Source organism: Chlorocebus sabaeus, chromosome 21 (assembly GCF_047675955.1).
Source record: "Chlorocebus sabaeus isolate Y175 chromosome 21, mChlSab1.0.hap1, whole genome shotgun sequence".
NCBI classification, from domain to species: Eukaryota; Metazoa; Chordata; class Mammalia; order Primates; family Cercopithecidae; genus Chlorocebus; species Chlorocebus sabaeus.
This window is the reverse complement of record NC_132924.1, coordinates 97,864,949-98,153,306: the sequence shown is the minus strand read 5'-3', so window position 1 is coordinate 98,153,306 and position 288,358 is coordinate 97,864,949. Positions and strand designations below refer to the sequence as shown.

Genomic DNA, 288,358 nt, shown 5'->3' with positions numbered 1-288,358 from the left:
TGTGTGTGTCTGTGTGTGTGTGTGTGTTCAGGCACATGAACAACATTAGCAACTTGGAAGAATTGAAAAAAATCAACCAGCATTTCAGAATTGTTCTCAACCACTTACCAGGAGATCAAAGTAGAACCTTCTAAAGAAGTGGATTGTTCTTTTTTCTCTTGTGTTGGACATATAGGTAAACCTTAAACTCATATTTTCTGGGCTTGGTTTCTAGTAAAAATAAATTAATAAATAAATACATACATAAATAATTTGTTGTTTTCTGAAACTTTGGCTTGCATGACCCATCCATTCTTTCCCTGTTCAGAAGTCACTTTTATACTATCTAAAATAATGATAACCATTCTGCCAACAGTAATCATGAAAATATAAACTTAATGTGGATAAAATTGTGCTTTTTAAAAATATAGTATCTGACTTATCACTTTTTAAAATTTACTGTTCATTTAGGAATTTAGACTATTGGTGCTGGAAAAAAAATCACGACTGGTCTGAATATATTATAAATTTACTTACAGTATACTACAAAGATACTTTAAAAAATGATGTGCCCAACAGCAGTAACTAAAAGGTTAGTTGAATTTCCTGGAGTAGAAGGGAATTCTGAACAAATCTTACTACTCTAAAAAGATTGAAAATTGTGGTCTTGGTGAATGCTTTAAAGAAAATAAAATTTACCTTCATTAAATTTACCTAAGCATTATCCAAGAAATCACTGTTCTAAGAGGGGCAATTTGAAATTTCCTCATTGACATTTAAACAATGCCTTTCTACATAACTACAGTTGAGAAAATAATAGATTACACCATATGTTCTTATCTGGTTCATGCCCCCGAAGGCCTAGAGAATGGGCATGGTTTTTATAAATCTAAACAAATTAAATAAATGTTTGCACTTGTAACTCTGTTACCTTTTAGCAAAAAAATAAATTGGTGCCAGGGGAGCCACAAAGTTAAGAGACTCTGTAAACAAAAGAACAGAAGGCTGTCTACGTCTTCACACCAAATTAACAGAACACAAGACATGTTACCACAGATTATTCACAGGTTAGAAAAATAGACAGTTAGATTACTGCAGTTTATCTAGATAGACTGCATATAAAAACATTTCTAAATTTCATTTCTTATTTTAATCATTAATGGGAAAATGTGACAAAAACTTCAAGTTTCTCAAAAAAATTTACTATATTTTGAACAGCAAGGTTAAAGAATCTTGAATATTCTTCTCTAAACGTATTTCAGCTTCTGCTTGTGATAAAGATCCAAATACACATGTTTCTTCTTCCTGTATCATCTCACTACACACCAGCATGTATGTCTGAACCTCAGTCTTGTGTCCCACACTCTTGGAAATCACAATTACATTCCTCCCAAGGTCCATCACTTTTAAAAATTTTGCTGCAATTAAAATTAGTCAAGTTTCTAATTCACATACTATAAGAAATCAATACAAATTAATAGGCAAATAAATTTTTCTTCCTATTTGTTGAGTTTGTTGTCTTTTATCTACAATCAAGATTTTCTCTGATGAATCTATGTACTAAGTAGATTTCATTCTTAGGACAGTTATCATCTCCAAATTGGGATCAATACTGTAATGACTCAATTATGTTTCTTTCTTACTTGACTCTCACACAGTCACGTGATGTGATTTATTTTGGGCCACTCAGTTGGCAAGTTATTTAGGGAAGTCTCACTCCCCCAAAACCCCCTTCTCTCTTTTACTGATCATGGCCCTTGAAGGATGTTTATTGCCAGCACTAGCGGCAGCGTGTGCATTTATCTCTCTTAATACTCACAATTTTTACCTGAATTACTTCATAGCCCAGAGAAAACATCTCAGGAAAGAAACTAAAATTTCCATTGTAAAGATAATTAATAAATTGTCTGGGGAGGTTTCAAATGCTGTATGAATTCATTTAAATCACCTCAAAATAAAAAGTCATACTCAACAAGAAGAGGCTCAAATCCATGTCAACAGAAGCAAATCAAAGATACACGACATTCCCAATCAGGACATTTTAAGCTACACTAGTCATTAAAGTTTCAGTCATTCAACTTATTCAGTAAATTTCTAAAGCTGATATTACGCCACACCTGAGGGCTAGTTGATTTCACACATTATCTATAGCTCTCATTTCTCTCCTTTCACTGACAAAGTATAGTACATATCAACATGCTTTCTGAAAGGAAGGAAAGCCTCTTTTGTCTAATCCTGAAATAGAGGCAGCTGGAGAGGAGGGAGTAAGAACAAGAAGCCATACTCTCTTATCTCTTCGTAAGTTCATAAAATGATTTTTCTTTCTCTCTCTTTTTCTCTCTTTCCCCCTTCCTGACCTACCTCTCCTTTTTGTTTTTAAAGAATCACAATTTTCAGGCCAGAAGTGTATGTGTAAGAATTACAACTCAGTCTTTTCAGATCTCCCCAATGGACAGGTACCAGTGTCTGTGCCCTCCCCCTTCTTCTATCAGAACTTCCCGACAGTTGTACCACAGTGCACCTGTGCTGGAAATGGCTTACAGGTGTAATAAAATTTTTAAATTTTTAAAATTTTAAATTATTATAGATACATAATAGTTGTGTGTATTTATGGGGTAAACGTAATATCTTAATAAAAGCACACAAAGTGCAAGTGTAATAAGGTTTTGATCTCTCATTCTTTGGAGTGGCTGGCTATGGCCTGTTGTAGAATGCCCTTAGCTGGTTGCCTTTGCAAATATTTTAAATTTTTAGGAATGCCATGGTTTGTAAAAAGTTTGGAAGTATGCATACTCAATTGTCTCCATCTTCCTGGGCCAGTAGAATCTTTGTCTAGTATAGAGAGGAAAGGGGATTAGGAAACAAATTGACACTGACTGATCTCATGTTCTTCAAGATCACCTTTTAATGATGTAAACTTCAGTCTGTGTCCTCCAGGACATAATTCTAAGGATGAAAATTAGCTTTTTTTCCTGCCTTTATGAGGTGACGATTTTCACTGACTAAGTGGGAAAGGCTTTAAAGACTTCAAAGGAATTGCCAGGAACCAAATACAGTTTGATTAGTACATGACAATAATATCTTCTATCTTTAAGCAGTATCTTCATCAAGAATCAATAATAATTGCAAGCTATTTTCAAATAGCTTCAGAAAAAAAAACGCGGGGAGGGGAAATGGATTTATGCAACAGAGACATTGCCAATGGCAAATGGTATAATGAGCCTTTTGTGGGGCTAGAACCAAGGTTACTCTCTCTGTCTCTTTTGTAACACTTGATCTTCTTTCTAGATTTTAGGTTTATTCTTCCTTCAGTCTTCTCTTGTGTGCAAGATATTTTCCTAGTTAATTTGCTCTTACATACTTGGAGAAGACAATGTTATACCTCATCTCTCTAGAAACCTCCAACACCTTCTCATATCTTACTTACTCTCAACTGATAAACTTACCTCATCTTACACTAAAAAATAAAAGCAATCAGAAAAGCGTATGTTCCTCTACCATCATACTGACCAACTGTCCTCCAACTGTCCTGTGTCTGTCCCCGTATATACTGACTCCATTCTGGTTAGTGTGGATGAATTGTTCCCTGTCTATAGCCAACCCCTTCATCTCAAGGATATCCTCTCAAGAATATCAGTCTAACAATTATTCCCTCTCTATGTCATCATTATCCTATACTCTTCAAAATTATTCCCATAGTTGTACATATATTCAAGTTAAAATGTTTTAAAATATTCCATCTTAAAAATTATTTAGACCAACAATCCCCTTATGGCTTATAACCTCTCTCCATCTCCTTTCAAAAAAACTCTTTGTACCAATTGTCTATACCCACTGTCTTTACTTCCTTTCTTCTTATTCTCTCTTGAACTCACCTCAAACATCCTTTTGTCTCCACTAATCCAGTAAAACTGCCTTGATAAATCACTCTGCTGAACTCTAGACACATATCCTGGTTTCTACTTAATATATTCGTTTCCATGTCTAATAGGAATCCTAAATTTAGCATGCCCAAAACCAAACTCTTGATTCTGTTGCCCACTTCAACCTCCTGCTAACTTGTTTTTCCCCAAGTGTTCTCATTACCATAAATGACATCATATTCACTTAGCAGATTTACCCAGTAAATCTATTTAGCTAACAACTCACATCTAAACCATCAGTAAATCCTCTCAGCTCTCCTTTCACAATATATCTTGAATCTAGGCATTAGCACATCCACCACTGTATTATTCCATACTCATACTGCTATAGACATACCTGGAACTGGGTAATTTATGGAGTAAAGAGGTTTAATTGTCTCACAGTTCTGTAGGCTATACAGACTTCTGCATCTAGGCAGCCTCAGGAAACTTACAATCATGGCAGAAGGCAAAAGAAAAGCAGGCACCATCTTCACATGTCAGAAAAGGAGAGAGAGCGTGAGAATAAAGAGGGAGGTGCTACACAGTTTTAAACAACCAGATCTCATCATAATTCACTCAATATAACAATGAAAGCAAAAGGGAAGTCCACCCCATGGTCTAATCTCCTATCATGAGGTCCCCCTTCAACAATGAGAATTACAATTTGACATGAGATTTGTGTGGGGACACAGAGCCAAACCATATTAATCTGGGCCTGGTCCTTCTCAGATCTCATATCCTTTTCACACTTCAAAACACAATCATGGCTTCCCAACAAGCCCCCAAAGTCTTTACTTATTCCAGCATTAACTCAACAGTCCAAGTCCAAAGTCTTATCTAAGACAAGGCAAGTCCCTTCTGCCTATGAATCTGTAAAATAGTTTTTAAAAGTTAATTAATTCTAATATACAATGGGGGTACAGTCATCGAATAAATGCTCCCATTTCAAAAAAGAAAAATTTGACAAAACCAAGGGACCACAGATTCCATGCAAGACTGAAACCCAGCAGGGCAGTCTTTAAGTCTTAAGCCTCTGAAATAATCTCCTTTGACTCTATGCCTCACATTCAGGCCCCACTGATGCAAAAGGTGGCCTCCAAAAGACTTGGGCAGCTCCACTCCTGTGGCTTATGAATGGAAACAGAAACAAAATAAGGTGCTAACGCTGGTGAAGAATAAGATAATGGCTTAGATTTATGTGATAGTGGTTGATATGGTTTGGCTCTGTGTCCCCAGAGATTTCCCCCAGGGTTCTACAAGCTGTACAGGCTTCTGCTTCTGGGAAGGCCTCAGGAAACTTACACTCTTGACAGAAGGAGAAGCCGAAGCAGGCACCATCTTCATGTGGTAGAACATGAGAGAGAGAGTGAGAGAGCAAAGGGGGAGGTACCACACACTTTTAAACAAACTGATCTCACGAGAACTCACTCACTATCATGAAACAGCAAGGGGGAAGTCTGCCCCATGATCCAATTTCCTCCCTTCAGGCCCCTTTTCAACAATGGATATTAAAATTTGACATGAGATTTGGGTGGGGATACAGAGCCAAACCGTATCAACCACTGCCATCTAAATCTAAGCGATTATCTTGTTCTCCACCAGCATTAGCACCTCAATTTGTTTCTGTTTCCATTTATTTAGCAACCAGAACCACCTTTTCACAACATAAGTCACACCTCTTTTTAAAACTTTCAAATGTTTAATAGTGCTCTTAGAATAATTTCTGAAGTCCTTACTTTGGCACTCCAATCCCGCTCCTGAATATGTCTCTAGTCTCATCTCCTATCATAATCTATCTCACTCACTTCGCTCCACCAAGTCTTTGTTCTTTCAAGTGTTTGTGCTTGATGTTTTTCTGCCTACATCATTATCCTTCCAAATCTCCATATGATTTGCTCCTCACTTCATTCAAGTCTCTGATCAAATGTTACTAGCTCAGAGTCGGTCCCCAACTGCCCTACTGAAAAATCTATCATCTTACCCTGCTTTATTTTTCTTCATAACACTAGTTTCTTCTTAACATGATTTATTGAATTATTTCTTATAATCTATACATTCTTATAGATACAAGCATAAAGGCACATTTTATTGACTGCAGTATTCTTAGCACCTGAGAGATTATAAGTGATTAATCATCACTTGACCATAACAAATTCACAGAAAATAGTCAATCTAATAGTCACCCAGTTCAAGTGCTGAACACAGCCTCATGAAGCCTCTGTGTCCCAATTACATATTTTCCAGACAGGGAAGTAATTGGCCATATTTATCCCAGGCTCTCTCAGGCATGCATTCCATCAGTCATCGTGGAAAGGGTTGAAATACAGGTTCTGCTGTGTACTCAGCTAAGGCTAAAAGAGCATAATTTCAGAAAAAGGGATGTGAGTAGGCAAGAAAAATAAATAGCTTGTCTTCGCTTCCATTTGTTCAACAACTATTTATTGAAAAGTGACACTGTGCCAAGAACTCTGGAAAGTGGGATACTACAGGAACCTGGCAAACAAGAACCCTTCTCTTATAAATCTGTCATTTAGTGAAAGGAGCTTCAAGTATATATGGCACTCTAACGTATGATCCATGGATAAAAGAATCAAGACAGAGAAAATAAAATTGAGTTATTTTGTCATGCTGCACGCTGCACATATTCAAAAGTATTAATTATAATAGGAATACTTAAAGAATTCCTCATACATACCACTTTTTCATAAAGATTGAATAATTTTCACCCTGGCCTTGATTATAATTTTACATATGCATTTATATTGAGAATTTTTGTTTCATATATGTTGTATACTCATAATTTATAAATTTGAATATTAATTTCAAAGAGAATATAGCTCTTCCAGTGTGTAGTATATATATGCATTTGATTTCTTCTGATAACCACAACATAAACTCTTTTACATCAACTCACTATTTGATCTTCAGCATGTTGCTCAGCCTCTCCCAATCTCATTTTCTTTGTCTATAAAGCAAACATGTTGGACTACATGTTCAGCAAGACTTTTTATGAGCTTTATAGATTTTCAATTCAATAAGAAAATTGATTGAGACAGGTCATTCTATTCCACAGAATGTGCAAATGTGGTCTACTATTCTTATTTTATGAGAATGTCCCATTGACTCCAAAGGATCTGAATGGTTAAGACTATGCTATTTAGAGAGCAAATAATTGGACACAGCAAGATGGATAACCACAGGGAAGGTGTTTTCTAGACAGTTCAAACTTAACCAACTAATAAAATCTGAGGCATTCTAGAAATTAAAGGTGTCAAATCCTTTTAATCTGCATGCATAAACTCATGTTCCATAGGATATATTGTCCTCTCAGATGTGGTGTTTTTATTTTGTTTGGGGCAACACAGTTTGTTGACCTTAGATTCAACATAGAAATGCATTAGCACTTTCTAGCTTACTGTCACCCAGTACTCCCCATTATTTGATACCAGTGGTTCTCAAACTTAAGCATGAGTCAGAATCACCAGTGGGGATTGTTAAAACATATTACTGGGCCCCTCCCCAAGTGTTTGACCTGCTTGGTGTTCAGTGGGGCCTGAAAATGTGCATTTTTATAAGTTCCCTGGTGATTGATGTTGACGCTGCTGGTCCCAGGACTACATTTTGAGAACCACTGTCCTACACAACTTCTGCATTTACATTATTTGTCAAAACCCTAGACATATCTAAATTTATGATCCATTGTGGGGTGTATGCCAGAATAATTTACTATAATCCTAAAACATGGTTAACCTGTAATGAGAAGACAATGAAAATGAACTGAACTGAGCCTGGCCATCCACACCTGGCCTGGCTATGATTAACACACATGGTGTTTTTAAGATTGGCTGAACAGATTTTATGTGACTGTCATGTTAGAACCACATGACCAGACCATACACCCAGAGTCCAGTATGAGGTTTCCCCTGAAGGGAACAGATGTTCCCAGAGTCAAACACCTTGGAAAAAGTCAGATTGATGTATTCAAGGAGCAAGCTTTAGGCAGGACTAAGTAGAAAGTCTTTTTCTATTCAAAAGTAAGAGTTTGATTTGGCCAGGATTCTCGGGCAAGGAGGTAACCAACATTTTGAATGTAATAAAGAGAAAACTTCCTAACCCTAGCCACAAGGAGGGAGCAGAACTTACAAGGGAACCTGAGAAAAACATTCTATATATTGTTCTTCCTTTCCATTATATCCCAACCTTTATCACTGATTCCTTAGGAATGACAGCCTCGTTTCAGTTAGAATCCAGGGAAAAATGGTAGAGTTTGGATCCAATATTGGGATAAAAGCCAGTGGGAGTCCCTATGAAAGACTGCTGGGTTCAGGGAGACAGCTGTCTAATAGGAAATAAACAGCAGGGCCAAGAAAGCATGAATACATGAGCAACCCAGAAAGGAAGGCTATGAGGGACCTGTTTCCAAGCCAAAAGCAGTAACGGTACAAGAAACAGCGGGGAATATTTTTGGTGTAGTAGATGATAATTTGTGTCACCATGTTTTAGGTTACATAAGGCTTATGATGGGAAATCAAAAATATTCTTATTAATCTGATTATGATGTCAGATTTTGTCTTTTTTCTAAACATCATTATATTGCCCTTGATAAGTACAGAAACATAAATTTGTGTATATGTACCTGTATATATTTTATAAAGTATTTAATATTATACATGATCATATAATAATTTGTAGATGTAAAAATATATTTATGTATATGTATGTATATGTAGCCTATATCATTTTATTCTCTCAACTCCCCTATAAGGCAATACCTCCATATTACAGATAAAGATTTAAAATATTTAAAAGAATTATATAATTTTACCAGTGTCCTACGATTAGAACTGAGGCAGCCATGAACTTCATGCTATTATCTGTAAAGTGATTTTACTTCTTGGTAAGACATAAAACATTGATTAGGGTAAAAATAATTATGTTTATCACTTTTATCCTCAGACCCAGAAGATAAAAGTTATATTGTATGTAGTATAAATATAGTATCTGGTAGTGATATTTATGTAGTATCAATAATCTGCCATGTTATTTCCTAGGGAGAAGGAATATATGTAATAATAGTGAGAAATAACATGGCAGGTTATTGATACTCCAAAGAATATCACTACCAGAAAATGTAGTGATATGCAGATAGATACACACACACACACATCCCAGATGGAAACATCTGCCTGTCCACTAGAGTATTTCCAGAGTGGAAGCATTTGTGGTTTTTTTCTTTCTTTCTTTTCCTTATCTTTCTTATCTTGCATAAAGAATCACTACTGATTATCTTTTCCCAGAAACTACCTGCTTTTCAAGATTAAAATGCCTTGGTTTCTGACTTGGACCCTGTGGACACTTGGACTGTGATAGAGAGCATTCCAGGTCTGACATGAGGGAATAATCACTATTAAGTTCTACTATTTGTTTGGAGCATAATGCTCCAAAAGAGAAAAAAAGCATTTAACAGATAAAGAAAACTAATTTGTCAGAAAATCAACGACTGTGGCCATAAGACTTTTCTAACCTTTTTTCTTTATTCTTTATGCTCTCTATATAAAAACTTGTTTATGCAAAGAAATTGATGTGTGAAAATGTCAAAGCAATATTAAGTATCCAAAAAGATGTATGCTAATCATCATATTATCAATCATATCTAAATTCCATATAGGTTAAATAGGTCTTTGCTTCAGAAATTTAAAAATCTTTTAGAGAACACCATCTAATTGATTTGTTGCCAAATCATTAGAAATAATCAGTATCACATTATAAGTGCTTAAATTGATAAAGATATTTAACTAAAGAAACTAGGAAATTGCATATTTTATTTATCATAGTTACTTCACAAATAACTTGGCTTATTCTGTTTGTTGTTTGTTTTGTTTTGCTTTGCTTTTTTCATCTTACCCCTCAGTCTTATGGCACAGATTGATTGACCAAGCTGGTGAGTTGGTGCCATGTATGGGAAAACAGTGGGATGTAAACGGAAAGAATGCCACCATGACCTCTGGCTCCAACTCAGAGAGTTTGAAGCAGTGGTGATTCATACACATGCACTCTTCAAAGGGATTTTGCCCTTTCTGGTGCCTCCGCCTAGAGCATTTTCATTTCCCCATCCCCCTCCCTTGCCTAGTGAACATCTACATATTCTTCTCTCAGTTCAGCCATCATGCCCCTAATGAGGTCAAATATCCAATTATATCCTGTCATAGCACAACTAAGTTCTTTGTTATTGCACTTAACCCAGTTATAAATTACATGTTTATTCTTATATTATTTGATTAATGCCTTTATCACTCCAGAAAGTGAGCTACCGAAGGGCAGGAATAGTATGGCTTTTCTCCTCAATGTATTCTCAATAGTAGCATTAGGCTCGATATACACTAGGTACTTAATTCCTGTGTGTGCGTGTGTGTGTGTGTGTGTGGTGTGTGTGTGTCTATTAAATGAATGAATATATGAAAACATCTTTCCTCTTGGTCTGACACTATTTGGACTTTTTAAAAAAAGAATCATTAATGATTATATAAATGGTATAATCATTGTCCATTTATTCCCTGTAAAAATGTGAAATATAATCTACAAGCTTTTCCTTTTTATATAGGCAACTAAGTCTTATAGATAAAGGTAGCTCATTAGATTAAATTTTAATTGAATGATGGGTAATAGAATGTGTCAGTGCCCATGGGAGGATATTAAAAAAGTGGCATGAGCTAGCTGGAGGGCAGCAGGGACCATGGAGGGCAAAGCTGCCCATCTGGTTGTGGTAGAGAAAATGCTGAAATAACAGAGAGAGTTGCTTGCCATAGAATCTTGTTTAAGCCCAAGTATACTAGATGCATACTAGCCTCATGAATTTTTTCTTCTTGTTAGCAGGATATTGAATGTTAAAGATTAATATTATAGCTTTAAAAGGAAAATGAATGTAATGGGACTTCTGACCTTCATTATGTCATTTTAAGCAATTTATATCATTTGATTACAATTTGATGAAAGTTTTAATTCCATTTAATAGCCTCTACTCACCCATATGGAGTCCAAACTGGAAGTTCACAATTTTCCTCTTCAATGAATAGTGGAATAGCTTGGTCTTAAGAAGCTTTGGAAGGGTTTCTGGATCTTACCTTGAGTCTGCGTAAGAATGAACATTGTATTATTTTGATTAGTTTTCTAACACTGTACATATAAACACTTACTTGAATACTTGAATATCATGGTATGATACCATTAATGGGTCATATATCTAGAGAACTATGGTCATTTATAGTACAATATAAAGACGTTTGCATTTTAAACTTTGTACTATGAAAATTTGTTTAGATGCCAATGGTTATTTCCCTATTTAATATGAGTTTCAATTATGAGTGTTCAAAAATGCTACAAAAACATTAGACTATATGCTTTGATATAATAAAATTTAAAATATTTTATTTTCTTTTGCGTTTTGATATCTGAGAATAATAAAAATAAGAAAACTTACCCAGCATTTTATGTGTTTAGCATAATTGTATGTCTGATCACTTTCATATGGTAAGTTAATCATGGATGATGAGATGTCATCAGAATTAATAAAGCTTCCTTATGTAACAAATTAAGATTTTGACTTAAGTGGTGATAGTAATGTACAATTACACCTTGGTTTAACCTAGTTAAGAATTCAGTTATGTTAATTTGATTCTTCTATTTCTAAGAAATATTGTTTGAATGAGTAATTTAAGCCAAATTTATAAAGAAATATAGACTTACCTCTCAAATCTATTTAAAAATACTTTAATATCAAGGATTTATCAGAAGCTGTGACTTCAGTGACTTTGCATATCTAATAGTTATCTTGCTATTTTCTTAACTGTCTCCTGAAAAGTTAGTAAAGTTGAACAGCATCCTTTGCAACCATGCTTTTTCTTGCTGCCTGCAATTCTCACAATCTTAGTTCCAGATTCCTCTTATAAGCCACTAACCTTGTTTCAAAGCTTAATACATCTTTAGATGTAACTACAATTGATACAGAAAGGAGACAGGGAAATACTAGGCAGCAAAGTGTGGGGTCCCTGGCGAGGGCTCTGCTGTCAAGCCTGGACCTGTGGCCATAAATGAGAACATGCACTCCTGTTTTCCTGCCTGAATGTTGCCTTTTCCAAAACCATTCTGGTTCACAATGCCCCCCAATGTGTACCCATTAAAAACCCGAAACTCTACTGGCAGAGGAACAGAGTGGTGCAGCAGAGAAGAAAAGAGAAGTGTCTGAATGTCAAGAGGAGAAGAGGCAGCTGGACATTGGAGACTAGGGATGGCCAAACTCCAGGGGAGGATTATCTTCCCACTCCATCCCCTTTCCAGCTCCCCACCCCACTAAGAACCACTTCCATCACTCCATAGAGTCCTACATATATGGCACCCTTCAATCCATTCATGTGACCTGATTGTGCCTAGATGCTGGACAAGAATTCGGGATGCACTGGGTGCAAGAACTCAAAAAGGCTATCACACTGACTGGTCATTGAGCAGTTTAAAACTTAAGCAATCAGCAGACAGCAAAGCTAAAACAGCATTGTTTGTAACACATGCCCTCTGGGACTCCAGAGGTCGTGGGCTACCCCAAGACACCGTGCCATGGTTTGGTACGGAGTTTTTCCTGCCAGCACCCAAAGGCACTTGTCCCAGCTCCTGCACCCGCTCATCTGTGTGCTCCTCCTCCTGGAAGGGGTTTGAGTGAGGCTGCCAAGTAAACAAGCCACCCCAGTCACAAGTCCAATGAGGGAGTCAAGGGAATTTTCCCGTCTCACAATCATAACCTGATAAAATTACCTTGCTGTTGTTCCTTTGTTTGTACAGCTTTTCTGGAAGTATGGAAGACACCGCTGAATGGAGTGGCACTGAGAACGACTAGAATTATCCTGTAAAGTTTCCCCATGTGAATATTCTAACTGAATAAATAGAGTTAATTAATAACTTGTCTATAAATTCATAAATATCAAACTTTTCTGTTCAGTTTTATGATTTTAAGTTTATAAATACACTTTGGTAAACATTCACATATTACCAACTGGATAAACTTACTCTGATAAGGTAATCCTCCAAAATCTCTGAACTCATCCAGTTTCAAACCAGTCTTACTGTTAAGACTTAGAAGAAATCTGAGAGTAAGAAAATTGATTTTTCAGATATTGATGGGAGACTTGGGAGGCTAGCTAAGAAGCCCTCTGCAGCATTATTATGACTTCTTCTGTGGCTATTCTTTACTCTTGACATCTTTGTGTTTTCTGGGAATAATTTCCATCTTAATGGTATTACTTAAATGCCATATGTTAATATTACCACTTAAATGTATTGTGTTAATAATTAAAAGGTGGTACTGTCATTCAAATAATTAGTAGTAACACACAGCTATATTTTAAAAGAAAACAATTCTTCATCAAAATCAATAAATAAGCCCAAGCAAAGAAAAAAAATATTCATTATGAAGACAACATAAAACGTTAATCAATAATTTAAAACATAAAACATATAGGTTTTCTTTTGGTTGCAAATGTAAACCTTGAGGAATATTTTCAAATATAGAAAAACATCAAGAAGAAAATTAATATTTTGTATAATCTCACCCACAATGATAATCACTAAGAACATTTTTGTATATAGACTTTCAGGATTCTTCATGTATATACATATATATTTAAATTCTCACAAAAATACAGTTGTTTAATCTGCTCTTTTATGTTCATAATAAAGCTTTATGATTATTTCCCCCTCTAAAGTTAAATATCCTATAATATAAATTTTAATGGTTGTCCAGTGCTAGGCGAACCATTCATTTAACCAATTCCATACTGTTGTATATTCAAGCTATTTCCCAAAATCTTAATTAAATTAAATTTCCCCAAAATTTATTTAGTTCATAATGCTGTGATAAATGTCTTATTTGTACATATTTGTAAACATCTTAAATTACTTTCATAGGATAAATTATTAGAAGTAGAGTTTGGGGTCAAAGTACATGGATGTTTTTAAGCTTTAAATATATATCACCTTGCCAGGCACAGTGACTCACTCCTGTAATCCCAGGCCTTTAGGAGGCCAAGGCAGGCGGATCATGAGGTCAGGAGTTCAAGACCAGTCTGGCCAGCATGGGGAAACCCCGTCTCCACTAAAAATACAAAAATTAGCCGGGCATTGTGGTGGGCGCTTGTAGTCCCAGCAACTCGGGATGCTGAGGCAGGAGAATTGCTTGAACCTAGGAGGCAGAGGTTGCCATGAGCCAAGATCATGCCACTGCACTCCAGACTGGGTGACAGAGCAAGACTCTGCCTCAAAAATAAATAAATAAAAAATAAATATCGCCAAACCACATTTTGATGTTTTGTACTAAAATCACCAACAGTATAAAAGATAGTGCTAAATAAAGTTGAGCTCCACAGAACCTCAATGAACAATTAGGAATTCTCTTTGAAAATTACAGATGATGCACACATCCATCTGTTCTTAACATTGACTATTTATATTTGTCAATTTTATCAATAAAAAATTTCTCATTTCTAATTATAATGTTTTATTTATTACTGAGCTTGGACATTTTTCACTGAACATTTGAATAGCTTCCTTGCTGTTATGCCTTTTCCCTTTGCTGTTTATCATCTTCTATGACGTGAAACGCACTGGTGCCATGTCCAATAAGAATGGGAAAGAAATTCCACATACACGGCTCCCCTAGTGAAATCAGATGAACAGAATTGATGAGTGAACCACTCTAAGAAGCCAGTAGTGAGTGGAGACCTGATCACATAAACATAGCACAGAACCATCCAGTATGATGTACCAGCCTTCGTGTGTGTGTGTGTCTGTGTTTGTGTGTGTGTGTGTGTGTGTGATCTGCAAAGAAAGTTCATAACTTTTCATTAAGGTTTTGGGGAAAGCAGCTTTGATACCATTTGCCTGTTGCCTCTCCTGCTGAGTCCTCCTAGACCACTGCATAATTCCTATGCAGAAGTACTACATTTTCCCTGATTTAGTCTCTAGCTCACCTGACCTACAGCATGCATCTGTTCCCTCCATCATGGTATGGCAAGTGACAGTCAATACCTTGTATACCTAATTAGAATTATATGTCAGGTCATTGTTTCCTTTCCTAGTTCTACTTCCCTGGCCCTGTCCTATTGTTGCCAAAAGTTGATTGTGCTGGAAAAGGGATTTTTCCATCAGACGTACCTCTGCAGGATACCTAATATCTGAGGGACAATTTTAGAAAAATGAGTCTAATCAGTAATAAGAGTACTTAAAGCCATGTTAAAATAGAAAAATTGGGGATATTTTTCTTGACATTTTAATTAGAGTCACCATTGGTGAGGCACTAAAGACAAGAAGAGACAAGAGGCACTAAAGACAAGAAAATCTTATAGAACACTATTGCATCATCCTAAAGGAAAGATCATGAAAATCAAAACCAAGACAGGGGCAGGGGCAATGGAAAAAAATGAGGAAAAATTAAAGAGAGTGTATATATAGATTTACAAACAAATACTAAGAAAATGGCACCAGAAGGAGGGGGAGAGGCAATGGAAATCAGAGAGAAACCAAGGATGATTTGAAGGGTATTTAGATTAACAATTATCCTGTCCATTTACATATTGTGCCTATGCATCCAAGCCGATTATTTTTATTCTGTGTGAAGGTGATTTCATGTGCTCAGAAACTCTCCAAAAATGCCTCCATGACTCAGGTGATTTTACACATCACAACACTTAATAAAATGAGGAAAATACTGAGAACCTGTTAAAATTTCAAGGATAACAGTCATTTATGTGATCTAAATAAAAATATATGCTATGGTACCTTATTTTAAATAGACTACATTTACTATTGTGTGCCTTTAAATGAATCCTGTTTTAGTTCTGACATTTTAGCAAGAAGCTGGATGGAAACTTAGCTAATTGGTTCATTCTGCCATGGGAGCAGGGCTACCAATTAGAATACAGGCTCTGAAGGCGGAAGCTAGGAAAGAGCCCTCCAAGGTATCTTCCAGCTTACCTTGTGTGGTAATTAGACATAAAATAATTATGTCTCAAAATTATTGCTTCTGACATGAACTAATTTATTTGTATTTAATACAAAGTAAAAATTACCTAACTAGTCAGTGTTTGCTTCTTTCTTTCTTTTAGCCACACATGCAAGAGCCAATAAATAAAATTAATAAAGAGGGGTATTTGAGAGCAATTTCTTTATTTTTTTTACCTTTTTTCTCTTTCTTTTTTTGAGACGGAGTCTCACTCTGTTGCCCAGGCTGGAGTGCAGTGGGGCAATCTCAGCTCACTGCAAGCTCCTTTGCAGAGCAATTTCTATAGTCTAACCAACCTGGCTTCAAATCTTGATTCTGTTACTTACTAGCCATCTGACCATGCATACACAATTTATGTCTCTAAGACTCACTATCCTCTAAAATAGAGATGACAACAATAACTACTTTGAAGAGCCACTGTGAAATTTAAATAAAAAAAAGCATGTGAAACACCAGTATATCTAACACATAGTATATAGTCAATAATGATTAGCTATTATTATTATTATTTATATAAAATAGTAATTCCCTCTAATAATTCTGGAGCTAAAAGTCATGAGAACTCCAAAGTAATAGATGTTTAAAAATGTCAAAAAACTGATTAGCATCTATAATGGTTAATTTCAAGTGTCAGCGTGACTAGACAAAGGCATACTCAGATAGCTGTAAAATCATTATTTCTGGAAATGTCTGTCAAGATGTTTCCAGAAAAGATTCGTTTTTCAATCAGTGGACTGAGTAAGGAAGATCCATCCTCACCCAATGTGAGCAAGTACCATCCATTCTACTTGGCTGAGGGCTGGAATAGAACGAAAAGGGTGGAGAAAAGGCAAATTTTTTTTTCCTCTCTCTCTCTCTCTCCCTCTCTCTCTCTGTCTCTCTCTCTCTCTCTCTCTCCCCCTCCCTCTCTTGTTCTCTCTCCTGGAGCCAGGATACCCTTTTTTCCTGCCTTTGAACATCAGAACTCCAGGTCCTCCATCCGTTGAACTCTGGAACTGGCACCAATGGCCTCCCAGGTTCTCAGGCCTTCAGCTTCAGCCTGAGAGCTACACCATTGGCTTTCCTGGTTCTGAGGCTTCTGAACTTGGACTTGCCCAAGCCACCATCTTCCCTGGATCTCCAGGTTGCAGACAGCCTATTATGGTACTTCTCAGCCTCCATCATCACCTAAGCAAATTCCCCTAATAAATCCCCTCTCCTATATCTCTATCTCTATCTGTCTATCTGTAAAATGAGGTGGCTAAGAAAAAGGGACATCTTCAAAGAAATATTTTATTAAACAGGGTTCTCCAGAGAGACAGAACCAATAATATATAAAATATAAACAATATATATGGTCACAATATATATTATTAGTTCTGTCTCTCTGAAGAACCCTACTAAAACATCTTCTTGAAGAAGTCCCACCTCATCTCCTTACCTTTATGGAAGATTAATTGTAAAAATAGCCCAAATTCTCTACCATTTTCTCTGTCCACATCTCTCGTCCTGTGACTTTTCAGCTTCTTCCTTCATGAGGTAGAGAATTTGGCCATCCAAACCTCAGTCTCAACAACCTTGCACACTTCCTCATACTCTTTCTTGAAAAAGAACCAGCCCAAGATGGATTAGCTGAAGGTTGAGAGAACACGTGAATCAGAGACAAGATGACCCAAACGAAATAATCTTAAACAATCCTGTTCCCAGCACTAGAAATGCATTCTGCCCAGACTAGGTCACCAAATCAAGGCCTTGTAAGCAAAAACATCTATTGCTGTATGTCACTGAATGTTTTAGTTGTTTGTTACACAGCATTATCGTGACAATAGATAATTGGCCATACTCTATGTAATGTAAGAAACTGAGCATATCTTTAATGAAAGGACTTGGGATGAAGACTTGAAAAACATCAAAAGAAGAAAAAGTAAAATGACAAGTTACCATTTGAGCACTTACTAAGTTCCAGATAGTAAGCTAAATAATGTAGATACAATCCCCCACACACATATGAATCCCATTTAATTTTTATGAAAAGTCTTTAGAGAAACTGATCAGAAGAAAACAAAGCTGAGGGAATTTAAGTAACATCTAACTTATCACTGTGACTTATGCTCAGTTTTATCTGACTCCAAAGTTTTGTTTCAACTCCTCAGAGTTACTGTCTTCGATACAGATTTATTCATAACTTGAAAAGCCTCTGCATTTCTTAACTATAACTTGATTAATAGATAGTTTGGTCAATGACTTAGATATGGTTTCTAGAGTAATCATGAAGTATTACCCCAACCTGGTTTTGGCTTCATCGATTAGAAACTAGGAATCAAAACTAGCAATCTAGATAAAAAAGACACTTTCTAATAATAATATATCCATTTATAAATAATCAACAAGCTAGTAAATTCTAAAGAAACTTCAAATCACATATACAATCTGAGGACAACTGAGAACTAACTTGTTTAATCAGTAATACTAGAAGGAGTGGGTCGAATCAAGAGAAGGGATACTTCATTGTTCTGTTTTCAGAGTCTTCAGAGAGCAAATTCTCTTTTCTAAAAGCCTAGTGTAATATAATTTTGTAGACATTATTAGATGAGATTTAAAAAATGTAAACAGTTGCAAAAAAAAAAAAAAAGCACTTTTTTTCCGAAAAGATTATCTTGAAATTTTGTGGGCATAGGAATATTACTATTCAGTGTTCCTGGGAGAATTAGTGTCCAATTGGAAGGAAAATTGTCATCAGCTTTGCTGAATAAAATTTCCTTGTGCTGCTTACTCCCCAAAGAAAAGGAGAAGTCTGTTTTTCTGTTCTAGAAGCTGCCAGTCATGCTGCAGTGAACATGAGCCATCATATGAGTCACTTTTCTTTCAGCCCTAATCTCTTTTCACAGTGACAAATGAATCACAGAAATCAATCTCAACTCTGACTCTGAAAAATTTTCTGAGGGATTTTTATCTGAAGAGAGTCAAGACAGGCAACCTACAATTTCACTTTAGGAGACAGACAAAATGAGTGTGAGCTCAGCTTGGAGCCAGGTGTGTCTTGAAAGGGTTTTGGAGTTCTGTTTAGCATAGTGGAGAGTGCTCAGGCTCTGGAGACAGAATGGATCTGAATCCAATTCCTGCCCCATGGCCTATTAGCTGTGTGAGTGGGTAGCTTTGTCAACCTCTATAGGATTTAGTTTCTTCATTTATCAAAAAGTAAAGATAATAGTATCTACATAGTAAGATTTTTATCAGTCTTAAACAGCATATTTAGGCTTTTCTTTTAAAAAGTTCTAACAAAAGCATTGGTCAGAAATCAATCCCACAGTTATTTTACATTATATTACTTAGTCCTATAAAATGTAGGGGTTTTTTTTTGTTACTGCTTGCCTGAATATATTTATTCAGTCTCGCTAATTAAATGGCTATTTCTCAAAAGCATTGCTTTCTATTTACTTTAAATGTCTCCTTTAGTTCTGAATACCTTAAAGATATTCTGTCCATAGAAGGAACTCAATAAACATAATGAATAACTATCCAGCTATGTACTATAAAGAGAGTGCAGCCTAAAAAAGAACGAGTTCATATCCTTTGCAGGGACATGGATGAAGCTGGAAACCATCATTCTCAGCAAACTAACACAGGAACAGAAAACCAAACACCGCATGTTCTCACTCCTAAGTGGGAGTTCAACAATGAGAACATATGGACAAAGGGAGGCGAACATCACACACCAGGGCCTGCTGGGGAGGTGGAGGGCACAGGGAGGGAGAGCATTAGGACAAATACCTAATGCATGCTGGGCTTAAAACCTAGATGACGGGTTAATGGGTGCAGCAAACCACTGTGGCACATGTATCCCTATGTAACAAACCTGCACATCTGCACATGTATCTCAGAACTTAAAGTAAAAGAAAAAAAAAGGTGAGCTGTTGCTCAACTATGTATCTGTATAGACTTGGAAGGCACTGAAAGGATCACATCAAAAATAAAACAAAGTAACCTATGTACCAATGCTATTTCTGTTCATTAGTAAAGTTTTATATTATGCCCATGGTTCTTTCTTCCCCACACAACCTAAACCATTGCCTCATGGACAAGTTGAAAACACACAATTTGTTTCCCAGTCTAGTAAGAATTGGTAAGGTAATGTTGAATACCTCAATTGAACTTTTGATGAATGTTCTGGTCTGTCTACTTATTAGACACAATTACAGTCAGGTTAAGAGGCCTTCCTGGTTGCTGAGCTCCTGTTGCTACTCATTAAAAAATTCTGGAGCCAGGACAATAGAGAAGGAAAGGGGTTTATTAAGGTTCATTTTTTATGCTGAACAAAGTCCCATTATTAGCACGCATTAAGGCATTTCCCTTTATACTAAATTTACTGCCTTTTAAAAGACATCTATATTTAATGACCTTAAATCAGTGGTTGAAGAAATGCTTGCAGGACTTCTGATGAATGACTACATCCTGCTGTAAATAAAATGCAATGTAAACATGCCTCTGGGATGAAGGTTAATTGACTATTTTTAAATATAAGAAATTATAAATATACAAGCTACTTTTGTGGTTAGTTACATAGAATCACCACAATTTTAAGTTTTGTTTTATTTTGTTTCATTTTTTTCAGACCCAGCACAGAAGTTATTGTGTGTGTATGTGTATGTATTGTATGAGCATATGACTTCAGAATTATTTCAAATTTGTTACATGGCTCTAGTTTTATAAACCACTAATGAGCAGCTTTTCCTATACCCAAATTGTCTTATGACTTGAAAAGAAAAGCATAATAAAAATATGAGCGAAAAATGATACTTCTTATTCCTTTCACCTTCAAATGCATAACCAACTTTTCTTTTTAAGATACAGGCATATAAAATGAGCATATCATTAGAGAGTTATTTATCAAGCCTTAGGAGCTGCTTTTATTTTAATACTTTGACAATATTTATCTGTATTTCCTAGAACACTGAAAAGATTATACTTTATTAATATAGCACCATCTTCTGGCAAATATTAAGAAAAGCAGTTGGTTTTGTACCAAAAACGTACTGAAATCACTTAAAGAGTGTAATGAAAAATTGAACGTTCACAACAAATGTCTAGAATGACTTTCTACAGGGCTTTCCTAACATTTTAATATTACATTAATTTGCTATTCGTTAACCTTGACTTGTAACCTTTTCCGGGAAGTTTAAACTTACTGTCAAATTGCTACGACATGGCATATACTCAATTAAACTGAATTGTAAGACAAAGGTTTGTATATGTCTTTATAGATAATCTAGAACTTTAAATATAAATATATGTAATACATGCACGTATAAAAACAAAATATATTTGGTTAATCATTTTAGAAAGTAGAACTATTTCTTCCACTGTATTTCAAGTAGAAATTCTATGAATAAGACCCAAAATATAGGAACTGGCCAACATTAACAGTAATAGAAAAATGATGATCAAAGTGGATGAATTTTCTAAATACATCTCATTAAAAGTTAAATGCAAACAAAATTTAACCAAAGTTTTCAGTATATGGGAAAGAAAAAGTAAAAAGGCTAATAACTCCAAAATATCATCATTATAATCATCAATGACAAATGCTAACCTCCTTAATGTCAGTAGTTCTAATAATCAATTAGAAAAAGATAGCATTGGGCGCAATGACTCACGCCTGTAATCCTAGCACCTTGGGAGGCCAAGGTGGGCAGATCACGAGGTCAGGAGTTTGAGACCAGCCCCGTCTCTACTAAATAATAAAAAAATTAGCCAGGCATGGTGGCGGGCGCCTGTAGTCCCAGCTACTCGGGAGGCTGAGGCAGGAAAATGGCATGAACCTGGGATTTGCAGTGAGCCAAGATCACACCACTGAACTCCAGCCTGAGCGACAGAGTGAGACCTCGTCTCAAAAATAAATAAATAAATAAATAAATAAATAAATAAATAAATAAACAAAATGAAAAGGATAGCTACAATAGAATGACACACGAATGAGATAAACACAATTTTATACGTGAAGGAACAAAAATTAAACAAAGAACAAGTTTCATTCAAAAATCCAAAAATCACTTATGCAATTAACTATAAACTAAAAACAACAGTTTCATTTTTGAGAAAAAAAATAAAGATTGGTTAATTGATCCTTTTAGAAGCATAAATTTGAACAATATTTCTGAAGAGTTATTTAGCAAAATGTCCCCTCAGAAAAATACTTTTTTAAAAATGTATACATCCAAAATGTATATATCCTCAGAAAATAAACAAGTATATAAGAAATGTGCTAATAAGAAAACCTAAAAATTTGAGTTTGTTTTAGTTGGTTGTGTTTTGCATAGGGAATCTTTGGAAACAGTCTAGATAATTTAAAATAGAGGATTATATAAAGTTGCAGTATTTTATGTGATAAAATGTTGCTATTAGTTAATACAATGATGCTCACAAGATATTGTTCAGCAAAATAAAGGATTAAAGAAAATGAACAGAGTAATACATACATTATGATCTCATGGAAAATGAATGGATGGATGGATTAGAACATTAAAGTTCCAAAAATTACAAATTGTGTAATTTCTTAATTTCAAAGCAGATAGAAAAATTAGAGAAATTAGTAAATGTTTATTAAGAGCCTAAGTTCTGTGGGTTTACACAAGGCGTAACTATACATAATGTAATCAAGGAATTAAGATTATAGATAAATAATAAAGCAGGGTAGATGAAAAGTATCGCTTGAGTGAATATGTGTGTCAAAACATTTTGGCTTTACGGAACTGAAACCTTGTTGGGTGTACTTAAGAAAAATAAAGGGCAAATTATTGGCTTACACAACCGGGTAGGGCAGCAGTAGAGCTGACCTTAAGGAGAACCGTAAACAAGGACTTGAGAGCAGCTGGTCTTCGACCCTGTTTCTGTCCACGTGACATCTTCATTATCTGATATCACCTTCTCTATATTGTGGTAGCAGGACATGGTACTGAGTGGCTTAGGGCTCACACCCATATTACTTCACTAAGAGAACTGCAGTTGAGAAAAACATTGTGACTGGTCAAACCTGTGTTATATTCGACTGCTCTCTCCCAGAGTGTGGGTTAACATGATTGGCACTCCCTGCTGTTAAAGAAAAATTATTCTGACGCTTACTCAAGTGGTAAGGGAGATTTTATGCAATATGACCGATAGGCGTCATGACTATCACAATAAGGGAGAGCTGGGGCTCAATTGTAAATATAGCAAAGACAGCTGAGGACTTACAACCAACAAGATGAGTGAGGTCGTCAGTGGGTGCAAAATTACTAAAAGGAGACATGAAAAGGATTCCTGCCAAAATTGGGCTAAGCAAGCCAAAGACAGTACCCAGTTGAAAAGCAGGCTCAGAAAAGCCAGAATAAACTGTTCTAAGATAGAGTCTTTGTCACACTAAAATCAAATTTTTGGAAAAAAGGGAAGGGTATAAAAAATTAATTTGAATTTTAAAGATACAGGAGGGGGTTTGAGGAGAGTTGTTTAACTGTTTGCTCTCAGGATCTTCCAATTCCTTCCCATCTGCCACTTGAGTAAAAATTCTTGAGAACTGTGCTAAAATCCGTAGGAAACTGACAAGGATGTATGAGCATGAAAGTGGCATAAGGGAAAAATTGTATTTTATGAAAATTACTACAGTGATATATGTACAATTAGTAAAAGGGAGGAGGACTAGAGAAATGAAAGCTAGTTAGAAAACGAATTTTGTAATTCATGCATCAGATAAAAAAAATATATACCCAAGACTGTTGTCACTAAGGATGGAAAGCAAAAGGAAGGATTTAAGATACATTATAAAGGAATAAATAGATGCACCACATATTTGAACAGACTTTCTTATTAGTGGAAGTAATTTTAATATGTTGTTCAATCAAACTTACACTAATGTCATGCCTTCATGAACAATGACTGCCTAAGACCACTGGGACATTTGGCCCAATGCATCTTTGTGTCACCCCTTTGTACGTATCTGCCACGGTACAGGACAGAATCATACTGATGATTAAGAAGATATAGCCATGAACATCACAGATACTGTTCCCATTAAACCTCAATTCTTGCATGGTAAGAGAAGCAGTAATAGTGAGCAAGTCATTATTTGCTCCAGTTTTAATACAATTTTGCTTTCCCTTTGAGATATAAAACATTAGAGGAGTTGATTAAAAGCCGGACTTGAGTGCAATTCTGATGGCATGCCTTAAGAAAGACAACATAAAGTTTGTAGAAAGGACAAGAAGTAGCTAAAATCAAGAAGTTGCAGAAATTTTCATATGAGGACATGAGCTTTGTTAATATCTAAAAAGTAAGTTTGAAGGGGAATAGAATTAAATTGTACAAAAGAGTGAAAGTGACACAGAGGGAATAGATGCTGGAAGAGAATAGCACCTCTTCTGTGCTAGAAAATTGTATATGCTGTAATCTATTCTGTTTTGAAAATATAGCTAGTTATTATTATGGCATTTCAAATGAAGAAACTCAGGCTCAAAGAATTTCAGGACTATTTAATAACGATTAAATGAAGTAATGTCCCATAATATAAAAAATAGTAGCACTTTGCACTTCAGTGGATGGAGACTAGAGGTATTGGAGGCCAAACTAAAATTAAAATGTAAGTTAATAAAAACACAAGGAGAGCTCAGATTTATGAATGATACCTTCATAATGAAAGTAAGTGAATATTTGTAGAGGAGAAGGCTAATCTTTTGAGATTGCAGCAAGGAAAATAATTGAGAAATCTTGTAACACTACCTTCTTGCCTCTCTCAGAAGCAGAATTCTAAATACGCTACAGCCTGATACACCTCAAAGTTGTTAATGTGGAACAATTATTTATCAAATACCTGTAATATACTCAAGATAGCAGAGCTCAATTGACTTTTCTAACAAGAAATTACTGTGCGTAACCAAACACCATGTTAAAAGTGACTCTTTCTTCTATATCTAATTGCTCTGCTCTTTCCCAGGAACCTGAAACTACACTGTAACGCTATCCACAGGACCTATGCCGTGGGAATTTATTATAAATGAAGCCTTGGTACAATGAGATCCTCCTAGTATGGCCAGTAATAAATCCCCTTGGATAGGGTTAAAAACACATCCACTCTATCCTGAATTCTGCATTCTCCACAGTAGCGTTGGAAGGCTCCAGCTTTATATCATAAATGTGAAGTAAACCCTCAAAAATGTTTGATTTAAGAAGAAAACCTGAGAATTATTTTTAATATCACTGCCACGTAATGTCATGCAGAGTTCCTGGTAGCTATTGTATAACTACACACTGCTGTCTCATGAGATCTATGTACCAAATAATAGCTGCCAATCAAGTTGAATTCAAAGCCAATTTCTAATTCATTACTTCACAGGGAGCTTTGAAATATGCTCGTTTAAAAATCTGCTACATAACAGCAAGTTCTGTACCACTCTTCTGTATTGTCAGTGTAATGTTGCCAAGCATGAGAGTGAAGTATGAATGTTGACACTTAATTATGGATATTAAATTCAGTCTCCCATTTCAGATATATGTCAGATGTCACCACCTTCAAGAATTCATAAATGAGCAGTTATCTTCCTCTAGTCAATGTAATGTGAATTAGAAGATGAGAAATACTACGTTAAACCACTCTTCTTTGGTTACACACTTGTAAAATATTCTTTTGCTTCCCGGTAGCTCTGGATCACAGAAATTTCCCAAATACTTCATCCATCACTATAATGTGGTTACCTCTAGGGGGTGATTTCAAAGGTGAAATGGAGCATAACGGATCATCGCTTCTTAGTAATTAATGATTTCAATAGATATGGCTGGTAAGCTTGAGTGTTTTTCAAAATGAGAATTGCAGTGTCCTATTTTTAGGAGCAGCACAATCTAAATTACAGCTATACAGCTGTGTACGTGTGACTTGACAAAACAGAAAAATATAAAAAGGTGTGCTGATAATAATAGAGATGTTTGGAGTCACTTTATGGTTGTCACTCATATATTTATTTGCAGGAACTAACAATTTTAACTAAAATTATTTTTAACATTGTTTAACCACTTAAGTTGTGTGCTAAGGTCTAAATGTTCTGTGAAAAGCTGACGTTTTGCAACCAATTGTGTCAAACTTAGAGCTAGCTCTCTAACCTTAGAACTCGGCTGCCACAAACATTTTACAGCATCTCTGGAGACTTACTGTTCATGGCATTCATGCTGTGAAATCATACTGTAGCTGAGGCATTTGTACCACTTTCTGTAATAAATGCCTTCAGACAATGGCCCCAGATCTAGAGATTTTCATACAGAGGATTCTGTTCTGTAGTGATTTATTGTGTAGCGAGGACCAAGATAATCAAACGAATGTGAGTTCACTTTCAAGTGAGAATTAAACATTTTCGAGTCCGTAAATCAAGTTCATCTGCTTTTACTGGTCATGATTACGTTTAATAACCAGTAGACGATGAACATTTTAAAAATACATGTATCACACATTGATGACTTATATCACCAATTCATTATTCCTAACACTTTTGTTGCCATTTTATCATTCCTGACTAATGGCATGTTCTGACAGTTTCTATGAAATGTGTGATACCAAATAATAATTATTGACTATTCATCCAGCAGTGGTAGCAAACATAGCCAGGGGAAAATATGTCCCAGATAATGAATCAGCAAGTGCTATTTAGACTTCTATAATTTCATGTTAATTAGGGTTTCCGTAGTAGTTAGAGAACTTGTGTCTTATAATTTTTCACTTTCATTGACATTTTTAAATGCTTTTAGTGGTTCATTTATTTCAGAAAAAGTTTCTTATTGATTAATAGGGTTAGCTTATCAATATAATATATTTAAAAGCTTCGGCTTTTTTAAGGAAAATTTTCTACCAGTAAAGAGTGGCTTGGGATTGGTTTAATCATAGGTAGAAGTTTTGTTTTATTAGCAGTTAGTTTCCTTCCTCAAAATAATTCAATCTTACATTCTAGTTTAACTGTACACTTGGGTGTGATACGTATAAAGGGGGAGACTTCATGTGGACAAACATCATAGCCAAGCTTTAACCCATAGATGCCATACCAACCACATGTCCATCTTTACTTATGTAGTTCAGCAGAATTGTGATTTAATCATAAGACATCACTACAGTGGCTGCACTTGAAACCCAACAAAGTGAGGTATTACTTACGGCTGTTCAGTGAAATTGCAAACACAGTTCACTAAGCTTTTATATACGTTCTAGCTCTTTAACTCAACCATGCAAAGAACCCGAAGGCATCTGATCTGCTAAGTTGCCTGAAAACACGGAACTGTCTTTCTAAATAGTATTTCTCTGAAATAAGTCAAGTATGGCTTTGGTTTTATTTCAGATTCCACTTGGAGGCAGTGAAGAAAAATAACATGCTTCACTTGCTGTCCTTACTAATACACCAACACCTAGTTTGGGGCTAAGAATATACTGGACACATAGTAAATACTTATTAAATGAAACCTTTTTTTTGCATAGTAAAATAATTTCAATGGTAGAGAAGTATCCCTATGCCTACACAATTCCATATTCATATTGAATATATATTTATTATTTCCTTACATGGTCACAAAATTTAACAGGATGGAAAAAATCAGTTTGCATATAATCAGCTAATTTATTGGGTAAATTGAATGAGAATTTGTGATGTTAGGTATTAAAGATAAAAAAATAAAAGTAGCCCCTAATATCAATAGTTGTCCGGGTTTGCAAGATAAATAATATAATAATATTTAAATATTTCATGGGGGCCCCTGTGGCTCAGGACTGTTGTCCTGGTGCATAAGAAGGCGAGGCTAGGCGTTCAAGGCCAGCGTGGGCAACATAGAAACCTCTAATCGATGTAACAAACAAGCAAACAAAAATTTTTGCTGGGCGTGGTGGCTCACGCCTGCAATCCCGGCACTTTGGGAGGCTGAGGCTGGTGAATCACAAGGTCAGAAATTCGAGACCAGCCTGGCCAATATGGTGAAACCCCATCTCTACTAAAAATATGAAGATTAGCTGGGCGTGATGGTGTGCACCTGTAGTCCCAGCTGCTGGGAGGCAGAGGCAGGAGAATCTCTTGAACCCGGGAGACAGAAGTTGCAGTGAGCCAAGATTGTATCACTGCGTTCCAGCCTGGGCAACAGAGTGAGACTCCATCTCTCTCTCTCTCTCTCTCTATACACACACACACACACACACACATATATATGTATATATATATGTATACATATATGTACATATATATATAGAGAGAGAGAATATGAATCTAGAGAATTGACTGTACAACTCTTAGTGCACCAGGAAGACATAATTACAAACAATAAAATTTAAATCAGGTAAGAAGAGATAAAGATAATTAAAATACTCTCTATTTTCTCACAGATACAGCTATTCATGCCCAGGTACAGTCATGAGTCACATAATCCTGTTTTGGTCAATGATGGACTGCATATAAGGCAGTGGTCCCATAAGATTTTAATGGCGCTCAAAAATTCCTATTGTGTAGTGACATCATAGCCATCATAAGGTCATAGCACAATGCATGACTCACAGGTTTATGGTGATGCTGGTGTGAATAAACCCACTGCACTGCCAGTCATATAAAAGTCTAGCACATATAATTATATACAACACATATTTTATGATAATAATAAACCACTCTGTTATTGATTTTCTATTTACTATACTCCTCCTATTTATTAAAAAATGTTAATTATGAAACAACTTCAGGTAGGTCTTTCAAAAGGCATGCCAGAAGAAGCTATTGTTATCATAAAAGATTACAGTTCTATATGTTTTATTGACCCTGAAGGCCTTCTAGTGGGATAAGAGGTTGAAGTGTGTGATACTGATAATCCTGACCCATGGGTAGACCTACGCTAATGTGTGTGTGTGTGTGTGTGAGATGCACACACAGGCGAGTGGGTGTGCACCCGCACCTTAGTTTTTAACGAAAACTTTAAAAAGTTTTTGAAAAAGTTAAATAGTAAAAAGATTATAGAATACAGATATAAAGAAAGGAAATATTTGTGTATATCTACACAATGGCTTGTGTTTTAAGCTAAGTGTTATTACAAAAGAGTCACAAAGTTTTGAAAACTTCAAAAATGTTATAAAGTAAAAACGTTACAGTAAGCTAAAGTTAATTTGTTATTGAAGGAAAAAAAATTAAATAAATTTAGTGTGTTGATAAAGTCTACAGTCCTGCAAAACAATGTCTTAGGCTTTACATTCACTCACTACTCATTCACAACTCACCCAGAGCAAATTCCAGGCCTTCAAGCTCTATTCATGGTAAGTGCCCTATATAAGGGTAACATTTCTTATCTTTTATACTATATTTTACTATAATTTTTCTATATTTAGATATTTTTAGATAAATACTGTGTTACAATTGCCTACAGTATTCAGTACACTAACATATTGGGCAGCTGTGTAGCCTAGGAGAAATAGGCTATACCTTATAGTCTAAGTGTGTAGTAGGCTATATGATCTGGGTTTGTGTAAGTACATGCTATGATGTTTGCAAAGTGGCAAAATTGCCTAACAATGCATTTCCCAGAATGTCTCCTCATCATTAAGCTAAGTGTGTACATTTGTACAGGATGTCAAATAAAAATGATATACAGTGTCATACTTTAGCATAAATAACAATGAAATAGGAATTAGGGCATGAAAGATCCCTGAGCATCAGCTTCCTCATTACAAAGTAAAGGTGACATTTCCATATGATTTCTCTGATGTGTGTGTATTGAAAACTGTTAAGAACAGGGTAAATTGTCCTTAAAGCTTTTCACATCCCTAAATATCCAGAGCTATAGAGACACAATCATAAGAGAAAAAAATCTCTAAAAACCAGACAATAAAATTTGTTTTATTGATTTATTGTCATATCCCATCATAGGTAAGACAACATTATTTCTGCAAGCCATATGAAATACTTTTAGATTTTTTAAGATGAAATGATGTCACATATGCCTTCCAAGAATATTTTTCTGCTTATCTGAATATGAGATAGAAAATTATTACACTAATCATGAGCCATAAGTCTTTCTTAACATTTAGATAATGGAAAACTATACCTGCCTTAGCACATACTGTCCACAGAACCAGCTATGAAGAACGTTTCTGAAGTCTTGTCAATGTGGAAGAATCATTTAGAGTAGTAGTTCCCAACTGGAGGCAGAAATAGGCAGTGTTATTTCTGAACCAATTGTATTTTGTAAAGCATCTTCTCACTTCAGACTGTTGTCTTTATAATTAGAATAGTGCTGTGGGTAAGGGAGTTGTAATTTGAAAATCATCATTTCCGAATCCTTCCTCTTCTGCTCACCAAAGGAAGAATTAATCAGAACCACTAAGGAATTTTGCAGAATCTCTCAAATTGCATAATAATTCTGATGCATACTCAAGCCACACCCTACCTCCTACTTACTCTGTATTAATTGATAAATTATTCATTTAAAGGCTTCCAAATAAAATCAATAACAAAATCACTTATAAATCATTAATGACCTCAGTTTTCACAAACACCTTCAATTTCAGAGAACTCATTGGACAAATATGTCTACATATATGGCTTGTATGTTTGTAGACTTTGGAAATAATATACTTGAAATAATGAGGTAAAACTCTGCTAGCAATTTAGAACCTACAAAGCAATCTTGCTAATCACTGGCTTGGTAAATGCATGCTCTCAATTACCTTGACATCCTCTCTCTTTCTCTCTCTCTCTATCTCTCTCTCTCTCTCTCTCTCTCTGTATGTGTGTGTGTGTGTCTGTGTGTGTGTGTGTGTGTGTGTATGTGTGTGTCTTTTATTTTTTACTTAAAAAATTTTTTATTATAGTTTAAGTTCTGGAATACATGTGCAGGATGTGCAGGTTTGTTACATAGGTATACACTTGCAATGGTTGTTTGCTGCACCCAACACCCCATCACCTACATTAAGTATTTCTCCTAATGGTATCTGTCCCTAACACCCCCACCCCCTGACAGGCCCCAGTGTGTGATGTTCTCCTCTCTGTGTCCATGTGTTTTCATTGTTCAACTCCCACTTATGAGTGGAAACATGTGGTGTGTGATTTTCTGTTCCTGTGTTAATTTGCTGGGAATGATGGTTTCCAGCTTCATCCATGTCCCTGCGAAGGACATGAACTCATTCTTTTTTATGGCTTCACAATATTCCATGGTGTAAATATGCTACATTTTCTTAATCCAGTCTATCATTGATGGACATCTGGGTTGGTTACAAGTCTTGGCTATTGTGAACAGTGCTGCAATAAACATACATGTGCATGTGTCTTTATAGTAGAATGATTTACAATACTTTGGTATGTACCCAGTAATGGGATTGCTGGGTCAAATGGTATTTCTGGTTCTAGAGTCTTGAGGAATCACTACACTGTCTTCCACAATGATTGAACTTTTTTCACTCCCACCAACAGTGTAAAAGCGTTCCTATTTCTCCACATCCTCTCCAGCATCTGTTGTTTCTTGACTTCTTACTGATCACCATTCTAACTGGCATAAGATGGTATTTCATTGTGGTTTTGATTTGCATTTATCTAATGACCAGTGATGATGAGATTTTTTTCATATGTTTGTTGGCTGTATGAATGTCTTCTTTTGAAAAGTGTCTGTTCATATCCTTTGCCCACTTTTTGACGGGGTTGTTTGTTTTTTTCTTGTAAATTTGTTTATGTTCCTTGTAGATTCTGGATATCAGCCTTTTGTCAGATGGATAGATTGCAAAAATTTTCTCCTATTTTGTAGGTTGCCTGTTCACTCTGATGATAGTCTCTTTTGCTTTGCGGAAGCTCTTTTGTTTAATTAGGTCCCATTTGTCAATTTTAGCTTTTGTCGCCATTGCCTTGACTTGATCACAGTAGATAAGCTTTTTGATGTGCTGCTGGATTCGGTTTGCCAGTATTTTACTGAGGATTTCCATATCAATGTTCATCAGGGATATTGGCCTGAAATTTTCTTTTTGGTTATGTCTCTGCCAGGTTTTGGTATCAGGATGATGCTGGCCTCATAAATTGATTTAGGGAGAAGTCCCTCTCTTTCTACTATTTGGAATATTTTCAAAAGGAATGGTACCAGCTCCTCTTTGTACTTCTGGTAGAATTTGACTGTGAATCCATCTGGTCCTTGACTTTTTTGGGTTGGTAGGCTATTAATTACTGCCTCAATTTCAGAGCTTATTATTGGTCTATTCAGGAATTTGACTACTTCCTAGTTTAGTCTTGGGTGGATGAATGTGTCTAGGAATTTATCCATTTCTTCTAGATTTTCTAGTTTATTTGCATAGAGGTGTTTACAGTATTCTCTGATAGTGGTTTGTATTTCCGTGGGATCAGTGGTGATATTCCCTCTATCAATTTTATTGTGTCTATTTGACTCTTCTCTCTTTTCTTCTTTATTAGTGTGGCTAGCGGTCTATCTGTTAATCTTTTCAAAACATCAGGTCCTGGATTCATTGATTTTTTGAAGGGTTTTCTGTGTCTCTATCTCCTTCAGTTCTGCTCTGATCTTAGTTATTTCTTGTCTTCTGCTAGCTTTTGAATTTGTTTGCTCTTGCTTCTCTAGTTCTTTTAATTGTGATGTTAGGGTGTCGATTTTAGATCTTTCCTACTTTCTCCTGTGGGCATTTTGGTGCCATAAATTTCCCTCTAAACGCTGCTGTAGCTGTGACCGAAAGATTTTGGTATGTTGTGTCTTTGCTGTCGTTGGTTTCAAATAACTTATTTATTTCTGCCTTAATTTCATTATTTACTCAGTAATCATACAGGAGCAGGTTGTTCAGTTTTTGTGTAATTGTGTGGTTTTGAGTGAGTTTCTTAATCCTGAGTTCTAATTTGATCGTACTGTGGCCTGAGAGACTGTTTGCTATGATTTCCATCCTTTTGCATTTGCTGAGGAGTGTTTTACTTCTGATTATGTAGTCATTTTTAGAATAAGTGCAGTGTGGTGCTGAGGATGTATATTCTGTTGACTTGAAGTAGAAAGTTCTGTAGATGTCTATTAGATCCAATTGGTCCGGAGCTAAGTTCAAGTTCCAAATATCCGTATTAATTTTCTGTTGCATTGATCTAATATTGACAGTGGGGTGTTAAAATCTCCCATTATTATTGTTTGGGAGTCCAATTCTCTTTGTAGGTCACTAAGAACTTGCTTAATGAATCTGAGTGCTCCTGTATTGGGTGTGCATATATTTAGGATAGTTAGCTCTTCTTGTTACATTGATCCCTTTACCATTATGCAATGTCTTTCTTTGTCTTTTTATTTTTTTTAATCTTTGTTGGTTTAAATTCTGTTTTATCAGAGATTAGTATTGCAACCCCTGATTTTTTTTTTTTTTTTTTTGGCTTTCCATTTGTTTTGTAAATCTTCCTTCTTTTTTTTTTTTCCCCCAAATTTTGAGCCCATGAGCGTCTTTGCACATGAGATGGGTCTCCTGAATAAAGTACACCAATGGGTCTTGTCTCTCTATTCAGTTTGCCAGTCTGTGTCTTTTAATTGGGGCATTTAATCCATTTACAATTAAGGTTAATATTGTTATGTGTGAATCTGACCCTGTCATGAGGATGCTAGCTGGTTATTTTGCCTGTTAGTTGATGCAGTTTCTTCACAGCGTCAATGGTCTTTACAATTTGGTATGTTTTTGCAGGGGCTGGTATCAGTTTTTCCTTTCCATATTTAGTGCTTCTTTCATGAACTCTGATAAGGCAGGCCTGGTGGTGAAAAAATCTCTCAGCATTTGCTTGTCCACAGAGGATTTTATTTCTCCTTAGCTTATGAAGCTTAGTTTCACTCGATATCAAATTCTGGGTTGAAAATTCTTTCCTTTAAGAATGTTGAATATTGGCTCCACTCTCTTCTGGCTTGTATGGTTTCTGCAGAGAGATCAACTGTTAGTCTGATGGATTTCCCTTTGTGGGTAACCCAACCTTTCTCTCTGGCTGCCCTTAACATTTTTTCCTTCATTTCAAGCTTAGTGAATCTGATGATTATGTGTCTTGGGGTTGCTGTTGTTGAGAAGTGTCTTTGTGGTGTTCTCTGTATTTCCTGAATTAGAATGTTGGCCTATCTCACTAGGTTGGGGAATTACTCCTGGATAATATCCTGAAGAGTGTTTTCCAACTTGGTTCCATTCTCCCTGTCACTTTCAGGTACACCAATCAAACTTAGATTTGGTCTTTTCACATAGTTGCATGTTTCTTGGAGGCTTTGTTCCTTTCTTTTAGTTCTTTTTTCTCCAATCTTGTTTTCATGCTTTATTTCATTAAGCTTATATTCAATCTCTGATATCCTTTGTTCCACTTAATTGATTCGGCTATTGATACTTGTGTATGCTTCATGAAGTTCTCCTGTTGTGTTTTTCAGCTCCATCAGGTCATTTATGTTCTTCTCTAAACTGGTTATTTTAGTTAGCAGTTCCTCTAACCTTTTATCAAGGTTATTAGCTTCCTTGCATTGGGTTAGAACATGCTCCTTTAGCTCGGAGGAGTTTATTACCCACCTTCTGAAGCCTACTTCTGTCAATTCGTCAAACTCATTCTCTGTCCAGTTTTGCTCCCTTGACAGCAAGGAGTTGTGATCCTTTGGAGGAGAACAGGCTTTCTGGTTTTTGGAATTTTCAGCCTTTTTGTGCTGGTTTTTCCTCATCTTCATGGATTTATCTACCTTTGGTCTTTGATGTTGGTGATCTTTGATGGGGTTTCTATGTGAACATCCTTTTTGATGATGTTGATGCTATTTCTTTCTGTTTGTTAGTTTTCCTTCTAACAGGTCCCTCTTCTGTAGATCTGCTGGAGTTTGCTGGAAGTCCACTCCTGTTTGTCTGGGTATCATCAGTGGAGGCTTCAGAACAGCAAAAATTGCTGCTGTTCCTTCCTCTGGAAGCTTCGTCCCAGAGGGACACCCACAAGATGTCAGCTGGAGCTCTCCTGTATGGAGTGTCTGTCAACCCCTGCCGGGAGGTATCTCCCAGTTAGGAGGCGTGGGGGTCAGGGACCCACTTGAGGAGGCAGTCTGTCCTTTTACAGAGCTGGAGCACTGTGCTGGGAGATCCGCTCACTCTTCAGAGCCAGCAGGTAGGAATGTTTAAGTCTGCTGAAGCTGCACCCACAGCTGACTCTTCCCCCCAGGTGCTCTGTCCCAGGGAGCTGGGAGTTTATCTATAAGCCCCTGACTGGGGCTGCTGCCTTCCTTTCAGAGATGTCCTGCCCAGAGAGAAGGAATCTAGAGAGGCAATGTTGCTACAGCAGCTTTGCTGGTCTGGGATGGACTCTGCCGAGTCCCAAATTCCTGGCAGCTTTGTTTACGCTGTGAGGGGAAAACGGCCTACTCAAGCCTCAGTAATGGTGGATGCCCCTCCCCACACCAAGCTTGAGCATCCCAGGTTGACTTCAGACTGCTGTGCTGGTCGCGAGAATGTCAAGCCAGTGGATCTTAGCTTGCTGGGCTCTGTGGATGTGGGATCCACTGAGCTAGACCACTTGGCTCCCTGGCTTTGGCCCCCCCTTTCCAGGGGAGCAAACCATTCTGACTCACTGGCACTGCAGGCACCACTGGGGTATGAAAAAAAAAACTACAGCTAGTTCAGTGTCTGCCCAAATGGTTTCCCAGTTTTGTGCTTGAAACCCAGGGCCCTGGTGGCATAGGCACCCGAGGGAGTCTCCTGGTCTGCGGGTTGTGAAGAATGTGGGAAAAGCGTAGTATCTGTGCTGGAGTGCACCATTCCTCAAGGCACAGTCCCTCACAACCTCCTTTGGCTAGGGGAGGGAGTTCCCTGACCCCTTGCACGTCCTGGATGAGGCAACGCCCCATCCTGCTTCGGTTCGCCCTCTGTGGGCTGCACCCACTGTCTAACCAGTTCCAGTAAGATGGGCCAGGTACCTCCATTGGAAATGCAGAAATCACCAGCCTTCTGTGCTGATCTCGCTGGGAGCTACAGACCGGAGCTGTTTCTATTCGGTCATCTTGCCAGCCACATCTGGGTGTCTTTTATATTGAAGACACTGTCTCAACATTGAAGAAAACTTTTAAACTAATCGCCATTAGGAATAATACAACTTCTCTCTAAGGATTAGAATATTGGCCCCCAAGTTGGCCAATATCAAAATATTAGCATTAAATCACTGTGAAAATATCAAACTTCCAATGTCTCTGCTTCATTTCTAATTAATGAGTAAAGAGTAAAGAATTAAAGACTGGTGCAGATGACAATAAATGGGAAATAAAGATGTGGGAGTTTTAATATCTATATCTGTCTATAACTTTTATAACCTGCCAAAAATATTCCATTGCAAATTTATTCAATAAATATACATCGTTCACTAACTTTGTATTTGGTACCACGCTAGGCACTGGAGTTATTCCTTCCATGTATTCCTATCTCTAATCAATCAAAAGTCATTAAAATCCAGAACTGTAGATAATTCTATGTTCTCAGTAAGTGTAATAACACCACATTTTTCCACAAAATATTTTGCAATGCCGTATTCCAAATAGTCTATAATGTTAATATCTAATCCTCTTGTTCTCTAAATTTGTTTCTGCAAAGATCAGGGATTATCTGTTACAATGCTGTTAACATCTTTGTTACAATGATCATCTTAGTTCCTTGAAGCAATTAATAATTGAGTCATTTTCTGCTTTAAAAATAAACTTATATTACCTACAATTTATAGGTAACAATTTTCCTCTTGCCACTTAATTTATCCTGGTTTTTATAGAATAAAAAGTAAAAGAGGGGAGGTATGGGTTATAGCCAGTATTGTAAAGGAATAAATTTTATCTAGTTTACCGAAAGGATCTTTGTTCTCTTATAATTTGAAAAGCACTATCTCTCAGCCACACAATAAAGTACTTTTTTCTTTTGTAGAAAAAAAAAAATGAACTAAAACTTCTGTGAGATTTTTCAACCTGAAAGGCATAATTAGATTAAAAGGAAGTCTGTTAACAAAAATGTATAAGTTAGATCTTCACCAGTTTACATTGGCTTCCATATTTTGATGCAATTCTCACTATTTCTTCCTTTAAATTCATTGTATTTTCAAATGAACTTGAAAACAAGATAATGAGAGTAGAAGTAATCTCCTTGAGAAGATTCAATAACAATTACTGTGGGGTTAGTTACCATTTTTTAAGATTTTTAAATCACAAATAAATATTTGTAATTATTAATAGATTGTGAATTCACTGATAGTTTGAGAATGGAAGCACATGGATTAAATCAAACTGTAGTGGCGGAAAGGTTTTTGAAGCATGGGCACCTTTTCCAGATTGCAGTTAGTCCCACCCTGATAAGATTCATAGTGTCAAAATTGAGGTGATTATAATGTATGTTTGTGTATATTCAGACTGAAACACAGTACATTCAAATTTCTCCAACCCTCACTACCCTGCAAAACTAAATCAGAGTCTCCAGGAAGAGACAAAAATACATATTTTGAGAAAACTCCACAGACTCTCTTTTATTTCACCCGTGTTTTAATCTCATTTTCTCATTTTCATTTACACGAAACCTTGGCATCTCTGAGACAGAATGATATCTTAAAATACACAGATGCTGCAAATAAAACATCTCCTGGCTGTTCAACAGAAACATAAGGCCACGGAAATACATTAATTTGTCAGTATACATGTAAATATGGATGAGAAAAAAATGGCAAAAGAGCAAACATATTCTCATTCAGAAAATACAACACAGTAAAACATAAGCACAATTAAATGAACCAAATTACAACACATCAGTAGATGAAAGGCATGCCATTGACTACGTCTGCACAGTAACTCTACTGTCAGTTTTTTGGATTATTAGACAAAATATGCACAAAGCTCCTGGATGATTAACTGTGTATATTAAAATCCCATTGATTTAACCAACATTTATTGAATACCTATCATATGTCATGCACTGTGATGAACACTGGGTTTACAAAGATTAAAAACAGCATGGTCCATGCATTCAAGAACCTGCCATCTAAACCTCAGCATCATGCAATATACCCATGTAACAAACCAGCACATGGACCCTGTATCTAAAATAAAAATTGCAATTATTAAGAAAAAATAGGAGGCTGTATCTTGTTTTTGCTCTGCACCCATCCCCAATATCAATTCACACAAATGCATTTCAAAACCAAATAAATGCTCTTTCTGTATCAGTAAAAAAATAAAAAATGAAAAAAGAACCTGACATCTTAAGTAATTTGTTTACAACATAGGTTTAAATGTCTTACAGGTCACCTTATGGTTTGAAAATCAGCATATGCCTGATACAACATGATTCACCTATGTTTTGTGATGCTCTTGTTTTACATAAGTATGCAAAAGTGAAACTTACTTTACACAGTTTGAAATTTTAGCAATTATAGAGACAGTTAAAATATATTTTTTAAATGTCTCATACATCCATTTTTTTATTTAACAAATATTTATTGAAAGCCTATTTTATGCCATGTTCCCTGCCAGGAACTGGAGACAGAACAATGAAATACCGGTCTAGTTCTTGTTTTATAGAACGTCGATTTTATATTTATTCTTTTCCCAAAAACAAAGCAGTTAGATGCTTCCATCTGTCCAGATCATTCACTTTGTTTTCCTGCTGCTAGAGTTTTTGCCCTCCTTGTCCTAAGACTCTAAATTTTTCTCATCTCCGTCAACCTTATTTGATGTGGTTTCTGTTTCCTTCCTTATATAATCTGACATGTTAATTTATGCTAAACTGTCAAGAAAATATCTCTTCCGTGTGATCATTTTATATTTGTGCAATGACCTTTTAGAAATCATGTATTTAAACCAAAGTGAGTCTAGTGCTAAAGATTTCAAAGTCTAAGAAAGTCTTAGGAAATGTTTGAGGTAGTTGTCTACATACCTACCTACCTATGCAGGATTATGCCTATAGCCACCTGGCGTTAAATGCTGTGAAAAGTATTTTGGTATTTAACTGCATTGCCCATCTCACAGTGTGGTGCCCCCAACATGATGCTCCCCCCTTCTGTTTGAGAGACGCTGGCTTAGATCTTTGATTGATGAATGCAGTCACTTCATAACAGGAGTTTTGTTTTTCATCCTTCATCCTATTGCGTCCTGCTAATCATGTACTAAAATGAGCAGAGGACATTCATCCTTGAGACTACTTTAACAGTGTTTAGTTCAAACATACTTTATCACTCTGATCTGCCGTCAAGCTAAGCCAGTCATCAGGAATACTTCCTACTACCTCTGACAAATTTCAGTTTTCAGAATCATTTATTTCAGGGCTACATTTTAAGAAAAGCTTGTAACATTTGTGTGATAGGAACTGTGCTGTTTCTTTTTAAAAAAATATTTTACTTTAAGTTCTGGGATACATGAGCTGAATGTTCAGGTTTGTTACATGTGTAGACACGTACCACGGTGGTTTGCTGCACCTATCAACCTGTCATCTAGGTTTTAAGCCCTGCATGCATTAGGTATTTGTCATAATACTCTCCCCCCGTTTTCTCCCCACCCCGCAACAGTCCCCAATGTGTGATGTTCCCCTCCCTGTGTCCATGTGTTCTCATTGTTCAACTCGCATTTATGAGTGAGAACATGTAGTGTTTGGTTTTCTGTTCCTGTGTTAGTTTTCTGAGGATGATGGTTTCCAGCTTCATCCATGTACCTGCAAAGGACATGAACTCATTCTTTTTTATGGCTGCATAGTATTCCATGGTGTATATTTGCTACTTCTTTACATCTGCCATCTCATGTAGTTCTCTTCATGGTTGTATGAGTTAGATTCAATATCTCAATTTTTTAGATGAAGAAACTGTGATTAAAAGAGGCTAAATCTTTGGCCACAGTCACGTAGCCAATGAGTCTAAAAGTTAAGATTGGAGCAAATGGAACAGATTTCAATGGTGCCAGAAATAAGTCATGACAAAAAATATATTTTACACCACTTATCACAGTGACTGAAAGTCTACCTTTAGTAAATAATTCTTTGTGATTCTAACATTTTTATTTGACATTTTAAATTTTGAAACTTTATATATGTACATCCCGAAGAGGAGTGATGTCTGCAGTTTTCAATCTAAATATTATTGGATAGTCAGACATATCTCCAGGGAGACATTTTTTGGTGAATTCTATGCCTTACATCTAATTTACCTAATTTCACTAAATCTAGGATACCATTTATTATAAAACATACCAGTCTTTTGCATACCACCAAGAAAAAAATGCCAGTTATCCATGACAATGATAATTTTTTATCATATTGACTTAAAGTGGCATCTCAATTTCAGAGATGTTAAAATGTGAAAAACGTGCTTCTTACTGACAAAAAGCATACTATTTCTTTGAACCGGAATAAAGTAAATAAGATGGAATTTAGTGTATCATTAAAGACTAATTTTACCTACTTTGCCATTTAAATGAAGATTACTGAAATTGCTAGATACTTTTATTTACACTGGTTTGGGAGACTATAAATTAAATAGCTTTGTTATTGCAGATTTTGGCTATGCGCCATCATTATATTCAGAGGACTGTAGTTGCTATAGTTATGAGCATAATTAAGAAAATGCTAATGTATCATATATATTATTTAATATCACTTTGTTCTCCACAATGTAAAGGCAAAGTTGAGAAACGATATTCTGTTTCTCAAAATTTTAGCTCTGAAGTCAAGATGGCAAATCGTGTTTGAGTTTAAGTAAATAGATAAACCTATCTGTATTCTAATCTCACTTATAAAATGCTTCTGAGAATATTTTGTATTCAGTTCAGACACAACCATCATTACCAGTGTTGTTCCGAGCATACCATATACGCATCACTACTTGTGTAACTTGCAATGCTCTCTGTGTGCCCTCTCTTATCGTTGTAGCCTCATTTTATTAACTATCTGAGTAAGATTTCAACAGTACTTGCTTAGTGGAAAAATGCATTTTCTGTCTTTAAGTGATTTCCATTATTTTTAACAACTAAGAAAACATCTGAGCAGATAGTTTTCAAAATAGCTTAAGCCTTGCAGTCGTTGTTGAATTTTAAGCACCTCTAAGACTTAGATGTAAAATATAAGAATTAAATGAGGTAATATAAACGTTAGTATTTCATGGTGTGAAAACCACTTGTTAATGTACACAAAGTACTTCAAAGAGTTCCTTTTTAATGCTCATTTTTTTTTATTATACTTTAAATTCTGGGATACATGTGCAGAATGTGCAGGTTTGTTATGTACAATGGTGGCTTGCTGCACCCATCAGCCTGTCATCTACATTAAGTATTTCTTCTAATGCTGTCTCTCCCCTACCCCCCAACCCCCAACAGGCCCTGGTGTGTGATATTCCCATCCTTGTTCAACTCATGGTTCAACTCCCACTTGTGAGTGAGAACATGCGGTGTTCGGTTTTCTGTTCCTGTGTTACTTTTGTGAGAATGATGGGTTCCAGCTTCATCCACGTCCCTGCAAAGGACGTGAACTCATCCTTTTTTATGACTACATAGTATTCCATGGTGTTTATGTGCTGCTTACCTTTTAAAATCTGTTCATCTTTCCTTTGTATTTTTCTTCCTCTGCCACTTCTCTTAACTTTACGTTTTCTGTCTATACTCTGCTGCAAAGTCCATACTACGGAACATCTGGGACTTGGTTGGTTAGTGCCTAGGAGTTTTACATGAACATCAAATATACAGAAAATAAATCCCAAGGACTTTTTAGTTCGTCTTCCCATATTAGGAAAAACTAGAATATGTTTCTCTTAAATCGTCAATGACATGTTTTTCTCTTCCTACTCAACCCTTTGATTCAATGATTTGTAAAACTCTAGACAAGTTTTATCAACTGTTAAAAGCTAGTTTTGGTAAGCAATAATTCTTACTTGTTATTTCCTGGTTCCTGAATTAACATTTTTGAAAAGCTACCACTTCAAGTCTTTACAGTAATCTGGATCTTTGGTAGGAGTTTATCACTGTCAGGTGACAGTCTTCAAGTAGTTAATTAAGAATCCTTTCCCCCCACCTATGACATGTTGGAAATGTACCTATAAATATTTCATCTTAAAATTAAAATTTCAATATTTCTTATGGCTTCTTATTTTCATTTTAGATGGCTTCTTGTACACTGGTAAGTACTATTCTCATTTTCTTTTACCATTCCTTAACTGCTGTTTTATGTACCTTACAACTTCATATTAAGAATGTAGAAGACATTAGTCTTAATTCGTGAAAATTTATAGTTATGGAAAAGTTTTTAAAAGCAACACCTGGCTGGGCATGGTGGTGTGCAACTGTAATCCCAGCAACTCTGGAGGGTGAGGCAGGAGGATCACTTGAGCACAGGAGTTCAAGGCCAGCCTGGACAACACCGTGAGACCCTGTCTCTAAAAAAAAAAAAAAATTAAGAAATAAAGTCCCAACACCTGAATTCTTTGTTTTATTTTTGGTATCTCAAAACAAGCAAGTTTTTGATTAATAATGTGTCTTAGAAAACAAGTTTTAATAAGCAGACAAATAAATCAAAACATCTGAAATTCATTTTTCTGGTGTGTGATAATTACTAGAGCTTCTATAATTTTTTTGAGTGAGTAATTTTCCCAGCATACAACATCTACTTTTAGACATAATAGTGAATGTATTCTTTACAGTACTTCTTTTTAGGATTCTCAAAAATTCTCTCATAATAAATTCCGATTGCAGATATATTTAGCCCCAAGATTTCTGCCCTATTTTTCTCCATGTTTATACTCTTAGCAGGGAGCTGCTAATGTTCCTCCAAGTATGTAATAAACCATTGTCAGCTGGCAAAGTAGTTATATACCTGAAGTTATTATATTTGAGGTAACTTTGCATTAATACTAACACACACTGACAGATTTTATGAAATATTTATTCAACATAAATCCTTTGAACCAATTAATTGTTTTACTATGGAATTTTTATTTTAAAGATAGGTGCATACTGAAAAGTCAACAACAATTTGTTTCAAATGCATTTTTTTTATTTTAAACAAGTAATAGAATATTTCAGGTGGTCAGATTTACAACTGCACAACTTACAGGTGAGCTCTTATCTAACCTAAGTTCTTGCCTTAGTAGATCCCCTGCGCTTACTGGCAGAGTAGGCCTTTGGGGAGAACTCCACCTCTATACCCTTGTTGCTTAACACTGTACCCAAGATATCACAATGAAGAAAGATAATCTCATAGAATTATTTTCAAAATAAAACAAAAACTTCAGAAATATTGACTATAGTTCAATCATCTGTTTTACAAACGAAGTAATGGCAGGCCTCTTCCTCTTACCCATAATGACATCTATATGGTTAGCTCCTCCTCATCTAAGAAAAAAAAAATCAACCGAAACCAAATCTCCATATACAATATTCTTTTTCTCAGAGGCATTTATTAAGCATTGAGAATCCAGAGATGAATAAGTCCGGTTCTCTGATTTGAAAGATCTGTAGTCTAGTCGAGGAGGAGAATAACAAATAACAATCCTACACCATACTGATGTTATAATAAACGTTTATGTAAAGTGCCAGAAAGCACAGAAGGTAGAAAGACTATTTACCAACCAAACTTAGAGTAACTTTTATATCTGATCTCTTTTTCCTCTGACCTTTTTTGCCTTTTAAATAAATACCATCCAAATAGCGATATTTAGAAATTGATTTTTCTGTGCTGTGCTATATGGCATTTCATCAAACAATTTACTGAATTTATAATAGAAGGCACATTGATTCTAGTATTCCCTTATCTAATAAAGCCATCATTACATTAAAGATAAGAGTAGTTATACTTTTTTAAAATATATCTTTGGTATTGACCATTTTTTAGACATTTTATTCCCAACTGTTCACATTTCACTAGTATTTCTTGGGTCACAAATTTAAGTCGGTCTGTAAATATTATGGCTCAAACTTATGAAAACTTTCTATATTTTTTAACTATATCCATCCCAGAGTGAAAAACTTTCAGTCTAAACTTTTCAGCACACCAAACCTAAAGTGGAAGCTGAACAGGCTTTTATAATGGTGTTCTATTAAAAACGACGAATGTGTGATAGAGTAACTCTTAGTTAAGCTTTTGTTTTACCTAAACTCTTACCTTAGTAGACACGCCCTTTTTAAATGTACAATAATAAAAATAATTCTGATAAAAATAAAAGCTACTGAGAAACCACTAAATACATTGTTTTCCATAAAATTTTTATGCATGTGAATCATTTAGTCCTCAGAAAAATTCTGTGAAGCACTAATTATTATCCCAATATTAAATATATATGTAGAAAGGCGTTCTGAAAATTTAAGAGATTTGCATAAGAACATACAATATGCCAACAGCCTACGCAGAACTTCAAGTTTTCGATTTTGAAATTTCATAGCAGTATATTTTATCATCTAAAACATAACATTTCCACTTCTAAACATTTCCATTTATACTTAAATATAACAGACAATTATGATTCTAAGTTTCACTCTACTGTAATATATAAAATCAATTTAAAATGGCAAGATTTTTATACTTAATCACAAACATACTAAGCATTCATACAACTTACCTAAAATCTTTACAACAAAGACATGGACTGAGTATTATTAGTGGCTGTGAGTTTACTACTAATGATTTGACATACCTATAGATAAGTGGTAAACTGGCTTGGGATTAGGACCAAAACTAAGTTCTGTCACTTACTGTGTGACCTTGGACAAATGCCTTAAGTTCTCTGCACTTCTGTTCCTTCTCTGTAAAATAATAATACATCGCACATAGTACATTGGTGGAAGATGAATTCTAGGGCAAATATATAGGATGATAGCTGGCATATAGCAGGCATCTAATAATTATTAGCTAATATTAAATTTGTTCTAAGAAAAAGTATGTTAGAACTTAATATTATTTTTAAAGTTGTTAACACTGTTTATGATAAGGCAATCCCAAAGTTCAGTTTTAAGACATTATGCCTTTGTTCTGCCCGTAAATGTAAAATAGCTAATTAATTTAACAAAGTATTTTCCCTTTGAATAATAAATGTTTAAATAGAACTTAGCTGGAGACTAGTCAGTCATGTATTCTGTGAGGTTACAGAAATTAAAATTTTACATTAATATTCTCAACTTTACAGCCAATTGAAAAGCTATTTGTCAATAAGGCTACCAAGGCAGTCATTATTTGAGAGACCAAGATCTGAAGTAATGGGAACCACAAAGAAGTGAGTGTAACATACTAACACAGTTTCTTCTGGAGATGTTTTCTGATAACTAATCTGAACAGGCATAAGAGGGAAAGTCAAGAAAATAAGAAAAAACAATGGCTTTTTAAAAACAAACTCGAAAATTATATAGAGATTTTGACATTCTTTTAATTCTGGGGTTATAAAAATTGGAATTTGGGGTTCTTTAAGTAGGAAGAGGTCTGTGGGAAACACTTTATGCTTTTAGTTACGATCTCGAGAGGGCCATTCTCTAGTGTAGGGATAAACTGGAATTAAAATAGCTCTTAAAAATTCCGAAATAATTTCAATTCATATATGGATAAAGGTGATCTTCCCTACTAGAAAATTAGATCCTCTAATCTAATTTTGGAGGAAGAAAACATCATCTCTAGCCTCTATAACTTTTCACCAGGTAGGAGCTTTAAAATAACTGATTGTCTTAAAGAAATAGATAAGAAAATGGAAAATTTTACTCAGAAACAAACTAATTAAAAGTAACCCATTGGAAATTTTAGAAAATAAAAAATGCAATAAATTAAATTATAAATGTAATAGCTGTGTTTCATTAATGATCAGACACTACAAAAAGATTATTAACTAGGAAACAGATAAGTAGAAAAATAAACAGAGTGAAATGCAAAGTTAGAAAAATAATTTTAGAATATGTAAAGAAAATGAGCTTCATAATTAAAAATATCTAATGCATATAACTGGAGTTCAGAAAGGAATAGAAAGAAACAATATTTGAAAATATATCATGCATAGAATTCTCCAAGACAGATAAAACCAGTCAACAACATCAAACCTGTAAAAGATATCAAAAAGCTTTAAGATCAAAGAGAATAAAGAAAAAACACACACAGACACATTGGCTGTACACTTGCTGAAAAAGAAAGAAAAACTTAAGGTAGAGGGGCAAAAAGGACGTTACTTTAACAGGAATGACAGACAATAAGACTGAGAACTCACTTGAGCTGACATAATGTAAGCTGGAAGATGATAAAATGACAGCTTTAAAGTACTGGGGGAAGAAAAGCCAACCTTAACTCCTACAGCCAGTAAAAAAATACCCTTAAAATTGCGGTCAGATGAGGAAATTTTCAGAGAAATGCCTGAGAAAAATCATTTCAAGGAACACTGTAATAAAAGATATAATAAGGTAGTTCAGGAAGTAGAAGTAGAGTCATGTAAAAGGATGAATACGCTTGGAAAGTTTGGAATAGAAATGAGGATAAATCTAAATGAATATTCACTGTTCTGAATAACATCTTGTGGAGTTTGAAGTATGTTTGTGTGTATAAATAAATAAATATATAAATATATAATAATAAAAATAATACACTATAATTAATACATATAAACATATGTGTATGTGTGTGTAGATTTGCATATAGGTATATGTTTATATTTGTATGTGTATATGTGTATAATTAAAACATATAAAAACAATAAAAACAGTAGCACGAAGTTCAGGACTTAGACAAATAGAATTAAAATATAAGGTTATTATATTGTCCAGAAAGTGGTAAAAATACAAATAAAAAGCGAATTGTGGGCCAGGCTCAGTGGTTAATGCCTGCAATCCCAGCACTGGGAGGCTGAGGTGAGCAGGTCACCTGAGGTCAGGAGTTTGAGAACAGCCTGGCCAACATGGTAAAACCCGGTCTCTACTAACAATACAAAAATTAGCCAGGCATGGTGGTGGGTGCTTGTAGTCCCAGCTACTCGGGAGGCTGAGGCAGGAGAAGCTCTTGAACCCAGGGGACAGAGGTTGCAGTGAGCCAAGATCACACCACTGTACCCCAATCTGGGTGACAGAGTGAGACTCGGTCTCAAAAAAAAAAAAGGAAAAGAAAAAGAAAAAGAAAAAAAAAGTAAACTGTGGAAACTTCTAAGAATATCACTTAAAGAATAATAAATATATGTGTTTAAAGCTAATAGAAGAATAAAGAACCTTAGAAATTATGTGGTTATTCTAAAATAAAAGAAGAAGAAAATAAATGAACAAAACCAAATAGAAAAATAGGGAGTGCTCACTTTGGCAGCACATATACTAAAAGAAAAACTGGAATGAAAACTAGGGGGGAAACTATAATAGTCGATTTAAATCCCCCATATAGCAATACTTATATTGATCATATGAAGATTAAATTGACTCTATACTTCAAATGTTTTTAAAAGATTGTCAGGCTGGATCGGAAAACAAAACCAAACTACACTGTTTACAAGGGATACATAACAAGTATGGAAAGATAAAGGACAGTTAAAAGAAAAAGGATTTTAGAAAATACACCATGTAAAGGTTACCAAAAATAAAAAGCTGACACTAATACAAGACAAACTATATTTCAAGAAAAGGTGAAAAACTAGACAAACGTATGGAAGTAGAGAGTGGAATGGTGATTACCAGGGGCTGCTGAGGTTGAGATAGATGGAGGTGGGGAGAGATGCTGATCAAAGAGTACAAATTTCCAATTAGGAAAAACAAATTCTGATGATTTATTGTATAGCATGGTGACCATAGTTAATAATATATGTATTGTATATTTCAAAATTGCTAAATTTAGGGAATTTTAAATATTTCTCACCACAAAGAAATGGTGCATGAGGTGATTTATTTGTTAATTAGCCTTAGGTGATCATTCCACAATGTATGCATATATTAAAACATCACACTGTACTCCATAAATATATACTACTGTTATTTGTCTATTAAAATAAAATAATTTTTAACTCAGGGAAAGAACAACATATTAAAACTCATACAACAGAAAAAAGAAAGTAATAAAACTAAAACCAAAAATCAATGAAATGGAAAACAAACACACAATAAACAAAATCAAGAACATTACAATCATGTTCCATAAAAAGACTAATAAAATGATGAACCTCTGGTAAGACTACTCAAAAAAAAAAAAAAAGTCAAAAAGGGGAAAAACTAGACAAATTACATATCCCACAAACACATAAACATTAAAGATAATATCAACTTTATGTCGGTAAGCTTTAAAATTTAAAGAAATTGGAAAAATTCTTTAAAAAACTCAATATCCAAAATCTCAGTGGGCCTTTATCTGATAAAGTAAACAAATTCATAATTTAAAACTTAAGAAACAACCAATAGGCCTTTGGCTCACGCCTGTAATCCCAGCACTCTGGGAGGCCGAGATGGGTGGAAGTCAAGAGTTTGAGACCAGCCTGGCCAACATGATGAAACCCCTTCTCCACTAAAAATACAAAATTTAGCCGGGTGTGGCGGTACATGCCTGTAGTCCCAGCTTCTTGGGAGACTGAGGCAGGAAAATCACTTGAAGCTGGGAGGCAGAGGTTGCAGTGAGCCAAGATTGCATCACTGCACTCCAGCCTGGGTAAAAGAGTAAGACTCCGTCTCAAAAAAAAAAAAAAAAAAATACATCTACTTGAAACATAAAATATGGATTTCCACAATCACCATATCAATTAAATATCATAATGGATACTCTTTCCAGTGAAATAAAGCAACAAAAATTTTAATATATTTCTCAATTCTAATGTCTTATTGTGTTGGATTTTTATGTATGCAATTATGTCATCTGGAAATAATGACAGATTTTTTTTCTCCGTTTCTAATACGTGTAATTTTTGGCACTTTCCACTGGCTCCTGGTATCATGTGGGGCTTGTTTCTAAAATTAATCCTTTTATCAGACTTTTTAAAAGTTTTTAAAATTTTCGACTTTTATCTTAGATTCAGGGGGTGCATGCATAGGTTTTTTGGAAAGTTATATTGCATGATGCTGAGGTTTGGGGAATGACTGAACCTGTCACCCAGGTAATGAGCATTGTACCCAATAGGTAGCTTCTCAGCCCTTTCACTTCTATCTCTATTTCCCCTCTAGTAGTCCCCAGTGTCTATTATTCCCATATTTATTTCCATTTGTGCCATTGTTTAGCTCCCCCTTTTTTTTTTTTTTTTTTTTGAGATGGAGTTTCGCTCTGTCGCCCAGGCTGGAGAGCAGTGGCACTATCTCCGCTCACTGCAAGCTCCGTCTCCCGAGTTCACGCCATTCGCCTGCCTCAGCCTCCCGAGTAGCATGGACTACAGGTGCCCATCACCACGCTGGCTAATTTTTTGTATTTTTAGTAGAGACGGGGTTTCACCATGTTAGCCAGAATGGTCTCTATCTCCCGACCTCGTGATCCCCTCGCCTTGATGTTCCAAAGTGCTGGGATTACAGGCGTGAGCCACCGCATCCAGTCTAGCTCCACTTATTAGTGAGAACATGCTACATTTGGTTTTATGTGTCTGCATTAGTTCATTTAGGATAAGGGCCTCTATCTGCATCCACATTCCTACAAAGGACATGATTTTGTCATATGCCTGCCCAGTATTCTGTGGTGTATATGAACCACATTTTCTTTATTCAATGCACCATCAATGGGTACCTGGGTTGATTCCATATTTTTGCTATTGTGACTTGTGATGAACATATGGATGCATGTGTCCTTTTGGCAGGGCGATTTATTTTCTTTTGAGGATTTACGCAGTAATAGAATTATTGGGGTGAATGGTAGTTCAACCTTTAGTTCTTTGCGAAATCTTCAAAAACAGTGGCTGAACTAACTTAACTTACATTCCCACCAACAGTGTCCTCTTTCCTCCACAGTCTCACCAGCATGTGCTACTTTTTGCCTTTTAAGCAAATCCATTCTGACTGGTATGAAGTGGTACCTCATTGTGATTTTGATTTTTATGTCTCTGATGGTTAATGATGATGAGCATTTTTTCATGTTTGTTAGCACTTGTATGTCTCCTTATGAGAAGTGTCTGTTCATGTCCTTTGCCCACTTTTTAATGGGGTTACTTGTTTATTGTTCGTTGATTTGCTGAAGTTCCTTATAGATTCTAGATATTAAACCTTTGCTGGATGCATAGTTTGAGAATACATCTGTTAACTTCCTTGATAGTTTCTCCTGCTATGCAGAATCTCTTTAGTTTAATTGGATCTCACTTGTCAATTTTTCTTTTTATTGTAATTGCTTTTGAAGACTTAGCCATAAATTATTTTTTTAACTTTTATTTTAAGTTCAGGGATAGATGTGCAGGTTTATTACACAGGCAAACTTGTGTCATGGAGGTTTGTTGCACAGATTATTTCATTACCCAGGTATTAAGCCTAGTACACATTAGTTATTTTTACTGATCCTCTCCCTCCTCCCAACCTCCACCCTCCAAAAGGCCCCAGTATGTGTTGTTCCCCTCTATGTGTTCATATGTTATCATCATTCACTTGCCACTTATAAGTGAGAACATGTGGTATTTGGTTTTCCATTTCCTGTGTTAGTTTTCTAAAGATAATGGCCTCCAGCTCCATCCATGCCCCTGCAAAGGACATGATCTTGTTCTTTATCTGACTTAGTCATAAATTCTTTGCCAAGGCCAGTATTGAGAAGGGTATTTTCTAGGTTTTCTTCTAGGATTTGTATAGTTTGACATCTGACATTTAAGTCTCTAATCCACCTCTAGGTAATTTTTCTATGTAGTAATCAGTAGGCATCCAGTTTCATTCTTTTAATATTAATCATAGTTAGAGAGTCTTCAGTAAGGCTGCTCAGAAAACATGTGTCTCCTGAAGTTAGGTGGGGCATGATTGACCGGAAAATCTAATGGGCAGAGACGCTGTACCAGTGGTGCAAAATGAGCAAAAGAGAGGTTACTGCCATGCTAGGCATTACTTACATCTGGTGCTTGCTTGTGGTAAAAAAGGCATGAGTGTTTCCAATGGACCTGTAGTGGAACATGTGAAAGAAACCTCAACTGAAGCCATTGTAGATGCTCTATAGGGAAAATAATGATAATGATAATGAATACTTACACCATGGTTCTACGGGATGGATAGATGGGTAGATGAGATGGTCTGATAGGCATATTGATAGAAAGTTTCCTCTCAGCATATCCATGAAATCAGTTCTACTTATTATCATCCCCATTTTCAGATAAAGAAAATAAAGCAAGAGATATTAAATAACTTGTACAAGTTCACATAACTAGTAAGCGGTAGAATGAGGATTTGAACTCCAGCACCCCAGTTCAGTTATCTTAAGCACTACACAATGCTGGACACACAGAGAAAGTTTAAGTAAAGCAGACCACCAGAAAACCAGGAAGTGGGTAGTAGAAAGGTAGAAGGCCAGGCGGAGAAAATTGCATTACCTGCATCATGAGAATCTGTGAAAGTGCACCTGAGAGAAAGACCTTTAAACATCTACCAGGCTCTGAAACAGAAAGCTAAGGCAGCCAAAGAAGTCAGGTTTTTTTGGTCCCCATTTTTCTCCCTTCTCCCATTTCCGGTTTGACCCTAGAAGATCTTGGAATAAAATATCAGCCTCTTTAGCTTTTCTTTATTCACACACATGCTTTGGGAAAAAAAAAAAAAAAACAAGATTAGTTTTTAAAACAGCTTAACTCATATTTGTCAGATTAAGCTCTTATTCTAAGAAGGATTCACATTACTACTTGCAGTTTATCATAATTTGCAAATTTCTACACTCTGTGGATGTGTGTCTTCGTTACAAAAATGATTATAGTTGGAAATTCAGGATGAATGAGAAAGAGGCCATGAATTTGTGGTTCTGTTTTCCTCCTCACAGTTTTTTCTTTGCCAGACCAATTAAATAAACAATCTGAGTTTCAATTCTAAAAATAAAACATGCATTTACAGTTGCCCAAATATGTTTTCATTTTCACACGTAAAAAGAAATACTACAAGGATTTAATTATAACAAGACTTTGACTTTTGTGGCAATATGATAGGTTAATGTTTGTGTACCTTCTCTAAAGAAAGAAATAAACTAGGACCCAGCAGGGCAGCCTGAATGCTGTCTAGCAGCTGTCACGCTGGAAATTTGTCGTATGGATTTCATAATAATAGAAATTAGCTGGCAACTCTTCAACACATCAGGCAAAAACGCTGCCATTCCTTTTAGAATTTTGTAGTACAGAAGAGAAATGCTGGGGAAATTAATGCAGTCTTATGGAGGTGATAATTGTTAAAGAAAATAAAAGGATTAATAGCAGCCTGTAGTGTGAAATGTGCAATTTACTGCAAGAATCCATGAATGAGGGTCTAAAACACTACTTTCAAAGGAATAATACTGAAGGTACTCAACAGCTGCCTTTACTTCATTCTACAGATATTTCAAACTTCAAAGTTTGGCTACTACAAGTGTTAGGCAGACAAAGACTGGCAGGATCCTGTTGGGAAATGATGCACAATGAGGTAGTTACTAAAATTAAGAGCAATGACATTAACCAACAAGGGTTTTTCCAAAGGAAGGTTATTCCAAATTCTTCTTGGAATGTCAGCCAAAATATCATATGTCACCTGAAATCTTCTAACTCTGAATATTAATTATTTAATCTAAAATTTCTCACAGAAAGAATATTTTAAAAAGATGCATTTTCATCTTTTTCCTGCCTCTGAGAATAGCTCTAAAAGGAGATCATAAATCCTACTTCAAATACAATTTGTTCCTCTAACATTTGGGGTTTAACCAATGAATTCTATTTATGGATTGATAAAATGGAAACAAAAAAATGGAACTCATCTGTCAATACCTCGTTCCCGTGTTCTCTCTTGTTTTGATACATCATAATGAAGAGTGACTTCAGCCTGGAACACTCTTTGATTTGAATCTCAGTTTAGACATTCCTTCCTTTACAAATAGTTTCTCGATTCTTCCAAACATTAGAAATTTATGAGATAATTTTTGGCTGTTATTTTGTTTTTATTTGTCCATAAAATAAATTGGGGCTAATGTTGCCCCAATTTTTTTTTTAACTTTTAAGTTCCAGAGAACATGTGTAGGTCTGTTACACAGGTAAACATGTGTCACGGGGGTTGTTCTACAGATTATTTCATCACTGAGGTATTAAGTCTAGTACCCACCAGTTATTTTTCCTTATCCTCCCCTCCTCCCGCCCTCCACCCTCCAATAGGCACCCATGTGTCCAGGAGTTCTTATCATTTAGCTCCCACTTAAAAGTAAAAATATGAAGTATTTGGTTTTCTGTTCCTGCATTAGTTTGCTAAGGATAGAATTTTTATGCTTTCAAAAATGTAGGATTTGTATAATAATATATTAGAAAAACATAAATGTTTAGTGTTCTTAATGTGCTTTGATAATATCATATATTTCTCCTCTCATAGTACTTAGCACACACTATTGGATGAATTTATTTAATTTTTCCCTTTTCTAATCTTATAAATGCTGAGAAAGCAAAGAACACTGATATACAGTAAGCTCTGCATAAATACATGGAATGAAATGATAGATAAATTCAAATAGAGTATTTATAAAAATTCACATAGTAAAGTTCTGACTCAGAATACAATTAAGATTTTGGACAGCATTATAAAAATAAAAGCCAACCAAAGCACCAAAAATCAGAGAAAGATGGCTTACATAAACAAAGCATTTAGAAAATACTTTTAAAATGTGGAAAATAGCAATGAATGTTAACAGTAGATGAAGAAAATTCAGAAAGTAAATTCATAAGCAGTATGAAAATTGTGCTAGTTATTTTGTCATGATTTTTTTAAAAAATATTAAATGAAGCCATCCATTTTGTAAAGGAAGTCAAAAACAGAAATACAGGAATCCAGAACAAAGATAGTGAGTGAGGCAACAGAAGAAATAAAATGTGATCTGTTAGAACTTGGGAAAGAATTAGAAAGAAAGAAAAATAAATGCAAAAAGGAAGACAAAATTTGAAGGAATGCAAAGGAGAGAAGAAACATATAAAAATATATTATAGGGGGCACAGATTATAAAAGTTGAAGTGTCAAGCACGAAGAATGGAGATAAAGACACAAATAGGAAAAATTAGAGAGACTGTAATAAATATAGAAGACAGGCAAAATAATAATGGGAGTCTTGAAAAAATGAATAAATATTTATACAATTCTAGAAAAATGTTATTAAATACACATACTAGAAGAACACACAGTCAGCTAGAGAAGTGATCCAGAATGATTAATACTGAGTATAGTCATTAGACTTTAACAATACAGCAACAAATAGGAGGAAAAAAATATGGTAGGATTCAAATTTCTCTGCAGCTATAGAAAATATCAGAATAGTATTGAGCAATATCTAAAGACAATTAAAAGAGAAAGTATAAGCTCAGGCTTTATTAAAGCCAGGATATAAAGTATGAAGCCGCATTTTGCAGGACCAGCTTCCCTGCAAATGTCATGTACAATAATTCTAGAAATATTGTCTCTATGAACTTTCTTAAGGCTCTATTTAGGGAATTGCCAAAGAAATCATGAAACTAAAAGTCAGTGAGACAGAAATAACCTAATTACAGAACTTTGACTAAAATAAAAATGGAAATTAAAGTGGGTCGAACCACACAATTTCAATTTCCATTGTTTCTTCTTTCCTCCTGCATCTTTGCATTTTCATCTGGAGTTTTGTTTTTTTTTTTTCCTGCTTGAAGACCCTTTAGTGTTTTCTTTAGTGCTGTGTTACTGATTACAAATGTTCACGGTTATTGCTCATCCCAAAGTTTATATATTTCATTTTCATTCTCAATGAAATTTTTCACTCAATAAAGGATTTTGATTGGCATTTTTTTCCTGGCAAAAAGTTACTTGTCAGTGATCATTGCTGCTTTTAAGTTCATCTGTCTTCTTTAAATTTAGCTACTTTTAACATTTGCTTGTATTTCTCCTAAATTCGCATTATCTCTGTTCTGTCTCAAAATAATTCCACTTACATATCTTAGACTCTTATTTTCTGTTTTGAGGTGTCCATGCTCATTCTGGGTATCTTCTTCTGACCAGTATATTATTAATAGTTCATAGATGCTACTCTCAACAGCATCTAATGGGCTGCTAAACCTTTATCACTTATTTCTAAATTTGACTATGATACTTTAGTCCTAAAATTTCAACATTTTATAGTTTTCAGTTTTCTGCCAGATTTTCTAGTTTACATTATGTGTCCTTTAACAGAGTAAAATTGTTATTTCAGGGGTTTTGATAGATCAGTACCTAGAGCCCTGTGAATCTTTTCTGATGCTTGTTTCTGCTGGGTTTTGTTCAGTTGGTCTTTCCCCTTTATATACCTGGATATCTTGGATACTTTTATGTTCCAGACCTTGTTTTTGCAAAACTGGCTGCATAAATAATTTTTCTTAACCTAAGATAGTGTTACTTTCCTCTAGATATGATTTATCTTTTGTTTCTGCCAGAGCAATATAAACATGGGATTGATTACCTTTATCTGCTTTTAGAAACTGAAATATCCCAAAGCTGACTTGAGAGTTTGCAAGGGTGTTTATCTGTCCAGTTGACCTTTACTTTTGGGTTGCAGCTTCTTGGAAGCCCTCCTCAAAGCTACAGGTATCCATCAGAGCCAAACTCCCCTTGCACACAGATTTCCGCTCTGGTGATCTGTAATAGAATTAGAGTTGGATTCTTTTCTGATGCACTTCACAACTAATAACTACCAGCAGAGATTCAATTATAAAAATAAAGAAGCTATTGAAGTACTGAAGAAAACTACGGAGAACTTTTATATAAACTTAGAGTGGAAAAAGATGATCTAACCATGACTTGCGATTCAGAACTCTCACAGAAAAGACTGATAATTTTTGCCATATAAAAAACTTTAAGCAAAACCTCTTTGCACATCAAGAAATACCATAAATTCAAAGAGCAACCCAGAAAAAATATTTATAATTCTGTCACAGACAAACATGGACTCTTGCTAGAATATATAAATATCTAAAAATGAGAAAAAATGAAAAATGGGTAAGGGTTATGAAATTACAAAAAAATGTAAGCAGTCTTTAAACACAAACAGATGCTCAAACTAACTAATAATGATTTAAAAAACAGGAGTTAAGCCTACTCTGAGGTGCCATTTTATTTTAACACATTGGCAAAAACTGAAAAGTTCAAGAAAACACTCCATCAGTGAGGCTATGGGAAAACAGGTATCCTCATATGTTGCTGATTGGAGTAGATACTGGTGCAATTCTAACCAACAAAACTTTGTCAATAACTATCAAAATTGCAGCAATATTTTACACAACAACCAAACACATGACATATTTCTCACATATACTTGCATAGGTGAAAAATGATATACAGGTTGAGTATCTTGAATAAAAAAAATCTGAAATGGTTAAAATCCTAAATTTTTTGAATGCCTATGTGGAGACTGAAAGTTTGCTGTTGTCTGTTGTTGCTGTTATTCAAAAGCAAGTATTCTGATGATGCTACTGTGCTGCTTTGTTACCCTGAACACATCATTTTTTCACTATATGAAGAGTATGTCATACATTTCACTGTTAAGTGCTTATGTGGGAATAAGAGTAAGACAATGATTACTTTATTGGTAGCATGTAAATTCAGAGTCAGGAATGGTGGCAACCACAGATTGTTCACAAACATCAAATGTGGCTGAGACAGTGACATCTTTGCTTTCTGATGGTTCAGGATACACAAACTTTGTTTCAGGCACAAAATTATTTAAAATGTTGTATAAGATCACCTTCAGGCTATGCATAGGTGTGTATTAAACATAAATGAATGCATGTAAAGACTTGGGTTTCCCAAGATATTTCATTAGGCATATGAAAATTTCCAAAATCCAAAATACGAAACACTTCTGGTCCCAAGCATTTCAGATAAGGTATACTCAACCTGTGTATGCACAAGCTTATTCATTGCAGCATATTGTCTAATAGCAAAAATTTACATTTGTAATATTGAAATGTGCACCTGTATGAGACAGATCAAGTAAATTATGGTTACTTTATGTGAACTCAGATCATTGTTTTTACTTTCATAGATATACCACAGGCCTAACATTTTTATTTTTATATATATAATTATTGTATATAAAATTAAATGCTTATTAACAATATACACTAAAATTAAAACAGTAACATAAATTAACACACACCCTATAAGTAAGAAAACAAAAACTTTTGGAAGCATTCCACGCTGACTTTGTGTATTTCTGTACAAACAGGAAGAAAAAGGGCTTTGTCAAGAAAAGGAGAGAATGAGAAAGAGGTTCTATTGGAATATATCATCCAATAATCTGTTTTAGGAGAGCATATGAGTGATGTGGTATATTTTATAAGCCTTTCAATAATAGAACATAATTGAATTATCTTCAGAATCAAGTGACAAATTTGGTGGAAATAAAATTCTTACATCAAAATATTTTTCCTTCAAACTTCCAAAGAAAAGACCCCTGCCACACCCAAGACTAGACCAGGTTACATACATATACTTACACACATACATGCACACATACACACACACACTCACAAACACACCCCTTGCATATCACCTTTCGTTGCAATATCATATATATAATTATTTCACTATGGAGTGGCTTCTCCACCATCCTGCAAATTCCATAATAATAAAGAATGTGCCTATTTTATTTGCATCTTTTTTCATATAGGTTTGTGTCAGATACAGATTGTGTACAATAAATGAATAAATGAGCAAATGAACAAATTCAAATAAATCCATAAAATGCCTATGTGTTTTTCTTTATTTTCTTCTGCTATTTATAATTAAAGCAAAAGTATCTAAGGAAAGGTACATTTTGCTCTGTAGTGAATACGCTGTATAGTCTAAGCATATGCTTAAAGGGTTTTTAAATTCTATTTTGAATTTAGTACAAATCTGTTCATGAAGCGTTTTACGGTCTGTTTTTTGTTTGTTTGGTTTTTTTTGTTTGTTTGTTTGTTTCTTGAGGCAAGGTCTTGCCATGTCACCTTGGAGTGACATGGAGTGCAGTGACACAATCACGGCTCACTGCAGCCTCGACCTCCTGGGCTCAAGGGATCCTCCTCCCTTAGCCTCCCAAGTAGCTGGGACCACAGGTGCACATCACCATGCCCAGCTAATTACCCTGTCTCTACAGTCTGTATTATAGAACTTTTTTAAAAATTTGGAATAATTTGGATTCCAAAGTTAATTATGTCCATTATTAATGCAAGAGTTTGGGCAAAAGTGTAAAAAACAATAATAGCTAACACATAGTGCTCCCTTATGTGTCAGATACCTTTCCAGGAGCTTTATTAAACATACAAGTTAATTCCAAATTAATTCTGTGATGTTATGTTAATTTTATATCGATGAGTCATCTGAAACAAGCAGAGGTTAAGAAAGTTGTCCAAAGTAAGGAAGCCATGTGGGAGAGAAGAGATTCTTTTTTTTTTCAATGTTCAGTTTCCTTTAATGACCCCCATCTCCCTGAAGGGGCAGATGCAGGCAGCTAGGCATTGGCAAGAGATGTTCACTTGAAGATCGTGCCCTGATTGAAGTCTTGGCCAACTTGCTGGAAGGCCCCCTCCCAGGAAAAGTACTCTCGAACTTTCGCTATGGATATATTTGGATTCCAAGTGTCTCCTCACTGCCAGGATCCAGTTTCCTCCGTGTGTATGATTCATAGTCCACCTGCCAATTTGCACTCAGAGGAAAGGCAAGCTCCTGGCCTCGGAAGACCCAGACTCTAGAAATGGAGCTGCTATTGTTGGTTCCAAAGGGGATGAAACTGGTGAAGGCATTCTTCCTCAGCTTGTCCAGTCGCTGGAACATTCCAGTGATGAGATTGCAGCTCATGAAGATCTGACTGAGTGAGTTCATCCGGCCAGCGATACTCTTGAGTATCACAGGGACTAGCCATCCTCATCAAAGTGCTCCCAAAAATATGGCAGTGCCACAGGGAGTGTGTCCTTGTTGGAGTCCTTGCTGCTTAAATTCATCCAACGCGGCCAGGTGCGGCAGCTCACGCCTGTAATCCCAACACTTCGGGAGGCTGAGGCTGGAGAATCACGAGGTCAGGAGTTTGAGACCAGCCTGACCAACATGGTGAAACCCCATCTCTACTAAAAATACAAAAAATTAGTTGGGCGTAGCAGTGGGCGCCTGTAATCCCAGCTGCTCAGGAGGCTGAGGCAGGAGAATCACTTGAACCGGGGAGGTGGAAGTTGCCATGAGCCGAGATCGCGCCACTCACTGTACTCCAGCCCGGGCGACAGAGTGAGACTCTCCTCAAAAAATAAATAAATAAATAAATAAATAAATAAATATTCATCCAACACAAAGGTACTCTTGGACAGGTAAGCGGAGGGGTCCTTGGCCTTAGGCTCAGTGGCCAGCACCTGCTTACATTCATCCATCACCTCCTCAGGAGCAGTGGCAGCCGCCATTTTCTTCTCCTTCCACTCAGCCTGGGGCTCTGCTTCTCTTCTGTGAATCCTGCTCTTTCCATGGGGTGTCCTTTTTAGGTTGCCTCTCGGCAAACTTTTTAGCATCAAACTGGGCCATCTTCTCACGCAGGTTCACGTCCCCAAAGACAGCCGGGAACTTAGACTGGTTAATGCAGGTGAGGGACCAGCGGTTATAACATGTAATATATACAAATAAATACATATAATATATTATATTATTTTAATATTTTAAAATATATTACAAAATATTTTATATCTTGTATATAATATATAAATTATATATAGATAAAATAACATACATTTTATATATAATTATATATTATAATAATGATATATATTATAAATATAATAAAATATATTACAAAATTGGGAAAGGCTTGGTGGAAAGAAGGTTCTATGACCTGCTTATACTGCCGCAACAGGGTGCAGACGACTGTGATGCCAGCCAGTCACTCATTCAACCAGCAGAAAAGTCCTCATCTTCAAGTGAGCGTCCAGCAGCCCCAGAATTCGCCTCACTTCCTCCTTTGCATTCTGAGTGGCCTGCTTGTTGTGGTGCCTGATGCCCATGCTGGGGAACACCCAGGTCCTGGCTGGGGGCGCTCTACCGCTATCAGCAAAGCTCACCCACTGCGCCACCTACTGCTTCGGGTGTACTTCCCTGCAGCAACTCATTGCTCCATAGTAGGTAATGGCATTGCGCTCAAACACACAGAACCCGCAATCACCCACAAATGCTGGATACTTGTCAGCAGGAAATTTGCAGAGAAATTCAGGGGTGCGATTGGTTTGGCCAAAGTGGAAGTGGAGTGGTGCGGACAGCGCATGGACCTGAGCCCCGCTGTATTGAGCAGCAATGAGGGCCCTGAAGGCCCTCCAGTTTTCAGGATATGTGTACAGGGTCCCAGCTGCCATGGTGATTCCGCAGAGAAGGAGCAAGAAGAGATTCTTTCTGAGGTTTAAGATACATACCATCTATATGTGCTTAAAATATACATTCATATGCATAGAAAAGATACGTGAAAGAAGCTCAGCAGAGGCTACTTCCCAAGAGGACTGCAGGACTTAGGATCTACAGTGAGAGGAGGATGAATAGTTTACTCTAAATGTTTATCTTTGTACTGTTTGAAACGTTTACTATGTGCATATGTCATATTGCCAGTTAAAAGAAGAGACAGAGCAAATCCTACCTACCCTGAAATGTGTGTTTTGTTCCACTTGGCACGAAATGCCAAATAAAGGGAGGAAAGCCGAGGCCCGAATTGTCAATATCGTAGTCTTGCGCATGGCCAGTCCTGTGTAGCAAAGAAAGTATTTCGGATAATTTATAAATATCGAAGTATGTATTTTATACATTCTATATCTATGCCTTTGGAGAAAAATATATTACAAAAACAAAGTGTAACTTGTATCACTTTATTTGAATTATTTTACATGTTGATTTACTTTAGAAAGCCATTGTGAAATGTGCTTCTACTGTAATATACGACTGTGTGTTGGTCACTTTATTAATAGAATAATTGCATTGTGCTTTTCTTCACATGTACTGCTACTCAAAAGTATTTCTTTGAAAACGGCACTGACTTTTTGATTCCCACAATTCAAGTCTTGTAATCATTCAACATCAAATAGGGAGCAAAACTCATCATTTTCAAAGCTACGCTGAGGTGGCATTATGACATATCATTCTAAGATATTGTTTCACTTGTCAGAAAAACACCTGTAGAAAGAATTAGTCTATTTGTCTATTTCAAAGGGACTTTTTTTAAAACGCTGAAATCTGAAAAACAAAACAAACAAAAAAAAATGATAAAGGACAAGACTTGTAGTAGGATGAGCCACTGTTATTTTGCCTTCTCCTCAATCCAACGCACAAAAGAAGTACTTGTTTGGCAAATTAGTAAATGGTGGTATTATTTACTGAAGTTGACTATACAACATACTCAAACAAGGATAGTTTGAGAATAAAAGGATGTATTATCCACTATCCTCAACAATCTAACGCAGAAGCAGAAAACCAAACACCGCTTCTCCCTTGTAAGTGGGAGCTGAACAATGAGAACACATGGACACAGGGAGGGGAACATCACACACTGAGGCCTGTGGGAGGTGGGCAGGGGGAAAGAGAGCATTAGAAAAAGTAGCTAAAGCATGCTGGGCTTAATACCTAAGTGATGGGTTGATACGTGCAGCAAACCACCACGGCACACATTTACCTATGTAACAAACCTGCACGTCCTGCACATGTACCCCAGAACTTAAAAAAAAATTAAGAATTGTTAAAAAGATGCAATACCAATAATTACTCTATGACAACAGGTGTAAGCTAAGACTGTCCCAGGCATATCAGATAGCTTTTGCTACATAGCATACTAGCCATTGGATTTAAACAATATATTTTTTTAATTTCATGATTCTATGGGTCGCTTAGGAGGATTTTGTGGCTTGGGCCTGCTTGGCTGATTTTCTCTGGACTCATAGATAGAATGCAGGCCAGTTGGTGGCTGAATGTTCTAAGATAGCTTCTGAATCATTCTAGGCTCACAGCTCTGGCAGTTGTCAGCAAATGTGCAGCTTGTCTTATTATCCACAGGGTTGGCTCTTCCACATGATAACTATGGCATTCTACAGGCAACAAAAGTTGAATCTAAGACCTCTTGAAGCCTGGGTTCATAACTCGTACATCTTGTACCTCATCATTTTTACTATATTTGATATATTAAGGAAAGTTACAAGGTCAGTCCCAGATTTAAAGAGTGGAGAACTAGACTCCACCATTTGATGAGAGTTACTGACAAGTATTGTGACTATTTGTGCAATCCAAAACTCTAGGCACACTAGAATATATGATCAGCCTGCATTTTCTGAAATGAGGAAAGCTAAAAGAAGTACAGCTTCTTTCCAAATACCACAAAACAAAGGCTATGCTCCTGCCCTGTGACTTCAAAGACAGGTCTTAGAATTATGAAAATATCTCTGAAAGCCAGAAAAGGACCTCAAAATGCTAAAAAGGTTATATAAAATGAACCTTCTGTGTTGTTAATAAAATAATCCTGTAAACCCTCCCTAAGTCATCCACATTCTCAAAATGCAGTAGGCACCTTTAAAGCAGATATTTAAATCAGGCCTATTCACTCACAATACTGGTAAAACAGAAGGTATTTGCCTGTTTTTGATCTTTTGTTCCTGGTCTCTTACACTGCCTCTGGGAGCAAATACTCTTACAGCTCATGGATTCTTATCTTTGGAAGGGATATTTTGATCATAGTTGCAAAATTTTTTATCACAAATGGACCATTAATTAGTTCTCTGGAGCTTTGTCCATTTTTTCCTAAGGAAATTAAAAGGAGTTCAGATGGAACTCGGAGCATCACTTAAACGGAAAGGATGTGCCAAACCCAGGGATCTTATGACTTCACAAGTTCTTAGCTTCAGTGCTCTTCTAGTATTTTCACCTGCTTCCTTCAGCTCAAAATATAAGCTGTCCACTAGTCCACAGGGTAATCAGGTCTTCACCTCCTCCTGCACCCAGTCAACTCTCAATGGACCAAGTTTTAAGGGGAATCTTTATTTTTTATTTTATTTATTTATTATTATTCATTTTGTTTGTTTGTTTGTTTTGAGATGGAGTTTCACTCTTGTCTCCCAGACTGGAGTGCAATGGTGCATTCTCACTCTCACTGCAACCTCTGCCTCCCAGGTTCAAGCGATTCTCCTGCCTCAGCCTCCTGAGTAGATGGGATTACAGGTGGCAGCAACCATGCCCAGCTAATTTTTGTATTTTTAGTAGAGATGAGGTTTCACCAAGTTGGCCAGGATGATTTCAAACTCCTAACCTCAGGTGATCCCTCTGTCTTAGCCTCCCCAAGTGCGGGGATTACTGGTGTGAGCCACTGCGCCTGGCCAGAATCTTTATTTTTAAAAGCTCTCGGGTATCTTGCTGAGTTATCAAGTTGGGGACACATAGATATCATCAACAAGTTTATAACTGAACCTAAATCCTTTATTTAATCTTTCTCCAAATACAAATCAAAACCACTATGAGATACTATCTCACATGGCGATCATTAAAAAAACAGGAAACAACAAGTGCTGGAGAGGATGTGGAGAAATAGGAATACTTTTACACTGTTGCTGGGACTGTAAACTAGTTCAACCATTGTGGAAGACAGTGTGGTGATTCCTCAAGGATCTAGAACTAGAAATATCATTCAAACCAGCCATCCCATTACTGAGTATATACCCAAAGGATTATAAATCATGCTGCTATAGAGACACATGCATACGTATGTTTATTGTGGCACTATTCACAATAGCAAAGACTTGGAACCAACCCAAATGTCCCTCAATGACAGACTGGATTAAGAAAATGTGGCATATATACACCATGGAATACTATGCAGCCATAAAAAAGGATGAATTCATGTCCTTTGTAGGGACATGGATGCAGCTGGAAACCATCATTCTCAGCAAACTATAGCAAGAACAGAAAACCAAACACAACATGTTCTCACTCATAGGTGGGAATTGAACAATGAGAACACTTGGACACAGGAAGGGGAACATCACACACCAGGGCCTATCGTGGGGTGGGGGGAGTGGGGAGGGATAGCATTGGGAGATATACCTAGTGTAAATGAAGAGTTAATGGGTGCAACACACCAACATAGCACATGTATGCATATGTAACAAACCTGCACATTGTGCACATGTACCCTAGGACTTAAAGTATAATAAAAAATAAAAAAGTAAAAAATCTTTCTCCAAAGGACATTAAGGAATCTAAACAAATAAGCAAGAAAAATCCAAATAACCCCATGAAAAAGTGGGCAAAGGACATGAATAGCCAATTCTCAAGCAAAGATATACAAACAGTCAACAAACATATGAAAAACTGCTCAGTATCACTAATTATCAAGAAAATACAAATTAAAACCAAAATGAGATACTACCTTACTTTTGCAAGAATGGCCATAATTAAAAAATCAAAAGATAATAGATGTTGGCACAGATGTGCTGAAAAAGGAACACATTTACACTGCTGGTGGGAATGTAAATCAGTACAATCATGATGGAAAACAGTATGGAAATTCCTTAGAGAACTAAATGTAGAAATACCATTCAATCCAGCAGTACCATAACTGGGTATCTACCCAAAGAAAAAGAAGCCATTATATGAAAAAGCCACATGAACCAGCATGTTTATAGTAGCAAAATTTGCAATTCCATACATATGAAACCAACCTAAATGCTCATCAACCAACAAGTGGATAAAGAAAATGTGGTATGTATACATCATGGAATGCTACAGAGCCATAAAACAGAATGTAATAATGGCCTTTGCAGCAACTTGGATGGAGCTGGAGGACATTATTCTAAGTGAAGTAACTCAGGAATGGAAAACCAAACCGCGTGTTCTCATTTATAAGTGGGAGCTAGGCCATGAGGATGCAAAGGCTTTGGAGACTAGTGGGGAAGAGTGGGAAGGGGGTCAGGGATAAGACTATGTATTGGGTACAGTGTACACTGCTTGGGTGACTGGTGCACCAGAATCTCAGAAATCACTACTATAGAACTTATCCATGTAACCAAAAACCACTTGTACCACAAAAACTATTGAAATAAAATAAAGACAAAAAAAATAAAAAGAAATAAAATACAATGTATGGATTATTTTCTAAGAAGAAAGAAATTATTATTTTGGTTTCTCTGAAACACTTTTACTAGAAAAAAAATTGCACATCACTGACTAAAGAAAATCTTGTAGTAAAACACCTGCTTCCTGTAAATTAGAACAGTTTCTTAGGGATATAGCTGACAGATGCCACTTTTATGTAGTGAATCTTCAAAACTGGTACATTATTCTCTTGAAAAGAAGCCTGAAATGTATAAAAATGAACAATAGCAACTACAGAATACATGGAAAAGAAAATTCCTGCTCAATCACACATAGACTAATGGAGAGCAAAATCTGCACAAAGAGCAAGATTTGCTCTTGCTTTTTCTTTTCTTTGTGTACACCAAACACTATTAAAGTAATAATGGCAACAATAACTATGATTATCAAATCCTCCACTAGGTGCCAGGCCTTTCACTAAGCACTTTACTTGCATTCATCTATTAAATCCTCAAAAAACTATGAGGTAGCAGTGTTAGAATCCGGAATGTAAAAGTGCTAAGTAACTTGTCCAAAGTCACACAGCAGATAAGTGACAGAACTGAGATTGGAACCAGGTTGTCATCCTCCAAAGCCCATAAAGTTCAACCATTGCTACAACCTGCCATAGAATATGATGACTAGGGGTAGAGCAAAGGTGGAAAGGTGACAGGATCTGAAGACATGTTCATGGTTTCTCAACCTATTATGTAATATGTAATAACTACATATTTGTAATAACTACATATTTGACCTCTAACGTTGGATTCTCCCAAAACTAATCATCAATCCATAATGCAGGTGAGTATATAATATTCAAATATCTATGTGTTTAAATAGACGCTCCCACTTGAAAGTGGAAAGTGAAAGGAACATCATGTTCCAAAAGTGCATTCATTTTCTAATCCTTTATACTGGACATTATTAAGCTGAAGTGTGAATTTTGATTGTATTTTTAGGGAGATTTTAGTTGCTCATTTTTGTTTCCATATCTTATTCAGGTCTGTCAATAAGATGAACATTTATTTGCTGCTAAATCAATAAAAAGTAATAGCACTCAGGGGTTGCCAACTATGTGAACAAAAGTCTGTAGCAGGGATTAACTGATGAATTCAATTGACTGGATCTCATTCAAGGGGGCAAAGAGGAAACAATGCAAGTCTTCCTCTCCCACATAACATTATATGTATCTTCCTGCAAGAAAAGAAACATTTCACCAATTTGCCAAGTATTTGAGTTTTTTCCACAACTAGTGTAGCAACAGTTAGCTGTATGCATTATCCTTAATTTAAAATAATTTTATGTAAATGTGATTTATGCTTCAATTGGCAGTAAATGGCAGATACAGTATATATATATATTATAATATATCTCTTATTTTTCTTTGCTTCAAATCTTATATATTTTAAATGGGAATTTGTTGTTTTAAATTTCAACAGCAAATGCTTTAAGTTGTTTTGTTAGATATACATTGTTTCCAAGAAATAAAACATTTAAATATCTATTATCTTTATTTTCTCCTGAGTATTAGACACAATTTCTCTCCCATTATTTTATAAGATTTAGATTCAATTATAGTGTTAAGAATTATCTAAGTTTATTTTAGGTGCAATTTAAAAATAAAATTTAATCATTTTCTAGATACCATAAGATTGTCTTCTGGTCCAGATATTTGAAGATATATAAAAGTCAAAGTAACAGGACTATATATTTTATGGGAGTGTGCTGTTCACCTCTAGAGTCATTCTATTTGCTTATAAGAGCAAAAGGAAGTGGAAAGAGAGGAGCAGGACCAATGGGCTCAGCTCTCATTGGTTTACAGATCTGTGCCCACGTCTTAGTAAAGTGGGAAGTTTCCTAGTGAATGTGAACCCTACCTGAAATCCATCCATGCTAGATACATCTGAAGAGAGGGCATAACCAGAGGTGAGCATTTGCATGATAGGAAGATTACATGGGTCCCAACAAAACTCATAGAGGATGTCATTTTTCATCCAAATGCTGTGTTTAAATCAGTTCATAATAACTGTTAGTAGAAAAAGATAAAAGTATATCTTTTTCCTTCAAACAACTTGATAAAATCCCACATGAACATCCAAATAGAGTCTCAGGTATGTCAGGAAGCCCACTTTAAAGAAATACATAAGAAGCAGATCTTCATTCAGTCCATTTGGACCACAAAGTCTAAAAATTCACTTCGTGGGCTGAAATAACTAAGACGAACTGTCTACATTAATCAAACTACATAAGCAACGGGCAAGAGTCTACTGGGTGCTGTGTAAAGACAGACACTGACAATCGAAGCTAGGGAGTTTTAATGAGGAGACTTAATTAAGATACACATCATCTTCAGAAATGTGAGCCTTTAATTTTCAGAAAACCACTGCCAACCTTAGCTCATCTGTGCTAATTAGCAAAGACTGGGAATTCTGAAAATCAGGCTCTTAGGGAAAGGTATGCTACAGAGAGACTTTACAGAGCACTACCCGGAGAGTACACTGTTGTGACTCTGATCCTATCGTAGAGACTTTTGTAGATTTTGGCAGGAACACGATTTTAAATATACCTGGCTAAATCGCCCATGAAGTGCATTGTTCTCTAAACATCCAGACACTTGGGAACCTCAAGAACACCAGAGACAAGGACTCATTATGCCCTGTGGCTGTTCTACCAATTGTTGAATAGCTCAATTTAATTGAAAGTATTGTCTTAGGCTAAGCCAAATCTGTCTCTTTGAGGTTTTCATTTACCATTTAACTCTTACTCTCTGAAATTATGCAGATGAAGACTAACCCACATTTCCATGTCTCTCTCTCTCTCTGTTAGATTTTCTCCTTTCCAACAGAATTCTCTGCTGTCTCTGTTGTTTTTTGATAACTCCATTACAGACCTTACCACCATCCTGGGCAGCCTCCTGGAAGAAACTCAGTTGCTGTCCTTGAAAGTTGGTGCCTCAGAGTGTGATCTATTCCATGTATCATATAGTAGAAATCTGCCTCTGGTCCTCTGGACAATTAAATTCTTTAATTGCTACCTAAGTTTGTATTAACATTTTGGCAGTTACAGTATGCTGTTGGCTGGTTTCGAACTTGCAATCAACTAAAACATCTGTCTTTTTCATGAACAGCTATTGAGCTAGGTTCCTCTATATTTTGTGCTTCATCAGTTGATTTTTAAGTCCAAATTGATTTAGTCTGTAGTATAAACAAATGATCAATGCCCACTTGCAGAAAAATTAGAAAATATGGCAAGATAAGCAAGATGAGCAAGCATAAAAATTAAGTATAAATCATCTCTATATTCCAAACATATGAAGATAACCACTCTTGACATTTTGATATATACTTATCAATATGTTTTTCTGTGATACACACAATGGCTGCTGGGTATTTACGGTTATTTTTGTGTGCGCATACATGGAATGTAATTATTTATACTCTTATGTACTTGTCATTTTCTGTAAATGCTATAAAATATTATTATATATTTTCATTTAAAATTGCCTCAAGAATTTCATTTTTACATGTGCTGTTATTTCATTTACTATGGCTGTGTAATAAACCGCTTCAAAATATAGTGACTTAACAACATTTATTTCGCTCATAATTCTGCAGTTTTGCAGACTCAGCAACTTGTCTCTGTTCTTTTAAACCAGCTGTAGTGGCTTCAAGAGTGGAGGCTAGAATCAGTTGTGAAATCTACAGTGGCAACATACTCCCCACCTTCCCTTTTCTCTAGTGGAACCCTAGTGTTTGTCTTGTAGCCTTAAAAAATTAAAAAAATGGAGGCTTAAATCATCTGGAATTTCTCATATTACCAGCAGATGCTAGCTGTTGACAGGAACCTAAGCTAGGGATGTCTGTTACAACACTTACTTGTGACCTTGCCTCATCCCTGGGCCTTCGTACAACATGGTAGCTGGGTTTCAAAGGAGAAATATCCCAAAAAAGAGACAGCCAAGTGGAAGTCATGTTGCCTTTTTTGACCTAGCTTTAAAATCACCCAACGTCACTTTCATTATAGTCTATTCATTGAGGGGAGTCACAAAGTGACTTTTTATTTACTTTTTAATTTCTTTTAGTATAGTATATTTGAATATTTATATATGCCTACTAGTAACTTCAGAAGTTTTCATTCAGTTTCCTACAATTATGTACTCTCTGAGACTTTGAGCTTTATCTTTGAATGTATCTCATGGATATAACTCCTAAGTATTTTATAATTTAGATTATTATTGCCAACAAGCTATATTTTTCATAGTAGGTTATATTCGTTTCTTGATAATACATAGGAAAACCATTATTTTTAACAATTCTTTCTTATCCAGCCCCTCACTGAATTATTTCAAATCTAGTTGTTTTCATTTTGAATCCTCTGTGTCCTATATAGGCAATCAAAATGATCAACACCACATATATTAATAACATTGTCTTCACTTTCCCAGTATTTGGATACTTTATACATTATGTTAGAATGTTTATAATACATATTTTCATCTGAATATCTAAAGCAATGCTAAATAACAATGAAGATAATATGCCTACTTTTATTTTCTAATGAATGAGTTAATGAGAATGCAAATAGAATTTCACCTGTGCAAAATAAAAATTCTTACTGTGCTCATTTCCTTCTGTTCTTCATAAGTTTTTCTTCTATTCCCAGATTATTAACCATAAATGCCATTTTAATTTTTTTGACATATGATTCACAAACCATATCATTGTCTTTTGAAGTATACAATAAATAGTTTTAGTATAGTTTGGTGCAAAAGTAATTACAGTTTTTGCCATTTAGAGTGATACTGTGAAACTGGTTCCATTAAGACTCTTTTTCTTTGTAAATTATCCAGTCTTGGGTATATCTTAATCAGCAGTGTGAAACCAGACTAATACAATCTCTAAAGTTGGAAATACTGGACTGAATTAAATGATAACATATTTATCTGAAATGTCCAGAATAGACAAATTACTTTTAATGGCAAAAACCGAAATTACTCTTGCACCAACCTAATATAGTGACAAAGCTGTGCAACCATCACTATTATCTACTTCCAAGACATTTTTGTCACTACAAAAATAAACCATTAATTGGTAGTCAGTTCCCATTCCCCACATCCCTCACCCCTTGCGAATCTGTAATCTACTTTCTATCTGTATGGATTTGTCTATTCTGGAAGTTTCATATAAAGACTTTCTCATTTAATTCAGTACAGTATTTCCCACTTTATAGGCTGCATTAGTACGTTTTCACACCGCTGGTTAAGATATACCTGAGACTGGGTAATTTATAAAGAAAAAGAATCTTATTTGACTCACAGTTTCATGTGGCTGGAGAGGCCTCACAATCATGGCTGAAGGTGAAAGGCATGTCTTGCGTGGTAGCTTGCAAGAGAGAATGACAGCCAAGCAAAAGGAGAAACCCCTTAAAAAAACATCAGATCTCATGAGACTTATTAACTACCATGAGAACAGTATGGAGAAAACTGCCCCCATGATTAAATTATCTCACACTGGGTCCCTCCCACAACATATGGAGATTATGCGAGCTAAAATTCAAGATGAGATTTGAGTAGAGACACAACCAAACCATATCATTCCACCCTGGTTCCTACCAAAATTCATGTCCTCACATTTCAAAACAAATCATGCCTTGCCTACAATCCCCCAAAGTCTTAACTCATTTCAGCATTGACTCAAAAGTCCACAGTCTAAAGTCTAATCTGAGACAAGGCAAATCCCTTCTGCCTATAAGCATGTAAAATCAAAAGCATGTTAGTTACTTCCTAGATACAATGAGGGTACACACATTGGATAAATATAGCCATTCCAAATGGGAGAAACTGGGCAAAATAAAGGGGCTAAAATCTGCAAGTCTGAAATCTAGTGGGGCAGTCAAATCTTAAAGCTTCAAAATGATCTCCTTTGATTCATGTTTCACATCCAGGTCATGCTGATATATGAGGTAGGTTCCCATGGTCCTGGGCAACTCTGCCCCTGGGGCTTTACAACCTCCTTTCCAGCTGCTTTGAGTGTCTGCAGCTTTTCCAGGTGCACAGTGCAAGCTGTCAGTGGATCTACCGTTCTGGGGTCTGGAGGACCATGGCTCTCTTCTCACAACTCCACTAGGCAGTGCCCCAGTGGGGACTCTGTGGGGGTGTCAACCCCACATTTCCCTTCCGCATTGCTCTAAGAAGATGTTTTCCATGAGGGCCCTGCCCCTGCAGCAAACTTGTTCCTAGACATCTAGGTGTTTCCACACAGCCTCTGAAATCCAGGCGAAATCTAGCCACAGTCTGAGCTGTGCCTTTACTCCTTTTAGCCATGGCTAGAACGGCTGGGACACAGGGCGCCAAGTCCCTAGGCTGCACATAGCAGGGGGGCCCTGGGGTCACCCCACAAAACCATTTTTCCCTCCTAGGCCTCTGAGCTTAGGAGACGAGGGGCTGCTGCAAAGGTCTCTGACATGCCCTTTGAGGAGACACTTTCCCCATTGTCTTAACGATTAACATGCGACTTCTCATTACTTATGTAAATTTCTGCAGTGGGCTTGAATTTCTCCTCAGAAAATGGGTTTTTATCTTCTATCATATCATGAGGCTGCAAATTTCCCAAACTTTTATGCTCTATTTCCTTTTTAAAATTGAATGCTTTTGACAGCACCAAAGTTACCTTTTGAATGCTTTGCTGCTTAGAAATTTCTTCCGCCAGATACCCTAAATCATCTCTCTCAAGTTCAAAGTTCTACAGATCTCTAGGGCAGCGGCAAAATACCACCAATCTCTTTGCTAAAGCATAGCAAGAGTCACCTTTACTCCAGTTCCCAACAAGTTCCTCATTTCCATCTGAAACCACCTCAGCCTGCATTTCATTGTCTATATTATTATCAACATTTTGTTCAATCCATTCAACAAGTCTCTAGGAATTTCCAAAGTTTCCTACATGTTCCCGTTTTCTTATGAGGCCTCCAAACTCTTTCAACCTCTGCTGTTACCCAGTTACAAAGTCACTTCCATGTTTTTGGATATGTTTACAGCAGTGCCCACTACCTGGTGCCACTTTACTGTATTAGTCCATGTTCACACTGCTGATTAAGACATACCCAAGACTGGGTAATTTATAAAGAAAAAAGGGTTTAAGGACTCACAGTTCCACGTGGCTGGGGAGGCCTCACAATCATGGCAGAAGGTGAAAGGCACGTCTTACATGGCGGCAGGCAAGAGACAATGAGAGCCAAGCAAAAGGGGAAATCCCTTATAAAACATTTCGTGAGACTTATTCACTACCATGGAAACAGTATGGAAGAAACTGTCCCAACGATTCAATTATCTCCCACTGGGTCCCTCCCACAACACGTGGGAATTATGGGAGCTACGATTCAAGATGAGATTTGGGCAGAGACATAATCAAACCATATCAGAGACTTTTCTGAATTCTAATTCATTCAGATTATGTGACTAGATGAATGTTGATTAGTTTTATAAGTATGCCTCTATGTCTTAAATTACTAATATATTTTAAACACAAAGTGCCAATTATTTGCTCAACTTCTATGTAGGAACCATTTGTTACATTTGCATAACAAGCTCACAATTTACTCATTTCTAGAGCCATGTTGCCTGCATATCTCTATTTTGCCTTTAAGTAGGTACTAAAAGACTAAATGATTAGCTAAACACATGATACACTGTCTGTGCTATGCCAACCAAAACCTTGTAAATGACAAAGCTAGGGGGTTTTGGCAAAGTTTATTCTGAGTAATTACATACAAACTTATATTAATCAGTGTACCCTTCTCTGTGTGGCAATAAATCACCCCTTTCATAACGCCGATTCAGACTCTTTCATTAGTATTAACCACAAGCCTACTGACTCACAGTTTTCAGAACAAAGCGTTTTTAAAACTTAAATCATTCAAGTTTTTCCCTTCCTCTAAACTCTGTAATCTTTCCTTTTTTCATAGTATCTAAAAAAGTCACAGATAATGTGGCAATTGCTAAATTTCAACTTCAGTGTCTGCTTTGTAAACACTGCAGCCTGGCTGAAGAAGCAATGAAAGGGAGAACAGTATAATTCACATTCATCTATCAAGTTGCTGGTGGTTCTCAAGACATAGTTTACGGAAACTTTCATATTGAATTTTATTATAATTAATAATTCAATTTAGCTTTCTTCTCCCAATTTGGTTACTATAAATTATCATGAAAAAGAGTCATGGACTAATAACACGTTAGGTAAAAATTTCATTAGTATCTACATGGAGATTTATAATTAATACGGTCATAGGATCATAAACATTTGTGAAATCTTGTTGAGGGCATGCATATGCAAATCTGCGAATATGTAAACAAGGACACCTTTACTCAATGTGAAGTTCATGAATGTTTCATGGATTCTTGAGTGACAGAAGCTTTCAGGAACAGTTTTTCTCTGATTTCCATTGCCTGCAAACAGCACACACTGGTAACAATTTACTGCAAGCTTTGTCTCTCACCATCTAATTAATGGGAAATGAATATAAACCTGAGTATATTCAACCACTGAAGAAAATTAAAAAGATACTAACTACTAAAGAGAAAAAAAATTGTCATAGCTTATATAAGACTAACTTTGTTGTTTATTAAATTACCTGTATTTAAAGAAATCTGTTAAGATAAATATAAGCTTGATGGTGAACTAAATGTTTTATTTTCTATTTATGAATATGATGGACAGGAACTGCTACAAAACAGAAGAAAGATAAATTCTTAAAATATTCAATTCTAGAATGTGTCCATGACCTTTGGTGCCTTATGCCACACAATGAATTATTCATAGAACATTGATAACTACGTGACATACAGACTATACACAGTGGATCAAAGCATTGAGCTGGAAGATGGAAGATTTTAATTCTCATTTTGGCTCTCCAACTAACCATGTGTCCCTGGACAATACATTCATTCATTCATCCACTCAATAAAATTTCTGAAACTTCTGCCATGTGCTATGTACTCTACCAGGCAACAGAATATAGTAATTAACAAGACAGAAAAATGTCCCTGATTTCAAAAAGCTTAAGTTCAATCATTTATCCTTTATTCAAGACTTTTACTTTCTAGTCAAGACACACAATTCCTTTGTCTCAAGTGTTCTCATTTATAAAATGAAAAAATTGGATTGCAGTATTTATAATATCCCATCAAAGACTCTTGAGTCTTCATTAATAAAACATGTGCTTTCGCTCACGTTCTCAATAATGACTGTAGGTTGTCCTGGGTTGTCTATACACCAGGTTTCAAGACCTCCACATGATCGCTAGCAACTATTTCTTGAGCAAATTGACATTTTTGTTATGTGGTCTATCAAAACACCATCACAATTCATGTTGAACAACACAGGTGTCCATTCCATAAGCACAACCTCTTGAAGTTCCTTTTCAAACTTCAGAGCATTCCAACCAATGTGGATGAGTTACATCTGTGCGTGTGAGGAGACAGCGATTTCCTCCAGCTTCAGGGTGTTCTGATAAAAGTATGGGAAGCTGGAGCATGTGGCTTGTGCTCTCCAAAAGTAAGCATCTTTATCTACTGTTCTTCACGTACTGCATGCATATATCATTTTCTAGGTGTACAATGATGTAAAAGAAATTGGGAACTATTGATCTAACCAACTAAGTTATAAAATTAAAAATGCTAATATTACAATTTAGGTAAAGAACTAATTAAATTAAAGAACCAAAGAAAAAACAGGAAAAAGGGTATGGTCAAGTTCTAAAAAGTCTTTTGTATCACCAAAACAAATTTATTGTTATGTGAATAAAATTGAAACCAATAGATCTTAGACTTCAGGGAGTACAAAATTATACATAAATATCACATTCAATTTAAAGTGAAGTAAGTGGGCACCTTTTGAAAAGTCTAATGGAAAGCCATAAATTCATCATTTCACTTTATAAGGCAGTATCCCCTTCCCCTTTATTTAATATGTTTATAAATATAATGATCTAAAGCACCTATAGATTCTATATTTGTAAATTCAATTAATATATATTACCAAAACTAAATTCCACTGATTGCATACGGAGCCCTAAGGGAACAATATTTTAAAGCTTTCTTCTTCTCACTTAAATATAAATAAATAAGTTAGATCAAGCCCTGATTTATACAAGTCCTGTTGATGCTACAACCCCTCCAGTTGCTCAAATCTGTTGACCTCCCCATATGCAGCCATTGCCGTAAGTCAAGCTTTCACATCTGTCATCTAATCTACCTCCTCATTGTTTCAAAAATGCATCTCTATCCTCTGCAAGACATTTTAAAGGAACCTCTTTGCCTACATAATGATTTGCACTGAAGGAATGTAAAAACTACCATAATCTCAAATTGCTTTAGAAGAGATTTGTTACATATCTCAAACAGATTTTCTTTAAAAGTATGTAACACTGGTCAGCCAAATAAAGTCTAAATTTCTTGGTATGGCGTGTAAGATACATCTTGATCTGGACTCAGCAAATCTCTTTAGTCTCATCTTCTCCTATCCCTATTTAAAATAATTCAAATAGTTCTTCCAAGCGTTGGTGCATCAAATACTGGGTGCATTTGAACGTGACTTTCTTTTGCCTATAACCACCCTTCTCTATTTGTGATATTCTTCAGTTGTATTTCTCAAATAATCACAGATAAAGTTAATCATTTCTCCCATGCTTTATATCTGCTGCTCTTACAACAGAGTTAAAAGTATGTGTATGTCCATCTTATCTACCAAACTAAGCTCTCTTTGAATATATAGATTGCGTATTGCATCTTACTCACCAGTATACATTAGCTAGACAATAAATATTTGTTAAATTAAAGAAAACTCTTTCTTATAAAGGTATTCATAATATTCTTTGCAACCTTGGAAATCAAATTATAGTTGAGGATTCTTATAAAATTATATGTCAACTTGAAAAAATATTACAAGATTAATAACATATTAGCTCAATGTAATAAAGGAAGAACTTGCAGTTACAATGCCTATATTCAAAATTACCTTATCATTTTCAGCAATGATGGTGAAACACTCAGTGTGCTAAGTAGTGATAATTGAAAAATAAATAACAAACGATCACTAGAACCTTCAGTTCAAAACTGTATGTGGTCATCTATAGTTATGATGTCTAGTCAAACTTTACCCAAATACTTATGAAAATTTTTAAAAAATGACAGTTTCATGATTACCAATTATTACGACTAATGAAAATCAATATCAGTATCTAGAATGAAATGAATATGAACTGTTAAACTTTTCCTGTGTCAGTTAATGTCATACCTTGTCGTTGTTTCACAAAATAAATTCAGTCTGCAATAGCACAGCATATGCTTTAAGTTTCTGAGAAAAATTATTTTAAATTTAAATTCTATACCTACGAGTAACAGGAAAGCCATCTCCAAAGGAAGCTCCTGGCAAACTAGCTAAAATCATCTTTATTAAAAGTAAACTTTGTGTAAAGAGAGCTTTTACTTCCCAATACTTCCAGGAAAAACAAGCATCAGTATCTCTTCTGAGCACCAACATGATTCATATTTCTGAATCAATCACTGTAGCCAAGAAAATTAAATGAGTTAATTAGTCAGACAGGTTACATCTCCATCCATGAAGACAGAGCAGTAAGTTCAAGAGGTCATGCATACCTAAATCCCATGGACTAAGGGTGGACCCTTCCAAGTATCCTCAGGTCACTGGTATTCGAAGAAAATAAAAGAGATGCTGAAAACAAATTAAAATGCAAGTTCACTATAGAATAAGGACAGAGAAAACCTCAAAATCAGTATTAGTCTATGCTCTCCCTTCAGCATTATTCTTTACTAAGAATATGTTGATTATTGTGCTATCAGATGTTCTAGATATGGCAAATAATATCTTATTATAATTATGAAAACAGGTTTGACCTCATAGACTCCATGGAATTACCTTAAAAAGCTCCAGGGATACACGAACTATTTTTTGAGAGTCACTGTTTTAGATAATGCTTCTCAAATTTTAATGTCTATATAAATCACCTTGGGATTCTGATAAAACGTAGACTATGATTTAGTTGGTGAGAGATGGGACCTAAGACTCTTCATTTCTAGGAAGTTCCTGGGCAATATCAATGCTGCTGGTTCATGGACCACTCTCTGAGTGGCAAAACTTAAACAATGAGGACACAATCGACTCACATAAATGAAACTCCAGAGGCAGAGAATAATTCTCTTTCTTCTCACTGCCATTCAGCGTCACTTTTGTTCTAAGGTTGATATCATCTTTGATCATAAGATATCTGCAAGAAATATTCATGTCCAGTGAGAAAGAACACTTCTCACCCTCAGTGAACCAGAGGCTTGAGCTTATATTCCCTGAACCTCTCTTGACACAGTTCCTGCAAACAGAAAAATGCCACGTGCTGATTGATTGACTCAGATGGCTGGGGTACCTGAGCCATTCATTATGGCAGAAGCAACTGATTTACTAATTAGCTGAAAAGTGAAATGGTGAGATACAACATTTAGCCAACAAATTATACTTCAGTTTAGCATAAAAGATACAGGAGATAACATTTATGAAATAAATATTGAGAAACAAGAAAAACAGATATGGAAATTACAAACAACACAAAAAAGAAAGGAATAGAATGAATAAAGAGATGGCATATTAAAGAATTAGATGAAAAAGTATTCTTACAAGAAATTTAAGACTCTAGAAAATGGAGGGCTAATTGTAAAATTGTGTAAAGTTAAACACTTTTTTAATGTTTAAGAGAAATGAAGTAAATAAAATGCAGCAAACAATAAAGGAGGAGAAAATATGACAAATAGAAAATACAAAATAAGACAAAGGATATGGGATAGATTTAATATTTTACATGACAGGAATCTTGAAAATAAAGCAACAGAAAAGGAAATCCTCATGTTATTTTCAATACAGTTTTGTGCTTTGATTTTTAAACAAAGTACATTTTAAAATAACAGTTTCTTAAAATACCAATAAGATGGAGAAAATATAAAATATTTTATGCTTTTTAGCAGAAATGTAGTTTCTAAGAGTAAGTGAAAAACCTACAGAATAAACATCACAAAATTATACTGAATGTCTAAAACAGAACTTAAACAAACAAAAAGCATTTCATGTTCCGAGCTGCAAAAAAAGGACACTAGAAAGTTCTTTTCACAATGATGCCATTTTTATAAATAACCCTCAGGACTGTCAAACTTGACAGGACTGTCAAACTTGATAAAATGGTAGCAATTTTTGAAAGAATAGTATAATAGAACTATATAATAACAATATAAATGGAAGAAAAGAATAGACAATTTTGAAAACTACATCAAATGATTACAATCTTAAGTTGCCAGGTATTATAAGATCTTAATAAACTGTGTAGAACACACATATAGGGAAATATAAATGAAATAAATGAAATGCCCAGAAGCAGATTTATTTAGTGTTTGCTAAAAGAGGCATTTCTAAATCTCAGTATAAGATTGGATGATTAAACAACTCTTTTTGTAACAGCTGGTCGAATCATTAGAAAAATGTTTAACTTTCTTATACTATTTAGAGAAACAAATTCCAGAGATTTTCCAATGAACTAAAAGTACCAAAAAAAAGTCTAGACATTTCAAGCAGGGGGAATTTAATATAGGGAATTGTTTTTTCCAATCATGAAATAGCTAAAAGCCAAAAGTGTGATACAAAATGTAGCAACAAAATAAAGCTGTTATTACTCACTTGTGATTAATGGATAAAGAGTGGTGGCAATCTTACCAAGGCCTAAGGTCCAAGATAAAAGAAAGATTGCCAAGAAAAGATTGCTGTGTTAACTTTAAAAAATTAATTTTTTATATGCAAAAAATATCAACAATCACAATGAGGCTAATAAAATGGAGAAAAATATTTGTAATATATGTAATATCTTTAATATGTTAAGAATTATAAAGAAAATTTGCAAAAGAAGAAATGTAAAAAATTACTTTTCCATGTTCAATCTTATGCACTAGAAATAAAACAATGCAAATTAAATCAGAGAAGCTTGTATTAACTGAATAAATATTATGCTGATTTAAAATCAATAACCACAATAAAATGTAGACCATGAGTTTTTTTAATAGTAGATGTAATTTTATTTTGTAGGGTATAAAGATATTTAATCCTAACAGGATATTGAAAGGGAAAAACTCCAAGCCCACTTTGTAAATAATAATCTTAAGCCTGGAGACTTAAGCTGGAGACATTCTCTCAAAAAAAAAAAAAAAAATTAAATTTAAATTTAGAAATAAAGTTCACACCTTTGGCTTCCCAATATATACAGTATATAGAGATGATCTTCTAGCCAGGGTCTCTGCAGTTCCTACATCTAGTTGTGAATTCAGTTTTTCTGATTGACACTTATACCTTCTTTAGTATTTTCAGTATGATGATCAGGGTGATTGCAAGATGGTGATCATAACTTCATTCTCAAGATCTGAGGGTTGCAGTAGTCTTTCCTTAATCCCTAGCACTGGTTGTTGCAAGTATCATGAGGGTTTCCAAAGAATCAGTTGAATTTCATCCATACATCTTCCTGCCCCTATTGTGTATCAATATCCTACTTTTAATTAATACTCTAGGATAACACACCAGCACTCATGGTAACACTATCCTTTTGCTGATATGTACTACAGTAATTCTATGTAAACCTGTTTAATGCAAAATATATATCTTTTTTCATTTTTAGGGTTTTTTATTGTTGCTGTTTTGTTTTGTCCTGTTTTTGAGATAGTTCCGCTCTTGTTGCCCAGGCTGTAGTGCAATGACGTGCGACCTCGGCTCACTGCAATCTTCGCCTCCCAGATTCACACCATTCTCCTGCCTCAGCCTCCCAAGTAGCTGGGATTACAGGTGCTTGCCACCATGCCCGGCTAAATTTTTGTATTTTTGTTAGAGATGGGTTTCACCATGTTCGCCAGGCTGGTATCGAACTCCGGACCTCAGGTGATCTACCCATCTCAGCCTCCCAAAGTGCTGGGATTACAGGTGTAAGCCACCACACCCAACCTAGTTTTTAGTTTTATGAGTACATACCAGGTATATATATATTTATGGAGTACATGAGATATATTTAGTTGCAGGCATGCAATGCATAATAACATCAGGGTAAATGGGGTGTTCATTACCTCAAGCGTTTATCATTTCTTTGTGTTACAAGCATCCTAATTATACTCTTTTAGTTATTTTTAAATGTATTTTTGTTGACTGTAATCACTCTGTTGTGCTATCAAATACCAGATCTTATTCATTCTAACTATATTTTTGGACCCAGTAACCATCCTCACTTGCCCCCACACTCACTACCCTTCCCAGCCTGTGGTAACCGACATTCTATCCTCTATCTCCAATTCAACATAAACGTCTTTTGAAGAATGATAGAATCTGTCCAACTAATTAACCTGCTAGTAGGTAGCTTATTGGACCACTAAAATGTAGGGCTTGTTAAGTAAGAGCCCATTGGTATCCTGATCTTTCATAAACAACCTGATCACCGTTGGATCTACTGAGTCATAAGGGCTAAGAAGCACAGTGCTTGTACAGCACCCTTTTATTGGTCTTGGTGCCTCTAAAGGTGAGTGGTCCTTCAAATCATCAGTCAGATAGGTTTGATAAGTATATACATAAATATGATAAACTAGTAACCCTCTTCACATAACTTTCACCTACTTGCAGAATTAACAAATGCTGTCTTACACCCATACACTTTTGCTCCCACGGAATTATTATATGCTTCCCAAAGTTCTATTATATTTATTCTGAAACCTGCTTGTGCTTTCATCTATAATTACATAAGTTAGTTAACTATCATGTAAGCTAGTGAAATATGTATACAAAAAAGGAATTTGATTCTATAAAAACTAAGTTGAATATATGGAAATGTCCAAGTAACTTAAATTACTTTAAAAAATTATAATACATATAATACATATAATTACATATAAGACAATAATAAAAGTGGAGAAAATCCGGATTTCTGTAAAGACCTCCACACTTAAATTTCTTTGAAAGTACTTCTAAGTACTCACCCAGTTTATAAAAGCTGGATGTGGTTATGAAAAAATACAATAATAGTCTAACCAAATAGTAATCTAAGCAAATCAAAGGCACTAAGAAAGTCTTTACTCTATACCAAAATTTGATGAATAAATGTACATTTTTACTTTAACTTACTGAATTTTTGCCTCACTGAATTATACAAGTCTATATGTTGTCATCAAAATAAGAAGTGGTCCTACAATCATTGTACTTCTTTCTTAAAGCAGGTGATACAAGGTAAAACCACTTGCACTTGGGAAAATGTATCCCAATGTATACTCTTACTCAGTGGTCTTCCAGAAGCTCCACTGAAGCTGCAGGAACTTAATTTTCATGGTTATTATTCCCTATCCTTTGATACATACTTGTCCTACCTAGGCATCTAGGGCATAAGCAACTTCTTATTCTCCAGGTATTGTCAGCCTAATGTCATCAGTGGAACAAAGTGACAACCTATAGGACAATGAGATAATTAGTTCCCACAGACTACACCTTTCATGAATCCTTGAGACAAGACTGAATTTGTATTACTCTGCTTGCTCAATGTAATAAAACTCATTGTTGAGGGTTTTTTTTTTTTTTTTTGCCATTGGGCAAGATTAAACATTATTTCCAAGGTTAAAAATGTGTTTACCCACTATTTACCACAGTTGGTAAAAATTTCCTCAGCAAGGAAATCCACTAGCTTGACAACATTTATGATAATCCACTAACATTATCCAAAATGCATTCATCTTCAGCACCTGCTGAATCAGGTGGTTAAACAGGGACGTAGTAAGAATCACCAAAACTGTAACTTTTAAGTATTGCTATTACTTTTGATATCGTATCACTTTTGCAAAGAAGAAAAGCTCTAGGATCTTCCCTTGCTCCACACTATCCCTTTCTCCTCAAGTCAGAGAACCAAGTGAGGAGTTTGTCATTTACTTAAACATTTTGTGGTTGATAATTTTACTTCTGTCCACAAGTAAGATTATGAGTAGCCTTGCCTTAGGGAAAACAGTCAATAAACGATTTTTTAAAGAAGTTGTCACTCATCATTTATTTCTCATGGCCTGCAGGAAGAGAGCGTGGTCTTGTTCTTCTTTGGAGATATACTTAGGGGATAATTCACACACAATCTGCTAAAAAATTTAGATTAGTTTTGCTAGCAAGGTTAACAAGTTTTACTGGTGGACTTTCATATGGGATTTAAGGGACATACCTACCTAGTAGATAAATATTGTGTCTGTGGCTTGAGAAAGTTTGCAGTTCAGGAGAGAGGGTAGTGGAAACCAGTTCCTTTGTTTTGTACATGTAAAATTTTCGATGCCTGTTAGATGTTTAAATTTCTAGATGCAAGTGGCACATCATATAATCTGGAGTTCTGGGATGTTTGGAACTAAAGATACAAATTTGACAGTCAATCTAAAGTAGATGGTATTCAGAGCCATAGCATTGAAAAAAAAATTATCTGTGGAGAAAGAAAAAGGAGCCAAAATTCAATCACTGGGACATCTCATTGTTCAGAAATCAGTCACAAAAGAAACCAGCAACGTTGGATGAGAAGTAGAAGCCACTGAGGTGTAGTAGCAGAGAAGTTAAGAAAATAAGGTGATCCAAGAAGTCAATAATGGTTAACCGTCTATTGCTACTGAAAGATGTAGTAAGATGAAGACAAAGGAGTTATCAAGAGATTGGCAACATGCAAGAGCTCTTTCACTGCAAAGTTGAAAACAAACAAACAAACAAACAGTTCATTTGCAGTTTTTTCAAGTAAAAATGAAAAGTGAGAATGTGGAGACAGTAAAAATAGCTTTTAAAATAAGATGCTGTGAAAAGTTGCAAAAAATTATGGTGGAAATTGAGTAGTGTGTAAAGTCAAAAAAAAACGATAGCTTTATTTTCTTAAGTTTGCAATGATAAAGATGTATTTATGCTGACCTAAGCTGAAATGTTAAGTTATTAAGGCTGAGCAGATGTTAGCTAGATAAGGAATGAAGAGAATCTCTTCTGAGAGAGCAATGTGTACGAAAGTGAAGAGAAGCTTAATACAGTCAGTCCTCCAAATCCAAAAGTATTCATGAATTTGGATTGATTGAACACATTGAGAAAAAAAATAAATAGTTGCATCTGTACTGAATATGTACAGACTTTTTTCTTATTCCCTAAATAATACAGTACAACAGTGTTTACATACAGTTTACATTGTATTAGGTATTACAGATAATATAGAAATGATTTAAATTATATGAGACAATGTGTGTAGGTTATATGCAAATACCTACCATTTTATATAAGGGACTTGCGCGTCCATGAATTTTGGTATCGCTGAGGATCCTGGAACCAACCCACTACTGGTTATTTACCCAAAGAAAGGAAAATCAGAATATAAAAAATAAAAAATACCTTCACCCCCTGTTTATTGCAATACTGTTCACAATAGCAAAGACAGAATCACCCTAAGTGTCCATCAACACAAATAGACAAAGAAAACACGGCCGGGCGCAATGGCTCGTGCCTGTAATCCCAGCACTTCGGGAGGCCAAGGCGGGCAGATCCCAAGATCAGGAGATTGAGACCATCCTGGCTAACACGGTGAAATCCCGTCTCTACTAAAAGATACGAAAAATCAACCGAGCGTGGTGGTGGGCGCCTGTAGTCTCCAGCCACTCGGAAGGCTGAGGCAGGAGAATGGCGTGAACCCAGGAGGCCGAGCTTGCAGTGAGCCGAGACTGTGCCACTGCACTCGAACCTGGGCAACAGAGCGAGACTCCATCTCAAAAAACAAAAAGAAAAGAAAATATGATATATATACATAATGGAATACTATTTGGCCCTGAAAAATGAATGAAATCATGTCATTTGCAGCAACACGGTTGGACCTGGAGGTCATTATGTTAAGTGAAATAAGCCAGGCACAGAAAGACAAACATTGCATGTTCTCACTCATATGCAGGAGTTAAAAAACTGAGTCTCATGGACTTAAAGAATAGAATAATAGTTCACAAAGGCTTGAAAGAGTGTGTGGATGGGGGAATGAAGAGTGGTTGGTTAATGGGTACAAACATACAGAAAGTTAGAAGGAATAAGTTCCAACGTTTGATAGAAGAGTAGAGTGTATATAGTAACCAACTATAGTTAACAACAAGGTATTACATATTTCAAAATAGTTAGAAGACTTGAAATGCTCCCAACACATAGAAATGATTAATACTCAAAGCGATGAATATCCTAAATACCCTGACTTGATCATTACATATTCTATGCAAGTACCAAAATATCACATGTACCCATGAATATGTACAAATATTACATGCCAATCAAATAATTTTTAAAATAAAGAAGTAAAAACTGGCCAAATTGCCTAGAGCTTAGAGAGAAGTGTGAGACAGGAATTAGATGTAGGGAGGGATAGTGGGGTGCTCTTATGCCCAGTTTCTTATGCCTGATTTCTGAACTGGCTCTGAGGAAGAAAAGCACAAATTTGCAAACAATTTGCAAAGAATAATGAAATATATAATACTCTGCTATAAATTCCATACAGCAAATTAGTTCTCACAGAGTGATTTTATTGATTTTTGCTGAACTCTTATGTTCTACGACTGCAATTATCAAGTGTAGCTTCAACATTAATGTTGGTTATTTTCATTTCCATTAACTAGTAAGCCAAAAGGGAAATGAAGATACACATCTGAACCTTATTTGTTGGTCAATGACATAAAGGCCTTCCTTTTTGAATTATAGCATAGTTTTCCCAAACTGGAGACATTTTTTTTTATTTTTTGTGATATTCACAATGTAACAAGAACAGACATGACACTTTTAAAAGTTTCATCTGTATTATTAAGAAGGCCTCTCTTTCATACTATTGTGTAGGGGCCATATGGTATACTTTCTTTTATCACTTTCTTATGTCTATACAGTCAACAAAATAGTAAATCAAGTTCTGATTTTTAGTATTTGCCAACTCCTGTGGAGTAAATATTCCCACCATGGTCAATTTTAAGAGATCAACATATCATCACAAAATGGTGAGTTGGAAAGAGCTGCCAGTAACACTCCATTAGATGATATTTCCATGACATGGACACAATGGGTGTAAGTAACCTCAAGATAATAATAAAGTATAGCCAAATAATTATGAAGTGATGAGTTCTGAGTATTTATTACTTTTGTTTGTTATAGAATCTACTTGATGTTAAGTTTATATAATTATCTTAAAATAATATCTGGGTTTAACAACCGGCTCACAAAATTTCTCAAAGTTTAGCTCTTGCAAGTTGATACAAGTCAGCTCCTTCATACTGTCATGTAGGGGCCATAAGACACAATGCCTCACAGGCCATATTAGAAATGTTGGGCATCAAACTATGTACAAATGTTGTGTTTTAAACATTTAAAAGTAGAGTAATAAGAAAAATGAAGACCACAAAAATATATTAATATTGGTCTCTTAATAGTTCGACAAAACAGGAGGGTATAGGAATATGATTTGAGAACAGTTGGGAAAACTTACTTTGGAACAGGCCTCAAATTGCTGGAATCAAATTATTTCCTAAAATCCATTCCACTTTGAATTTTCTGCAGTTCTCCAATGATTATACCAACTACTGAAAATATGCAAATATAGGTCCCACGCAGCTGATGATCCACTGTAGAAATTATTAGGTTAGCTGATGATTCAAGCCCAGGAGGTTTCAGCAGAAAGCATGTTAAACTGAACTCTGGTAAGTATTTCATAAGGTCTAAAATCTTCTGATAAATAATATGATGTAACATATTGGTTGATTTTTTGGATATTAACCCATCATAGCATTTGTGAAAAAATATACTTGGTCATGAGGTATAATTATTTGTATATGTTGCTACATTCAGTCTGCTAGTATTTCTGAAAATTTATATGCCTATATTCATATGGAATATTGGTCCACGGTCATCTTTACTTGTAACTGTTGTATCTGGTTTCGGTATCACAATGAACCTGAATAATTAATAAAATAGGAAATGTGACCTTTAAAAAACTAGGTACAATTAGACAATCAGTAATGCAGGAAAATAAGATGATATCCTTGGGTTCCCAGTACTAAATCGAAAATATGTGAATGGTGTGATTAAAAAGTGGTGAAAATAAATTTTACTTTATTGCTATAAAGCTAATGAAAACCTCGTTTCAGAAAAGAAATGAGACCATCATAATATTTACTGGTGCATCCAATTCCTAGAAGGAAAACTTTAAAAAGAGAGGGAGAAATGAAATCACTCCCCAATGAGAAGGCAGCCTGATCAAACCTAAAATGTTGAAAAAAAGTTAAAGTGCAGAATTAAAAGACGTAATTTCTACACCTGTGATACTATCAAATTGGTTGTTTTCAATGTGGCTCTTGAAAATGGTTTGATGGGAGCCAAAGTGTCTTTTGGCTTGTGAGGCTAAGTGATAAATTGCTCGTCCAGCACATTCTCCCTCTCCAAACCCATAGAAGCCTTCATTACACTCACAGTGACAGTTGGTTAACAGGTCTGGATAGTCTGGATAAAAACTACTCGTATTAAAAGTTTAGAGCTCTATTGAAAGTGTTGAAAATAACTTGAAAAGTGTTCTTTGTAGTGAAATAATATTGTAAATGGTTAGTCACAAAATATAATTGTGGATTTAACAGCTATGGGTATTTTTTCTTTTTAACTAGGGAAGCCTGCTGATCAAAGGGGAAGTCTTAAGAGAATTAATTAAAAATTAACTAAAAATGTATTTAGTTCTCTTTTAAACTGTGTTTAAAATGTGATATTTATTGCAGTTGTGAGTAATATTGAGAGAATACAGAGTTAAATTAACCTACATATTTTTATAACTTATCCACGTATTTAAAAATCTTATTACACCCATTTTCTCATTATTCAGCTACATCAAGAAAGGCGGCATAATTAAGTTATTATTAAAACATTATTATTACTAAAGAAGTCACTGATAAAAATTCATTTTTGTCCATTGACAAGTATAGATACCTAACATTAACACAGAGGAAAAGAAGACCTAATGAGAAGCATAACAACTAAAAAGAGAATGAATTAATTTGATTACATGATTTGATACTGAAATACCATATTCCAGAACTCATTTTTTGACCATTTTTTTACCATTCGTTAAGAAAGAATTAGCGGCTAATATGATGTAATTTGTTACAAAAAGTGCTGTTGCATAGTCTTTAATATGTGCTACGTCAAATTAGGTCCCCACATGTAATGTGCACATGTAATATGTATAGGTAGTATGACAAATTGTCATACATACTATAGGCAGCTCTTAACTATCACCCAAATTCTACTCTATAATACTTTATCTGGTAGTATAATTAATTCCATCCACTTACTCTAGAATCCAGTCCTGTTTTTCAGAGTCAGATTCAAAGAGAGAATGATGGCAAGTACAGGTTTGTAATGTGTGCAGCTATAAATTATCCACCCATCTTTGAGATAATAGCCAGAATAAAAGTGTAATTATGGAAAGAATAGTAGCAAGTAGTATTCACAGTTTTATATGGGGGGGAAAAAAAGGTCCTTGTTATAAGTAAGTGAGTGAATTGGCAGAGTAGTTTTTAGTTCATGCCCTTCCATGTTAGAACATAAAAATCTATCGGGGTAGCTAGGCGCTGGGGCTCAAGCCTGTAATTCCAGCACTTTGGGAGGCTTAGGCAGGTGGACCACCTGAGGTCAGGAGTTTGAGACCAGCCTGGCCAACATGGTAAAACTCTGTCTCTACTACTACTACTACTACTACTACTACTACTACTAATAATAATAATAATAATAATAATGATAATACAAAAATTAGCCGGGCATGGTGGTACATGCCTGTACTCGGGAGGCTGAGGCACAAGAATCACTTGAACCCGGGAGGCAGAGTTTGCAGTGAGCCGAGATCATGCTACTGCACTCCAGCCTGGGTGACAGAGAGAGACTCTGTCTCAAAAAACAAAATTTATGGAGGTACAGGGGACTATTAACAGTAATAAGTTTAGGCTTACAAAACCAGCTTGCATAAAAGATAAGGATATAGAGCGCTGACAAGGTCAAATACATTTTAAAAATATACAAAATTATTAAAATTTATCTTCCACCAAATCACAGTATTGAGCATAATAACAGTAAACACAAAGGATTTTGTTGTGCCAAATAAATAAGAAAACACACGTAATGTGAGCTGCATTCAGCAGATAATAAATATCCAAGAATGGTGACTATGATGATAAGAATAATTAGGCTAAAACATCTTACCATAATACATAATTCTTCAAAAGTATCTTTTAGGAATAAGGTTTATACTCTTTGACACAGCAGTTCCCACTTTGAGAATATTTTTCTAAGGAAATAATTAGATACGTGTGCCAAGATATATGTGTAATGATTTTTATAAAAGTTAATTAGAACAAAGATATTGCTAGCAACCTAGGTTTTAAACAAAAGGGACTAATGAAATCAACCAGAATTCATCAACAGCATGCAAAAATGATAAATGATGTTATAACGTATTATATGACACAGTACATTTTCACAATACATTGATAAATGTAAAATTTTGTATGTCTAGAATGTTGTGTTTTGAATATATGTAAATAATCCATACCGGTTATTTGTATTTTTCATTTATAGACAAATTTTACATATACATTCATATATAGTGAAAAAACATATACCTGAAATGAGCAACTCTATCTAGGTCGTGATTACTTGTGTCTTTTATTCTTTCATTTCCATTTTCTTCTTTTCTGCATATTCAAATTGTCTATGTCATGTTGCATAATTTTTATAATGTCAATATCAGTCACTAGTCTACTAAGGGACTTTTTAATAGACACTAATAGAAGTAGGAAAGGTGTTTAGTGGAGTACATTGATGGGATTTGGTTGAGGTTCTAAAGGATGCTAGAATCATAAATCAGAGACATAGCCAATGCTAGAATGAATACCTCATTCTGATTCTGGTCATCTATAGAGTCAACTTTAAGTATTTTTTTAGGCCACAATTTCTTTAAGATTCGTACATAGGTCTTCAAGCAGTTTAAGACACTAGTCCACTAAATCAAGCAGGTACTTCTGTGACAAGTTCATTTTATGAGATAATCTCAATTAATGCTAATGCTTTAAAATGAATAATTAGAGAATGTGGCCCTCCCTCCATGTCCTGAACAACTGAGGGGAAAAGCTAACAAAAAGAGGTTCGTAAAAGGATATGTGATTCCAAGGAGCAGATGGCTCTGGTGGTCTTCAGCAGGTGCTCATTTACATATTTTTGCCATAACCACCCTCTTCCTTCCCCCAGCATGGCAATATGCTCTGGCTTGAATGCACATTTATACCAGAAGCTTTTGGATTTGGTGAAAAATATACCGACTATAGGGTCTTAGATTTTGTTTATTGTCCTGTCCCTTAGGCTAAGTACATGTAATCTTAAACACATCCCTTAAACTTCGTGAATGTCCCTTATCCTCAACCATATTTCCCTGTCATACATTCATACAGAGATGAAAGGAAACTAAATGGAAAATGGTGTTAGGGAGGGCTTGGATTTCAACCTGAGACACTGATAATTTAAGAGCCCAAGTTTTGGAAAGAAGCAGAAATGCTGCTGTGGGTAAAGCCACAAAAATTGGAGGTCAAAAGACTCTGGTCCTCTCCTGGTCACTAGTTATACGTAGTAGGACCTTCAAAACATGTAATTTCATTCATTCTCAATTTACGTACGTGCAAAATGTGGGTAGAAGAAAAGGAGAAGAGAAGGTAGAAGTTAAACTATATTATTTTTAAGGCCTTATTTAAAATGCTTTAATTTTGTTCTATGATGTGAGTAATCTGGTGAAAGTGTTTTTGAGAAAAGTAAATTTATTCCAAAATTTTAACTGATTTCATGTGCTAAAGAGAATATATAATAGACCCTCACAGAAACAAAATAATATGTAATGGTACATATTATTGAACAAACACTTTACCATTATACTTCATCTATGATTAGAAAATAATTGATACATCCCTTTCCATACTAGTTAAATATAAGGGTTCCTTCTTACAAATAATATTTTCCCATATTACTAGTAGCATAATTTTTTGTCATTATCCTTTCGGACAGTAGAAATACTGTCTAATTTAGCCTTTAGAATACTAATGGAACTTTTGAAATAGTAAATGAATTTAACATTTCAAAGAAACTCTTCAGACTAGTTTAAATCATGTTTTGTGGAACATAACTAGTTTTTTAAGTATTTGTGATTTATTTTATACCTTCCAGGTATGATCATTTTGCAGTGTGTGTCATAAAATGAAATTAAATACAGAAAAAAATCTTGTATACAAACTAATAGAATCATCTGGATTTTTGATGATGTAGTAAAACATTTAATATTTTAATATATTTTAAATATTTTAATATATAAAATATTAAATATTTTAATATACTACATAAGTAAAACTTTAAAAAATTAAGAACAAGATTTTATTCAAAGTTAATTCATTTCTTGAACAAGATTTAATTGAGTGTCTGATGTGTTACAGCATTGCAGTAAGCATCAAAGTCTTTAAATAACATGAGGTGAGTATTTGAGATGCAAATCACTGTAATATCAGTTTCATCATACTGTTTTTTAATCCATATGATATGCTAATCTTTCAACTTGTAATAGCGTCCTCTTATCCCTGATAATTTTCAGTTATTTCGAACTTTTGAAAAATATAAATGTATAGACATTTTATATCCAAGAGCTTGCTTAAACAAATATTATTAGAGATCACAGAGTATCCCACCAGTCTAATTGTTTTTATTCTAGAAGGCAGAAAAATCGGCAGATTCAAATATAATACAGGTGAATCATTAGAGAGTGAATTACATCATCTCCTAAAATGATGATATCTTTTGTGTTGAAATTTCATAGATTTTCAAGAGAAGATGACAATGAATCATACTCAAAGGTGACAAACCCATAGACTTTTTTATGTTCTGATAGAAATGCATTTCCACCCCTGAAAGAAAACAGTGATGAGATTCTGAAATCTGAACAAGGTATCAAGTTTTCAAGCAAGTATAATCAAACACAATAAAAATACTTACAGGAAAAAAAATGTTCAAAATCTTGTGAACCATCTATTTTTCTTGCAATAGTTGCTTCAAACCCAAAGAAAATTGAGTGCTTCTCTATTACTGAGACTTAAATATGTTTTGAATAACTGAGTGTCTAAACTTTTCAAAAATCCACTCTCCAATCAGCAATTTAATTGGATTTTAAGTTTCTAAAATTGACACTGAGGACAAATGTCAAAGAGAGGAGAAGGAGAGGACAAATCTGTCATAAGTCATAGCATTTTCAATGATGATAAAAAAAGTCAATCTAACTGCTTCAGTAAATGATTTAATTGGCTTATGCGTAAATGCAAGGAAAGATAAATAATGTAATTATTACATGAATGTAAAATGCTTGTAATTAGCTCTTTTAAAAGTCTAGGGCAACATTAATGCATAGATAATTATATCAAAGGTTGCAAATTAGTTTCTAGTGGTCACCCACAATTCAGTTAAGAGGACCAAATGGTCACATTTGACTACCTCTTACTCTTGTTGACATTTCATATTTTCTTATGTATTTCCTATGCAGTTTAACAATTAATTCTTATAGGTAGCCAACTTTTAAAACGTTATTCCTTCTGAGGCATAAGAAATCAAGCATGAAGAGCACACCGTTGCCCCTACCCACATCAAGCTTCTGTCTCTTCTCACTTCCCTCACTAAGTTCTAGGCAAAGTGTCCAGCTTTCACCTCTTTAAAAGTAAAGTCGTCCCTCCATATCCACAGAAAATTGGTTCCAGCACTCCCCCTCAAATACCAAAATCTGCCATTGCTGAACTCCCTTATATAAAATGGTGTAGTATTTGCATATAATCTATATAATCCTCCCATATGCTTTAAATAATCTTTAGATTACTTATAATATCTAATACAATGTAAACGCTATGTAAACATTTCTATACTGCATTCTTTTAAATTTGTATTATTTTTATTGCTGTATTTTTAATATATTTTTAGATATTTTTAATCCTCGGTTGAATTCATAAGTGCAGAACCAACAGATATAGAGAGTTGACTGTAATAGTTAATAAAAATCATGCAATTGAAAAACAAATTCACATTGAACATTTTATATTCATACATAATTTTAAAGTCCTCATTGATGTATCTTAAATTATTTTGTTTCTAAAATATAGAGATGTATGTTGAAATTAAGTGAAATTATCCTATGATAATAAGGATTGAGTAGTGTTCAATCGTGTTGGTGAATCTGCCACTTTTTAGGCATATTCAAAAAGTGGAATTGAACTGCTAAATAAGTTTACCAATAAAAAATTAAGATTAAATCAATAAATACATATATAAGCCTCAAAATTGGGTAAGGGTATTTTATGAAATCAAACATTTGTGTAATCATTCTCAGGAATAAAAGAGACAGAGAAAGAGTGCAGTGGAGCAATTCTCTTCCTTTAGAAATAGTTTGGATTTCATTTTTGTCCTAAAGATACAGAAGTGTAATATGGAACATTTCACATTGACAGATCTATTACCTTAAAAACAAAGACAAAGTGTAACAAGCAGTTTAACAAAAGTGAAGAGGAATTCTGTTTAATTTGGAGCTGTAATAGGAATCATAATGCAAGAACTTAAAACTGCAGGAGACAACAAATAAGGTCTTTGTGCAATAAATATCTTACCAAGAGCATCAGCATCCTCTTTTTTTTTTTTTTTTTTCCTTTTTTGAGACAGTCTCACTCTGTTGCCCAGGCTGGAGTGCAGTGCAGTGGCACAATCTCAGCTCACTGCAACCTCTGCCTCCCGGGTTCAAGCAATTCTTGTGCCTCAACCTCCCAAGTAGCTGGTAAGCACCGCCATGACTGGCTAAGTTTTGTGTCTTTAGTAGAGATGGGGTTTCGCCATGTTGGCCAGGTTTAAGCCCTCGAGTCATCTGCCCGGCTGGGCCTCCCAAAGTGCTGGGATTACAGGCATGAGCCAATGCGACCGGCCATCATCCTTTTCTTAAAATGCCATCAGGGAAGTTTAGGATGTAGACAGGAGAATATATTATAGAAAGAAGTGAAGTCAAATCTTCTAAGCTTATCTGAAAATTCTGTGATGAAAACTAGATGTCTACATTCAAAACTTTCTCTTTGTTCTTCAATCCACTGCACCATGTTACCTCTCAGGATTATCTTGAGGTGAACGATTCTTACCCAAACACTAGAAACAATTGGGAAAACACTAATTCTATTTTAAGCCTGATTGGATGTGCACTCATAGGGAGTTTGGTGAAGGTAGTCACATAATGACTCTTCACAAGAAAATGTCTGACAAGCTGTCAAAACTCTTTTGGAGAAAGAAATGGTGGATAGAGTTGCTCTAAGGAATACATGTCAATTCAGTTATCTTATTCCTATATCACATTTTGATGGCAGCTGAGTGATCTCTGTGGATCTCATACTAGAAATTAGGTTAAAGTAAAAAAAAGAGTCAGATTGATTTTGAAGAATTTAGTTAATGTTATAAGAACAGTGGTGACACTGGTGCAAAAATTTTAACATATGGTAAGCTTTTAAAAACTAAGATTTAAAACAAATTCTTGACATATACAAATTCAAGTTTATGACTTGACCAAATAATAAGTTTATGACTTGACCAAATAATTCAATACAGACACTGTAGTTCAGAGGTTCATATTTCAAATGTCAAAAGCTAGAATCTGAAAAGAAAAGCTGTCAAGAAATAGGGAAAGAAGGATAACTCTCTGAAAGCAGACCAAAACTCGTAATCTGTCATCTGGGTAATAAGGCTAAGAAACAACTGTATTGTAGACATATGGAGGAGAACATGATTTAAAAAAAAAAAAAAAAAAAAAAAACTCTACCTCCCATGAACATTTTTTATTGACTTGATGTTTCCTAAGGAATGTCATCCAGCTACTTTAGCTTTGAGCCAGGTGGGGTGGTTCATGCGTGTAATCCCAACACTTTGGAAGAATCACTTTAAGCCAGTAATTCGAGACCAGTCTGGGCAACATAGTGAGACCTCATCTTTACAGAATATTTAAAAATTAGCTACACATATTGATGCATGCCTACAATCCCAGCTTCCAGGTCCGACCTGCAGACCCTGACCCAGAGATAGATGAAAGACTTACACTGACACAGATATTTTGCCTGTCAGCACAGTTAAAGGGCCTTGCTGCCTGAGTCTGCAGTGTCACCCCAATAAACTGGTGAAGTTTGCATTTATTTAGTACAGATTAAATGACGAAGGCTTTGGGTCAACACAGCTGTGGGTAATTAATTTGGTCTCCCTCCCCTGGAGAGAGCAGTCTTGTCCTCCAATGATCAAAGGTCAGTCTTAGGACCACATGAGTAAACAAGCTATTTAGATATACTCCCCTACATTCTTTAGATCTATGCCCTAAGCTTTTAAGTGAATTCAGCTGCCTTCAGCCAACTCTTTTACTGAAACTTTTATAAAACCTTCCAGACTTCCAAGAAGGTTTGCATCTTTACAATTTTTCCCACAACCCTGACTGAACTCCCATACCCAACTACTCAGGAGGCTTGGGTGGGAGGATCTTCTGAACCCAGGAGGTTGAGGCTGCAGTGTGCCACGATTGTCCTACTGCACTCCAGCCTGGGCAACAGAGCAAGACCATGTCTCAAAAAAAAAAAAAAAAAAAATCTAAACTTTACCTTTGGCATTCCAGGGTCTTTTATGACCTTGATCGTGACCTCATGTGCCTCTCCTCTCTAATCTCTCTGTTCCCTACACTCTATCCACACTAGACTGACTACTCACCTGATCAACAGATTTATTGACTAGGAAGCATTGATGAAACTCTCTTTGTCTGAGTTCCTCTCTCTGTAGCTTTGAGGATCAAAACCTTACATAAATTGTAAGGCTCAGTTCAATTACTCAAATCCCCTCTCTTCCAAGAAAATTCCTCTGATTACTTACTGAGAATTATGCTTTTATCTGTACATACATATCTTGCTTTGAATCTGTAATTGACTCATCACATTCTGCCATAAATTACAGTTGATTGTATGTATCTGTCTTTTCCCTATATATAGCCCTAGAATACAGACAAGATATTAGTCTCTTTGTACCACATTTATATCTGAAAGATTTGTAGAATATAACTAAATGAATTAATAAACAGATTAGGAAATCTTAGATAATGCTATATTTAAATATCTTTCATCCCGTTTTATATAAACAGAAAAAATGTTCTCTGGAATCTTCTGCCATATGTCTTTTTGACACTGGAAAAGGAGCACCTAAGCATTATTCTAGGACAGTAATATATCTCTTAAAAATTATTCTTAAACTCACCCTTCTGATGCTCAACTATAGCAATCTGTATTCATCCACAATAGCACCACACATTTCCTTCTCATTTGGGATTATGACAATCCCTGGTAAAAACATCACACTGACTACTCTCAATGCTGAAAACTAAAGTTAGAGACATGAGAAATCGTTATATGTATGAGAGATATTTCTTTACTGTGCAATAACTGTAGGGTATTCTACAATGACATTCTGAATTTTCCTATGTAGTTAAAAGGAAAAGTATCTTTGTGTTTACTGATTTTTTAAAAAATGCATTATTTTGAAGTTATAGTCCAACATAAACTCAGGTCTCACCAGAGGCTCTTAGCAGTTAACATCTTCTAACTAAGGCTTGTAATGTTAATATTTTATGAAGAGACTGAGTTAAGTGATCAATATAAGAAATATCTCTGCCAGAAAATTGTGTGTGTATCCTATTCTGTTGATTCCACAGTAGTCAGCTATTTGTTTAGACTCTAGAACACATAGGCCTCTAGGCAAAAGTTATTCAGAACTGAAATATCTGTTTGAGACAGGAAAAAAGGAGGAAGGGAGTGTATAGGGGAGCAAACAGCATCAGCTTCAGGGTTATTCCTTTCCTTTCTTCATTACTCTGACTCTGAGTTTCTATTCTCATGTTACTTTGACTTGCTCCTTTAATGATGAAGAGCTCTGATTCACCCATGCTTTTAACTGACCCACATCTTACTGCTGCTTCAATTTTTTTAGTTCACCTGGTTGCTGATTATTTACATGAACCTTAGACTTCATGCCCCTGCTTTATCTCTCTTATTTTCCTATCTGGCATTGTATATACCTCTTGCCTGGACATATTACACTTGTCTGTGTTCTACTTTCCTCATGGCTCTTCAGGGAACTTCTCTCCTCACTGTTGGAAGAGGTAATCATAAATAATAATAGTTTCCCCTTCTCAACTTTTCTCAATACCAGTTGCAACCCAGCCTTTTTTTTTTTTTTGAGATGGAGTCTCGCTCTGTCGCCCAGGCTGGAGTGCAGTGGCCGGGTCTCAGCTCACTGCAAGCTCCGCCTCCCCGGTTTTACACCATTCTCCTGCCTCAGCCTCCCGAGTACCTGGGACTACAGATGCCCGCCACCTCGCCCAGCTAGTTTTTTGTATTTTTTAGTAGAGACGGGGTTTCACCGTGTTAGCCAGGATGGTCTCGATCTCCTGACCTCGTGATCCGCCCGTCTTGGCCTCCCAAAGTGCTGGGATTACAGGCTTGAGCCACCGCGCCCGGCCGCAACCCAGCTTTTTAAAGGCGTTGAATTTAAAACTTTTACTGTGATAAATGGATAATGGAGAAAAATGGCATATCAGAATTCCAGGCTGTGTAACAAATTACTAGAAACTGGAGGACCTCAAAAACCAAATTTAATCTCTCACAGTTCTGAATCTTGTAAGTCCAAAACTAAGGTATTGACAGGGTTGATTTCCCCTGCAGGGAGAGAACTGATTCCGTGCTTTTCTCCTAGCTTCTGGTGGTTGCTGGCTGCATTGGTTTGAATGTTTGTTCCCTCCAAAACTCATGGAAAAACTTAATTCCCAAGGTGGCAGTATAGAGAGGTGCAGCCTTAAGGAGGTAATTGGTCATAAGGGCTCTGTCCTCATGAATGAATTATTCTGTTCAAGGATTAATGTATTAATGGGTTAATGTATTAATGGGTTTTCAAGGGAGTGAAACCGGTGGCATTATAAAAAGAGGAATAGAGACCTAAGCAAGCACATTAGCATGTTCGGCCCCCTCACCGTATGATGTCCTGAGCTGTCTTAGGACTCTACAGAGAATCCCCACCAGCAAGAAGGCTCTCACAAGATGCAGTCCCACAACCTTCTATTTTTTTTTTTTTTTTTTTTTTGAGACAGAGTCCCCGTCCATCACCCAGGCTGGAGTGCAGTGACCTAATGTTGGCTCACTGCAACCTCTACCTCCTGGGTTCAAGCGATTCTCCTGCCTCAGCTTCTTGAGTATCTGGGATTATAGGCACATGCCATCATGCCTGGCTAATTTTTGTAGTTTTAGTAGAGACAGGGTTTCACCATGTTGGCCAGGCTGATCTCGAACTCCCAGCCTCAGGTGATCTGCCCACCTCAGTTTCTCAAAGTGCTGGGATAACAGGCATGAGCCACAGCACCCAGCCCGTACATTTTAGCCTCCATATATAATATTTTTCTTTCTTTTTTTTTTTTTACTTTAAGTTCTGGGGTACATGTGCAGAATGTACAGTTTTGTTGGATACGTATACATGCCATGATGGTTTGCTGCACCCATCAACCCATCACCTGCATTAGGTATTTCTACTAATGCTATCCCTCCCTAGCCCCTTTTTGCTGTGCAGAAGCTCTTTAGTTTAATTAGGTCCCATTTGTCAATTTTGGCTTCTGTTGCCATTGCTTTTGCTGTTTTAGACATGAAGTCTTTGCCGATGGCTATGTCCTAAGTGGTATTTACTAGGTTTTCTTCTAGGATTTTTATGGTTTTCGGTCTTACATTTAAGTCTTTAATCCATCTTGAGTTGATTTTTGTATAAGGTGTAAGGAAGGGGTCCAGTTTCAGTTTTCTGCTTATGGCTAGCCAGTTTTTCCAACACCACTTATCAAATAGGGAATCTTTTCCCCATTGCTTGTTTGTGTCAGTTTTGTCAAAGATCTGATGGTTGTAGATGTGTGGTGTTATTTCTGAGGCCTCTGTTCTGTTGCATTGGTCTATATATCTGTTTTGGTGCCAGAACCATGCTGTTTTGGTTACTGTAGTCTTGTAGTATAGTTTGAAGTCAAGTAGCATGATGCCTCCAGCTTTGTTCTTTTTGCTTAGGATTGTCTTGGTTATGCAGGCTCTTTTTTGGTTCCATATGAAGTTTAAAGTAGTTTTTTTCCAATTCTGTGAAGAAAGTCAGTGGTAGTTTGATGGAGATAGCATTGAATCTATAAATTACTTCGGGCAGTGTAAACGGTGTTCAAATAGGAAGAGAAGAAGTCAAATTGTCTGTTTGCAGATGACATGATTGTATATTTAGAAAACTCTATCATCTCAGCCCACAATCTCCTTAAACTGATAAGCAACTTCAGCAAAGTCTCAGGATACAAAATCAAAGTGCAAAAATAACAAGCATTCCTATACACCAATAGCAGACAAACAGAGAGCCAAATTATGAATGAACTCCGATTCACAATTCTACTAAGAGAATAAAATACTTAGGAATACAACTTACAGGGTGTTGGGAACTGACCCCCCAAAATCTGGCCATAAACTGGCCGCAAAACTGGCCATAAACAAAATCTCTGCAGCACTGTGACATGTTCCTGATGGCCATAACACCCACACTGGAAGGTTGCGGGTTTACTGGAATGAGGGCAAGGAACATCTGGCCCGCCCAGGGCAGGAAAACCACTTAAAGGCAGTCTTAAGCTAGCATGAGTGTTCTGTGCCTTAAGGACATGCTCCTACTGCAGTTAACTAGCCTAATCTATTCCTTTAATTCAGCCCATCCCTTTGTTTCCCATAAGGGATACTTTTAGTTAATTTAATATCTATAGAAACAATGCTAATGACTGACTTGCTGGTAATAAATACATGGTAAATCTCTGTTCGAGGCTCTCAGCTCTGAAGGTTGTGAGACCCCTGATTTTCCACTTCAAACCTATATTTCTGTGTGTGTGTCTTTAATTCCTCTAGTGCCTCTGGGTTAGGGTCTCCCCAACTGAACTGGTCTCAGCAAGTGGCGTCCATCATGGGGGCTTGAATCCAGGTCAAAGGGTCGCCAGATCGATGGTTGGAGAATGTGGAACTAAGCTGGAAGACACCCGAATACTCTAAAGCAATCCCTGTGGTGAGTAAGAAGGGGAGCTCGGAAGCATCAGGGTAACAATGCAACAAGTGTGGTTCATTCCACCTTGAAACTTTTTCACACTGATGATGAGGAGGAAGGAGAGTATAATGAAATAACAGAAGAGGTTACAGAGCAGGTTTATTTGCCAGCTAAAGCTAAAGCGGCAAAGGAGGGAGAGGGTCATCCCTACCCTTCTGCACCCCCTCATTATTGTTTTGAAGAAAATGACCCTCCAGATCTTTCTTTTGCAGAGGACAGTGTGCAAAAAGTAGTTGCCCCAGTGACTGTTTGAGCAGTGCCTCAAGCAACTGCTCTTAGTTCTATTCAGGCAGGAATTCAGCAAGCTAGACGAGAGGGTGATTTAGAGGCTTGGCAATTCCCTGTTAGAATACACCCTCCAGATCAATAGGGAAATATTATAGCTACATTTGAGCTTTTTCCTTTTAAATTACTGAAAGAATTTAAACAAGCTATTCATACTAAAAAATAATGTAGAAATAATCAGCAAGTCAGGCCGCCAGATAGGGGAAAAAAGAAAACTGCTGAGTCTGAAATATGTCCAAAATGTAAAAAAGGAAAACTTTGGGCGAATCGATGTCACTCTAAGTTGGATAAAGAAGGGAACCCAATTTCAGGAAACGCCATGAGGAGCCCATCCTGGGCCCTGTTCTAAACCGGGTCATTTCCAGCTCAGGCCATTCCCTCACCCCTGTACAACATCTGTCCCCCACCACAGCTGGCAGTGCCACAGTAGATTTATGCTGCACAAAAGCGGTGAGCCTTCTGCCTGGGGAACCCCCGCAAAAGGTCCCAACAGGATTCTGTGGACCCTTGCCAGTGGGGACAATAAGATGACTTTTAGGAAGGTCTAGTTTAAGTTTAAAAGGGGTACAAATACATACAGGAGTCATTGATTCAGATTACAATGGGGAAATTCAAATCGTTATATCTACTTCTGTTCCCTGGAAAGCAGAGCCAGGAGAGCGCACAGTACAGCTTCTGATTGTGCCGCATGTGGGAATGGGAAAAAATGAAATTAAATGAACAGGAGGATTTGGAAGCACAAATAAATAAGGCAAAGCAGCTTATTGGGTACATCAAATTACTGATAAACATCCTACCTGTGAAATAACTATTCAGGGAAAGAAATTTAAAGGCTTGGTAGATACAGGAATGGACGTTTCAATCATTTGTCTACAGCACTGACCATCCGCATGGCCAATTCAACCTGCTCAATTTAATATTGTTGAGTTGATAAAGCCCCTGAAGTATGTCAAAGTAGTTATATTTTGCATTTTGAAGGGCCATGGACAATCTGGGACTATTCAACCAATTATAACTCCTGTACCTATAAATTTATGGGAAAGAGATTTATTACAGCAATGGAGAGCACAAGTTCTAATTCCAGAGCAATTATATGGCCCTCAAAGTCTACATACAATGCACGAAACGGGGTATGTCCCTGGTATGGGACTAGAAAACAATTTGCAAGGTTTGAAAAAAATAGCTTCAAGTGCAAAGACAAAGTTCCCGCCAAAGATTAGGATGTCGTTTTTGATGGCGGCCACGATCAAGCCTCCAGAACCTATACCTTTAAAATGGTTAACAGATCAGCCAATTTGGATAGAACAATGACTGCTAAGTAAAGAGAAACTGGAGGCTTTAGAGAAATTAGTTACTGAACAATTAGAAAATGGGCACATAGCTCCAACATTTTCCCCTTAGAATTCTCCAGAGCCATCAATTCAGTTATACAACCTATGGGCGCATTACAGCCAGGATTGCCTTCTTCTGCTATAATTCCAGAAAATTGGCCTTTAATGGTCATAGATTTAAAAGACTGTTTCTTTACTATCCCCTTAGCTGAGCAAGACTATGAACGGTTTGCATTTACAATTCCTGCAGTAAACAACCTGCAGCCTGCTAAGTGTTTCATTGTTTTACAGATGGGTCTAGTAATGGTAAAGCTTCTTATTCTGGATAAAAAGGTAACGTTTTTCAGACGCCCTATACTTCAGCTCAAAAAGCAGAGCTTGTAGCTGTAATTGAGCTACTGACTGCTTTTGATATGCCTATTAATGTGATTTCTGATTCTTCATATGTGGTTCATTCAACACAGTTAATTAAAAATCCTCAGTTACAATTTCACACAGATGAACAACTGATAACAAAAACAAAAAAAGGAGAGAAATAGAGATTACGGAACAGCCCATACACAGTTGAATCTAGCATTAACTTTAAATTTTTTGAGCTTGCCCAAAGGCCAGATGTTAGCAGCAGCTGAACAGCATCTACAGAAACCAGCTGCAAAGACAGAAGCAGAACAATTGGTTTGGTGGAGAGATCCACTAACAAAAAGTTAGTAATAACTTTTTGAAATAAGTTTTACGTATTTTGAAATAAGTAAAGTAATAACTTGGGGTAGAAGTTATGCTTGTGTTTCTCCAGGCCAAAACCAACAGCCGATTTGGATACCATCAAGACACCTGAAACCTTATCATGAGCCAGATTCTGGGAGGATCCCAAGGACCCCTCAGTTGCAGACATGTTGAGACTGACACTGAGGAGGACACCAACCATCACAAGCCGCACCCATCAAACACAGCCACCCATCTGGGGACAGATCAAGAAGCTGTCACAGATAGCAGAAGAAAACCTGAGGAAAGCGGGACAGCCGGTCACCATGAGTAATTTAATGATAGCTATGATAGCAATGATCACCATTGCCGTGAGTATTCCTTCACCAACGGCTGACACAGAGAACAATTATACTTATTGGGCATGTTTATCAATCTTGGCTGGAAATAATGCCTAGATGTAATCACTCTATAACACTGTTACTTATGCTTTCTGATCTCAGTATTTACCATAATAAATCTGCTCCTATAATTGAGGCATACTGCCTTCAAAAAACTATTTGTAAACAAAATTGAACATGGCCAGAAAAAATGAATGCACTTGTTTAGGAAGATTGCATTGCAGAACAGGCAGAGGCGCTGCGCAGCGATTCCTATGGAATCATTATTGATTGGTCCCCTCAGGGGATGTTTAGCTTGAATTGAACCTCTGCGTCTATGTGCCACAGCCACACTATGTTCAGATGATCTGAAAAAAATGGTCAGATAGTAGAAATGATAAGAAGTATGGCAAAAAGTTCCTATTATCTGGAACTGTGGTGGTATAGTGGCACCTCACCCTCAAATGATATGGCTCGTCATAGGAGCTAAACATTGTGGCTTAATAAGATCAAAATTTGGGAAAGAATATAAAAGCATCTAGAAAGACACTCTACAAACTTGTCTTTGGATATAGCAAAATTAAAATAACAAATATTTAAAACATCCCAGGCACAACTGACCTTAATGTCAGGAACTGGAGTGCTTGAAGGAGCTGCAGACAGATTAGCAAATAGTAACCCATTAAAATGGATAAAAACACTTGGAAGCTCTGTAATTTCAATGATGATTGTGCTTTTAATCTGTGTTGTTTGTCTTTGTATAGTCTGCAGATGCAGATCCGGACTCCTGAGAGAAGTAGCTCACCGTGACAAAGCCGCCTTTGCTTTTATCGCTTTGCAAATCAAAGAAGGGGGACATTTTTGGAACAGGCCCCCCAAAATCTGGCCATAAACTGACCCCAAAACTAGCCATAAACAAACTCTCTGCAGCAGTGTGACATGTTTATGATGGCCATAATGCCCACACTGGAAGGTTGTGGGTTTACCGGAAGGAGAGCAAGAAACACCTGGCCTGCCCAGAGCAGAAAATCGCTTAAAGGCATTCTTAAGCCACAAACAATAGCATGAGTGATCTGTGCCTTAAGGACATGCTCCTGCTGCAGTTAACTAGCCCAACCTATTCTTTTAATTCGGCCCATCCCTTTGTTTCCCCTAAGGGATACTTTTAGTTAATTTAATATCTATAGAAACAATGCTAATGACTGGCTTGCTGTTAATAAATACATGGGTAAATCTCTGTTCCAGGCTCTCAGCTCTGAAGGCTGTGAGACCCCTGATTTCCCACTTCATACCTCTATATTTTTGTGTGTGTGTCTTTAGTTCCTCTAGTGCTGCTGGGTTAGGGTCTCCCCGACCGAGCTGGTCTCAGCACAAGGGATGTGAAGGACCTCTTCAAGGAGAACTACAAACCACTGCTCAAGGAAATAAGAGAGGACACAAACAAATGGAAAAACATTCCATGCTCATGGATAGGAAGAATCAATATTGTGAAAATAGCCTCCACATTTTAAGAAAATAATTTATTTTTTAAATAAATTATCTAGTTTCCAATATTTTTATAAGCAACAGAAAATGGACTAAGATATTGGCAGCCCTTGGTGTTCCTTGGCTTATAGATATATCACTCCAGTTTCTCCCTCTGTCATTACATGGTGTTATCCCTGTGCATCTCTGTCTCTATATCTATTCTCTTCTTATAAGAAGGCCATTTATATTACATTAAGAGCCTACCTTACTCTAATAGAACCTAATCTCAACTTAATTACATCTGCAATAACCCTATTTACAAAAATGAAACATTCTGGTACTGAGAAATAAGACTTTGACATATCTTTTTGGGGGACACAATTCAACCTGTAACAAATGGTTATAGCCTATGCTGGCAGATCTAATTTGCTAGCAAAAATTTACAACAACTAAAAATTATTGCAATTTCTGACCACATAAATGCACCCCTGCTTCTGCAGGATATAATTATGATGGCTTTCTCTGCCTTTGTTTTTCATCAAAGAAAACATCTCAAAGTCTGAATCTCATGCATACTAATGAGATTCAGTTGTTTTGTTTGTTTGCCATAACTGCAAATCGTTTCACATTTGTACCATTAGCAGATTTATATTTTATTTAATACATACTTATATTCCTATTTATTATAAGATACTGTTTTAGGAAAAGTAAAAAACTTACATAGTTTGGATATTTGTCCCCTCCAAATCTCACATCTAAATTGATCTCCAGTGTTGTAGGTGGGGCCTAGTGTAAGGTGTTTGGGTCACAGGGCAAATCCCTCATGAATGGTTTAGTCTCATCTCAGTGGTAATGAGTGAGTTCTCCTCAGTTCTAATAGTTCCCAGAGATCTAGTTAAAAGTCTGCCGCCTCCCTCCCTATTATTTTTCGTTCTCTCTTACTTTCCACCATGTGATCTCTACATGCCAGCTCCCCTTCAACTTCTGTCCTGAGTCGAAGCTTCCAGAAGCCCCCAGTAGAAGCAGATGCTGATGCCATCCTTCTTGTACAGCCTGCAGAACTGTGAACCAAATAAACCTTTTTTCTTCATAAGTTATTCAGCCTCAAGTATTCCTTTCTAGCTACACGAACAGGCTAGACCATTAAATTTCAAAGTACTTACTGTAATAAATTTCCAAAAAGACAAAAAGTATAAATGAAGCATCATAGATTTGAATAGAGGCAAGAATGACAGCAGCTGACAGAATGAGGAAAGGCTTCTGAGAAAATATGGTTTTAAGTTTAGATCATAAAGGATAAGAGCAGTAAATGCTTACCAGAAAACTGAATTTGGTGGAAGGTTGTATATCTTTGTCCCCAAAATTTTGAAATTCTGTGATTTAATTTTCTCACAAATATGGAAATAGCTTATAATGGACAACATTTCAAGCAGAAGAAAATTAAATTATAAATAATTAAAGGACAAGGAGAGTATGTCTCAATGTGGTTGGAGTATGACTAAGGAAACTAACTGGAGATAACACTGGAATGTTGGCCTGTGTATGACTCAGGCTAGTTCCCAGCAGTCACAGCCCAAACTCCTGATCTCAGGATCAACCTTGATCAGAAACAGAGAACATATAAACCTTCTTAGTCAACAATCTTGGGTTAAGTTTCAAGTCACCTTTGCAGCAAGTTTCTGGCTGGTCCCTAAACCCTAGTCATGTCATTTGTGTCAATCTATAACAATATAAAAGGGCACTGTGGGGACCGGGTATTTCTATGCATTACAGAGGAAATTTGAATAGTAGTGGCACCTTTGAAGAGCAATCTGATGCCACTTATTAGAAATTAAAATATATAAATTATTTAGGCAGAATTAATCTATTAAAAATCTATCCTAAAAGTGTTAAGGAGAGAGTAGATAAAGATCTCTCTCTTTATCTGCAGGGATCTGCTTCTGTTTTAGTGCAAGGATATTTATCGTAGCATTGTTAACAGTGAAAAAAGAAAAGAGAAAACAACAACAAAGTGAACACCACCACCAATAGAGGAACAATTGAATTAAACAACATTTATAAATAACAATTCAGCATGAGTGCCATGTTGCTGTTTCATCCATTTGAGCTAATCTGATCTCATGTTCTCTCTCTAAAGGATTATTCTATTATGATAATTAATAGTATTCTTTCAGTTTTCCTTTAGAAAAGATGTAGAGTACATATATTCTATCATTATTTTTGAGTATCTTGACTAAGCTTCATGGAAACCATTCACTTTCTTCTTTACAAATTTATTTTTTGGAGAAAAAATACATTTATTATAGGTAATCTAGAAAATGACATAAGCAAAATCTTACTCAGTAATTAATATTATATATCCTTCCATCTGTATTCTCACAGTATTTTTTCCCATGAAAAACATTTTTCATCAAAATGATATCAGATTGAACAAAATGTGCTGTTGGATGTTGAATTAGTTTCTTATTTTTTCTGTAACAAATCTATTTAGTGGTTTAAGACAAGACAAATTTATAAGTCTACAATTCTGGAAGTCAGAAGTCCCAAATGAGTTTCACTCGACTGAAATTAAGTTGTCAGCAGGGCCATGTTCCCTCTGGAAGCTCCAGGGATGACTCTGTTTGCTTGTCTTTTCTATCTTCTAGAGATGGCCTGGATTCCTTGGCTCCTGGCCTCTTCATCTGTCTGCAAAATGAGTAGATTTTAGCTTCTCTTGCCACAAAAAAATTAATTAATTGAAATATAATTAAGGGAGATTATGTATATGTTAATTTGCCTCACTATAGTAATAATTTTACTGTCTATTTATTTACTGTCTATCTATTACTATCTATCTAAAAATAAATTTACTATCTATCTATTACTATCTGTATCCCATAACATCATGTTGTATACATGTTGTTGTATTTGTTGTATAACAAATAAATACACATAATAAAATTTATTTTAAAAAACAAAACAAGAACCTGGTAGATTGACATCTTTAAATCTCTCTCTGACTCTGACCCCTTCTTCTTTCATTATATCTACTTTTCCGACTCTGAAACTTCTCTCTCCCTCTAAGAAAAACCCTTATAACTATATTGGGGTCACCAGATAATTCACAATAATATTCACATGTCAAGATTCTTAATTTAGTCACATCTGAAAAATCCTTTTTGCCATGTCAGGTAACATATTTACAGGTTTCTGAAGTTAAGATGTGGATATCCTTGAGGGGCCATTATTCTGTGGACCACCAATAGGTTCTCCAGAAGCCAATGCTCAGATGGAGTTTGGGATGCAAGGTGTTTTTCAGGGCTTAATCTATGGAAGGGAAAGAAAATACACGTTTGGGTAGAGAAAGAAGTCAAACTTTGTCAGGCCTAACAAAGTCTCAGCCATCCCAACAAGGAGCTCCACAGAAATTGCTACCCTTAGAGTATCCTAGGTCAGTCCCAAATAGCTAAGCATTTATACCCTGTATCAATCACTGAGTGATCCAGGGAGTAAAATCAGGCAAAGCAGCTCTCTGCAGCTGAGGCAGACCATGAAGAAAATGACAGCGGGAAGCTGTCTGCTCACCATACTTGCTATAGCTCGGCAGCAAGTCTCATCCTTGAAGAGAGAATGTGTGTGGCACATCCTCGGCTCACTTACATAATATATTTATAATGTATCTATAGATTACTCTTTTATAACTTGATTCCTTCATTAAATATACTTTAAACATTTTCTAAATAATTGCATATTTCTTAATGTCTAACTAATACCAAGGTACCCGTAACAGATACCTTGCGATTCAACATTTGGGGCATTGCCATTTTTTTACTCTTATAAACAATGTAGCCAGGAACTATAAATTATATCATAAAACTATATTCACCTAATGTTCATCTTAGATTTGCACTTTCTTGTCTATCCAGAGTGATAATCACCTTTTTTCCATTCCCCTGTAACAATCAGATCATATTGGAATAAGAAATGGTAAATCTTTTAAATCTAAACTTCTACAATTTATCTTCCAGAAGTTGTACTTTAGGACAGGATATTGTTTTTCTGGCATGAAGATCTAAAGTTTTCCTTATTAATATACTTTATCCTTTTTAATATCAATAGTAAGAAATCTTGTCAAAGTTTGTAAAAGCTACACATCAATTTTAAAAGTAAAAATCTAGAGTAAATATGAAGTTCTTCATTCATGAACCACCAGCCTCCTCATCTCAGGTACACTGGTCCTCTTCCCCTCAGCAGTCCCACTCTGTCTATCCCATTATCACATGCTTTCACTTTATTCTCATTGAGATACAAAGTTCCACTCTCCCACTTATAGAGCTTTAAGCCAAGACCAGAGATAATACCTTTAAACAATAACTACTAGTGAGACTTCTACATTCTCTTTACATGAAGCCAATCCTGAGTGCACATTTATGTAAATCAAGAAAAGTCATGAATTGTCCAAACACAGAGAAAGAACATTGGGAGATTAACAAACCCCATTCCTCTCTGGACCAAAATATTAGTCATTTTAGTAGTCATTCCTACTTATTTTACTGGCAAATGTCTTTATCCACATACACTAAGAGAACTGGGACATGTTTGGGAACAAATTCATACCAAATAGTGGAAAACTTTGATAGTATTTTAACATATGAATCTATTTTTCCATAGATACATTAACAATTTTCCAGAACATGGAAGTAAAATTGCATTGAGAATAATAACTTTATATATTCTTAAATACGTCCCACGCATAATTGCTTAGTACAGAATGTTTCTCTTATGCCTGTTCCTTCCACTGTTAAAAGAACACCAACTTTCAAAATTTAATTGGCTACTAAACTATCACATCACAGATTAGTCACATGTAAATTTAACATATCATATAAAGAAATATTCGGGGCAAATAGCTATAGTATTAAATGCCCAGTGAAAATGCATTAAAATAATTTTGAGTTTGATGGAAAAAAATCTTATATACCTAAAGTATCCTACTTCATTCAAAAAGTCAAAATGAAATATTCCTGTGGACATACAAAAGTTATAAGATAAAAATGATTTGTTATATAACTAGAAATAGTTTATTACTAATGTGAGTTCATTTTTGCCAGAATTTGTCAGCAAGTTGGTATTTGCATATCTGAGCATGTACTTTTTTTTTTCCTCTGCCAAGGTAAGGAGTGTTACACCTGAATATAGAGCAATCACTATGAAAAAATATTGATGAAAAAATGTCAATAAGCTAGTGTTCACTTTTATATAAGGGTGTTGGGTGGAGATTAAATAAATTGAATTAAGTCTGATCTGACAGTTGGATGATAGCACTGAGTTAATTAGTGTAGCACTAAATGAAAGGAAAAGATAATTGGGCACCAAACCAAGATATCCCATTTTAAACAGATTATATATCTGGTTTTTAAAGTATGTAAAGGAAATAACAAGCTCCATATGATTTCTCACCTATCCCATAAATTAAGACACTAGCAGTAAAGAGAGTTAAAAGAACCACAAACAGCAGCGAGACTGTGGATCACTTAGCACTACTATTCGGGTGTGCTGGTTAATACTGAGTGTTGACTTGATTGGATTGAAGGATGGAAAGTATTGTTCCTGGGTGTGTCCCCTCCCCTCCCCTCCCCTTTCCTTCCCTTTCCATCATGTCACGGTCCCTCCAAATAAATTTTTAATTTATTTTAGCTCTTCCTGTTCTACACATCTTACTTCTGAAGTTGTAGAAAACTTGGCCTTCTGTGATACTTATATCTTACCCTCTGACTCCCTTTACCTCTGGCCATAATAGGGAAAAAATAAGAATAGGAGTAAAAAAAAAAAAAAAAAAAAAAAAAAAAAAAAAAAAAAAAAAAAAAAAAAAAGCTGCAGGCAGAAAAATGCTTTTAAACAAATAAGCCTGGCAAGGAAATAAAGGATGTAAAGTCAAAAGGGTGAAAACGAAAGAGTGGGGACAAATTAGAATGTAGTAGATGTAATGGTCAATATTTGCTCTCAAAGAGTTCCCAAGAGCAGTACAACGATGTCCATGACCATTTATGTCAAGTGCCAACTGTGCTTTAGAAGGGAACCAGGTAGCTTAAAAGGATCCTTTCCCTTGGAATGTCCTTGACCAGTGTAACCCCATCTGCCTGAACAACTCCTATGCCGTCCTCAACTCCTTCCAGTTGCCTCTCTCATATCATCTACTTATTTCTTTGATAACAGTTGCCGCCATCTATAATTACTATATTTTATTTATTTGTGACATGTTTATTGTCTTTTTTTCTTATTAGAATGTATGCTACATGATGCTAGGAGCCTCTGTTTTTTACAACTTATGGCTAGTACTGAGCGTGGTACATGGCACAAAACTGAATGAATTCGAGATATAATTCAAGCACCATACCTTTTCTTGCGTGTTTGTTTTATATCTCAGCTTCTTTCTCATTATAATAATGGCACCTTCCATATACAATTGCATTTTATTCTACATTAATAAACTCATTTGTTTTCTTTTCACTTTTAATACAACATGAGCCCCCTGAAGGTTGAGTCATGTCTTATTCCTCTTTGGAAAGGCAGACCACTCAGTGTATAGTTCTGTGAATGGATGAACATTTTGAGAAAGCATAATTAGCCTCCCAAAACCATTTTGAGTAAATGAGAAAATTTATATTTCACAAGTTATTAAATATAAAAAATACACTTCTTTATAAATCAGAGAGCAGAAAGGTTATTATCTACTTATGGAAATAGATTATAATGTAAATATGCATTTTCTCTTCACCTGTACATTCCACAGTCTATTTTAACCACGTCATTCACTAAAAATTAGCTGTTAAATATAGGAAATGCAAAGCTATGATACCTTTCCGGAGTATCTCCTTAGGAATTGCTGATTGGCTTCACCAATCCTTCGTTTTCTTCAACTCATCTAATACTTCAGTACATATTAAGAATTGTGACTTTCTCTATGATACTTAAAATTTCAGAAAGATCAGAGACTTCTCAATGACAAATACGAATTTGAAGAAAAAAGTCACTTTCCACCTTTTGCAAATTTTTGACTTGATAAAATGTCCTATATTCAACTGAAGTTGAAAGAGATACTTAGGCTACAGCAAAGTAGACATTTTCTTTTCTAATAGAAATACAGGACTCTGATTAAGAAAAGCTCATATTTTTCTTCATTGGGCTACCTTTTGTCTTTTGGTTGAATACTTTCTTTGATGTAATTTGCTATAAAAGATATAAAATATATATGCTTTAGATGTCTTAAAAGAAGAGCGATATTATTGGGTAACCAACATCCCAGCTTGCCTGGGACTGAGGGTTTTCCTGGGATATAAGGCATTCACTGCTAAAACTAGGCAAATCAGGATGGTTGTTTACCCTAGGCCGATACAACATCATTTTTTTTTCTTTTTAAACGTAAACTGTATATGTGTTAGAAAGTTTCTAGGATTTTATAAGATGCATCTCTAAGGTAAAGTTAAAGAGAGGAAGGTAACTCACTTTAGTTTGAAAGGTTGACATTTTTATATTTTACTTTTATCCCAAGATGATGATTATTATTTATTTATAATAGTTGTAAGGGTATATGGCACTTACAAACACATAAAAGACAAAGCTCCTGTGGAGGTTCCCATCTAACCCAATATGCAATACAACACATAATAGCAAAACAGGAGGTTCCAAAAGGAGTGGAAAAAATCGATACTGGAAGGCTTAGTGAAAGAAATGTGTTCTAAATTTTCAAGGAGAGATGTCAAAGAATAAAAGGAAGTGTGTTCCAGTAAGACTAATTTGGTTTTAAACATTTTAAGAATTACACATGCATAAGTAATAGGAAAATGAATTTCTGTATCTGTTCTCTTGTTATACTGTATCTTCCTTGTGAGTTTTTTCTTATTTACCATTATGCAATGACCCTCTTTACCCTTAATACTGTAATGTTTTCTGCTTAAACAGTTCTCACTGAGAGTTATATACTTACTCCAGCTTCTTGTTGTTAATATTTGTCAGGTACATCATTTGTCTTCCTGTTAATTTTAAATTGAACATGTCACTATGTTTTAGATAGTGCCTTTTAGATAGTGCCTTTTAAAATAGCACATAGCTGAAAATTCATAATCAAATCATAGAATTTCCATGTTTTAATTGTTAGGTTGATTCTATTTTCTCTTACTGTGATCCTTAGTATTTTATTTCTGCCACCTTACTTTTAGGTTTTACGTTCTTTTGTTTTTGCTATTGTCTATTGAACTCAAATGTCTTTATTCTATTTTTTCCCTCTAAATTATTGGAAGTTTCACATTATGTTTCTAGCTTTTCTTAGTGGTTTCCTGAAATTTCTAATATGTATAATCAAATCTGACAATGTCTAATATTAATTTATATCTTTATACCCCTATGTCATAAAGGAAAAGTAACTTACAAACCTCTTCCATGTAATTCATTTCTAATACTTAAATTGTTTTATTTTCAAACCATACACGGTCATTATTTGTAATTTCACTTCATGTTTGCCACATATTTACCAGTACTCATTCTTACCATCCGTTTATGGATCCTGTTCCTACCTTCTGAGTACAGTTTTCTTCTTCCTACATTAAATCCTTCATTGTAATTTAAGTGACTTTTTAAAATCCAACAAACAAAAAGTTCTTTTTGAATATATCTTCTCATCCCCCTCACTCTTGAAGAATTTTTAACAGTGTTTAGAACTCTTGATCTCCTATTTGCTCTAAGCATTTTGAATGTATCATTTCTTCTTTATTTTCTGACTTTTCTAGTTGATTTTGACATATATGCTACAGTCCAAATATTATTTCTCTGTAGTTAATCTCTCTCTCCACTTCTCTTTCTCTCTCTGCCTCTTCCTCCTTCCCTCCTTTTCTCCGTTTCTCTCTCATTCTTTTCTCCTTTCTCCTGGCTATCTTATCCCTCTTATTTGTCTTTAAGATAAAACAAACAAAAAAGCCTGTCGTCACTTTTAATTAAATACAATTGGTATAAATTTATTTTTAATTATCCTGATTGGAAATTGTTTTGTTTATAGGTTATAAGAATTCTTATTTTGCATCAATCTGGAAAAACTTTCAATTATTATCATTTCAAATATTGTCCCTTTCCTATGCTACATTGATAACTTCTATGAATATGTATATTGGATTTTCTCTTCTATCTTCCATGTGACTTAGTCTCTCATTCATATCTTTAATCTTCATATCTCTCAGGACTACATGCTGGGAAATTTCACCAGCCAACCAATTCAGCATTCTCTCTTCAGCTTTATTTTTATCTTAAGAACCATAGAATAAGTGTGATGTGGTGCTGAGAAAAATGTACATTCTGTTGATTTGGGGGGGAGGGTTCTGCAGACGTCTATTAGGTACACTTGGTGCAGTGCTGAGTATAAGTCCTGGATATCATTGTTAACCTTCTGTCTCATTGATCTGTATAATATTGACAGAGGAGTGTTAAAGTCTCCCATTATTATTGCGTGGGAGTCTAAGTCTGTTTGTAGGTCTCTAAGGACTTGCTTTATGAATCTGGGTGCTTCTGTATTGGGTGCATATATATTTAGGATTGTTAGCTCTTCATGTTGAATTGATCCCTTTACCATTATGTAATGGCCTTCGTTGTCTCTGTTGTTATTTGTTGGCTTCAAGTCTGTTTTATCAGAGACTAGGATTGCAACCCCTGCTTTTCTTTGCTTTTTATTGCTTGGTAGATGTTCCTCCATCTCTTTATTTTGAGCCTATCTGTGTTTTTGCATGTGAGATGGGTCTCCTGAATACAGCACACTGATGGGTCTTGACAGTTTATCCAATTTGCCAGTCTGTGTCTTTTCATTGGAGCATTTATACCATTTACATTTGAGGTTAATATTGTTATGTGTGAATTTGATCCTGTCATTATGTTAGCTGGTTATTTTGCCCATTATTTGATGTAGTTTCTTCCTAGCATCAATGGTCTTTACAATTTGGCATATTTTTGCAGTGGTTGGTACCAGTTGTTCTTTCCCATGTTTAGTGTTTCCTTCAGGAACTCTTGTAAGGCAGGCCTGGTGGTGACAAAATCTCTCAGCATTTGCTTGTCTGTAAAGGAATTTATTTCTCCTTCACTTATGAAGATTAGCTTGGCTGGATATGAACCTCTGGGCTGAAATTTTTTTTCTTTAAGAATAATGAATATTGGCCCCTCTCTCTTCCGGATTGTAGAGTTTCTGCTGAGAGTTCTAAAATTGACCACATAATTGGAAGTAAAGCACTCCTCAGCAAATGTAAAAGAAGAGAAATCACAACAAACTGTCTCTCAGACCACAGTGCAAACAAATTAGAACTCAGGATTAAGAAACTCACTCAAAACCACACAATTACATGGAAACTGAACAACCTGCTCCTGAATGACTACTGGGTAAATAATGAAATGATGATGTTCTTTGAAACCAATAAGAACAAAAACACAATGTAGCAGAATCTCTGGGACACATTTAAAGCAGTGTGTAGAGGGAAATTTATAGCACTAACTGCCCACAAGAGAAAGCAGGAAAGATCTAAAATCAACACCATAACAAAACAATTAAAAGAACTGAAGAAGCAAGAGCAAACAAATTCAAAAGCTAGCAGAAGGTAAGAAATAAACAGGATCAGAGCAGAACTGAAGGAGATAGAGACACAAAAACCCTTCAAAAAATCAATGAATCCAGGAGCTGGTTTTTTGAGAAGATCAACAAAATAGATAGACTGCTAGCAAGATTAATAAAGAATAAAAGAGAGAAGAATCAAATAGATGCAATAAAAAATGACAAAGGGAATCTCACCACTGATCCCACAGAAACGCAAACTACCATCATAGAATACTATAAACACCTCTACACAAACAAACTAGAAAATCTAGAAGAAATGGATAAATTCCTGGACACATACACCCTCCCAAGACTAAACCAGGAAGAAGTTGAATCTCTGAATAGAACAATAACAGGCTCTGAAATTGAGGCAATAATTTGTAGCCTACCAACCAAAAAAAGTCCAGGACCAGATGGATTCACAGCTGAATTCTACCAGAGGTACAAAGAGGAGCTGGTACCATTCCTTCTGAAAATATTCCAATCAATAAAAAAGAGGGGATTCTCCCTAACTTATTTTATGAGGCCAGGATCAAAGACACAATGAAAACAGAGAATTTTAGACTAATATTGCTGATGAACATCAATCAGAAAATCCTCAATAAAATACTGGCAAACCGAATCCAGCAGCACATCAAAAAGCTTATCCACCATGATCAAGTTGGCTTCATCCCTGGGATGCAAGGCTGGTTCAACATACACAAATCAATAAATGTAACCCATCACATAAACAGAAACAATGACAAAAACCATATCATTTTCTCAATATATGCAGAAAAGGCCTTCAACAAAATTCCATAGCCCTTCATGCTAAAAACTCTCAATAAACTATTTATTGATGGAACGTATCTCGAAATAATAAGAGCTATTTATGACAAACCCACAGCCGATATCATATTGAATGGGCAAAAACTGGAAGCCTTTCCTTTGAAAACCGGCACAGGACAAGGATGACTTCTCTCACTACTCCTATTCAACATAATGTTGGAAGTTTTGACCAGGGTACTCAGGCAAAAGAAAGAAATAAAGGCTATTCAAGTAAGAAAAGAGGAAGTCAAATTGTCCCTGTTTGCAGATGACATGATTGTATATTTAGAAAACCCCATCATCTCAGCCCAAAATCTCCTTAAGCTGAAAAGCAACTTCAGCAAAGTCTCAGGATACAAAATCAATGTGCAAAAATCACAAGCATTCCTATACACCAATAAGAGACAAACAAAGAGCCAAATCATGAGTGAACTCCCATTCACAATTGCTACAAAGAGAATAAAATACTTAGGAATCCAACTTACAAGGGATGTGAAGAACCTCTTCAAGGAGAACTACAAATCACTGCTCAATGAAATAAAAGAGGACACAAACAAATGAAAGAACATTCCATGCTCATGGATAGGAAGAATCAATCTTAAGATAATGGCCATAATGCCCAAGGTAATTTATAGATTCAGTGCCATCCCCATCAAGCTACCAATGACTTTTTTCATAGAATTGGAAAAAACTACTTTAAACTTCATATGGAACCAAAAAAGATCTCGCATAGCCAAGACAATCCTAAGCAAAAAGAACAAAGCTGGAGGCATTACACTACCTGACTTCAAACTACCTGATCTTTGACAAACCTGACAAAAACAAGAAATGGGTAAAGGATTCCCTATTTAATAAATGGTGCTGGGAAAACTGGCTAGCTATATGTAGAAAGGTGAAACGATCCCTTCCTTACACCCTACACAAAAATTAATTCAAGATGAATTAAAGACTTAAATGTTAGACCAAAAACCATAAAAACCCTAGAAGAAAACCTAGGTGATACTATTAAGGACATAGACATGGGCAAATGCTTCATATCTAAAACACCAAAAGCAATGGCAACAAAAGTCAAAATAGATAAATGGTATCTAATTAAACTAAAAAGCTTCTGCACAGCAAAATAAATTACCATCAAAGTGAACAGGCAACCTACAGAATGGGAGAAATTTTTTGCATTCTATCCATCTGACAAAGGGCTAATACCCAGAATCTACAAAGAACTTAAACAAATTTACAAGAAAAAAAAACAAGCAACCCCATCAAAAAGTGAACAAAGGATAATGAACAGACACTTCTCAAACAAGACATTTATGCAGTCAACAGAAACATGAAAAAATGCTCATCATCATTGGTCATCAGAGAAATGCAAATCGAAACCAAAATGAGATACCACCTCCTGCCAGTTAGAATGGTGATCATTAAAAAGTCAGGATATAACAGATGCTGGAGAGGATGTGGAGAAATAAGAATGCTTTTACACTGTTGATGGGAATGTAAATTAGTTCAACCATTGTGGAAAATAGTGCGGCAATTCCTCAAGGATCTAGAACTAGAAATACCTTTTGACCCAGCGATCCCATTACTGGGTATATACCCAAAGGATTATAAATTATGCTACTATAAATTATGCTACTATAAAGACACATGCACATGTATGTATGTATGTTTATTGCTGCACTATTCACAATAGCAAAGACTTGGAACCAACTCAAATGTCCGTCAATGATAGAATGAATTAAGAAAATGTGGCACATATATACCATGGAATACTATGCAGTCATAAAAAAGAATGAGTTCATGTCCTTTTCAGGTACATGGATAAAGCTGGAAACCATCATTCTCAGTAAACTATCACAAGGACAGAAAACCAAACACTGCATGTTCTCACTCATAGGTGGGAATTGAACAATGAGAACACTTGGACACAGGGAGGGGAACATCACACACTGGGACCTGTCAGGGGGTGGGGGCCTGGGGGAGGGATAGCATTAGGAGAAATACCTAATATAAATGATGAGTTGATGGGTGCAGCAAACCAACATGGCACATGTATACCTATGTAACAAACCTGCATGTTGTGCACATGTACCCTAGAACTTAAAGTATAATAATAAAAAAAAAGAAAAAGGAAATAATAATAATAATAAAGAATCATAATTTACTGTCTGGAATTTATACAGGATGATTTTTCAAATCAACCTGCTTTCTTTTTATAGCGTCTAATTGTTTCCTTATGGATTCTGTTCATATGTGACTTTATATTAAATATACTTATTTTGTTTTCTGTTTCAGATTTTTCTATTATCTTTTTTATATTTGCTCATTGCACTTTCGTTAAATCATTTCCTTATGATTGTTTTTATATTTGATTATAATCTTACCTTCCAAAGAAGTTACTTACTCCATATGCATTTTGCGCAGAACAGATAACGGAAACATGTCTCCAGTAGTTTTACATTTATTTTTTCAAAGTGTCTCAGGAGTACCATTGTCCCAGGAACAATTTTTTTAACATCTTTATTGAGATTTAGATTAGGTACTGTACAATTTTCTGATTTAAATTGTGCAATTCTATGGCTTTAGTATATTCACAGAATTCTGCAACCATCACCACAATGTAAGTTTAGAACAGTTTATCACCCCAAAAAGGAAACCTGTGCCATGAAGTCACTCTTCACTCCACCCCTTCCTCCAAGCAACCAATAATCTACTTCCTGTCTCTGGATTTGCCAAATCTGGACATTTTATATAAACAACAGCATGAAATATGTGGTCTTTTGTGACCGACTTCTTTCACTCAGCATAATATTTTAAGGCTTATCTGTGTCGTAGCATGCATCATTACTTTATTTCCTTGTATTATCAAATAATATTTCACTGTCTAAATGTACCACATTTTGTTTTTCTTTCATCAGTTGATGAACATCTGGGTTTTTCTGATTTTTGACTGTTATGAGTAATGCTGATATGGACATTCATGTATAGGTTTTTATGTGGATGTACATTTTCATATATATGTTAGCATACACCCAGGAGTGGAACTACTGCATCATTTGGTAACTCTGGGCTTAGCGGCATAGCATTTTGAGGAACTGACTGTTTTTTTGTGGTTTGTAACATTTTACATTCTCACCAGCAGTGTATGAGAGTTCCAGTTTCTCCACCTCCTCATAAACACTTGTTATGGTCTATATTTTTTATTTTAGCAGTTCCAGTGTGTGTGAAGTGATATTTCATTATGATTTTGATTTGTATTTCCCTAAAGGATAATGATGTTGAACATTTTTTATGTGCTTATTGGTCTTCTTTATGTCTTTTCTGGAGATATGTCTATTCAGGTCTTTTACCCATTTTTAAAACACGTGATTTCTTTTTTAATTATTGGGGTGTAGGAATTTATATTCTGGCTACTAGTCCTTCATCAGATAAATGATTGATTTGCAAATATTTTCTCACAGCCAATGGGCTGCTTTTCACTGTCTTCATGGTATCATTTGTAGCAACTTTTAAAAAAATTTTGATGTCCAATTTTCCTATAAATTTATTTTGTCACTGTGCTTTTGGTATCAGATCTAATAAACCATTACCTAGACCAAGTTCATGAAGATTTACTCCTATTTTTTTCTAGGATTTTTACATTTTCAACTCTTAAATTAGGCTTAGGATCTACTTTGTGTTCACTTTTTGTGTGTGGTTTACGGAAGGAGTCCGACCTCATTTTTTTGCCTGTGGATATTCAGCTTTTACAGCAATATTTGGTGTAAAAACAACCTTTGCTTCTTGTCTTGACACCTGTGTTGGTTAATTTTTTCATGTCAACTTGGCTTGGCCACAGTGCCCAGATATTTGGTGAAATATTATTCTGGATGTGTTTTGTGAAGACTTTTTTTGTTTTTGGATGAGATTAACATTTAAATTGGCAGACTTTCAGTAAAGGAGATTACCCTCTATAATATGGATCAGTTCTGTAATGTGGGTGGGCCTCATGCAAGCAGTTGTAGGCCTTAGTAGAACAAAGACTGATCTCCTCTGAGCAAGAGGGAATCCTGGCAGCAGAGTGCCTTTGGCTTGAAATTTTACTCTTCCCTGGGTCAATAGCCTGCCAGCCTACTCTACATATTTTGGGCTTGCCAAGTGTCCACAATTACATGAGCCAATTCTTTAAAATAAATCTCTCCCTCTTTCTCTCTCAATGTGTGCGTGTGAGACAGAGACAGAATGGTATCTGTTATTCCACATATACACACACATACACACATCTTGTTTGGTCTGTTTCTCTGGTGGACCCTGACTAATACAGTACCATTGTCCAAAATAATTTGACTTGAATTATAAGGGTTTAATTCTGGACTTTCAATTCCATTCTACTTACCTATGTGTCCATCTTTATGACTCCAGTAGCAATTTTAATGCTTCTATTTCATGATTCACAAGATTTGTTTATATATGTGAATCATATATTATACAAGATTCACATATATAAACAAGATCAGACTTCAAACCTATGTATGGCACACTCTTCATTTTGAACTCTCATGAGATATTTCTATTTCTACCAAGAACTGAGCAGAGAGATGACAATTTGACTCATATTAGGTCATTGTAATCTTTTTTATCATCACCAAAGGTGGAAAGTCAGAAGATGCTAACTTTGTGTAGCTGCCTTAGTTCCAACTTTGTGTTTAATTTCTCCTGAAACCTCATCTTTTGTCTCTGCGTGGACATTATGGCTCAAATTCTTGGGCATTATAGTTTGTTTCTGAATTTGAAAATCACCTTCTAGATAAGCAATATCAACTGGTGCCCTTAATTGCACCTTCTTCATTTTTGACACTACACACACACACACACACACCCACCCCACTTTTAGTTACAATTTATGCATCATTTCTAAGTATGAGAGTAAAGAGTTTAGCCACTATCTTCATTAGAAATAGAATTTAAATACATTTGTTTGTTTTTGTTTGACAGTTTCAAAAGTCTGCATTAAAATACAAATACAATTTTAAAAGTTCAATATGAAATATAGTCTTAAGAAAACAGGATATGAGTACTCAAATTTTATTGATATGAATACTCTAAATTTATTATATATTGAATGAATAAGGCTATTCCACGATTAAATGACATAGTCCATTTTTTGGAGGTGGGGAAGAGGGTAAGGGTCTCGCTCTATTATCCAGGCTGGAGTGCAGTGGAGCAATCTCGACTCACTGCAACTTCTGCTTCCCCGGGCTCAAGCGATCCTCCAAGTAGCTGGAACTACAGGCGTGTGCCACCACTCCCGGCTAATTTTTGTATTTTTTGTAGAGATAGTGTTTTGCTATTTTACCCAGGCTGGTCTTGAACTACTGAGCTCAAGAGATCCACCCGCCTCTGCCTCCCAAAGTGCTGGGATTACAGGTATGAGCAACCATGTCAGGCCTAAATGACATAGTCTTAATACAGATTTTAGTGATTAAAATAGTCACTGACCACTTAATAAATTAAACTATTGTATTTAATGTTATTGTTCAGTTACACATTGGATTACATACGTGTATGGCTAACCTTAGGGGTTACTTAAGTCTTACTATTTCTTTTTCCACAAAAGAAAATATATTCTGAATTCTAAATAACTATTGCCAAATGTATTTTGAAATTTTTAAAAAGCTCATGTCTGTATTCTATATTATATTTAAGGCTCTACCTACTTGAAGACAAAGCCATTTAGACAAACATAAAGGCAGGTTATATTGCAGTAAGGGAAGCATGCAATTTCTAAATGATTTATCTTCCTCACTGCAATAAAAAATTCATAGACATTTTTTAAGTCTCAGAACAAAAATTCCAGAGAAAACATTAACAATTTTACTTCCAAAATAAGGAGCTATTATAAACTCCTCAACTTCAATTATTAATGCATAGAAATGACACAACAAACCACAGTAATCTTAAGAAACTTTAATTCTTGAGGTGGACCATCCACTTCCTATTTCCTAATGAAATGGCTGTAAAATAAACATTTATTTCCCATATTTCCACTTTAAAAGTAAATGGTTTTTTTGAAATATTGGTTTGAAAAGATTTGTTGTTAAAATACTAATTAAGAAAACTGAATTTAGTGTTCTTGTCAAAATGTCATTTTGTTTTTGGGAAGCTTTTCCTATGTCGTATGCTGTTAAATACGTTTCGAGAAGCAATAAATTAGTATTTTAACAACAAATCTTTTCAAAGAAATATTTCAACACAACATTTACTACAAATTGGAGGCTTTCTTACAATGTGTTAATGATTTCACATTGCCCAAAAATATCTTCCAGCCACACAGCTTTGATTACCTTCATTTTATCTGATTCTAGAGCTAGCAAGTTGAGTGTCCATAATGAATGTCTATGGTGTTTCTTCAGGGAAGAAGACAGGCAAAAATGAAGACAAATAATGTGCTTAGTATGTATGAATTTTGTAAATATGATTTGCTCTATCAATCAGAACAATTGGTAAGCCATACACCTCATAATTGTAGGTACCACGTTGTATATAACCCTATTTTTCTTAGTTTTGACAGGAAAGTTTCCCAAGAGTGGATGGCTATTGCTACAGGATTATAAAACTTTTTAGAAATGTTATGTAACATGTTGAAATTATTACATATATTTTTGAACTTGTCTATTGGATGAAAATTGATTTAAATTTTAAAATACTTCTAACTTACTAAAACATACATTTGGTTTTGCACAATTCAATAGGTTTGATGTTGTAGATTGAAGCTTTAAACAGTTGCCTTCTCAACAAGATTAACGGCTAATATGGCCTCCCTCAGATGTGTGAGTTTATTTCGTAAAGAATTATTTGTCCAGTTACATTTCCCAGTTGATATGAATCTCATTTCTCATAATTTAATATTTTAACATTTGTATATGTGATGTTAAAATTATTATGCTGATTAACTTTCAAAGAACTTTTTTCTGTAGAAATAATATATTCAATTTCATATTTAGGTGCAAGTATCAGATTTTTATTTTTAGCATATCTGTTTCAGTAGCCATTCAGTTTTGTATCATCCATTATTTAAGAATTTCCTTTCAATTTGTTGGTGTTAAGTAACAACAGTGCCAGAAAATAAATGTAAGGGCTTCTTACTAAAGATATATAAGATCCAATCATTTCTCAATTAGCCACTGATAAATAAAAAATGGCATTCTCCCCAAAATGACAGGTAAAACCCAAATCTCATGTATTTATTATCAGAAATTTTCTGTGAGTTTATAAAGGGGAAAGGTATGAATGTCTCAATTATTTTATATTTAAGAGATGAAAATTCACAGTGAAAAGTTAAATTTCTAGCCCAGTCCAATAGAGATTTTGAAAATGATGACTTAATTTCTGGGCATCAAGAATTAGAAATTAGCCCTAAAATAATACTTAAATATTTAAAAATAAATTATCAGGACTGCAAGAACAATGTCAAGTACAAGTACAACATATAAGTTTTGTCACTTATTATATTTAAATTTTCTTTTCTTATGAAGAATAAAACCATCTTTTTAAAATTATTTCAACTTTTCTTTTTCTCTTTCTTTTCTTTTTTTTTTTTTTTTTTTTTGAGACAAAATCTCGTTCTATCGCCCAGGCTGGAGTGCAGTGGCGCAATCTTGGCTCACTGCAAACTCCGCCTCCCGGGTTCACGCCATTCTCCTGCCTCAGCTTCCCGAGAAGCTGGGACTACAAGCACCCGCCACCACGCCCGGCTAATTTTTTGTTGTTGTTTTTTTTTGGTTTTTGTGTTTTTTTGGTAGAGAAGGGGTTTCACCGTGTTGGCCAGGATGGTCTTGATCTCCTGACCTCGTGATCTGCCCACGTCAGCCTCCCAAAGTCCTGGGATTACAGGTTCAACTTTTATTTTAGACTCATGGGTACATATGGATATGCTGTGTGATGTTGAGGTTTGGGGTAGAGATTCCATTGCCCAGATCACTGTCTCACTAAGTGCCCAATTCACTAAGCACAGTACCTAGTAGGTAGTTTTTTGACCCACACCAGCCTTTTTCCCCTACCTCCACAGTGTCCATTGTTCCATCTTCATGTCCGTTTCTACAGACATCCTCATTTGTGTTATAGTTTACCTAGCAGTTTTTCTAATATATGTGTGTTAACAAAAACATTTTGAAAAACAGTCTGAGATAATGACTGAACACAGAAAATGAGAGTAAATGTGATTCCATTTTCATCTTAAAATATCTTTATTTTTCAGATGATTTACTTTAAATTTTATATGAGCTCTGTATGTGAACAACAGATCGTGAGGGCATGTTCTTCTCACTAAAGATTTTACTGTGTTTCACAATCTAAGATTCCAGTTACCAAATAATAAAACAGCTACCTTCTGTGGTTGCAAAGATAGCCTTCACGCTGTAAATCAATTCACTAGCTTCTTGTAAACTGCTGTGAAACCAGACAGCCTGAACAATTTAATACCAAGAGAGGTGTGAATTCCCTCTATCTTAATATATGATTAAGCTCAAAATATTTAAGTGCTTACAGTTTGATTCCAAAGTAAAAAGGCTCAAATCCAGTTTTGAAAATTCAATCACTTTTCATTTCACAATGTCTTTCTTATGCTCTGCTATTTAACTACTACTATTTTAAAAATGGGTTTTCTAGGACTAATGACAATATTTGACAAACCAAATTTTTGAGCATAAACATAAAAAGCATTTAGTCATACTTCCAAAGGTGTTATCACTACTAACAATAACATTGACTTGTCTATCATTACTAACAGTAATACTGAATTTGTAATAAAAGTGTGATATTGCTGCAGAGTTATACATTGGCATGGAACGGAGATCAAGCTTGGTTATACAGCACTTGTCTGGAGTGAGAATTTATAGGTTCAGATTCTGGCTCTGCTATTTATTATCTAAGACTAATTTTGGACAAATTATGTAACACTTTCTACCTCAGTTTAGTAAGCTATAAATCGGAATAATAATGACAATATCTCATAGGGCTATGATAAAAGTTAACTGGGTTAGTATTTCTTTTCAGTGCCTGGCATATGTAAATAATATACATATGAGTTGAAAAAATATTTTAATATAAATAATATACATGTGAGCTAAAGAAACACTTTACATAATAATATACTATAATAATATCTGTATTGAATATCATTTTGAAATTTGTAATTCCTGCTTTCTTTTTGAATAGTGGATTTTTCTGGAGAATAGCGAATGAAAGTCAATGTCTCTTCCAGAGGAAAAATAAAAGACATACTTATTAAATTCATTAATAATACAGAATTGAGAGCACAGCTGATAGTTTCAATAACACATTGATTTTCAAAAAGTTCTACTAGAAGTAATTTATTCTAGCCAGATAAAAGTGAACATGAAAAAATAAAATTCTAATATTTAGATTTTTTAAATTGCCAAGTCTAGAATGGAGGAATTTAGTTTAACAAAGGTTCCATGTTCTATGACATGGCAAGTTCAAAATTAACCAGCCATGTCACAGCTGCCCCAAATAACTATAACTTTAGCCTGAATCAATAAATATGCAATGTCAGTTATTTTTTAAAAAGAGTTAGAATGTAATCTGGAAAGGTCTTAATATTAATAGAATATTAGAAAAGATTAGAGACTATTTTTAAGGTGAGTATTGACCAGCTGAAGTATGTGTGGAAGGTGTCAGTAAAACTGAATAATAGAAACCTCAGCAAAGACAGAACTGAAGTGAATTACATGGTTTAGTCTAAAGAAGAGAATACAAAGGTATAGGATAGTTGTCTTCAATAAACTCTATAAAATAATTCTTGAAAGGAATTCTGCCTCATTCCTGTTAAGCTTGAAAACAGAAGTAGTTTCAAAATGCTTAAATACCCACTACTTTAACAAATTTTTTGTCTATGAAAAACTTTCTACTTGACATACAAATGACAGATTTCTCTGTTCTCCTCATTCTCATCCTCTTTACAGAAGTAACTAAAACTAACAACTATTTGAAACTGTTGTGTCTTGAAGACCTTTCTCCACTAACCTGCACCTTTAAGGTTTTTTTCTTCATTTCCTCTTTGTGGAAATGAAGGCTCGCCTTCCTTCTTCTATTTCCTTAACTAGGAGTTCAGAAACGTTTTTGGTTCTCTCTATTACTCTCTCAATCATAACAATCTTCTCTATATAATACAACTGGAACTGCACGTAAGCTCCCTCAGGCACCACTATTGATTATTCCCAAAGGACTACCTTATTCATTTCCTCAGCTCTGTCTTGGCATATCCATCTACAGCCTGGTAACCCAGAGTCTCTGTTATCGTCCAAGCCATCTAGAAATACCACTTTCAGGGAAAGATAGTGTTGGGGAAGTATAATTAAAAACAAAATCCTCTCCCGACCCAGAAAAACACTCCACAAAGGTAGAGGAGAAAAAAAAAAAAAAAGTTTTATTTATTATTGAATAAGCATTAAACCAGAGTGTGGTGTGCATCCCAGGCAATATGCTAAGACATTGCAGACAGAAAGGAGTCTCACCAACATTTATAGAGCCACACAGTTTCAAGCCATTATATATGTGGTCCTGAGATAAACAATTAGTTCTCAGGTAAGAGAATTTGACAGCACCATTTGTTGCACGTAAGTTTTGTTAGAGGCATTTGAACCACAGCAACTCCATCCTGAATAGGGGCTAGGTAAAATAAGGCCTGTTGGACTGCATTCCCAGATAGTTAAGGCATTCTTAAGTCACAGATGAGATAGGAGGTCAGCACAAGCTACAGGTCATAAAGACCCTGCTGATAAAACAGTTGGCCGTAAAAAAGCTAAATAAGTCTCTTGCTACCTTTAGCCATGAAGAAGCTGACTAAAACTAACCAAAACCAAGATGCCAACAAGAGTGACCTCTTGTCCTCACTGCTACACTCCAGCAACATGACAGTTTACAAATGCCATGGTAACATCAAAAATTTACCCTACATGGTCTAAAAGGGAGGCATAAATAATCAATTCCTTGTTTAGCATATAATCAAGAAATAATCATAAAAATGGGCAACGAGTAGCCCTCGCAGTTGCTCTTTGGAGTAGCCATTCTTTTATTCCTTCACTTTCCTAATACACTTGCTTTTGCTTTACTCTACGGCCTCATCCTGAATTCTTTCTTGCACAAGATCCAACTCTCTGGATCCGGAGTCTGGATCCGGACCCCTTTCTGTAACAGTTTATTCTAAATTTAAGTGGGAATTGGGGTGACCATTTGTGTTAGTTAATTGGCTTTATCCAAAGGAATAATAAACTTCCCATACCATTATGACAGAAGATAGTCATAAGGTGCAAGCATCCATCCAAGTTAGGCTCTAGCTCTCCCACAGAAACTGGGACATAGGGATGCTATCTTCCTTGATGGTCACATTTCCAAGATAAGGCTCTCAAGTTTTTGAAAGAGATCTTCCTGGGTCATGAAGGTAGCAAGAGACTTATCTACCTTTTAGAAGTATTTTTGTACATTTCAAAGTCACAGAGAAAGAGTTTACAATTACATGTTTCTAAAGTGAATTTTCTTTTAAAAGAAAAAAAGGGGACAGAGGGAGTTTATTCTCTATTTTCAACATGGAGAATTAAGCCTCTTATTTATCTGGATTTCCCCTTCAGTAGAAGGGAGGAATTGAAAATGACAAGGGAAAAGGCAAACAATCTTTGCCATGCATCAGCATTCAAATGCAGAAAATACAAGCGGCTAAAGAAAGAAATCAAGGATATTTGTTTTATAACTGCTTATAAATGAGTGATGATGGCACAGCACTCATCCCTCCTTTTATTAAGAAATGCAGTATATGTCATAATTTAATTTAAAATTATAATATCACTTATATCTAATGTAAGTTCAGCCCAATACAATTAGACTTACAAATGAATGTGGGGGAAAAAACCACAAATTTCTTCATATTTGCCCAGGCTCCATTATTTATTGTTCCAGAAAGGTAATTAAGAAACTAAAAAGAATTGCACTGGGAACGATTTGCATGAACACATTTTCCGGAATGTGCTCAAAGAAAAAGAAGAATGCATGGTAGGATAAATATAAGAAAAATTACATTTGCCTCCCAGGACTAGAGGTGTATGGGACACATTCCCATGTCAAAGCCTCTGTGAAGTCCAGCATTTAAGAGACCCGTTTAACTGCTGTGAAAATAACAAAGACCATCTAAATGAGAAGAAACAGAGACTATTTATTAGGATCTCGGTATAGCAAGAGAGTCAGCCATCATCACTTGTATTTAGCAGAGATTTAAAGGCAGGCAGGGGAATTTGAAAGCTGAATCACAGTGAAAAAGAGGAAGGCTTTCAGGTATGCTCTGATTGGAAGATGTTGCCATGGAAAAGCTGAAGGTGTGACAACTAGAAGTGGAGAATCTCATGTGATTGGATCCCAGAATGTATTTGGCTTTTTTGGTGGGCCCTGAGTTGGTAGCAGTGAGAAGTGACAAAGTGCTAGCAGCCCTTGCTCGCTCTGGGCACTTCCTCGGCCTCCACATCCGCTCTGGCCATGCTGGAGGAGACCTTCAGCCCACCACTGCACTGTGGGAGCCCCTCTCTGGGCTGGCCCAGGCCAGAGCCTGCTCCCTGTGCTTGTGGGGAGGTGTGGAGGGAGAGTCTCGGGCGGGAACTGGGGTGCCTGCCGGCCAGTGCAAGTTCCGTGTGGGCGAGGGCTTGGCCTGCCCCAGCGGCAGGCTGTCGCCTTGGCCCCGGCAGTGAGGGGCTTAGCACCCAGGCAAGCAGCTGTAGAGGGTGCCCCAGGTCCCCCAGCACTGCCAGCCCGCCCACATGGCACTCAAATTCTCACCAGGACTCAGCCTGGCTCCCTGCCAAGCAGGGTTCAGGACCTGCAGCCAGGCAGCCCTGAGCCTCCCACTCCACCCCCACCCTCCACCCCATGCCCTCCACCCCCCACGCCCTCTACCCCCCACCCCCCCCACTGCCCACCACCTCCTCCAGCCTCCACCACCCCCTACCACTCCCCACCACCCCCTAACACCATAGGCTCAGGCACCGCAGGAGCCTCCCCCAGGGGAACTGCCCCCTGCTCCACAGCTCCCTGTACCATCAACTGCCCAAGGGCTGAGGAGTGCAGGTGCGTGTCCCAGGACTGGATGGCAGCTCTGCCCACAGCCCTGGTGTGGGATCCACTAGGGGAAGCCAACTGGGCTCCTGAGTTGGGTGGGAATTTGGAGAACTTTTATGTCTAGCTGGAGGATTGTAACTGCACCATTCAGTGCTCTGTATCTAGCTAATCTGTGGTGACTTGGAGAATGTTTGTGTCTAGCTAAAGGATTGTAAATGCACCAATCAGCACTGTGTCTAGCTCAAGGTTTGTAAACGTACCAATCAGCACCCTGTCAAAACGGACCAATCAGCTCTCAGTAAAATGGACCAATCAGCTCTCTGTGAAATGGACGAATCAGCAGGGTGTGGGTGGGGTCAGATAAGGGACTAAAAGCAGGCTGCATGAGCCCGTGGTGGCAACCCTCTCAGGTACCGTTGAAGATAGTGGAAGCTGGGTTCTGTCACTCTGGAATAAATCTTGCTGCTGCTGACTTTGGGTCAGCGCCGCCTGTAACATTCACGGCAAGGGTCTGCAGCTTCACTCCTGAAGCCAGCGAGACCTGGAACCCACTAGAAGGAAGAAACTCCAGACACGTCTGAACATCTGAAGAAACAAACTCTGGGCACACCATCTTTAAGAACTGTAACACTCGCCGGGAGGATCCACGGCTTCATTCTGGAAGTTAGCCAGACCAAGAACCCACCAATTTCGTACACAGCACAGTGAAAATGGAGAAGCTGGCAGTTATTGACTTGAGCTGAACAAGTCCTAACCATTCTGGACTAGTTGCTGCAGAGATTGTGGGTCAGTGGTCTGTAGTCATATATAGTCTAGCCATTGTCCATGTGTATGCTATACCATCTCACTTTTTTTAACCCAACATTCTCAAACTTTATTATGCTGGGCTTTTGTAATGAGATGAAAAACTTTCCAGGTTTCTGTGTACTCAGGAGCAATTTATAATATCAGCAATGGTACGTATTTTTTTAAAGTTTAAGAGAACTTCCCTATAAATCAGCTTTCATATTTTCTGAATTATCTTTAAAGATAACATGAGCAAGTTAACTTTAAAGAGCCCAAAGGATATATAGTGAAAACTAGTCCCCCATCTTGCCTCCCCAGAGGTAAACTCTCAAAACAGATTTGCATGTCGTTACATATACATACACATCGTATGCATATACACATACAATCCTTTCTTCCTTCTTAGAAAGAACAGCACTTTGCTCTTTTTAAACTTCATAACATCACTTAGCAGTTGTGCCATATTAACATCCGGAGATAGGTATTTAGGTTTTTCCCAGTCTTTTTACTAAAAAAGGCTTCTGTTAATAGTCTTGTATACATATTCTTGCACGTATGTGTGAGTCCATCAGGTGGTTAAACTCCTGGAAGTGAAATTTCTGGATAAGAGAATTTTAAACATTGAGAGATACAGTCAATTTGCCCTCCAGAGAGATTGTATTAATTTCCATTCCTACCAACAACTTTAAAGTGGGCGGGCTTCCCCATACCCTTGCCAACACAGTCTTCTACTCAATGTTAGACTAACAATAGGTTAAAAACAGTGTCTTCTAAATTATTTAATTTGTATTTTTCTTGGAAACATTAAGCATGTTTTTATGTTACAATACATCTTTACTTCCTGTAATTTAGTCATGATCTTTGTCCCATGTTTTCCTGGATTACTTGTTTTATAGATTTGCAAGGATTTGTTAAATACAGAATAAATTAGCCCTGTACATATTAAATGTGTGATAGAATTTCCCCCCAGTTTACTAGGTTTTTTGTTTGTGTTGTGATAGTGGTGATGGTTTCTGACACTTTTGTATGCAGTGACTTGAAATTGTTAAGGTGTCATTATTTATAACTCCTGGATTATGCCTAAGGAACTTCTTTCAAAGTTTATTTTCAGTCTTGAATTTAGTGTGAGTACTTCTGTGAATTCAAATTTTGCACTTATATCTGGTTTTACCTGAAATTTACTTTGGTGTATAGAGAGAGTTAAGAATCCAGCTTTACTGTTTTTCCAGGTAGCTAGGGTCAAAATAAAATCAGGTCAAAATTTTTAAAAATGTTTAAAGTTCGGACAGATTTGGTGACTCACGTCTGTAATCCCAGCACTTTGGGAGGCCAAAGCAGGTGGATCACAAGGTCAAGAGTTCGAGACCATCCTGGCTAACATGGTGAAACCCTGTCTCTACTAAAAATACAAAAAATTAGCCAGGCGTGGTGGCAGGCACCTGTAGTTCCAGCTACTGGGGAGACTGAGGAAGGAGAATGGCATGAACCTGGGAGGGAGGTGGAGCTTGCAGTGAGTTGAGTTCACACCACTGCACTCCAGCCTGGGCAACAGAGCGAGACTCTGTCTCAAAAAAAAAAAAAATTTTAAAGTTCATTGTTCATATAAAAGAACAGTTCAAGGATCAGGGAACTACAAATGGAAAGTGATGTGTCCCTGTTCACAACAGTTACAACACAGCTTATTAAGCTAAAAGGAGGAAGTATTTGACCTTTTATGTGATTGGCTGTTATGCGTAAACATCCTTTTTGAGATAAGTAGAGCTGTTTAAGCTGATTTGTCTGTAACTGATCGGTTTAATTTCACTGACTCACACTGACAAAGGTATAAAACTGACATTTTATGCTTTGTTTATAATTTATTTATAATTGCAGCTAACATTTCAAGAAAATCAGAATGATTTACATGTTGGCTACATGGGTGTGGGCAGTTGACCTTGAGGTATATCTAAAGTGTGGCCATGATTTTTATTCATTTTATTTAAACACTAGTCAATTTTTTTCTCCAAACAAATCTGCATTTATAATCCATAGGCTTGAAATATAGTGTTACATTAGATAATGGTTTATTTGCATTATTTCATGCTTTTACATACATTTAAGGCCATGATCTTTTTCTCTGAAAATATCTCTGTATATTTTTTAGGTCTGAAATATAATAATTATTTCTATATTTCTAGATATTCTGTAATATGTAATATCTGTATTTCTATACAATGCTTGCCTAAGGGATTTTTTTTGTTTTGTTTTGTTTTTGCTTTTGTTTCTAATTCTGCAATGAATTTCTGGTTTTATAGCATTGTGATGGAGACCTGCACTTTTTCTGCCTTTTGAAACATGTTTATGTTTTCTCTAGAAACTTTTATATTTGGATGATTTTTATTACTAGCCAATAGTAAAGGTATAGTCTTTGTTTTCAAAATACAGGGCACAGTACATCAGTTAAAGCTACCCTACTAATCATATAAGCATGTAATTTAGGTTTCCTATTATTACTTCTTTTCTACTTGATTGACCTTGGGTGAAAGAGATGAATTAATCCCACACAATACTTTTGTCTTTTCATTTATTTCTCCTTGTATTTCCGTAGCTTTTGCTTCATTAACTTTCTGGTGTCATAAATATTCCTGACTATGAAACTGTCTCTGCAAAAATTGGATCAGTGAGAAAATTCTAACAGCAAACTGAACTAACCCATTTGCCATTTTGCATTACTCTCTATTATTCCTGGGCTATTGGTCCAAGCTAACTTTAAAAGACATTTAGGCTGTAGTTTAAATGATAATAGGCCTTGCTGCAAAACCCAGAAGCTCATTTTGTGAAGCTAATGGGAGGCCAGCAGGCTAGGGTGAGGAGAAGAGCCTGAGACCTACTAAGACTCAGACATAAATTATTGTCAGCCATGAATCTGGAGGTTATAAAATATGCAACATCCCCAATTATTTCTTCATATAAAAACGTTGTTGTAGATTGGCCTTTTGAGATATCTGTTCAGGGTCTTTTTTTTTTTTTTTTTTTTTTGGCATGTCTGACACCCATTGCTTCACCTGGACTCAGCAACCTTGCTCCTGTGGCCCCACCTAGGAGGTGTTCGAGCCCTCAGGAAGACAGCTTTAAGCCCTTATGATTTTCTCTCTGTCCCAACCAATCAGCAGTGAGCCTAGCCACCTCTGCCCCTTCCCCAAACTGCATTTGAAAAATACCTAATATAGGAGCTTTGGAGGAGATAATTTGAGGACGAACTCCATCTCCCACGTGGCATGGCCACTCTCATATCTTAAACTCTTTCTCTACTACGATGCTGTGGTCTTTCATTTTCCAGCAGGCAGGAAGAACTCCTCAGGCAGTCACAGCCACTTCATTGTAGACTCCCTAATTTGCCTCTCTGTTTTCATGCTTGCCTCCCTGTGGTCTTTTCTGCACACAACATCACATGTGAAATTTTAATATATGTAGCAGATCATGTTATCCCCCTTGTCAAAAGTGTTCAATGAGTTTTACTATCAAGGAGTAATTTCTTCATGCATATGTCTTAGATTAGGTTTTCTAGAATCAAACCCAGTGATGAAGCTTTGTCTGCTAGTGGTTTATTGGAGAGTGCACTGGGGAAAACATCTATCAAGAAGTGTGGAAAGCAGATTAAGTACAGAAATTGTACTGTGACACAATTGAAAAGAAGGCCTGTATCCATTCCATGGGGAGCATTGAAGTTAGACTAGCCCTTCGAAGTCATCCCATGGTTTTTCAAGGGCCTTTGTACAACTACATCAACCATTAATTTGATGCTATGGCCTCAGAAATGGGTAGCACTTTGGGTTAGCCATACCCATTCTTCTAAGGGTCATTCATATGCCATCAGCAGCCAATACTCCTGGTATCTATAGTAATAAATGAATACTTTGGTCACAGCATTCTCTGGAGCAAATACCACATAAAAAGACTTACTATTGGCCCTTGTTTAGACTGGAGACTGCAATTTCCTTTCTGTTCCTATCTACCCTGATGCTCTTACCACACTCCAACTGCAGTAGCCTAGTAGTTTCCCCTCAATGCCTTGGCATTAGCTGTAACTTTCACCTGGAAATGTCTTCCAGGAGAGCTTTGGGTGCCTTGCTTTCTCATTTCATTCAGGTCTCTGCTGTGGTATCACTTTTGTGAAAAAATAAAATAAAATAAAATCTCAGGACCACACCTCACTATGCCAGTAGGAAAAAAAAATAAATAAATAAGCTAAAAGCTGAGACATGCAAGAAACTGCCTTTCCTTTTGTTCCTAAACAAATAGAATTTACCCAAATGTGGTCTGAAAGGGGGAGGAATGCCAAATATCTCCACAGGTAGCTATTTGGTGTTCACTTTACCTTATGTGAGGTGCTGATTTACTGAGTGGGAGAAAAATACATAATTGACTATTCCTCTACCTACTTCTTTTATCTTGCAACATGTGTTAGTCCATTTTCATACTGCTATGAAGAAATATCCAAGACAGGGTAATTTATGAAGAAAATGAGGTTTAATGGACTCACAGTTCCACATGGCTAGGGAGGCCTCACAATCATGGTGGAAGACAAAGGAGGAACAAAGGCACATATTGCATGGTGGGAGGCAAGAGAGTATGTGCTGGGGAACTGCCCTTTATCAAACCATAAGATCTTACTATCATGAGAACAATACAGGAAAACCTTTCCCCCATGATACAGTTACCTCTCACTAGGTTCCACCCATGGAACGTGGGGATTTTAGGAGCTGCAATTCAAAATGAGATTTGGGGAGAGACACAAACAAACAGTATCATTCTGGCCTGCCCCTTCCCAAATCTCGTGTCCTCACATTTAAAAACCAATTATGCCTTTCCAACAATCCACCTAAAGTCTCAACTCATTTCATCATTAACTCAAAAGTTCACAGCCCAAAGTCTCATCTGAGATAAGGCAAGTCCCTTCTGCCTATGAGCCTGTAAAATCAAAAGCAAGTTAGCTACTTCCTACAATGGGGATATAGGTATTCAGTGAATACACCCATTCCAAATGGGAGAAATTGGCCAAAACAAAGGGGCTACAGGCCTCATGAAATTCCAAAATCCAGCAGGAGAGTCAAATCTTAAAGCTCTGAAATGATCTCCTTTGACTCCATGTCTTGCATTCAGGTCACGCTGATGCAAGAAGAGGGTTCCCATGGTCTTGGGTAGCTCTGCCCCTGTGGTTTTTCAGGGTACAGCCACCCTCAAGGCTGCTTTGATGAGTTGGCATTGAGTTTCTCTGGCTTTTCCAGGTGCATGGTACAAGCTGTCAGTGGATCTACCATTCTGGGGTCTGGATGATGGTGGCCTCCTTCTCACACCTCCAATAGGCAGCAGTGCCCCAGTGGGGACTCTGTGTGGGGGCCTCTGACCCCACATTTCCCTTTCACACTGCCCTAGCAGAGGTTCTTCACGAGGGATCCACCCCTGAAGCACACCTCTGCCTGGACATCCAGGCTTTTCCATACATCCTTTGAAATCTAGACAGAGGTTACCAAACCTCAATTCTTCTGTCCACCTGCAGGCCCAACACCTCATGTAAGTCACCAAGGCTTGGGGCTTGCACCCTCTGAAGCAACAGCCTGAACTGTACATTGAGCCCTTTCAGCCATGGCTGAGATACATATCCCAAGACTGCATAAAGTAGCAAGGCTCTGGGCCCAGCCCACAGAACCATTTTTTCCTCCTAGGCCTCCAGGCTTGTGATGGGAGGGGCTGCCACAAAGACCTCTAACATGCCCTGGAGACATTTTCCCCATTGTCTTGGCAATTAACATTTGGTTCCCCATTACCTGTGCAGATTTCTCCAACAAGCTTGAATTTCTCCTCAGAAAATGGGTTTTTCTTTTCTATTACAGTGTCAGACTGCAAATTTTCCAAACTTTTATGCTCTGCTTCCCCTTTAAACATAAGTTCCAATTCCAAACCACGTCTTTGTGAATGAATAAAACTGAATGCATTTAAGAGCATCAGAGTCACATCATGAACACTTTGCTGCTTAGAAATTTCTTCTGCCAGATACCCTAAATCATCTCTCCCAAGTTCAAAGTTCCACAGATCTCTAAAGCAGGGCAAAATGCTACCACTCTCTTTGCTAAAGCACAGCAAGAATCACCTTTGCTCCAGTTCCCAGTAAGTTCCTCATCTTCATCTGAGACCACCTGGACTTCATGGTTCATATCACTATCAGAATTATGGTCAAAACCATTCAACAAGTCTCTAGGAGGCTTCAAACTTTCCCACATCTTCCTTCCTTGGAGGGTCTTCTTCTGAACCCTCCAAACTCTTCCAACCTCTGCCTGTTACCCAATCCCAAAGTTGCTTCCACATTTTCAGGTATCTTAATAGCAGTACCCTACTCTACTCGTACCAATTTACTGTATTAGTCCATTTTCATACTGCTATGAAGAAATACTTGAAACTGTTAATATATAAAGAAAAAGAGGTTTAATGGACTAACAGTTCCACATGGCTGGGGAGGCTTCACAATCATGGTGAAAGGTGAAGGTGGAGCAAGGCACATCTTACATAGTGGCAGGCAAGACAGTGTGTGCAGGGGAACTGCCCTTTATAAAACCATAAGATCTTGTGAGACTTATTCACTATCATGAGAACAGCATGGGAAAACCCACCCCCATGATTCAATTATCTCTCCCATTGGGTCCCGCCCATGACACCAAGGGATTATGGGATCTACAATTCAATATGATATCTGGGTGGGGAAACAGCCAAACTATATCACAACATGTGGACTCAGTAATGTGACCACACCTCCCTTCTTCCCCTCCAGCCAACTTTTGCCCTTTAAATATTGAAGCCCTCAAAATCCACTTTGGAAAAAGGCAGAGACCACAGTCTGTTTCAATGATTTTGTGTTCCTTTTCTCCAGGCATGTCTTTAACCTTAGCAAAATAAATCTCTAAATAGAATGAGATCAGTCTCAGATACTCTTTGGTTTACACTTTCTTATTTGAGTACTTTATCTAGAAATTCTCCCCCATCCTCTATCTCAATCACTTTCTTGTCTCTTATCTTTGTTTATTTTTCTTTATGTTATTTAACATGTGCACAAAATACATAATGTATTTGTTTGATTACTTATTATTTTTCTGTGGCTCACAAGATATGAGATCTATGAGATCAGAGATGGATCATATGTGTGGGTTTTTCACTACTTTACATTGTCCAGAGGAAATAAAAAATGAGCGAGTGAATTCTTAGTAGTACAATTTCTCATGGCAAAACATTCTGAGATAGAAGTTCTGCAGGACTGCTTTCACAAGACACAGGTAACAAAGACTCCACTGCTAAAGTACGACATGGTAAAGAAGCCTGCCAAAACCCATCAAAACCAAGATTGCAATAAAAACAACCTCTTGTGGTCCTCACTGCTCATTATACAGTAATTATAATGCATTAGCTTGTTAAAAGACACTCACTAGTGCCATGACAGTTTACAGATGCCATGGCAACATCTGGAAGCTACCTAATGTAGTCTGAAAGGGAGAGGAACCCTCAGTTCCAGGAATTCCCCACTCTTTTCTGTAAAACTTATGAATAATCTACCCCATATTTAGAGTAAGATCAAGAAATAACCATAAAAATAACCAATCAGCACCCCTCAGGGCCGTTCTGACTATGGAGTATCCACCTTTTTATTCCTTTACTTTCTTAATAAACTTGCTTTCACTTTATTCTGTCAGCTGGCTCTTGAATTCCTTTCTGCGAGAAATCAAGAAGCCACATGGCTTCCAAGGCTGAACCCTAGTTTTGGGATTTGCCCTGTGATAGTTCTTCCTGTGTCTTCTAATTTCTATTTTATGTTTGGTTTCTCATTTTAAAGTTTTTATGAGTTTTTTTCCCAGCTTTATTGATGTATAATCAATAAATAAAATGTATTTATTTAAGGTATACAGTGATTATTTGATATATGCATACATTGTGAAATTGTTACCATAATTAATTGACACACCTATAACCTAACCTCACATAGTAACCTTGTGTGTCGGGGGGAGGGTGAGAATATTTACAATCTACTCTCTAGCAAATTTAAGATATATAATATAGTATTATCAACTATAATCACCATCATTGTACATTAGACTCCCATAACTTATCCTGTGTAACTAAAACCTTTTTTTTTTTTTTTTTTTTTTTGAGACAGAGTCTCCCTCTGTCACCCAGGCTGGAGTGGAGTGGCACAATCTCAGCTCACTGCAACCTCCACCTCCTGGGTTCAAGCAATTTTCCTGCCTCAGCTTCCTGAGTAGCTGGGATTACAGGCAACTGCCACCACATTCGAGTAATTTTTGTATTTTTAGTAGAGACGGGGTTTTGCCATGTTGACGAGGCTGGTCTTGAACTCCTGATCTCAGATGATCTACCTGCATCGGCCTCCCAAAGTGCTGGGATTACAGGCATGAGCCACCGCGCCCAGTCTAAGTACAGCTTTTTACCCTGTAATCAACATCTCCCAATCCTGACTCCACGTGAACCCCGGCATTCTCTTTGATTCTGTAAGTTTGACTTTATATTCTACATATCAGTGAGATCATACAGTAATTGTCTGTGTTTGGCTTATTTCATTAAGCATAATGTACTCCAGATTTATCTATGATGTTGCAAATGACAGAATTTTCTTCTCTTTTAAGTCTAATATTTCTTTGTGTGTCTTTGTGCATATATCTCTTTGAAATACTGATTTCATTTCCTTTGGAGACATACACAGTAGTGAAATTTCTGGGTCATATGATACTTCTATTTTTAATTTTCTGAGGAACATCCATAATAGCTTTTCCACAATAACTCTGCCAATTTGCATTCCCACTAACAGTATGCAAGAATTCCTTTTCTCCCACACTTCCTATCCCTTGGTCATTTTGATAATAGCCATCCTAACAGGTGTGAGATGCTTCAAATGTTTTTATTCTTTAGTATGAAATATGTATTTTCTCATGCTCTATCTTTCTGTAAGTGCTTACGTGGTTTACTTCTCAGAAGATTGAATTTTTATAGTCTCAACTTTTTATAACAATGTTAATTTCCTTTTATTATACAATATTTATTGACTCACCACTACAAGCAATTAGAATATCAGCTTGCTTCACTCCCTCTGACTCCAGTTCCTTCCATTTACCACCTAATTTACATGAGTTATTTTATTATTTTTCTAGTAATTATTTTTACCTCATATATTCTTATGCCACTATTGCCTGGTTTAATCAGCATTTTGGTGTCTGCAAACTTTACCACATTTTAAAACTATGAAATCAGGATTTTTATAAACTTCCCTTTTTCTTTTTCCCTCTATCATCTAACATTTGATATTAATAGTGTTATTTCTGCCTTGTCACATAACTTGTTCTGTAACCACAGTTTTCCTAGATATGAAAGTCTTACTTCAACATTTAAATGACATTAGGCTTAACCACAGTCTTTGCATTTATTTCAAAGCTGGTTGAAATGCATCTTCCAGTAATTTCTTGAAGAAGAGTTTGTAGAAATTATCTTGCCTGAATTATTACCTAGCTGAAAATATCTGCTACCTTTAGAGATATTCAAAAATGTAGAATGGTCCAAAATTTTGAGTCACACTTTCTCTACTTGGTCTTCCTAGAATTGCTTTACTTCCTTATTACATTGAAAAATGCTGTAGAGAAGGTTAAAATCAACCTAACAAGAACCTCTTAAGGTGAGTTAATATTTTATTTTATATAGTTTTGGTAGTGTCTATGCCATAAAAATCTTGCTTTAGTTTTAATCGTAGGAAATTTCTGTGAAAAGGTCTTAGTATTAATAAATTGGAGGCAATTTTAAATGGAATACAATATCCATTGAATTGAACCAAGTATTTTTTATTTCAAGAATCTTTTTCATGGCTGTGTCTTTAAATATAGTTTCTGTTCTATTTGTTCTATTCTCCTCTACATGAACCCCAAGAAAGAATGTAGTGAATCCATTTTGGCAAACTTCCACGTATATCTCTTTCTCTGCAATTACTTAAATGCTTTTATTATTTTCTATTACATTTAATTCAACATTCTGAAAACTGTTCTGCATTTAAATAGGTTTTTTTCCAGTGGTATAAATGCTTCAATGGTTTGTTGGTTTTTGTTGTTGTTGTTGTTGTTTTAATTGCACCATGTTTTTTAACTTTGTTGCACACCCTTGAATGTGAGTAGTTCTTTCTGGCCCCAGTTATTTACAGAATTTAATGTGGAAAGAGACCAGGTGAATGCTTTAGGCTAACATAAAGAGGAGGGTGGTAAGCTGCCTTGTTACAAAAATTGAATATGTATAGTTTTATTTTCTTCAATCCCAACTCCCTTGCCACTACAAGAGGAAAAAGAAGGCTTCTTCAGTCATGCTACACACTAGACTTTGAATGTCTAACACAAGATTAGTTAAATTTCTACTGGATGGTACTAATCACTTTGGAAATCTACTACAATGACAGGTCCGCTCATTATCTGATCTCTTTCAGTCTTCTCTATCAAAATGGTCCAATATTTAATGGACTTGGCATCCTTTATAAAGTCTGAAATTATTGCTGCTAATATCATCTAAGATAAAATTACCATTTCTATTTCTCATTTTGTTAGGAGTAGGCAGATTTTGCTCTTTCTCCAGCTTAAAACTACATGTCTGCATGGTTCCATTTTTTTAAGAGTAGGTCTTTTCTGTCTTTTCCATTGTGTCTATAGTTATTCATTAATTCCTATTTTCTATTACTCTAGAGCCAATACAGGTAATTTATATTTTCCTAGAAAATTATCTATTTCATTTAGCCTTTAATTTTATTGACATAAATTTTTACACAGCATTAGTTTATACTTGTTTAATATTCTATATCTGTAATAAGTCCCTTTATTTCTAATATTTTTGTAATAATTTGGCTCACTCTGAAGATACTAATTACATTCATCTAAGAGTCTTCTGTTTACTTTCTAAAATATTGGGATTAGCTTCTTGTCAAATTGATAACTTATGTTAATAAACCATATTTTCTTACAATTTTGATGATTTTATTTTGCTACCTTCTCATATTTTTTATTATTTCTGCTTGCCTGGATGTGGATGTATGTTCTGACATCAGAGCTGTCCTCAGGAGACACTGGGAAAAAAAACTGCTGGTAGACTGTGCTAGAAATTTCTGATTATGTCTGGCTTCAGTGATCTAGGCACTCTCCCACGCAATGCTGTTCTGAGCGCAAATGAAGCTGATGCACAGGGAAGGAAAGAACTCTGTCCATCTATTCCACAGGCACTTACCCAAAAAAGTCCTTTCTCTAGGGGTCTCCCCAACTGTTTGTCGGTGTTGACTCTGGGCTCAAAGCATCCTTTGGTACCATTCAACATCTGTCACAGTGTCCTCTTCAGTATGTCTTTTGGGTCGTGGTTTAGATGAAACTTTTCTCTGTTTTCTGTATTTAGTGAATTTCTCAAACTACAAGGTTAATAGAAAAAATAGATATTCCAGGTTTTCAGTACCACTTGAGATTTATTATTTTGTAAAATATATATGGCCATTTCAAAGAGAATTTGCACTGGAGAGGATGACCATGTTTTCAGTCAGACTTTATCCAGTATCCACATTTGGTACTTTCTATGATATCTGATTTGAAGCCTGTTTTTTACTCTGACCTGTATTGTCTGAGTAGATTTCTCTTTTCTAGAAATGTCAGGGTTTATTTGTTTAAGAAGCATTTTTGCAAGGGAAACTTTCACTTGCAGAATGTTTTTTCCATATGTACTTAAGGCAGGAAACAGATTCTAAAGGTTGTAATAGTAGAAAAAAGTGGTTTAGTTATACCTGACACATTAAAATACAATAATCCGTGGTACGAAGATCAGAATAATATCAGTACATATTTTATTATCTAATGATACTAACTGAAATTAGTTTTAAAAAAACTTGTGGATTAGGTTATGTGGAGGTTAAATACTTATATTTTTAAAACCTATGGTTTTCATCTTTGTGGCAGTCATCACCATAAAATGGAAATAATGGGGTGCAGACAGAGCACAAATGAATCTATGCAAAAATGTAAGTATTTGCACTCAGTTAAACGACTCTAACATTCTGTGTTTTATGTCTGTTTTTCTTGAAATATCGGGGGGATCTGTTGACGATAACATGAAAACTCATATTAAAACTTGGAGCTATATGAATGTAATTAAACCTGCAATTATAATTAAAATATGCCAAAAACCATCATTTTACAAAAATGACTCTAGCTCGAGTATATATTTTGTTATTTGAGTCTGGAGAAAGCAAGATAATTGTAAATTTTATATAGGCATATAGAAATTGCCACATATAACATTTCTGGGAAGAGTCTTATGGTGTTAATATTTCATCTTCGTATTAATTTTTGATGACTTTTCTCAGGCTTTCTGGGATTTACAAAAGTGTTAAACTAGGGTAGTAGATAGCTGTATTTACCAAAGGGCCTCTGAGAAACAGGATTTAGATTAACAATTTATCATAGATTGTTTGTCCTGAAAAGGGTCTTTGTCACTGTTTTCTCCAGAATTTCTTTTTATCTTCAAAAATAAACATTTTGAAAGAGATTAGCATTGCCTTGAGGCACTCACTGTGTGTACTTTCCTTTTAATTCAGTAATTTCTAAGAGATAAGTGCTTTACCTCCTAATTCAGTGTCCTGAAAAATAGTTTATAAACTAGTCTTCAAAAAGTGAAATAAGGCCGAGCGCAGTGGCTCACGCCTGTAATCCCAGCACTTTGGGAGGCTGAGGCGGGCGGATCATGACGTCAAGAGATCAAGGCTCAGCCCGGCCAACGTGGTGAAACCCTGTCTCTACTGAAAATACAAAAAATTAGCTGGACGTGGTGGCACACGCCTGTAGTCCCAGCTACTCGGGAGGATGAGGCAGGAGAATCACTTGAACGCGGGAGGCAGAGGTTGCTGTGAGCCGAGATCATGCCACTGCACTCCAGCCTGGCGACAGAGAAAGACTCCATCTCAAAAAAAAAAAAAAAAAAAGAAAAGAAAGAAAATTCCTGTAAGGATATGCCATATATCCTTTCCTTGGCCCTCTATGCCTTCTCAACAGCCTCCTTTGACCTACTTTCTATCAGAAGAGGCTGATATGTATAGATCTCCTCACTGCTACCCCATACCCTCTGGCTTTTTTTTCTTTTAACTTTTATTTTAAGTTCAGGGGTACATGTGCAGATTTGTTATGTAGGTAAACTCATGTCACAGGGGTCTGTTATACAGATTACTTTGTTACACAGGTATTAAGCCTACAATCCATTAGTTGTTTTTTTCTGATTCTCTTTCTCCTTGCACCCTCCATCCACAGGTAGCCCTTGGTGTCTATTCCCTTCTATGTGTCCATGTATTCTGATCATTTAGCTTCCATTTATAAGTGGGAACATGCAGTATTTGATTTTCTGTTCCTGTGTTAATTTGCTAAGGATAATGGCCTCCAGCTCCATCCATATTGCTACAAAGGACACGATCACATTTTTTATGGCTGCATAGTATTCCACTGTGTATATGTATCATATTTTCATTATCCAGTCTACCACTGATGGGCATTTAGGCTGATTCCATTACTTTGCTATTGTGAATAATGCAGCAATGAACATAAACCTGCATGTGTCTTTATGATGGAATGATTTATATTCCTTCACTGGGTCAAATTGTAGTTCTGCTTTTAGGTCTTTGAGAAATCGCCACAGTGCTTTACACAATGATTGAACTACTTTACACTCCCACCAACAGTGTATGAGCATTCCTTTTTCTCCACAACTTAGCCAGCATCCATTATTTTTTTACTTTTCAATAATAACCATTCTGACTAGTGTGAGATGGTAACTCATTGTGGTTTTGATTTGCATTTCTCTAATGATCAGTGATATTGAGCTTTCTTTCATATGCTTATTGGCTGCATATATATCTTCTTTTGAAAAGTATCTGTTTATGTTCTTTGCCCACATTTTAATTGAGTTGTTTGTTTTATTCTCGTAAATCTGTTTAAGTTCCTTATAGATGCTGGATATTAGACCTTTGTCAGATGCACCGTTTGCAAAAATTTTCTCCCATTCTGTAGGTTGTCTGTTTACTCTGTTGATAGTTTATTTTGCTGTGCAGAAGCTCTTTAGTTTAGATTCCATTTGTCAATTTTTGCTTTTGTTGCAATTGCTTTTGGTGTCTTCATCATGAAATCTTTGCCTGCTCCTATGTCCAGAATGGTATTGCCTAAGTTGTCTCCCAGGATTTTTATAGTTTTAAGTTTTACATTTAAGTCTTTGATTCATCTTGAGTTGATTTTTGTATATGGGGTAAGCAAGGGGTCCGGTTCCAATCTTCTGCATATGGCCAGTCAGTTATCCCAGCACCATTTATTGGATAGAAGAGTCCTTTCTTCATTACTTATTTTTGTCAGCTTTGTCAAAGATCAGATAGTTTTAGGTGTGCAGTTTTATTTCCAGGCTTTCTATTCTGTTCCTTTGTTTTATGTGTCTGTTTTTGTACTGGTACTATGCTGATTTGGATATTGTAACCCCGTAGTATAATTTGAAGTCTGTCAGTTTGATGCCTCCAACTTTATTCTTTTTGCTTAGGATTGCCTTAGACATTCAGGTGTTTTTGGTTCCACTGGAATTTTAAAATAGCTTTTTCTAGTTCTGTAAAGAATGTCATTGGTAATTTGATGGGCATAGCATTGAATCTGTCAATTGTTTTGGGCAGTATGGCCATTTTAATGATATTGATTCTTCCTATGTATGAGCAAGGAATATTTTTCCATTAATGTGTGTCATCTCTGATTTCTTTGAACAGTGTTTTCTAGTTCTCATTGTAAAGATCTTTCACCTCCCTGGTTAGCTGTATTCCTAGGTATATTATTCTTTTTGTGGCAATTGTGAATGGGATTGAAATCCTGATTTGGCTCTCAGCTTGGCTGTTGTTGATGTATAGGAATTCTAGGGATTTTGTACATTGGTTTTGTATCCTGAGATGTTGCTGAAGTTGTTAATCAGTTTAAGGAGCTTTTGGGCCAAGACTCTTGGGTTTTCTATATATAGAATCATGTTGTCTGCAAACAAAGATAGTTTGATTTCCTCTATTTCTATTTCCATGTCCTTTATTTCTTTCTCTTGCCGGATTTCTCTGGCCAGGACTTCCATTACCATGGTGAACAGGAGTGGTGAGAGAGGGAATCCTTGTCTTGTGCTGGTTTTCAAGAGGAATGCTTCCGGCTTTTGCCATTCAGTATGATGTTATCTGTGAGTTTGTATAAAATAGATGATTCTTAATTACTTTGAAGTATGCTCCTTCAATATCTAGTTTATTGAGAGTTTTTAACATAAAGGGTGTTAAAATTTGTCAAAAGCAGTTTTTTTGCATCTCTTGAGATAATTATGTGATTTTTGTCTCTAGTTCTGTTTATGTGATGAATCACATTTATTGATATGCATATATCAAACCAACCTTATATCCCAGGGGTAAAGCTTACTTGACCATGGTGAATAAGCTTTTTGATGCACTGCTGGATACAGTTTGCCAGTATTTTTGTGAAGATTTTTGCATTGATATTCATCCAGGATATTGGCCTGAAGTTTTCTTGTTTTGTTGTTGTATCTCTGCCAGGTTTTGGTATCAGGATGATGCTGGCCTCTGATAACGAGTTAGGGAGGAGTTCGTCCTCCACAGTGTTTTGGAATAGTTTCTGTAGGAATGGTACCAGCTCTCCCTTGTATATCTGGTAGAATTCAGCTCTGAATCCTGGGCTTTTTTTGGTTTGTAGGCTATTTATCACTGATTCAATTTCAGAACTTGTTATTGGTCTGTACAAAGATTCAATTTCTTCCTTGTTCAGTCTTGGGACAGTGTGTGTCTCTAGGAATTTACTCCTTTCTTCTAGGTTTTCTAGTTTGTGTGCATAAAGCTATTCATAATATTTTCTGATAGGTATTTGTGTGGCATAGGTTGTAATATACCCTTTGTCATTTCTAATTGTGTTTATTTGGATCTTCTCTCTTTTTCTCTTTATTATTCTAGCTAGCAGTCTATCTATCTTATTAACTATTTCAAATACACAACTCCTGAATTCATTGATCTTTTGAATGGTTTTTCATGTTTCAGTCTCCTTCAGTTCAGCTCTGATTTTGGTTATTTGTTGTCTTCTGCTAGTTTTGTGGTTGGTTTGCACTTTGTTATCTAGTTTTCTTAGTAGTTCTGTTAGGTTGTTAAATTAAAATCTTTCTAACGTGTTGATGTGGGTGTTTAGTGCTATAAATTTTCCTCTTAACATTGCCTTAGCTGTGTCCCAGAGATTCTGGTATGTCGTATCCTTGTACTCATTAGTTTTAAATAACTTCTTGATTTCTGCCTTTATTTCATTATTTACACAAAAGTCATTCAGGAGCAGTTATTTAATTTCTATGTAATTGTTTGGTTTTGAGTGATTTTCTTGGTCTAGATTTCTAATTTTATTGTGCCATGTTCTGAGGGAGTGGTTGTCATGATTTCAATCCTTTTGCATTTGCTAAGCATTGTTTCATGTCTTAATTGTGGTTAGTGTTAGAGTATATGACATGTGGCAATGAGAAGAATGTATATCCTGTTGTGTTTGGATGAAGAGTTCTGTAGATGTCTATCAGATCCATTTGATCCAGTGTTGAGTTCATGTCTTGACTACCTCTGTTAATTTTCTGCCTCAATGATCTGTCTAATACTGTCAGTGGGGTGTTGAAGTCTCCCACTATTATTGTGTTGGAATCTAAGTCTCTTTGTAGGTCTCCAAGAACTTGCTCTATAAATCTAGCTGCTCCTGTGTTGGGTGCATATATATTAGAGATAATTTGGTCTTCTTGTTGAATTAAATGCTTTACCATTGTGTAATCTCCTTCTATGTCTCTTTGACGATTTAAGGTTTTTTTTGTTTTGTTTTGCTTTGTTTTTGAAATTACGATTGTAACTCCTGCTTTTTTCTGTTTTCCATTTGCTTGGTAGATTTTTCCACATTCCTTATGAGTCTCTGGGTTCCACTGCATGTGAAATGGGTCTCTTCAAAACAGAAAACCCCTGGGTCTTGGTTCTCTGTCCAGTTTGCTACTCTACATTTTAACTGGGAGCATTTAGACCATGTACATTCAAGGTTAGTATTGATATGTGTGAATTTGATCCTGTCATCATGGGTTAGCTTATTGTTGTGCAGACTTGTTTGTGTGGTTGCTTCATAGTGTCACTAGTCTGCATACTTAAGTGTATTTTTGTAGTGCATGGTAATGGTCTTTTCTTTCCATATTTAGTGGTTTCTTCAGGAACTCTTGTAAGGCCAGTCTAGTGGTAATAAATTCCCTCGGTATTTGCTTGCCTGAAAAATATCTTATTTCTCATTTGCCTAAGAAGCTTATTTTGGCTGGATATGAAATTCTTCATTGAAATTTCCTTTCCTTTAAGAATGTTGAATATTGGCCCTCAATCTCTTCTGGCTTGTAGGGTTTCTGCTGAGAAGTCTACTGCTAGTCTGATGGGCTTCACATTGTAGGTGGCTTGACCATTCTCTCTAGCTGCCTGTAACATTTTTTCTTTCATTTCAACCTTGGAGAATCTGATGACTATGTGACTGAGAGATGATTTTCTTGTGAAGTATTTCACTGATGATCTCTGTGTATCCTGAATTTGAATGTTAGCCTCTTTAGCTAGGTTGGGAAAGGTGTCATGGATAATTTCCTGAAATGTGTTTTCCACATTGCTTCTATTCTCCCCATCTCATTCCATCTCTTTCAAGGACACCAATGAGTCATAGATTTAGTCTGTTTGCATAATCCCATATTTTCCAGAGGTTTTATTCATTCCTTTTCATTTTGTTTGTCCATTCTTTTCTGATTGTCTTATTTTAGAAAGCCCAGTCCTAAAGCTCTGAGAGTCTTTCCTCCATTTGGTCTATTCTGCCATTATTACTGTGATTGCATTATGAAATTCTTGTAGTATGTTTTTCAGCTCTGATTGGTTAAGTTTTTTTTTTTTTGTTTTTTTTTTTTTGTTTTTTTTTTTGTTTTTTTTTTTAATACTGGCTATTTTGTTTGTCAGCTTCTGTATCATTTTATTATGATTCTTAGCTTCTTTGGATTGGGTTTCCATGTACTCCTGCATTTCCATGATCTGTGTTCCTATCCATTTTCTGAATTCTATTTCTGTCATTCTAGCCATTTCAGCCTTGCTACAGAGCTAGTGCCATTGTTTGAAGGAAAGAAGGCATTCTAGCTTTTTAAATTGTCAGAGTTTTTGCACTGGTTCATTCTCATCTGTGTGGGCTGATGTTCCTTCAGTCTTTAAAGTTGCTGTCCTTTGGATTTTTTTTTCTTTTGTCCTATTTGATGACCTTGAGGGTTTGATTGTGGTATAAAGTAGGTTCAGTCAACTGGCATTATTTCTGGAAGATTTTAGGGGGCCAATGCCCCACTCACAATTCCTGGATTGTGTGGTCTAACTCTGGGGGACTGGTATTGGGCCCTGACTTTGTTCTCTGGCTCCTTGAGGTTAGGAACCCACTGCACTATGGAGGCTGAGTTGCTCTCAAACCACTGTACATAGCACTTCAATAGGTAGTGCCAGCCAAAGTGTTTCGCAGGGTGATGGGAGTAGGATCCATCCTCATTTGCATGTGCCCACAGAAGCAACAGTGGCAGTGTGGCAGGATGCATGATCATCCACTGCAGTAGAGTGCCAGCAAGTGCCAGGGTGCCAGCCTTCCTGCAGGTGTTTGCAGCAGCAGCAGAGGCAGCACAGCTTGAAGAAGGTGGGTGCCCTGCTGGTGCCTGTGAGCAGTCGCACTGGTGATAGTTTTAGCCTGTGGGATGGGGTGTTGGTGGGCACAGGACTGTGTGTACCCTCTGCGCATTCACACAGGTGGAGGTGGCCACTGATGGTAGGGAGGGTTTGCTGTTTTCCATACGTAGTTTCACTGCAGTGGTAGTGTTGGCACAGTGGCAGGGCACTGGTGGCAGCAGAGCTGGTGGGCATAGGGCCCACCAAGGCTCCAACTACAATGACAGTAAGATGTTGGGGCTGGCAGAGTATGGTTTGCTGGCAGCAGTGGGAGGCCAGCTTTCAAGCAAACACATGCACTGGTGGGGCAGGGAAGAAAAGATGCCCTCTGGCTTTTGATTGGCTTTGGCCAGTGGGGAACCTTGACAGTGTTACTGAGGGAATACAGATGTGTAGGTTTTCCTGAGGCTGGCTATATCAGTATATTGAAGGCCACACACCTGCTCTCAAAGCTGTGCTCTCTATATGACTTTCTGCTAGCTCTCCTTGCTGTTGATATAAGTGGTCCTACAGCTTTACATGTTGACACAGATGACATCAAGTCTCAAAATGGAACGATTAATATCAGTAGTAAAGAAAAAGAGATGGCAATAGTTTCAATACATAATGTAGATAAGATCTATTTTTGGCTCATGGACAATAAGAACTTGCATTAATTATTTTAAGTGAAAGAAACTCATCAAATTTTCATAAGTAAAAATATATTAACTCTTATAACTGGAAAGTCTAAAAGTAGATAACCAGATTACAACAGATGCCGGGGTGGTTGTAACATTGCCTTTGGACACCTGCGCACATCCCTTCATTCTTATATTCCTCAGCCTGTTTTCTCCAACCTCTCCCTTTACTATTTCTTAGCTCTATTTTTGTTTTAAGGGATTTTATTCTCAGCAAGCTCTATGTTTATCAAAGTTGAACTTACTTACAATCTTACAATATCTTGGTGTCTGGAAAGCCCAATGTAAGGAGAGCTTCTGTTTTTCCAGTTATTACAGCAAAATTCCCTATAGTTACCAAAGCAATTGGCTGTGTGATTGTTTCTAAACATCAATTAGTGTGGCTGGGGTGATAGGATTTGTTAACCGACCAGGTTTGCAGCAAATGAGTGCCTAGGATTGTGAGGATGGGGAATGGGGTTACCCACCAAAATATTTATTCAATCAATCAATTAATATTACAGACTGTCTATATCCTGTGGCACTTTCCTAAGTGATAGGGATATAGTCTGTAATAAAATCTCTGTCATAATGAAACTTATCTTCTGGTCACAATTGTAAATGGTAAAAATAAATAAACTGGAAATATATAGTGTATTAGTCTGTTCTCATGATGCAATGAAGAAATACCTGAGACTGAGTAATTTATAAGGAAAAGAGGTTTAATTGACTCAGTTCTGCCTGGCTAGGGAGGCCTCAGGAAACTTACAATCATGGCGGAAGACACCTCTTCACGGGGCAGCAGGAGAGAGAATGAGTGCCAGTGGGGGAAATGTCAGATGCTTATAAAACCATCAGCTCTTGTGAGAAATTCCTCACTATCATGAGAACACCATGGGGGAACTGCACTCATGATTCAGTTACCTCCCACTGGGTTCCTCCCATGGCAGGTGGGAATTATAGGATTACAATTCCAGATGAGATTTGGGTGGGAACATAGCCAAACCATAACATTCCACCCCGGCCCCTCCCAAATCTCATGTCCTCACACTTCGAAACACAATCATGCCTTCCCAACACTCCCCCGAAGTCTTAACTCATTCCAGCATTAACCCAAAAGTCAACAGTCTAAAGTCTCATCTGAGGTAAGACAAGTTTTCAAAACCAATCATGCCTTCCCAACAGTCCCCTAAAATCTTAACTTATTCCAGCATTAACTCAAAAGCCCACATTCCAAAGTCTCATCTGAGACAAGACAAGTCCCTTCCACCTATAAGCCTGTAACATCAAAATCGAATTAGTTACTTCTTAAATATAATGGTGGTACAGGCATCAGGTAAATACACCCATTCCAAATGGGAAAAATTGGCCAAAGCAAAGGGTCTACAGGCACCATGCAAGTCCAAAATCCAGTGAGGCAGTCAAATCTTAAAGCTCTAAAATTAACTCCTTTGACTCCATGTCTCACATCCAGGTCACGCTGATGTAAGAGGTGGGCTCCCATGGCCTTGGGCAGCTCTGCCCCTGTGGCTTTGCGGAGTACAACCCCCCCTGCAGGCTGCTTTCACAGGTTGGCATTGAGTGCATATGGCTGTGCAAGTACCTATGGCATTGAGTGGCTATAGCACGGTGCAAGCTGTTGGTGAATCTGCCATTCTGGGGTCTGGAGGATGGTGGCCCTTTTCTCACACCTCTACTAGGCAGTACCCCAGTGGAGACTCTGCTCATTTCCCTTCCACACTGCCCTGGTGGAGGTTACCCATGAGGATTCTGCCTCTGTAGCAAATTTCTGCCTGGACCTCCAGTCGTTTCCATACATCCTCTGAAATCTAGGTGGAGGTTCCCAAACTTCAGTTCTTGACTTCTGTGAACCTGCAGGTCCAAAACCACATGGGAGCTGCCGAGGTTTGGGGCTTGCACCCTCTGAAGCAACAGCCTAAGCTGTACATTGGTTCCTTTTAGCCATGGCTGGAGTGGATGGGAAGCAGGATGCCAAGTCCCCAGGCTGCATACAGCAGGGGGGCCCTGGGCCAAGCCCAGGAAACTATTTTTCCCTTCTAGGCCTCTGGGTCTGTGATGGGAGGGTCTGCCAGGAAAGTCTCTGACATGGCCTGGAGACATTTTCCCTATTGTCTTGGTAATTAGCATTTGGCTGCTTATTACTTATGCAAATTTCTGCAGCCCACTTGAATTTATTCCCAGAAAATAGGATTTTCTTTTCTACTGCATAGTCAGGCTGCAAATTTTCCAAACGTTTATGCTCTGTCACCTCTTGAGTGTTTGATGCTTAGGAATTTTGAAACCACCTTTGTAAAACTACGACTGAAACAGTGAAAGAGATCTAACTTAACCGATTCCATCTTGTTCTAACCTCCAGGCTGTCTTTGTTCATTCCTGGGCATAGGCTGAACTAACTTTGGGAGAAACTTAGTTTGTAGTTTATAGTTTAAACAAAGATGGTAATAGCTCTTTCCCAAAGCAGACCTCCTTCTTGCCTGGGGACTAGACTAACATTAGCCACAGGATTAGAAATTATGGTTTAGTTGTTGAATGAGAGAAATGGCTCACACCTGTAATCTCAGCAGTTTGGGAGGCTGAGGTGGGTGGATCACGAGGTCAGGAGTTCGAGACTAGCCTGGTCAATATGGTGAAACCTGTCTCTACTAAAAATACCAAAATAGTATTAGCTGGGCGTGATGGTACACTCTTGTAATCCCAGCTGCACCAGAGGCTGAGGCAGGATAATCGCTTGAACCCGGAAGGTGGAGATTGCAGTGAGCTGAGATCACACCACTGCACTCCAGCCTGGGTGACAGAGCGAGACTCAATTTCAAAAAAGAAAAAAAAAAGGAGTCACGCAGCTGGAGTAGCCTCCATTCTGATCCTCCCTAAACTGCTCCTAAGATCAGTGCTTGAGATATTTTGCAGACCCTGCACTTGATGGATCTGCTGGCACCACCCAGATAGATAAACTGACTCCTTTGATCTTGTGGCCCCCACCCAGGAACTGACTCAGTGCAAGAAGACAACTTCTACTCCTATGATTTCATCTCTGACGAATGAACACTCCTGACTCATTGGCTTCCTCGCCACCCAACAAGTTTTCCTTAAAAACTGTGCTTTTCGAATGCTCAGAGGGACTGATCTGAGTAATAGTAAAACTCCGGTCTCACACACAGCCGGCTCTGCGTGAATTACTCTTTCTCTATTGCAGTTCTCCTGTCTTGATGAAGCGGCTCTGTCTAGGCAGTGGGCAATGAACCCCTTGAGCGATTACAATTTCTTTTGCCAGATACCCTAAATCATCTCTCAAGTTCAATGTTCCACAGATCTCTAGGGCAGGGACAAAATGCTACCAGTCTCTTTGCATAGCGAGTGACCTTTACTCCAGTTCCTCATCTCCATCTGTGACCATCTCAGCCTGGACTTTATTGTCCATATCACTATCAGCATTTTGGTCAAAGCCCTCAACAAGTCTGCAGGAAGTTTGAGAGGTGGAGATATCTTCTAGACAGCAAGTGGAAATAGTTAATACACAGTTGAAAATACAAGTCTGGAATTTATGAAAAATACAAATTTGGGATGTATACATCTAGAACTGAAGATATAAAATTGGGAAGTCATAAGCATATAAACTGCACTAAGAGTGGAAAGGGAGTGATTTATCAAAGGAATGTCAAGCTGTTGTTGGATAGTGGAAGGATGAGAAGTTAAGTACAGAACACTTAGGTGCTATACATTTATTTACTGTATTCTCCCATCTAGTACCAGTTTTTACTAAGTGCAAAGATTATTAGTGATTTTAGATGTCATGAGACTGTGAATTTCCTGATGTTTGACTGAAAGGAGATTGTTATTTTACTGCCAGTAACAGAAAACCAAAAACTCAAACTGACTTAAATAACAAGGAAATGTTCTAGTTCCTGTAAGCAGAAATTAAGAGACACATGAGATTTCAGGGTTAGTTCACGTAAGGGCTTAACACTACCATGAAAGTTGCAGATTTTATTTATTTATTTAATTTACGTGGCATTCTGTTCAGTCAACCACAGGATTGGCTTCATCTTCAGTTGGGCTCCCTTTTGGTCGTGGAATGGCTGCCAGGAATAATTGGATCACACATTTCCTCACACAGCATCAGGAAGAGGAGAGGTTGATTTCCCATGATATTTCCCCAGAGAGAAAGAAAAAAAAATGTTCTAGAAATTCCAGAAAGTATTTCCTTACATCTCTTTGGCCTGCATTTGGTTACATGCTCATTTCTGAAATCTGCAGCTGTAGCAATGAAGACAGGATTTTTCTGCTCCAGGATACATGGTTTGATATAAAGCGTATCTGGTCGAAACGGAAAGAAAAGAAGCATTTTTACTATGAGGAAAATTAAGGAGGAGATTGATCAAGATTAGTATCATTAGTATTTGGAGGTATAATATGGATAGAATTAACAGATTATCTAGAAGAGGTAGAAAATTATTGATGGTCAGATATAAACAACAAGACAAAAGGAATACATTTCTTTTTTAACATTTCCTTTCAGTGTAATAGACTTACAAGAGTTTATTAAACAAACATGCCTCTATACTTAGGACTGGTTTACACCATCCTCATGTGAAAATAAGTAAGAGTACAAAAGTATTTCTTTTTCTTCATCTCTTCTGTTCCTTTGGCTGTGCCAGACTCTGACGCAAGTTCTGGGTCGAATATATCCTAATTAAACCGAAGTTTTTCAAATGCGATTATATAGTAATCACTTCTATTCTGCTCTAATCATGAAAAGATATCTTGGAGTAATTTTTTACTATTGAGAATTAGGTAAAAGGGACAACACAAATGAGATTTTATTATCTAATTAATACAGTAGCTGTAAACTTATCCTTCTAACAATACATAGTCTTTGATGGGCAAATTGTGGGGAGGAAAGGTAAACTCATATTTAGCCATAGAAAGTCTCAATATTATTGCACACAAGTGAAAAATAAATAAGCTACCCACAGTTTTCATCAAGGAGACTATATATTGACTTTCCCATTTCCCATAGAGGTGTATGAATGTAATGAATAGAGGCAAATTTAATTTAAATTAATAAGAAGGTCCTGACAAAGTTACAAAATGTCTTTCTGTGTTAAAAGTGTGTTTTCAGCCTGAAACAAATGGTTCCTAATTACTCCAAATAAGCATAATGAACTTAAAAATCATGCAAACTCTTAATTATCTTTCCATTATTTAAAGCTATTCATTATAAACTTTCTAAAATTGTGCCAATTGTTGATCATTCAAAAAACAGGAGGAAGACAAAGAAAAATGTCAGGCTAACAAATTGTTGTCTGCTTCTGTGCTCTCCAGCTTAAAGCTGGTTCATTACTTTTCAAAACAAATTAACTATCAACTCTTTTTTAAACATCTAAGATTACATAGAAAAGAGGCTGTAGATGTGGGCATTATTACAGATTTTCCCAGGACATATCTTCATGATACAAAATGTAAGATATGTAGATGAAGGGGACATTGAACGCAAGACATAAACCCCTACCTCCACAGTGTAAAGGAGTTGAAAGATCCTCTTTGACTAGTCTACTTCTGTCTATTAATTTCTAGCAATTTTTTTTCTCTTTTTCTTCAGGTGCCTTTTGTGTGTGCTGCCTCAACTAGAAATGCAGTAATCTGACATAAATCAAGCTCCTCACTGGTTTTCTCAAAAATTTCACTCATTCTTAAGCATTCTGTGAGCTTGATAACTTTTCTAAAGATTTTTTTCTTTTTTTAAAAATTATACTTTATGTTCTAGGGTACATGTGCACAATGTGCAGGTTTGTTACACATGTATACATGTGCCATGTTGGTGTGCTTTGAGTGGGTTGAATGTGGGCATAGCACAGGCATCAAAGAGTGGCATCTCCTCTGGGAAACATGCATACTCTCTTGGTTTCTCTGGTTCAGTTTCTTTTCTTCTTCTCTTGCTTCCCCATCTTTACAGAGAAACCTGAAGAACCAATCATTTTCTTAGGCAACGTAGTTCTTCTCACACATAGGCACCTGGAGGATCTTGGCTGTTACTATAAGCAGATTTGTCAAAGAATGTGTTTCTGAATAAACACTCAGAATTATCACTCAAAATAATTTTCCTAAATGCAGGTTTAAAAAAAAATCAGTAAATATATTTGGTGTAATTTAACCAAAACTTATCTCTGTTGAGATAGTCTATCTTAACCTTGTACCTTTTACATACTGAGTCACCTAGGTGCCACATGGCATGGCTCAAAATTAGAAAACGACCCATTTCTCTCCACTATGAAAATTTTGGCTGTCCTTGCTTAGTCTGTGCCTTGTTTCATATACTTGGATCCTCTGTTATGCTAATTTGACTTGGAGGCTTTTATTTTCTTTCCAGTCATTCATTTTTCCCTTAGTGCATGGCTTGTCTCAGCATTTCTCAGACAGGGCTTTTCATTGTATTTGTTTTCATTCAATCTAAGCCATTACCCCATCAGATGTAGTGAGAAGGGAGCTTAAAAGTAACCCAACCTGATTAAAAAATATACTCTGTTGCTGAGAGAAAAGATGGCATGAGGGATCTTAATCTCCAAAGAGTGCTGGAGATAGACCTCTTGTTTAAACATTCTAATTAGAAACTATCTAATTCAAAAATCACTTGTCTTTATTAGCCTATGTAAACTTACAAAATTTGAATCTTGACTAATGTATGACATTACATTACACTCAAAAGTTTTTTCATTTCACTTGTGATTTACAAAATATGGTCTTTGAATCACTGATAGGCCATACAGATTCTCCATGTTATTCATGGAATAAATATATATAATGCTCATGTTTATAATATAGCTTCTCTACTTTTCTGGCATAAATAAGAAATTTGTGTGTTTTTCATCATCATAGATAACCTCACTGGTGTCTATCCAAAATCGGTCTTTCTTCATGTCCATCCTACTGATGGTTTCCAAGCATTGCTATATTGAAGTTAATGAAATGTGTTGTCCATTGGCCTGTGGACCACTGGAGAGAGAACTCGTTAGTGAATCATTAGGGATGGTGTCTTAACCATTCATTAATCAAGTATTTATTGACTACCAAATGAACAAAACAGGCTGAAATTCCTACTACTGTGGAGCTTACCTTTCAGTGTGAAACACAATTAAAAGGGTCGGTTTTACAGTATGTTAGAAGGTGACTAGTGCTCTGGGGAAAAAGAAAAGGGTAGCAAAACTCCAGAGGGATGTGTGTGCAAATTTAAATACAGTAGTCAGTTTGACTTCTTTGACAAGGTTATATTTGAGGAAAATTCTTGAAGTAATTGAGGGAATTAGTAAGGGAAGAGTATTCTAGCATTCCACTCTAAGCCTCCGGATAAACAGCAAGGAAGCCAGTCTGTCTCAAGTGAGTGAACATAAGGGGTAAATTCAGAAGGATAGCAGAGGGATTCGATCACTTAAAGGACTTTGACTTTGACCCTGACAGTACTGCAGAACCCTTGTAGTGTTCTGAGCAGAGAAGCAAATGATCTGACCTGCTGTTCTTCATGAGAATGGAGAAATAATTGTGCATGGGCAGGAAGTGAAGAGTAAAGAATCAGGGGGACCCTCTAGGATGCTATTGCAGAAATCCAGTCCAGAGGGTATGTTGATTTGGATCGCAGTGGTGGTGGTGGAGGTGGTATGCATTGGTCTGATTCTGTACACATTTTAAGATGAAAGCCAACAGAAATTCCTGAGTGTTGTGTGTCACAATGCTACTGGTTGCAAGTAATAGAAACTTACCAAAAACCAATAAATACTGGTGGAATTCAAAAGTGTCACATGGAACCTAGAGTTTTAACTCCCTTTGAAGGACATTTAACTCCTTTTGAAGAGCTATATCAAAGATACTGAAGATAGTAAGAACCCAGCAAACTACTCTGTCTTTTTCTCTGGGATTGCATGGTGTCTGGGTTTGCTTCTCTGTATGTATCTGATTCATCCTTCTTTGCAGTTTGTTTTTTTCTGCCTCTTCACGCTGTTATGGGCAATGGCCACCCTAGCCTCCTATTTGCCCTTGCAAATCAAGTGCCAAGGCCAACTCACTTGTACAGAAATGACCAAAGTCGTTTACTGGGTTTTTATTTTATCTTTATTTTTTGAGATGGAGTCTCGCTCTGCCGCCAGGCTGGATTGCAAGTGGCGCCATCTCGGCTCACTGCAACCTCCACCTCCCAGCTTCAAGCGATTCTGCCTCAGCCTCCTGAGTAACTGGGACTACAGGCATGTACCATCACGCCCAGCTAAGTTTTGTATTTTTAGTAGAGATGGGGGTTTCACCATGTTGGCCAGAATGGTCTTGATCTCTTGACCTCGTGATCCTCCCACCTCGGCCTCCCAGAGTGCTGGGATTATAGGCATGAGCCATTGTGTGTGGCCCCAATTTACTGGGTTTTTAAGAAACAGATTCTAACTGGCTCCATCCAGGCAATAGATTGGCTGCCTCCTGAGTCAAGTGATCAGGTGATTATCTTGGTCCAGCCTGTAGTCAGGATGGAACAGGATCAAGTGCATAATACCAACATGGCTACATACACAGACATGTGTGTGTGGAAGGCAGCTCTTAGTGGCGCGTGAGCTGCATAAACATCCAAAATGTTGTATATATGGTTATCAGATCATTTTACCACTAGAGGTTGCTTAAATATGAGTCTTTCAAAAAACTTCTTTTGGTTTAGTTATTTTTAGTCATGTGGCTAAGTGATAAAAGCAGTGAAAAAACTTTTGATTAAAAAAGATAAAGCAGCTAGTCATCTAAATTCTTCATTCAACAATAACCAGTGTGAACATTTTATCAATATCATTTCAGATATCTTTGTATAATACATAGAATTAGATTTAAGCTACTGGCCAGGAAGACAGAGTTAATTTAAAATAAAATAATCATAAATGATATTTTAAATTAAAAGTATTAATTTAAATTTTATTTGAATTAAAAGAGAAAACAGTTTAAGTAAAACTGAAGGGATGATTAAACTTTAGATTAATGATTTTTTCCCCAACAAAACACATAAATTCTTATAAGAATCCTCTGATCTGGGAGAAAGCGAGCTGGAAGAAGAAAGTGCCCATTCTTGTCATAGCATTGAGATGAGCCAGGGCCTTTTATTTATTCTCAGGAAATAGCCAACTCTGAGTCTTGAGGGTGCTCAGGTTGACTTTTAGCAGCAGAACATCTAATTCACTGACAAGCCTTGAAGGCTTACTCTGTGCTTAGAAATAGGTGAATATACATCTATAAAAATAAAATTATATGCCATAGATGAGCAAATTTAAAGAAAGAGATCCCTGTCTTTTCAGAATCACTAGAGAGATTACAGTTATTATACAGAGTCTTGAATTTTACAAATTGTTAGAAAACTAAGGGAAAGAACATGGCATAGCCGAACACTTGTAAATATTACCGGAGCCATAGCTGTAATTTATTTCTAATCCAAATCAAGGCACAGAAAGAAAATAAAGAAGAAAACAGGACACATCTGAAGAAGGTTAATTACATGCCTAGAAAAGAGACCATTTGAGAGGCAAACATTCAGGGGAGATGGTGCCCTGACCACAAATGTGAACATCCACATGTATTTCTTCAGTAGACTATGACACCAAACTCACATGACTTGATTATGTTAGGTTGTAGGATCATATAAAACATTGTGTGTGTCGAAATTCCATGCTGTCCCAACAGCCAAGTGTTTATAATTTGGTTCCTCATAAGTACTGATATGAGGATAATGCCATATTCCAGATATATAGCTAATAATTTAAAACATTTGGTTGGAATTTAATACATTTGTATTATCAGGTTTTTAAAACTATCAATGTGAGTTTGTTTAACATGAGCCAGTTTCACCAGAGTCACACTCTGAGTATTTTTTTGTGTCTAATATCTGAGCATGATCACATAAAATCATTGCCTATACGAGGGCTGTATCTGTGGCAGTCTACAGCCTAGGGATAACAAAAGAAGTGATGAATTTGATCTGAAGACCAAAATTAAGGCTGCAACAGGGTTTAGAGAGTATTCAAGAATAAGAAAAAATATGTATATATTGATTAGCCCACAGTTTTTTATGCTTGAAGCCATATGTTTTTAGGACTGAAATGTACTACAAAGAACTAAAATTTGCCTTTATTTTATTGCTGTCTTTTCATCTCTGCTTAATTCTTACTTCTCAGGAAGGTCTAATGTGACCTTTCTATCTAGGTCAGTTTCTTCCATTACATACTTTCCTAGTACCATGACTATTCTTTGTATCTCACATCATAATCAAAATTTTGCATCGGTTTATCTGAATTTTGAAAAGAGATTCTGTCTCCACTGCAAGATCCAAATCAGCTAGGGCCACGCCTGGTTGTGTTTAACTTATTGTTACCTGGCCTTGCTCAATTTCAGGTACGTGGTAAGTGTTCTCTGAATATTCATTAAGTTTACATAATACCTTTTTTCTAACATATTAAAAAAATGTTATCAGAAATGGTGGCTCATGTCTGTAATCCCAGCATTTTGGGAGGCCAAGGTGGGAGGGTCACTTGAACCCGGAGTTTGTGACCAGCCTGGGCAGCATAGTGAGACTTCACGTCTGCTAAAAATAATTAGTGGGGCATAATGTTGCCTGCCTAAAATCCCAGCTACTCAAGAGGCTGAAGTGGGAGGATCACTTGAGTCTGGGAGATTGAGGATACAGTGAGAGGTATGATCTTCCCACTGTATGCCAGCCAGGGCAACAGAGTGAGACCCTGTCTCAAAAAAAAAAAAAAAAAAAAAAAAAAAAAAAAATATATATATATATATATATATATATATATATAAAGAGAAAATGTTATACATGAGGTATATGAGGAAACATGTATATTTTTGGGGAAGTCATACATTTCTTATAGTCTTTGAACAAGAGAAAGTTCATATTTGTAATTCATTTATACGACTCAATATACTATAATATATTGACCTACTTATAGTTTATAATTAAAATTTGAATATAGGTTATTTTATTTTTTTCTTGGACAATTCTTAAAATGAGTAGCAACTGAAGGAAAGACAATTTTGTAACTGATGAGGATTTCTTTTTCTTTTTTTTTGAGATGGAGTCTCGCATTGTCTCCGGGGCTGGAGTGCAATGGCGTGATCTCAGTTCACTGCAACCCCACCTCCCAGGTTCAAGCGATTGTCCTGCCTCAGCCTCCTGAGTAGCTGGGATTACAGGTGCCTAACACCACACCTGGGTAATTTTTTGTATTTTTAGTAGAGACAGGTTTTCACTATGTTGGCCTGGCTGGTCTCGAACTCCTGACCTCGTGATCTGCCTGGCTTGGCCTCCCAAAGTGCTGGGATTACAGGTGTGAGCCACTGTGCCTGGCCTAGGATATTTTAAAATAATAAATTAAAAAGATTTATTATTAAAGTACAAAAGCTTTTGGGAGACCTCTTCAAAGGACACTAACGTTTTCTCAATTTGTAGTACCTAATATTATGTTTTAAAAATATCTTTATTTTCTTCCTAATATGCAATGAATGATTACATGCTTTACCATTTAAATTTAGAACTTAAACATACATTTGAGAAAAATTTATGTTTGATTTATCTCCTGGTTCAGCTACATAACAATATAAAAATTTGATGCCTTATTGAAATAGGACTTTACAAATCTATTTAGATGTTCATTAGGATTGGGCAGAAAGACTATTCGATACAAGGAAATGAACTCCAACTAATGTAGCCTAGCTATTATTGATAGAAAAATCTCAGGAGTAAGAAGATGATACTATCAGGCTCTAGAAATGCAACCTGATGACAATGGCTTGCAGGACAGATCAACTGCAAATAGGAATGGGTTAATCACCCCACAATTAATGCAAAGGAAATGAATTTGAAGCGCCGGACATCTTAGGAATTCAATTTTACATTTAGACATTAACAAGTAAATAGTAAAGGATAATATGAAAATGCTATGACAGGGAAGATGTGTCAGAAATTTGCAGATTAATTTCTTTCATTTTGATTTATAATAACTGTACTGAATCCTTATATTTATACATCACTTAAAAAATTACTCATTCCGCTTTTGGTCTTCATTATTTAACGAAAATTTAATTTTAACTTTTCTTAAAATTGAATATTTTCACATTGTAGATTTTATATAAAAACTTTTTTCATTGCACCTTTAAAGGTCATAACTTCTAATAACAATTACATTAATTGTTAGCCTTAAAGTAGCTTTTTTATGCTGCTTCAACAGGCATAGAATAACAGTAATGGATTGTTTTGGCATTAATATGTCTTCATTGCCTTATTCAGTTGATTCAATCTCTTTTTTTCCTCTCTTATTATCTTAAATTGTACTGTATATTCATGAGCAATTTTCTTCATTTGTGGAAACTAATTACTAACGTGAGGTAAAGCATTACAGGCTCTGGAGCCTCTGCCACTAATTGGGAGATTATGCAGAAGAAATAAGATTGGAAGTTACTTGGACGTGTAGGAAGTGTTGTGTCCCACAGGAACTAAGAACAACTACTTTAACAAAATAAAAGGACTTACGTATACCTCTATTAGATATCTTCATCACATTCTATAGAACAGGGATACTTATCGGCTAAACAGATTATGAGAAATTTTAAAAGATTCAGTTGGTAGAAAGTAAGAGGAAAACTAGGACCATATTGTAGCACAAAGAATGTTTTCAAAAATATGAGACTAAAAATGACCTTTTGGGTTAGCAACAAAGAGTTCTTCAGTGGTTTTTCTAAGGGCAGTTTAAGTGTAATGGGGTGGTGCTGGGCAGGGGTGGGTGGAGGGGTGGAAGTCAGAAGTAAGATAAACAGTTTTTCTCAGCATTTATTCATTCAACAAATATTTAACACCCACAGAGGAGTGTGAGACCAACTGGGCAACATAGTGAGAACTCATCTCCACAATTTTTTTTTTTTTAAATTGGCCGGGTGTGGTGGCCTGTGCCTGTGGTACCAGCTACTTAGAAGGCTGAGGCCAGAGGATCGCTTGAGCCCAGGAGTTCCAGGCTGCAGTGAGCTATGATCTTGCCACTGCACTCCAGCCCGGGCGACAGAGCAAAAGCCTGGGAGAATGTGTTTAAATGGTGACCGGAAAGCATGAATAAAGAAGGAAAGCTTAAAATACATTGAGAGAAAAATATATTGATGATGATGGAAGGGAGATGAAAGTGGTCAGGGTCCAAAGCCCATGTGGAGGGCTTCACATAGAAAGAAAGAACAGTATTTCACAGCTGGATGCAGCCAGAGATGGAAGGATAGCATCTAAACTTTCCCTACAGTTTTCCTCAAATGGACAACTCCTGAGTTCATGCACTTGTCACCCCTGGCTTCTGCATGAGATATAACCACAGGGATGGGGAGGGGAAGTGGGAGATGGGCTAACAGTGAATGCTTTCTGTTGATAAAAAAGGCACTTTAAACATAGTCAGCTGGCTGGGCCCGCTGGCTCACGTCTGTAATCCCAGCACTTTGGGAGGCCAAGGTGGGCGGATCACAAGGTCAGGAGTTCCAGACCAGCCTGGCCAAAATGGTGAAACCCATCTCTACTAAAAGAATACAAAAATTAGCCGGGCATGGTGGCCTGCGCCTGTAATCCCAGCTACTCGGGAAGCTGAGGCAGGAGAATTGTTTGAACCCGGGAGGCAGAGGTTACAGTTAGCGGAGATCGCGCCATTGCACTCCAGCCTGGCGACAGAGCAAGATTCCGTATCAAAGAAAAAAAAGTTAGCTATATCCTCCTACAAATATGTATATAAAGAAGATATTTTAGTTCAAATTAGTCTTGGAAATATTCATATAAATTCTTTACTACATTTAGTTTCACACTAGGAATGTTTTCATTTAGTGAAATGATTGAAGGCATGCATCTGAAATTAGCAGAGGATTCATGTTTAACAATTTATCATTATAAATGATTATAATACTTATCAACTATAAGTTATAATAAACATTAAACTATAATAAACCTATAATTTATAACTATTAATTATACCACCAAATCATAGCCCTATAAAACAATGACAAGGTTACAAATCTGTTTGTAAATAGCAAGACTCAATGGTGGCATTAATGCCAATGCCCGAAATTACTATAGAGACTCTCAAATAACACTGTTATCCTTGTAAATGCTTCCTTATAAAGACTGCAGTAGGTGCCTACTTCTTCGGGGAAGACAACTGGACATTAAAGGAAAGGCTCTGCCTGCATAAGCTTCCAATCTACCAAACGGAAGCTGAAACCCTGCCCAGCGGACCCGCCCACTTGCCCTGAACGTGTCTCCCGCAACGCAAGCTGGAAAGCGACTGGGGGCGGAGCTAAGGGGAGAGGCGTGAATTCCGGAAATGTGACCGGACTGGGCGGGGCCTGTACCTTGGCCCTACGCTCCCGTTGGCACCGCATCCTGTCAATATTTCGCCAAACCTCCAGGCGCGGCGCTGTCAGTGTGTGAACCCTTACACAGCTTGCCGCCGCGGGCGGAAAACTAGCCCCTATGCCCGGGGATCCTGCACGCATGCGTGGAGCTGGACCGTCAGCGTACGAGTGACGTCACGTGCGCGCCAGTCTAAACTTTTCCTAGGGTTCTTTGTAAACTGCGGGTGAGTAAAATTTGTAAGGTTTGGTGTGTTCGTTGAGTGGGTACCAGACGGAAGGGGCCCGGGATTGAATTAGTTTAGATACAAATTTGATGTAATTATCGCAGAGAAACAGTTTTTCTTACGAGTGTTTATCTCGATCCTACTGTGTTCAGCATCTTTCTTGGTGTTTTGGGAGGAGCAGACAGAGTTAAGTCCAAGTCCCCGCCCTCACAGAGCTCCAGTGGCTTGGAGGAAGGTTGGTGCGCAAACGTTAAAATTGGATATCGACACTAGTGAGTGTCCCAATCAAGAGTTCTGTAAATAAGGTGGGGCCTACGACGCACAAGTTAATCTCAGTTCAGTAATTTTTGTTTTTTAGTTTATTTAGGGGGTGAAGGGAGGAGGCCACAGAAACATCTTGGAGTACGAAGTTTTTGGTGCGCAATTTGCCTATACAATATTACAGCTCCTATGGGGGGTTAAAAAAAGAAAACCCAGGATTTTTCCGCCTCCCTCTTCCCCAATAAGGTTTACATTTTAAAGCACAGTGTTAAAGGCGTCTGTTAGTGACATTGTTACAGATCTTAAAACTTGCTTTTTAGAGGTACTTTAAATACGCAGCTTAGTAGAAAATGGTTAAGTTTCAGTTCCGTGGAAGAATGTCCTGTATTGATCTTTGCAATAAAATTGTAAAATAATCCATCCTCCTGTCACCCCCAACCCTGAACCGTGTTAACCATAATAAGGAAAAGCATAACTAAGTCAAAGAGACTTAAAGCAAATTATTGACTGCATTTTGGATAAAACACTGGTTTTGTATCTTCAGCAGCAAGTTGTCAAATTCCCTAGTTGAATTTGCTTTGGACATCAGTGTGAAGAAGAACTGATATGCCACTTGAATTAATAAAGCAAGTCAATGGGGTGCCTGAAGTTCAGCCGCTGAGTAAATTACGTAAGTAGATTTCGGATCCCTACAGCCAGGTTACAATTATAGCAAGAAATATATTCAGGTAAGAATTTCTGTAACTCAGGATGCTTTTTCCTACTAAAAGGAATGCAGTTTTTTAATGTTGAGTTTATGAGAACTGGTTTAGGTATGGTTTTTGTCTTTGTCATAACATTTGAGATTGAATATTTCAATACGGTTTTCAGTATTTATTTAGCAAACAATTAGCAAATTCGTGAAACATTGTAGTAAGTTTCTGAGGTACAAAGATGAAGAAATATAGTCCCTGAACTAAAGGTAATCACATTTCTGTGGGGTCTGACAATCACCTGATCTCCAGTTAAAATTAATAGGTGTGTTATTAGCATTGTGATATGTGAGCATGAGAGTTTTTGGTTCAGACATCAGGAAAGTTGAGCTGGAACTTACGGGATAACTGTTCTGTACCTTCCTTTGGTGTAAAAAACAGCCCTTATCTGCATATTGGGGAATTTGGATGTTACTCTAAAAACTATGGGAAGTCTTTGATAGGTTTTAGCAGGAGAAAAACATGATTTACTTTCAGTTCAAAAAACTTTGCTTCTAGGTAGAGAGTATATTGGAGAAGGCAAGATTAGTGGAAAGATGTTAAGAGGCAATTACAGTAATTTAGATGAGAGTTGATGATGATCTGGGCCAGTGGCAGAGGGGATGCTGGAAAGGAGATTGAAAAAAGATAGTAATAATAATACCTAAAGTTAACATTCGTTGCATTTTTTTCCGTACATTAGGTAGTGTTTTAAGTGCTTTACATGTATTATTTAATCATAACAAAGACCTATGACAGTAGGTACTGTTATTAAAGACGCTGTGTTTCAGAAAGGTTAAGCAATTTGCTTGAGATTGTATTGATAAAATGTAGTAGAGCAGGAATTTGAATATACATGATTTGCTTTAGACTTGATAGGATAAAAAAGCAGAATCAGCAGGTCTTAGAGAACAATTAGACTAGAGTGGCAAAGAGAAATTCAGGAAACTTCTGTTTCTAATTCCTAGCCAGCCAGAAGAAAATAGGGGATACACATTTAGGGAGAAACATTTAGGGAGTTCAATTTGGACAAATTTGAAAGGTCTTCAGAGATGTATAAATAGTAGTGTCCAGTAGGCAAATGGATTGGGGAGTTTGAAGCCCAGAGGGTCTCTAATTTAGATGGGTTTGAGCCAAAGCATAGAAGAGAAGAGAACCATGTTAAAGGAGTCAGTGAAAGAAAGTAGCATGAATAGGAAGCAGAGATGGTCTAGAGAAGGAGGAAGAAACTCAGGAGAGAGTGGTGTCTTTGATACATAAGAAAGCAAGTTTCAGTAACACTTGTATAGATTGCTGTTTAGTAGGCACTCTCCTAAATGCTTTGTATATGTAATCTCTTAATCCTGAGAACCCTAAATATTATTCTCATTTTATAGCTGGAAAACAAACACAGGTTCAGTAATTTATTCAAGGTCTAATAGCCAGTAAGTGGCTGAGCAGTGATTTACATGCCCATTGTCTTTGCCACTAACCAGAGCATTATGTTGCTATTAGATGCTCAAAGGTCTGAAAAGTATCTGTTCATTCTAATAACCAAGAAATTATTGATCACTTGGAAAGGTTAGTTTTGTTTAAACACTAAGAAGCAAATTCATTTTTCGGTAGTGTGAGGATTGAATGTCAGGTGAAAAAAATGAAAGCAGAAAATGTCTTTCAAGAAATGAGTTGTGAAACTTTTGATAATTTAAGCAATTTTTTAAAAAATTGTTTTGTAAATATATATGGGAAACAAGTGCAGTTTTGCTACATTGATATATAGCATTGTGGTGAAGTAAGTGCCTTCAGTGCATCTGTCCCTGGAGCAATGCAGCTTGTACCCACCAAGCAACCTCCCATCATCCACTCCACTCCTAATCCCCTACCCCTCCAAGTTTCCATTGTCCATCTCTCTACACTCTGCTTCTATGTGTACTCATTATTTAGCTTACATTTTTGAGTGAGCACATGCAGTATTTCTCTTTGTGTCTCAGTTGTTTCATTTAAGATAAAGGTCTCCGTTTCTATCCATGTTGCTGTGAAAGACAATTTCATTCTTTTTAATGTCTAAATAGTATTGTGTATATTTATGACTTTTTAAATCCGGTCCTCCATTGATGCACACTTCGGTTGATTCCATATCTTTGTGATTTTGAATACCGTTGTGGTATACATATGAGTGCAGGTCTCTTTTTTATTTAATGATTTCTTTTCCTTTGGGTAGATACCCAGTAGTGGGATTGCTGGATCAAATGGTAGTTCTACTTTTAGTTCTTTGAGAACTCACTGTACTGTTTTCCATAGAGGTTGTAGTAATGTGTGTTCTCGCCAACAGTGTATAACAGTTCCTTTTTCTTTGCACCCCAATGTCTGTTATGTTTTTGTCTTTTTAGTACCCATTCTGATTGGTGTAAGGTGATGTTTCATTGTGGTTTTAGTCTGCATTTTACTGATGATTAGTTATATTGAAAATTTTCTCATGTCCTCATTGGCTGTTTATTTTCTTTTGAAAAATGTCTATTCGTGTCCTTAGTCTACTTTTTAATGGGATTATTTGGGGTTTTTTGGTTGAGTCCCTTGTAAAATCTGGATGTTAGTCCCCTGTTGAATGCATAGTTTGCAAATATTTTCTCTCATTCCAGAGATAGTTCATTCTGTTGATTATTTCTTTTGTAGCACAGAAGCTTTTTAGTTTAATTAAGTTCCATTTGTCTATTTGTGTTTTTATTGCCTGCACTTTTGAGGTCTTAGTCATTGTGGGGAAAAGAAAAGAAAGATCAGACTGTTACTATGTCTATATAGAAAGAAGTAGACATAAGAGACTTCATTTTGTTCTGTATTTGAGATGCTGTTAATCTGTGATCCTACCCCCAACCTTGTCCTTGCAAGAGACATGTGCTGTGGTGACTCAAGGTTTAATGGATTTTGCGCTGTGTAGGGTGTGCTTTGTTAAACAAATGCCTGAAGGCAGTATGCTGGTTAAAAGTCATCACCATTCTCTTAATCTCAAGTACTCAGGGACACGTACACTGCCAAAGGTCGCAGGGACCTCAGCCTAGGAAAGCTAAGTATTGTCCAAGGTTTCTCCCCATGTGATAGTCTGAAATACGGCCTCGTGGGAAGGGAAAGACCTGATCGTCCCTCAGCCTGACACCCGTGAAGGGTCTGTGCTGAGGAGGACTAGTGTAAGAGGAAAGAAGCCTCTTGGCAGTTCAGATAGAAAAAAGCATCTGTCTCCTGCCCGTCCCTGGGCAATGGAACAACATCTCGGTGTAAAACCTGATTGTCTGTTCCGTTTACTGAGAAAGGAGAAAACCGCCTTAGGGCAAAATGTGGGACTTGCTAGGGTAATGCTGCTCTTTATGCACTAAAAAGGTTTATGGAGATGTTTACATATGCTTATCAAGGCACAGCATTTTTCCTTAAACTTGGGTCACAGAGATCTTTACTCACCTGTCTTACTGCTGACCTTCTCCCTACGATTGATCCTATTATCCTGCCACTTTCCTTTTTCTAAGATGGTAAAGATAATGATCAGTAAATACTGAGGGAACTCAGAGACTGGTGCCAGAGTGGGTCCTCTGTATGCTGAGCGCCGGTCCCCTGGGCCCACTTTTTCTTTCTCTGTACTTTGTCTCTGTGTCTCATTTCTTTTTTCAAGTCTCTCGTTCCACTTAACGAGAAATGCCCACAGGTGTGGAGGGGCAGGCCACCCATACAGTCATGAATTGTTTGCCTAAACCAATATCTAAAAGAGTTTTTCCTAGGTTTTCTTCTAGTATTTTTATAGTTTTGGGTCTTGCATTTAAATGTTTAATCCATCTTAAGTTTATTTTCATATATGGTGACATATACGAGTCCAGTTTCACTCTTCTGCATGTGGCAATCCAGTTTTCCCAGCACCATTAATTGAAAAGTTTGTCTTTTCCCCAGTGTAGTGTTCTTGCCATCTTTGCCATAGATCAGTTGGCTGTATGTGACTTTATTTCTCATTTCTCTGTTTTGTTCTATTTATCTGTGTGTCCATTTTTATACTACTACCATGCTATTTTGGTTGCTATAGCCTTTTAATATATTTTGAAGTGAGGCAATGTGTACCTCCACCATTGTTCTTTTTGATTAGAATTGCTTTGGCAATTTGGCCTCTTTTTTGGTTCCATATGAACTTTATCATTGTTTTCTTCTAATTCTGTGAAGAATGACATAATTTGATAAGGTTTGCATTGAACCTGTAGCTTTGGGTGGTATGTTCATTTTAATAATATTAATTCTTCTGATCCACCAGCATGAGATGTTTTTCCATTTTTTTTAATGTTGTTTGCAATTTCTTTCATCCGTCCTTTGTAGTTCTCCTTGCAGAGATCTTTCACCTTGTTAGTTAAGTATATTCCTAGGTATTTTATTTTATTTTTGCAGCTATTGTGAATGGGATTGTGTTCTTGATCCTCAGCTAGCTTTTTATTGGTGTATAGAAACACTACTGATTTTTGTACATTGATATTGTATCCTGACGCTTTACTTAATTTACCAATCTAAGAGATTTTTGGTGGAGTCTTGAGGGTTTTCTGTACACAAGATCATATCGTTAGCCAACCATGATAATTTGGATGCCTTTTGTTTTTTTCTCTTGCCTAATTGTTCTGGCTAGGACTTGCAGTACTATATTGAATAAGAGTGGTGAAAGTGGGTATCCTTATCTTGTTCCAATTCTTAGAGGGAATCTTTTCAACCTTTCCCCAATTCAGTATTATGTTGGCTATGGATCTGTCATACATGGCCTTTGTTATGTTGAGGGATGTTCCTTCTGTGTCTGGTTTGTTAAGGATTTTTGTCATGAATGGAAGATAAATTTTGTCAAATGCTTTTTCTTCATCGGTTGGGATGATCATCTAGTTTTTGTCCTTAATTCTGTTTATGTGGTGTATAACACTTATTGATTTGTGTATGTTGAACTATCCTTGCATCCCTGAGATAAATCTCACTTGATCGTGGTGTGTGATCTTTTTGACATGCTGTTGGATTCAATTTGCTAGTATTTTGTTGATAATTTTGCATGAATGTCTGATCAGACGTACTAGTTGTCAGACCTCTGAGCCCAAGCCAAGCCATCGCATCCCCTGTGACTTGCACATATACGCCCAGATGGCCTGAAGTAACTGAAGAATCACAAAAGAAGTGCAAATGCCCTGCCTCGTTTTAACTGATGACATTTCACCACAAAAGAAGTGAAAATGGCCGGTCCGGTCCTTGCCTTAAGGGATGATATTATCTTGTGAAATTCCTTTTCCTGGCTCATCCTGGCTCAAAAAGCTCCCCGACTGAGCACCTCGTGAGCCCCCACTCCTGCCCGCCAGAGAACAACCCCCCTTTGACTGTAATTTTCCTTTACCTACCCAAATCCTATAAAATGGCCCTACCCTTATCTCCCTTCGCTGACTCTCTTTTCGGACTCAGCCTGCCTGCACCCAGGCGAAATAAACAGCCATGTTGCTCACACAAAGCCTGTTTGGTGGTCTTTTCACAGGGATGCACATGACACTAGTCTGTAGTTTTTTTTGTGTGTATCTTTGTCTGGTTTTGATATCAGGGTGATACTGACCTTGTAGAATGAGTTAGGGAGAATTCCCTCCTCAGTAGTTTTGGAATAGTTTCAGGTGGATTGGTGTTAGCTTTTTTTGTGTTTTGTACATCTAGGCTGTGAATCTGTCTGGTCCTGGACTTTCTGTTATTGGGATTTTTTTTTATTACTCTTGCTATCATCATTGATCTGTTCAGGAATTCTGTTTCTTCCTGCGTCAATCTTGGGAGGTCATATGTTTCCAGCAATTTATCCATTTTCTCTCTGTTTTCTAGTTTATGGGCATATAGTTATACATAATAGTCTCTGATTACCTTTAGAATTTCTGTGGTATCAGTTGTAATGTCTCCTTTTTCCTCTCTAATTTTATTTGGATCTTTTCTTTCCTTTTCTTGGTTAGTCTAGCTGGTAGTTCATCAATTTTATTTCTCTCTTTAAATAACCAACTTTTTGTCTCATTGATCCTTTGGGTTTTTTTGTTGTTGTTTTTGGTTCTTGTTCATTTAGTTTTGCTCTGATCTTTGTTATTTCTTTGCTTCTGCTAACTCTGAGTTTCATTTGTTCTTTTTTTTCTAGTTTCATTGAGGTGTGATGCTAGCGTGTTAATTTGTGGTCTTTCTACTTTTTTCTCTAGGAAATTTTTTATATCTCTTTTATTAAGCTTCTTCTGGCAAGATATAAAATTTTGGCTTACTTTTTTTTTTTTCTTTTTTTTGAGCACTTTGAAAATGCCGTCCATTCCGTTTTGACCTGTAAGATTTTTGTTGAAAAGTCCAGTTAGTTTTATAGTGTTTTCTTTATAGGTGACTAGACAGATGCTTTTCTCTTGGTAATTTAAAAAATCTTTTTTTAAAACTTTGACTTTACACGTTATGAATATAATATGCTATGGTGAAGTCCTTTTTGCAGTGTATTTTCCTGGGGATAGCTGGGCTTCCTGTATCTGGATGTCTAACTCTTTTGCTAGACTTTAGAAGTTTTCATTGATTATTTCCTTAAATAGGTTTTTTAAACTTTCTAATCTCTCTTTCCCCTTAGGAATACTGATAATTCATACGTTTGTTTGCTTTATGTAGTCCTGGACTTCTCAAAAGGGTTTGCTCATTCCTTTTTATACTTTTTCCTATTTTTGCCTGACTGCATTATTTCAAAATTTCATTCTGTCTTCAGGTTCTGAGATTCTTTCTTTTGCTTGGTCTAATCTGTTATTGAATCTTTTGAATATATTTTATATTTTCTTCAATTTTTTAATTCATGGTTTCCATTTTTTTTCTTTCTTTTTTTTTTTAAAGATCTCTGTTTCATTGGTAAATCTCTCGTTCATAACCTGAATTGATTTTCTGATTTCTTTGTATTGGTTTTCAGATTTCTCTTGCATCTCATTAAACTTCTTTAAAATCACTAGTTTGGATTCTTTATCTGGCATTTCGAGGAATTTTTTAAAATTGATATCTATTGCTAGATAATTGTGATCTTTTAGCGATGTCATATTTCTCTGCTTTTTCGTGTTTTCTGTGCCCTTCCTTTGATATCTGCGCATCTGGTGTAGCAATTACTTGGTCCATTTTTTTTTTTAATTGCATTTGTAGGGAAGAAATGTGTATATATGTTGTTGTTTAAGATACTTTGGCTTTGATTTTCGGTGCCTTTGGTAGTGTGGCCTTATATTAAGAGTGTATCAACATTTCCTTTCTTTTTCAACTTATTTATGGTTTAGTATTTTAATTATCTCTTAGATAAGTTGACAGTCCCACTATTTAATCAGCATAGTCAACTTATTTAAAATAATTATTGATATGGTTTTGTTTGTCTGTGAAACGATTTGAGTTCCCTTTGTTTTTCCTGTTTTTTGTTTTCCTTCCTGAGTTCTTCTGGGTTAAATATTTTTTATTCTATTTTATTTTCTCCATTGGCTTTGAGCAACACCTGTTTTGTTCCTTTAGTGGTTATGATAGTGCTAATAATATGCATCCTTACTAGGGTATATTTACAGCTACTATTGTGCCATTCCCCATGGTACAGTTGTTATTTCCCATGTCCTGCTTTTTTCTTCCCACTTGACAAATATAAGAATCTTATAATAGTGAAATTCCAATTACTCACTCCCCTATTCATTGAGCTGTTATATTTTTTACACGTACATGTATTATAAACTCTACCTTACATTACTACTTTTGCTTTAAACAATGAGTCGTCTTTTAAGAAAATTAAAAGAAGGAAAAAATATGGTCTTTATATTTACTGACATATTTACCATTTCTGGTGTTCTTCATTTTTACCTGTAGATCCATTTTTATCTGGGCATTATTTCCCTTCATCTTGAAAAACATCTGCCATTTCATGTATTTCAGCTGGAGATAACTTCTCTTAGCTTTCATTCATTTGAAAATCCATTTATTTCATGTTTGTTTTGAGGGATGTATTTATTGGATATAGAATTCTGTGTTGAGTTTTTTTTTCTTTTAGGACTATAGAGATACCAGTACACTGCTTTCTGGCTTCTATTGTTTTGTATGTGATTTGCATTTTTTTACTGCCCCCTTTCTATTTTATGTTTTAGTTTTAACAGTTGAACTGGCATATACTTAAGTATGCTTTTTCTTTGAATTTCTCCTCTGTGGGTAAGTGAGCTTCTTGGATTTATTCAGTGTTTTTCATGAAATTTGGGAAATTATTGGATAATATTTCTTGAAATATTTTTTTTTCTGCCATATTATTACCCTTTTCTGTTTTTGGGATGCCAATTACATGTGTATGTTCATGTATTAGGCTCTTTGATACTGTAACACAGATCTCTGAGATTCTGTTCCTTTCTCTTTTATTGTGTTTTATTTGTGTAGCAGAGAGGATTTTCAGTTGAGTAATTTCTGTTGCTCTCTCTTTGAGTTCACTGAACCTTTTGTCTGCCATATCCAATATTCTGGATGCATTTTTAGTGAGAGTTTTAATTTTAGTTGAGGGAGTGAGGGACAAAATATATTTGATAATAAAAAGAAATCTACATTTAAGTTTTGCTTGTTTATATTTTTCGTGTAGACATTTGTTTGTAACAGTTTACTCACCTATTTCTTTTTAATTTTTATTTCTATTTATTTTCCTGGAATTTTCTTTCTTATTAAATGAAGCGTTATGAATTACGGTTGGTCTTTTCTACTTAATTGCATTGAAATGATTATCAAATGCTTCTTAGCATTCTCAACTTATTTTACATCTGGTCAATTAGTATGGTATTCCTTTTTTTTTTTTTTGAGACGGAGTCTTGCTCTGTCGCCCAGGCTGGAGTGCAGTGGCCGGATCTCAGCTCACTGCAAGCTCCGCCTCCTGGGTTCACGCCATTCTCCTGCATCAGCCTCCCGAGTAGCTGGGACTACAGGTGCCCGTCACCTTGCCTGGCTAGTTTTTTGTATTTTTTAGTAGAGATGGGGTTTCACCGTGTTAGCTAGGATGGTCTCGATCTCCTGACCTCGTGATCCACCCGTCTCGCCTCCCAGAGTGCTGGGATTACAGGCTTGAGCCACCGCGCCCGGCCGATATTTCTTGTATACTTGTATTTATTAATAAAGTGCCATGATTTGATTCCTTTTTGACATATCATTAATAATGATTATTTCCAAGCTGCATCTAATTTTGACACACTTTTATTGTTTTGTGTGCTTGATATAGAAATGTTAAATACTATGACAGTTTGCTAAGTTCTTATTTTATTTTTGTTCCTACTTATATTAGTGAAATATTTTTAAAATTTCAACATTTTCTTATTTGTTTGCTTAAGAGATGGATGTTGCTCTGTCACCCACGCTGGAGTGCTGTGGTGTGATCGTAGCTCATTGTAACCTCAAACTTCTTGGCTCAAGGAATCCTCCCACCTCAACCTCCCATGTAGCTGAGATTACAGGCACATGCCACCACAGCCAGCTAATTAAAAAAAAATTTTTTTTATAGAGGCAGGGTCTTTCTGTGTTGCCCAGGCTGGTCTCAAACTCGCACCCTCAAGCAGTCCTCCCACCTTGACCTGTCAAAGTGCTGGGATTACAGGCATGAGCTATCACCCCTGTCCAATTTTAACATTTTTATTGCCGAATTCTTTTAGCTATAAGTGAACACGTTAGTATCTAGTAGGGCTAAAACTAGGAAATACCTTTTATGTATTTCTCATGGTTAACAGATTGCTTTGTAGAATGCTCGTTTTTAAAAAAAAAGATTGAGGTATTTGTGTTCTTTTACATATTGGAATCATTTTTTCAGCTCTCTGTTGTGTACTTACATACCCTTTTCTAATCTGCAGATGTCAATGTTTTTTGAATTTTATTAAATGGATTTTAGTGCCACATTCTGTTTTTTGTGTAGACTTCTATGAGTTTTGACAAATATGTGCAAATGTGTATGTAACCACAATCACAATCAAGTAGTTCATCACCTTCCAAAATTTTATAGTTAGCTGCTTTGCCAACTCTAACCACTCATGACCGCTTACCAATTTCCTGGCACTGTATTTTTGTTTTTCAAGAATGTCATATAAATGGCATAATACAGCATGTAGCCTTTTGCATCTGGCTTCTTTCACTTATTATGATGCATTTGACATTCTTTCAGGTTGTTTTTTTCAGTAGTATTTCTTTCTGTTGGTGATTAGAATTTTGTTGCTGCCTATTCATCCATTGCCCAGTGTAGGAATATTTGGATTCTTTCCAGTTTTTGTGATGGTGAATAATGCAACTGTAAATATATGTGTACAGGTTTTTATCTGAACATAGGTTTTTATTTCATTTGAGTAAATGTCAAGTATTCAAATAGTTCCTAAGCAACAGTATATGATATAGCTCGTAGGTTGGCATGCTACACTTCTCTAGATTCAGCTGTTAAGGAGGCAAGGCACCCAAATAGATTTAGATAGTATATCACTTATTGGCACAGCAGGGAACATGAACTTCATGTTTGCACTGGTTCTTCTTTCCTCCCCAAGTCCCATGGGGGCAGGGCCAGGTTACATAATGTGAACATGGAGTTTGTAGCACATCTGAGGGTCACTGAGCTTAGAAAATCCCCAGTTTTTAAGAAGTCTGTATTTGTTTGTCAGGTCAGCCATAAGAAAGTACCACAGATTGGGTGGCTTAAGCATTTATTTTTCTCATAGTTCTGAAGGCTAGAAGATCAGTATCAGAGTGGCCGCAGGATTGGTTTCTTCTGAGGTCTCTCTCCTTGGCTTACAGATGCTCACCTTCTTGCTGTATCTTCGCCTGGCCTTTTCTCTGTGCTTGCCTGAGACTCTGGTATCTTTCTGTATGTCCCATTCTCTTTTGAGGTCACCAGTCAGACTGGATTAGGGCACATTCTAATGGTCTCTTTTTAACCAAACTACCTCTTTAATGGCCCTGTCTCCAAATACAGTCAAATTCAGAGTTGTTGGGGGTTAGAGCTTCAATCTGAAATTTGGGAGAACACAATTCAGTCCATAACAGGATGTCTTATGTTTTTTATATTCATACTAATTCATTTTTGTCCTGAAAGCAAACAGAATTTGTAGAATAGAGTCAGACTCTTATTACAGTTATGCAGTGTATACGACATCTCAGTCTACAATGCACTGCATATATGATGGTGGTCCGTCCCATAAGATCATAGTACTGTGTTTTTACTCTACCTTTTCTAGGTTTGTATATGTTTAGATACATACTTACTATTGTCTTATAATTGCCTACAGTATTTAATACAGTATATGTTGTACAGGTTTATAGCTTAAAAGCAATAGGCTATATTGTATAGCCTCGGTGTATAGTAGGCTATACCATCTAGGTTGGTTTAGGCATACTCTGATGTTCACACAAAGACGAAATTGCCTGACAACACATTTTTCAGAATGTATCCCTGTTGTTAAGCACCACATAATTATATTATTCTCTGCAATTGCTCCATTTCAGCATATCTCAGCAATAACTCCCTGCCCATCCTCCCCATTCGGAGCAATGCAGTGAGGGCCAGATGTCTTCCTGCTGTGTAAAGGGGATTTCTTGTACTCTCAGTGAGGAAGGTTGAAATGATGCATCTAGGAGTTTATATAGGGCATCTATTCAGCTTTACCCCTTCTGATTAAGTTGTCATTTAATCTGATTGATTGTGGTTCTCTTGATTGCTTTGTATTTTTTCTTGCCTTTTTTGTATGTCTCTTATGTTGTTATTGTTCAAAGCTATACGTCTTGTGTAGGACAGTGGAAATTGAGGTAGTTTTTATTTCTGGGCATGTGTAGGTCTTTCTTTGTGCTAGGCCTTTAGTGTGGTGCATTGAGTTAATCTAGTCAGGGGTAGAGTTAGGTTTGGGATTCGTTGTTGTTTTTGGTTCTTCAATGCACTAGAGGCTTCATATTCCTCTAGAGTTACTTTGTATGTAGGATCAGAGCTGGTTGACTAGAGGATTTTTCTCTTGTCTTCCCCATCCTTAGTTTTAGATCTTTCCTTTGTGTTTTGCCTCAAATAAGGTCTCTCTCCCTGCTCAAGGTCTTCTCTTCCAGTAGTAGACTATGTTACTTTTTACTAGGTACTGGTTAGCCTTTAATGGGTAGATGTTCTCTGTTCTGATGAAGCCTGTCTTGGTAGCAGTAGGTCCCAGGTCTTGTGAGTGGGGCCTTCTCAATGATCCTGCTTTGCCTCTAGCTGTATAGGTCTGGGCCTTTCACCTATGTACCTGTTCCTGCCCACCCCTAACAGGGATAGAAGGTTTTTTTTTTCTGTTCTTGCCTTCCAGCTGCAGTGGGTTTCCACCAATAGTCATGGATTTACATGTTTTTTTGCATTTCTCCCAGCATTTTAAGGCCTTTGTTCTGAAAGAAAGAGGAGAAAGATCCAAGCAGAATTTCCTACCTTTCGTGCAGTAACTGCTGCTGCCATTGCCCTACTTCTGTCCTGAACCTTGTCAGGTCTGTGGAGAAGCACAGGTAAATGAATATGAATTCCCCTGTGTTTGCAGCTCCGGGGCTCCATGTGTTTTCATCGCCCCATGCTTGGCCTCTAGCAATTCATTGAAAGTGTTAGATGAATTTTTCTTACACATGTCTGGGAACATTTGTCATTTAGGTAAGCAAGTTGCTATAAAAATTTTATTTATATCTTGGTGTGATTATAAACTTTGGTTCTTCTTTGTAACTATTTTTTTTTTTTTTTCATTTCAGGAAAATCTTTCACTTATCTCTTCTTTAACTTAGACAGAAATAAAACAGTTGTTTTATTCTCATTAGAAGTACCTTGCTTTTCTCAGATTTCTGCTTAGTTGGTTGCCCTGTCACCTCAACTCTCTGATGGGTCAAGAAAAGTTTTGAGATTTACAGATTGTTTAACTTTTTGTTGTTGTTACTTTTTTCAGCTTTCTATCTTCTAAATGTAACTACTTTTGCTTTTGACTGTGAATCATTATGCATTGTTGATAACCATATTTTTATTTATGTTCCTATAAGTAAAATTAATGTATAAGTAAAATTGAGTCCTACTTTATAAGTAAAGTTGATGTGTTTTTTGTTAGCTTTATCAAATATTAACCTGGGAATATTAACCTGGGAGGCTAATAGGATCTATTTTTAAATTTTATTTACAGAAACCAGATTAAACACTTCATTTTATCTGAGACTCAAGTAACTTTTTTAAAACTGACAGAGCTGGTTAGTTACAGAAGCTGTACAAAGACTAAACTGTACTTGTGTCTTAATCTGTAGATTTATCCACACTATATTTATGATATTTCTGTTTTGCATTTCTAAATCTTTATTAAGTTTTCATTTCTTTCTAGGAGCAAACATCATTTTATTATTTTTTAGAGAACAATATTACAGATTAAAGCAAAGCTAGGGAAAGTTGATCTAGTTATCGGCAAAATAAGGAACTCATAGTACCTACCTAATAGGATTACTTTTAAGAAATTGTATTTTAAACCTTGAAGCATTTGTAGACCTGATTTTTCTCTAGAAAAATGAATTCAGCACTGCTCCTTGTCTTGAAATAGTTACCTGAACACAGTACTTTGACTTCTTGAAATATAAAACTGTTGCTATAAAAATTCTAACTTTTATTTATATCTTGGTTTTATTATAAACTCATTTGACTTTTCTTTGTAACTGTTTTTTTTTTTTTGTCATTTCAGGGAAAACTTTCACTTATCTCTTCTTTAACTTATCGTGGAAATAAAACAGCTGTTTTGCAGATTGGACTACAAGGTATATAGTATAAGCAAACTATTTCCACTTTTTCCCTGTAATATACAAATATATGACTTCATATATATGTGTGTGTATGTACACACATACACACACATACATATAAATGATTTCTGACAGGTAGTACATTAGTAGTAGTATGAAAATCTATAGAATGAAAAGTTAGTCTTTCTTCTAGCAAAGTTTTTCCCAAATATCCCTTCCCTTTCCCTCCCATTTCTTGTATTCTACTTCATGGCCTTTTACTCTCATATCTAGACCATTGCAGTAGCTAACTGATCTTCCTGCTTCTAGTTTCACTTATGTGACTTAAACATCTTAGCAGCTTAACTGTCTTAAAACTTGGCTTTCAACGTGTTACTTGTTACATAGATGTACTTGTTAACTAGGTGTTGTTCTTACACAGGGGGATTTCTTTCTCCATATAGCCCTCAAATAATCATGGTAAGCTTGGAAGGGCTACTTTGTAACACTTAGGGACAAAAGTAGATCTCATCTGAAGCCTGTAGTTGGTTAGAACAGTCTGGAGCAGTAAATGGGAAACAAACTACAAAATTCTACAACTACTGACAAGTAAGTATATATCAGATACTGTTCTAGGTCCTGGGGTTATAGCTGTCAACAAAACTTAGTTCTTGCTTTCATGGAATTTACATTTTAGGGGAATGAAGAAATGCAAGGAATAATTATATAAAGTAATATTAGGTAGAAATGTGGGCTGGAGAAAAAGCAAGTTAAGGTGGTAGAGCTTAAAGGGAGGTATGAGAAATAAATTAATTTTCTGAAGAAGTTAAATATAAATACATTTATTAAATAACAGATACTTGTAGAAAACTGAGTTACAGTTGTTTCTCTGTATCTGCGTGAGATTAGTTCCTGGAGCCCCCTATGGATATAAAAATCTGTGGATGCTCAAATCTTATATAAAATGGCAAAATATTTGCTTATCACCCATGTGTATTCTCCCCACCATTTACATTAAATCATCTCTAGATTATTTATAATACTTAATGCAATGTACATGCTATCTAAATAGCTATACTGTATATTTTTAAATTTGTATTATTTTTTATTGTTGTAGTATAATTTTTTAAAAAAACTTTTTTCCTGAATATTTTTCAGTCTGAGTTGGTTGAATTTACAGATGCAAAATTTGCAGATACAGGGCCAACTATATGTCAGAAGAAGGGCTTTTTTTATTTTTTATTTTTTTGGTACTTTCCGTGGTTAGTGCCTTCTACATAGCAGAAACTTGTGTAGAAAGACTTGATCTGTTAAGCTGTCAATACTACCCAAAATGATCTATAGATTCAAGATAATCCCCATGAGAATTATAAAACTTTGCTGCAGAAATGTAAGGACTAATCCCCAAATTTGTATGAAATTTCAAGGGGCTTCAAATTGCCACAACAACCTTAAAAAAGAACAACGAAGTCTTAGTACTCAGGCTTCCCAGTTTCAAAACTTAGCACAGAGCTGCAGTAATCAAAACAGTGGTACTGGCATAAGGATAGACAGAAATCAATGGAGTACAATTGAGTCCAGAAGTAAACCCATACTCTTTTTTTTTTCTTTCTTTCTTTCTGAGTTGGAGTCTCGTTCTGTCGCCCAGGCTGGAGTGCAGTGGCATGACCTCGACTCACTGCAACCTCTGCCTCCTGGGTTCAAGCGGTTCTGCTGTCTCAGCCTCCCGAGTAGCTGGGACTACAGGGATGTGCCACCACATCTGGCTAATTTTTTGTATTTTTAGTAGAGATGGGGTTTCACTGTGTTAGCCAGGATGGTCTTGATCTCCTGACCTCATAATCCGCCCACCTCAGCCTCCCAAAGTGCTGGGATTACAGTAAACCCATACTTCTATGGCTAAGTAATTTTTTGACAAGGATGACATGTTCAGCCAATGGTGAAAACAGTTAAATTAAAAAAAAGAAATAAAAGACATTCAAATTAGAAGGGAAGGAGTAAAACTATCTCTATTTAAAAATGACCATTTGTCTTTTCAACAAATAATAATGAGACAACTGGATTTCCACATGCAAAAGAATGAAATTAGATTCTTACCTTATATACAAAATTTAACTCAAAATGGATTAAACATCTATATATGAGAGCTAAATCGCTAAAGTCATTGAGAAATACAGAGGCAAATCTTCATGAGCTTGGATTTGGCAGTGGATTGTTAGATATGATACAAAAGGGATGAGCAATGAGGAAAAATTGATAAATTAAGCTTCATAAAAATTTTAAAATGTTATGCATCAAAGGACATTATCATGAACATGAAAAGACAGTGTATAGAGTGGTAGAAAATATTTGCAAATCATATATCTAATGAGGATTTGCTATCTAGGATATATAACGGACTTCTTAAATTCAACAACAAAAAGATAAACAATTCAATTAAAAAAATATGTGATTTGAGTTAAGTATTTCCTCAAAGAAGAAATACAGTACTGATGGTGGTTGATACGGTTTGGCTGCGTCCCACCCAAATCTCATCTTGAATTGTAACTCCCACAATTCCCACGTGTCATGGGAGGAACCTGGTGGGAGGTGATTGAATTATGGTGGCGGGTCTTTCCTGGACTGTTTTCGTGATAGTGAATGAGTGTCACAGGATCAGATGATTTTAAAAACCAGAGTTTTTCTGCACAAGCTCTCTCTTAATGCCATCCACATGAGATGTGACTTGCTCTTCCTTGCCTTCCGCCATGATTGTGAGGCCTCCCCAGCTATGTGGAACTGTAAGTCCAGTAACCTCTTTGTTTTGTAAATTGCCCAGTCTCAGGTATGTCTTAGCAGCTTGAAAACGGACTAATACAGTGGTCCTGGCATTTTGGGGAGTATCTTATCTTCTGAGGCTGTGGCCATCTTTTGGCCTTCTGGAGCTGGAGCCTCTGCAGTATACCTTGCCAGTTTTTTGTATTTGAAATATTACTCTGAATACATCTGTGCTTCCTAAAGGAAATAGGAGAATTTGCATGTATTCATTAAGCCATTCACACATTTATTAAACAATATATTGAATACCTATGAAGAGCCGGGCCCTATTCCTAAGCACTGATGAGCCAAACAGACAAAGTTGTCCTTATGCAGCATATGTTCTAGGGAAGAAAGACAATAAGTAAATATATACCTTTTCTAGTTGGAAACAATGCTATGGAGAACATAAGGCAATGGATGAAAGATGAGATTTGAACTGTAAACGTGAGAAGGGGAAGGAAGGTATATATTTATTTGGTGGTGAAGAAAAAACTGACAAGTAACATTTGGTAAGAGACTTCAGAGAAGTGATGTGAAGATCCTCAGGTATTTGAAATAAGAGTGTTCTAGAGCAGAACTTAGCAATTACAAAGACTCTGCAATGTGAGTGTATGTTTCATATATGGCAAGGGGAAGCTCAGGGTATCTTAAACCCAGCAGGTGTGACTTGGAGTAAAACTCTTAATTCCATTGAGCTTTTTTTTTTCCCTCCAATTTTAAAGATGGAGGTAATGATACCTGCCTTTCTGGATTGTTGAAAGGACTCGAGACAGAATATAGCCACTACTAGCACATAGTAGTAACTCAGTACATAGCAACTATTATTATCGTCATTACTACTATTGTAATTAGATACAGCTTCAATGAAGAAGAAGACAGTAGAGGGAGGACATCTGAACCCTGAGCCCAATAGTTTAGCTTCTAATCCCTGCTTTTCTTCAGTTAATTTTTGGCCCTTGAATAACATTGAATGTTGCCAGTTTCAAATTTAATCAAATATAAAGTAAGGGTTTTGGATTAGCTGAGAATTCTGAATAGTTTTGACATACAGTAGTTGCAGAAATTGTCGTGATTTATAAATAATTCAGTGCCCTTGAGAAATGGTACCATTTTTGTAAAACCTGTGGGGTCTAGAATAAAGATCCATTTCAAGCAAACTGTTAAAACATCTGCTTTTATTTTCTTGTTACAAGAATTTTGTGATACACGGTGAAACTCAGACTTTATCTTTTTTGCTCAAGTTGCTGTGAAGAACTGTTATATCAGTTAATTTTTTTCTCACTTCTACTTTGAACAAAGAAAAGGAAAATCAGTGTTGTGTTAGTTTTCCACGTGCAGTGCTGTTACTAATCAGTGATATATCTTAAAATCTTGCTTTAGAATTTAGGGAAGTAATGCATTTGCCATACAGTTCATCTCCTAAAGCTCATAGTACAAATCATCAGACCATTTCTCTGAGATTGATCGCTGATAAAATTTTTAAAATATTGATTGAAATATAGTTCTAATCTAGTTGATATGGCACAAAAATTCTAGAGACAAATATACTACGAAGAAGTTTCTGACAGTCATCAGGGAAGGACACTAGGAAATAAAAAAGAAAAAAGCATGCATGCATATACACACAATCGTGCCTGCTTGAGGCGATTTCAGATAGGCATTAATTGCTCCAAAGGAATCCCTGTGTAAATATCTATTTTGATAAGGTGCTTTTTTTAGTTGGTGGCCCTAGTAAAGGTCTGCTATCATTACTGTTATTTGTATTATTCTTTCCCTTGAAGGCAAGACTTTATTTGAGCTTAGTTAAAATAATTAATATTTGAGATGACAGTTCTAAATTATTAAGAATTCAGTGTTGGTATCTTATAAAATTTTGCATTTATGAACATTAAATAAATGTCAGGTGCTAATATGAATACAAAATCTCATTCACTAAAGAATTTTTGAAACATTTGTTTTAACAATACAGAAAATAGTGTTGGGGTAAATGTAGGTAGAGTTGCTCTGAGAGAGGTGTGTGTACATTATATTTCTATGAATATATTTAAACATTTTTCTGAGTGTATAAATCTGTTATACTTTTTCTCATTACTCTTAGGGTGTGTCTGTGTACCTGTCTGTGTTAACACACCTATGTGTGTTTATGTTTGGGAATTCATAACTTAAAGGGTTTTTCTAGTTAACATTTTAGATGTTTTGAGGTATAATGATGTAAAGAGATGCAAATTCTAATTTCTTGTGAGGTAAGGAGATTAAAGAACTTATTTTTCTGTTTCTTTTCCTATCCTTTGTTTATTTTACATAGTTCAGTAGCAAATAAGGTCTATATATAAAGAGCCGTTAGGTAATAAAAACCATTGTTTCTTTTTCAAACATTTATTACAGCCAATTTTTAACATTTAACCAGTTTTTTTCAGAATTAAAATTTTACTAATAATATTATATTTGTATGAAATCTTACAGATTGCAAAGTGTCTTCGTATAAGTTTTTCATTTAACTGTTAACCCTCTGTGATGATGGTGATTGGCACTTTTATTATGAAGATAACCCTCTAAGGCTAACATTTGTTATAGGGCTTAGAATAAGTAGAGAAACCACTCTATCTCCACACCTTTTTTTCTTACCTCATGGTGGTATTATGGACTTGACAATCTTACGAATATTTGTCTGAGAAGATTTTGTTGTTTTTGTGTAGTCATGATTTTAAAACATTTAGACAGTATGGCAGGCTATAAACTGAAAAGCAAAAGTTCCCTCATTCCCACTGAATCCCCTGCCATTTCCCAGTCCCATTCTTCAGGTAAAAATCACTGCTATGCTTTTTTTGGTACCCTTCCAGGTTTTATGTATGTGTGTATATATATGTGCACTTGCCTTTGTGTGTGTGTGTGGGCATGGATAAGCCTGTATGTGCATATTTTTCACCAAGTAACTGTGTTTTGCAAGTTGCTTTATTTTTACCTAATATATCTTGGATATTTTAGAGCTGTGTTTTAAAAATAAGTACATGCTATTGAATATCAGAGATCAATTTGTTTATATTTTAAATATATTTCACCTTTATCCTTTAAGATTTTTACATTTATTAAATGTTTATTTGAGAAATAGTATAAAAGGGTTATGATATGAATTAACAAAACATGTATAGTACACCTACAGAATATGTACATTACATTAGGTGTTTGTATTTTGCCTGACATGTAAAGTGTTTTCTGCTATTGAAATACATTTTAAATAGGTATTCATTAAAATAGAATAGAACTACACTAGTTAATTAGTACCTGTCAGATGACAGGTTGTTAATAATGATAAGTCAAGGTTTCTTGCTTTTAAAATGATGTAAAGACTGAGGTCACATTTACTTTAAATTATTTCTGGATTTTAAACCCAGAAATGCTGATTATTTGAGGGTCTAATATACCCATTTATTATAGTATCAAGATTGAAGATTGTTCCAACCCAAAGGTAAAACTTTTTGCTTAAAGGAATGAGTTTTCTCCAATTTGATTCTTAAACCTTCTTCTTTGCCATTTGCTTGTTCCCTTAAGGGTAACGTTGTATTTGAATACAGTAATCCTAAAACACTAAAATGAATTTTAACAAGATTTTAATCTTTGCTTTGGTAGACTAATGTGATATATTTTGCAGAAATACTCATGCTGTAATTAAGTCTTCCTCTGTATGAGACAGTTTTTGTTTTAGTTTTCATATTTTAAAGTCAGTTTTAACATTTAATATGTGGACTTAAAATATGAGGAAAGACTTTTCCAAAGTATTCTGAAAGTTAAAAAAAAATACCACAAAACTGTCAAAAATAAAGACATTTATTAATATCTTTTTTCTCCCTGTATCCCTGTTAGAGTTAGTTCTGAAAGAGGAATTTGAGTGGTGCCTGTCTTGAAAGTCAGGAGATTTGGATTCTCATCTTGGTTCATAGGTAATTAACTGTATGTGACCTTAGACCATTTATTTATTCTCTCTGGCCCTTATTTTCTTATCTGAAAAATGAAGATGTTTGATTACATGATCTCTAAGATCATTTTAAGTTCTAAAATGCTAAGAGTCTATGAAGTAAGTTTTGTAGTAGTTGTACAGTTTATTTTATTTTAAGATTCGTGAAGGTATACTGTCTACATATGTATGAATATTAATATCTTTGATTATTTAGTTGTCCAAACATTTGTTAAATGCTTTTGTATTCTATGATAGATGTTAGAGATATAGCAGTGAATAAGACAGTCATGGACCTTGCCCTCATAGAGCATAGTGTCCCATGGAGGAGAATTAAACAATTATTACATAATTATTTTATCCAGATATGATATGTAACTATGAATATTGAATAGTAGAACGAGAAGAGTAATGGAAAAATGATCACAGGGTACTTGGGTTGTAGATTGCAAGGAGAGAATAGCATATACAGAGGCCTTGAGCAAGCGTCCTGGAATATTTAATAAATTTTGAGAAGACAGAATACAGGGTGAATCACACAATATGTGACTGCTGAGGTGGGTAGGGGTCAAATCATACAGTGATTTGTAGGCAATTTAAGAAGTTTAGTTTTTAATGCTAATATTATTCACCTACATTACTTCCAATTATGACCTTGGTATTACTCAACCCAATACATGCAATTACTCAGAAAATACGTTTTTATAGAGAAACATTTTCTGTTAATCACTACACTATCAATGCCTTTAGGTCCCTGGTTTCTGCCTGTACCCTTATTCTTCAACAGTGTTTTAAAATATGATAACCTAATAAGATTTGTAAGGTCAATGTAGAAAAATTATTTAATGCTTGTTAAAGTCAAGTAAGTGTTTTTCACTTTGAATTATCAGTCATTTTATGTTTTCAGTGCCCTTTTCCTGCCCACTAAGTGTAATGACTTGAGAATTTCTGATGTATTATTTGTTAAAAATTAGCAAACTAATACACGAGTCTTGTAATTTATGCTATTATTTGCTGGTTGATTTGCTTATTTCACCACTGACTGTTTATTAGGAGGTACTAACATATAAAAACCATATTTGTTAATATGCAAATAATCTGATATATTTTTTAAAATACATTTTTAAAGCTTTGGTTTTTTAAAAAAATACTTTACATAAAAAGTTTTAGGTTCACAGCACAATTGAGAGAAAAGTAGAGAGATTTCCCTCACATTCTCTACCTGCAGTTATGCATAGCCACTTCTGCTATCAACGTTCCCTCACCAGAGTGGTATCACAGTTGGTGAACCTGCAATGACATCATTATCACTCAGAGTCCATGGTTTACATTAGGGTTTACTCTTGGTGTTGTACCTTCTATGAATTTTGAAAAATGTACTTTGACATATATCTACTATTATAGTACCTTATAGAGTATTTTCCACTGCCCTATAAATCCTCCGTGCTCTGCCTATTCATCCCTCCCTTTCCCTAACTTCTGGCAACCTCCGATGTTTTAGGTAGAATCATACAGTATGTGACCTTAATTCTATGGGGGGTGGAGCAGTTAATTGTTGATTTTCTGAAGAACACTTCTTATTGTTAAGAAGACCCTTTACTGACTTCATTTTTCTTCTCTGAGACTGGTTTGCAGTAAATATTCTATTTGGCTATACTAAACAGGGAATTGTTTAATGACAAGGGGGCTCACTCTTTGTAAGGCAGTGTGACAGAGTAAGTAGTACAGACACAAAAGGGAAATTACCCCTTGCTAATATTTAAGTATCTTAAATTAGTTTAAAGATTTCAGTGATTCCAAATGTGTTTTTAGTTTTATAACATGTATATGCATGTATATGCTTCTTACTTTTTGTAGCGTAGTATTTTTTTCTCCAGGCTGACCTCTTAACTTTTTTCACCCAATTGAGTTAAACATCTACTGTGGTATGTCAGAGTATACTCTTGGCACAGAACTACAGAACTAGGTAATGCCAATTCTTGTTTGAATGGCTTCAGTATACTCTTCTCAGAAGCTTAGAACACCCCATATAAAATCTCATTTTTAATTCGATCTAATGAGTGTTTATACAAACTAATATTACCTGTTATTTATTTATCTTTCTTATACTCTGTGTACTTGAATTAGTTTAAAAGCCATTATGATTTATAAATTCATGGAAACGGGATCCTAAGAGCCATTTATTTTTTCCCTCTTTGTTTAGTTCTGTGCTTCAGTCTTTGTTGTGTTAATTCATTCATTCACCAGATATTTGTTGAGCACTATGAACAGAAGCCTCTGGCAGACATTTATATGAAATATACACATGAATAAGACATTATTTTATTTTTATTTTTTATTATACTTTTGAGTTCTAGGGTACATGTGCACAACGTACAGATTTGTTACATATGTATACATGTGCCATGTTGGTGTGCTACAACCATTAACTTGTCATTTACATTAGTTGTATCTCCTAATGCTGTCCCTCCCCCGACCCCCACCCCATGACAGGCCCGTGTGTGTGATGTTCCCCTTCTTGTGTCCAAGTGTTCTTATTGTTCAATTCCCACCTATGAGTGAGAACATGCGGTGTTTGGTTTTCTGTCCTTGCAATAGTTTCCTCAGAATGATGGTTTCCAGCTTCATCCATGTCCCTACAAAGGACATGAACTCATCCTTTTTTATGGCTGCATAGTATTCCATGGTGTATATGTGCCATATTTTCTTAATCCAGTCTATCACTGATGGACAGTTGGGTTGGTTCCGAGTCTTTGCTATGGTGAACAGTGCCACAATAAACACATGTGTGCATGTGTCTTTACAGTAGCATGATTTATAATCCTTTGGGTGTATACCCAGTAATGGGATCACTGGGTGAAATGGTGTTTCTAGTTCTAGATCTTTGAGGAATTGCCACACGGTCTTCCACAATGGTTGAACTAGTTTACAGTCCCACCAACAGTGTAAAAGTGTTCCTATTTCCACATCCTCTCCAGCACCTGTTGTTTCCTGACTTTTTAATGATCGCTGTTCTAACTGGTGTGAGATGGTATCTCATTGTGGTTTTGATTTGCATTTCTCTGATGGCCAGTGATGATGAGCATTTTTTCACGTGTCTGTTGGCTGCATAAATGTCTTCTTTTGAGAAGTGTCTGTTCATATCCTTTGCCCACTTTTTGATGGGGTGGTTTGATTTTTTTGTTGTAAATTTGTTTAAGTTCCTTGTAGATTCTGGATATTAGTCCTTTGTCAGATGAGTAGATTACAAAAATTTTCTCCTATTCTGTAGGTTGCCTGTTCACTCTGATAGTAGTTTCTTTTGCTGTGCAGAAGCTCCTTAGTTTAATTAGATCCCATTTGTCAATTTTGGCTTTTGTTGCCATTGCTTTTGATGTTTTTAGACATGAAGTCTTTGCCCATGCCCATGTCCTGAATGGTATTGTCTAGGTTTTCTTCTAGGGTTTTTATGGTTTTAGGTCTAGGATTTAAGTCTCTAATCCATCTTGAATTAATTTTTGTATAAAGTCTAAGGAAGGAATCCAGTTTCAGCTTTCTACATATAGCTAGTCAGTTTTCCTACCACCATTTATTAAATAGGGAGTACTTTCCTCATTTGTTGTTATTGTCAGGTTTGTCAAAGATCAAATGGTTGTAGATGTGTGGTATTATTTCTGAGGACTCTGTTCTGTTCCATTGGCCTATATCTCTGTTTTGGTACCAGTACCATGCTATTTTGGTTACTGTAGCCTTGTAGTATAGCTTGAAGTCAGGTAGCGTGATGCCTCCAGTTTTGTTCTTTTTGCCTAAGATTGTCTTGGCAATGAGGGCTCTTTTTTGGTTCCATATGAAATTTAAAGTATTTTTTTCCAGTTATGTGAAGAAAGTCATTGGTTAGCTTGATGGAGATGGCATTGAATCTATAAATTACGTTGGGCAGTATGGCCATTTTCATGATACTGATTCTTCCTATTCATGAGCATGGAATGTTCTTCCATTTGTGTCCTCTTTTATTTCGTTGAGCCGTGGTTTGTAGTTCTCCTTGAAGAGGTCCTTTACATCCCTTGTAAGTTGGATTCTTAGGTATTTTATTCTCTTTGTAGCAATTGTGAATGAGAGTTCACTCATGATTTGGCTCTCTGTTTGTCTATTATTGGTATATAGGAATGCTTATGATTTTTGCACATTGATTTTGTATCCTGAGACTTTGCTGAAGTTGCTTATCAGCTTAAGGAGATTTGCGGCTGAGACAATGGAGTTTTTAAACATGCAATCACGTCATCTGCAAACAGGGACAATTTAACTTCTTCTTTTCCTGATTGAATACCCTTTATTTCTTTCTCTTGTCTGATTGCCCTGGCCAGAACTGCCAGTTATTGAATAGGAGTGGTGAGAGAGGGCATCCCTGTCTTGTGCCAGTTTTCAAAAAGAATGCTTCCAGTTTTTGCCCATTCAGTATGATATTGCTTGTGGGTTTGTCATAAATAGCTCTTATTATTTTGAGATACGCCCCATTGATACCTACCTAGTTTATCGAGAGTTTTTAGCATGAAGGGGTGTTGAATTTTGTCAAAGGCCTTTTCTGCATTTATTGAGATACTCATGGGATTGTGGTCTTTGGTTCTTTTTATATGATGGATTATGTTTATTGATTTGTGTATGTTGAATCAGCCTTGCATCTCAGGGATGAAGCCAACTTGATTGTGTTGGATAAGCTTTTTGATGTGCTGCTGGATTCGGTTTGCCAGTATTTTATTGAGGATTTTTGTACTGATGTTCATCAGGGATATTGAATGTATATTCTGTTGATTTGGGGAGGAGAGTTCCGTTGATATCTATTAAGTCCACTTGGTGCAGAGCTGAGTTCAAGTCCTGGATATCCTTGTTAACTTCCTGTCTCATTGATCTGTCTAATGTTGACAGTGGGGTGTTAAAGTCTCCCATTATTATTGTGTGGGAGTCTAAGTCCCTTTATAGGTCTCTAAGGACTTGCTTTATGAATCTGGGTGTTCCTGTATTGGGTGCATATATATTTAGGATAGTTAGCTCTTCTTGTCGAATTGATCCCTTTACCATTATGTAATGGCCTTCTTTGTCTCTCTTGATCTTTGTTGGTTTAAAGCCTGTTTTGTCAGAGACAAGGATTGCAACGCCTGCCTTTTTTTTTTTTATTTTCTATTTGCTTGGTAGATCTTCCTCCACCCCTTTATTTTGAGCCTATGTGTGTCTCTGCACATGAGATGGGTCTCCTAAACACAGCACACTGAGGGGTCTTGACTGTTTATCCAATTTGCCAGTCTGTGTCTTTTAATTGAGGCATTTATCCCATTTACATTTAAGGTTAATATTGTTATGTGTGAATTTGATCCTGCCATTATGATGTTAGCTGGTTATTTTGCTCGTTAGTTGATGCAGTTTCTTCCTAGCATCAATGGACTTTACAATTTGGCATGTTTTTGCTGTGGCTGGTACCGGTTGTTCCTTTCCATGTTTAGTGTTTCCTTCAGGACCTCTTGTAAGGCAGGCCTGGTGGTATCGAAATCTCTCAGCATTTGCTTGTCTGTAAAGGATTTTATTTCTCCTTCACTTAAGAAGCTTAGTTTGGCTGGATATGAAATTCTGGGTTGAAAATGCTTTTCTTTAAGAATGTTGAATATTGAACCCCACTCTCTTCTGGCTTGTAGAGTTTCTGCTGAGAGATCCACTGTTAGTCTGATCGGCTTCCCTTTGTGGGTAACCCGACCTTTTTTTCTGGCTGCCGTTAACATTTTTTCCTTCATTTCAACCTTGGTGAATCTGACAATTATGTGTGTTGAGGTTGCTCTTCTCAAAGAGTATCTTTGTGGCATTTGTATTTCCTGAATTTGAATGTTGGCCTACCTTGCTACGTTGTGGAAGTTCTCCTGGATAATATCCTGGAGAGTGTTTTCCAGTTTGGTTCTATTATCCCCATATCACTTTTAGGTACACTAATCAAATGTAGATTTGGTCTTTTCACATAGTCCCATATTTCTTGGAAACTTTGTTCATTTTTTTTTTACTCTTTTTTTCTCTAAACTTCTCTTCTTACTTCATTTCATTCATTTGATCTTCAGTCACTGATACCCTTTTTTCCACTTGATCCAATCGCCTACTGAAGCTTATGCATGCATCACGTAGTTCTTGTGCCATTGTTTTCAACTCCATCAGGTCATTTAAGTTCTTCTCTACACTGTTTATTCTAGTTAGCCATTTGTCTAATCTTTTCAAGGCTTTTAGCTTATTTGCGTGGGTTCAAATATCCGCCTGTAACTTGGAGAAGTTTTTTATTACTGATCTTCTGAAGCCTACTTCTGCCAACTTGTCAAAGTCATTCTCTATCCAGCTTTGTTCCATCACTGGCGAGAAGCTGCGATCCTTTGGAGGAGAAGAGGCGCTTTGATTTTTAGACTTTTCAGCTTTTCTGCTCTGGTTTCTCCCCATCTTTGAGGTTTTATCTACCTTTGGTCTTTGATAATGGTGACCTTCAGATGGGGTTTTGGCGTGAAGGTCCTTTTTGTTGATGTTGATGCTATTCCTTTCTGTTTGTTAGTTTTCCTTCTTACAGTCAGGACCCTCAACTACAGGTCTATTGGAGTTGACTGGAGATCCACTCCAGACCCTGTTTGCCTGGGTATCACCAGCAGAGGCTGCAGAACAGCAAATATTTCAGAAAAGCAAATGTTGCCGCCTGAGCCTTCCTCTAGAAGCTTCGTCTCAGAGGGGCACCCGGCTGTATGAGGTGTCAGTCAGCCCCTACTTCGAAGTATCTCCCAGTTAGGCTACTCGGGGGTTAGGGACCCACCTGAGGAGGCAATCTGTCCGTTCTCAGATCTCAAACTCCATACTGGGAGAATCAGTGCTCTCTTCAGAGCTGTCAGACAGGGACGTTTAAGTCTGCAGAAGTTCCTGCTGCCTTTTATTCAGCTATGCCCTGCCATCAGAGGTGGAATCTACAGAGGCAGGCAGGCCTGGTTGAACTGCAGTGGGCTCCACCCAGTTCGAGCTTCCCAGCCGCTTTGTTTACCTAGTCAAGCCTCAGCAATGGTGGATGCCCCTCCCCAAGCCTCGCTGCAGCGTGGCTGCAGCCTCGCAGTTCGATCTGCTGTGCTAGCAGTGAGCAAGGCTCTGTGGGCGTAGGACCTGATGAGCCAGGCATAGGATATAATCCCCTGGTGTGCCGTTTGCTAAGACCATTGGAAAAGCACAGTATTATGGCAGGAGTGTCCCGATTTTCCAGGTACCACGTTTCATGGCTTTCCTTGGCCAGGAAAGGGAATTCCCCCACCCCTTTGCTTCCCCAGTGAGGCAATGCCTGCTTCGCCTCACACTCTGTGGGCCGCAACCACTCTCTGACAAATTCTAGTGAGATGAACCCAGTACCTCAGTTGGAAATGCAGAAATCACCTGTCTTCTGCGTGACTCACGCTGGGAGCTGTAGACTGAAGCTGTGCCTATTCGGCCATCTTGGAATGATCTCCATTATTTTTAGTCCAAGGAACTTACGGGACTTTAAGGGCTTTAAAGGCGTTAAGAAAAGTTTGTAAATAACACACAAAGAGAAAAATGCTAAAATGCTATGTAGGAGAGTTTAGAGGAAGGTAGAATTACTTGTTTTTGAGAGAGAATCCGTTATAGATTCTACCAGGAAGAAGGCTAAACTTTGAAATATGGATAAGGTTAGATATGTACAAATGGGAAACATGTTTTTTATTTGTAGCAGTGGCTCAAAGTACGTAAAGAATATATATGGAAAAGCACTATACTTTTAAGAGGATCCAATTTGTCTAATATTGAATGGGAAGTATGTAGAAATAAAACAGGAAGACTTGGTTGGAATGAGATCACTGAGGGCCTTCAGTGCAGTTTTTATATGTATATTCAAATATAAATCCACATTTACGAATATAATAAACACATTTTATTTTTTTTTAAAAAGCTGTGACTATTTTTTCTATGCTGTTGAATGTATGCCAGAGGAAGGGTTGTAACTTTTTACTGAATTGTGTGTAGCTACTGTTAACTTCAGAAACATTTTTCTTATGAATGCTGATGTCCAGCTTTTAGTCATTTATTCTTTTTAAAATTTTTCTTCATGATAAAAGAAATACATACTCAGTCTTTTTAAAAAGTTTAGATTCTGCAGGAAAATAGAAAGAAAATGGTCATCTGTACTCAAACATTTGCATTTGGTGTATAGTATTTACTTTTGAAAACATTTTTAAGTGGAACACAGAATAACAAGAGGTAGGTTTTTTTTCTGCTTGGATAATTTAGAACTGATAAACTGTTGGCTTCGCTACTTCTATTTATCTTCTGTGTTAGTTTGAGAAACAATTTTAAATATTTGACTAAAATCTTAAGTTTTCATTTAATCAGAATGTATTGGTTTGAGGTCACTTGAAAGTGGAGTGTATTTTTCAGTTTGTAAAACTGAAAAAAGGTAACTCATTTGTTATTTTAATTCCAGAAGCGTGTTCATTTTATTTTTTAAACTGCATAAAACGTTTTAGAGAGATATAAAATCTTCAGTAAGAAGAAAAATTTTCTCCCACTTAACTATGAAGAGTTGTGGTAATTTGGCATTATCAGCATACATACAGTTATGTTTGCAATCTCATGTGAAGAAAAAAAGGCAGGAGTTTGCAGAGCTACAATACCTGGTTAGGGCAAGAGATTTTTTAAAAAGGCAACATAAGGTCTTTCCTTTGGTTCATAGACAGTTTGTTTTGGGAGGGCCTGCTTTGTGCCAACTCCTGTAAATACAGAGCAGAATTAGAAATGACCGCTATCTTCAATATGCTCTCAGTCCAATTATTAAGTCTGAATAGAGGATTGTGGGAATTGACACTAGGCCCTTGTATGTGCAAAGCAAACTGTGGTAATGCAGAAGACTTCCACTTGATAGAGTTTAAAATTATTGAAGGAAGATGACCAAAAGCCCAGGCATTTTGGTGTATCTTAAGGTATTGGTGTTAAAATTAAGGGAATAAGACAATAAAAAATATGTATGCAGCAAGGCAAAACTCTTTGAGTATTTCTGTTTTAGTATTTGGAAAATAAGAAAAGGAAATTTGAAGAATGAGAGAGGAAGGGATAAATGGAGAATGGCTTCTTACTGCTGTTACAAACCTAAGTAGTAAGAAGCTATCTTTGTTCTTATTAGTCTATAAATGGAGGTTTCTTATTATATCTATGCCCTGTATTTGTATGCACATGTATTAGTTTTGTAATATGTGGAGTTTTTGCACTGTTATGCCTTTCTCAATGTGGTTTCTCAACTTTGAGATTTAGTTTCATTTAAATTCCATCCTTGATACTATTGGAACATCTAAGTTTCACTACATAAAACTTTCTTAGTAATTTAGCATTTTCCTGGTGCCATGAAGTGGGACATTATAACCATCTGTGGCTATATTGTAGCTGTAGATGTTGAAGATGTTTTAGAGGAAGTGATAGTCTAAATCATGTATTCAGTAAGTGTTACACAAGTTTGGGTTAACCAGTTTTCTACTTTATAGAAGTAATTTTTGTTCTAAAGATAATAATATAAATAAGGATTTATATGACATTCCAAATTGTAGATATTTTGGTGATTGATTCAAAAACTTTCTTTTTCCTGTGTAGGACACCATTGCAGTGGCTAGATTTATTGTTTTTTTAGCTTCTTCATCTATAGGCAAAGATGATAAACCTTGCATATTTTTGAAAGCATTTGAAGACCTCAAATCAACTGTTTATGTAAGTATGTAGTTTTTATTCTCTAATTATATTGCAGATTTAATGAGCTACAGTGATGGAACTGCAAGTATTTCTGTTAATCTGCAGATAAACGACTTGGTCTGACTAAATTATTTTAATTGAATATTTTAAGTTTAAAAAATAGAAGTTTTTTCTTGGTTTTATGTTTAGAATGACTAGATAGAAAAGGGAATTCCTTTATAATACTTCCATAATTACTTATTAATAAATAAGTACTTATTAATACTTATTAATTAATACTTAGTGAAATAATAAATACTTAATAATGAAACTTACAAAACTGCACAGACATTCTAGACTGGATATTATTCTTTATAATTATACTATCAGGCACTTTGCTCTACCTGATTTCCCTTGAAATTAATCACCTACCCCTCTTTAGGTAAAACTGATTTTTTTCCTTCTATTTTATTCATTGTGAAGATGGCCTTCCTCTCCTTTCCTCTTTTAACGCCCTACTTTCCACACAGACACTTGAAAACTGCCTTTTTAGTCAAAACATTTTAGAGAGATATAAAATCTTCAGTAAGAAGAAAAATTTTCTAGGTAGAATTGGGCTAAACAATTACTAGGTAGAATTAGGCTAAGCCAAGTGCCTGCAGGCCAACACCTGCCTCTTTTTCTAGTACGCACAAAGGTACTATAAGTGCTGGCGGTGGCTGTGCTTGATATTAAAGTTAATGAATTAGGCTGGAGATGGGTAAAATTTGCAGTTAGAGTGATCACTGAAGCACTTCCTTATTTTTTTTGTTTTCTTTCTGAAAACGTCTAGGGTTCTATGCAGGAAAAATTTTGAATATCAGCTCTGATTTTCCACTTCTGTTGGACTGACAGAAGTTTGCATTATTTTACATTCTATCCTGAGAACTGAATATTGCTGTGCTTCAAATTTAATCTGTAAGAACACTAATATTTTAATAAAGTACATTTTCATTTGACCTTACATCTTTGCCTTTTTTTAAAGTTTCTGTAGCTTAGACAACTTTGCACATTTCACTCTTAATTTGTAAGCCATAACTTTATGTCATCCTAGTGAATTTGAATATTTTACAAGTAAGTGTGTACTTTTACTAAAAAACTAAAAGCCTGTAATCACATTGGAGGTTATCTGTGTACAAGTTTTTGTATATAAGTTCTTTCTTTTTTTCCTTCAGGTTTATGTCAAATCTGTAAGAGATTTTTCTACAGAATCAATGTCTTTGGTAAGATGATATTCAGTTTAATTTAGAATATTACACCTATACCCGTATATACCACACATACATAGATACATGTATATGTATATTCAGTCCACTTTGTGGTCTGATTTTGATACAGTATCAGTACACTGGAAAAACATCATCTTTACTTTTTTATAGCTGATAATGTTTTATCGGAGTGATATATTTTACCTAGTAATCAATATCTGAATATTCTGTTGTCTGGAATAATATCTGCTGATATTTTGTTTAAGTTATACATACACAAGAAAAATAAAGTAAGTTTTTACTGTATGAGGGTCCTTAAATTTTTGTTTTAAACCATAGGCAAATTTGTTTCTTTTTACATTAGCTTGTATTTAACCAGACAGTTTTGTACTGAATTATATAATTGAACAAATTATATAATTTTAAGTTATTTTCTTATGATACATTTCTCTTTTTTTACCCATTTTTCCCATTATTTTAAAGCATAGGTATAGCTAGAGCTTCCTCATAGCAATAGGAAGATTCCCATTCCCATTTTTACAGATAGTCTACTTGTAGCTGAGTGAAACTGGAAAGAAGATATTAATAATTTATTAGTAGAGTTTAATATAATGTTTATGTTCTACTTATGTTTTTGAACCTTTAGTTTCAAATGGACAGAATTCAGGAACTGTTTCTAGTTGACAATGTCTATAGAATACAGATACTAAATTCTAAGTATTAGTATAATTAATATTTTTTGGGGGGGACTGTTACCAGTAAAAGAACTGATGTACTTTTTTAAAAATGTGAAGTAGCTCTGGTATTAGTATTTCCCAAAATTGTTATAGATTGTTTAATTTAAAATAGTTGATATATTTGTGAACCTGTAAATAAGGCAGGAATAGTAAAAGCCTCTGAACAATAAGTTAAATCAGGCATTGATCTATTTGACTTTATTTTCCTGACTCATCAAAAGATGCTCATTTGGCACATTTCCACATTTTAAAACTGAGTATGGATCTTGCAGTTGATATCGAGAAAACTGACAGTTATTGTTTTTGAGTTTCTTGTTTTCCTAAAAAAGTGTATTTTTTAGAGGATATAGTATTAAATGTGTAGTCTGTGAGGGCCAGGGTGTTTTTAGAATTTAGAAAATAAAATATTTTGTTTTTCAGTGGTAGAAAGTTTGCTTTTCAAGTGACTCAGGGTAATCATTTGATCTTGTACTGTCTTCAGGATTTAAAAGCTTTGTTAGCCCACTTATGTGGAATCTGAAGGCCCAACATAAACTATCCCCTATATTTTTATTCAACCTAGTCTTGTCATTACCTTTGACCAGTACACTCCAGCCATCCAAACCTCCTGGATTTTCAAACATACTGAATGTGTTTTCTCTGCTTGGAACACTGTTGCTTATCTCACTCCCAACTTCTGTACTTCATTTAATTAGTTCTTTCTTTAAATATCTTTTCAAAGAGACCTTCTAAGACAACTCTAAGACATCTTTCTGCTTTTATGGTTTGTTCTTCCATTGGTGCAGGGGCTATTTGTGTTTCGTTCACACTTATTTTTATTGCCCTGTATAATAAATGGCCCATCAATGAATGAATGAAAGAAGGACAGACTATAAAGGAATGAATGAGTTGAATTATGCTGCTAGGTGTCTTTCTCTCTTTAGGCTTTTATTGTCTGCTGTGCTTGATTTTTGTCCACTAGTTAACTTTCTGCCTATGGTGTGAATTGCATCTCATTTAACCCAGTGCTCACATTTTCTTGACTGATTGATTCCATAATGGGCTGCCACTTAAGCTATCAAAAAAAAAAAAAAAATTGTTCATGTCTGTGTGAAATGTGGATCAAGTGATGTACTTAATGATAATGCCATCAGGTTATCTTTAGTATATCATGAGCCGATGGTTTTCTCATGGACATGTGCCTGTGCTGTGCAATACTGAGCAGTTAGCTGTGTGTGGCTATTAAAAATTCAGTTCATGATTTGCACTAGTCATTTAAATTCCTGAATAGCCACAATATTGATATAGAATATTTTCATTATCACAGAAGATTCTCTTGGATAGTGCTATTCTAGATTATTTAGTGAGCAATAAAAAAACCTCAACAAGTATTTTCGTAAGTACTAAATAGTTTTATTAACCTAGGAGTTGTTAGGATGCCATAAATATTATATGCCTGTTGTTTTAGATATTAGCCCTGTGCCTTTTGCACCAGCAGTGTGAAACTATTTTCAGACCTCTGATTACATGTTGCTAGTATGTGCTATCACTTCTCCTTGTTACTTGTCCTTCAAAATTTAGATTTTGTTGCCACCTTCAGAAAGCCTTTGCTTACCATTCTCTTAAGCTAACTCCACTATTTCTCTAGCTAACACATTTGTTCAAACTGATTTGGATGTCCCTCTACAGTCCTTTTTTATGGAATACAATAATTTATTGTGTCAGCAAGGGAGACCAATTCCCTACTAAGATAGGGCTTTTTGGGAATCATGTAAATTTAATTACCTTGTTCAAGTGTGAGCTTACTCAAGGGTATGTTAACCAAACTTGTAAGAATATTAACCTAACTCATTAGAGAATTATTAAGCAAAAATATCAATTTATGAATTTATAATGAGGATTATATCTTAGCTGTTGTACACATAAATACTTGCTGATTTATGTGGAAAGCCAAACAAGAAGTTATTTATTGGTAATGAATTAACAAATGGCAGTTACTTAGTTGATTATAATGGTTAGTGTCCTTGAGTTTTGCTGGCCTTTCCCATTCATCTCTCCATGAGATGTTAAGATAGAGTGTTGAGTGTACGCTAAGCACATGTTTTCTCCCTACTGTTCAGTATGCTTTTCTTCCATTATTTCTCTTTCCATTCCATTATTCTGTCATTCTTTTTTTAATCATTGATGAGCTAGCTAGCTTTTATATTGAAGTTTGATTAGATTAGCAAATTCTACTCTTTTGTTTAAACTGAGAAGCCTCCTTGGAAAAACTAATTAATTTGAGTTTAAAAATTTTAACTCTTAGAGTGATAGGTGTCCTTTTTTTCCATTTGATGTTGGGGCCACCTATCTAAAGCCCTTTAAGGCTTTTTTTAGTATCACTGTTAATATGCAAACATATCCTTGTAAACCACTTTCCCTTTTCTTTCCCAACTTACTCACAGTTACTTCAAAAAATAATCTTTCGCTCTCATTATTATAGAGCAAAAGGAGCTCACTACCTGATGTGCTATAAGCCAATACTGTGAAATCGAATTTTTGAGAAAAGAAAAGCTGAAAGTCAGTCAGCACCTAAGGAGACACGAGCTGAACTCAAATATGTCTCCCTGTGCTGTCTTTAAGTCAGTGATTTTATTAGAAGAGTTTTAGAGAGTAGATACTCGGATTAGTAAGTCGTTCGTAGGACGAAAGGGGAGGTTTGGAAAGTCCTCGGGCATGCACAGTTATTTTTTCACATTAACGCATGGGTTGCATGCGCAAGTTCAGGTGGAGTTAGTATGATGAATGTGATGGAAATTCATACTGTGATGTCAGCAAGCTCGTTCTCAAATTCCAGTCAGCCATCTTGGTTTCAACTGATTTCAGATAGTTTGTTCTTGCTCTCAGCAATCAGTAGGAGTTTCAGTAGTATCTCAGCGAGTTGTTTCTTTTCTTATCTGATACTCTGCAAACTCAAGAATTTTTGTTAGTTGCTGATTTCAACTTTTCAGTAAGTTTTCATTTCTTATCTACTATACTGTAAGCCCGAGAATTTAGGCATTATTAGTTTTAATTCTTTGGGTTACAGTTTCATTATTATCATTTTAAATCTTTTTATACCATTTATGACTCAAAACCTAGCTTGAATTATGAGTCAAAATCTAGGCCTGTGGAAAATCTCTATAATAGCATGGGGGTAAAGGGAAGAGAGAAATTGTACCACAAGTTTTGAAGTGATATTAGTTAAAAAATAGAACCAAAATCTCTTAAATTGCATTTTTTAGAATTTGCTCTCTGTTAACAATTTGATTTCTTGTCCCCCAGCTACAGTTTCTTGACCAAATAAGCTGGGGATGTACTAACTTAAAGACAGCTAGAATGATTTAATTACTTAAAGATTCCTTGAGAGTGTCCTTAAAAAAAAAGTTTTCTAAACTTACAAGAGATGTAACTTGTATTGTTAAGACTAGTATTCTGGTTACCTTTTCAGGGCTTCTAAAAATATCTCATGCCTAGTCATTTACCTTTAATAAAACTCTCTTTTCTTAGACCTTTTACATTGAAGATGTACATATTTTAAAAAAGTATTTCTTGTTTTCTGTTATTGCTTCAGTTTTGATATGTATTTCTGGTATTTCACTACAGATGCTCCTTGATTTACAGTGAGGTTACATCCAGTAAACCCATCATAAGTCATAAATGTTATAAATACAAAATGCATTAAACAGCCTACTAGACCCATTCTAAAGTCAGAAGATTTTAAGTTGAACCATCATAAGTCAGGGACTGTATGTATATACTGTTTGCTACTTTTGTATTGGAGAAGTATAATGTTTTAATTAGATTATAGGTTATGCCTTTATGAGCTAGTGTGCAAATTGTACCATTTATAAACAAAGTTCTAAGGGAAACTAGTTGGATAAGCTAAGCTGTGTTCATTGCCTTTTTTTCAGGTTACAGCTTCTTTTAGACACTTAAAAGGATAAAATACAGTTGTATGGATTTGCTGCTAATATGATTATAACATGATCCTACAATGTAAATACTTACTATAAATGTATTCACTGTCTTCTCCTTCTTTAGGTTCCAGCAACAAATTATATATATACACCCCTGAATCAACTTAAGGGTGGTACAATTGTCAATGTCTACGGTGTTGTGAAGTTCTTTAAGCCTCCATATCTAAGCAAAGGAACTGGTAGGTATTAAAACTGGTGGAATTTTTATAGAGTAGAAATGCATTATTGATTTAGGAACACAGTTCCATCAGTACCCTAAGTCCTAGAATAGAAGCTCAGTTTTAACCTATAATTGCCAAACAACACTGATGCATATTCTTTGGCTAGTTTAATTTGTAAAATAAACATGATCTTTAGATTCTAGAGTCTAGTTAAAAACAGTAAGGAAAAAGAATGAAGCAAAGGATGCCAAACAGCAACGTGAAACCATATGAAAGTATAAAATTCACTGGTAAAGGTAAATATATAAACAAATGCAGAATACTGCGATTCTGTAACACTGATGCATAAATCACTTTTAATTCTGGTATAGAAGTTGAAAGGCAAATATATAAAAGGAGCTATAACTCTAGAAATATGTTAATGGATACATAGTATAAAAAGATGAAAAGCATGACATCAGTAACATAAAGTGTGTGGGGTAGAAGTAAAAGTGTAGAGTTTTTGTATGCAATTAAAGTTAAATTGTCAGGTTAAAGTAGATTGCTATAAATATTAGGTACTTTATGTAAACCCCATGGTAACCACAAAGAAAATACCTATAAAAGATACACAAAAGAAAATAAGAAGGGAATCAAAGCAGGTCATTACAAAAAAATGAAACACAAAGGAAGATAGCAAGAGAAGAAAATAGGGAATTAAGTGTCACAAGACAGATAGAAAACAATGAATTAAATGGCAATCGTAAGACCTTTCTAATCAATAACTAGTATTATTATAAATGAACTAAATCCCCTACTAAAAAAATCATAGAGCAGTTGAGTGCATTAAAAAAAACAAGATACAACTATATGCTTTCTACAAAAACTCACTTTAGATTTAAGGACACACATAGGCTAAGTCAAAGTGAAGGAATGAAGAAAGATATTTCTTGCAAATGGTAACCGAAAGAAGAGAAGTGGCCATAGTTACATCAGACAAAAGAGATTTTAAGTCAAAAACTGTCACAACAGGCAGTTTTGGAATATCATATAATGATGAAAGGGTTAATTCACCAAGAAAATATAACAATTATGTATGCTGCTAACATCAGAGCGCTTAATCCATGAAGCAGACATTTCAGAAGTGAAGGGAGAAATAGCAACACAGTTATAGTAGGAGATTTCATTTCACCACTTCCGGTAATGGGGGAGACAGTCCAGACAGAGATCAGTAAGGAAACGGAAAACTTGAATAACACTGTAGACCAAATGAACCTAACAGAATATTCTACCCAGCTAGAGCAGAGTATACATTTTTCTCAAGTGCACATGGAACATTCTCCAGCATAGATAACTTGTTAGGTCACAAAACAAGTGAATAAATTTAAGATAACAAGTATCTTTTCTGACTTCAGTAAAATCAAACTAGAAATCAATAGCAGGAGGAAAATAGTAAAATTTCGAAATGTGTGGATATTAAACAGTAAACTCTTGAACAATCAGTGAGCCAAAGAGGAAGTCAAAAAGGAAATTAGAAAATATCTTGAGACAGAAGTGAAAATACAGCATACCAAACATATGTGGTGTGGCAAAAGCAGTTTTAACAGGGAGATTTATAGCAAAAAGTATATATATTTAAGAAGCAGAAAGATCCCAAACAGGTTTACACCTCAAGGAACTAGAAAAAGAAGAACAAGCTGAACCCAAAATGAGAAGTAGGGCGAAAATAATAACGATCAAAACAGAAGTAAATGGAATAGAGAATAGTAACAATAGGGAAAATAATCAGTGAAACTCAGTTAATTTTTTTTGAAAAGATACATAGAACTGGCAGACTTTTACTTAGACTAAGAAGAAAATGAGAAGACTTAAATCAGAAATGAGAGTACTTTATAGCTGGTGCCACAGAAATACAAATCGTAAGAGACTACTATGAAAATTTATATGCCAACAAATTGGATAACCTAGAAGAAATAGATGATTTTCTAGAAATATAAAATCTGCCACAATTGAGTCATGAAAAAATTTTAAAAAAATGAACAGACCTGTACCTAGTAATGAGATTAAATCAGTAATCCAAACACCTCCCAAAATAGAGAAAAGTTGAGGACCAGATAGCTTTACTAAGGAATGCTACCAAACATTTAAAGAAGAATTAATGCCAATCCTTTAAAACTCTTCCAGAAAAATTGAAGAGAATGAAATATCTCCAAACCCATTTTATAAGACTGACTTTACCATAATAACAAAACCAAAGACTACAAAAATAGATGCAGAAATCCTCAGTAATATACTAGGTAACCACATTTAACAGCACATTAAAAGGATCATACACTATGACCAAGTTAAATATATCACTGTGTTGCAAGGATATTTCAACACAGAAAGCTAGTCAATGTGATACCTTAAGAAATGCAGGATAAAAATCACATGATTAGATAAGATGGCCAATTAGAGGTAGCTAGGAAGTTATCTTCCTGCCGAGGGAAACCAAAATATTCAGTAAACCAGATTTTTGAAGAGAAAACAAGAGTTTCTCTTATTGCATAGAGAGGCAATGCAGACACCAAGACTGAAGGGGAAGGAAGCTGGGAATTCTGTGCGTGGTTACCATGTGCCAGGGCTAGTTTCCAGCTTTGAACGGCTCTTAGAAAAGGGCAGAGTGAAGGGATGGCAGGGCAGCCCACTCTTGCCATTGACCTCTGGGATCCTAGCTACAAGAAATCTCACCATCTCCATGGACATTTGAACTCAGAGGGCAGGGGAATCTACCTGGAAAGTAGGCAGAGATAGAGCTGCAGCCTGTGTATATGTAGCTCAGGAGCTTTTACATATAGGACAGCTACAGTAGAATGTCACCATTGGTGTCCATGCCCAAAGGCTCTTCATCTTTTTCCAAGTAGCTCTAACCCAAGCTGACTGCTGGGCCAAGAGAGAGCAGGGTTGACCTCCCCATGGGACTGGAACATGTCTGTTCTTTAGGTCTGCCAGCCCTTCCCAAGGTCCCTGCCTGGCTGCTCCTGCAGGATCATGTATGCAGCACAGCCCCCATTACACAGCCTGGGTGATTTGCTGGTGACCCAGCCTGAATACTTTACTGGTGGTCTCGGAGCACTTTGAATCCCCCAGCACAGATGGTACCTGATCCTGAAGGGCCAGAGGATGGAGCTGCAGGCTGGTCCCAATGCCCCAGGGCTGCAACGTGCAGCTTGGCAGTGCTAACCTGATATCTGCAGCTGGTATGTGAGTGAGGGAGGAGCCCTCACTCTCAAAACAGTGAGAAAGGTGATGAGTTCATGGGGCCAGTGCAGAAGTGGAGCATCCCTTCCAACACAGGTGGTCTGGGAAGGGAGTAGCCTGTCTCCCAGCTGTGCCCTATGCCCAAGGAAGAAAGACCCATGACCCAGAATACCTAACAAAGGAGACATGGGCACAGTGCTAGTGATTGGTGGGGGCTCTCCTCAGGCCCAGGACTGATGGGAGCTCCCCTCAGGCCCAAGAGCAGACTTGGTGAAGGGGTCATCCCTGTTCCTTCCCAACATAGACCAGTGCTGTGAACTCACTGAAATACAAAGGCAGCGTAGCTGAATAAGAGGCTGTATGCTGTTACTTTTAAGCGCCGTGTATTGGGTTCCATCCCAAATTGCAAGACCAAAAATATTTTTCCAGCATATGTTGCCTATGAAATCCAGGACAAGAATCAAATAAAGATCCTATACAGAGTCTTGGTCCTCTAAAATAACCCAGAAATGAAACCAGTTGGATATACTCTACTCAAGCCACAGTTACAGATACACAAGCTCTTTCAGTTAAGAACCAGTGCAAGAACTCTGACAATCAAAAAGCCAGAGTGTCTTCATACCTCCAGGGAGCCTACTAGCTCCCCAGCAATAGTTCGTAGCCAGATTGAAATGGCTGAAATGACAGGCATAAAATTCAAAATCTGGATGACAAGGAAGCTCATCAAGACTCAAAGAAAGTTGAAACCCAACCCAAGAAATCTAAGGGATTCAGTATAATGATACAAGACCTGAAAGACGAAACAGTCATTTTAAGAAAGAACCAAACTGAACTTCCTGACATTGAAACATTTACAAGAATTTCGTGATATAGTCAGAAGCATTGACAGTATATTAGATCAAGATATGGAAAGAATCTCAGATCTCAAAGACCAGTTCTTCCAAACAACTCAGTCAGGCAAAAATAAATAAAACAGGATTTTTTTTTTAAGTGAATAAAGCCTCTGAGAAATAGATGTGTATTTGAAGAGACCAAACCTACAACTTACTGGCATTCCTGAGAGAGAAGGAGAGATAGTAAACAACTTGGAAAACATATTTGAGGATATAGTCTGAAAATTTCCCAATCTCACTAAAGAGGCTGACATGAAAATTCAAGAAATACAGAACAACCCTGGTGATACTAAGTAAGACAACCATCCCCAAGGTCAATGTGAAAGAAAAAAATCTTATAGGCAGTTAGAAAGAAGGGTCAGGTCATTTACAAAGAGAATCCCATCATTATGGCAGGGGAACTCTGAGCAGAAACCTTAGAGGCCGGAAGAGGTTTGGGGTCTATTTTCAGTATCCTTAAAAGAAATTTCAGTTAGGAATTTCGTATTCCACTAAATTAACCTTCATAAGTGAAGGAGAAATGAAATTCCTCTATCAGACAAGCAAATGGGAATTTGTTACAGCCAGATCAGCCTTACCAGAGATCCTTAAGGGAGTGCTAAACATGGAAACAAAAGTATACCTGCTATCATAAAAACACACTGAACACGTAGCACAGAGACACTATAATGCAAATGCACACTCAAGTCTACAAACGGCCATCTAACAGCATGATGACAGATTCAAAATCTCATGTATTAGTACTAATCTTGAATTTAAACAGTCTGAATGCACCCACTTAAAAGGCACTGAGGGGCAAGCTGGATAAAAACACAAGACCCAACTGTCTCCTGCCCTCAGGAGACCCATGTCACATGTGACATCACCCACAGGTTCAGTGAAAAAGATTGGATAAATATGTACCATGCAACAGAAACAAACAAAAAGACAGGAGTCTCTTATGTCAGATGTAACAGACTTTAAACCAGCAACAATTTAAGAGGGACAAAGATGGCCACTACAAAATGATAAAAGTGTTCAATTTAAGAAGACGTAGCTATCCTAATGTATATGCACCCAACATTGGAGCACTCAGATTCATAAAACAAGTTCTTCTTTACCTAAGAAAAGACATAGACAGCAACACAATGACAATGGGAGAGAGACTTCAGCACCCTACTGACAGTGTTAGATATCTAGGCAGAAAACTAACAAATTCTGGAAGTAAACTCGACACTAGATCATTTGGACCTAGTGGACATCTATAAAATACTCCACCCAACAACCACAGAATACACATTCTTTCCATCTGCACTTGGAACATATTATAAGATCAGCTGCATGCTTGGTTATGAGGTAAGTCTGGATAAATGATAAATTCAGAAAAGTCAATCATACCAAGCACACTCTTGGACCATAGTGCAATAAAAGTAGAAATCAGTATCAAGGAGAGCTCGCAAAACTACACAAAAACATGGGAATTTAAAAACTTAATCCTGCATAACTCTCAGGTGAACAACGAAATTAAGGCAGAAAACAGAAACTTTGAAATTAATTAAAATTAAACAAGAAGAATTTGTTTTATGAATCTGAGTGCTTTCCGTATGCTCTAATAGTCCCATGTCTATTGTTCTCGTCTTTATGTCTATGAGTACGCAAGGTTTAGTTCCTACTTGTAAGTGAGCGCATGAGTTATTTGGCTTTCTGTTTCTGTGTTAATTCTCCTAAGATAATAGCTTCCATCTGCACCCCTGCTGTTGCAAAGGACATGATTTTATTCCTTTTTATGACTGCGTGGTGTTAGATGGTGTGTATGTACATCATATTCTTTAACCCACCATTGATGGCGCCTGGGTTGGTTCCATGTCTTTGCTATTGTGAATTAGTGATGTGATGAAATATGAATGTGGGGTTTTTTTGATAGAACAATTTATTTTCGTTTGAGTATATACTCAGTAATGAAATTACTGAGTCTAATGGTAGCTCTGTTTTAAGTTCTTTGAGAAATTTTCAAACTCCCAACAGTGTATATAAGCATTTCCTTTGCTCCATAGCCTCCCTCACCAGCATGTGTTATTTTTTTACTTTTTTTACAGCCATTCTGACTGATATGAGATGGTGTCTCGTTGTGGTTTCCTTTTGAATTTGTCTGATGATAGTGATGATAAACATTTTTTCTTGTTTGTCTTCTTTCGAGAAGTGTCTGTTCTTGTGCTTTGCCCACTTTTTAATGTTATTTGCCTTTTGCTTGTTGATTTAACTCCCTTATAGATTCTGGATAGCAGACGTTTGTCAGATGCACAGTTTCTAAATATTTTCTCACGTTCTGTAGGCTGTATAGTTACTCTGTTGGTAGTATCTTTTGCATGCAGCTCATTAGTTTAGTTTGTTCTCATTTGTCAATTTTTGTTTTTGTTACAATTGCTTTTGGGGACGTAGCCAAAAATTATTTGCCAAGGCCAATGTTGAGAAGGGTATTTCCTAGGTTTTCTTCTAGGATTTTTACAATTTTGGTCTTATATTTAAATCCTTAATCCATCTTGAGTTAATGTTTGTATATGGTGAAAGGTAAGGCTCCAGTTTCATTCTTCTGCACATGGCTGTCGGTTTTCCCAGCACACTTTATTTAATAGGGAGTCCTTTTCCCACTGCATTTGACAGCTTTATTGAAGATCTGATGGTTGTTGTGTTAGACCCCATGATCAAAACACCTCCCACCATGCCCCACCTCCAGCATTGGGGATTACAATTCAACATGAGATTTAGTCAGGAACAAATATCAAAACTGTATCAGTTGTAGGTGTATGGCTTTCTTTCTGAGTTTTCTATTCTGTTCCACCTGTCTATGTGTCTGTTTCTGTACCACCAGTACCAGGCTGTTTTGGTTATTGCAGCTTTCCAGTATAGTTTGAAGTCAGCTACTGTGATGCTTCCAGCTTTGTTCTTGTGTTTCAGGTTGTTTTGGCTATTTGGGCTCTTTTTTTATTCCGTATGAATTTCAGAGTTTTTGTTTTCTAGTTGTGTGAAGAATGACATTGGTAGTTTGATAGGAATAGTGTTCAATCTGTAAAGTGCTTTGGACAGTATTTTAACAGTATTGATTCTTCTTATCCATGAGTATGAAATGTTTTTTCCATTTGTTTGTGTCATCTGTAATTTCTTTCAGTAGTGTTTTGGGATATCTTTTTTTTTCTTTATTTATTTATTTATTATTATCATACTTTAAGTTGTAGGGTACATGTGCATAACGTGCAGGTTTGTTACATATGTTGCTGTGCTGCACCCATCAACTCGTCATTTACATCAGGTATAACTCCCAATGCAATCCCTCCCCCCTCCCCCCTCCCCATGATAGGCCCCGGTGTGTGATGTTCCCCTTCCCGAGTCCAAGTGATCTCATTGTTCAGTTCCCACCTATGAGTGAGAACATGCGGTGTTTGGTTTTCTGTTCTTGTGATAGTTTGCTAAGAATGATGGTTTCCAGCTGCATCCATGTCCCTACAAAGGACACAAACTCATCCTTTTTTATGGCTGCATAGTATTCCATGGTGTATATGTGCCACATTTTCTTAATCCAATCTGTCACTGATGGACATTTGGGTTGATTCCAAGTCTTTGCTATTGTGAATAGTGCTGCAGTAAACATACGTGTGCATGTGTCTTTATAGCAGCATAATTTATAATCCTTTGGGTATATACCCAGTAATGGGATGGCTGGGTTATATGGTACATCTAGTTCTAGATCCTTGAGGAATCGCCATACTGTTTTCCATAATGGTTGAACTAGTTTACAATCCCACCAGCAGTGTAAAAGTGTTCCTATTTCTCCACATCCTCTCCAGCACCTGTTGTTTCCTGACTTTTGAATGATCGCCATTCTAACTGGTGTGAGATGGTATCTCATTGTGGTTTTGATTTGCATTTCTCTGATGGCCAGTGATGATGAGCATTTTTTCATGTGTCTGTTGGCTGTATGAATGTCTTCTTTTGAGAACTGTCTGTTCATATCCTTTGCCCACTTTTTGATGGGGTTGTTTGTTTTTTTCTTGTAAATTTGTTTGAGTTCTTTGTAGGTTCTGGATATTAGCCCTTTGTCAGATGAGTAGATTGCAAAAATTTTCTCCCATTCTGTAGGTTGCCTATTCACTCTGATGGTAGTTTCTTTTGCTGTGCAGAAGCTCTTTAGTTTAATGAGATCCCATTTGTCAATTTTGGCTTTTGCTGCTGTTGCTTTTGGTGTTTTAGACATGAAGTCTTTGCCCATGCCTATGTCCTGAATGGTACTACCTAGGTTTTCCTCTAGGATTTTTATGGTATTAGGTCTAACATTTAAGTCTCTAATCCATCTTGAATTAATTTTCGTATAAGAAGTAAGGAAAGGATCCAGTTTCAGCTTTCTACTTATGGCTAGCCAATTTTCCCAGCACCATTTATTAAATAGGGAATCCTTTCCCCATTTCTTGTTTCTCTCAGGTTTGTCAAAGATCAGATGGCTGTAGATGTGTGGTATTATTTCTGAGGACTCTGTTCTGTTCCATTGGTCTATATATCTGTTTTGGTACCAGTACCATGCTGTTTTGGTTACTGTAGCCTTGTAGTATAGTTTGAAGTCAGGTAGCGTGATGCCTCCAGCTTTGTTCTTTTGACTTAGGATTGTCTTGGAGATGCGGGCTCTTTTTTGGTTCCATATGAACTTTAAAGCAGTTTTTTCCAATTCTGTGAAGAAACTCATTGGTAGCTTGATGGGGATGGCATTGAATCTATAAATTACCTTGGGCAGTATGGCCATTTTCATGATATTGATTCTTCCTATCCATGAGCATGGTGTGTTCTTCCATTTGTTTGTGTCCTCTTTTATTTCACTGAGCAGTGGTTTGTAGTTCTCCTTGAAGAGGTCCTTTACATCCCTTGTAAGTTGGATTCCTAGGTATTTTATTCTCTTTGAAGCAATTGTGAATGGAAGTTCATTCCTGATTTGGCTCTCTGTTTGTCTGTTACTGGTGTATAAGAATGCTTGTGATTTTTGCACATTAATTTTGTATCCTGAGACTTTGCTGAAGTTGCTTATCAGCTTAAGGAGATTTTGGGCTGAGACAGTGGGGTTTTCTAAATACACAATCATGTCATCTGCAAACAGGGACAATTTGGCTTCTTCTTTTCCTAACTGAATACCCTTGATTTCTTTCTCTTGCCTAATTGCCCTAGCCAGAACTTCCAACACTATGTTGAATAGGAGTGGTGAGAGAGGGCATCCCTGTCTTGTGCCAGTTTTCAAAGGGAATTTTTCCAGTTTTTTCCCATTCAGTATGATATTGGCTGTGGGTTTGTCATAAATAGCTCTTATTATTTTGAGGTACGTTCCATCAATACCGAATTTATTGAGCGTTTTTAGCATGAAGGGCTGTTGAATTTTGTCAAAAGCCTTTTCTGCATCTATTGAGATAATGATGTGGTTCTTGTCTTTGGTTCTGTTTATATGCTGGATTATGTTTATTGATTTGCGAATGTTGAACCAGCCTTGCATCCCAGGAATGAAGCCCACTTGATCATGGTGGATAAGCTTTTTGATGTGTTGCTGAATCCGGTTTGCGAGTATTTTATTGAGGATTTTTGCATCGATGTTCATCAGGGATATTGGTCTAAAATTCTCTTTTTTTGTTGTGTCTCTGCCAGGCTTTGGTATCAGGATGATGTTGGCCTCATAAAATGAGTTAGGGAGGATTCCCTCTTTTTCTATTGATTGGAATAGTTTCAGAAGGAATGGTACCAACTCCTCCTTGTACCTCTGGTAGAATTCAGCTGTGAATCCATCTGGTCCTGGACTTTTTTTGGTTGGTAGGCTATTAATTATTGCCTCAATTTCAGAGCCTGCTATTGGTCTATTCAGGGATTCAACTTCTTCCTGGTTTAGTCTTGGAAGAGTGTAAGTGTCCAGGAAATTATCCATTTCTTCTAGATTTTCCAGTTTATTTGCGTAGAGGTGTTTATAGTATTCCCTGATGGTAGTTGGTATTTCTGTGGGGTCGGTGGTGATATCCCCTTTATCATTTTTAATTGCGTCAATTTGATTCTTCTCTCTTTTCTTCTTTATTAGTCTTGCTAGCGGTCTGTCAATTTTGTTGATCTTTTCAAAAAACCAACTCCTGGATTCATTGATTTTTTGGAGGGTTTTTTGTGTCTCTATCTCCTTCAGTTCTGCTCTGATCTTAGTTATTTCTTGCCTTCTGCTAGCTTTCGAATGTGTTTGCTCTTGCTTCTCTAATTCTTTTAATTGCGATGTTAGAGTGTCAATTTTAGATCTTTCCTGCTTTCTCTTGTGGGCATTTAGTGCTATAAATTTCCCTCTACACACTGCTTTAAATGTGTCCCAGAGATTCTGGTATGTTGTATCTTTGTTCTCATTGGTTTCAAAGAACATCTTTATTTCTGCCTTCATTTCGTTATGAACCCAGTAGTCATTCAGGAGCAGGTTGTTCAGTTTCCATGTAGTTGAGCGGTTTTGATTGAGGTTCTTAGTCCTGAGTTCTAGTTTGATTGCACTGTGGTCTGAGAGACAGTTTGTTATAATTTCTGTTCTTGTACATTTGCTGAGGAGTGCTTTACTTCCAATTACGTGGTCAATTTTGGAGTAAGTACGATGTGGTGCTGAGAAGAATGTATATTCTGTTGATTTGGGGTGGAGAGTTCTATAGATGTCTATTAGGTCTGCTTGCTGCAGAGATGAGTTCAATTCCTGGATATCCTTGTTAACTTTCTGTCTCGTTGATCTGTCTAATGTTGACAGTGGAGTGTTGAAGTCTCCCATTATTATTGTATGGGAGTCTAAGTCTCTTTGTAAGTCTCTAAGGACTTGCTTTATGAATCTGGGTGCTCCTGTATTGGGTGCATATATATTTGTGATAGTTAGCTCTTCCTGTTGAATTGATCCCTTTACCATTATGTAATGGCCGTCTTTGTCTCTTTTGATCTTTGATGGTTTAAAGTCTGTTTTATCAGAGACTAGTATTGCAACCCCCGCTTTTTTTTGTTCTCCATTTGCTTGGTAAATCTTCCTCCATCCCTTTATTTTGAGCCTATGTATGTCTCTGCGTGTGAGATGGGTCTCCTGAATACAGCAGACTGATGGGTCTTGACTCTTTATCCAGTTTGCCAGTCTGTGTCTTTTAATTGGAGCATTTAGTCCATTTACATTTAAGGTTAAGATTGTTATGTGTGAACTTGATTCTGCCATTATGATATTAACTGGTTATTTTGCTCGTTAGTTGATGCAGTTTCTTCCTAGCCTCGATGGTCTTTACATTTTGGCATGTTTTTGCAATGGCTGGTACCGGTTGTTCCTTTCCATGTTTAGTGCTTCCTTCAGGGTCTCTTGTAAGGCAGGCCTAGTGGTGACAAAATCTCTAAGCATTTGCTTATCTGTAAAGGATTTTATTTCTCCTTCACTTATGAAACTTAGTTTGGCTGGATATGAAATTCTGGGTTTAAAATTCTTTTCTTTAAGAATGTTGAATATTGGCCCCCACTCTCTTCTGGCTTAGAGAGTTTCTGCCGAGAGATCTGCTGTTAGTCTGATGGGCTTCCCTTTGTGGGTAACCCGACCTTTCTCTCTGGCTGCCCTTAAGATTTTTTCCTTCATTTCAACTTTGGTGAATCTGGCAATTATGTGTCTTGGAGTTGCTCTTCTCGAGGAGTATCTTTGTGGCGTTCTCTGTATTTCCTGGATTTGAATGTTGGCCTGCCCTACTAGGTTGGGGAAGTTCTCCTGGAGGATATCCTGAAGAGTGTTTTCCAACTTGGTTCCATTTTCCCCCTCACTTTCAGGCACTCCAATCAGACGTAGATTTGGTCTTTTTACATAATCCCATACTTCTTGCAGGCTTTGTTCATTTCTTTTTCTTCTTTTTTCTTTTGGTTTCTCTTCTCGCTTCATTTCATTCATTTGATCCTCAATCGCTGATACTCTTTCTTCCAGTTGATCGAGTCGGTTACTGAAGCTTGTGCATTTGTCACGTATTTCTCGTGTCATGGTTTTCATCTCTTTCATTTCGTTTATGACCTTCTCTGCATTAATTACTCTAGCCATCAATTCTTCCACTTTTTTTTCAAGATTTTTAGTTTCTTTGCGCTGGGTACGTAATTCCTCCTTTAGCTCTGAGAAATTTGATGGACTGAAGCCTTCTTCTCTCATCTCGTCAAAGTCATTCTCCGTCAAACTTTGATCCGTTGCTGGCGATGAGCTGCGCTCCTTTGCCGGGGGAGATGCGCTCTTATTTTTTGAATTTCCAGCTTTTCTGCCCTGCTTTTTCCCCATCTTTGTGGTTTTATCTGCCTCTGGTCTTTGAAAATGGTGATGTACTGATGGGGTTTTGGTGTAGGTGTCCTTCCTGTTTGATAGTTTTCCTTCTAACAGTCAGGACCCTCAGCTGTAGGTCTGTTGGAGATTGCTTGAGGTCCACTCCAGACCCTGTTTGCCTGGGTATCAGTAGCAGAGGCTGCAGAAGATAGAATATTTCTGAACAGCGAGTGTACCTGTCTGATTCTTGCTTTGGAAGCTTCCTCTCAGGGGTGTACTCCACCCTGTGAGGTGTGGGGTGTCAGACTGCCCCTAGTGGGGGATGTCTCCCAGTTAGGCTACTCAGGGGTCAGGGACCTACTTGAGCACGGAGTCTGTCCCTTCTCAGATCTCAACCTCCGTGTTGGGAGATCCACTGCTCTCTTCAAAGCTGTCAGACAGAGTCGTTTGCGTCTGCAGAGCTTTCTGCTGCGTTTGTTATTGTTTACTGTGCCCTGTCCCCAGAGGTGGAGTCTACAGAGACAGGCAGGTTTCCTTGAGCTGCTGTGAGCTCCACCCAGTTCGAGCTTCCCAGCAGCTTTGTTTACCTACTTAAGCCTCAGCAATGGCGGGCGCCCCTCCCCCAGCCTCGCTGCTGCCTTGCCGGTAGATCACAGACTGCTGTGCTAGCAATGAGGGAGGCTCCGTGGGTGTGGGACCCTCCCGGCCAGGTGTGGGATATGATCTCCTGGTGTGCCTGTTTGCTTAAAGCGCAGTATTGGGGTGGGAGTTACCCGATTTTCCAGGTGTTGTGTGTCTCAGTTCCCTTGGCTAGGAAAAGGGATTCCCTTCCCCCTTGCGCTTCCCAGGTGAGGCAATGCCTCGCCCTGCTTCAGCTCTCGCTGGTCGGGCTGCAGCAGCTGACCAGCACTGATCGTCTGGCACTCCCCAGTGAGATGAACCCAGTACCTCAGTTGAAAATGCAGAAATCACCGGTCTTCTGTGTTGCTTGCGCTGGGAGTTGGAGACTGGAGCTGTTCCTATTCGGCCATCTTGTTCCGCCCTCCCCATTGTAGATATCTTTCATCCCCTTGCTTAGCTTTATTTTAGGTATTTTATATATTTTGTGGCTGTTGTTAATATAGTTGTATTCTTGATACGGCTGTCAACTTGGACATTATTGGTGTATAGAAATGTTACTAATTTTTGTACATTGACTTGGTAACTTGAAACTTTATTAAAGTTGTTTGTAAGTTCTGAGAGCCTTTGGGCAAAGACTATGGAGTATTCTAGCTATAGGATCATATCATCTGCAAAAAGATAGTTTGACTTCCTCTCTTCCTATTTGGATGCCTTTTTTTTTTCTTTCTCTTGCCTGATTGGTCTGGCTAGGAGTTCAGTACTATATTGAATAGGAGTGGTGAAAGTAGGCATCCTTGTCTTGTTCTGTTCTCAAGAAGAATACTTCCAGTTTTTGGTTGTTCAGCGTAACGCTGCCTGTGGGTTTGTCATAGATGGTTCTTGCTATTATATTTGGAAGTATATTCCTCTGATGCTTGGTCTGTTGAGGATTTTTATCATGAAGGGATGTTGCATTTTCTAACTTCTTGATGAAGGCATTTAGTGTTATAAACTTTCCTGTTAATATGCTTTAGCTCCACCTCAAAGATTTCAGTACACCTGTCAACCAAGTAGTATATGCTGTACCAAATATATAGCCTTTTATCCCTCACCCTCCTCCGAACCTTGCCCCCACACTGAGTCCCCAAAGTCCATCATATCTTTCTTATCTCTTTGCATCCTCATAGCATAGCTTTCACTTACAATTGAGGACATATGATATTTTGTTTTTCCAATCCTGAGTTACTTCACTTAGAATAATGTCTTCCGCTCCATCCAAGTTGTTGCAAAAGATATTATTTCGTTCCTTTTTATGGCTGAGTAGTATTCCATGGTGTATATATACACTACATTTTCTTTATCCACTGGTTGATTGATGGGCACTTAGGTTGGTTCCATGTTTTTGCAGTTGTGAACTGTGCTGCTATAAACATGCATGTGCATGTATCTTCATATAATGATTTCTTTTCCTTTGAGTAAATACCCAGTAGTGGGATTACTGGATTGAATGTTAGTTCTAGTTTTAGTTCTTTAAGGAGGCTCCATGCTGTTTTTTATAGTGGTTTTACTACTTTACATTAAAAAATGTATGCACCTTGATGAAAAATACAGTATTGCTAAAAAATGCTAAGGATAAGTTGAGCCTTCAGTGAGTTATCATCGTTTTGCTGGTGGAGATAGACTGATTGGTCAGGATGGTGTTTTCTGAAGACTAGTGTGGCTGTAACAGTTTATTAAAATAAGACAATACTGAATTTTCTCATCTCAATTGACTCTTCCTTTTATAAAAGATTTCTTTGTAACATGAGATGCTGTTTGATAACATTTTATTCACAGTAGAACTTCTTTCAAAATTTCAGTCAGTTCTCTTCAACACTGAGAGTTCTCTTCAACTAAGTTTATGGAATATTCTAAATCTTTTATTGTCATTTCAAAAATATTCATAAAATCTTTACCAGGAATAGATTACTTCTTAAGAAACTACTTTCTTCCCTCATCCATAAGAAGCAACTCTTCATCTGTTGAAGTTTTATTATGAGATTGCATCAGTTCAGTTACACTTTCAGGCTCCATTTCTCATTCTAGTTTTCTTACTGTTTCCACCACATCTGCAGTGACTTAACTCCACCAAAGTCTTGAACCCATCAAAGTCATCTGTGAGGGTTGGAATTAACTTTTTCCAAACCCCTGTTGATGTTGGATTTTGACCCCACATGAATCAGGAATGTTCTTGATGTCATCTAGAATAAATATTTTCCAGGTTTTTATTTTACTTTGCCCTAGTCCATCAGAAGGATCTCTATCTATGGTGGGTATAGCCTTATAAAAGGTATTTCTTTTAAATAATGACACTTAAAAGTAAAAATTATTCCTTGGTTTGTGGGCTGCATAATGGATATTGTATTAGCAGGCATGAAAATAACATTAATCTTGAACATCTCTATCAGAGCTCTTGTTTGACTAGGTGCACTGTCAATGAGCAGTCATATTTTGAAAATAATCTTTTTTGCTGAGCAGTATGTCTCAACATTGGGCTTAAAATATTCAGGAAGCCATGCGGTAAGCAATGCCATGCAGGCTTTGTTGTTTCATTAAAGAGCACAGGCAGAGTTGGTTTTGCCTAATTTTGAAAGGCCCTAGAATTTTGAGAATAAGTGAATATTGGCTTCAACTAAAAGTCACCAACTGCATTAGACCCTCACAAGAGAGTGAATCTGTTTTTTGAAGCTTTGAAGACAGGCACATTGACTTCTCCATAGCTATGAAGGTCCTAGATGGCACCTTGTTCCAAGAGAAGACTACTTTGTTTACATTGAAAATGTATTGGTTTGTGTAGCCACCTTCGTTGATGATCTTAGTTAGGTTTTCTGGATAACTTGCTCCAGCTTCTTCATCGGCACTTGCTACTTGCTGCTTCACCTTGTACTTTATGTTATGAAGATGTCTTCTTTTCTGAAATGCCATGAACCAATGTGGTAGCTTCAGATATATCTTCTCTAGCCTCCCCACCTCTGTTGCCCTTTAAAGAACTGAAGAGAGTTAGGACCTCATTCTACTTTAGGCTTTGGCTTAAGGGAATGTTGTACTGGTTTGATCATCTATGCAGATGACTAAAATTTTATCTGTATCAGCTATAAGGCTCTTTGACTTTCTTCTCATTCATGTGTTCACTAAAGTAGCACCTTTAATTTCCTTCAGAAACTTTTTCTTTGTATTCACAACTTGGCTAACTGTTTGGGCACAAGAGTCCTAGTTTTCAGTGTATCTCAGCTTTAGATATATGCCTTCCTAAGCTTCATCATTTGTAACTTTTGATTTAAAGTGAGAGACATGTGACACTCACTTAAACACTTATAGGCCATTATAGGGTTATCACATCATCTAATTTCAATATTGTTGTGTTTCAGAGAATAAAGAGGCCTCAGGAGAGGGAGAGAGGGGAATGACAGATTGATGGGGGAGTTAGAATACACATGTTTATTGGTTAAGTACACTGTATTATATGGTTGTGATTTGTGGTACCCCAAAACAATTACAGTAGTAATGAGAAAGATCACTGATCACAGTTCACCATAACAGATACAATGAAAATGGGAAAATTTGAAGTATTGTGAGAATTACCAAAATGTAACATAGATGCACATACTGTTGCAAAATGGTGACAATAAACTTGCTCAGTGCAGAGTTGCCACAAACCTTTAATTTGTAAAATTGCAGTATTACAAAGTACAATAAAATTAAGTACAATTACATGAGGTATGCCTTTATTAACGTGGCCATATTACTCAGTCATCTGAGATTCAATGTATTCCCTATCAAAATCCTAGTAGCATTTTTTATAGAAAAACAAAAATCAATCTTAAAATTCATGTGGAAACACAGAGGACCCTGAATAGCCAAAAGAATGCTGAGAAAGATCAAACCTGGAGGCTTCTCTCTTTCTAATTTCAAAATACGTTAAAAAGTAACAGTATTGAGACAATATGGTACTGCCATGAAGCCAGACATACTGATAAATGGAATTGAATGGAGAGCCTAGAAATAATCCCACACATTTATTATGGTCAACTGATTTTTGACAAGGGTGCACGAATATATAATAGGGAAAGTGCAGTCTCTTCCCGAAATGAGGTTGGGGAAACTGTATATCTACATGCAAAGAATGAAATTAGATCATTAGATCATACACAAAAAATCAACTCAACGTGGATTAAAGACTTAAGAGTATGACCTGAAACTGAATGTTCTAGAATAAGATATAGGAGAAAGGTTTCCTGGCATTGGCCCTGGCCATGATTTTATGTAAATATATACATATATATGAACTGATACAGAGATGTGTATATATTTGTATAGTTTTAGACGTAAAGTAAAAATATATAACCTGTTAATTGCTTTTTGATAATGTAAGGTTTTAACATGTAAATGAAAACATCAAAAGCCATGAATTTCAGTTTATCATGAGGTAATAAAATGAACAGAAACACACACTTCACCTGTGTTTAATTTAGTTTTACTAAATTTAACATTGAGTTTTGTATTTCATCTATTCTAAAACACCATTATCTGTAAAAGGCTTTGTCATTTTATATATCATTAAGAAGGGAGGGCCGGACGCGGTGGCTCACGCCTGTAATCCCAGCACTTTGGGAGGCCGAGGCGGGCGGATCACAAGGTCAGGAGATCGAGACCACGGTGAAAGCCCGTCTCTACTAAAAATACAAAAAATTAGCCGGGCGCGGTGGCGGGCGCCTGTAGTCCCAGCTACTCAGGAGGCTGAGGCGGGAGAATGGCGTGATCCCGGGAGGTGGAGCTTGCAGAGAGCCGAGATCGCGCCACTGCACTCCAGCCAGGGGAACAGAGCAAGACTCCGTCTCAAAAAAAAAAAAAAAAAAAAAAAAAAGAAGGGAAAATGCTGCTAATTAAACTATGCTTAACTGTCAATATTAAGATATAGCCATATTTCAGAGATGGTAAATAGTGAAACGTGGATGTTAATGAAATGTTGACTTTATCTGCTGCATGCCAGGAGTTGCAAGTTGAAAACACAAAGATGTTCTCATTGACTTCATATTAGAACACCATTTTCTAAATAAAGATACATATATACAGATTTTATTGTTGAGAAATAAACTAGGAATCTCTACTCTTTGGTCAGGTGAATGGGGGAAAATCTTTTTCTTGTGGTCAGCATATTTTATTAATGTATAATATAAAAAAAAATTAGTCTGGGTGTAACTGAACGTTGTGAAGACTATTAAATACAAAGATAAGTTTTAAATAGACCTCATAATAAGCCTGAAGACTGCAAAGAATGTTTTGTGGAAAATCATTTTAATATCTGTTGTTTTAGAGGAAAGGGGAACATTAAAGGTGAAGTAGAGAAATTTGTGCTTAAATACATATTTCTCAAATATTCTCATTTCAGTTTATTCCCAAAGTCTTCATTTCCCCACCCCATCATACTGTTCAACATAAACTCACATACTTTTCCCTTACTAGTTTCCTCTCCCATCAGTTTTCTTCAAATCCTACATGTGCTGCCCTTTCTGGGAGTTAGCCGTAAAGATGTAATCACTATGATCCTCTTTGAATTTAAAGTTTTACCTGATTGAAGTTAATTGGCCCATCAAACTTAGGAATAAGCTACATTGTTGCTAATAATGTCTACCTTGATAGAAGATATAATTTAAAAAGTTTTTTTAACAAATTGATCTGCAAGTACATCATTTTAAAAACAACTTAAAATATGATAATATAGACTAAAATGATAGCTGTCTTAAAACATTGATGACAACATTAATTTTCAGTTGTTATTACAAAAATCATGTATTGTCATGATGTTATTAAATCTTGCATATAAAATGAAAGCCATGGGGAACAAGAATATGTATTATATTTGCATATGTATCTTATATCTCTATCAGATATGTTTACTTCAATCACTGCAGTCCCTCAGTAAAAAAATTCATGGCCAGTAATGAGCCATCTGTTATTACAGAGATAATATGTTTATTTCTCCTAAGATACTAAATTAAAATGAATGTCATCAATTTTATCCGAACCTAGTCATTGAAGCTTTTAAATCAATCTTAAGACATAGCAAGATGTCTTGACTACTAGCCAGACAATAAAATTTTAAAACTCTCTCTCTAATAACTTTAGTTACAGTTATGTTAGACAATAGCACTGATATTTGTGTTCAAGAAAGGATCACCTTCATTAGTATTACCATAGAGAAGTACAAGAATAGATGTATAGGAACAGTCCACAGCTGTGCCTTTTAAGATATTACCTAAAGCAGTATTTTTTTCACAAATACAGGGCTACAATCTAAATAACATCCAGATGTACATAACTAGTTATGTGGTGGAAAATTACCTTTATGCAATTCAAATTTAGGTAGATGGAAAAAATGTATTCTGTTATATATCATTAGCTAGAATTTTTCATTAAAATTCATCTTATAAATGTTAAATTCAGTGTGATAGAAGCAATTAGCAGTTTGGCATCTTTACTTCTTGACAGAAATTTTTCTTGAAAACTTTGCTCTTATCCTGAATAAAGATTACATATGACTTGTAGCATGCTGTCTTATTTCTGATAGAAATCTTATTCTGGTAGAAATGCTTCTATTCCTAAGCTTTATATTCAATCTTGGAGTAAAGTTTTTATTTTTACATAGCGTCTTATCAGTCCTGTTGTTAAAAGAACATATAATGCTATAGATACTAACATTCCTATTCAGTTTTGATAAGATTAATGATGAAAACTGAGGAAGAGTTCCTCAAGTATTACATAATCAACATATATTGAAATGTCCTTTTATCATCAAAATTTATATTATTTTATTTTTTAAGACGGTCTTGCTCTGTTGACTAGGCTGCAGTGCACTGCCGAGATCATAGCTCACCTCAGTCTCAACTCCTGGGCTCAAGCAATCCTCCCACTTCAGCCTCCCTAGTAGCTGGAACTAGCAGCATATGCCACTGTGCCCAACTAATTAAAAAACTTTTTTTTTTTTTTTTGTAGAGATGGAGGTCTCGCATTGTTGTCCAGGCTGGCCTGAAATTCCTGGCCTCAAGCAATCTTTCTGCCTCAGCCTCCCAAAATCCCTCCAAAGGGATTACAGGTGTGAGACGCCACACCAAACCCAAAATTGATTTTGATAATGATTCATCAGTGATACATACTATGCTTCTTTCATACAGGAAAACAAAGTCACTGCCTTCTTTAAGACTAGAGATGTTATAGCAATAATTTTCTCTGAAAGCCTTACATATTCTTTTGCTTTGGGAGCTAGCTAGATAGTATTAGGTATGCAGTTTTTGCCATGGATACATACCATTAATCATATTTTCTTAGATAACACATGTAAGGGAATTTAATTTTAGCTGTATTTCAGATTTTTAGAAATAGCTAACTTTTTTAAACTTGAGACACATTTACTCCGTTTTTATTATCTGCTCTTACAAAATAAAATAAATTTATTCAGACCATAAAACATTTCCAGGCTTGTTAATAGTATATGGCTCATCCTTGCTTGATCAATATACCATAGTTCCTACTCACAATGTGAGCAAATAGGAAAAATAGAAGGAAACTTGTTTGTGCTTAGTTTCCTAATATTTGAATTTAGAAGAAGGGAGAGACAAAATATTTATTGTTCGCCTCTCCTTCTTTTTGTTCTTTCCTCAAATTTTGAGTCCCTTCTTTCTTCTATTCCCTAGAGATCTCTCAGCCTTTTTGTGCCACATAATACGGTACATCACTGTGGGCTCGCTACCTTACCTCAGGAATGGTCTGTGTTCCAAAATGGTTTATTGGTTTTCTTACCCTACCTCCCATTAAAACTCATTTTAGGAAAGTAGTTTGATTAGCAGTCTTGGATGTTACAGTGTTTCTAGAAGCAGATCTTTCTCTCTTCCTGTTCACTGTCTTACAGGGACACCTTCTGTTTTAGCTACTTACTGAGCAGTAGAATCAAATTTCAATCCAAACTTTGGATTCTGTCAGTTTTGCTTGCTTTTAGTTTTTGGGATAGGATGCTAGGATATAGAGCCCTAACATTTTTTCTTTTCCTATTCTATAAAAACATCCCAGCTAACTCAAGAATGCTGTTTTTTGTTATGTAATATTGATTATTTTCACATCTGAGAAGGACATGTCATTTACACGTAGTGTCATGTAGCATAATTGTTTTAATATTTTGGTTTTGTATTAGCAATATCGGTTGCATATTAAATGAATATATATTTTGCCTTTTAATTTTTTAAAGTATAACAATGCACTTCCACATATCTGGAACTGATATAGTTGAAAATGTCAACTATGTATTATGGATATACATATTGATGTTAATATATTAATTACTGAGTAATTAATGACTCATTGTTACTTCAGAAGACCCAGGAGCCTTCTGATTTATCAAAGAGAGATTAAAGAATCTAGTATGATGTAAATTATATGTGATAATTATTTAGTATATTTTTAAATTGTTTTAAATTGAAAATGCACCTTTGGCGTTTTAAAACAAAAAAACCTTTTGCAGTCATACACGTGTGATGAAAAGTTACAGAACCTATCCTAGAAATATATACAACCCATACACGTATACAGACTTATGCATATATCTATGGTTCATGCTTCTCCCACTTTGAACTCCATGTTGTGAACTCATGACCTGTGATATGTTCATATTCACTTACCTGAATATTTAGATAATATTAAAACTATAAGGTTGTCCTCTTCATTTAATGTATGGCACATAAAATAAATAAATATGTAGTTTTATATTTTAGTTCACTCATTTGTTTGTTCAACAAACCGATTATTTATTTTCTATATGCCAGATAATATGACATGGGAAATTCAAAGGTGTATATGTCATTGTTTCCGACAAGGGATTAAATTTTGTGAAGACAGATTAATGAATAATAATTACAATATAATTATAACTATTATATAAACTTTTTTCAGTCTTTCCCCAATTGGTAAAACTCTACTTTTCCATTTTTTGGCTATGTAAGATAGAATCTTCATTTGTGAAGGATACCATGCTTTTTGAATATATATTTTCAAATTGAATGATGACTTATCTATTATAATGAATGGAGTTGGTGGATCAGACAGACAATGAGTTTTCCATTTCTCAGGAGCCAAAAAAGAAAGTAGTATGGTATGTCTAGGTGAGTGAGGGGAGACTCTTCCCAGGTGTTTAACTGCCTTTCAGAAATGGACTCATTCAGGTCATGGCGGGTCATCAATTACCTCTTCAAAGATTTTGGTAGTTGAGACAAGCCTCTCCTCTTCAGCTTACTCATACTATTTTCCAGCTGTTCTATCAATTTTCATCTAAAGAATGGAGATGGAGAAAAGACAGTTTCCCTATCACTTCACTTTGTATTTATTTTTTTGCTCTTTCTCATTTGCAGGAATGACTTTTTTGATGAAGCTTCAGGCTTCCATCTGACTTTTATGAGACTACCACTAACCTTTTGTCTTTCATGACTTTTTCCTCAGATTATTAGCATACTAATTTAGAGAATTATCCCTGTCTTCATTAGTTTACAATATGAATTGTTTTAATGAATCATAAAATTTAGTACTTTTTTTAATTCTTAAAACTTGTGGTGTAGTCTTTTATTCATTCACTTAAAAGACTTTTGCCCTAGTCTTATGTATAGTGTAAGACATAGAAGTAAAACTCCACCAGAGTAACATTTGTGAATGCTTGCAATGTCTAACATCTATCTAATCTGTGTCACTGTATGTATCATAATATTTATTATATCATAACATATATTATTCTTTTTTTCATCTTCCATGCTGTCATGCTCTTGCAATAGAATAAAAGCACAAGGGGAAATTATGTAAGCTCACACCAGAGAAATAAAGAGAGCGCTCTTAGTTTTGTATTGTACAGTAAGTTTCCTTGTGAAAGAAGTAAGATGACAGCACATAATGTAGCTCGATTCAGTGATTTGCCTTCATAGGTATTACTTGAATGGTTTAATGATATCTTTTTCTACCAATGGAATAGTGTTGCTCAAATACTGATTGGTTTAAAAACAGCAGTGTTTTAGTAGATAAAAAGGAGATGAAGCAACTTTCATGGAGGAACTTTTTGTGGATTGTATAATTTATGCATGCATGCTTCTTTGATTAAAAACCTTGTTTAGATGAACTATCAGCTCTCCCTTATAATAAAACTCCAAGGCAATTTACACTTAATCATACTGAGTAAATTAGGCGAATTACTCAAGATTGCACTGTTATGCCCAGACCGTTTGTTCCCCAAAGAAGACCACCAGAGTCCAGTGTCAAAGCCAAGCGGCAAGGATCTTTACTACAAGTTCGAACCTGGTCCCTCCATTCCACAGCGTACAAGAGGGCCCCGAACAATGTGAGCGTTTGCTTTTGATAGCCCGAGAGTTACAGGGGAACAAAGAAATTCTTTTGGTTCCCGCGCTTTCAGTAAAACCTTGAACGGCTGTCTCCTTATCGGAGACTTTCCAGGTGGTGTTTGTACTGGGCTCAGGGAGTTTGAGAGATATATGGCGATATGTGGTGGGATGGGAGGATGGGATGTGTTTGTACTAGGCTCAGGGAGTTTTGAGCCCGGGGCTGAGGAATGTGCCCAGCTCCTTTCAGCACAATAGAGAACTTAATTTATCATTTGTTATCCTTTCCAGATTTATATCAAGCTATGTGAAGTATTACCAAAGTGTTAAACTAGTTAAATACTTTGTCAACAGTTTAAATATGAAGTATTACTAAAGCATTAAAGTCAATATTTTATCAATGGTTTAATGATATAGATTATAGGGACTGTGTACTATTTATTTAAAGTATGAATGCTGATTTATTAAAGGATTTTCTACTCTTTCCCCTCTCACTGGTAATGTTGACTAACAAGAAGATAGACTTTTAAATTACCTTTAGCTTTGTACCTTCATTTGGGAAAGAGTGAAAAATAAGGCATGGGGAAATATTTTTATTACTTTGTGAAGTCATTATTGAAGGACATTTTTGTGTGTGTGTTTGGTAAAACACTTCCTTGGAGCAGTTAAATAAGACATATTTTAGCAGTTTGCATTGTTATTATTTGTTAAAACAAGTAGTGTGGTTCCCTTCATGCTATGAATCTAATGCTAATTGAGGGAACCTGAAAGCTATTTAACATTTCTTTTAGCTTGCTATTTTTTTTCTTATTGTTCTTGAGAGATTATTGAATGGATTTTTTTAAATGCCACTTGTTTCCTTAACTTGAATTTTGTTTCCTTTTACAAATATGTACATATTTAAATTAAACATAAAGTACAGTCATGTGCCACATCACATTTTGATCAACAATGGACTGCATATATGACAGCGATCTCATAAGATTATAATGGAGCTATAGAAACCTGATACATGGCACTGGATATTGGCATAACAGATCAGTTAGGGGAAATGATGGATGTTTGGTAGCGATGCTGGGACATTGTGGTTTTTCATATGAAAAAATATATATAAATTTAAAAATAAACATCATCTTGGCTTGTGTAAGTACACTCTGTGATTGCACACCAATGAAATTGCCTGACTACACATCTCTCAGAACATATCCCCATCATTAAGCAATACATGAGTGTATATTGAAACAGTATTTTATTTTGCAGCTGCTCTTTATTTTATAGATAACCTTAGGAGATTCTAAGATCCTGCTAATGTGTAGTTATGTCATTCCAGAGAGCTTGCATTGTAGCAAGTAGATGATATTTTGAAAGTATTGCTACTGTAAGTGTATCTGAGCCTACAATTCAGTAATTTAATAGAATTGTGTGTGTGTGTAACTAAGGCTGCTGCTCTTTTGGACTCAGTCAAGGTCCTCTGTAAAATTGTTTAGGTTTTTGCAGTACTTTTATTTGAGAAAGGAGTGTCTTTTTCTAACTTGCACAAAGATTCTGCAAAAGCAAGAGGTGGCCTTATAAAGATCTTGATAGTGAGTCTGCAATAATGTTTATCAAAGTGTTATGTAGAGTCTTTTGCAGTCTGTTAGGTGGTCTTTTGGAAGGTTGACATTTTCATAGAAAAATCAAAATGTGAAACAATTTTCAGTATTTTAAAATTTAGATTAAACCTAAATTTTTACAAAAATCTCAATAGTTTTTTGTAGTTATTATATTCTTCAGTATTACGTAAGTGTTACAGGAACTGAGCTTTGTCAGTTCATTTTCGCTAACATTAAACTATGCAAATTAAACATTACTAACATTAACATTAAATTAAACTATTTACTATTTTTTATGCCTAGTTAAATTCAGTTTTTTTCTTGTATTGGTTTTGTATTCACAATTTACAAAAGTAGATCAATTTGGAGCATTAAGTGAGAGGAGTAATACAGAATTACAGCAGTTTAAAATCCGAATTGGATTTTGTCAGACTAGTGATCTCTTTGCCTTTGCGTTTGTCATGAAATTTTAAGAAACTTCAAACATTCAGAGTATTTGTGTTTTATGCAAAGTACATTGTTTTGTTTTGTTTTGTTTTTTTAATTGGCAAACCAATCATTTGTTTCACTGTGAAATTGCTTGTGTCACATTTGTGGGGAAAAGGGGGATCAAAACGATACAGGCATTATTCACAGTTCTACTTATAGCGGAAACAGGTTCAAATGACAATGTTGGGAATATGCTTATGAATCCAGCTGTAAAGTTAATAACCAGTATAGTGCTTGGGGAAACACTATAAGCTATTACCAAAAAATGCTCTGTGAGAGGGTGTTAGTTGGATGTCACATAACATAAATGATGTGCTGTGTGGAGGAACAGTTGTTGTATTGTGAATTGTGGGATTTGTATTTAGATGAAACCTTTAATGTACATAGTAGGAATTAACTTTTACATAGGTGAAGTACAAATATAGGAGAGAAGTGATAGTGTTTTTTTCTCTTTATCACTAAAATCCTATATTGCTAAAGAATGAATTTTCCCTCTCAGAACACACTACATTATCCCAATTTCTTTACTTTTTAATGTTGCTGTTCAACAGAAAAATATCCCATTGCAATCTTCTTTTTCAAGTATGTCTTAAATAACAGTAGCCCCTACTCGTCCATTTTAACTTTAGAGTCAACATGTCATTTGCCATTAACAAAAACCAAACCAAAACAAAAACTAAAGAAAACCAAACTAAGAGGATATCTACACAAATTTCATTGAATGTATTAATGCCAGTTACTCCACAAACTGGCCTATTATTATTTTTCCCTCGTTTCCAAACCATGGCACAGACAGGCAGATTTTCTTCGTGATTCTCTATATTAGCAGGTGGATTTTTTTCCCGTACCTTCCATTTTTTAAGATAAATGATTTATGCTGATAGCTCACTTTCAGCTTGTACCTTGCAATAGACCAAGATGTAGTTTCTTTTTTCAGGCTTGGTGTATAATTTCCAAAACTCTGGATTTCTAGTAAGAGCCCTTTCAGATGTGTTTTAGCTTTTGAATTTGCCTCCCACCTTGGTTCACCTCCTGGATTATTTGTTTTTATTCTGGGATTAACTTTTGATTTGAGAAATAGTTTTTTAAAAGTGTTACCATGTGGTTGTAATTTAACAAACAATTAGTATTTTCAGAAGAAGAGTTTAGATTATATAAATGTTTTATACTATGGAAAATATTCCTTTTAAATTTTTATTCATTTTTTTCTTATTGATTCTCTTTAACTTTAAATAATGTATTTGTCTTTCATTTCTTATTCGTCAACTTTATTCAGTGTTGTTGTTTACTTTCTTCTCTAGTCTTCTGTCAGGTACACCTTTACTTATCTTTTGTCATAATTATGAGCATTTATATTCTCTTCTGTACCATACATATTTCTTCCATTCTTTGGCTGTCTCTATGCTACATTTTAGTTTTCTTCATATTTGGATGAGATATTCCTGTATACTGTTTTATATTTTGTGGGATTTCTAATGCCTTTTCTTTTTTGTTGCTATTGTTATTAATGATAAAACTGCGCCTTCACTATGCCCTCAAGTTTATATAAATATGTGGTTGTCTATGGGATTATTTATTGTTTTAATTTAAATTTTTATTTTAAATTGGCAAACAAATATATATTGTGGGGGACAATGTGATGTTTAGATATGTGTATACATTGTGGAATGATTATATAAAGCTAATTAACATATCCATTACATCACATACTTATTTTTTGTAGTGAGAACATTTAAAATCTCTCAGCAATTTTGAAATATGCAATACATTATTATTAACCATGGTCACCATACTGTGCAGATCTTGAAAATTTATTCCTCCTGTTGTACTGAAAGTTTGTATATCCTTTGGTGAGCATCTCTCCCCGCCCCTTTTTTTGAGACAGAGTTGCTCTGTCACCCAGGCTGGAGTGCAGTGGCATGATCTCAGCTTACTGCAATCTCTGCCTCCTGTGTTCAAGTGATTCTCGTGCCTCAGCCTCCTAAATAGCTGGGATTACAGACAGACACCACCACACCTGGTTAATTTTTTGTATTTTTAGTAGAGACGAGGTTTCACCATATTGGCCAGGCTAGTCTCAAACTCCTGGCCTCAAGTGATCCACCCACCTTGTCCTCCCAAAGTGCTGGGATTACAGGCATGAGCCACCGTGCCGGGCCAGCATCTCCCCATTTCTCACCACCCCCACTCCCTGGCATTGATAATCATGATTTTCTACTTCTGTAAGCTTGACTATTTTAGATTCCATGTGTAAATGAAATTATGTGAAAAAAAGAAGGAAATCCCATCACTTGAAGCAACATGAGGAATCTGGAGAGCATTATGCTAAGTGATTACCCTTTTTTTTTTTTTTTTAAAGGACCTCTCCTTTCTTTTTTTTTTTTTTTTTTTTTTGAGACAGAGTCTCGCTCTGCTGCCCAGGCTGGAGTGCAGTGGCCGGATCTCAGCTCACTGCAAGCTGCGCCTCCCGGGTTCACGCCATTCTCCTGCCTCAGCCTCCCGAGTAGCTGGGACTACAGGCGCCTGCCACCTCGCCCGGCTAATTTTTTGTATTTTTTTAGTAGAGACGGGGTTTCACCATGTTCGCCAGGATGGTCTCGATCTCCTGACCTCGTGATCCGCCCGTCTTGGCCTCCCAAAGTGCTGGGATTACAGGCTTGAGCCACCGCGCCCGGCCAGCCCTCTCCTTTCTTATCAGCTCCCTTCCGCTCCAATCTAGAGTAGTAGTTTGCTAGGCCTGCTCTCTAACTATCAATCTGGGAGATCCATTACTATTTTCTGTACTCTGTATTTTCCTATTTTATGTTTTTTCCCGTTGTATTGCTGGAGAATTACCTAAGAAAGATATTGTGGAGGTAAAATATTTGATTGGCCAAAATCTGGAAATGTTCTTCATCTGTCTTTATGCTTGATTGATAGTTTTGTCAGGTTTTATAAAGTTGAAGTATCAAAATTTTTCCTTAGACTTTGAAGACATTGATTTGTTGTCTTTTTAGTAACCCCAGTCGTGTTGATAGAAAAGTCTGATGTTAATCTACTTCTCAGTCTTACATTGGTGGCTTGTTTTATTCTCCACAGAAGTTTCTGGAATTTTAAAAAATACTTGGTGTTCCCTAATTTCACAATTATGTGACTTGGTGTGATCATTTATCCTGTTTGCCTTCAGTGGGCCCTTTTAATTGGAAGACTGCATCATTCACTTCTAGTAAATGTTCTTTCTCTATTCTTGAACACTTTACTTTTGGGGCTTCTCTTGGTCAGATATTGTACTGTTAAAGTTGATTTTATGGAATAAGATTGTCAGCTGTTCTTTGGTTCTGACTTTTTTGCCTGGGGTACAGAATTTAACAGAAAAAAAGTCTATGTAGAGTAGAACAGTTAATAGAATATTTTTGTATGGCTTTTCTTTTGCTCCTGAATTTTTTACAGAGTATGTATTTGCTGTGGAATGTTCCACAAAAGTGTACAAGTGCTGGAGTTGAGAACGATAGCCCATTCTTGTCACATGAATTTCCTTTAATGTGTATGTTCCAGAAAAATTTGCAGAAAGTCTGTATGTTTAAGTAATGGTACATATGTTCAGTGCCCCTGAATTTTGAACCAAATTGCATAAGTGAGGATATAACCTCATTGTGGGGAAGCAGGCTGTTGTACCATATCCAAATATCCATAAAGAGGATCTCTTTCTCAGAAAGCAGAGTTCAGAAAGCCCAATTCTTTCAGTTTTCTCTCTCACTCATTTTTTTCTCCATTTTCTGTCCTTTTGTCATTCTTTTTCCTTTTGCTTTCAGTTCTAAGAGATATCATCAGTTTTTTGGCACCTAAGCATGATAGGAAAAACAATCATTATCTTTTACCATATGAGTCCAATACCTTTTAAAGTTTTTGAATTTTTAAGTCATTTTCCAAATATTATACAGCAGTGAGAATAAGGAGATAATAAAGTCATTAAAAATTATAAAAAGGATATAAACATAGTAAAGTCATTTTTATTTCATAATCCCGTATTTTCCTAGTTTTAAAGATACACAAACAAATGGTTCTAGCTTATTACTGCTTTTGGTTTTTCTTCTTGCACTTGCATCATCAAAATACTTTTGAAAAGTTTGTTGACTCAAAATTTTTTTTGGAGAGAGCAGCTGTTTTTGCTCCATAATTACAAAACAGTTTCTATTTTAGATTTCTAAACATCAATTCAAATGATTAAAAATAGATCTTTCATTTTGAGCTCACCTATTCTTTCCACTACCTTTATGTATACATTTGCCTTCTGCATATCCATTTACATGCCATTTAATGTAAATTTTGTTATGCAAATATCATTTAAGATGAAAGAATGCCATCACAAGTCATTTTAGCAAAATGGAATGGTCCTTAGTCATGTCCCAGAATATCGTATGGTGAAATCATTTGTTGAATGACTTACTGGATAAGAATACCATATTTCCTCTCTGTTTTTAGAAATATTTTGTGTTTTCTCCCTATTTTTAGAAACATATTTTCATGCATCAATTCTTGAGCTTGAGAAACTTTATATAGGATATCATCTGGAGATAAATAGCCTGAGATTTTACTTATGTGATCAATTTTATCATCATTGGCTAACGCGCTGCTGTTTTTGCATTTAGCTTCTGATTCATCTAATAATGGTTAAATGACTTCCTCCATCAATGTTCTTCTCACTGACCGTGGGCACAAATTTTAAAATTCTGAATTTTTAGGCCGGGCGCGGTGGCTCAAACCTGTAATCCCAGCACTTTGGGAGGCCGAGATGGGTGGATCACGAGGTCAGGAGATCAAGACCATCCTGGCTAACATGGTGAAACCCCGTCTCTACTAAAATACAAAAAAAAATTAGCTGGGCGTGGTGGCGGGCACCTGTAGTCCCAGCTACTCGGGAGGCTGAGGCAGGAGAATGGCGTGAACCCGGGAGACGGAACTTGCAGTGAGCTGAGATCCGGCCACTGCACTCCAGCCTGGGTGACAGAGCGAGACTCCGTCTCAAAAAAAAAAAAAAAAATTCTGAATTTTTAACTATGTTTAAATAAAGCTAAAGAAGAAACTCAAAAGATGGTGTCTCCAAACTTCTTTTATATCTTGAGTATGAAAACTGAAGAATGTTATAATAGTGATTTGATTCTTGTATCATCCTTTAGACAGTTGCCTCATTTCACGTTTTAAAAATTAGTCTTTTTAAGCGTGCATAGAAATAATTAATGCATAGTGATGAAATAATTACTCAGATAATGAATATCAATATATTTCAAGATATAGGAAAAAAGATTCCATAATGTATCTCAGATGTATAAAAGGGTACAATAGAGTCATATGGTAATTGCAAGTAAGAATGTGTTCTGTGTTTCGAAAAATAAATAAAATTTATCTTTGGTCATTGGAAGACTGCTAACAAAGAAAAAATGTCATGAAGTGTCACTCCTTACTGATAGTAAGAAATAGTGACAAAGGAAACTTAAAACCTAAAATTGGAGCCAGTGGGTCCTCAAGGGATGAGAATCTTTTTGAAAATGCTTATTAAAGTTTTTTCATTTTTAGAGTTTTTTTTGGTGGTTGTTCCAGGTTATTTCACCCCTCTCACAAATTCAGATTTCTCTTTTTCTACCCTCCTTTCTTTCTCGTGTCCCTTTCCCTTCCCATTCCTCTCTCTCTTTCCTTCCTTCTTTCTCCCCTTTGCTTGCTGTCTCCTTTTTTTCCCTCCCTCTCACTCCCTTCTCTCCTTTTTCTTCTTAACTCCATTTTCTTTCTGTCTCCCCCTTTTTTTTTTTTTTTTTTGGTGAGACAGATCTCACTCTGTCATCCAGGCTGGAGTGCAGTGGCATGATCTCGACTCACTGCAACCTCCACTTCCCAGGAGAGCACCACTACCACCCAGCTAACTTTTGTAATTTTTAGTAGAGGTGGGGTTTCACCATGTTGGCCAGGCTGGTCTTGAACTCCTGATCTCAAATGATCCACCCACCTTGGCCTCCCAAAGTGCTAGGATTATAGTGTCTTCTATTTTTATTCTAATGCCTGGTAATTTTCTGCTGTATTTCTGTATTTAAGAATGTAGATATAGTTTATTTTAGGTTTCATATACCTTTCTCATTTGCTTTGTTTGTAAGTAGTTCATTTTTCTAATACTCCCTCTCCTTGAGTGGGAAACTTGATAGTGACTAATATTACTTGTTAGGGCATGTTGATTGAAATTTTCAGCCTAGGGTGGGTGGGATGAGAACTGCCAACCAAGCTGTAGGTTCCCTAATGTGATGGTGAGGAGGAATTTATTCTAGTTGTTAACACCAACATGAGAAGTCTTACCACTTCCCAGTTAATGAGTGCAGCTTCCTTGGAAAAGAATCTGTGTTCCTAGAAGTTTTCAAAATGGAAAGGTTGTTAAATACAAAGATGCTGCCTGAAGTCATTTTCAGGGAAGTGGAGAATAAGGATGGTTAGTCATTGAATTGAAACACTTGTTCTGTGTGTAAATTTCTAATTGATCCCCTGATTTCATCCCTACTTTTTACTCTCACGCTTAATCCCAGTAGCTCCCATCTTTACTGTAGCCATCTTGTAGTATCTTCTAGATTTTGGCCTCTTCTGTTTATTTTATCTCTTAACCACTTACTTTCCATTTTTCTGAAATACGTTGTCTTTTTCCACTCTCCTTTCCTTCACTGTTTTGTGGTTTGTTCCTTTCAATCTCTATACCTTCATTACTAGGGGACTAGGAAGGACAGAAAGTCAATGCGTTTTCTGAATCATGTGTATAGGCAGCATCAAATTCTATCAAACATTTGATGAAGAACTAACACCAGTTCTTCTCAACCTCTTCCAAAAATGGAAGAGAAGGAAATATTTTCCAAACTCATTTCACGAGGCCAGCGTTACTCTGATACTGAAGACACAAAGATGCAATAAAAACTAACAGCAAAAAAACTGCAGGCCAATATAGATGCAAAAATCCTCAACAGAATACTAGCAAACCAAATTCAACAGCACATTAAAGAGACTATTCGCCATGATCAAGTAGGATTTATTCCAGGTATGCAAGGGTGGTTCCACACACGCAAATCAAAATGTTTATTAGCAGAATGGAGAACAAAAATTATGTGATCATTTTAATAAAGGCGGAAAAAGTTGAAGTAAAGATGCCCACTCTTGCCACTTCTGTTCAATGTAGTACTATGAACCTACTAGAAGAAAACATAGGGAAAAGCTCCATGAGATTGAGCTCACCAGAAATTCTTTGGAAAGGACCTCAAAAGCTCAGGCAATGAAAGCAAGAATAGACAAATGGGATTGTATCAAGCTTAAAAACCTTCTGCACAACCAACATTAACAGAGTAAAGAATGGGAGAAAATATTTGCAAACTGCGTATCTGATAATGGGTTAATATGTAAAGTATATGAGGAACTCAACTGGATGATTGGAAAACAACCCAATTTAAACATGGGCAAAGGACCTGAATAGACATTTCTTTAAAAAAAACATACAAATGGCAGACAAGTATGCGAAAAGATGTTCAACATCACTGATCATTAAAATAAAACCACAGCAAGATATCACTTCTCACCTATTAGAATAGCTGTTATCAAAAAGAAGACTAGTATCGCAAGGGTGTGAAGAAAAGATAACCTTTGTACATTGTAGGTGGCAATGTAAATTAGCCCAGGTATTGTGGAAAACATAAATATTATTCCAAAAATTAGAACTGCCATATGATCCCACAATCTCACTACTGGGTATAGTACTTTTCCTTTGTCCAAAGGGGATATACTCCAAGACCCCTAGCAGCTGCCCAAAACCATGGATGGTACTGAACTCTGTATACACTGTTTTTTCCTAAATATACATACCTATAATAAAGTTTAACTAAGCACTTACCACTTTGTCTTAGCACTTTGGGGCCATTATTAAGTAAAATAAGGGTTGCATGATCACAAGCACTGTGATATCTCAATAGTTGATATGATAGCAGAGACAGCTACTAAGTGACTAACAGGCAGGGAGCATGGACAGTGTGGATACCCTGCATGAAGGGATGATTCATGTTGTTTATTTCTGGAATTTTCCATTAAATATTTGTAGATCATGGTTGACTGCAGGTAACTGAAACTGTGGAAGGTGACACTTCAGATAGGGAGCACTACTATGTATATCAAAAGGAAATAATCAGTATGTTGAAGAGACATCCGCACTCCCATGTTTATTGCAGGCTTATTCACATTAGGCATAGAATAAACCTAAGCGTCCATTAATGGATGAATAAAGAAAATGTGGTCTATATACACAGTGGAATACTATTTAGACATAAGAAGGAAATTCTGTCATTTACAACAACATGGATGAACCTGGAGGACATTCTTAAGTAAAATAAGCCAGGCACAGAATCTTAAAAAATTGATCTCATAGAAGTAGAGAGTAGAATGGTTGTTGCCAGGGCCCTGTGTGGCTATGGGAAGGTTTTGGGGAGATGTTGGTCAAAGGATACAATATTTTGGTTAGGAAGAATAAGTTCAGGGGTTCTATTGTATAACATAGTGACTGTAGTGAAAAATTTGTTGTATTCTTGAAAAATGCTAAGAAAATGGATGTAAAGTGTTCTCACTGCAAAATAACTATGTGAGGTAATGTGTGTATTTACATTAGCTAGATTTGATGATTTCACAATGTATGTGTACTTCAAAACCATGTATAGCACACCATAAATACATACAATCTTTTATGTGTTAATTTAAAAAAAAATTAAAGGCAGTTTTTACTACCACCAGCAGACAGTTTTTACTACCACCAGTGTTTGAAGTTACCATTTTACAGCAACCCAAATATTAAATTTTTCTGCCAGTTTAAATTTTATAAAATACCTCTCTTTTGTTATAATGTATAATTTTTTTATAGGTGACTAGCAAGAATTGCCATTTTCTCTTTTGAATTTTTTGTTATGACGTAGTTTTCTATGAATTGTTTATTCATTTGTATGACATATTTACTGTATCATCCTGATTTTTATAAGTTCTTTATGCAGTATGGGTACAACCCTTCATATCTGCTATAAATATCTTAGCCTTTGTTTTCATTCTAAATTTAGTTATGTTTATTTTATAAATTGCTTTTTTCTTATTTGACTACGTTTATGTTTCATGATTTGTAAACCTTGAAGCAATAAAAAAGGTTATTTTCTCTCCAAACAATTTATACTGAATGAGATTTTTATTTTTGTTTTACTAAACTTTCTAAAAGTAATATTTATAGAACACTTCTGCAAAATAATTTTGCAGTGTGTATTGAAAGCTAAGAAAATGTCTGCATTTTAACTCTTAGAAGGCTTAATTAAAAGGAAGAATAAAGTTTGGTGTTTTGAAGTAAGCATATTCTTATTTTATCAAATGCTTTAAAATATTGAAAGTCAGGTAAAATATTTTTGTGTTTTCCAGATTATTGCTCAGTTGTAACAATTGTGGACCAGACAAATGTAAAATTAACTTGCCTGCTCTTTAGTGGAAACTATGAAGCCCTTCCAATAATTTATAAAAATGGAGATATTGTGCGCTTTCACAGGCTGAAGGTATAATTCATACTGTCTAGAACTTTATTTGAAGAGAACTCTGTATTGTTCACTGAAACTAGTTAGCACCAATTATGTGGTTGCTTTGTTAGAACATGACAGCAAGCTTTTCACGAGATAAGAAGTAGTGTAAATATTATCAGACTTCAAATAATTTACAGTAAGAAACATCTTCATTTGAACAAACCACTTGCCTTTGTTCCCCAGAAATGTGTTACATGCCCTGATTAAGACTAGTTCCATTCTGTCTTCTGTTTCTAAATATAGACTAATGCTGTAGAAGTTTTATCTATAGAGTTTGATAAAGAACATTTGTGTTTTAATGTTTTAAAAAACAGCTTTAGGTCAACAAGAAAAAATGTATACAAAGATTAGGAGATTATATTATTCTTTCCTGTTTCTTGTATAAATTCAAGTTCAATGAAAACATTGAGATACTAAATATAAAATCAAATTAAGTTGGTTTTCATTTATAAGAAATAAGATATGAACAGGTACTTTTAAAAGTATGCCTGTAGTTAAATAACTAAATGTAAGAAAGCTTTTAATATAAGGGTAGAGTTATTAAATAGCACAATTTTTAAGAAATAAAAATTTTAGAACTTACACATGCAAAGGATTATTATTTTCTCAAAATTATTTTCCTTATTGCTATAATATATTAATTGAGCTTTTTTGTTCAATGCACTTTTGGAATTTTTCTTTGGAAATTGCTGCATGATGCTTTGGACAGCTTTTAAATATTAAATATTTTCAGTCCCTTAGATTTTAAATATTTCAGTTTCTTCATGTTTTCCTTTGTTACATGGGTTTCCATGTAACCTCTTCATCATCTTGGTTGTCTTTTTCTTCTAAGGCTTCAGTTTATTCTGTCCTTCATGATCAGTCTGATGCTCATAAACGAGGACAGCATTCAGCTGTGTTCTACTCTTAGGCACTTCTTATGACCTATTAATGCTGTTTCCTTGAGAATAGGAGGATAATAGAGAATACTTGTGTAAAGATAAAAAGAAATAGAAATATTATCATCACTGGGCATGGTGGCTCACGCCTGTAATCCCAGCACTTTGGGAGGTTGACACTGGCGGATCACCTGAGGTCAGGAGTTCGAGACCAGCCTGACCAACATGGAGGAACCCTGTCTCTACTAAAAATACAAAATTAGTCGGGCGTGGTGCTACATGCTTGTAATCCTAGCTATTCAGGAGGCTGAAGCGGGAGAATCACTTGAACCCGGAGGGCGGAGGTTGTGGCAAGCCAAGATTGTGCTATTGCACTCCAGCCTCGGCAACAAGAGCAAAACTCCGACTCAAAAAAAAAAAGAAAAAGAAAAAGAAAAAAAGAAATATCATAGCCATGTAATACATACTTATTTAAACGTCAAAAAATTGCTTATTGTTTCCTATATACTGTATTCAAAGAATGCACGCTTCCTTCATACACATATTTAGTTGTTGTTATTGTTTATGGAAGTTACTATTTTTTTTTTGAGACGTAGTCTCGCTCTGTCACCCAGGCTGGAGTGCAGTGGCGCGATCTCGGCTCACTGCAAGCTCCGCCTCCCGGGTTTGCTAGGATGGTCTTGATCTCCCGACTTCCTGATCTGCCTGCCTCGGCCTCCCAAAGTGCTGGGATTACAAGCGTGAGCCACCGTGCCCGGCCAGAAGTTATTATTTAATAGCAAATAGATAAGCATTTCATCATTCACAATATAACTATATACTCCTATGGCTAACACTCTAGAAACTTCCCTCATATTCCCATCCAGGGAGGTCATTATTGTGTCTCCTGCTACAGGAGTAAAGAGTCTTATGACCTCTAACAGCATATAGTTACCTCTTGAACAACACAGGTTTGAACTACATGGGTACACTTATATGCAGACTTTTTTCACCAAGTATTTTGGAAAATTTTTTGGAGATTTTCAACAATTTATATACACAAACACTTACAGACCATACATGGCTCCATTCACAGTCTAGAGAAATGTGAATGAATATAAAGTATTATCACTGTAGAAAATTAACTTTACTACTATAATAATTTAGCCACCTCTTTTGTAATATATTCATTTATGACTATAAATATTTTAAGTACTGCCTTAGTTGTATCCAGCAGGTTTTAATTTGTCATAACTTCATTACCATTCAGTTGAATATATAATTGAATTTTTATATTGATCATTGGTTTCATCTCTAATCTATGGGTTTATAAATAATTTGTAAATAATCCATAAGTCAAAGAGAAAATCAATATGAAAATTCAAATAAATATTGAATCATCGAGTATATATTGAATTATTATTGAATATAATATATTGAATTATATTGAACATATATTTATATATTGAATTTATATTTGAATTATATTCAAATAATCTAAATAATATACATATACATGAGTTATATTCAATCCAATTCCATAGGATTATTGTTTGTTCTTTATATTTATTTAAATCATTTAATAGTTACCTTTTTTTACTATTGTTTATTGTGGTCAGGAAACATACTCTGAAATGTTTAGTATTTTGAAATTTGTGAATGCTTACTTTATATTCTACCATATGGTCAATATCAATTTTTATTTCTTATCTACTTAATTTATCAGCTATTGAAAACTGTGTTTTAAAGACTACTATAATAGAGGATTTGCCTGTTTCTTTTAGCTCTATCGATTTTGCTTAATAATTTAAGACAATGTTAATGGGGTTTAAGCCTTCTTATTTAATTTTATGTTTTATATATTTTGAGGCTGCTGTATAGATTTAGGGTTACTATATTTTTCTATAAAATTGTTTCTCTGTTTTCATGAAATGTTCGTATTTAGGGCTGCTAGCGCTTCCTTACAGTCTTTATATTGACAGTTTGCTAGCTTTGTTTGAATAGCCCTGTTTTCTTTAGTCGAGCAAGGTCATTCTAAGTACAGACATCTGTTTTAGATATCAGAATTTATTTTTTCTTGTTTTTCTTATTGCGGTTTGAAGATCATAATTCATAGTGAAAATATACATAAAACAGCCAGAATTTATTTTTTCTTGTTTTTCTTATTGCAATTTGAAGATCATAGTTCATAGCAAAAATATACATAAAACAAGAGTCAAGATCTACTCTTCTTTTTTCCAGCAAATATTTATTGTTTTTTTTTTATTGTTTTTTTTTTTTGTATAGGCTTCTGTTTTAATGCAAAGAAGCAGACAATATAAAAGTAAGCATATAAATCAAAGTAATTTCAAGTAGTGATAGGTGCTATAAAGAAAATAAAACAACCGGGCACGGTGGCTCACACCTGTAATCCCAGCCCTTTGGGGGAGGTCTAGGCAGGAGGATCGCAAGGTCAGGAGTTCGAGACCAGCCTGGCCAGTATGGTGAAACACTGTCTCTACTAAAAATGCAAATATTAGCCGGGTGTGGTGGTGGGTGCTTGTAGTCACAGCTACTCAGGAGGCTGAGGTAGGAGAATTGCTTGAACCCGGGAGGCAGAGGTTGCAGTGAGCCGAGATCATACCACTGCACTCCAGCCTGGCCGACAGAGTGAGACTCCATCTCAAAAATAGTAAATAAATAAATAAATAAATAAATAAAATAAGGCAAAATCACGAAAGGCCTTTCTAATGATGAGACATAGGAATTGAGACCTAAATGATGATAATGAGAAGTCCTACTGAGATTTGAAGGAAAATGTTTTCCACCAGATGACACTATAGGTGCCAAGGCCCTATAATAGGAATGAGCATGGTATTGGAGAAACAGAAAGAAGACTAGCATAGATCCTAGTCAGCTATGGGGGAGGTGTTACGAGATGAAATTGTGGTAGGTAAGTTATTTAGATTTTACTATAGGTATAATGAGAAGTCATTAAAGGGTTTTAAATGTGCACATGAAGTGATTAGTTAAAATTTTGAAAAAAAATCACTCAGTAACACGTGGATAACTGATGGGTTGTTGAAGAACAAGCATGAAGGCAAAGATATTCTTTAGAAGACTATTTCAGTTTACAGACATGAAATGAGGATGCCTTAGACTACAGTGGTGGTGGAAATAGAAGTAGACTAATTAAGGTATATTTTGAATCTCAAGCAAAGAGGACCTGCTCATAAATGATACGTGAAAGCTACCAACACACCTAAGCTGGAAGTTGGTTCTGTTTTACTATGATAATCAGCAGAGGCAAGCTTTGGTAAACAGTATACACTAGTGAGCATGGAATTGGTGATAACAATGATGATCACAGAACCAAGAATCAATCAGACATTGGAATATAAAAGAGAAGCAGCATATACATCAAGTAGAATCCATTTAAAAGTGTAAAGTTAGGTAATAGATCAGTTGTAGGCAAGTATAGTTAGAATCTGCAGAGTGAACTTCTGCATTATGAGAAATTAACTGGTACTGGACTAGCCCTGCTGCCATGAAGACCCATAAAACGTATGAGGCAACTGTTTTTTAGGCATTGGACAATGGGTAGCTATGATCAGAAAGTTGATTGAAGAGAAACTTTTAAAGTGAGCCCCATGATGACCACATCCCTGCCTACAGACATTTTCTCAACCACTGCACAGTAAGCTGAAGTTCAAGCTGTGGTCCTGATATAGCTAAAGTCAAAGTTCAAGGCAGCTGAAAACTGGAATTTTCACAACAAGAAACCAGAGAGGAAAGAGCTATACAGAAGGGGATGTCTAAAAGTCCACCAGGGTTGGGGTGGACTTGAATACTTGGTTGAAAGCCAGGCTGCACAGGGTGGGGTAGAACTACTTAAGGATTACAAAAGCTGCTGTGTGTTTGAACTGTGGTTGAACATTGTGGTTGAACATGAAGCAGATACTAGAGGTCTAGTAATGGGGTGCTGGAAGTCCAAGATAGGGACAAATAACCTTAGTAATACCTATTTAACACCTTGGACATTCAGCTGAGGCAATACAAAGGTTTCACCCCCCTAAAGTAGCTCACCTCACAAAGGACCACATCTTACAGTGAGGCCTATTGTACACATGTTTTGTCAAAGCCTAAAACAAGTTCTACGGAGAAGACTTGGCAGAGAATTTGCAGGATGAGTCCCATCAGTGTAGAAGACTTAGGGAAACATGGGCTTTCCACAGATCACCCTAACAAAGCATAAAAACAAACATTCATGAGTTTAAGATGACCAGACAACAACTCAGTGACCAGCAAGAGCAAAAATCAGTGTTTGTCAGAAGAAGCCAACATAATTCAGAGTCTTTACAGTATAGCATCTATGATGTCTAGTAAAGAAAAAAGATATACTAGACATGAAAACAAGAAAGTGTTACCCCTAGTCAAGAAAAAAGAAAGCATAGACATTCCAAACTAACTCCATGGTAGCCCAAATGTTGTCTGTATCAAACAAAAACTTTAAAGCACAGATTTTACAGACTTTCAAAGAATTAAGTGGAGGTGGGAAGATCCCTTGAGCCCGGGAGGTCGTGGCTGGAGTGAAATATTACTACACCACTGCATTCCAGCCTGAGTGACAGAATGAGACCCTTCTCAAAAATAAATAAATAATAAATAAAATAATTTTTAAAAAGGAATTAAGCAAAAATACATTCAGTGAATTAGAGGAAGATGTTAAATGAATGTGAAAAGCTAAATTTCAGCAGAGAAGTGGAAACTTAAAAAAATAGAAATTCAGGAACTAGAAAGAACAAATGAAAAGAAAAATCTACTGGATGGGCTAAGATCAGATATAAGTTAAACTGATGACAAATCATTAGAAGCTACCTAATCTGAAGAACAAGGATTAAATAAAAATTAATAGACCCTAAGGACCTATGGAACGATATCAAATGTTACATGTAGTTTAGGATGCAAGAGGAGAGAGGGTGAAGGGAAATAAAATATTTATAGAAATAAGGACCAGAATTTCCCCAAATTTGAGGAAAAACAAAGACTTAAATGTACTTTATGCAGGGTATGCACAAAGAAAAGCACATCCAAACAAAAGATAGTGAAACCATTGAAAAAGAGAAAAATCTTGAAATCAACTGGAGAATAAATGATGCATTGTCGGAGAACAATGATACCAGTCATCTTTCACTTTTTACCAGAGACAATGACACCCAGAGAACAAAGAAATAATTTGTACATGGTGATAGAAAAAAAATTTGGTCACACAGAATTTTATATCCAGAAAATTCTTCAGGAATGAGAGTGAAATAAACATTTTATATAAAGGAAAAATGAGATAGTCCATGGCCAGCATATCTGCATAGCATTAATGCAAAAGAATGATATTCAGACCAAAGAGGAATGCTAGCAACTAGAAGCTGGATAGTTAAGAAGTGACAAAAATACAAGAAATGATGGAAAAAAAATAGTAAATATGTAAACACAATGTTTTTATTTCTTTCCATAATTAAATTGCAAGATAAATGCCTGTTTAAGGGCCGGGCGCGGTGGCTCAAGCCTGTAATCCCAGCACTTTGGGAGGCCGAGACGGGTGGATCACGAGGTCAGGAGATCGAGACCATCCTGGCTAATACGGCGAAACCCCGTCTCTACTAAAAATACAAAAAAACTAGCCGGGCGAGGTGGCGGGCGCCTGTAGTCCCAGCTACTCGGGAGGCTGAGGCAGGAGAATGGCGTAAACCCGGGAGGCGGAGCTTGCAGTGAGCTGAGATCCGGCCACTGCACTCCAGCCTGGGCGACAGAGCGAGACTCCATCTCAAAAAAAAAAAAAAAAAAAAATGCCTGTTTAAAGCAAAACCAGTAATATTACATGGTGGAGATTATAAAATATGTAGAAAAAATACTACAACAGTAACCCAAAGGATGAGTGGGATGAATGAATGGAATTCTACCAGTGAAAAGTTATATTTGTGAAGTAGAATGCGTAAAATAGGAAGTGGCAAGTATGAAATGGAAAGTAGAAAGTACATAGTAGAACAATATTGATTTCCAAGTAGACATTGAAAAGTTAAAGATTTATTCATAGCCAAGAAGAAGGAAGTGGAGCACTAATAAGAATTCCAAAAGGAAAACAAGAAAGGAACAATAGGAAAAAAAAAAAGTTTTAAAAAAGCAAAGAAGCTAAAAAGCAAGAAGCGTGGAAAAAAAGGAAAACAAGATAGTAGACTCAAATATGGCCATGTTAATAACTGCCTTTCTGTGAATGGACTAATTTCCATTTGCAAGCAAAAGATTGACTGAACAAAAAAAAATCAGGAACCAAATATATGCTACCTACAAGAAGTGCACTTTAAATATGAAGACTTAAGTTAGAACTAAAGCTGTAAAAAAAAAAAATGTACTAAGTAAACATAAGGGAAATGAAATAACTGTATTACTATGAGAGAGTTTTGGAAGGAGCTTTTCGTAAAGACAAAGGGGTCTTTTCATGAACATATAGCAATATAAATGTATGTGCCTCTGATAACAGCCCCCAAATTCAGAAAGCAAAAGAGCTTATGGCATATCTCAGTGCTCTCAGTCACTCTGATCAAACCCTAGCCTGAGCTTCATTTTATTCACTTTATATTCTCATATTTCAAGTGTTCTAGTCTTTTCTGTAATATTCATAAGTCACTGTCATTTATGATCCTTTTTCCTTGTATAAATTACACCTCAATAAAAAAAAAACTAATAAATAAAATGTGAAACTGCAAGCTTGATAGGATTAGGGAGACCACCACCTAGCTCTTTAAAAAATATAAGTGAATTTTGCATGGAGGTTCACAGTGTCCATGATACTTATGTATCTTAGTGTAGCACCAGCACGTGACAGTAGAATTTCATATGCTAATTAAATGAAAAATAGTTTTTAAAAAATGCCCTCTCTTAATTATGCTGGCAAAATTGATAATCTTTCCAATTTCTTCAGTTCGTAGATTCGGCATCAGTATGCTATTTTATTTGTATCTCTTTTCTACTTTGCCCTACTTTCTTAGATTCAAGTATATAAAAAGGAGACTCAGGGTATCACCAGCTCTGGCTTTGCATCTTTGACGTTTGAGGGAACTTTGGGAGCCCCTATCATACCTCGCACTTCAAGCAAGTATTTTAACTTCACTACTGAGGACCACAAAATGGTAGAAACCTTACGTGTTTGGGCATCTACTCATATGTCACCATCTTGGACATTACTAAAATTGTGTGATGTGCAGCCAATGCAGTATTTTGACCTGACTTGTCAGCTCTTGGGCAAAGCAGAAGTGGATGGAGCATCATTTCTTCTAAAGGTACATATTTTTTAATACTGGGAATTATAAGTTAGCACCACTTACATGTCTGTAAAGAGCTTATGTTTCAGCTTTCTGATGAGACAAATATGCATACTGTGTATTATATTAGGAACTTAAATTTTAACTATTTTTGATGAGCTTTGATATTCATGCAGCTCCACTCTTGTACCTCTCTAAAATTTTGCACTTTCCTTCCTGTTTTACACTTTCCTTCCAGTGTTATCAGATCTACATGTTAAATATAGTATGACTTATGCATTTTTTAATTTTAGTAGTAATAATATGTAGACTTGTTTTCTATTATTTCATAGTTTGTAGTCCTATACATGAATATCTCTGTTTCCCTGTCAAGGTCACCTTCCCTCTCATTTATTTACTTTTTTGTCCCTTTGATGTTGGGTTCTCTTCTTATGTCTTTCACTGCCTACTTCATACTGTGGATAGTTTTGAAGCATTTTGTATTACTGTGTTTTGCTTTTAAATCAGCAAGACTTAAGACCCAACAAATCTCTGTTTACACCTATCCCAGTTTAGAGAATAACTTCTGGAGAAGCTGAATGTCTGTGCTTCTTGCCTGGACATCCTATGGAGGATACATTTAAACAAATGCCTCTTCAGGCCTGCTCCTATGGTTATTTCTCGATACTCTCTTTGGAATAATAGGGCAAGAAATGGAGTGCAGTGGCACTTGGACAAGTCTTGGGGTTTAGCATTATCGTTTATACCTTGCCCATATTAAAGAACAGAGAAGTTAGCAATCATTGAATAAAATATAAAGTTCTAGCAGTTGAAAATAGCACATTCATATACACATGGAATACTATGAAAAAGTTGTAAATATATGCCACACAGAATGTTAAATAAGTCAAATATGATAAAGCTGAAACTAAAGCAATATAAAATCAAACAAAGTTAGAATGAATCTTAGGTCAGCCAGTCATACTCTCTGGCAAAAGTGACGTTCTTAACAAATGAGCATTTGCTAACAGCTGAACACTTCCTATGGCAAGGACTCTACTACTATGCAGTGAGGAATATTCTATCTTTTGACTGTGTTTTTAGAAAATTCTTAAATTCTAAGATAAAATGTGCCAAATTTTAGCTGAAATAGTTGAGTCTACATTTCCTCTCTACAGAAACACAACATATACCTGCATCCCATTGTAATAGATAACTTTTTTGGACAAGTGAAAACAACTGTCATGTAAGTGTTAGTTAAAATATAACACTGAAAAGTCAATAAAGAGCCCAAGAGCCCATATACCCAAGACAATCCTAGGCAAAAAGAACAAAGCTAGAGGCATCAGGCTGCCTGGCTTCAACCTATACTACAAGGCTACAAAAACCATAAAAGCATTGTACTGCTACCAAAACAGATATATAGACCAATGGGACAGAACAGAGGCCTCAGAAATAACGCCGCACATCTATAATCATCTGATCTTTGACAAACCTGACAAAAACAAGCGATGGGGAAAGGATTCCCTATTTAATAAAGTGGTGTTGGGAAAACTGGCTAGCTATATGCAGAAAACTGAAACTGGACCCCTTCCTCACACCTTATACAAAAATTAACTCACGATGGGTTAAAGACTTAAACGTAAGCCCTAAAACCATAAAAACCCTAGAAGAAAACCTAAGCAATACCATTCAGGACATAGGCATGGGCAAAGACTTCATGACTAAAACACCAAAAGCAATGACAACAAAAGCCAAAATTGACAAATGGATCTAGTTAAGTTAAAGAGCTTCTGCAGAGCCAAAGAAACTATCATCAGAGTGAACAGGCAACCTACAGAATGGGAGAACATTTTTGCAATCTGTCCATCTTTCAAAAGGCTAATAATCGAGAATCTACAAGGAACTTAAACTAATTTACAAGAAAAAAACAACCCCATTAAAATGTGGGTGAAGGATATGAACAGACACTTCTCAAAAGAAGACCTTTGTGCGGCTAACAGACATGGGAAAAAAAGTTCATAATCACTGGTCATTACAGAAATGCAAATCAAAATCACAATGAGATACCACCTCACACCAGTTAGAATGGCAATCATTAAAAAGTCAGGAAACAACAGGTACTGGAGAGGATGTGGAGAAATGGAAACGCTTTTACACTGTTGGTGGGAGTGTAAATTAGTTCAACCACTGTGGAAGATAGTGTGGCGATTCCTCAAGGATCTATAACCAGAAATACCATTTGTCCCAGCAATCCCATTACTGGGTATATACCCAAAGGATTATAAATCATTCTGCTGTAAAGACACATGCACATGTATGTTTATTGCAGCACTATTCATAGTAGCAAAGACTTGAAACCAACCCAGATGCCCATGAATGGTAGACTGGATTAAGAAAATGTGTCACATACACACCATGAAATACTGTGCAGCCAAAAAAAGGATCAGTTCGTATCCTTTGCAGGGACATGGATGAAGCTAGAAACCATCATTCTCAGCCAACTAACACAAAAACAGAAAACCAAACACCGCATGTTCTCACTCATAACTGGGAGTTGAACAATGAGAACACATGGAGACAGGGAGGGGAACATCACACACCAGGGCCTGTTGGCGGGTAGGGGGCTAGGGGAGGGATAGCATTAGGAGAAATACCTAATGTAGATTATGGGTTGATGGGTGCAGCAAGCCAGCATGGCACGTGTATACCTATGTAACAAAGCTGCACATTCTGCACATGTATCCCAAATAAAGTATAATTTAAAAAATGAAAAGAATTAGTAAAAGCGTTTCTTATGACAATTTAAAAGTAAACCTCAAAAGTCTTTTTGTACCCTTCAACTCAGCAATTTTATTTTCATTATCTTAAGGAAATAATTTAAAATATTTATAAAGGTGCACTTAAAAGGATATATTTATCTTTCTTACAGTGTAAAAAATGAGAATACAGAAGAAAAATTAGAGAAAGCCCCAATACTAACAATAGAAAATTGTGTACACTATTTATGTAGGATGACCATAAAATAACATTGTAAATGTCACCATAAAATACTTGGTAACCATAAAATGACATTATAGACATGTACTTGTTGAGATAGAATTTCATGATAGTCTATTTAGTGATTACTGTAGTTTCGTTTACACACTAAAAATGTATATGTACATACAAAAATACATTGGGAGGCCTATAAAGCAACATTTTACTATTTTCGTCTCTGGGAAATAGAATTATGAGTGATTTTTTTTTCCATACATTGATTTTCTTATGTATCAGAAATAATTTTTAAATTTTATTTTTTAAAAACAGAGGAGCAAGACATTACTGGAAATAACGTCTGGTTACATATGAAATAGTATAATCATTTTCCATCTCGACCTGGGCACAATATTAATGTTGGTACTTTTTTTACTAACTACAGTGCATTCATTTTAATTTTTCAGTAGCCATGGTACACCAATCATTTGTGTTAAATATAATTCAATAAATTTGTTGATCTGACATCATTCCACATTTTTCTCTATTCTGTTAATAGTATATAAATTATTTTTCTGAACAGTACTCTCAAATTGAATTTTCTCTAAGTGTATATATTCTATTTGTTTTAGTATCTACAGTATTGGTGCAGCCTTATCTTTTGTGTTTTATGTTTTTTTTTTTTTGTTTTTTTTTTTTTAATAAATAACCAGGCGTCATTTATAGCCAGAGCTGGTAGGTAGTTTGTATGTCTCATCTGTAGTATGGTTTGGAGAACAAAAAGCATAATGTGAATCAGAAAATCATCATATAAAGGAAATTATTCAAATTTACAACATTTACTTCTTTGTATGGAAACATCAGAATAATGCTTTACAACTAATTTAAGAATGAGACTGAATCTCATAGAAATAATTTGATTAATGTCAAAGAAATGTATTACTTTTATAATTTTTAGAACATTTGTAATTTTACTAGTTGTATTTATATGCAAAAATGTTTTAATACATATGAGTGTTTTTCAAGACCATTTTGGTTTGTTTTTATTGTATAAAGCATTTGACTCAGGAATATTTAGTCTGGGCTTATGGCAGTGTGACTCTTTTTCTTCTTTACATTCTTCTACATTTTCCATATTACCCATATTTCATATGTAGTTCTTTTACAATCAGAAAATATTGTCATATTTAAAATAGTGCCAATATTCAGAGGCATACGTTTAATTACTTTTAAGTACTATTATCAGGAAAAAACTTTTTAGCACAAACATTTTTTCGAAAGGATCATAAAACTACTCTACTCTCTTATGGCAGGTATGGGATGGCACCAGGACGCCATTTCCATCTTGGAGAGTCTTAATACAAGACCTTGTTCTTGAAGGTGATTTAAGTCACATCCATCGGCTACAAAATCTGACAATAGACATTTTAGTCTACGATAACCATGTTCATGTGGCAAGATCTCTGAAGGTGATGTTGAGTAGGAAAATATTTTATGTTTTTATAAATTATAGTGATTTTTGCTCATGTAAAATTTTTATATATGGTTACATGTATAGGTGATAAAGTCTAGAAATTATATTTATTTCTTTGATTTTTAAGTTGTAAAATGTATCTTACAATAAATTATTAAAAGATGAATTTAATGGGTTAGAGCAATTTTTAAAATAATCTTTCTTAAATATCTTAAAGGTATACATAATTTTACTGTGAAAATAGTACAGAAAAATTTTGTCGTGTGAGATAATACTGCTTTAGAATGACAAATGCTATATAAAATATTGCTAACTTAAAGACTAAGCTTGATAAACTGGTTTGATAGAATGTAGCTGATAACTTTTTGTTCATTAGTTTAACAAATTGTTCAATTACCTCTAATGTATATTATAAATTGGGTATGTGTGTATAGTGTGTAATTTATAGAATTTGCATGCTTTCTTTTGAAATATATTAAGGTGCACAGTTTAGATATGGCAGTACTTAACTATTAAAAATTATAGGAAATTTTTTTTCTGTATTATATCTTTTATTTGAAAGTACTTTTTGTAGTAAAGAATGATATGATAAATAATAATACAGTAATAAGAGTAACCTTTGCTAGGCATTTCATATGCATTTGGTACTCTCTGATAAGATAGGTGATGATAGTCATCTCATTCTACAAATGTGAAATGAGGCACTCAGAGGTTGAATCAGTGGTTCAAGATTCTACAGCTAGTTGGATTGAAGCAGGGTATTTCCCTGACCCCTTCACGGGCGGGAACTGGAGTGCATGGGTGCTGGAACTAGCCAGCCACTTCAGTGCTGGCAGGGGAGAGCTCCACTCACTCAGACCACAGGAGTGGGAGCATGCAGGTGAGCAGGTGCAGGAGCCAGGGCAAGGGCTTTTGGGCACGGGCAGAAGCAAACTCTGTACTGGCCCTACAGCAGCATCTGAGAGGGTGCCGGTGACCCCTGAAGCCCCAGAGGAAGTGTTACAGTACTGTTTTAGCTCTGCTGTCCATGGACAGCCTATGTGTTAACAACTCAGTGGAGGGTAACTGTGACTGCCTTTCACACCACACTTGTGGCACCCGAGCTCTTGTCTAGCATCTGGGAGGAATGAGGTCTCAAGAATAAATTGAAGATGGTAAATGCAGGGGATTATATTACTGATGGAAGTGGCTCAGTGGAAAGGGGAGGTGAAAAGGGGATGGAGCAGGAAGGTAGTCTTACCCTGAAGTCTAGCCCTCTAGGGCCAGATTCTTCTCCCAGGTTACACCATCAGGCTGTCCCTCTGAAGTCAAGCTGCTTCTCTCTGACATCCAGCCATAGTCTCTGATGGCCAGCTGCCTCTCTTCCCGCTGCTGGCTGAGCCTGGGGTTTTTATGGGCACAGGATGGCAGGTGGGATGGGCCATGGGTAGTTTTGGAAAAGGCAACATTTGAGCAGGAAAACAGGGATGTAAGTTCTCACTTTGGGCCGTGGTATCAGGCTTTTCAGCTTGAGAGCAGGGTCCTTGCTGGAGATCTGCCCTCTTCTACCTAGAATTTCCCTGCCTCCTGTTCCTATATGGATGAAACCAGTGTTTGAATCCACAATGTCTTTTTGCAGAGCTAATCCTTTAAAGCATTAAATGGAAGGGATCTACATCACAAATATCTTCTAGTCTACTTACAGGAAGTTAAAAGAAGAGTGAAGACCTGAATTTCAGTGCCCAATTTGCCTTTATAAATGAGTGGCCATGGAGTGGCAAATATATCCATTCTACATTGTATTACAAATAAGTTCACCATCAACACTGTTCTGGGTTACAGAAAAAATAATAATAAAAACCAAAACAACAACAAAACAAGTTTATCCAACTCAAATCAATAAATTAGATTAAATCCAGGGTCCAGGAAGATAGTAACTGTATTTTGTCCTCTGTTCCTCTGTAAGTGTGTATATATGCATGCACATACCTCTGTGACATGTCAGAAAACACTAACTGTTGAGGATATATTTTTGACATTATTTCCCTGAAAGATATTATCTACATTGATTAGTTTATTTCAAAATTAGATATAATGATAAGTTCAGTTCTGGAGGTTTTTTCATATAGTTCTTTCATAAACAAAATGAATTTACATTTTAGATTCACCTTAGTTCCACACTCTACGTACCTTCTTTTGCCATTTAAGTCTCTTCTCTTTCCCTATACTGCTTCCAAACATAGGTCTTCCAACATAGGTCTTTCTGTTTCCGCTTTTCCTGCTTTTCTTGTCTTAGTCCTGAACAGCACTTGTCACAGTGCTTTCCCCCTAGTGAGGATGAAGTAATAGCTGCTGCTGCTGAATGAATGAATCTGTGAATGCTGTGGATTTTTTTTCCAGATTCTTTTTTCCTTTTTTATGGTCTGCTGTATTTTGCCCACTAGAGGGTGATATGAGCACACATAATTAAGAAAATATATGGCATTGTGTTTTCTGTAAAGATATCATGGCATCATATTACTTGTCTACAATGCAATATAAAAATGAAAATGATTTTTCTCTGTGTACATAATATAACTTTAGATTTTTATTTAATACACATTGACATCACATTTATTTGTTTTCTGACAACCTCTGTAACATTTCTTCTTGATTTAGGAACTCTTCACTCACATAACATTGATATAAATGAATTCTTCTTGGTACTTTCAAGACAACTGTTTAAAATTACATTTTTATATAAAAATACCTGGAACCAGTGAGAAAGACTTTTGTTGTATAGGAGCAGGAAAAAATGTGTTTTTATTTTAATAAAGAGGACAATGTAAGGCAATTATAGGATATAATACAATCAACATCTACAAGCAATACATTTTAGAGCCTGAATTGCCCTTAACTATTTTCTGAATCTCGCTTTTTGTTATGTCATTCCCTTAAACATTTTACACAGATCCAGTCACGTAAACTGAGATTTCAAATATTTTGTCTAGAAACTAAGGCTTTACTTTCTAAATCCCTACTCTTAACCAGAGACAATTGTTAATTATAAAATATACATGGTCATAATTATGTTTTGGCCTTCAGTAGTTCAACAACTGTGATTTGATTGGCTATTTTGAGATATATTCAGGAAATTAAAAATAATAAACCTAAAGAGAAATTCTTGACAGTTTATGAGGAATCGTTTGATTATTTCTAAAGGGATAGTCTTTTCTTACTAGCCATATTTACTTTGCTTTTTTTTTTTTTTAGTGTTTCTGTATTTAATAGACATCTATCATCATTTTTTAAACTATATTTTTATAATTTTTTGGTTGATGTTTCGTTTGTATTTTTGGAATCTTAGTACTGACGAGATTAACCAATACTTGTTTTTTATAATAGAACATCTGGCACATTTCGTAGTATTTTTAGTCAAGCTTGTAAAAAAATACAATGCTGCCTCCATAAGGAATTTTTGATAATAACAACTTATCTTTATGTGAATAACTTGTATCTTGGCCTCAAAATTTTGTTATATTAAAAAATACTGTAGTAGACAAGATAGTATAATAAACACCTGTGTGTTCACCTTATTTTTAAATGTTTTGCCATATTTATTTCAGACACTTTTAAGTTTTAGGAAATAAAACTCTATGCATCAAACCTTTGAGCCCCCTGCCTGCTCTGGTGTTTTGTTTTGTTTTGTTTTGCTCCCCAAGTCCCTCTCTATGTCTCCATATATAGGTTTGTATGTACACCTATGTTTATTATCCTTTTTCTTTATGTATTTTTTGATAGGGTAAAGCCCCTCTCTCATATTCTTTAGAATTGATTTGACTAGTCTCTTTTGTATATGTTTTTGGATTAGCTTTTCAGATTCCACGAAAGCTTCTGTGAATTTTGATTGAATTGCATAGAATTTAATATTTAATTTGGAGGAAATTATCATTTTTGTAGTATAAGTTTTTTGTATATGAATGTCTTTCTCCATATGTTTAGGCCTTCTTTCAAATTCTTTGTAGATCATACATACATGTGTTATACTAATATATTTATATATACATATATACACACACATATTTTAAAAGAATCACAAAATAAGTCAAAAAGAATGAGATAAAACTAGAAATTTTTATGTTTTTTCCAATAACTCACTTTGAAGACTATGAGGAAAATTAGTTTTTTCTTTTTGTGCTTTTCTTCTTTAACTTTCTTTATACTACTCCCTGGCTATGGTACAGATGTCAGCGAAAGAGGTCAAAGAAAAGGCTTGTATCTTATCTGCTCCTCATAAAACCCGTGATTGGATGGGAAAAGAGATCCTCAGGAATGAAGGAGTAGCACCCGGGAGAGTGGGTTTTCTCCTTACCTCCTTTGCTGATATCCTCCATCAGAAATAAAGAGTAATGAGGGGAAATAAAACTAAGAGAAGCTACAATAAGCAGAATTGGGAAGTTGATTTGCTACTCATCCTTTTTTTTTTTTTTAAATGTTTCCCTTTATAGGATTGAGCCTCCATGTTCTAAAAGTCCAGAATTCTAAATGCAAACCTTTTTGAGTGCCAGTATAAGATTATTCAGTGTACAAAAACTTTGTGTCATGCACAAAATAATTGAAAATATTATAGAAAATTACCTTCAGGTTATGTGTATGACATATATGTGAAACATAAATGAATTTCATGTTTAGACTTGGGTCTCATCCCTAAGATATCTCCTTATGTATATGCAGATATTCCAAAATCCGTAAACATCTGAAATCTGAAACACTTCTGGTTTCAAGTATTTCAGATAAAGAATATTTAACCTATATTGCTTTTTTTTTGTTATTTAAGATGTCTGTTATTCAATCCTGAACTTGTGGGGGAAAAAAAAAGTGGTATCCCTGTAGTCACCCAATAGTCAGGAGTGCTATTTTTATACAAATGAATTAAATTTCCTTGTTTGTAACTCCTTTTGCTTCTAAATCTTTCTTCATAAATATAAATGTGATTTAGGTTATATAGCTTCTTTTAGGTAGGTGTCAATATCTTTGAATAACATTCTGCATCTCTCATTTGACATCTCCATTAAAAGAAAAATCTCAGTGGTCTATAATTAAAGACATTTGTAGACTAAGTTTAACAAAACATCTGAGATTAACGATAGAACATTTATTTCAAAACTCTGATAACTCATGTTTGAACTCACAGAGTGTTTCACACTGTGGTGGTGCAGGCACAAATGCAAAAGTTTTCTTTCCATAGAACATGTAAGATGGAAGATGTTTATTATTTTTTGATAGTACCACATTTAAAATTGCTTCTTAATATTCTCATAATAACAGTATCTTAGGGATCATATTTAATTAAGCCTTAAACTGGTTAAAGCAAGGCATTTTCAGAAACCTTAGTCAAATAGAGGGCTTGAATTTCATTTAGGTAATGTGTTTCTTAACCATTATAATTTTATTGATGCTAAGACACATTTTTTTTTCCACATTTTAATATGTCTGAAATGAAAATATCTCTTACAGTTGAATGTGTGTGTATATGTATGTGTGTGCATACATGCTTAAGCATGCATATGTCCATATATTTAGTTTTGATACAGTTTCCATGCAGCTGTTACTCAGCCATACTCGTATAGCATACTTTGCAGATACTTTAGTATATTTCCTGATTGGTCAGTGCCCTCATTGCCCCATATTGGTTATTAAAGTTTTATTTTCCCCGCTTTCTAAATAACAAATGATCTATTTTTAGGTTGGAAGCTTTCTTAGAATCTATAGCCTTCATACCAAACTTCAATCAATGAATTCAGAGAATCAGACAATGTTAAGTTTAGAGTTTCATCTTCATGGAGGTACCAGTTATGGTCGGGGAATCAGGGTCTTGCCAGAAAGTAACTCTGATGTGGATCAACTGAAAAAGTAAGCTTTTAATTTTTAGAAAATGTAAATAAGGTATTGATTAAGCCGATTTCTAAGATAATATTGTTCCTGGGGTTTCTGATAGGTTCCCTAGCCTTTTGTGCCATTCGCCATGTTTTTAAACAGATGAGCCGAATGAAACAAATCAAATGATTACAGGCTCATATAGCTAAGTAGTAGCAGAGCCAGGGTTATAGCTGAAGTTTTCCAACTGTTAGAATCTGGATTTTACGCTCTTGCTTCTTTTCTGTCATTTACCGCACTCTGCAAGTACAGCAACATACAGTGGAAACTAGAGCTTAGCTAAAGTTTAGAAAATTTGATACATATCTTAAGATTCCAAAAATATTTAATTCTTTCATGAAAAAAATATATTTCTGAAGTGCCACTGATTAAATAGATAACACATGTTTTGGTGTATCACTCTCTTTTAAACTTTTTAAAAACATTTTAAAAACTTTTACATGTGCCAGAAAGTAAATAGTATCTTAAACCTGCTATGTGTTTAGATCTCTTTTTCCCAAGGTATTCCTAGCGAGTATGGTTTGGTCAATATTCTAGAAATTAAAAAAGTCTTCATATCTTCAAAGAGAAAACATACTGTTCAGTAAATTTAAATAAATTTTGTCTAAATTTTTATTCATTGAAATCAGTGTGACTTTAAATTAGCTTCTGTTTTATTACTTTTATATCAGTTTCACTGATTTTAATATCATTGCCATATATAGCAACATAGTATTTAGCTTCTTGAATCTAGAGTTAGATTGTTCTGACCCAGAATGCCATCCGTTAAATTCCCAGTTTTTGTTTGTATTATTTCGTCATTGCCCTGTTTCACTTGTATCTTTCTAAACTCAGCTTTTTAATTTGAACCCTCAGAAAATCTGATGAAAGCAACAGATCCTTTACTGAAGAATGTTTATACACACAAAATTTTATATACAATATCAATGAATTTCTGGATTTTGTGGGTACAGCTAAATTTACTATATTGACTTTGTTTTATGCAATTTGAAATTGTATTCTTTCAATTATAGGGATTTAGAATCTGCAAATTTGACAGCCAATCAGCATTCAGATGTTATCTGTCAATCAGAACCTGATGACAGCTTTCCAAGTAAGGACAACCTTTAACATTGACTGTTTAGTTCTTGCTAAATAAAATAGCTTTATCAACATAATTATTTTTAATGTCTTCTCTTTGTCTCTCTTATTAAAAATTTCATGTAGTAAAGGAACATACTAAAATCTTTATCTGTATCCTATGCCAAAAAGTAAACATGGTTTCTTCCTAAATTATGTAATTACATTTTCAAATTGAGTGGTAGTTATTACTTGATTATGATATATACATAACATGTGTTTGTATTCACAAGAAAATCTGTATTGATTTCGTAGACAACTATTTTGCTTGTCAGTTTTTAAGGGGAACAAAGATTGTTTTTGCCACTTATTTCACATGGCCCAAATACTTTTTGCTCATACATATGTTAGATGTATACATAGTTTCTAGTCTTTATTGAATTAAGCAGGTATCTAAATACAAAATATTAACAAACAGTGGAATATGTCCTTCTAATATTGTCTACTTGAATAGATGACTAGTCAAATCTGAACTTGAAAGCTTTCAGTGTGCATTGCTTTTTCCTTTACCACTTTGTCTTAATTTCTGAGTTTTTGTTTGTTTAAGAGACATTGTCTTGCTCTGGCGACCAGGCTGGAATGCAGTGGCAGGATCATAGCTCACTGCAGCTTCAAACTCCTGGGCTCAAGCGATATCCTCCTGCCTCAGCCTCCTGAGTAGCAAGGACTTGTAGTCCTGCACATGCCAACACGCCTGGCTTTTTTTACTCTTTTAATTTTTTATTTTTGGTAGAAACAGGATCTCACTATATATTGTCCAGGCTTGTCTCAACCTCCTGGTCTCCTGGTCTCAAGCAGTCCTCCTGCCTTAGCCTCCCAAAATTCTGGAATTACAGGTGTGAGCCACCACGCCTGGCCTGTCTGAATTTCTACATCTGCATTTTGGGACCTGGAATCTAGGTCACATTTCTTTGTTTTTGTTTTGTTTTTTTTGTTTGTTTTTGTTTTATTTTCTACCTAACTCCTACCTTGCTGTGATCCAAAAAATCGTTTTATGAGATTTATTCTCTTTCCATCCCAATAATGATAAGCATGAAAATTAACATACATTTCTTGGTAGGCATGTAAGTGCCTGCAGGCATTATTATTTAATTATTTTGTTTGTTTATTTGTGTGTTTTTTGAGATGGAGTTTTGCTGTGTCACCCAGGCTGGAGTGAGGTGGCGCGATCTCGGCTCACTGCAAGCTCCGCCTCCTGGGTTCACGCCATTCTCCTGCCTCAGCCTCCCGAGTAGAAGCTGGGACTACAGGCACCCGCCACTGCACCCAGCTAAATTTTTTTTTTTTTTTTTTAGTAGAGACGGGGTTTCACCATGTTAGGCAGGATGGTCTCGATCTCCTGACCTCGTGATCCACCTGCCTTGGCCTCCCAAAGTACTGGGATTACAGGTGTGGGCCACAGCACCCAGCCGCATTATTATTTAATTCTAACAGCACTCCTATGAGATGAATTATTCTGTCTCCCTTTAACAATGGGAAACTGAGGCTTTGATGGATGGATATCATATAATTTGTCCACGGTTACTTAGCTGTTAACTGATGATAAAGCAAGACAAATTCAAATGCAGGCTTTTTGATTTTTTTGTATGTACTTTACATTTATTTTCTTCATTCTCTCTGTTTTAAAACTTTACTTATTTTAAAATGCTAACACCTTCGTGATAACATTGTGGCCTAGTGTATGATTACTTGAACTACCATGAGGAAACCGATTTAGTTCAAATGACAATCACTTGGAGACAATATAATTTGTAATTATACTTTTTACAATCTCTTTTTCCTTTTAGAATTATTCTTTCATTATTTTTAAAGTATACTGTAATAGGTGTTATAATATCTAGTTGAATAGCTTTCACTATGCCTTTATTCCCTACTCCCTGAGGTAAGATTTAACAGTTCAGTGTGATTCCTTCAATCACTTCATCTTTATACAAACATATATACCTATACATAAACAATATGACTCTTCTCTTTTTCTTAAATTTTTACCAAAATGAAATCACACTATAATAAATAGTTGCTTTCTTCAACAATATATTATAGATCTTTTTTTCTGGGCTAATTCGTAAGACTCAAATTCATTATAGTTGCATAGTAATAATGTTACACTTTTTTCATTTTTCATTTAATAGATGTTGAGATCTTTACCAGTTTTTTGCTGTTATAAATAATACTTTAATAAACATCCTTGAATATATGTGCTTCCATATTTGTACTTCTCCACAATAAACTCCTAAAAGTTAGGTTGATATATCTAAGGGTATGCATGTCTTTTAATAGATGCTGCCTGATTATTTACCAAAGGTCATAGGAGTTTATATCCAAATAGCAGTATAGAAGAATGTACTTTCCTCACACCTTCACAGTATTGGAATTTAACATTATATGTAATTTTTGACAGTTCAACAGGTGAAACGCATTTTCTTACTTAATTTTCCTGACTAGAAACTTGAAAATCTTATTATATATTTACGAATGTTTTTAATTACCTCTTCCTCAGATTATTTGCTCTTACCCTTTATCTGATTTTCTGTTGAATTATATTTTTGTCAGTTTGTGGGCAACCATGTATGTTTTACACATTTTCGTATTTGACTACTTTTATGGTTTCTGCCATTGTTTCCATCTCGTGTTGTAATGGCTAATATTAATTACTGAATTAGATTTATTGAAATTATACCATGCCAGCTTGAGATGTTCATTCAAGTCCTCTTGACTTGGATTTTTATACCACTTATTAACAATACTGAGGATATGTTTGTGTGTAATGCTTTATAAAATAAATTATAAAAACATAATATACTGTTATATATAATAGAATGTAAGCTAAAGTGATTACAAAATACAGATTTTTAAAGTCTTAAATTCTTCTTTTTAGAAAGCATTTTGTAACCTAAATGCTATGACTACTACTTTTGCTTTCTTGTTAAAGTCCTATTTTTTATGTTCATTTGGTCATTCTATTAAATTTCATAAGTTTACCATTTTATCCATCTCCCCTTTTATTTCCTCTACACTGTATTTTTTCAACATAATAAAGACTTTCATACATGATAGAGTTAAAACAGTTGTACAATGAATACCTACCAGCTAGACTCTCCAATAACTATTTTACTTTGTTTGCTCCATCACATGTGCATTTATTTCTATATGCCTCTTTTTTTTTTCTTTTGAGATGGAATCTTGCTCCGTCCTCCATGCTGGAGGTCAATGGCACGATCTCAGCTCACTGCAGCCTCTGCCTCCTGAGTTCAAGCTTCTCCTGCCTCAGCCTCCCAAGTAGCTGGGATTACAGGTGCCTGCCACCATGCCCAGCTAATTTTTGTATTTTTAGTAGAGACAAGGTTTCACCATGTTGGCCAGGCTGGTCTCGAACTCCTGACCTTAGGTAATCCACCCGCCTCAGCCTCCCAAAGTGCTGGGATTACAGGTGTGAGCCACCGCGCCTGGCTTATATGCCTCTTCATTCATTAATTTATATTTTTTACACATTTCAAAGTAAGTTGCAGACATAAGTACATTTTCTAAACACCGTGGCATGAACATAATTAGCTAGAGTTGAGAATTTAGAGTTTTTTGTTTTTGAGGTAAAATTAGCAGTGAAATGGACAACTTTCCATTTTATGAACCACTCCATGAGTTTTGACTAATACATAAACGTGTAACCTAAATCCCTCTAGATTTGCAGTTCTAGAACTTTGAAAAAATTGAATCATATGTATCCTTTTTTACATACTATATGTTTTTGAGATTTAATCACATTGTTGCATATATCACTAGTTTGGTTCCTTTTTAATGCCACATGATATGTGGTAGACATTTTTTCTTTAGATAGGAATTTCTAGTTATGGCATCATTTGTTTCCTTTTTCCTGTTAGATGACTTCAATGTCTTTGTCAGAAGTCAAGCGAGTATAAATGTGGGCTTCTGTCTAGTCGTCCCATTCAATGCTTACTAGTTTAGTGTGAAGTGTGCATTTTCCCCATACTAAATTTTCAATTATTGCATCACCTTTTGCATTCTCCTTGCATTGCTTTGCTGCTTTAGTAAAAAATCAAAATACAGTGTAAATGTGGGTTTATTTCCAGGCTCTCTATTTAATTTAATTCAGTTGATCTATTTTTCAATCCTCATGGCAGTATTATGTTGTCTTAAATTACTGTAAGTTTATAGTAAGTCTTGAAGTTATGTACATTGTTCTCCAACTTTGTTCTTATTTTATAAAATGTTATTTAATATTCTAGATTTTCTGCACTTCCACATAAGTGATAGCATCTGCTTTGCAATTTCTGCAGTAAAGCCTCTGCTGTTTGTTTGTTTATTGTTGTTGTTTTGAGGCAGAGTCTCGTTCTCTTGCCCAGGCTGGAGTGCAATGGCACAATCTGAGCTCACTGCATCCTTCGCTCCTGCGTTCAAGTGATTCTCGTGCCTCAGCCTCCTGAGTAGCTGGGATTACAGACATCTGCACCACACTTGGCTAATTTCTGTATTTATAGTAGAGAAGGGATTTCACCATGTTGACCAAGCTGGTCTCTAATGCCTGACCTCAAGTGATCCACCCACCTCACCACACTTGGCTAATTTCTGTATTTATAGTAGAGAAGGGATTTCACCATGTTGACCAAGCTGGTCTCTAATGCCTGACCTCAAGTGATCCACCCACCTCAGTCTCCCGAAGTGTTGGGATTATAGGCGTGAGCCACTCTGCCCACCCCAGTCTCTGCTATTTTGAAAGGATTATACTGAATCTACAGATTAATTTGGAGAGAATTGATAACTTAATATTGAGCCTTTTAAATCATGAGTGTGACATATCTCACCATTCATTTGTATTTTCTGCAGTTTCTCTCAGCAATGCTCTACTGTTTTCAGTTCTACGTTGAAGTTGTAATGGGCTTAATTCTTTTGCCTTTTCCTTTTTATAGGCTCTGGATCAGTATCATTGTACGAGGTAGAAAGATGTCAACAGCTATCTGCTACAAGTAAGACCATGTATCGTTTTTGATATGGGCACAGTAATGAGCGTAATAAAGTCTGCCTCTACACTTACCAACTAATCCATTTCTTTCTAATAGTAGAACATATATCCTTTAAAGCTAAAATATGTCCATATTTAACTTTCTTCTTCTACCGTGTGCCATTGGCACAAGACGGAACCCATAAAGATACGAGTCTTTACATTGCATATTTTAAGTCATGTATCTCTAACAGACTTAACGTTTAAAACAGATATATATTTTAAGCATTAAATACATGACGTATTTTAAGTCATGTATCTCTGTTAGAGTTACATGACTTAAAATATGCAATGTAAAGACACGTATCTTTAAACTGTTACACGAAAAGTTATCCTGTCACATGATGCATTAAACAGTGTACCATAAAGGAGCTCCTTGCAATATGCCTCAAAATTTTAATTTAATGTTAGTAATGATAGTGTGTCTATCAAGTACCCTCCTTTTGTTACATCAGCTAATTAATACAATTTTCAGAAAAATATTTTTAAGCACAAATTTATTAAATTTTAATTTCTCAAATTGGAGGAAGAAGATACAAATATGAATGGGAAAAGGATTGATGAATGCTTTTAATGTTGTGTTGTAATTGGAAGTGCCATCATGTACCCATGTTTTCTAGGTAAATACAGAAATAGATGTAGCTGTGTGTATGTATAATACATATATATTCACATACATACACTTTTGTTTATATTATAGGGGTGTGTTTGTGTGTGTCAGTATGAATGTGCGTTCACATATACCCTATCTCTCTCTCCATGAAGAGTCATACAGGCAGCAGCACTCCAGTTGCCATAAGCAAACCTAGTGCACAGATCTTGGTTTATAAATAATATTTCTCTCTAAAGGAATCAGAGCTCCTTGGTGAAAGAGCAGATTTCAGAACCAGAACAGGGGAATTACAGAATTAGTATGAAGTAACCTTATAGTACTAGAAAGTAAGGAGGTTCTCAGTTAATGATGAAACTGGTCAAATGGCTTAGGATAGAACATGTCTAATCTGGGAACATTTGAGCATCAAAACAAATAAGATTAATACTAATTGAGTAAAGCAGGAATGCATGAGCCCATGTTGATGATGATAAAGGAAAAATAAAATATATGGGGTTAAGTGGAAATATCTTTATTAAAGTAAAATAACAAATATGAAAGGAATGATGAAATTAAAAAAAAAAAAAGTCACCATTTTGTAACCATGATAGTCATTGTTGAGTTAGTTATGAATCTGTGGATTCTAAACTATCAAGATATATGATGAAAAATAAGATATTTACATTTTATCTAGTATATTCTTGTTAAATGCAAGGGGGAAGCAGTAAGTTTTTAGTAGAGAAGTGATTGGACACCACCTTTACCAGGTGAATAAAGTTTAGGTCTACAGTAATAGAAACACTCACTTTGTATGCCCCTTGATGTGATACATTGAGAAACAGACAGTAGCACGTATGCATTATGCCAGCCAAAAATGCGTAAGCTAAACCTGAGCCTGAAGAAGAACCAGATACACCCAATTTGGTGTTTATTCTACAGAGTAAATAGCTGTGCAAATATATCAGTGTCGTGAAAGATAAAGAAAAACTGAGGATTTATTTTACATTAAAGAAGTCTAAAGAGACATGAGAATGAAATGTAATACATGGTCCAGAATTGGATCTTAGACTTGAAAACAAAATAAATGCTACGAAGAACATTTTGAGGACAATTGTAGAAATTTGAGTAATGTTTGTTAATTTGATTATAGTAATAAATCAGTTAAATGTTCTCATGTTGAAAATTACCTGTAATTATGTCAATAAAATGTCTTCTTTTCAAATACATACTGGAGGATTTAGAGAAAAGGAGGCATAATGTCTGGTAGTTATTCTCAAATGATTCAATAATATTTACCTGTTGAGAGAGATAAAGACAGACACGGTGACAACGATAAATGTGCAAAAATGTTAACAGTTGGTGAATCTTGGTGAAGATTATACAGAAGGTCTTTGTATTGTTTTTACAATTTTCCTTAAGTTTGAAAGCATTTTAAAATGAAAAGTTAAAAACTTTAGGTTAAAATATGAGTTTGAAGCAGTTGCTCTTATCACTGTGTAGCAATTTACACTAAATTGATCAGGTCTGCCAATGGTCTTTTTAAAACAATCGCCAGCCGAGTGTGGTGGCTCACGCCTGTAGTCCCAGCACTTTGGGAGGCCGAGGCATGCAGATCACCCGAGGATGGGAGTTTGAGGCCAACCTGACCAACATGGAGAAACCCTGTCTCTACTAGAAGTACAAAAATTAGCTGGGCGTGGTGGCGCATGCCTGTAATCCCAGTTACTTAGGAGGCTAAGGCAGAAGGCTCACTTGAACCCGGGAGATAGAGGTTGTGGTGAGCAGAGATCACACCATTGCACTCCAGCCTGGGCAACAAGAGCGAAACTCCATCTCCCAAAAAAAAAAAAAAAATCGCCACCACAACAAAATGTTCCACTGTAAACTCTTGGCCATTTGCTCCTTGAAGGAAAACTAATTCAACAAGAATTTCACTGAATTAAAGCTGAAAGGAATTGTCTTTGCCATTGAGGTTAATAAGATGTGTACATCATTTTCATTTTCTAAAACACATGAAAGTGTTAAGCTAGAATGTATAGCAAGCTGTTGCCTTAAGCTAAGGGTCACCAGCAATTTTATACTTTTTTTCATTAAAAACTGATCACTACAATCCCAGGCCATCTTTCCACAAGTAGCTGAGGAGACCTCTTGTACCTATTTCCCAGGTAGTTGATCCTAATGCTTTTGTCTGACTTTTTTTTCCAGTTTGATTCAACTTCCTATTCCTTTTCCTCTTGCTCCTGCTCCACTCTCTCCTTCCAACTCCCCAGACTTCCTCTTCTTCACTACTACACCACTCCCGTGACAGTTATATCACCCTTAATGTCCTTTCCTATTCTTAATCTGATTTTGTAAATGATGGTTCCATAACTAATTTGAAACATCCAAGAGCCTGCAAATAATATTCAGCAAGTGTGTTTTGTTACATTCTTTTGTGGCAGACACCAATTAGAACTTAAACGGTTACCTAGCATATTATTTTCTTAGCTAAATAAACCTTGCTTTTTTTCTGTTAGCCAGATTTCCATTAGTCCCATATAAAAATACTTTTTTGAATGCTTACTAGGCAATTAAGTTATTTCTTCCCCCAAATTATCCAACGTTTATTTAGTACACATTTATTGAGTACCTACTGTGTGCCTGGCACTATGCTAGTGGGCCCTGGATATACATCAGGGAATAAAAACATAACCCTTGCTTTCATGGAGTGACAATAGATCTTAAATTAATTAAATTTTATAGTATATATTTGGTTCAGAAGGATGCATGTCATAAATATGATTCTTGTTATTCTGATTTAATATATAAAAATTCTTTACAGTACTTACAGATCATCAATATTTGGAGAGGACTCCACTGTGTGCCATTTTGAAACAAAAAGCTCCTCAACAATATCGCATCCGAGCAAAATTGAGGTCATATAAGCCCAGAAGACTATTTCAGTCTGTTAAACTTCATTGCCCTAAATGTCATTTACTGTGAGTATTTTCCATAATAAAACAAATGTGCTTTCATATTATTTGTGTATATATGTGCACATATGTATAATTTTGTGTCTTAGGAATAAGTAAATAGTTAATATATTTTGCAAGAATGGTAAATTTTTTAGGTAAAATGCTAAATTCTTGGAGAATAAATTATTCTGATAGTAATAAAAATGGGTGCTATTTTCAGATCTAAAATTCAGCTTAGTCACTCTGATAAAGGCAAATGAGAAATAATAAATGATTAATATATTTGGGCAGACTCATTTGTCACAAAACTATCTTCTTAAATATAAACCTTTATTAACTGAAATTTTTAGAAAGAGTTGTGATTACTTGAAATATCTAATTAAGTGATACAGACAGCCTTGTTGGTAAACTTCTGTCCTACTTAATAACTGGAATATAATAAATACAATTTAAATTTTCTTTAGTAATTGAGAATTTCTCAGTGCCTTTACTCTGAACATCAGTGATTATATAAATATGTAATAAATGTGTATAACTGTTTTGTAATCCTTTTACTATGTAATCAGTTTGAGACATATTCTGAAAATCATTTTTAAAGGCTCCTCATCTTTTTGCAATTTGCTTATTTTTTCCTCTGAATATCTAAGATGATGTTTTGGAAAATGTAGATAATTGATGGCTGTATGCATTTGGATGCCATAAATTGAGTTTTCACTAAAATGTGCTATAATGTGTGTGTATGTGTGTGTATATATATATATGTACATCACCATGTATTTGTGTGCTTATAAATTGTGAGTATCAGTGTTCATTAATATACATATATTGTCCCTTCCAAAATTTGAGTATAATGCTGTTTAAGAGAATTTTTTATTTTAAAATCTCTTTAAATAAAATGTGAGGGAACAGTTTTTACCCATTTGAGCTTGAAATGGTGGTTGGGATTAAAATGTATATATAAGGATTTTAGATAATTCTTCAAGTATTATCAAATTTTGGTTTATTGAATTTTGTAAAATCATACAGCTTTGTAAAATAAAACCACTCTCTGCAATCATTTTTTAAACAAATAAGGACATTATCTCAGAAATTAACAGAAACTATCTAAAGTTACACAGTTAATTGGCAACAGAACCAGAATAAAACCATACACCTTTTGATTCCAAATGATGCCATTTCTGCTACATGATACTTAACCATATGACTTCTCAAAATTATTAATTATTAAACAGAATTGGAAATATTATTAGTTTAGAGGTGCCCTTTTCCCTAAGTGTGGTTAGTGGATATTTAACTGGAGTGAAGACAGGGGCCACTGTATTTTTTTTCTCCTACTGGGAAATTTAGCATTCCTTACGGAGGAGAAAAAAATTGATACTAGAAATAATTATAAGTGACTTTGTATCACAAAACCAGGCATGGAAATCACTGGTAATTAATGTAATTATGATTGGGATATACTTACCCACAAAATATCAAATATTTATCTATTGAATATAAGTTATTTGTTCTGCAAAGTGAATTGTCTCCATAATTTAGATAATTTAAGAAAAAGTAACTGACTCATCTGCATATAAGAATGATACTTTTTAATTTGATTACTTGTTAAATTGAAATCTTCAAGCTTATACCAAAATTGATTTTTGTCATTTCATTGCCAATAATTTTAGGCAAGAAGTTCCACGTGAGGGTGATTTGGATATAATTTTGCAGGATGGTGCAACGAAAACTCCAGATGTCAAGCTTCAAAATACAGCATTATATGATTCAAAAATCTGGACCACTAAAAATCAAAAAGGACGAAAAGTAGCAGTTCATTTTGTGAAAAATAATGGTATTCTCCCACTTTCAAATGAATGTCTACTTTTGATAGAAGGTAAGATGTTTAAGTCACTGTTTTGTTAGAATACTCCTTTTCCATATTTTTCCTAATTAATTATTGTTTAATGTATTTTACAGACAACCTGGAACATATAAAGTAAAAATAGTGTTTAAATTTTACAAAATTGAATATATATGTTAACTGGATTCAAATATATATATGCACACGTACATAAATTTATCTTAATTACATTTGAAATTGTACTTCAGACTCAAGTGTTAACATTTAACTATATTGTTGGATTGCATTTTATTTTGTCAATGCTAACACGACTGTCTAGTTAAGTAATAATAAAAGACTGATTGCTTATGTACCGTTGCTGTTTTATTGGCCTCTGGATGTCACTGTTGTTTCATAGAAATAGGGTGAAAGTCATCTATTGTATCAAAATCAAAGAAGAGACCATTGAAACAAGTAAAGATAACTTGACAAGTTTTAAATGAAATGTATCATGTTTGTTTTTTCATTTTCATCTAATTTTTATCTAATATTTATCTAAAATATGTACTGTAAATTTTTTCTCATGGCAAGTTTACAGTTTTTCTTAAGGCTTTTCTTCCCTTGTAACCTTTTCATTATTTTTCTTAAGGCTTTCCTTCCCTTGTAACTTTTTGTAATAGAAGAAAAATACCTTCTTTAATTTGCATTAGAGTAATATTTAGCTTTGTTTTTAATAAATGAGGGAATTCTGTGTAAATTATAGACTTTGAGTGATTATGTGTCAGTATAGGTTCATTTTTAACAAATGTACCACCCTGGTGGAGGATGTTGATACTGGAGGAGGCTAGCGTGTATGGTAGCAGGGGATATGGAAAATCTCTATACCTTCCTCTTAATTTTGCTGTGAACCTAAAACTGCTCCTTAAAAAAAAAAAAAAAAATGAAGTCTTAAAAACAAAACCTAGAATGTACAACACCGAGAGTGAATCCTAATATAGACTGGACTTTGAGTGATAATGGGTTTGTTAGTAATGTAAACTGTGGACTTTGAGTGATAATGATTTGTTACTAATGTAAACTGTGGACTTTGAGTGATAATGGTTTGTTAAAATAGGTTTCTTGATTGACTGAATTTACCACTCTGGTGCAAGATGTCGATAATGGGGAAGAGGCTAGGAGACATAGGGAAACTTTGTACCTTTTGCTTAATTTTGCTGTGAACCTAAAACTTCTTTTTAAAAAGGGCTTATTTTTTTTAAAAATGAGGAAGTATGTAAAAGCACTTTGAAATGTAAAAGGAATATAAGAAATGTGAGCTATTTTTATTTTATATTTCTAAGTATTATAACCTGAGCCAAGGACTAGGATCTTACTGAAGTATGGCACTATTCTAGTTAGGAAGTAACAAAATAAAAAACTGACCTGGACTTAGAGATGAACCAAAGAAAACGATATAAATACGAAGTCTTTCTTAGACTTTAAGCACCTGTAGTAGCATTCACTGATATTCATGCCAAGTTAATGCAGTTGACTCTATTTTATTGTGACCATAGTTTACATTAGGGTTCACTCGTTTTGCTTTACAGTTCTTTATGCTTTGACAAATGCAGAATACCATGTACCCACCATTAGAGTCTCATACAAAACAGTATCAGTTAATTTCTGTAAAAGGTGTAAGATCTGTGTCCAGATTTTTTTTTTGCATGCAGATGTCCAGTTTTCCAGTACCATTTGTTAAAAAGACTGTTCCTTTGCCATTGAATTACCTTTGCTTCTTTGTCAAACCAGTTTATTTTTGTGAATTTGTTTCTGCGTTCTCTGTTCTGTTTTAATCTAGCTATCAGTTATTTTCCCAATATCACACCATTGTTATTTCTAAAGCTATACAGTAATTCTTGAAATTGTATAGTGTTGGTCCTGCAACTTTCTTTATCTTCCGTATTGTGTTGGCTCTTGTAAATCTTTTGCATTTCCATATAAACTTTATAAGCAGTTTGTCAATATCAAAAAATAACTTGCTGGGATTTTTATTAAGATTGCCATCTGGGCGCGGTGGCTCACTCCGGTAATCCTAACATTTTGGGAGGCCGAGGCAGGCAGATCACCTGAGGTTTGGAGTTCGAGACCAGCCTGACCAACATGGAGAAACCCCATCTCTACTAAAAATACAAAATTAGTCCAGCATGGTGGCGCATACCTGTAATCCCAACTACTTAGGAGGCTGAGGCAGTAGAATATCTTGAACCCGGGAGGCGGAGGTTGCGGTGAGCCGAGATCGCGCCGTTGCACTCTAGCCTGGGCAACAAGAGCGAAACTTCATCTCAAAAAAAAAGATTGCCATAAATCTATAAGTCAAGCTGGAGAGGGAGAACTAACATCTTGATATTATTGACAATGAACATGGACTATCTATGTAGATCCTCTTAGATCTCTTTAACTAGGGTTTTATAGTTTTACTCAGATAAATCTTGTAAATCCAACAATATATAGATCACATTTTGTTAGCTTTATACCTCAGTATTTTCTTTTTTGGTGCTAATTATTTAATGTTAAATTCAAACTCTGATTATTTATTGCTTATGTATAGTCAAGCAATTGATTTTTTTTAAAAAAAATTAACCTTGTATCCTCTACCGTTACTATAATTGCTTATTATTTCGGGAATTTTTTTGTTGTGATTTCTTGTAAACAAAGACAGTTTATCTCTTCCTTCCTAATGTGTATACCTTTTGTTTCCTTTTCTTACTGCATTAGATAGGGCTTCCAGTACAATATTGAATAGGAGCAGTGAGAGGGAATGTTCTTGCTTTTATCTCAGTCTTAGGTAGAAAGTGTCACCATTAAATGTGATTTTAGCTGTAGCTATTTTATCGACGTTCTTTGTCAAGTTGAAGAAGCTCCCCAATATTCCTAGTTTGCTGAGAATTTTTATTATTAATGATGTTGAATTTTATCAAGTGCTTTTCTATTGCATCTATTAATATCATACAATTTTTCTTCTTTAGCCTATTAATGTGATAAACTACATTAATTGATTTTGAGGTGTTTAACCAGCCTTGCATACCTAAAATGAATCTCATTTGGCCATGGTGAATAATTATTTTCTTTTTTGATCCAATTTTTAAATTTTGAGTATTTTTGTATGTGTTTTCATAAGAGAAGTTGATCTATAGGTTTTCGTTCTTGTAATGTATTTGGTTATGTATTAGAATATTGCTGGCCTCATAAGAATTAGGAAACATCCCCTCTACTTCCGTTTTCCGGAATACATAGTAGAGAATTGGTATCATTTCCGTGTTTGGGTAGACTTATCTATTGAAACAATCTGAGCCTGGTGACTTTTTTCAAGATGATTATTATTGATTTAATTTCTCTATAGACATAGACCTATTCAGATGATATATTTCTCCTTGTGTGAATTTTGATAGATTATGTCTTTCAAGAAATCAACCATTTTATCTAAGGTGTCAAACTTGTGGGTATAGAATTGTTTACAATATTTATTATTAACGTTATATTTTAAACTGCATAATATTTAACTTCCTCTGAAACATAATTTGTATGGAGCTCTAATGTTGCCAAATCATTTTATTATAATATTTCCTCTCGTAACAATTTTCTGTGAGCTAGATGTATCCCCTTTTTAGACAGGTGAGGAAACTGAGACCAAGAGAAAAAGGTGAAGTATTCAAAGTTAAAGACCTAGTAAATGTCAGAAAAAAATTCACACTTAGGTCTTTCTGTCTCCATAGTCCATGTTAAATATTTCTACTGATTGCAAATAAATTGCTCTCAGTTAGGATGTCTCCAGATACAAACCTTGAGAAACCTAGTATGCACATATATACATGCAAATGTCTTTCTTTGTACTCATTCATTTGTTTAGCACATGTTTATTGAATGCCTCCTGTGTGCCAGACACTGATTTAGGCATTAGTGATAATGTAGCAAACACAACAAAGTATTTCCTTTCATGGACTTTATATTAAGAGGAAATCACTAAAATATTGATAATAATAGTCACTCATGGCTCTAAGTGCTTTACAAATATTAACTCATTTAATCTTTATAGTGATCTTACAGAGTAACATTATTCTCAGTTTTACAAATGGGAAAACTGTTATACTAGAGTTTATAAGTAACTTGACCAAGGTTGTCCAGCTTATGTGCCAGAGCCAAACTCGTGTGAATGGACAGTGTGAATGACTAGATGAGCTCTCATCAGATTCTTTGAAATAGTATTTTTGGGGAGGAACTCAGAGAGAAAAGAGTTCTCTTTCTCTATGAGAGCTGAGAATAGGTGAATGGTCACCTATTGCAGTTTTGAACAGTAGGCAGGAGTTTCTTTAGCAGGGCTAGGTATCTGTCTCCAGAAGATAGACTAACTTTTGGACTGTGAAACTTTTAAGTAGCATGCTTAGGGAATATTGTTTGGAGTTTTTAAGCATGCATAATGAGGGTTTCTATCTAACTGCAATATGACATAGCAGAACTGTGGCTTCCAGTAACAAAGAGCATGGGGGAAGGAGGATGGGAACAGGGCAAGTTAAAATGCCACAGAGCTCAACCATTCTTGCCAAAATTCAGCCCTTTTTCTGGAGCAAACACTCCTTGGATTGTTGAAGGCCTCTGGTAATTTCCAGAGTTCTAAAAAAGGTTTTACAGTTTTTGCCGATATTCTTAACTGCTCTTACAGTCAAATGTGTCTTTGGATGTCCTCACTCTGCTATGCCAGAAGTGCTTCTCCTTTATAATTGAATGTTGACATTATAAATTCTACCCAAATTTTAGGAAATACACAGAGGTATTTTTTTAAATCCTATTCATTTTGCCTGGAGAGAGGAAACATTGTAAGGTAAGTAAAAAGGACACTGCCTTCTAATAATGGCATGCCACCAGGCAATACTTCTCCGCCAGCTTGGTCATTTGGATGCTTCCTCTGTCATAGAATTAAGTGTGATAATATTCCCAGGAAAAATGAACAAATTTTATATGTGAATTCATATTACATGAACCACTCATATCTATATTTAAATGAAATATTGACTGGAAAATTGAGATTTAAACTCTAAATTTGCCCAGATATTAATTAGTATATAGCAAATTAGTGAGAATCTGATCATAACCTGGCTTTTAGCTTATATTCCCTCTTTGGGTTATTTGAACCAAGGTGTTCTTGACATAAAGAGCAATTTGTTTAAATTTAAGAAATTAGTTAAAATTTCACAAGCTTTATATTTTACCCAAGTCTCAGCATTTTTGTGGATTGATTTTTTTAATCAATATATAGGATTGTACATTTACATTAATATTTTTCACATATATTTATTGTCTTTTTCTGTCGATTCCTTTAGTCTTTTATTATACCTCACAAGGTTTTTAATAGGACTGTACATTTGTCTACATTTTATTTGCACTACTTGAAGGATTTATTTATTCTCTTAACAGGAGGTACACTCAGTGAAATTTGCAAACTCTCAAACAAGTTTAATAGTGTAATTCCTGTGAGATCTGGCCATGAAGACCTGGAACTTTTGGACCTTTCAGCACCATTTCTTATACAAGGAACAATACATCACTATGGGTATGTTTTTTGTTTTGTTTTGTTTATTATACTTTTAAGTTCTGGGGTCATGTACAGAACATGCAGGTTTGTTACATAGATATATACATGCCATGGTGGTTTGCTGCACCCATCAACCCGTCACCTACATTAGGCATTTCTCCTAATGCTATCCTTCCCCTAGCCTCCCACCCTGTAACAGGCCCTGGTGTGTGATGTTCCCCTCCCTGTCTCCATGTGTTCTCACTGTTAAACTCCCACTTATGAGTGAGAATATGCGGTGTTTGGTTTTCTGTTCTTGTATTAGTTTGCTGAGAATGATGGTTTCCGGCTTCATGCATATGCCTGGCAAGGATATGAACTTACCCTTTTTTTGACTGCATAGTATTTCATGGTGTATATGTGCCACATTTTCTTAATCCAGTCTATCACTGATGGACATTTGGGTTAGTTACAAGTGTTTGCTGTTGTGAATAGTGCTGCAGTAAACATACGTGTGCGTGTGTCTTTATAGTAGGATGATTTATAATCCTTTGGGTATGTACCCAGTAATGGGATTGCTGGATCAAATGGTATTTCTAGTTCTAGATCCTTGAGGAATTGCCACACTGTTTTCCACAATGATTGAACTAATTTACACTCCCACCAACAGTGTAAAAGCATTCCTGTTTCTCCACATTTTCTCCAGCATCTGTTGTTTCCTGACTTTTTAATGATTGCTCTTCTAACTGGCGTGAGATGGTATCTCATTGTGGTTTTCATTTGCATTTTTCTAATGACCAGTGATGATGAGCTTTTCTTCATATATTTGTTGGCTGCATAAATGTCTCCTTTTAAGAAGGGTCTATTCAGCCGGGCGCGGTGGCTCACGCCTATAATCCCAGCACTTTGGGAGGCCGAGACGGGCGGATCACGAGGTCAGGAGATTGAGACCATCCTGGCTAACACGGTGAAACCCCGTCTCTGCTAAAAATACAAAAAATTAGCCACACGTGGTGGCGGGCGCCTGTAGTCCCAGCTACTCAGGAGGCTGAGGCAGGAGAATGGCGTGAACCCGGGAGGCAGAGCTTGCAGTGAGCTGAGATCACGCCACTGCACTCCAGCCTGGGCGACAGAGCGAGACTCCATCTCAAAAAAAAAAAAAAAAAAAAAAAAAAAAAAAGAAGTGTCTATTCATATCCTTTGCCCACTTTTTGATGGGGTCATTTGTTTTTTTCTTGTAAATTTGTCTAAGTTCTTCATAGATTCTAGATATTAGCCCTTTGTCAGATGGATTGCAAAAATTTCCTCCCATTCTATAGGTTGCCTGTTTACTCTGATGATAGTTTCTTTTACCATTCAGGAGCTCTTTAGTTTAATTAGATCCCGTTTGTCTATTTTGGCTTTTGTTGCCATTGCTTTTGGTGTTTTAGACATGAAGTCTTTGCCCATGCCTATGTCCTGAATGGTATTGCCCAGGTTTTCTTCTAGGATTTTATGGTTTTAGATCTTACATTTAAGTCTTTAATCCATCTTGAGTTGATTTTTGTATAAGGTATGAAGAAGGGATCCAGATTCAGTTTTCTGCATATGGCTAGCCAGTTTTTCAAACACCATTTATTAAATAGGGAATCCTTTCCCCATTACTTGTTTTTGTCAGGTTTGTCAAAGATCAGATGGTTGTAGATGTGTGGTAGTGTTTTCAACTGAGAAAATTTTTGGAATTAAAAACTGTTTAAGAGTAATTTTTATTCTTTTATTTCATTGGTGACTCTTCAACAGAAACTTACAGTCTATCAACTTATATGTATAGGTTTTTCTGGCTTATATCTGTTCTTTTGATAAGCATATATAGTGAGAGTACACACAATGTGTGAGGCATAAGGCTGCCGTCTTTTGATTCCTCAGCCAGAGGCTGGTACTCTCTTGTTTTCTTTAACAGTGAGGATTTAGATACCAGTTACAGAGAAAAATTCAGAGCTGCAAACCTAGTAAAAATTAAGTGATTAAATTTCAGAATTTCTGAGCCACTAAATCACAAATTTGCTGCTACTGAAAATTGGAATATAAAAGAATTCATTAGAGCTATAAACAGATTTCTACATTTAGAAGGAGGGGATAGGGATAAAATCTCCTCTACTGCTTGGTGAAACAGTGACCCTGGACATATTCTAATTTGAGAAACCTTGGATTATAGCATATATTTTATCATCCTCTTTCTTTCCGACTTCTAAATTTGTAGCAATGATTAGTCATTGTCATAATGTGCAAATCCTGATTGAAAAATTATATACTGGTTGAAAAATATTATACTGTAAGCATGATACCTCCCTAATTGTGTGATAAAGTCACTATTAGGCATTGCCCTATGTTCTTCCAACGTATCATAAAATTTTAGCCATAAAGCGAAACTGTATGCCACTGACTTAAATTTCTGTGTTGTTGCTGTTTTTACTCTGATATACTCAGTGTCTAATTCCCTCTCTCGTTAGTCTTATGATCTGAGAGTCTGTCTTTTTTGAAAATAAAATGATTTTTAATTAAACCAATTAATTAAAAAATTAAAACTCATAAAATTCTGTTTTTCTTGTATAATAAGTCACTGAGCTTTCTCTTTTTGCATGCACATCCTCACTCACTAGCTTTTTTTCTTTCTCCTTTCTCTCTATTTTGCCTTCCCAGTACTGGGCACCATGACGAGTCTAAACCAGGAAAGGAAATATTCATTTTAAACTCTGAAATACTACTTCTTCTTTTACTAGAAGTCTCAACAGAATTACCCTAATATTACGGGATCTGGCCAGCAGCCCACAATGCAACGGGGCTCTCTCTTTGTTCCCAGGCGGATCGGCAGGTGGAGAAATAATAGACACACACGAGATAGTGAAAGCTGGGTCCAGGGGGTTCACCACCTTCTGGTCCCAGGGTGCCAACAATGCAGTATGCCAGTATTTATTATTAAGTTTAGTGAGGGCGGGGGTAGGTTAGTGAGGGATTTAGGGTCGTTTGATTATGAGGTGAGATGGTCACATGGGGATGAAGTAATTCTTTAACATCTGTAATAGAAGTACAGTATATAGAGATAAGAATTTACAACATAGTGTGTACATCAGTAATTTCTAACAGAGCCTTAAAACAGGAACAGCAGTAACAGTTGCAGCAAAAGCTGGTTACAAACAATTCATAGAAACAGGATGTGAAGTTAGACAACCAGTTAGACCAGAAATTCTCAAAAGGGAGTATGAACCCTAAAGAGGCCTAGAAGAGCCACGGCAAGATGAGGGCGTTTATAGCCCTATCTTACCCATATGAACAGGCACCCCCCGAGGCGTCCGATTATAGGCTCCCCGCAAGGGTCGCATTCCACTCCCAGAGCTATGAACATCTGCTTTACTGGGATAGGAATCTTGGTGATGTGAAACCTCCCTGACTGTATGTTCATTCATAGGCTCTCTGCAGAGGGAAGCACATCACGTGCTGTGGCTGATTCTGGCAGTCCAACCTGGCATTGTCTTTACACAATCCTGCATGCAATTTTGTATTTATAGTAATCAGGAGCATTTCATCTTTTATTCCATAGCAATAGTTTCAGAGTGTCTCCCTACATCTCCACCTTTTCTCTGATTTAAATGAACCATAGCACTCTGTTCCATAGCAATAGTTTCAGGGGGTCTCCCTACACCTTAAGGCCCCCTCTATTTTTTCTTTTCTTTTTTTTTTTTTTTTTTTTTTGAGGTGGAGTTTTGCTCTATTGCCCAGGCTGGAGTGCAGTGGCATGATCTCGACTCACTGCAACTTCTGCCTCCCAGGTTCAAGCGATTCTCGTGTCTCAACCCCCCGAGTAGCTGGGACTACAGGCACGCACCACTAACACGCGGCTGATTTTTTTGTATGTTTATTAGAAACGAGGTTTCACCATGTTGGCCAAGCTGGTCTTGACCTCCTGACCTTAGGTGATCTGCCCACCTCGCCTTCCCAAAGTGCTGGGATTACAGGCGTGAGCCACCGTGCCCAACCAAGGCTGTCGACTTTTTTACTAGTTGCTTCAAAACTAAGGCAAATGTTGTTCACACTCCAGATTTTAAGACATTTTTACATTTTTTATTACTTGAGTTTCATCGTCAAAAACCAGTATATCTTTTAATTGATTCTTCTTCTTATTTTTGGGTTATGAAATAATTTTAACTTATAGAAAAATATAAAAAGTAACATCACAACAATTATGTATCAACCATTTAGATTTAACAAATCTTAACATTTTAACATTATTTCAGACCCTTTTTTTTCTTTTTTTTTTTTGTGACAGAGTGTCACTCAGACACCCAGGCTGCAGTGGCATGATTTCAGCTCATTGTAACCTTGACATCCTGAACTCAAGCAATCCTCCCACCTCAGCCTCCCAAGTAGCTGGGGCTATAGGTGCACACCACCAAACCTGGCTAATTTTTGTATTTTTTGTAGAGACGGGGTTTTGCCATGTTGCCCAGGCTGGTCTTGAACTCTGGAGTTCAAGCAATCCACCTGCCTTGGCCTCCAAACTTTTATTTTTAAGAAATTAAATGTTACAGAGAAGTAGTATAACCCCATATCAATCCCTTCTCTCACTCTTTTTTTCTCAGAGGTAGCTACTTTTCCAAAATTGTATGAAATCCTTCTCATCAGTGTTTTTATGCCTTCATTATATGTGTGAACTCTTAAGCAGTGTGGTGTATTTTTCATTTTTTAAATTTATATAAACTGTTTCATACTATGCCAAGCCTTTTGAAGCTTGCTTTTTTTGATTTGTTATTATTTTCAAGATTTACCCCTATTGACGCATGTAGATTTAGATTGTTTAACATCTATGGAGTATATTATGAAGTATCAGAATTTATTAGCCTATTTTCCTATTAATGGATATGTGTTTTTTGTTTCATTTACAGACCGTACTGAAGTCACGTTATATGTTTTCTTATGTATTTCCTTTGTCATAAAATGAGTTCAGTGGGTCATAACCAGTTTTTTTTTTTTTTTAAATTATATGATGTGGTTGTAGTAAGAAATGGAATGAGAGGGAATGGATAATAGAGAACATTTTACATAGTAAGGGTCATTGTTGTTCCCTAAACTTTCATTTCAATTGTATGTGTATGTATGTATTACTAAGATACGATATTAAATGAATTTCTTACTGTGAGTCCTTAACAAAAATGTTTGAAAGTTACTCCTAAGGTGTTTACCTGGAATTAGAATTACTAGATTGTAAGTTTTGCTTTATGGGAAAAATACCAAGTTGTTCTTTCCATGGTTTTAACAATGTATGGTCCCATCAGTGATTAATAAAATTTTAGTTTCTACCAAATTCTACCAAGTTCACTCCAATACTTGGTATTAGTCATTTCTGTCTGATACTTGGCATTAGTCTAACTTGTAACTTTCCAGTGAGCATCAGATGGTATCCATGATGTTTTCGTTTGTATTTCCTAGATGTCTAGTGTGTTTAAGCAGCCCCCGTGTTTATCAACTATGTAGGTTTCCTACTCTGTGAATTCCATGTTCACATCTTTTGCCTGTTTCTCTATGTGGTTACTGATTTCTTTTTTGGTTCATGTGTGAGCACACATACGTGTAATTGATTGTAAGGTTTCTTTCCGTGTTAGAGATACTAATCTTTTGTCAGTTTCATCCATACTTCGAGTATATTCCATGCCTTTTGAACTTTACAGTTTCTTGTGTTTTATAGGTTTTTTAAAATTTTTGTTTGGTAATTGCTTTATAGCTTACTCTCATCCCTTTGCTTTCAAGTTTCTGGCATTCTGTTTTGTATGTCACTCATACATAAAAGCTTATGGCTAAATTTTAGTTTTAATAGTTGAGTTTAAATATATTCTTAAGTTATTGATATATTTAGTTTATGTTTCTAATTTTTTCTGTTTCCCCTTTCGCTGCTTTGGAAGTAAGTAGTTCTGTATTTAATTTTGACTTAATATCCTTAATTTTTAATTTTTATACTATACTTTAATAATGTCTAATGCTAGTCAATATCATAGTCTTTTTCTTAGGCAATAATATTCTTTCGTTAAATTAACATCTTTTGTTAGAAAAAGAAACATCTATTTGTTTCATGAGTAGAAGGGGATAAGATGCAATATGGTTACCCTCTTGTTTTCCTCAAAGTGCAAATGAGAACAAATGTGCATGTACCTTTTAAACTTTTATTTTTATTCAAGTATGTCTTTTCAAGTATATTTTCTTAACATCTCATAAATATTATGGTGCATAATAAAAAATAAATTATTCATATTTAAAATACATTGGTATTCAAGTAAAGCAAAATACATGTACTACACAATGCACAACTTTAGTGTATTGTGTAGTCTTAGACTTACATACATTTCAAAAGTTAACTATGGAATTAGGCATCATAAACTACAAACCTCTGGATATGTGCTTACTAAAAATATCCATTATCTAGAATCTTGCACATTCTGACTGTTTAGTAATTTTTCTCTATTTGCCATATTTATTAACACTTTGAATTTATTAAGATATTACTTACAGAGGCCGGGCATGGTGGCTCATGCCTGTAATCCCAGTACTTTGTGAGGCCAAGGCAGGCAGATGGCTTGAGCTCAGAAATTCGAGACCAGCCTAGGCATTGTGGCAAGACCTGTCTCTACAAAATTACAAAAATTACCCAGTCATAGTGGTGTGCAGCTGTGGTTCTAGCTACTTGGAAGGCTGAGGTGGGAGACTCACTTGAGCCCAGGAGGCAGAGGTGGCAGTGCCTGGGTGACAGGCCTTATCTTAAAAAAAAAAAAAAAAAAAAAAAATTGCTCATAGAATCAGATAATTCTCAGAGATGATCATTTTCTTCAACTTTTCATTTTAACAAATAAGGAAATTGAGAGCAAAATTAATTAATGATTTGGACCTGGAACCCAGCACCCTGTTCTCAATTTAGAGTTGTTTATTCTGAATCTTATACTGCCTTTTTTATTGCCTTTATGTAACAAGCTTACTCCTTCATAATACTCTTGTGAAACAAGCAAGCACATTACAATATAGGGGATGCAGTATTCTTCTGTTTAATAATTTATATTTTAAAACTACACGTTTGAGCAGTAAAAAGTTATAACAATTAAACAAGCTAAATTATTTTAAAATATTTATGGTTCTTTCTTTTATAAATTTCAGATGTAAGCAGTGTTCTAGTTTGAAATCCATACAAAATCTAAATTCGTTGGTCGATAAAACATCGTGGATTCCTTCTTCTGTGGCAGAAGGTTAGCTAAATTTCCATGCCCTGCAATTTTAACTGTTTGTATACAAGGTTATTCCACCTGTTTATATTTCAGTATACCTGAAAGTATACCTATTCCTTCTTTGTATACCTATTCCTTCTTCTGTAAGATAAACAGACTTTGTAAATTTAAAGATATCTGCCAAGCCTTTCTTTAGTCTGTATTTCTTCAAGCAGGCACCGTCACATTTGTTTGTACTTTCCCCCATGCCTTACTATTTTGTTTTTCCTCCTCAGTAAGCATTCCACTTTACTAGTGCTCTTCTCAGAATTTGGCATTCAGAGCTGGACGTTGTGCTGCAGATGTTGTTTGGCCAATTCAGAACAGAGTGAAATTATTATTTACCTAAAACTGGACACTCCACTTCTACTAGCCTGAAATGTCATTGTATAGCTATTTATTTGTACACTTGGTTTTGTTTTCTTTCCTTTTTAATACAGCCATCTCATGTTTTATTTGTGGTCCATTGAAATCCTGGGTTCCTGTCACATGAACTTCTTGAACTTGGTCTCCTCATTCTATTCTTAATGTAATTTTTTTTTTCCTGTCACATGAGCTTCTTGAACTTGGTCTCTTCATTCTATTCTTAATGTAATATTTTTGTTTTTATGGTTCCTGGGAGTGGTTACTAAGTTCATCTTTCTTAGTTTTAGTTCATAGTTTTAATCTGTTGAGACCTTTTGAAGCCTAAAAATCAGTTCCCCTGTATTAATGTCTTTTGTATGCCCTAGTTCATGTCTGTATGTCCTAATTTATTCTTACTTGCCCTCTAAATCCTACTATTTAAATATGGGTTCCACAGATAAAAGCTAATAAAACGTTCTATAAATTGAGTATCTTCATTTCCAAACAAGAAGATGTTTATCTTAACCTGTGAATTTTCATGTTACCCAGTATCTCTTAATTTCTTATTTCTTCCTCATCTTACCAAATTATTAAATCTCAGATTCTGACATTCTTGTCCATTCAACCAGACGATATCCCTTTTCTCTTTTTTAAAATTACAAATTATTTCCCTAGCTTATAATGGAGAGAGGCATGCTAAAACGGTATTTAACTGCATGCTATTTTTTAGAACATTCTGTATTTTAATTTTATCTTTCATAAAACTAACATGCAATGAGTTACATTTCATGAATCACTTTTTGTGGTTTCTGTGGAGGCTATCAACTGTTTTATTTATTTATTTATTTTATTTATTTATTTTGAGACACAGTCTTACTCTGTTGCCCAGGCTGGAGTGCAGTGGTGCAATCTCTGTTCACTGCAACCTCCGCTCACTGCAACCTCCACCTCCCAGGTTCAAGCATTTCTCATGCCTCATCCTCCAGAGGAGCTGGGATTACAGGTGTATGTTACTGTGCCTCACTATTTTTTTGGTATTTTTAGTAGAGACAGGGTTTCATCATGTTGACCAGGCTGATCTTGAACTCCTGTCGGGTGATCCATCCACCTCAGCCTCCCAAAGTGCTGGGAATACAGGTGTGAGGGTGTCAACTCATTTTAAATATACATTAATATTTAATCAAAAAAGATTAAGTTGCTTATGATAAGATATTCTCCCTATGTAGGTATAGTGAAATGTTCCAAAATGAATTTGCTAAATGAGCTTAATTATAGGTTGAGTATCTGTGGAGTTAAAAACACAAACTGTTTGTCCTCTGCTCTGACACCACAGCAATCAGCACAGGAGACTTATGTGACCAAACGCATAGGGGTTTTCACCCACACACCAAGCAGGGAGTCCCTCAGCAGATGCCAGCTGGGTGTCCTCCAATTCAATTCTGACACTGTCTACCTGGAGATAATGCCAAGTTTTTCTTCGTATCTTGAGTTATTTTAGTAAATAAAATTTACAGGTCTGTACTATCATAAAACAATTTTAACTTTACCTTGATAATAAGGAATAGCAGACTCATATGGTTTGATCTTTTTTTCCTTCACTAGTACTGGGTATTGTACCCCTCCAATATGTGTTTGTTATGACATTTACACTTGATGATGGAACAGGAGTACTAGAAGCCTATCTCATGGATTCTGTAAGTATCAGAGGTAGTAAAGATATTTTTAATTAAAAAATAATATTTAAAAAATTGAATACGTGTATTCATACCTGCTTTATTCCTAAAAGGACTTAAGGCAACTTAAAAATATAAGTAAAATATGAGCACATAAATTTTGAATCATCTGTGTATGTATCTCTTTTTTTATTTGACACTAAATCTTAACAGTTGAATAGTGGAAAATTAAGGAACAGGGATTTAAAGAGTCATTCGCTATACCACAGCCAAAATGCAGAGATATGGCTACACTATGGAAGCGTTATTTGTAATCAACATTTTGTCGTACTTTTAATTTTGAATCATCTGTGTATGTATCTCTTTTTTTATTTGACACTAAATCTTAACAGTTGAATAGTGGAAAATTAAGGAACAGGGATTTAAAGAGTCATTCGCTATACCACAGCCAAAATGCAGAGATATGGCTACACTATGGAAGCGTTATTTGTAATCAACATTTTGTCATACTTTTGTTTGTTTGTTTTTTGAGATGGAGTCTTGCTCTGTCGCCCAGGCTGGAGTGCAGTGGCACGATCTCGGCTCACTGCAACCTCCGCTTCCCGGGTTCAAGGAGTTCTCTGCCTCAGCCTCCCATAGCTGGGACTACACGTATGCGCCACCATGCCTGGCTAATTTTTGTATTTTTAGTAGAGACAGGGTTTCACCATCTTGTCCAGGCTGGTCTTGAACTCCTGACCTTGCAATCCACCCGCCTTGGCCTCCCAAAGTGCTGATATTACAGGCGTGAGCCACCACGCCCAGCCTTGATCATACTTTTTAAACCTCCACATTTCATATTAGAGGAAATGAAGTTACTTTGACAGGGAAGATAGATATTATTGTATAAAGTTTTGAGGCAGTCTACAAAAATCTTCCTCATTTCTGACAATAATTGCAATTGGAAGTCCCCAAGGCCACTCTTAGATTTGATAATTCACAAGACTCCTAGAACTCACTGAAAACTATTATACTGACAGTTACAGATTATTACAGCTAACGGATGTACATTAAAATCAGATAATGAAAGAGATGTACAGGACCGAGTCCAGGAAAGTTCCAGACACGGAGCTTATGGTTGTCCTCTCCCCATAGAGTTGTGGACTGTTGCTTTACCTGCAACAGTGTGTAGCAATATACATAATACATTGCCAGATAGGGAAGCTCTGCTAAAAGATTTTGGTGGGACTCTATCATGTAGGTATGGTTGACTGCCCATATGGCTGATCACAGTCTTCAGCCCCTCTTGAGATCAACGTGATACCACATGCTCCAAACTTCCCACCCTACATCATACTGTTAAACTATTCATAGTGACCCAAGGCTTCCAGGCAAAAATGCTTCTATCAAGTGTGACATGGAAAGGGCTTAGAGATTACGTTCCACAAGCTAAGGTCAAAGCACAGACCTCTCTTAGGGTAAAGTTAAAATGTTTACTACATGGATTGGAAAAGAGCTGAGGTATAGTTGAGAGGAGAATTTTTCTCCCACCTGCACAGTTCATTTAACCTTTCATTAAATATTTAATGAGCACCTGCTGTGTACTAGGTTCTATCCTATGTGATGGAGAGACAGCAGTGAACAAAGTAAGCAAAATTCCTTCCTTCTTGAAACTTATAACCTAATAGGGAAGAGAAAAATTAAATAACTATATAGTACATATACTATATGTTATATTCATTAAGCTTAGCGCAAGATGTTTTTTCTGTGCACAAAGAGAATAGTCAGCCTCTTTGTTTTAAAATCATTATTACCATCATCATTATTAAATCAGAGCAATTTACTTGATTATGTATATCTCAAAGCTATTTTAAGATTAAAGTAGTAAATAAGATTTTGGAGTTGAGACCAGCATTCTAGTTTATGAATTCTACAGTCTTGATAGAGGGAAGCTGTCTAGATTATCTTTTAATTGGACAATATTGAAATATGTGTTAATAACATTAAAATGATTATTTCCTTTTTTTTTTTCCCTCTCATGAAACATTTTTAAGGACAAATTCTTCCAGATCCCAGCATCAGAAGTTCTAATGGATGATGACCTTCAGAAAAGTATGGATATAATCATGGATATGTTTTGTCCTCCAGGAATAAAAATTGGTAGGCAAGAATATTTTAACAATCCCACACTTCTTTTACTTGAGATAGCACTAGCATATATGTACTCTGTGGACTTTTAGAAGTCTGAAAGCTTTGCTTCAAATGAATTACGAAGTAGTGACTGATTACTGTATGATCAACCTTTGATGAAGAGAGTGGCAAGGATAAAATAGTTATGAATCATAATTCTTGCAGTCAAAAGATTTTAAAAATATTTTAAAATATAGGAAAGGGGGGTAACTTTGATCACAAGCACATTTGACATTGTCATGCTACAAGCATTTTAGTTGAAATAAGACCAAAAGTGATAAATTGTTGGCAGTAAACATTTTCTGTAATAAACTCCAATTATCCAATTTAATTCATGGATGAATTTTTTTATTTAGTGTTAACTAGTTTCACATTTTACAAGCTTTTGTTTTACCAATTTTTTATGAGCTTTGTTTTCTGAATAAACATTTGATTAGTAAACCAGATCCTCCTCATTTCAAATTGTACTGCTTATACCTGCTGCCACTGAATTTTCCTTCTGTGACCATATTTGTGCTTATGTTGAAATTTGCAAATCTAAGTCATATTAAGACAATTTGATTTTTCTCACAATTTTTTATTGTAGGAAATTTTACCAGCTGCAGATTTAGCAGCTGGTTTAATTTTTATATATTATTTTAAATCAGACTTTACTCTTCCTGGTCAATCTTTGCATCTTATAATAGTTACATAATGATTGAAATTTGTGTTGGTCTGTAACAAAGTTTAACTTGAACACCTTTATTTGTTGTCAGTTTTAATTTGTGTTAGCTGTTTGGATTCTTTTGGATAGATTTCTAGAAGTAAATCTTTATATCCAAAAGCATGGGCCTGGTAGACCCACTTTAACCACTATTTTAGATTTTTAAAATATATACTAACCATTTTGAAACCCAAGGTTTTCCTAGCTTGATTGATAAGCTAGGTTCACACAGTTTTTAAATGCTAGAGTAATCACTGCTACCTGTTTGTGACAAAAAATTCAGATTAGTCACAATTGCTCCAAAACAATAACATGAATCTAGTATGTATTTTGGAGGAGAATAATGTTAAATTCGGAAGGGACGTTTACTTACTTTTAAATAAATGTTAATTTTTCTAGCTCAGTGGTAAGCTTAGGTACCTATTTCAGAGTTATTTATTTTGTTTTAGTGGTTAAATACCTTTTTTTGTTTTTGTTTTTGTAGATGCATATCCGTGGTTGGAATGCTTCATCAAGTCATACAATGTCACAAATGGAACGGACAATCAAATTTGCTATCAGATTTTTGACACCACAGTTGCAGAAGATGTAATCTAATATTGCCATCCAATTTAGCATACATAAAATGTTGCCACTCACCATCCCTGTTTGAGCTTCTTTTCCTGCCCTGAGTTTTGTATCAGCAATGTTGATGATTTTAGCATGGGTATGGGATTAGAAAATGTCCTTTCTTTAAATCTCTTGGCTTTTACTGGGTACAAGGTAAATAATGGCTATAGATTTTATTTTGCTTTCTGTTTTGCTTTTGCACAAACAGACCTGCTTTAACAAGTACTGCTGAGATAAGTGTTTGTCTGATCAAGCTACAGTGTACTTTAAGTAGAAATGGCAAAGTTGCTTTGTTAGGGTGCCGATACTGATGATTTTAGGATAAATTCACTTCTTTAAACATGTAATACATGGTTTGATTGCTTGTTTCTCTCCAGGATAGTAGAGATTTCTCTATTTCACCTCAACCTAATAAAGTGGTCAGATTTATAATGTTAGTGATTTAATATGATCCTTTTCTAATAGTCTCCTGTAAAATATGCCAGTATTACAACTTACAACTGATTGAATGAGATGTTAACTTAGTAAAATAATTTGATTTTTACCTGACAGTGTTTGTCAAAGTTAAAATCATGAATGTTCAATTTTATACAAACATTTAATATATGTTTAGATTTGTATATGTTATTTGCCAAAGACAGAAATAAATTACCTGGTTTAATATTAGTGAAGAATAAATAAGTGCACACATTTCAACTGTTTCATTTATTTGCCCTAAGTTGAGCCAAAAAATGATATGAGGCAAAGAATCAAAGCAGGTGTGGCAATACAGCAGATGTTTAGGGCTGTCTACATCCCAGGTACTGTGCTAAGCACTAAACATGTATTTGATCCTCACAGCAACCCATTTTTCCGATAAGAAATCTGAGGCTTGATTGATAAGCTAGGTTCACACAGTTTTTAAATGCTAGAGTCTGTGCCTTAATTCACATAATCTCTATTCAGAGCCTGTACTCTTAACCACTCAGGGATTCTGGAACAGAAGCTAACAGTTTTCTGCAATGAGTCTTTGACTTAAATATCTGAAATAACATTGGAAATAGATTATAAGAGGAATCAATGTGTTTTTCTATACTTTCAAAATACTTTTAACATCTTACTGTCAAAAAACGATTGGATAACTGATTTTCTTTGCTCATAATAACTCTAAATTCTAGTTCCTGAGTATATTAACACATCTGTATACCTAACTACCAATGTCCCCCATCATCGACTAATCAGTTTGTTTGAGACAATGAGAAAGACTGATTTTATTTTCAGGAATATAGACTCTTGGTTCAAAACATTTTCAGGAAAAATATTTTAAAACCCTACAGTTGAACAGGTGTGTTTCTGTGTTGATGATGTGCTCAGGATACAAAGGTGAGATAAACATTTTTTCTGCCTTCAGGAAGCACTCAGTCTAGAAGAGTAGAGGTCCAAAGGTGCCATAGGTTCACACTGTGAGCCTGCAAGATCTCCACGTTAACAAAGGAAAACTCTTCCTATGAATCTTCGTGATGATAGGCCATGTCTCTTTTTATTTTTGTTTTAAATAAAAATCCAGATTATCATGATTTCTTTTGGTTTATTGTGGGGTTTTGTCCTTGTCTTTTTAAAAAACTTTTCAGTTTTTAGCAAGAATTATTCCATCAACACCTAGTGTTTATCTAGAGTGATGTATGCACTCTGTGCTAATCAGGAACCCAGAGTTAGGAGAATTTTTATTTCTGGAGCAACAACTAAATGGTAGTTTAGTGTGCCCCAATTTGATTCCTGCCCCTTTCTGTAAACACTGATAGAATCTTCCTGTCAGATTTTAAATTACACAAATTTAAGAAAGAGGTTCGTGTACAGACTCAATCTCAATTTCCACTTTCTGCAGCGTCCATTTTTTAAGACACTACTGGATTGACTCATACTGTCCATGTATTGTTCTTAGAATGCATGTCTTAGAAAAATCTGAAACAGTACATTATTCTTTATCTAGATGTAGCAATGAGAAACACACTACTTAGAGACTTCTTCTGTGGCAACCTTCAATTATACTGCTGTATTTGAGGGAACCATACATGCCAACATACAATGTATCATTCCTCATTTCTTTTTACCCCTGCTCATGCTTTAAGTCGGGAATTGTTTCTAAATGATTATAGAAAGACGGATGTTGATGGACTAGAAGAAGCTGACGGTAGTATACTCTGTCTACTTAAAAAAGCCATCTTCACCCGTTAGGGTACTGGCTGCCCAGATTTCAAATTGGTGTAAATCCTGTGCCTTAGCTACTTGGAGGTAACAGAAAAGGGCCAAAATATTTTCCCTGCCCACTTCCCAGCTGACTATGCAGTCCTGTTTTAGATAATAAAACACGAATTTTTCACTACGTGTGACTCTGAATCCAGACAGTTTTCTTCTATACTTTCTAGAAGCTTTCCTTGGGATCTGGAAAGGCTAAACTCATTTGATTATTTTCAATGTTGTTTTAAATTTGACTTTATATTTCATCAAGTTTTGTTTTTATCTAGACTTTTTTTATTAATAAAATTAAGGATTTAAAACAAATGTAGGGTCTATAAACTTGAACTAGTTCCTGCTCCAATTAGTACCCAGGAAGAAACCACTTTTAACAATATGGTGTATAATTGTTAAGATTGTTCTTTCTAAGAACATGTGAGCATGCCTATGTGTGTGTGTATATACACACAAATATATATGTTAGCGTCATGCTAAATAGTACTGCAACTTTCTTTTTTCATATAGAGAACTGTATTTTTGCATGTTGATACACATACAGGGAGAAACTTATTGCTTATAATTACTCAGCATAAGTAACTTTCAATGTGTAATTCTCTGATAATTTTAATTTCTATTTCTGTTGTGGTTTTTTGTGTAAGTATTCTATTTTTTATTGTGCCAGTTTGGGATTTTATATGTTTACAAAAATGTATTCTTGTTATCTGCTTTATTACCACATATTACCACATAGTTATTAATGATAATGTGTTTTACTTATTATTTTACTTTGTATTTTGTCTGGTGTTATTTCCCCTTTAAATGCATCTGGAAGCTCAGAGACCTAGTTTCACTATGTCCTCTGGAGGTTTTTAGGTGGTAAGAATTTTGGAGACCTATACAGACTTCGAATACAGGATTAGGACTCTGCCATGACATAGTTGCTTTAAATTATTATTTCATGCTTTGAAGAATTTATTGTGAAACGAATGTTAATGTAAGAAAAAACACCTTCTGTAATGCTTTTCATTAGGAAATGCAGACTCTGTGAAGGCTATAATGAGTCACATTAAAGTTCTAGAACATTATGAGAAATATAAATACATCTTCCTTTCTTGGCCCCTCAGAATCTCTGGATAGTGTCAACCCTACCCATTCCAGGAAAAAGAGACCTAGTCAGCTAGTAAAATCTGGGCATAATGACCTGTCTTCTCTCTGGTACTTGGAAAGAGTATCTAAACGCACTAAGCGGGCGCAGGCACTCACAAGTGCTCTCAGGTATGTGAGATGCTATGTTCTTTTGGCAGTTGGGAAATTAATTAGTAGTGCTATGTTTTTGTTTTTGTTTTGTTTTTTCACTATTGTGATTTAAGCTGTTAGGAAATTTGAGATCAGCTAGGGATTCTAAGTGATGATCATCTTACATGGAGATAAATAAATGTCCCTTCCATCAGGACTGCATTTGATGGGTTGAAAACTATTGAGCATCAATTACAATAACAAAGATAATGTATCAGTGTATATGGGAGCTCTCCCTCACATGGCCAATTGGTGAAACATGGATAGTGCAGAGATTCCTCTGCTATTTTTCGACTATAGCAACTATAGCAACATCTTAATGAATTTCAAGATTTCCTTGAAATCTAGGCCACAAAGTCACAGTCACATTGTGTGTGTGTGTGTGTGTGTGTGTGTGTGTGTGTGTGTGAGAGAGAGAGAGAGAGAGAGAGAGAGAGATACTTGCTTTTATTCTCTTCTTTGTGTTCGCTTTGCAGGGTACTATGTTGGAATTTACCTAAAAATCTAGTCCACAACTACCAAGGAAAGCATTTCCAACTTGTGTGAAAGTTTCTTTTATTTCATCTATTTGTTCACAGTATTTTAAAGATTTGGAGCACGTCATGTTAAAAACTTTAACCTTCCTATCATCTATTAATCAAATATTGGTGTAGTTCCTAAACGTGTACCTTTTTATATACAACCTTGCTTTTTTTTCCTATAACTTCAAAATGTTTTTTTTTCCTTTTTTGAAATTGGAACTCCCTTTGTTACACAAACACTATTCCTCAGCCGACTTCTGTCCTCCATTAGAAGGCAGTCTTTCTAGAATTTAAAGTCTCTTGCCAAGTTTAACTACTTGATAAGTGACATTCTGTTCCAAGCTTTTATAATAGTTAATACATACATAAATAGCTAATGCAAGTCTCTCATAGCACTACAAGGAAGGTAAGTCATTTTAAAATCAAAAGTATTAACCTGTGGAGTCAAGTGAAAACATAGCTTGCAGCAGGTAGGCATGGCTGTGGTTTTATTTTTGTATAGGAAATCTTACGTGCTTAATCTTCATTAGAAAAGGCTCTAAAAAAATAAACATCTTTAAATTTTGGAATCATTAAATACTTTTGTACAATAAAAGGTTAAATGGAGATTAAGACAAAGAATACAAAGTACAATACAGATATGTAAAAGTTAATACATACCTTTGCATTCATTTATTACTCAGACAGTGTCTGTATCCAAAAAGTATTTGGTGTGATTTACAATAAAAGACAAACATGGGACACAGGACACACCTTTAGAAACAGGGCAAGAAGGGCCAAAGAAGTGTTAAGATAATTTA

General features: G+C 35.8%; 1 protein-coding gene and 1 pseudogene across 9 annotated transcripts; one reads left to right on the top strand and one right to left on the bottom strand.

Annotated features, from left to right (window-relative positions):
* Positions 1 to 58,402: 58,402 nt before the first annotated feature.
* Positions 58,403 to 60,254, bottom strand: LOC103226832 (elongation factor 1-gamma-like; annotated as a pseudogene). Its single transcript, XR_012090073.1, has 3 exons — positions 59,706 to 60,254; positions 59,196 to 59,515; positions 58,403 to 58,862 (listed from the first exon to the last, which is right to left on the bottom strand). The product of XR_012090073.1 is annotated as an elongation factor 1-gamma-like (transcript).
* A 102,451-nt stretch (positions 60,255 to 162,705) lies between these two features.
* Positions 162,706 to 284,217, top strand: POT1 (protection of telomeres 1). 8 transcript variants are annotated; one of them, XM_038004420.2, is made up of 20 exons: positions 162,706 to 162,885; positions 163,691 to 163,816; positions 177,557 to 177,629; positions 184,254 to 184,330; positions 193,969 to 194,082; positions 195,258 to 195,305; positions 200,069 to 200,183; positions 235,069 to 235,199; positions 243,103 to 243,393; positions 247,644 to 247,799; positions 253,509 to 253,675; positions 254,713 to 254,792; positions 259,744 to 259,800; positions 263,249 to 263,405; positions 265,052 to 265,257; positions 270,652 to 270,787; positions 277,922 to 278,010; positions 279,976 to 280,067; positions 282,080 to 282,185; positions 283,403 to 284,217. In XM_038004420.2, the coding sequence occupies exons 6-20, from the start codon at positions 195,297 to 195,299 to the stop codon at positions 283,513 to 283,515; spliced, it is 1,905 nt and encodes a 634-aa protein (XP_037860348.1). In that variant the 5' UTR covers positions 162,706 to 162,885; positions 163,691 to 163,816; positions 177,557 to 177,629; positions 184,254 to 184,330; positions 193,969 to 194,082; positions 195,258 to 195,296; the 3' UTR covers positions 283,516 to 284,217. The 8 variants fall into 8 exon arrangements, with proteins under 8 accessions (XP_037860348.1, XP_007980988.2, XP_007980987.2 ...); XM_007982797.3 differs by lacking the exon at positions 184,254 to 184,330 and having other exon boundaries at positions 163,694 to 163,816; XM_007982796.3 differs by lacking the exon at positions 184,254 to 184,330.
* Positions 284,218 to 288,358: the final 4,141 nt, after the last annotated feature.

Bases quoted from the DNA above. Each gene is read 5' to 3' on its own strand.
- POT1 (XM_007982797.3), top strand. The intron at 253,676-254,712 runs GTAAGCTTTTAA...TTTCAATTATAG, and splicing joins GATGTGGATCAACTGAAAAA to GGATTTAGAATCTGCAAATT. The intron at 265,258-270,651 runs GTAAGATGTTTA...TTCTCTTAACAG, and splicing joins ATGTCTACTTTTGATAGAAG to GAGGTACACTCAGTGAAATT.